The sequence below is a fragment of the Danio rerio genome, chromosome 16 (assembly GCF_049306965.1).
Source record: "Danio rerio strain Tuebingen ecotype United States chromosome 16, GRCz12tu, whole genome shotgun sequence".
Taxonomy (NCBI): Eukaryota; Metazoa; Chordata; class Actinopteri; order Cypriniformes; family Danionidae; genus Danio; species Danio rerio.
Window position 1 is genome coordinate 35,030,483 of NC_133191.1, and position 288,358 is coordinate 35,318,840.

Sequence of the window (288,358 nt, forward strand, 5' to 3'; positions counted from 1 at the left end):
AAGGTCTGGGCTCTGTGATAGCCTATTCATGAGCAAAAATTATGTCTAATGCTCCCTGAACCACTCAAGAATCCTCGCATTTTCTTCTTAAACTCGGAATATGCCCGTGCCATCAGGCAAGAAACAAAATTCATTGATGGACCAGCTTGTTCATTCAGGTATCTTCTAACCAGTGGTTTGAAGTAACACATTACAAATACTCCAATTACTATAATTTAGTTTTTCCCAGGAATTGTAGTTTGCTAAGTAGTTTTAAAAATGTGTACTTTTGCTTTTCCTTGTACATTTTTTATACTGCGTTGTTACTTTTACTCTATTACTTTCCTTCAACCTGCAGTCACTTTTTTCTTGTCTTTGGTGATTGGCTAATGTAGAAAAATCAGTTCTACAATTCCTGTCCAATCAAATCGCACATAAAAAATGCAAATAGCATCATACTGAACAACCTTAAGACATAGGCGCTTTATAAATGCGGCAAACCTTTTGGAGGCATTAAAAATGTCCTAGATGTTAACAATCTTAACACGCCATGACCCAGATATATGTTTATAGACTACATCACTGGTGACAAAATGAAGGATGTCCACTAAAATCAAACAAACAGCCTTAATCACTAAATGGATTGAATTAAGAAGGAACAGAAGGACCAAAAAGGAATGGAAGAAAGGACCGAACTAATTAAGGAAGGTTGGACCAATTGAATGAAGGAAGGAAGGGTTCAAGGAAGGAACGAAATAATGAATGAACAAAAGGACCTTATGAAGGAAGGAACAAAAGAATGAACGAACAAATGAATCTAGGAACGAAGGAAGGAACAAATTAATGAAGAAACAAATATAGGAAGATCATTAAGTGAAGTTTATTTAAAAAACTAATTTTGAGAGGAGCACACGCTTATGATTGATAGAAGCTGGTCCTCGTTAACTAAAGCACAATCCACCAATCAGAGGATTACTAAATCACTATAAATAACCAAAGCATCTTACTTTAGCCATCTTCGTCTTAAAAAAATCCCCCCTTCCACCCCTACTCCTCCCTTTTCCTTATAAGGGCAGCACAGAGGGCCAATGGTTATCATCACTGCCTCACAGCAAGAACGTTAACGGCTCAGACCTTACCTTGCCAGGTCGGTGTTTCTGTGCGGAGTTTGCATGTTCTCCCCGTGTTTGCTTGGGTTTTCCCCGGGCACTCTGGTTTTCTCCCACAGACCAAAACATGTATCAAAAATGAATTATTAAATTAAATCATCATTTTAGGCAAGCAATGAATTCAGTATACAATCTCCATAGCCAATTTATTATCAAGCAGGGGAGTTCTCGAGACCTACCTGAGCTCAGACTCCCCTCGCCCTGAAACAAGAGGGAGCCCCGGGCTTGAGGATCTCACGAGCTCAGGGCTCTCTCCTGGGATAGCATGCCAAACATGCTTAATCAATCCTCGGCAAGGGCGAACTCTTGAAATGTACTACAGAATGTTACGTTAATACATCCCTGCACAAACTGCATGTAAACGCATCAACTTTTCACAGCATAATACTCAATACTTACTACTCTTGAGTACTTTTAAAAGGGCAACGTTTTACTCATATTTTGAGTACCATTTACAACAGATACTTTTACCCTACTTGCAGTACATTTTTGGGTAAATAATGGTAATTTTGAGTGATTTTTCAGTACTCATTCCACCACTGCTTCTAACCTTATTCCTTAGGGATGTAATGGTGAACACTGACCTACTGCAGCGTCCCCAAATCACAGCACTGCCTCGTTTGGCTATATGACTTTCTACCATTGGTCCAATCTTTGTTCCCTATAGCAAACTGAAGCCTTTTTTACGATTAGCCTACTGATGCTTTTCCTTTATTTTCACACGTGTTTACTGACTATGTGGCTCTAGTAACTCCAGCGGTTATGAATTTATTCATTCCTTTTTTTCTTCAGCTTAGTCCTTTTATTCATCAGGGGTCACCACAGTAGAATGAACCGCCAACTTATCCAGCTTATGTTTTACAAAATGGATGCCCAGTACCGAGAAACAGCAGTTATAAGTTACATAGGATATAACAAACATGCTCTCCTTTAAAAATGTTTTAAACTTGTCAAACTCATTCTTCAGGTGCAGCTGATCACAGAGAGTCAGAACAGATCTTTTAATTCCAGTTTCTTTGTAAATCCTGTCTTGTGGACTTTTATATCTGTTACTATGGAGACATGTTAATATGCTTCTGTCAATCAATGAAGTGGGCCGGGAAAACCACACTCCTCATGTTATGGTAAGCCTCAAAAATGCTGAAATTTGTATCATGTTTTAACATCAGGAAATTTTAGACTATTAAGAGACTTGTTGTGTTTATTTGAAAAAGGAAACATTATTCCTACACACAGTTCTGTCCAAACAGCTTCCAAAAGTTTATTGCAGCCGGTATAACACTCACATTTGCCTGGGATAGAGTGTCTCCCATGGCGTCTTCATCTCTGACAGAAACCAGAAGAGCCATGTTCGAACACGTGGTGGATCAGGGAAAACTCAGGAAAAACACCCAAATAGATAGTGATATGATAGTTTTAAAATAAAATAAAGACACAAAAAATGTCCGCGCATGTGCCCCTGCAACAGCCTTCAAAAGTTGATTTTGCATCATAGGTAAGACTACAATTGTTCTAATCTCTTGAGTTTTTGTTACACTGTGCGTATAAAATGCTCTTACTTTTAGTTTTGTAATATTTTTCTCAGATTTTCTAACCCCTCTTTTAGTTTGTATTTTTTTTTATTTTATTCCTGTCTTTCCAGATATGGATGTGTTAACAGAACTGCACCCTACCTCTACCTGTTGTTTTCAGTCGAGTCCATCATTTGGTTAGTGTAAACCATTTGGCATCAGTTGATGTTTTCAGTTGGTTTGCTCTGCTACAAGCTCAGGTAATTTTAGCTGCATGGTATTTGCACTAGCTTTTACACAAGTATGTTCTTGAATATAAAGTGAGGTCTAAAGCCTGAGATGGGTATCAAAAGAAGTAAACAAACGTTTGCAAAAAATAGCATGTGGTGGCATAGCACAAGCATTGAAATGCATATAAGAATTGATTGATTGATTTTTTTTTTTTTTTGTACATTGGCCATGTTTATTCATTCATTCATGTTTCTTTGGCTTAGTCCCTTTATTCATCAGGGGTCGTCACAGTGAAATCAACCGACAACTTATCTAGCATATGTTTTACACAGCAGATGCTCTTCCAGCTGCAACCCAGTACTGGGAAACACCCATAAACTCTCACAAGCACACACATACACTATGGCCTATTTGGTTTATTCAATTCACTTTAGTGCATGTCTTTGGACTGTAGCGGAAACTGGAGTACCCGGAGGCAACCCACACCAACACAGAGAGAACATGGAAACTCCACACAGAAATGGCAACTGGCCCAGCCAGGCTTTGAACCAGTGAAATTCTTGTTGTGAGTCGTCAGTGCTAACCACTGAGCCACCATGTTGCCTGGCCATGTTTACCGTAATGCAAATGGGCAGCTGCTTAAAGACAAGGTAAAACACTTGACAGGTTGGCTCACTCTATGCAACCCAAAATGCGTTTGGTGAAAATGAACTGAGGCAGTTTTGCTTTTTGCCACAGATCTTGGGTATTATGTACTGAGGAGATACATTTTTAAATGTGTCTATTTGTGCAGGTTATTTCTTTGCTCTTGTCTTTTTCCACTTTTATGTTCTCTATTTCTGTCAACTCCTTTGTGAAATGGGTCAGTCACTTTCCCACAGCAGAAAGCTCTTGACTGCCTGCTGAAGGTCAGTAAGATCAGCTTTGGGACAGACAAAAAGAAAAGACTATCGGAACAGGTCATGAAGTAAGTGTTTAAATTGATGGTTCCTCCAACAATGATTCTGTTTACATTCTGTTAGCAACTATGACCGCACTTAGTCTGAACCCATATATTTTTAAGAATGCTGGAGACCATCAACTAAAATTGTGTTTTCCTACATTATAAACTATTGATACCAATGCTTCCAATATTCATAATTAAAAAAAATCTTCTGATGTGTTCAACAGAAAAAAGACAGTTTTGGAGCCAATTGAAGGTCCGTAAATGCTGACAGATTTTCAGTGAACCATCCCATTAAATTGTGTTTTAATGTGTGTTTGGACTTCAAGTCTTTAAGTTTGATTGGCCTAGCAACAGTTCAAAAGGCAAATAATCACACTTTTAGAACGTTTTTAAAGGTGCAATAGGCGATCTGCTAAAATGCTATCTGTTAGCATAATATCTTTGAAACACAATCCCTTCCCTGCTGTCCAAAGCAATGTCTCCTGAAATCTTGAACGCGCACATTAAAGATGACAGAGATCCACTAGGTCATGTCATTCGCTAGATGGAAAACGTTATAGTAATTTATAATACTACAATTCCAAACTAAAAATTGTGTTATATCTAGAATGTTTTCAGTTGTGTAGCAAGCAAAACTTGTCGTTTTATTATAACAATATTACAGGCATGCAAGGATTGCTGGTCTCACTCTCATGCGCTTTGTCCTAAAGCGACTATTGTATGCTTAGTGGTTTCCTGGGTGCAGAATTTACACTTATTACTAAGCCATACTCGCATGCTATTTCAGACCAAATATTCAGAGTAGCATGGTCACATCAATCTTTTGCCAGATGATTTCAGTGGCTGAATAACACTTCTGTGCATATAGCCCATTTGTAACAACAAAATCTACATCAGCTTTGCGTAACTAAAATACTTTTAAAACATAACATTACGTGTCTAAAAGAAATACTTCAGCTATGGTGTCATTCTTCCTCCAGCATGCAAAAGTAACTCCAATATTGATTCAGGATTTTAAAAAGTTTTGATTCAGCATTTGTTTTTACCGCTGACACACTCTCTTTTGTGTACATGATCACAGTGCACGTGTATGCGCAAAGGGCGGATCTGCGTGAACGGCTGCACAGCAGGGATCACCAAACTTGTTTCTGGAGGGCCGGTGTCCTGCAGATTTTAGCTCCAACCCTAACCAAACACACCTGAACAAGCTAATCAAGGTCTTAAGCTGCAGTCACACTGGGCTTTTCCTCCCATAGACTTTCATTCATACGCACACGAATGCGTCATATCGGAAACGCGGGGTCATACGTTAAGTTTCGCAGGTTGCTTCGGTGCAAAGTTCAAGCTTGGTGAACTCTGACCTGCAAAATCACATCACTTGACTGCGTGAGACCAATCGAGGATCAAAACACGACCTCTCTGAACAGAAATTTAAAACATGGAGCAATCGCTTGCTTTTTTTAAATGTCTAATAAGCTTGTTTAATCCCGCCCCTTTTCACAATGCCGCATGACAGAATATTGCATGCTCAAACTCTAGAATGACTGCAGCTTTACTATACTTGAAACACCCAGGCATGTGTGTAGAGCTAAGTTGGAGCTAAACCATGCAGGGCACCTGACTTCCAGGAACGAGATAGGTGACCCCTGTTATACAGTTTACTTATCAGAATTATGGGAATTGTCGGACCGAAAATTTGAATTGGATAAACATTTATTAGTCTTATGCCTTAACAAAATATAAAAATACATTAAAAAATACATTTAGATAATTTACTTTAATCATTACTATTAGAATGTTAGATGAGACTTTTAAGTAGAACAACAACGTTTCTGAGACAATCACCTACTGCACCTTTAAATTATTCTTTTGAACAAAATTGACCCTTTAATTACACTTGTTAACAGTGACACTTGGCTGTCTTTAAAAAAACATTCTCTGAATAGATTAGTTCAAATAACTGATTCATTTGATCCGATTCACTGGTTCAAGTATAAAAAATAAAAGATAAAAACACATCCTGCATGTGTTGTTTTGAGACTGGAGCTGTTGGTTTTACTTAATTTTGGTTAGTTTCTAACTATTTGCATGAAATAGAAATCCTATGCAGCAATATTGTGATTTGAGTCACACTTTCTACTTCATTACTGTTTAATAAACTGTTGTCTTAAAGCAGCATTATAAAATTTGCTCTTCTGAATATTTATGTGAACTACTTATCCTTTTGTTAATGTGTTAAAGCTTAATTATTTATTTAAAGATTTATTTCTGAATAATACAGTGGTTGTAAACATTGAAATGAGTTAAATTAATGTTTTTTTTTATTATTATGCTACTACATTGCAACCAGACATTTATCATTTGCTTCAGATGTATGACTATGCCTAATATGTTTTATAAATCTTATCTGTTACATGTAACAGGGATGCGGGTCATGTTGTGCTGTAATGAACTCGAACCCATGAATAAGTGAACACAGCTCCCTGATACACACCTGCAACAGTAAATCAATGCAAAGTACCTCTGCAGGCAGACTCTCTGAGCCGCTTGTGCTTCAAACAGTAGTCAGACGGCAGACATGATAACGCACGCGCACTTCTGCGAGCCTGGTTGCTATGGTTACAACACAATGGGAGCCGGGACAGAGGTCTATTCGAAAGGAAGGGAAAAAACTGCAGGAGAGAGAGAGAGAGAGAGACTCAGGGAGATGGAGTGTGTTTATGTGTGTGAGAGAGAGACCGCTTGACTGGTCACTCTATTGCAGTCTTACAAGAAAGTCCAGATTTTAGACAAGCTCTTTTAGTCTATTGACATTTCACAATGGAAGTTGCATCAGGAGGAATTAAATCCACTATTTAAAAAAAAACATTCACAGAAAAGTGAAATAAATGTAAAACAAACAAAAAAAAATATTCGTCAAAAATCTTGTAGTATTTGCTTTTAGTATATTGTAATGTTTTTGTTACATTGTCTCAGTTCACTCTTAAATATAAAGGTACTTTATTGGCATCAGAGATTTTATTAAGCACTTTCAACATCCATGAAACCTTTTTATTGCATAAAAAAAGGTTTTACAGTCTAAAATGTTCTTTAGAAAATTTATATGCTCTCAACAAGTTCTTTGGGGAACCAAAAAAAGGTATTTAATTGGCATCACTGCAAAACAAATCATTTGTTAACCTTTAATTGAGTTAAAGCAAGCACAGCCACATCTGAGCCAAGCTAGAAAGACATCTTAAAGTAAACTACCTGACTAAAGTCTAGTCGTCGATCTCAGTTGTAAGAAATAATAACTTGACTTCTAGTTGATCATTTGGGAAAAGTGGCAGAAGGTAGATTTTTCTGATGAATCATCTGCTGAATTGCATCTCAATCATCCCAAATACTGCAGAAGACCTATTGGAACCCACATAGACCCAAGATCCTCACTGAAGTCAGTCAAGTTTGGTAATGGAAAAATCATGGTTTGGGGTTGCATTCATGGGGGTGTGTGAGTAAATGGCAACATCAACAGGCTGAGGTATCAAGACATTTGTGCTGCCCATTACATTACAAACCACAGGCAAATTCTTGAGCAGGATAGTGCTCCCAATACTTCTGCCTTCTTATCAAAGTTCCTGAAAGCAAATAAGGTCAAAGTGTTTCAGGATTGGCCAGTCCAGTCACCAGACATAAACATTTTTGAGCATGTCTGGTGTAATATGGAGGCATTGAAGATGAATCCAAAGAATCCTGATGAGCTCTGGGAGTCCTGCAAGAATGCTTACTTTGCCACTCCAGATGACTGTCCTAATTAAATAATAAAATCCAGGCATGATCATGTTTTGTTTTGGTTAAATAAGCGTAATCTAGAGGCCTTTGCCTTTCATATAAGCCACTTCTGATACTAATAGATCAACTAGAAGTCAAGGTATTATTTGTAGTTCCTAAAACTTGGATAAATTACAAGACTTTTGTTTGTTATGGCAACAAAATGATAGCCATTTAAGTTCTTTCTTTCTCTCGTTTTTACTGTGATGTATTTCCAACTGAAACGTGCGATTGTCCATTAACTGGCCTATTTAGTTGTGAATGGTTAAGAAATGTTAACTGAAATTCTACTTAAGTTTCTTCCATGTTAGCATGTAAAAATCCTTTTTGTAAACCTTTTTAAGTTTTTCAATAGTGTCAGTTTTATGTCAGATGCATGTTTGTTTTCTCTAGGACGTTCGCTTGGTGTTTTCAGGTTGAACCTGCCTGAAATATCCTGGGCAGTTTATATGTTATCTTAAGTGCTTGTGTGTGATTTTTGCCTTAAGAAGTGCAGTTTGAGCGTATGTTGTAAGAATTTAGTAATGTTAGCAGAACTTGATTTCATTGATTGGATGGAGAACAGTGGTGTTACATACCAGAAAGAAGCCAAACCAAAATGGTGGCGGCCTTCATGACATCAGTGGAAAGTCATTTTAGAGAAAGCACACGACTGCACTCATTATATTTTGATAAAAGTTACCAATGCTAAAACAGGATAGCTGTTTCTGTGGCCTATATATGACATCAGCAGAACGGAAACTGGCAGCAGAGGAAGAGCAAAACAGTTTTTTTTTTTTTTTTTTGCCTAAAACTATATTCTTGTGTGGAATTATATCTACTAATTGTTCACAATAAGACCAGCAATTCTCTTGAATTTGAATTGATGTCGTCTTAAATAGATGGAAATATGTAGATTTAAAATAAGCCTGATGAAGCATGAATGCCCAGGTTTTGATTAACAAAATTGTCTGTATCAAATAATAATTTTATAATGTCACCCCTACCTCATTAAGGTACTACAATTAAGCCTATTTAGTGGCCATTACCTAATCAAGCAGTTCTAGGTTAATTTCCTTAATTAAGTGTCGTAAATCGACAATTAAAGAGGCAGCGATTTACATAATGAACAAATAGCCTTATCTCGACATCCTCTTGGTTTTTCCTTCGCTTCTCCTCACCTTCCCTTTTCCCTGAAGAATAAGAAAAATCACGCCCCTTCTCACCCTCGAGTGGTCGTGCGTCCCTCGCTCACCCCTCCGTGAAGATTTGTGCCCGTGCAGACTGCAAAAGAGTGCAAGTCGTCTTGACAGAGGAGCGGGAGAGGGGCAGAAAGAAAAGGGGGTGGGGAAGAATCAAACGTACGCATCAATTTGTACAGTCTTCAGCTGCACCCCGTTTTCTGCGCCGATTTCAGGGGGGAGCGGCAGGGAAAACGCAGCGTTATTTGCGAAGCCGCAACAATGTAAATCTTTCCGCGCATCGAGTTGCCTGTATGTTTGAACGCGTGTAGGTCAATGTACAGTACGAACGGCGGCAGGAGCGAGGGAGAGAGAAAGAAAGGGAGATACGCATCGCTGGATATTATAGGTAAGAAGGGGAGAAAATGGATGCTTATATTTGTCTCGTTCCCTTTTGGCCATGCTCAGATGGTTCCCCTTTCCACGCACTCCCGTCTTTGTGCTGTGCTAACGTGCATAGACTGGGCTGAAATCATATTGCAAATCGGGGTGCGTAACCACGCAGGTCTCGAGTGCTCACATTCCACGGAGCTCGACAAGAATGCCATTCGCCATTCTGATCCCAAATCTTCCTCATATGAGAACTGGGAAACACTGAAAGGTGGGTGCTTGCGAGCCTCTCGCCTCGTCTTGTCAGGAATGAATATGCAGTGCATTGTCTGAGAACTGTAATCCAGAGGTCGTCCAGTTAGTACAGTAGAGCACTGCCTCTGCATGCGTATCAATAACAAGCAGCAGAAGAATGGAAGAAAGGAACGTTGCGGTGCGTGGCCGAGAGATGATGCACGTTTGGGTGTCTTAACTCACCCCACCTCTTGGCATTGTGTATTTGCCTGCTAACAATTTACAATCGAAGCTAATTTTGCTCTAATTATATTTGTGCCAGTGTGCATATGAGGGGGACATAGTGATTTGTTGTGTGTGGCAAGCCATTTTAACATTTATTCATTTTAAATGTAGTCGAGTGGCTTGTCTGTTCTTATATATTACTAGGATTTGCATTGGTAGTAATTAAGTTTTGTAAATAGAGCTTTGCTTGCATTGTGCACTTGGTTATGCTGACACATATCTCAGTAATGACAAAGTAACTATTCCATTGTTATTAGTAACAAAATGTTTTTTGTTAATAGTTTCCTTCAACATCTGTGGTGCTGTGCTGAACTGTTCACTTATTTTGTGTTCTATATGGTGTGCATTGCAGGTGTTGCTAGTACCTAAATTGCACTTTTACTAACTATTCATTCTGTATTTAAATATATTCGTATGTATTCCCTTTTAAAAATTGGCATGGAACTAAAATCGTTTTCGAGGTATACAGCGGTTTAAAAAAGTCAAGGTTTTAAAACTGGCCAAATGTTCTGCTAATTCATACCAAAGGTGTATGTAAGATTTTTTTATTTAGTTTTTTTAGAACAACAGTATCTCCAGCAGAAAAGATATTCAAAGATGCCATTTTAAATTGTAAAAAAATCTGTGTTTTTGAAACTAAGGAAAACAGCAGAAGTCAATGAATCACTTGAATTATTTAGCCTGACATGTTTACTGCTCCAAAATATTACAACTGTTTCTTGAAATAAAAAAGTATGTGTTCAAAAGGGGAAAAAGTGTAAGTTTTTTACTAAGACATTTAAAAAGAACAGATTTTAGAGCTCTAACCACAATACCATAAAACCATGATTTTTTATCCAAGGTTATTTTACCATTATCTTACCCATGCATGTTTATAAATTAATAGACATCAGTACACCAGTGTACAATCTATGTACAATCTATTGGTTACTAGCATGATTTGAAGTTAAACAGTAAGGTCATCTTACTCTAAAATAAAATGTTATAACTAATAAGTAAAAAAACATGACAGTTTCTAGGGATGTACAGTATATTGGTTCAGCATCAGTATCGCAATGTGTGCATCTGCGGTAGTCACATTGCAAAGATCTGAAATGTTGAATTGGGATTAAATTTTACCAGGAAAAGCAGTTCAAAACATAGGCCAGAGTCATTGGTTATGTTTTATTATAATGGAGCAAAAGTTTATCATTTACATGTTAAGGGCTGTGACCATGATTTCAAGGTATATTTTCAAGGTATACCGTGGTTTGGAAAAGTCAAGGTTTTAAAACCACTAAAATTTTCTGCTATACCGTTCCTACGGTATATGTAGATTTTTTTGCGTTTTGTTTCAAGTTTTTTAGGACAACAGTGTCTCCAACAGAAAAGATATCCAAAGATGCCGTTTTACTTTGTAATTTAATCAGTGTTTTTGAAAGCAGAAGTTAAGGATTTATTTGAATTATTTAGCCTGACATGTTTACTGCTCCAAAATATTTAAAGAATTTCTTAAAATAAAATATATTGTGTTCAAAGGGGGATTTTTTTATATACCCAGACATTTAAAAGAAATATATTTTAGAGCAGTAATCACAACACCATCACACCGTGATATTTTTATCCAAGTTTATCGTACCGTCAGAATCTTATACTGGCCCATGTCTACTGTATGAGCATATCAAGAGAGTTTAAGGGCTGTAGGTATTGCACCGTTTGAAACTTTATTAAAACATAATGTATTATTGAATTATTTATACAATGAAGATGCTATGTAGTGCTTTACATTTGACAATAAAGTTTCTGTACCTGAATTGTTTCCTAATATTTAAGTCATCTGGTAAAATTGTATTCTTATCGCAATATATATCGCAGAAAAACAAAACATTGCAATCTCTGATTTTTTTAAATATCACGCAGCCTTAACAGATTCTATTATTTTATTTCTCTGCAATCTGTGATATCTGTTTCTAATAGCTCAATAATGGCTTGAATCTGGGGTAAGATATTCCCTGATAACAACTGTTGTCAAAAGGCAACAGTAAATAACATACTGTAGACTCACTCTCTCGTCTTTCTAGCTGACATCTTGCATCTCTGTTTAATGATTGATAGTTTTGAAAATCTGAACCCAAATCAGTATTGTGCATTGAGTCATTTTGTTATGTAGGAAGTAGCAATGTAATTAGCATAATAAAGTACATTCAGCAGTTTGCTATTATAAAATAAACTTTGTATTCTCTTTATGCCTTGTGTCAGGATCCTAATCACTCTGACTGGGTTTATTCTGCCATAACTACCAGCTGAATGTACATTGTCTTTTACCTGTAAGTGGGTTCTATAAATATTGGTTTAGTAACTAATAGTAATTAGCTGATATCTGATTTACAGTTCCCTACAGAGTTTAATGACACAAAATGTGTGGATTTCCTTACTAACAAGCTCTCAATGGAAATTGAAACTATCAGTAATAGAACAGTAATGTTATGTAATAAATATGTACTAGTAGCTGAACAAATATGTTGTAATGGGTAATAGTGTGAATGGAGATTAACCTGAAAACTTGTTTGTATAATATTTGTTTAATACTAGTAAGATCTGAAAAATAAATGTTTTAACTGCTTGCCATATGGCGTGGGCCTGTGTGTATATACCGTAAGTGTATATATATTGCCGATTGCTTGGATGCATGTGTGTTTGCAGTGGGAGAGTGGAAAGCTTTTGGTATGCATGGAGACCAGCCAAGATTTTAGTAATGGACTCCTGATGAATGAAGGTTCACCTGTAGACAGAGTGCTGGCAGCCTTTATTGTTTGTCATTTGGATATATTACCTTGTGTACACCATAATTGGATCACAAATATGCTGATTTTACATTTATGCGATACGCACAAAGTGAAGTCTTTGTTTGTTCGCCAGTAGCATTAATTCTTGTTTTACAAATTAGTATTTTGTTAATTGTAGTCATGATGGAGTAGCCTAAGCATTCAGTGTGTTGGTTGTCAGCAGATTGCACTTTTGTTTTTATGTAATATTTATCAGCGTTGTGGTTTTTCCTTTTGTGTTCGGTGGTTTGGGTGTAAATGGACATTTTGCAGTTTTGAAGGTGGCGCTAAATACACTTACTCGCTTCACTCAGTCTGTTAGAGTGCTATATATAGTCTCATTCACAATAAATGAAGTGTGTGTAGGACAGAAAGAGAGAGAGAAAGGGTAGAGGCTGGCTTGAACTACTCGAGTGACTTAGTTAACCTCTTGAAATAGAGTTGTGTCTCCTCATACTCGCAAACTTCAAAATCTCTTTGTGCCTCTGAGTATTTATTATCTTTCCATTTCAAGTAAGTGGGAGTTTGTCAGCTGGTCTTTGTCATAAAGTCCCTCATGGTAATGTTTATAATATGGGTCATGTGTTAACCTTTTAAAGGCCACCATGTAGTGTTACTGGGATTTATTACTTGACTTATACATTTATATGGCTTAAAAAAGAAAAATAATATTGTAATCCATGTCAGTGAAGTTACCATATGTGGTTTTTCATCTGATAAAGGGTTAAAAGGGCCAACGTATACCTCAGAATTGTAAAAATGTGATTCATAATGAATGTGAGGAGGTTAATTAGTAAAGTTACTACATGGCAGTGGATTATTACGTTGTTGCTAGGAGATTGTGTTTGAATTAGCCCAGCAGTATAAGACTATAATTGAAACATTATTTTATGGAAAAATAGATCTACACTTAAGTTTTTGACTCTTCTAAAGCATAAAAATACCATAATATGTTTGCAGATATTTAAGAAATATGCAAAGTGAACATTCTTGTTTCTCTGAAAGACAATGCTAAAGTCAGATAATCTGCTCTTAAAATGTGAGTTACGTGCCAGAATGGCTGTCTTTGTTTTAGTTCTTTTACCCCGCCCATTGCCCCTTTAGCCAATTATATTTCAGCATCCCAGGTTGCCTTAATTAAAAACAGCGTATTTCATTCATTCATTCAGAAAGGCTCTTAAAGCATGCGTCTGTATCCGAATTGTGACCTCCGGTGTACTTTAGCAGACTCCGAAATGAGATGCAGATTCAGAGATCCACATGAGTAGGTTATTAAATTCATTCATTTTCAACCGCTTTTCTGGGGCCGGGTCGCAGTCTTAGGAAAGAACCCCAGACTTCCCCTTTCACCAGACACTTCCAACACCTCCTCCTGGGGGATCCCGAGGCATTCCTAGGTCAGACAAGAGACATAGTCCCTCCAGCCTGTCCTAGGTCTTCCTGGAGGTTTCCTCCTTGTGGGACATGCCTGGTACACCTCTCTAGGTAGGCGTCCCAGATGCCCGAACTACCTCAGCTTACTTCTCTAGATGTGGAGGAGCAGCAGCTCTACTCCGAGCTACAAACTGGGTGATTGAGCTCCTCACTCTCTTTATAAGGGTACGCCCTGCCACCCTGCGAAGGAAACCTATTTCAGCCGAGATCTTGTCCTTTCAGTCATGACCCAAAGCTCATGACCATTGGTGAGAGTAAGAACGTAGATTAACCGGTAAATTGAAAGCTTTGCCTTTCGGCTAAAAACTCATGAACCAAACCCCAAGATACTTGAACTCTTCCACCTAGGGTAAGGACTTTCCTCCAACCTGAAGACGGCAAACCACCTTTTTGCGGTGGAGCAGCATGACCTCGGACTTGGACTTATTTATTAAATAGCACATTATATCAATATAACAAATTTAAACATTAGGTGAGCAGGCTACATTGTAACCGCTTGTCATAACACGCTATGTGATGAGATTTGCAGTGATGAGCAATTTGGCTGTTTGCACAAGATGAAATCACAAAATGGTAAGGTTTATAGGCTAATTAATACATATTAAACCTCTTTAACATTATTAAATTTACATGCTGAATCAATATATGTGTTGGTTTTGATTTTTATTTTCAAGATCTGAGGTGAACTATCTGCTGCTGCCTTCAGTAGGATGGTAATAAATGTCACGTAAAATGGCATTCAAACTCACATTATTAGCATTTAACACTGAATAAAGCACAAGAGGTGTACCTGATGTGGTCATTGTCAGATTTCTGTTGTTCTGCTGCAAGAAATAGAAGCCATTTCTTATATATCAATTAAAGGTGTTGGTTAGAACAAAAACTCCTTTTAATATGGAGAATATTCCTTCTATCGCGTTAGGCTCAAAAGTTAGACTCGCTCCTGTCGGTCCTCAATCTGGCAACCTGCGATGACCCAGTTCAACCACTGGGTGTCATTCATTCATTTCCTTGTCGGCTTTGTCCCTTTATTAATCCGTGGTCGCCACAGCGGAATGAACCGCCAACGTATCCAGCACTTTTTTATGCAGCGGATGCCCTTCCAGCCGCAACCCATCTCTGGGAAACATCCATACACACACACACACACACTCATACACTACAGACAACTTAGCCTACCCAATTCACCTGTACCGCATGTCTTTGGACTGTGGGGCAGACTGGAGCACCCGGAGGAAACCCACGCGAACACGGAGAACATGCAAACTCGACTGGGTTTCAAACTTACATACTGCACCTTTATGAAAACTATTTGGTGGTAAAAACCTGATGTTGTTCACAACTAATATCTCATACAATGCTGTCTATGAGGTTAATACTGTATATGTTATTTATATTCGAGTAAGAGATTCTGCATTGAGAAAATAGAGATTGTATCGCATTTAAAGAGTGTTTGAATTAATAGTTAATGCATGAAAAGTGAAGCTGTTTTCCTATCTTTACATTTATTTGCATGACTTTATATATGTTTGAATACTGTTAAGTACATATTTCTGGGGGCTGCACGGTAGTGCACTGGGTAGCACGATCACCTTACAGCAAGAAGGTCGCTGGTCCAAGCCTCAGCTGGGTCAGTTGGCGTTTCTGTGTGGAGTTTATTCTCCTCGTGTTCGCGTGTGTTTCCTCCGGGTGCTCTGGTTTCCCCCACAGTCCAAAGACATATAGGTGAATTGGGTAAGCTAAATTGTCCGTAGGGTATGAGTGCGAATGAGTGTGCCTGGATGTTTCCCAGTGATGAGTTGTGGCTGGAAGGGCATCTGCTGCGTAAAACATTAGCTGGATAAGTTGGTGGTTCATTCCGTTGTGGCAACCCCAGATTAATAAAAGGACTAAGCCTAAAAGAAAGTGGATAAATAAATATACTTCTGGATATTGCATTTTGAGATTTGTGTGTATGTTGATCTTTTAGTGTAAGCAGTGCCTCTGCCAATGTGGGCTGCAGTGGATGATTTCTGCAGAGCTCCATTCAACATTGATGACTAAAGCTCAGCTTCAGAGTACCACGAACCCTCTGAAGTACCATGCAGTCCACATACAAATATTTTTCTTACTGTACAGCAGTATTGGTCCATGCTGCAAAATGCAGATTGCTTTGGTGTCTAACTTGTAAACAATAACTCCAGGATAACAACAGAGCGATTAATCATAGATCATTTTATTATTGATTCTAATATATATAAGGATATTAGATTTCCATTTTATGGAACCAATATCATCACCAATATCATCACCTCCTCATATTACTTCAGATTTGAATTAAATAAACAGTTTATATTTTCAAAAGATTCAATGATAGGTCTCCTTTAGGCCAAGTGACTGATAATCAAAAGAAATTAGTTAATTTAAAATACTAATGCTACAGTCAAGTTTGTATTGATTTTAATAGTGTTTTTCTCTGTTCCCCCAAGGTTTCAAAGATTCTCCGATAGGCAGCCTGTAGGCCAACCATTCAGTTTGTGGTCACACTTCTGCTTGCTGTAATGGCTGACTGGAAGGAATGAGGTAGTCATGAAGACCCGAACCCACAAAGAATCGGTGAGGGTTTTGCGTACTGAGATCTAACAAAGGTAGACATGTAGACTTGTCTATCTCTTTTACTACTTGGTATTAGAACAAAACATGATTTTATTTCCCTTTTTACATCACTGTATCTCTTTTGTGTTATGCTTTAATTTTGTAGTGCTCTCTTTTTTCCCCTTTTTCTGCACCCTCGCTTGGTCATGTTGGGCATTGCCACAGATGCCCGCTCGAAGTGGACGTAGGAGGGGGGGCAGCGAGGAAAGGAGGGGTAGACGTCCGCACCCCAGCCCCTCTCGAGCAGAGCGCAATGAAAGGCAAACAGTAAGATTTCTTTGATTTTTTTTCTCCATCTGTCTTTGTTTTCAATGTCTTTTTCCATATTGGCCAAGTTTTTTCATCTTCTATATACTTTTTACATCTCTAAATGAAAATTTTAAAATAATTTTTACCATATTCCATTGTGCTTTAGCTGTATTTATGTTTTTCTTGCAAATTATGCTCATTTCTTTTTTATGCTAATTTTATAAAAGTACAACAGTTCCACATTGTGATTACCATTACACTTTTTAGCAAAGAACCGCTGGAGAGGAACTCTCTGTTGGACGCTTCAACCGACGATCTCAAGGTCATGATTCATCAGAAAGTGAAGGGGAGGAGCATCTGCCACCACCTAAAAGACAGAAAGTCCAGGTACTGGTGCATGTTTCGTAATAAAATTCCTTAAGATTAAAATTGGTAAAAAAAATATATATATTGATATTTGTTTTTGCCACCAGGATTCCTCCAATCCCTCAGCACCACCTATTTCAACTAACACTCCGACTTCAGCTCCACCTCCAGCATCAAGCAACAGTCAATCAAGAGAAAGTGACAATGAGGATGGTCAATCACAAGGAAGTCGGAGCTCAGTAGTTGGCAGTTTAGCCAATAGTAGCAGTAGCATAAGCAGTGGTCGGGATATTGATCAGGACAATCGATCCTCCTCTCCAAGTCTTTCTGCTTCCCCCTTGGCTAGTTTGGATTCTGAATCTGACTCTCCAGATTCCCCTAAACAGGGTGACAAAAACAAAGATGGAGGGGGATCAAAGTGTGTAGCAGAAGAGCGGAGAGGTTCAGGAAGGAGTGAGGATAGCAGACCAGAGGACCAGAAGGACAGTGAAGGAGGAATCGAGGGAGATTTGTCTCCCTTGAAGTCCTCAGCATCCCACTATACATCTCATCATGGAATGGTGGACAATACTAATGATCCAAGTAGCAACAGGAAGTCATACTTCCCCCTGGATTCCAAAGTTGCAAGCAAGCTAGAGTATACAAGTCCTGGTGGTCCTGAGGTGATACACACCAGCAGTCGCATCCCTTCTAAAACAAGCACTCAGTGTGGGAAACCTGGGGTGGGTGGAGCTGAATATTCCCATGGGAATTCAAATGTGAGCCACGCATCACCACTTCCACCTCCACCTGCCCTGAAACCTCTAGAGGTAGGGCAGAATGCTCCAAGTGGAGACAGTAAAGCAGACAAACCAGAGAAAGGTGATAAGTCTGCTCCACCTTCCTTGCTTCCGCAAACTAGTACCATTCCCCAGCAGCCTCCTCCTCCCAACACTCATCATTACACCCCCACCAGCTGGTCAGGGGGACCTCCCACTAATTGTCCTGGCAACTGGGGATATGTACGTTACCCAGGTAACCACCACACACATCCAAGCCAGCAGCCCCCAGTACAGCAACAGCTACCATCAGTGTACAATACTACTTCATCCACTCGACACTCTTCCCACCCACCTTACCTTTCTCACCCTCATCCACATCCACACAAAGAGTTTCTGCCCAGGTATGGCACTACAGCTGAGCGAGAGAGGGCAGGGAGGGAGTTTGGTAACAGAGACTTCCCTGCTAGTAATAGCAGTAGCAATGCAAACAGTAGCAGTGGTAGCATCTGTGGTAGCACTTCTGGTGGTGGTGGACCCAACTCCAATGTGAGCCGAGATTTTGGGACCTCTATACCTGGACAAAGCAGAGACTATGCCTCAAACCGGGATGGACCTTCAGGACCACAGAGTGGTCGGGAATATGCACCAGGGTTTAGAGATCGTGAACGAGGGACTGGTAGAGAATTTCCTTTGCCAAACCAGCAACTTCAAGCACAGGGCAGAGAGTTTGTACCTGAAAATACTGGAGGGGGAGGATGTCATTCAAGAGACAAGGAAAATAGGTGGGGAGAATTATCAAGCCAGGTTAGGGAGTCGGGGAGTAACAATTATGCTGGTAATCCCAACCAAGCACCTGTTGGTGCCCAGTCATCTGCGCTACCTTCAGCCACCCTGGCGAATCGTGACCCAACCAGTTCACCACAGAACAGTACTAGTCATCCTTCTTTTTCCACTGCAAATTCCATCCCTCCAAACAGAGACTATTCCTCTCCTATGGATGCAAATGTGCAAGGACAGACTCCCCAAGCATCGTCCAATTCTGCAGACCTTCCTCCCCCTCCACACTATTTAAGAGAGTACCCCCCTCCTGGAGCAAAGGATCCCTATCCCCCTCCTGGATCATCCTCTTCATCTGTCCCACTTTCTGGTGTGCAGAGGGAGTTCCCAAGCCCACCTGGATTGGCCCCAAACCTTACTCGAGAGTATCCTGGAGGACCACTTCCTCATCACTCTCACTATCCTGGCCAGACAGGGTTGCCTATGCAGCATAGAGACAGAGAGCGTGAAAAGGACAGCACAGCATCTTCTCTTCATTCAAATCGTAATCATCCCCCATCTCTTTCTCCTTCATCAAGTGGCTCTGGCACTGGACATGGACACCCCACATCTTCTACCTATCCCCCTCCCCTTCCTCCACCCTCAACTAGTTCACATGGTCAGCCTCCACCCATTGCATCCCTTCCAGGCAATCATGCTCGACAAGGCCCATATTCTTCATCTAATCAGACTCCACCAACTCCACTCTCGCCACTGCCCAGTCCCTCAAACAATCCGATAGGAGGTTTCACTTTTCCATTAACCTCTGCTCCTTCTGTACCACTTCCCGCATCAGGTGTGTCCACCTCTTGTCCATCAGGTTGCAGACCTACTCCTTACCATGGCACTTTAAGCAGTCATACTCCATTCAGTAGCTCTTACCATGGCAACGGAAACCATGGAAATAGCAATGCCAGTGGCAATGCTCCCAACAACAGCAATAGCACTAGCACTCCATCACTACTGCACTCCCCTCAAAACAATAAAGTACAACCACATATTGGTAACGCTGGCCATAACAACAGTACTTCAACCTCCAGCACATCTCTTGGAGGAGATGGTCACCCTGATTCATCTTCTGGCCCAGTGCCACCAACTGTCATCAAAGAGGAGCCAGTAGAGGAGAGGGAAGAATTAGAGAGCCCACCTCCAGTTCTCCGAAGTCCTTCCCCAGAGCCAAAACCTGTTGACATTCCAATCCATGCTAGCCAATCAGCTCGGTAAGACCAAGAATTTCACTAAAATTAAATCTAAAAAATCGAATAATAATCATGTGATTCCATTCTACATTTAGATTACCTTTGTTAGCATTCACAAATTCCTCTTTTGCATGTTCTACGTACAAAAAATGTATTACAATCCACACGAATACCCGTTTCACATGCTAATATAAATGTGTAGTTTTAATAATAGATTTCTGCTTTCAGGTTTCACAGGGTTCTTGACAGAGGAAGTGGGAACTCTTGCGCCCGTAGTGATGTTCTGTTTGTTCCACTTGATGGTTCTAAACTTTGGAAGAAAAGAAACGAAGCCATAGAACGTGCACGTAGAGAAGTTGAACAACGAGCAAGAGACCTGCGAGAGAAAGAGCGGGAACGAGAGAGAGAAAAGGAGAGAGAAAGAGACCTGGACAGACATCTGCAGGTAAGAAACTGCTTGTTTGTGCACTGCAAATAAGAATGTAGGTAATAGTAGGTATGTGTAGGTAATATCTAAAAGTTTAGTGAGATTAATGCTTACAAATCAGAGACCCTTTTTAAAAGAAAAATAATTCTCATGACAAAATATTTTGAATATTCTGTCAAAGGAGATTGTGTCTCTTGTATTTCTTTAATGAGTAGATTCTTCACACATTACATTTTTTTCCAATTAATGTTTATCATTTTATCGTTTATCAAGATTTAATGTATGATAAAACTGTAAACTATACAATTCTTCAAACGTAAAAAGTCAGTTTTTTAAGGTAAAGTAAACTTGTTCAGAAAATAAAATGTTTTCTCACCACACCAAAAAGGTGGCATATTTTTTCTGTAATGATGGTTTTTTATACACTACATTTCAGGATCTTTATACCTTTTTCCTCTTATTTTCAGCAGAAGGACAGTGGCACAAGTGCTGGTTTAGGAGCTGCAGGAGCACGCCAGGGTTCTTCGCTCTTCTTTCCTTCCTCCTCCTCCATCCTTCTAGACCCTTCATCTTCTTCATCGTCCTCTGTGAACCCATCCCACCCAGCAGTTCATCCACAGCACCACCCTGCCCACCATGCCGCCCACCCCCACCACATTCACCCTTCTCATCTACATCCCTCTCTTTCTCACTCCATTCCTCATTCTCTTCTCCTCCCTTCCATGGCAGGGGGCTCTCCAGTTGTTGGAGGCCCTCAGGGTGCTCTTGGCATTGGGCTTGGAGGTCCATACTTGGGCCCTGATACCCCAGCCCTCAGAACCCTGAGTGAGTATGCCCGTCCTCATGCCATGTCCCCACTAAGTGCTGCCGCCCGGGCACAGGCACACCATCCACACCTTCACCACCACCCTCACCCACACATGCATGCACACGCTCAAGCCCACCCCCATGTGCATCCTTCATTTTTCCTGTCTCAATTTCAAAACCCAGCACTTGCACACCCCCACCACCTTCCTGCCGATGCTGCCACGGCTGCTGCCATTCTGGGCTTTTTGTATGGGGGTGGGCTAGAGGGAGGCCCTGTCCATCCAGGGCCTGGTCCTGGGCCTGGGGGGTTGGCTGGGGCGGGGCTTGGAGGAATGGGATTCCCTCATGCTGTCGCAGCTCAAAGAGAGCGTGTAAAGCCAGGATTTGAGTTTAAGAGCGAGGAGCGTGTCTACACAGCTGGAGCCTTAGCTGACCCGGCAATAGCTTTGTCACACGCACACTCGCACGCACACTCACACTCCTTGCTGCTAGGGGGCGGAGCCGGAGGCGGACCTCCTGTTAGTGAGGTTGCCCTTTATGGTACAACTCCACCTCCTGCTCCACCCCCTCAAGCTTTAGCCGCAGCAGCTAGGAATCCGAATCCTGTTCCTCCACCTCTTTCAGTCCCACCCACATCCTCGATTCTTCCAGCCACACTCCCTACCCACCAGGCTCCTGCTGGAGCACCAGTGACGCCAGCAGCCTCTGCACCTCCCCCTCAACCTCCTCCCCCTCCACCTCCTCCTCCTCCTCCAACAGCCTCATCTCTTCATCACCCCTCTCCACACTCCACCTTTCCCACCACACACCCTTCTTGCCAGCCCCCACCCCTCCCAGCTCAGGCTCCGCCCTCTGAGCGATATCCCACCCCCGTTCGCACTCCTCCCAGCACCGAACGGGCACGGAGTGTGGAAAGGGAGCGGGAAAGAGAGAGAGTCATCCCTGCTGCAGAGAGGGAGCGAGAGAGGGATAGGGAGAGGGCTGGGACAGGTGGAGGAGCAGCAGGAGGAGGCACGACGGCTGGAGGAGGAGGAGGCACAGGAGGTGGAGATTCTCTCAGCCGGCTACAGATGCTGAACGTGACTCCTCATCATCACCAGCACTCACACATTCACTCTCACCTACATCTGCACCAGCAGGACACAGGTATTCACCATACAGACACACACACACTTTACACTATACCACCTCTCACGGCATACACATTTCAGTAATTTCATTATATGATTCTGTCACTATAAGGGATGGGTCAGGATGGGTCAGGACTAGTCGATTATAACCAACTCATTTTGAACGCGTTTTAACTAATTTCAACAAAGTTATAAATCAAAAATGTGTGTTAAATTGTTGAAAATCAAAGATAAGATTTAAATTTGCATCATAATCATAATTACAAATAAATTATTAAAACAATTTGACCAAACAGAACAAAAACACCACATGATGCTTAACATATTTTGTTAAATGTTAAATATTATATAAGGCTGATACATTAATATATTAAATATATTTAAATATGTAAAAACTAAACATATTTAGTTACATTTTAGCATCAAATGAAATGGTAAAATCAAGCTGGATAATAAAAAACACACTGCAAATACAGTGTTGTGCAATGGCCACAATCCACTTACTGTTAAGGTCAGACTTATTAGATTTTTTTTCTTTTGATTTTTCTTTGATTTTTTTTCTTTATTAAATATTTCCCTAATTATGTTTAACAGATCAAGAGAATTTTAGAATGTTTTATTTTGGCTAGAAAAAAAGCAGTTTTTAATAAAAAAAAAAACATTTTAAAGTCAAAATTATTAGCCCTATTAAGCAACATATGTTTTTCGATTGTCTACAGAAAAAAAAAAACATCATTATACAATAACTTGCCTAATTACCCTAACCAGCCTAGTTAACCTAATTAACCTAGTTAAGCCTTTAAATGTCACTTTAAGCTGTATAGAAATGTCGAAAAATATGTAGTGAAATATTATGTACTGTCATCATGGCAAAGATAAAATAAATCAATTATTAGAAATGAGTTATTAAAACTATTTTGTGTAGAAATGTGTTGAGAAAATAAACAGGGGGGCTAATAATTCAGCGGGTTTAATAATTCTGACTTCAACTGTACGTGTATTTATATTTTTCTTAATTTTTATGATTTAATTAAAAGTAGCTGTTTACAGGATCAATTAAAGAGGCAGTTCTCAAAAAATTCTGTCTATTTTCACACTTTTGGTTCTTCTTTTTTGGAACAAAATGAAGATTTTTTTTTTTAATTATGTCTTTTTAGACCATTTATTGAAAAGCAGTGGGATCCAGTGTTTTGTACTCCGTTAACTTTCACAGTGGGAACAAACCCATCTTTAAAATATATTTTACCTTCAAAGGTATTAATCCATCTAGAATAGTGTAGAGAGTAGAGATAATGTTGTTTTTTATTTGAACACTCCAGGGCTTGACATTAACACCCACCAAATGCAGGTAGATTTCAGCTGTGGCGAGTTAGAAAGCCACTCTAGCCATCTTACTAGATAATTTTTAAATAGTTTTTTTTTTAAAGTAGAGTTCAACAATAAGGATTGCCCAATGAGGGGCTAGTGTGAGATAGGGCTGAGCAATTAATCGAAATCAACATTCAGCACCTATAATCAATCAAATTTTTCTAGGTCAATTTTTCTATTATTTTCCCTACTGCATGTAGAGTTACATGACCTCGCTTGGTTAAGGCTGATTTATACTTCTGCATCAAGCGCAGGCTTCTTGTGGTTGCATATTTGCTCACCTTACAAAAAAATGTAACTACACGTTACAGATTGTTATTTATTTTTACTTTTTATAAGAAAAAAGTGACTGTTTTAGGCAATATGTGTTTTAATATCAGTTGTTTATTCATCATGATGTTCACTCTTCATTCAAAAATCTCTCACTTGTAATATGTGAGCATTTTACTGTACATAACTTGTCAGGGAACTATAAGGGCAAAAATAAATAAATAAATAAAGTAATCATTCATTAATCGTAAGGTTAAAGGTTTAATTAATCAAGATTTTGATTTTAGGTCAAATCGACCAGCCCTTGCGTGAAAGATGGCAATAATAACTGTGTTCATGTGAGCAAAAGAAAGCAGGTGAATACCGAACCAGACGATTTAACCTTTCAAGTGACCATCCTTTCATTATTTCACACTGTATGTTTTTCACCTGCTTCCTTTTGCTTACAGTTGTTTTGGACTAAGAATTCTTTTTAGTTTATTTTTATTCATTTATTTTTTGGTGAAAAATCTGGAAAATAGTCATGTGACACACCTAGGGGTGGATTTAATCAATAAGCGACCTAAGCGGCAGCTCAGGGCCCCAGGAAATCTGGGGGTCCCCAATAAATATCTAGAAGTATATATGATACCTACAAACTACATATAACATTGTTTTCTATCATATTTTGTATGGTGAAAATTAAACAAATACAAATTTTATGTAACTAGTTGTTATTTAGTATACAATCAAATATAATATTATAATTATGTAATGTTATGTAATAATAATGTTACAAATTGATAAATTATATATTATTTTTAGTTGTAAATTTATTTTACAAAAAATCATTTAATGTAGAAATGAAAGTTTAGTAATATAACAAATAAAAAAGCAATATAATTAAAAATTAAATAGAAAGGGTGCATTTCAGGACTTGGGGCCGCATGGCTGGAATTGCTTTGGGCCCCAAAAACACTTAATCTGCCCCTGGACACACTTTAGTGTTGAACCCTGAAAAGTCATGTGAAATAAAAACTAATTGCAATGCAACACTATGAAACCACAACCCATTTGCTCATGTTCATTGAGTAAGATCATACACAACACAACAAAGTGAAATGATTGAGGAGGCATGTAGAAATAAAACAAAATCTAAATCAAGTCATTTTAGCACACCAAAGTCAATTTTTATGCATATAAAATATATTTTCCCAACAACACTATTGTGGCTAGTGAAAATGACATGTGGCTTGTAATGTTGGAAAAATACTAGCCACAATGGCTGGTGATCAAATCAATTAACCAAGCCATGGAACTCTCTCTTTAAGATAGTGTAAGACATTATAACAGCCACTTCTGTAACAAATTCATCCCAGTTACGTTTGGCTCGAATGTCTAATTTCACTCGGAAAAACGTCAGAATTAAAACAGATTTCGAAGGCCAAAAATACCGGCAGCACTGTTTCTGTAAGCATTATTACCTTCAGCGCCACTGGGAAACTGTGCTACTCTTATTAAATTTCCCACTTTTGTTTTGTTGCGTATTTGGGTGGCAGCCGCGGGAGGGGTACACCCCCTGATGGATCCGCTGGCATCAGGGTCTCCCCTGGCCCGTCTGCCGTACCCAGGGGCTGCTCTTGGGCCTCCCATCCTGGCACACTCCCTCACTGACAGCGAGGTGCTTCGACAGCAGCTCTTTGGTAAGAGGTGCAATGAAGAACCATTGCGATATAGGTCACCGTTCTACCTGTTAAATGACTTCTGCACTGGTTTGTGTCTTGTGTACAGGTGGTCCTTTCCGTGAAATGCCCCAGTCCTCGTCTCTGGGTGGCTCCATGTCCGCAGCGCACCAGCTCCAGGCGATGCAGCAGGCTCAGAGTGCCGAGATTCAGTTTCAGAGACTCGCCCTGGAACAGCAGTGGATCCACCACCATCATCATCACTCCCTCACGCAGGACGAGTACTACAGGTGAGAACACACACACATGAACGCACAAGATTAGCATTTGGCAATACCCAATTTACCTAGCATAAATTATGGTAATCCTTTAATCTGGAAGGGATATTGGAATTGATTTTTACAGTGACATACACACAAACACAAAATTAATAACCCTCTGTGAAATTTGTAATCTTTTAGAAATAGTTTTCAAGCAATGTTTAACAGAGGAAAAATAATTTCAAGTATTTTTAATAATATTCATTTCTTTAGGAGAAAAAACGCTGAAAAAAGTCAATATTTTCAGCCCCTTAGTTAACCTAATTAACATAGTTACGTCTTAAATTGCACTTTAAGCTGAATTGTGTCTTGCTGAATGTATCTTGAAAAAATATGCAGTAATATATTATGTATTAATATATTAAACTAATTATTAGTAAGTAGTTTTTAAAACTATTGTTTAAAAATATATTGAAAAAAACTTGAAAAATATTTTTTATGTTTAACAGAGGGTCTACTTATTTTGACTTTAATTGTGTGTAATATACACTCACCGGCCACTTTATTAGGTACACCTTACTAGTACCGGGTTTGACCCAGGTTTGCCTTCTGATCTGCCTTAATCCTTCATGGCAGAGATTCAACAAGGTACTGGAAATATTCCTCAGAGATTTTGGGCTAAATTGACATGATAGCATCATGCAGTTGCTGGAGATTTGTTGGCTGTACATCCATGATGCAAATCTCCCGTTCCACACCATCCCAAAGGTGCTCTATTGTATGACGGTCTGGTGACTGTGGAGGCCATTTGAGTACAGTGATATCATTGTCATGTTTAGGAAAACAGTCTGAGGTGATTTGCGCTTCATGACATGGCGTGTTATAAAGGGATGGACATGGTCATCACCAATACTCAGGCAGGCTGTGGCATTGACACGATGCTCATTTGGTATAGTTAATACAATGCAAGATGATGCTTTTATGTTGCTGATGCCAAATTCTGACCCTTCCATCCGAATGTCGCAGCAGAAATCGAGACTCATCAGACCAGACGTTTTTCTAACCATCTATTGTCCAGTTTTATGAGCCTGTGTGAATTGTAGCCTCAGTTTCCTGTTCGTAGCTGACAGGAGTGGCACCTGGTGTGGTCTTCAGCTGCTGTAGCCCATCTGCCTCAAAGTTTGACGTGTTGTGCTTTCAGAGATGCTCTTCTGCATACCTTGTATTGTCGTAACAAGTGGTTATTTGAGTTACCGTTGCCCTTCCATCAGCTAAAACTAATCTGGCTATTCTCCTCTGAGTTCTGACATCAACAAGGCATTTGCGCCCACAGAACCGCCGCTCACTGGATATTTTCTCTTTTTGAATCATTCTCATTAAACCATAGAGATGGTTGTGCCTGAAAATCTCAGTAGATTTTCTGAAATACTCAAACCAGCACGTCTGGCACCAACAACCATGCCACATTTAAAATCACTTAAATCATCTTTCTTCCTCATTCTGAGCTCGATTTGAACTGCAGCAGACCGTCTTGACCATGTCTACATGCCTAAATGCATTGAGTTGCTGCCGTGTGATTGGCTGATTAGAAATTTGCGTTAACAGTTGGACAGTATGTACCTAATAAAGTAGCCAGTGAGTGTATATGTATGTGTTACTAGAAAAATCTATTTAAATATTATAGTTTTTTTATACATACAACGAAAAGTAGTAAAATACACTGTTTTGTACCTCAAATTTCACTGTACAGAGAAAACAGCTGAAAACTTAAAAATATAGTTAGTTTCATAGAGAGAGAAAAAATAAAAAGACATTTTAAATCCTATTTGAAGTACTATCATGCCTAGTATCAGTGATGTTAATCCCTTTATCTGCAAGGGAAAATCCTATTAAAATGGATTTTTACAGTAACATCAACCTTTTAAGACAGATATAACATGATTTCTGAAATCAAGCGATAGTACAAGCCTGTCTTCAGCAAAAAAGACAAATAGCCAAATTCCAATTAAAAAGGAGTCCACCTATAATCCTAACAACGATTCTCCTTACATTCACCAATTAGAGACCTTTCTGTTTCCATGGAAATGAGAATTGTGCAAGAGAGATCAGTGAACTTCCATTACCATAGAGCACTGCACACGGTGTAACCAAGAAGAGCTTTTCTACAAAATATAACAACATATTTCAATATTTTGGATTACATTTACATTGAACCAAATTATATAAGTGACTGTAAGTTAACATTTTGTATTTTTACTTAATTTCAACATTTATTCATTCATGTTTTTATTCATTTTATGTCGTCATGGGCTGTGTAGCTGAGTAACAAATTCGCCATCATTTTCTCACCCTTGTGTGATTCCAGATCTGTTTGATCACAAAAGAAGACATGATAATGGTTTCTATAGTAAATCAGTTTTTAACATTCTTGCAATTATCTTTTTTTTTTGTTTAAATGAAAAACAAAACTCAAGGTTTGAAGCCACTTGAGGGTGAGAAATAGAGTGATTTTGTTTCATTTTTTGGTGAATAAAATGTTTGTTATTATAAATATCATCAATGTTTTGAACATGGGACTACTAGGGATGCTCCGATTGATCAGCCGGAGATTGGTATCAGCCGATAATCACATTTCATGATTCAATCGGCCGATCTCATGAACCGATCGCAGGTGTTTGTTTATAAGTTTACAAGCAGAGGAAGAGGCACGTGCACCTCTGTATATTATACATCAACAGCGTCACAACATGTGAGGAGTTATATGATGCGCAAGGCCATGAGCAATCACTGTGATCATGCCACAACAGCTAAATAAAATGCTTACAGATGTTGTGAGATCTCTGTTTATACAGTTTAAAGGGTTCATATGGTCCTGGAAAAGTCATGAAATTTCGAAAAGGCGTTTTCCAGGGCTGGAAAAGTTTTGGAAACACAAATAAACCCAAAATGTTTTGGAAAAGTCATAAAAATTTGTTGAACAATTATCTGTGTACTTGAATATATTTGAGATGAACTTGACTTGATACTTGAAACTATATTTGGTGGGTAAACTTAAAAAAAAATTTGGTAAAAAAGCAATAACTTAAAAAATCGAAAGCAATTTTAGTTTCACCTCTCTTACACTCGCTTTCACTGCAATTCAAGATGCATTTTGAGTGTCGTGTCCAGAAAACAATCTCTATCTGCAGAGGTAAGATATTGTGGGTGCTGAAGGCTAATATTACTAACTGTACTAATATTAAGCGAAAACACAAGCCAACATTAAAAAAGTTTTCACGCAGACAGAGAAATACTTTCTAAAAACTATTTTACAGATATAAAAATAAATATAAACTTCATGGATTGTCACATATTTTGATATGCTGTTAAAAAATTTGAACGTGCATTTTTTCTTATTTACCACATGTACGTAGACATTACATGAAACAAAACAAGATCATGAATATTTACCTTCAAGTTTTGGATAAGTCATTGAAAAGTCATGGAATTTTAGTAGTGAAATTGTGTATGAATCCTAAGTATATTGGTGAAACTTGGCCAGTGATGGTCTCTGTTGGAGCCATTGTTTATTTTATTTTATTTTTTACTGCTGAAACCAGGAACCTACATACATACATACAAGACAGTACATAAAACTAAAATGACAGTATCGATCAACAAATGACACTGACAAAAGTACAGAACAGTGTGAAACAATGGAAAAAAATAACAAGAGAGATAAAGAGAAGAGAGAAAGGGAAAAAAACCTTAAAGGGTTTTTTTATTTGCAAATACATGGGTTAATTTGAGGTTACTCATACGAAGAGCTTATTTTGACAGTTTTTAAAGCTTTCTTGTTAGACGATCCTGAAATCTACTTTATGTAATTCTCCATATCTTTAATGAAGACCACAAAGGCAGGTTTACTAATTGTGAGTTTGCATTTGTAAATATAAAACTTACTTAAGAAAATAATTAAATTGATTTAAAAAAAAACATTACTTTCTTTTGTAGGGTCCGAGTTAAAATACCCAAAATAAAAACTTTCATTTGTATAGAAAATTCTGGTAGAATCTTCACCTTAACAAAAATATCTAAATTGTTCCAAAACTCCTGAATGTAATGACGTGACCAAAACAAATGTACCACCTTTTCATCAGCATTCACACAAAAAAGAACAACTCAAGTCATTGTCAACTCTAAACTTTTGTATAAAGTTCTTGACAGGATAAAACCTATGGATCAGTTTAAAAGAAACCTCTTTTACCTTATTTGTGTTGCAGCCATTATATATCCAGTGTTTTGAGCTGCTGTGACGTGAACAGGGCAGTCGCTCCTATCTATTGTATAACCTTATGACTCTTCCCGGAAGCTCTGTGAGTCGGCATAGTGGCCCCGCCATACCTGCAGATAGCCTGCAAATCATAGGGACGAGAGTGAGTGAGCAAGAGAATGGATTGACCGAGACACAATGATGTTCTAAGCATTACATTGGTTAGGTTAACTTCTTATTTTCTGTAAAGCTCCTTCTGACCATGACCATGTCCACACTAAATGGTCATAATAAACGTGTTTGTAAAGGATATTTATTTGGGATTATATGCAGCATCTTTAATTTATTCTCTTATAGGTAAGAAGAAAACTCTACTTATGTATCATACTTAAAGGGAAATGTGTTTTATGCATGATAAAGCTTGAAGCATCAGAATCGGTACTTAGTATCTGGCAATCACCACGACAAGGAACCAGTTTTCAGTATCGGCTGCAAAAATCCTGATCGGAGCATCCCTAGAGACTACTGTTATGTTTTTTTTTATTGTTTGTTAATCTTTGACCTGATATAAAATTTGCCCTCCATTGCAGCCACCTAAAGAAAGAGAGTGATAAAACGCTGTGAGAAACACAGAGGACATGAAGACAAGAAAATGAAGAAGGGATGAAGTGCAAATAATAAAAAAATAAACAATCATTTCAAAAATTCAGCACTGAACGACAGCAAACCTGAACTGAGATGTGGATGTGACATCTGAACACATATCATTCAATCTGAACGAACCTAAACACAGGTGCAGCAAACAACGTGTATATTCCAAAAAGGTGAGATTTATTACTCTGGCACACAACCTAGACTCTGTGGCACTGAGCGGAGATTCCCCAAGGATTCCTCGTTGTGTTATTTCATAAGGAGTTTAAGCTGTGGTTCAGTCTGTGTACACTACATTATGCCAGAGAGAATGTCTAAATATCAAGTTCACTTTTATGTCTTTGCATGTAGCTAGATACAAAAGGCCCAGTGGGCTAAAACTCTTGATCTGTTTTTCCTTTTTTGTTTGTTTCTGGAAAAATGGACCACTCTGAAAGAGTGTTTATGAAAGGGTGCATGAGATAAACAGCTTACCTTCATAATGTTTCTTTATCGTGTTCTTATTAAAATGATTAATGTTGTTTGTTTGTTAATAATTATATGATTATATAAACATTATTTTTTATTATTTTTTTACATTTTCATGGTACCGCTGTTTATTTTTTATGTTCAATTTACCTTGTGGGAGAAAAAAATGCAAGATAAAAGAAAAATCTGGAAATAAAATACCATTTTTTTCTATGAGTCGTGGTGTGAGCGCATTTACTGTTTCCCTTTATGTGTGAATCATTTTTGTACGAACCGTTGATTGGTTTTCAGGTTATTCATTCATTTTCTTTTCGGCTCAGTCCTTTTATTAATCTGAGCTTACCACTGGAATGAAACACCAACTTATCCAGCATATGTTTTACACAGCAGATGCCCTTCCAGCTACAACCATCACTGGGAAACCAGCTTATTCAATCATTCATTCATTTTCTTTTCAGCTTAGTCCCTTTAAAAATCAGGGGTCGCCTCAGCGGAATGAACCGCCAACTTATCCAGCATGTTTTACACAGCATATGCCCTTTCAGCTACAGCTATCACTGGGAAACTAGCTTATTGATATTGAAAATAATATATTCTCATAATGATTTATGTTTTTCATTCATTCATTCATTTTCTTTTCGGCTTAGTTCCTTTATTAATCTGGGGTCACGACAGTGGAATGAACCACCAACTTATCCAGCATATGTTTTACACAGCGGAATGGACGGATGCCCTTCCCGCTACAACCATTACTTTGACACCAGCTTATTCATTCATTTATTTTCTTTTGGCTTATTCCCTTTATTAATCTGGAGTCACCACTGCAGAATGAACCACCAACTTATCCAGCATATGTTTTACACAGCGGATGCTCTTCCAGCTACAACCATCACTGGGAAACCAGCTCATTCATTCATTCATTCATTCATTCATTCATTTTCTTTTCGGCTTAGTCCCTTTATTAATCTGGAGTCGCCACAGCAGAATGAACCACCAACTTATCCTGCATGTTTTACACAGCGTATACCCTTTTAGCTACAACTGTCACTGGAAAACCAGCTTATTCATTCATTCATTTTTGGCTTAGTCCCTTTATTAATCTGGGGTCCCCACAGAGCAATGAACCGCCAACTTATCCAGCATGTTTTATGCAATGTATGCCCTTCCAGCTACAACTATCACTGGGAAAATAATATATTCTCATTATGAATAATGTATTTTCTTCCTCTACAATTGAAACTTTGAACTGAAACATTAGGGGAAATATTCTCATGTCATATTTTTAAAATATTGTTGGATTCAAACACTCATGTATGAGTTCCTGTTTCTGCTTTGTACATTGTAGTGTGCAAATGCAGCCACAAAGACAGTGGTAAATGAACAGGCCCTTTCAAAGCAAACGCAGAGTATCTGAAGAATATTGCATCCCTCAGGACGTTCTTGTCTCTCTCTGTTCTCGTTTTCTCGCAGCAAACGCATATGGAATTGCATAAGTGTGTCTAATAAGAGACACATGCAACAAGCGTGAGATGAACTCGTATCGCTGCAGTGAGCAGCAGTCAGGGGGGAATAGACTCTTTTACAATTACTTTATCCTTTGAAGCTCACTGGATGTGACTTCTTCCCAAAAAAGCATACAATAGTGCACATCTTGAAATTTCATTGCTAAATAAATAAAAAATACCTTTTCTGTATCACATTTTTCTATAGGATTGCTTTTACTAATGGTTTTGTGTGGTGCTTGTAATGTTAGAGGACTTTAATGTTTGATTATGATTATAATGACTGGTTCTCTGGATTTGTTTTGTCTTAAATCTTTTTTTTTTTTCATAAACATCTGATAATATATCTTCAAAATTGAATGATCATTTAGACCATTTATTTACAGAAACTTTTAAAAGGTCAATAATATAAAAAGCTACATGGTGGCTCAGTGGTTAGCACAGTTAGCAAATCCCAGTACTAGGTTGCAGCTGGAAGGACATCTACTGTGTAAAACATGCTGGATGAGTTGTTGGTTCATTCTGCTGTGGCAACCCCTGATAAATAAAGGGACTAAGCCGAAGGAAAATGAATGAATGAATGCACGATACAGTCTAACAAAATGGATTACCTTATTTTATCCTCCCTTAGCCCCAGTTTAAAACGCCATTTATATTATTGACTAGCTAACTGGGTTTGACCTTCTGGCAATGTTTTCTCAAAGTTAGAAGCACATCAAATATTCTCGTTATAGTAAGCAGTTTGAATCAGCAAATCATTTGAACCTTTGCATTATGCAACTATCTGCCTCTAACTGTGTGTGTTCTGATAATAATTTGAATAAATAATCCTAATCTCAACCCTAAAATCTAACTTTACTATCACTACAGCCAACAAGTTCTCAGGTAATTGCATAATCTTAAAATAGGCCATCAATGTGGCACTGGACTGTCTGCACCGATAAACATCTGTTAGTTTATTGTGAATTCGCCTAAATGTTCTTAAATCATTAGCATAAAACCTATATACCATAAAATATTTATAAATTGGCGCTTGACGTTTTAGTAAGACATGTTGTAAGTTGATACTTTTTAACAGTTAGGAGTTTGAATATTCAGTAATCATTTATAAATATCTCTATTTGTAAAATAATATTTGAAAAAATAACATTGTTTTACAGATATTTGGAAATATTCATAAAGGGAAAATTAATGTACTTGACTGGATCAAATGACTGGAGCAGAATGCCAAGAGCCATTTGAGCAGAGCTGAGCTCCAGCGAGGGGGAGCATGAGCTCTCGCTCCTCCTCCTGTAAACTGTTTTAACCAACCCCACCCCTAACCCTACCCCCAGTGACATAACTCGTAGAAGAAGTGCAAAAAAGGTGGAGCTCGAGCTCAAGCTCCCCCTCGCTGGAGCTCAGCTCGCCCAAATGGCTCTGCAGCGAGCATCATTTGTTACAATTTGGACCCTGCTTTTTAAAACAGCATGCTGGTGTGGTTACTGGTTTAAACTGGTTAACCAGCTTAAACTAGCTAATGACCATCAAAGAACGATCCTAAAGTGATAGTTCATGCAAACATTTACTCATCCTCAGGTGGTCTCAAACCATTATAAAGTTTCCTTCTTCTGTTAAACACAAAAAAAGATGAGGAAAGCCGATGTTGTAACGACAGGGAGTGACACCAACAACAGAAGGTAGGATCCAAATGCAGGTTTAATCGTAGTCAGGCAAGCAATGGTCAATACAGGTGTAAACAGGTATATTGAGACAGTCCAGAATCGTAGTCGAATAACAGGCAAGGAGATAAGAAGGCATGTGGCAAACAAGGAAAAAAGGATAAGCTAGGCTAATAATCAAAAACACGGCAAAGGCAGACAAAGAAACCGTGTTATAATGTCACTGATACAACTAACAAGACTCGGCAAACTGAAGGGGTGAATGTGTGGCTTAAATGGTGTGTGTTATCAGTCTTTGACAATCCTCAGGTGGTGCGAGTGCAATCAGTCTAAATGAGGAAGCAGGTGTGTGGGCGAAGAGCATGTATGAAGTTGAAGTCCATTTACAAACACATTTGTAGTTCTGTGAGTGAGAATGTTTTCCAGCGACCTCTGGTGGTTAGAGATCGCCGGTGAATTTGACAGATGTAAACATTGACTTCCATAGTAGGACTGATTGTTTTTCCTAAGTCTAAGCCCCTGCTGAAAAAAAAAAACAACTTAAACCAGCCTAGGGTGCTGGTTTTAGCTGGTCAACCAGGCAGGATTATGAGAGGTTTCTAGCCATTTCCAACCTGGTCTCAGCTGGTCAGGCTGGGAGATGATCAGCTAAAACCAGCTTGACCAGCCTAGCAGGCTGGGAGACCAGCCTAAATCAGCTATGTCAAGCTTAAACCAGGTTTTAGTTGGATTAGGATGGCCATTTTCCAGCCTGACCAGCTTAGACCAGGCTCACAATTACTGGAAAGTGGAAACCAGTCTGGAAATGGCCAAAACCCCTCTAAAACCTGACTGATCATTCATGCATTTTCTTTTGCGTTTTTTTTTTAAATTTATTTATTTATTAGCTTTCTTCGATATATCTTCTTTTGTGTTTAACAGAATAAAATAAAATGGTTGAGTAAATGACGTCAGATTTTTTTATTTTTAGGTCAACCCTTTTAACCTTCATCAAAAGTCCAACATATAGGCTAACTTTAATCCACAATGCATGTTAACAACGCTGATTTTTAACTTCTATACAAATCACAACTCAGTCTTACATTTTTGAAAACATATGAAGCAGGTCGTTTCACTCATATACTGGAATAGTTATAGGTTTAATAAAGTCATATCCCATTCATGAGCCTCAGGATTTGTTCCGCCCTCTCTGTAAAGTGCAAACTGAAAAGTGGGCCAGTTCGCAGTCACCTTGAGTAAGTGTGTCAGAAAGCCCTATTGATGTAACATTAGACGTGTTCACCTTATAAAAGAAACAACCTTTTGGTTTGTAGAATTTACAAAGCCACCCAAACTCACAGGTATTAAATAAGGTTGTGCAAATATTAAAACAAAATTAAATAATAATTTCCGTTAAGACTAAAACGGAAAGTTAATGCAAATGTACACACACAAAAAAGAACCAACCATCTCATGATTTACCACTAGATGGCAGCACAGCACTATTTTGTCCGATCAAAAGCAATTTTCTATAAACTAATAGAGATTTATTGTAAAAACTAATGCTTTTGGAACGCACTTGGATTTTTTTTTTTTTTTTTTTTTTTTTTGCAGAATTTATTTGTGGTAATTCTATAGTTGCTGTGGTAATTCAACAGTTAATATAAACAAATGACCCAATACTGCAGTTTTCTACAACTATATGGTATATTATATAGACTACACCACAATACTTCAGTTTACTGGAGTAAAAACTACAGTAGCTGGACTACAGTGTTTTTTCTACTTTTTAGTGAAATACTACAATAGCTTATATACAGTAGCTATAGTGCACTTTATGTTTTGGTTAAAAAAATATTTAATTATGTGATGTTGTTTATGTGAAGTAAAATTATGATTTACATCAAGTAAAAGTGAGTGTGTATGGGTGTTTCCCAGTACAGGGTTGTGGCTAGAAGGACATCCGCTACACAAATTTTTAATTTATTATTTTTTAAACATATGCTGGAATAGTCAATGGTTTGTTCCACTGTGGTGACCTCTGATGAATAAGGGTCTAGGCCGAAGCAATATGAATGTCATGGTAAAATGGCTTACATTTCCTTAATTTTAACCAAAAAAAAGTACAATTTTGCATGTTTTGTGAAAATTCTTGACATCAGCAGAGACAAATGGTTGTTTTAATTGTAGCTGCCTGTTTAAGAAAAGTGACATTACTACATCTTACATGTGTTTCTGAGAGAAATGAGTAACATGCTTTGATGAACTGAACTGAACTGATTTGAGTAGGATGACTCTTCTAATCTATATAAATACATATGAGTCACTTAGAAGAATATTAATCATTTAATTATTATTAATATATTCATAATTACAGTTTGAAATTCTTAATATTTCATTCATTCATTTTCTTTTTGGCTTAGTTCCTTTATTAATTTGGGGTCGCCACAGCGGAATGAACCGCAAACTTATCCAACATATGTTTTGGGAAACATCCATACACACTCATACCCCACGGACAATTTAGTTTACCCAACTCACCGATACCACATGTCTTTGGACTGTGCAGGAGACCCCACGCCAACGCGGGGAGGACATGCAAACTCCGTACCACACCGAAATGCCAAATGACTCAGCCGAGACTCGAACCAGTGACCTTCTTGCTTTGAGGCGTTCGTGCTACCCACTGCGCCTCCGTGATGCCCATTCTGACTATTTTTTCACAAATTATTTCATAAATATTACTTATAAAGTATTAAGTTTAAAAAATTACTGCTTAATTAATGACTCATGGATGGTGGAAGAACACACATGTTTGTTTAACTTTGTACACTGCAAAAAATGCTTTTCTTGATTACAGTTTTTGCCATTATAGTCCAAGTATAAAAACTACCTTAAATCAAGAAGCATTTTATTGACAACCAAAGATTTTGTCTTGTTTAAAGAAATTTTATTCCAAAAATATGTCAGTTTTCTCTTAAAACAAGCAAAATAATCACATTTTCCCTATTCATTATGAAACTAGAAAGAAGACAAAACAATCTACGTAAGAAAAGCATTTTTGTGTGTGTATTGCAATGGATTACTTGAAGTAAGGCTTTATGATCCACAGTTTTCAAATATTTTGGATCCAGTTGAATAGATCTAAAATGACTTGAGCTGTGCATTGATGATTTGCTCTTCAGTATTTGAGCTTTCAGCAGTGAAATTTAAACCACACTGAACGGAACTAAATTTCAACTTCAACGTTGAAAACTGGATTTTACTAGAACTTCTATGTTAAGCTGCTTTGACACAATCAACATTGTAAAAGCGATATAGAAAAGAAAACATAAATTGAATTGAAAATACGTTTTTTTTTTTTTTGTAAAGTAGTCTATTCTGTGGGTTTTCTGAATTTTGGGGATTTCTCCACTTAAGTTTAGAATCAAGCTCAATCAATGCATAAATAACTCTGTTACATGTTTGCTTTCTGCTACAATGAGGGATGACTCAGACATTTCCTGTAATTATTCCTCAGTAAGTCTCAGAAAAAAAAGGAAAAAAGTCTTTTAAAAAAGTTTGTGTGGAAACATTATATAATCTAAGTATATTCATTTTTCTACATGCACTCTTTTTAACAGTATGCTAAAGTGAAATTATTTTTGACAAGGCACTGAGTATTTTAAGTAAATTAAAACAACCATGCACACATTTCTTTGAAACTTACATAATTAACTGGAAGTAGATCTGCCAGTTTGCTCGCTTGTTTTGACAAACATGCACATGATGACATCAGACCCATTTGAAGTTTTGGACGGCCACCAACTTCTTGTAAATGCCGCTATTGAAAGGAAATGAAGCAGTTTTTTTTTATTTGCCTATCCCACAGATAATAATCAGAGGGCCTGTCTGTGTGTTTTACTGTAGCTGTGGCCAGATGTTGTTTAGCAACCCGCAACAGTCGTGACTCGTGCACCTATTGTCACTACAGGAAAACCAAGAGTCAATGCAGGGAACAAAATGCTAGTGTTTTTAAGATACCATGAAAAGTATAACCACAATAATTAGCAATATCCAAAACATACCACTGACTTTCAGGGATTTTAGTTGTAAAATATGATTTTCCTTAAACTATAGAACAGTGAGGAAACATACTTGGTTATTTATTGTGTAAAAAGACTGCTAAAGAGTAGGCTATAAATATGCAGCAGAAGCGAACAAGCTTTGATTCAAATATAATTTGCAAAACAGGAGTTAAGCTTTAGCACTTCAGAATCTTGTCTGCCTGGTTATTTACCTCTGTGTGTACCAGGGGCACCCCAATATGATTTAGTTGTTGATATTATTAATTTAAATGTACTTACGTAAATTCACAATATTTCAAAAAATGAATTAATAAATAAAATGAAGCAACTAAATTATTATGGATTGATCAGCGCCACTGATGTAACTGATTCACTGAGATTGTACACTTTTTATAAAAAAATTATTCCAAAATGATGAAAAGTGCCCCCACGACCCCCAACTCCAACCCACAACCCCCCCCCCCCCCCCCTCTTCAGTACGCGCGCGACAACAACATCATTATAAGTAAAACAATTGGTTTAAACCTGGGGTGTCCAAACTTCAACCCAGGCTCATTCTGAAAACGTAGTCCCGTGGACGTTTCTGGAGACCACGAAATACGTCCCGGGAGGTACGTATTTTTTGCAGTTTTTGTTTTAGCGAATCCGCTAGAGGCCGATTTGTGCGCTTTTTCGTATCTCAAATGTCTCTCGCGAGTGCCATTCGCGCCCGTGCTGTTCTATCATAAACCCGCCGGAGACCGCTCTCGAATGCCCGTCTGTCTGACTGGCTGAATGATTGACTGGGCGACCGGCCAATCGGCTGATCAATTTTACCGATTGACCAGCCCACCCGCTTACTTCCCTAAACCCGACCAACAATTTACAAACGCTATCCAGAAAAAGGAAAGCCCTCCTCTGATTTTTACCACGTTTTCGGATTTTACCACATTCTCACCATATTATGAACTTGTTAACTTTGTTCTTTGGATTCTGTTTTTGATTTACCTGATTTCTGAAACTGCTCTTTCCTGGACTCGAACCCGGTCATCGTCAGCTCCTCTCTTTGTCTCAAGTTCGCCAACGTACATGACGAGCAACTGGACAAACTGTTAGCAGCCCTCCTCCACACGGAGGTAAGTGGTCAGCCGGTAAGCACGAAAAGGAACGGCGTCATACCGCCCCGTAGCTTTCGCTTAAAAATGAAATGCAGCCATACGTACCTCCGGCTACATAGTCTCCAGAAAAGTCCACGGGACTACGTTTTCAGTTGGAGATAAAATTTGCAGTACACCAGCCCTCCAGGACTAAGTTTAGACACCCCTGGTTTGAACAATGAGTATAGCAGCCTGATCTCACAAGGAAACGTTAGTATTTTACGTTTTGTCAGTTTAGTGGCTAATTCGTACGAGTTGAGTCATACAAAAATGTAAGATTTTAAAAAAGAGGCATGGCACTCAACCCTGCCCCTACACCCAACCGTCATTGGGTGATGGGCAAATGGTGGGGCCAAGTCGAAGCACCACTAACTCTGGTCCCCCGGGCTCTGCTGGTTGGGGAAATTCCAAATTGAACCAAAACACTCTATAACAATTGGCTTAAAATTGGCAAACAAAATTTGGGACATTGCAACCTGTATAACCTGGGTAGATAAAAAAAGAAGAAGCATGAATTAGATAGTACGAATTCATACGAATTAGCCACTAAATTAAAAAGTTACAAATTAAGGGGAGTTTACGGAACACATAATCTAATAAAACTGGTTAAATGGGATAAATAGTGTTGGAATATCTAATCAATTCCATGCGTGTTCAAGAAAAAAGGTCAGGAGAGGTTTTTCTTTAATGTCAAAAATCGTAACAATTTATTGGATACAAATGAATAATTTGATTCACAGAATTCTGTTATTCTCAATGCAATGCAAAAGTTACATTAAGGAGGTGCGCAACAGCTATATTTTCCTGACTCCAACTTATATAGGTAGCTGATATTAACAGGTGAGTTTAGTGAAATTCGTCATTTGTCAATCATTGTGCAGTCCTCCATTGGTCCAGACATAAGTCCTCTTTTTCTAAGAATTCTCTACACAACAATAAAAGCATAAAACTTTCTGTGCTCTGTGTTCAGTTTTAACACCTTTCTTCAGACAGGAAGTTTCTGCAGACCTGAATTTAATTTTGGACCAGCATTTATCTACTTCTGGAAAAATGCTAATTAGCATGCACAGCATCCCACACACAACAGTAGAAGTTCAGTGAACCTTGCATGATCAAAACAAATAATTGTTTGATTAAAAGAAAAAGAGACAATTAAAAGATTCCTATTTTCTAACAATAGTTATTGAGATAAAACATCATTCCTTAATTAAAATCACTTTGAGCAGCAGTTAAGGTCTGTACCATCAGTAAACTGAAGAGTGAAGAAAAGGGCCTTCATACTTTTACAAAGCACAAATTTGGTTATTGTGTATAGCAATGACGTGCGGTGAGGATTGTGGCTGGTGAGGCACAAACTCTTTCAGGGTCAGATTTATGCACAGTGGTGGAAAGAATACTGAAAAATCATATCTTAGTAAAAGTAATATTACTTGCCTAAAAATGCAATGAGATTAAAAGTATCTGTTGTAAATACTACTCAAACTATGAGTAAATTGTAGACATTTTAAAAGTACTCGAGTAGTGGGTATTATGCTATAAAAAGCTGATGCATTTATATTTATGGATATGTGTGTAAACGTAACATTCTGTAGTGCATTTAGTTATTGCCTAGCAGGCACACAGCGTGATAAGACATTAATAATAGGTTAGATTTAGGTTGTGACGTCAGGTGACCAAAATTCAATGTCTGGCCATATAAGGTCAAATTATGGTGATATTTGATTGAATTATAGATAAACTTCACTTAAAATCACAGAGCAAACAGAAATTAATGAATTGGTTATATGATTGTAAAAATACACTACTATTTGTAATTATGTAACATGAGAACTTTAATTTCTTTGCAATACAGTATTACATGACAAAGATTTGTAGTTAAGATTATGTCCAAAACTTCATTCACACATAAGAATGAATCACAATCTTGCTCATTCCCGCTGCACACCTGTTTCAAGTGTGTTGTGTCCTCAAGCTGGAAAGTACAGAAAATGACACTCAGGATCATTTTAAGTGGTAATCCGATTATGAGGTTGTTTGAGATCGTGACTCATACTATCTGATAACCAAAAGAAAGATCCATATCACAACAACAGTAGAAACCACAGCAACTGTCACATGACTTCTTTTTGGATCTGTAACCAGTACAAAGACAAGTGAAAGTATGTGCTTCTGTGTAAGAGTGTTGAATAAAAAATTATCATATTTTTATACCCATTGTTAGAGAGCCTCTCACATTTTGTTGCATATGTTGCTGCAGATACAGGACATTTATCTGGAAAATGTATAAAGAAAAAGAATTCAGAATTTCCAAAAGACCACAAATGCTATTTAATAAAACAAATTAACTTTTACATTAAAACACTCTGTAAAAAGACATAGTTGCCTTTTATTTTTTTAAAGTGAGTAAACTTGTTGCTTTTAAAGAGATTAAGCTGTAAAAAAAAAAATGTAAAAGTGAGACATATTTGCATATTATAAAATTAATATTGAACTTCCAAGTTACAATTCCAAGTTACAATGTGTTTATTTAGATTACATCATTTTAAGTGAAGTCAACTTGTTGCTTTTAAAGAGTTTCACAGTGAAAGTGATTAGTTACTTTACTAAGAAAAGTGTGTAAACACATTGTATTAAAAGCAACAAGTTGACTTTACTTAAAAAAGGAAACCGGTTGTAACTTGAAACAGTTTAGTTCACCTAATTTTTAGAATTATGCACAGTTCACTTTATAATTTTAAGGCAACATGTTTACACACTTTTTAAAGTAAAGTCAGCTATAGACGAATTACCGGTTTGTAAACATTTAGGATGCGTGCGTAGCGAGGTGGCAGAAAAAAAACAGCGCTACCATTTACAGGGAGGGAATGACATCCAAATGCGGTGCAGAGTTTGTTGTTGTTTTAGAAATAAGTTGTATTGATTACATATTATGTGTATTATTTACATAATGCTTTCAGTGTATTATAACAGCTTGTCATCCAGTGATAAGCACAGTTATTCTTCAAAATTAATGTTAAAGTTAGCCACATTTGTCTGACACATCCGATAAGGGCGATAGTGCCCTTCCAGTGGATATTGGATAAGACGAAATGGCCAAGCATCCAGCCCCAAATATACAACTATCTCATTGAAACTCCAAGTGATTTTACAAGAGAGAAGTTAAAGGCCTACAAGTCTTTGGATGGCAACAATTTTGTTCTGTGTGGTCATGCGCATGAAATAATGTTCCATGATTACCAGATTCAAAACTTTGCTAAAAACCGAGGTTCTGACTAGCCAAAGACAAGGAAAGAAGATGGAACTGTACAAGGCCTGGGTAATATTCATCAACAAGCTAAACAACTGCATTCTGACACCTGTACGGCAGGGTATGTGAACTTACATTTTTATATTTCAATTAGTGTTCGCAGTTTAATTAACCATATTTAACTGTTTTTGCTAAAATCATTGCTGCAATCAAAAAGGAGTAATGTGTCTGATTCAGCATAGTGTGAACTTACCTGATTTAAAATAAGAACTGTAGAGTTTATCATTTTTAATTAGGTTTTCACTCCATTCAGCTCCCTTTTAGCCAAAGACGTCTGCAGTTGGCATTAAAAGCAGTGTGGTGTATAGTAAAAGTTAAGTTTTCTATTTTTAGACTTTCGAAACTTGGCATCCTACCGCACAACACATGTTTGCTATTGCAACTGGTCTTTTTTTTTTGCAACCGGGAACCAATGTGACGTAGGTTAATATTTCCTCTATACCATTGTGCTTACTAAAACCTCAGTGAGGTTAAAAATAGAAATGTCACACTCACAGTCACAAGTGATCTCCATTGACACCTAAAGCCAGAAATTAAGTAAATTCAGTTGCATTTAGACCTCAAAATATTAGTGAAAAGGGATCATCAGTTTACATCAGTTACATATTAATTTTCCAGCCTACATATATTATAAACAAGCCGACTGAAGTTTTTTCTGTAACATAAATAATGACCTACCTTTTGTGCCAAACATTCCTCATGATATGTGATGTTATCCTGACATTTTATAGTGAGAATCCTTTGTGGCTCGACGTGCAAAATGACTTCTTGGAAAAAGTTCCCCTTCATATCCACCAGCACAATGTCCTGCTCGCATATATTTATACATCACAAACACAGGTATTCTTTTCACTTTAAAGACAAGTTTAGAAACAATGCAAAGGCCAAATAAAGTGCTTACAGCTGAGCTCCATTCGTGTGTACAGGCAGGTCTGCTTGGCTCTGAGATGATATATGCAACAGATTTATTCTGATACACTGAAACAGAGCACTTTGGATTGGCAAGAATTCCCCTCAGAAACAGGAGGGCACCTTAGAGAGCAATGAGAATGCAAAGTGCAAAACAGAAAGAAACAGAACTCAATATGTATCTTTTTGAAAAATGTTTTGACAAAAGAGTACACACTCACACTCTATACTGTACGTGAACTTACCAAAAAAGACTGCTGCCATCGATATCTGTTGTGAGCTGTTGATCGTGTGATTCACTGAGACGTTTGTTTTGGACTTTTTTTTTGTGAGCAGATGCAACTGCTACTGCATAAGAAACCCTCTGTAACTCATGATTGTGAAATTTCCTGTTCGTCTGTGCATTAACACACGTTCATACACATAATACTCTGCTGACTGATGTAAATATATTTGTGAAATGCTTTGATAAATCAGGGTTATTTCAAACTGTTACCCAACATTCTTTAAAATATCTACTTGATATTTTGTTTAACAGATATATATATATATATAAATCTGTTAAACAAAATATCAAGTAGATATTTATATATATATATATACATATATATACATACATATATATATATATATATATATATATATATATATATATATATATATATATATACACATACATACATATACATACACACACACACACACACACACACACACACACATATATATATATATATATATATATATATATATATATATATATATATATATATATATATACATATATATATATATATATATATATATATAAATATATATATATATATATATATATATATATATATACATATATACAATTTTAACAAGCAAATAATGTGTAATAAAAAGCAGATTCAGATTATGCAGAGCTTGTATCAACAGCTTGTGTTTGCTAAATGAGAGTAAATGTTAAAACAGTCTTAACTGATGGAATATTAAGAATAAATGGCCTTTGTTTGCACAACATTGGCCTGTGTCAAAAATTATAAAAATTATATGCACTGTATTGAGTGATAAGCACACACACACACACGCACGCACACACACGTGCACGCACGCGCACACACACACACACACACACACACACACACACACACACACACACACACACACACACACCCTGCAAGCACTCAAAAGTACCTCCCAGTTGGGTATCAAAAGTAGGAAACGGCGCTGTTCATTGCCTCTCCCCATGTCAAAATCCTGGTACTGGGAGTTGAATCTCTCTTATGTAATGAAGAGTTGCAATTACCTTGAATATTCCTGTCATATATGTTGTTACAACTCCACTATACCAAAAAAAGGTTTGAAATGAGAAAACATGAACAACTTTTTTTTTGCAAAAATTTATTTTGTAATCAATTTTAACAAGCAAATAATGTGTAATAAAAAGCAGATTCAGATTATGCAGAGCTTGTATCAACAGCTTGTGTTTGCTAAATGAGAGTAAATGTTAAAACAGTCTTAACTGATGGAATATTAAGAATAAATGGCCTTTGTTTGCACAACATTGGCCTGTGTCAAAAAATTATATTTTTAATGTTATATTAAATAAACTCAAACAAGTAGTATTCACAAATATTAGTTTGTAAACTTAAATGGTTTAAGACAATCAGATAGTTTGGGTTGAACTTAACTTATTCAGTTTAACAGTGTGTACAACTTTACAGTTATTAGTGGTGTAACGGATCACAAATCTCAAGGTTCGAATCACACAACGGTTTTTGAGTCATGGATCAGACTATTTTTCGTAATAGTAAAAAAGGAGATAAATGTAATTTGCTTTCCATTAATACAAAAATATTATTGCAAAAACCAACATAACTTAAAAGCTGTCATTTTAATACAAATAAAAATCAGGGAAGAACCAGCTGAAATAAAGAAAACATTTAATACAAAAAATGATCTTTGCTACTATAGCTGATAACGCTAAATATAGAAATCTAACATATTTATATCTTTACAACATATTTATTTTCAATAATCATTCAACAATTCACACATAAAACTTCATGTTTCATTATAGGTGAATCATTTTTGAAAACCTATTCAGTGACATAATTTGGATGGTTGTTTGTGGCCTCCCATTGGTGACACAATGTAATTGCTACACACAACATTTGTCAAGTTCCGTTAAACAGGGATTTGAATCTTTATCATAAACATCAGTGTTTATATTTGAACTATAAACTGTTAAAGTACTTCTGTGTTATGTAATTGTTTGTAACTAACTGAAAACTGTGAAAACTGAATCTGTCTCGAATAAACGCAGATTTGAATGCAGCGCTTTGAAAGATTAATAAGCATATGCAAATCATTATTATTTATCATTCATGTTGTGCGGATTTGAATTGAGATCACAATCTTTTAATGTTTAATTGTGCAGCTTTACACTAAATGCATTAATGCAGGTTAAACAAACAGTGACAGAAAACACCTCTAAAAAACCTAAAGCATTTACTGTAGGTCCCACAACAAATTTTTTTTGTCATCATATTTTACAGGGAAGCCGAATTGCTTTCATATACGTAATTTGAATGACGCTGGAGGCAATCTTTCTGTAATTGTTATAAATGTTGGATTAACCAAGAACAAATACATTACTAATCTGCAGGTCATGTGCGGGTTCCAAACTGTGCGTTGTGATATAAATTATAAGTATATTTATATGTACATTTTCTAATTTAGCAGACACTTATCCAAAGCAACTTACAAATGAGGGCAAGAGGCGTGGCACCTAAGCCCACCCCTAAATCCAACCATCATTGGGGGATAAGCAAATCATAATAAATTATATGAATGAGATTGTATGAATTCATAGGAATTAGCCATTAAATCAAATAGTTATGAATTATCGTGAGAATGTGTTGAATAATAAATGAAAGTATAGACTTTATATTATAATATGTAATATGCTATTACATAATATAATTATATAATATAATAAATAAATAAATAGCAAACTGTATTATTCTAATATTCACGTATATACTGTATATGTATATACATGTGTGTGTGTGTATATATATATATATATATATATATATATATATATATATATATATATATATATATATATATATACAGTCCACTCCAAAACACTTCAGACCAATTCTTTTATTTTGGCTGTAAATGGACAACATTTGGGTTTGATATATAACGGTGAACGTGATCAAAGATTCATTTTTGCTTTTATTTTAGGAATTTACAGTTGAAGTCAGAATTATCAGCCCCCCTTTGAACGTTTTTTTTTTTTATATTTCCCAAATTATGTTTAACAGAGCAAGGAAATTTTCACAGTATGTCCGATAATATTTTTTCTTCAAGAGAAAGTTTTATTTGTTTTATTCCAGCTAAAACCAAAGCAGTTTTTAATTTTTTTAAATCCATTTTTAAGGTCAACATTACTATCCCCTTTAAGTTATATTCTTTTTGATAGTCTACAGAACAAACAATTATTATACAATAACTTGCCTGTTTACCCTAATCTGCCAAGTTAACCTAATTAACCTAGTTAAGCTTGTAAATGTCACTTCAAGCTGTATAGAAGTGTCTTGAAAAATAACTAGTAAAAAAATTATGTACTGTCATCATGGCAAAGATAAAATAAACCAGTTATTAGAAATTAGGTACTAAAACTATTATGTTTAGAAATGTGTTGAAAAAAAAAAATCTTCTCTCTGTTAAACAAAAATCTGAGAAAAATGTACAGGGGGGCTAATAATTCTGACTTCAACTGTACATATGGATCTGACACACAACTTAGAAAATAACACCTTTTATTTTAAACCCATTTTCATATGAGCAAAAGTATTAGAAGCGAAAGACTTTTAGCTGCAAATCCTTTCCTTGCAATAACTGTTTCAGCCCGTGACCACTGACATCACCAAACTTATGCATTCTTCTTTAGTGATGTTTTTCCAGGCTTTCACTGCATCCTGTTTCAGTTGTTGCTTGTTTTGAGGGGTTACTCCCTTTATTCTTCTCTTTAGAGTGTGAAATGCATGTGGAGTTTGACTTGGAGAGTCTAAAACTTTCCACTTTTTCCCCTGACGAACTCTTTTGTTGTTTTGGCAGTGAATTACAGAAGGATCTCCCAATCCGCTTGGGTGCACCTTTCCTTAAATTAGAAAAATGTTTCTGTAGACTTCTAAGTTCATCTTGCTGCTGGCAAAATGAGCTACATCATCAATGAAGATTAATCAGCTCATCCCAGAAGAACCCATCCCACACCATAATATTACCTCCACCATGTTTTACAGATATGTTTGGGATCTTGAGCAAATCTTTTCTTTCTTCAAACTTTACCAAATTGATGGAAAAGCTAAAGGCTGTTGCTGTTGTCCCTCGCTGATGTTTTAGGGGTCTTTATATGGGCACGTCTGTTATTTACTATACCGGTGGTTTCTTTCTTCTCTAGGATATTCCAGTGGTTGTTCTGGCTATAGTCAATGTTTGTGTGATGGCTCTAATGGATTTTTCATCTTTTCTCAGATTCACAATGGCTTATTTTTCACCCATAGAAAATTCTTTAGTTTTCATTCTGGTTATACGAAGTATTAATGCAGTATAAACCGGTAAAGCACAAATCATTAACTGAGTTTAGACTTTTAGTGCAATCTATTGTTTGAATCATCAGTGTAATAGGACATTTCTGGGTAACAAACCACACCTGCCCTAAGTCATATGCTTTAATACTTTTGCTCACATGAAAAATGGGTGGGTTTAAATAAAAGGCGTCATCAAAGACCAAGTTCGCACGTTCCACCAGCTCTGCACATTTTCTATGTCTTCTTAACCAAACACACCTGATTCAGATCATCAGCTTATTAGCTGAGACTGAGATACCTTTAATGGGTGTGACAAACAAAGGAGACATCCAAAACATGCAGTGTTGGTGGTCCTACAGGAACGTGGTTGAGAAACACTGATCTAGGAAGTTGTCTATCAGATCTCGATGTAAAGACATGAAAATAAAAGCTAAAATGTTAATCGTTACTCATTTTTGATATCAAATCCAAATGTTTTAAGCCTACAGGCAAAATAAAGGAATTTGCCTCTGTTTCAAACCTTTATAAGGGACTCTATGTATATGGTCTTATATATATACACACACAATATGATATTTATAAAAATATTAAAACATATATAAAATTGGTATTATATAAAAAATGTGTATCATTATTATTACTATTATTAGCTTCCACAGCTTTAATACGTTTAATTTAAATTCATTAAATCAATTTAATTCAAGGATTAATACCCAGGACAGTTTCATTAAGTGCCACTGCTCTCCAACTGCACCTGACAACATAAAAAAAAGCAATCAATGATACTGAGGATATATGAAATATGCTGCAGAGTAATCAAACACTGCTCTCCTAGCTCTTTTAAAGAAACAATTATCCAGGTGAAATATTTTTCACCGCACATACCAAAAGATGCACATTTTCAGAACATTTTTCAGCAAATTCAGTTTTGTATTATCTATAATTAAACACTGTTGCACTTAATCAGACACTACAATGACTGATAAGACTGTGATAAAAAAAGTTGAAGAGCCCTGGAGTACAGAGGATTATGTATATTGTGAGATGTATTGTTACATTCTGACCTGACTAAGATTATCTCTGCATTGACAACACATTAATTATATAAAAATGAAAACATTAACAATTATTTATTTACCTGAAAGGAAGATTTAAAGCTGGACACTTGCGTTTTCTGTAACAGATGATGACTATGATGGGGGTGGTGATGATGACAACAATGAGGATGATGATCAGGCCAATATCATACTTGATACTCTGATCTCTATCAGCTGTTTCATTGGTGATGTTGTAAGAGAATAAAAATAGATATAGATATATATATATATGAAGGGTTTAGAGTGCTCAATATAAATGTAGTTGTTTATTACAAGCAACAACAAAAACATACTTTAATGCCCTCAGGTTCAACAAAAACATAATCCTTTGGGTCAAAACAATGCATATAATGTTAATGATGTAGTGGAATAATCTAATTAGCATCTGCATAATAAAAATTACACAAAGCAAACTGGGTTTTGTGAAGCACTAAGAATGTTTGGAAGAATAAAATTCGCTCAAAAGTATTATTTTACAATTGTCACACAAAACTATGGAATTTAATAAAGTGCTGCTCATAAATCCATCGCAGAGATCTTAAACAGAACTTTCCTCCTGCTTTCAGTTTATCAATAACTAAATGACCCTTGAATGGACAGTTCACCCATAAATGAATACTCTTTTATCATTTACTCACTTACTTTACACTCTCAGAAATAAAGGTACGAGAGCTGTCACTGGGGTGGTACCTTTTCAAAAGGTACATATTTGTATCTAAAAGGTTCATATTAACACCTCAAGGGTACAAATTAGTACCTAAAAAGTACAAAAGTGTACCTCTTAAAATTTGTAGGTTCTACTTTTGAGGTACCAATATAGACCCTTTAAGTACAAATGCTGTTTGAAAAGGTACCACCCCAGTGACAGCTCTTGTAATTTTATTCCTAAGAGTGAACTAAGGATATCAACGGTTAGTAATTTCTACAATTCTTGATCATTTCTTCATTTGTATTCACCAGAAAAAAAGCTGGTTTGGAAACAATTCTAGGTGACAAAATATTTATTTTATGATAAACTACCTTTAATAAATACACTGTAAAATCCAACAGTTAACTTTATCAAATGAAATGAAGTAAACTTAAAATTTACTGAAAGTTAATTCCACTCATTTGAAAAGAGTTTTGAACTCAGCATTGAAGGTAATGAGTTAACTACCTCATTACTAAAAACTTAAATAGATTAACTCAAATGGTTTGTAGCAATTAGTTTCTTCAAATGGTTTGAGTTGCCTTAACTTTTTCGGTTTTACAGTACTCAGTTGGGTTATCGTCATTTATGGGGTTTTACTATGCTCAAATTGCTACGTTTACTTAAATGGATTAAGTTTACAGTACTCATTAGGATTAGGTTTTGAACTCAAATACTTTGTTGTAATCAGATTCCTCAAATAGTTTGAGTTACCTTCACTTTTTGGGTTTTACAGAGTGACAGTTACATTTTCCATCACGGCAAATCATTTATGAGCTACAGTATATTTCAGTATTTTGGTTATATAATTTGAGATGTAAAGTATAATATTGGCTCAAAAACAACAATTTTATTGATTCATTTGATCTTACCTGGAGCAGTGGACGACACAACGAAAGCAGGACACGGATCTGGCATGCAAAAAAAAAAGGCATTGTTAGTTATTTACCTGAAAACTAATCACACCTTTTTGCTTTATTAACCTTATTCAAACATTATGATTGCCATAATAGTCTCAATAACCATAAAACTGTTACACCAACAGTCTTATCAGACTAATAAATAATAATAAATGTAAATCAGCATGAAAGTGGGAATTTCACAGCACCTGCAATCTGCACTTCAACATTACACAGCATTCTCCTGCTGGCACATTTTTTGGTGTAATTATGTAACTCAGAGGAACAATTCCTGAATAGGGAGGACATATTTGTGACTGTTGGGAGTTGGGAAATTTCCCAACTTTCCCCTGAATTAAACATTTGCATAATGCCAGTGTTTACTGCTGCTAAATGTATTAATGGCACCATGGAACAGGTATAATAAAGTGTGACCTGTTCTGATTTTTAATAATTCTGACCTCATGTTAATGTTCAGCAAAAGAGCATTTTGTAATGCAATATTAAAAAAAACAACAATACATGAATGCATATTTTAACAATATGTTTTGTAAACAAAATTTTTATTTATTTTTTGCTAATTAATTTGGTTCTCCACAAACTTGCTGTGATTAAAATGATGAAGTGTGTCAGGTGCTATAAATCTTATAATAAGAGCTCTTGAAACCAACGTACCATTACATTTTGCAGTGTAACCTTTCTGTTGAATAAAAAGAAAGAGGAACAGAGAGAGGCATTACTAATCACAGAACACTAAAAAGTGTTAGGAATACAAAATATGACATTGAGCTTTGGCCTAATGTTTACCCCAGTGTTTAGACAGTCCTCTCTGTATGTGAGATTTCCGATCTCTTCATTCGGGTTTCTTAGAATTAACTTCTCGGGTCCAAGAAATACAACTTTCTTCTCATCTACATCGTCATTTTCATCAACAATATTAATTTCCTACAAAGGATTAATACAGTCTTTTCACAATATGGCCTCAAACAGCAGACAAGCAATATTTATATTTGCCAACTATACATTTTAAAATGTCCTGTTATGAAATGCATGTCATAACAAAAGTCATAAAGTGTATTATGATATCATTTGCTAAATTTGTGATCAGTTCTCACCTTTTCTGACCATATTCTTGTGCAGCCGGATCCACGTGGCCTGCTGAGATGATAAGAAACTGAGTGGTTTGCCAAATGGGTCTCAAAACAACAGGTCAGATTTGAGCCATATGCCTTAGGTGAGAAAATCCAAATGCCCCCTGTTCATGGAGAAATGCAAACGTTGAGATTATTTTTCACTCAATGGTCAAATTTGGCACTGGCAACTAAATTTAGCTACTGGCCATTCAAAACTTATATGATCAAAAATATATATTTTAAATGTATAGGTCTATTACTAATTCTGGATTATTTGCGATTAAACTCTGAATCACTTAATTTTTTAAGCTTCACAACAGCAAGTCGTTCCGTAAAATTATTTTTGTGATTTTTACTGTATTTGTCATTTCATTCAAAAATCCTTTATTTTGTTGTAATTTCTAAATCAAGTTGACTGCAATATGTTTTGACATCTATTAGGGTGTGAATTTATAGCTATTCATCGCGTCTTGATCCGACGCAGGAGCCACACCTTGCAGGTAGGCCTAATTCAATGTGGCGTTTCTTCTTTTCAAGGTAAAAACTAAAAGGCACAAATGGGCATCTACAGGCGTTTATGCGGTATTAGAAAAAAAGAGAAACCTGAAGAGAAACTGCGATTTCTGTATAAATTATGACGTTGTATTTCATTGCGCTTTGTTTTCCAATAGCCATTAAAAGGGTTGAAATTCTCATAGTTAAATGATATTAAATGTTGGGATACGGGTGTTTGTTTCAAATCCCTCATTAATGCAACTGCAACACCGTCAGTATTTGGGGCAACTTTTTATATAAAAATAGCCTTTTAGATTAACTTACTTCACAATAGTTTGTGTTAGTGCGCTTTACAGACTTCCAAGTAAACCAACCTATATTACAGTGTGACTCTAGGCTACTTCCCATTTTTTACCTCATATGTTATGAGGTAAAAATGCCTATGAAAGAATATTTTCATTGCCCCATATTACCTCTAAACTAGATTATTACACAAATTATACTAGCTCTATAAACTTGAACATATGGCCTAAGTCAATAGCAGTAAAACTTAGTGAGGGGGGAAATATGCAATTTAATAGCTTAATTAAAAATGAATAATAAATAAAATAAATAAACAACTAACATTCAGAATAGCTAAATCAAGCTGCTTGAGTGTAATTTTAGAAGCAGCCTAGTCAGAAGTGTAGATTTCAGTATAGCTCACATTAATATTTTTAAGTAAATACTTTAAATAAAAACGAGAACATGTGATTCAATAGGCAAATACATATAGGGCCTGGTGATTTATAAATAATATAATATAAAGTTGAAGTCTTTAGTTGAAGTATTTAGCCCCCTGTTTATTTTTTTCCCCAATTTCTGTTTAACGGAGATATTTCCCATTTTATAAACCTTTACCGTGATTATTACATGCTATTTGAAGTTAGTTTGTTTTGATTAAAATCCTTTTAATATCGAGTAAAGAACTGTCTTAAAACAAACGGCATTAATTATTTTACTTTCATTAACAAAACGTTTGTTTACCTTTAGTAAACGGATAACGTTACCTTATGCGATTTTAAGTTCAATAACACTTTAGCTAGGCTGTTTAATTAAATTAATAAACGACTGGTATTAATTAAACAAAATAGCCAAAATAGTTATATCACGGTACTTACACAGTATTTTCATTACGATGTCCATAATATCCAACGTGTGGAAATGTCATAGAGCGATAACGACTTACAACTTTACTACAACTACAGTAAAGTAGTTGTAGTAAACAACTACAACTTTCTTCCAAACTCTTTTTGGATCATCAGATGAGATACGCAGCAGACCCACAAACTCGCGCGCGCGCACGTTTCAGGATGAACATCACACACAGCAGGGGCGAATAAGACTATGGTTAATGACGGATCTGTCTTCTTCTTTTTCGTTTAACGGCGACTAATCCATTAGTTCATTATTTTAGAAGAAGAATGATGTGTAGACTATTAGGCTGCGTCTCTTGATCCGCTGCTACTACTTCACACTACTACTTCACACAAATAACGCCTCCTTTTGATTTCGATTAAAAGAAGTCACATGATAGACAGGATTTAGAGCCCTCCTTTATTTTAATACCATTGATACCCTGTAGATGTCAGACAACGACAACATATAGTTCTGGTTAAAGTCTTAAAAACCCTATAATGAGGAGATTAAATTTAAACTTTAACTTATACCAAACATATACTTCAAAATGTAGGCTATTTAAGGATCAAGATAATAAACTTCATTTGTTTGGTAAATAAAGCAGGTCGCTTATATAGGCCTAATATATATATATATATATATATATATATATATATATATATATATATATATATATATATATATATATATATATATATATATATATATATATATATACTGAAAGCTTACAAATTGTGTTGTAGATAAATTGTCTAAATAATTAAATATATATATACTGAAAGCTTACAAATTGTGTTGTAGATAAATTGTCTAAATAATTGCATATTATTAATTATGAAATACTGAAATTAATATAAAAACAACATACATTTATATTAGTACATTAACAAATAGACTGAATGATGGGTTTGACCATCTGCAGATTTCTGTGGGTCTAGAGCAACAGTTATATTGATGAAATCTATGGATTTGAGCAGCCTTTTATTTCACTTTAAAAGGCAATGAAATCACTTATACTTCACTATAAAAGTAAAATTACTGAGTCCACACAGGAGTTGGAGAATAATGCTAATTGTAGAAGAAAATATTAAACAGTGTTCAGAAGTTTTTGCATGTAAACTCTTCAAATATGTTTGAAATATGTTTACATTGTGTTACATCACAATAATTGTGGCATTAACAACTTATTAGAAATTCCTAAAGTATTATTTCAACCTTTTTTCCAGACTGCACCTTCTCTTAGCATGATGGAAAGAATTAATAATCACACACACACACACACACACACACACACACACACACACACACACACACACACACACACACGCACACACATTTTAAACATGATAAAACAGTTTTCATGTACAATATGGTTGCATAAAATCTTATATTTTAGTAAGTTGAAAATATATATATATATATATATATATATATATATATATATATATATACGATACAGCAATGACATGAGGATCCTGTAATGCATGTGAAATAAAACAATCCAGTTGTCTAGAAGAAAGATGATGGGATATCAATAGAAAAGGATATCAAGCAAACAACAAAAAATGAACACAATACAGAATACTAAGGGAAATTCTGGCATCTAAAGTGTAACAGACAGGATAAACACAAAAAGAGGGAAAAGAACTGAGAAAGGGACTGTAAAAAAGACAGCGAAAAGAAAGCAGAGAGGAGATAGAGTGAAAAGCAACCAAGAAGCAGGAGCAAAAAGAAGCAACAATGGAAACAGGGAAGTAAAGCACAGCTGGTTAAAGTAATAAATTAAAAGAGATGGAAGAGAGAACAGGTAGAGGAATACAAAAGTTATGTTGTTAAAAGTGAAACATTAGAATCACACACAGCAGAAAACTAACAGAGAAAATCACAGTTACACGACCAGATAAAGCTGAACACCATGGCCTGGCAATATATATATAATAAAAGTCAGGAAGAATTGTATGAGTGAAAGCTTATATGACTAAAATTAAAAAGCAGTATGAGAAATAGGTGTGAACTTAAAAAGGAGAGCTATATAAAAGAAGCAAAACCCAAGATTAGTCTAAATGAGATTATTAAAGACACACTACAAGAAGTCTAGCAGAAGAAAACATTTCAAAGAAAGCAGGCAAAGAAAGAAAAGGAAATACAAAAGAAAAATGATAGATAGATAGATCTATAATCTATAAAATATCTATAATAAACAAATCAAGCAAAGAAAGAAAAAGATAAGGAAAGAAAGAAAGAAAGAAAGAGAGAAAGAAAGAAAGAAAGAAAGAAAGAAAGAAAGAAAGAAAGAAAGAAAGAAAGAAAGAAAGAAAGAAAGAAAGAAAGATTTTCACAACACTTTATTACAAAAACATTAATACATTATTCAAACAATCAACTCACAAAAAAGTGAGAAAAAAGAAATAAATTAATCCAAAATGGGAGCAAAGACCAACTCATTTTCATAAATCTCACACAGAGCACCGGCATAACACCACATCAAGTCAAAAGAAGGAAGATCATCCATAGCTTTAAAAAACCTAAAATCAACTAGAATTCTTGATTTGACAGAATTACCAAAAACTGCCAACAAGTTGTGATTCACATTTCCTTCAATTTTTTGCTTTCTCGTACAATATACTGCCATCTTAGCTTGTCCTAATAAAAAATTGAGAAGCTGACATTTAAAGCGTTTCCTCTGAACATATTTAAACCCACAAATGAAAGTTTTAGTGGAAAAGGTTTCTCCAAAAGATACAAACAAATTCTGTAAAACAGTAAACAAAGGCTCAAGTCTGGAGCATTGCATAAACGTGTGAAAAACAGTTTCTCTCTGCAAGCAGAAAGGGCAGTCATGACCAACATCAGGATTTAAAATTGAAATAAAAGCATTAACTGCAACGGCACCATGCAAAATTCTCCACTGTAAATCTCCATGTCTTTTAGTTAATGGTGACTTATACAGTGATCGCCATTGAGGGTGCTCATCCTCATTTAATTTTAAAACCTCACGCCATGGAGTGTCCACTCTATTGTTCAGACCCATTTTATTAAAAACTTTAACACATGTTTTATATAAAACCTTCCCAGAAGCTGACTCTTGCCCAATTATTGTCACATCTTTACAATGTAAAAACACCCCTTCACAGTTTTCTAAGTTGGGAGATAATGACAAAAATGGGAAAACATCGTTACAATTTGGAACAGTTAACCCTTCATAATAGTCCTCCAACAACCTGATCTCTTCAGTTGTGAGAGAAGCCCTCCATTGTTCAAGAAGTTTGGTAACTGTCCGTTTAGAATGTAGACCCAAATGTCCAGCAACTGCGTCAGCATTTTTAAAGTCTTTTCCAGCTGACTTTAATAAACACCCAAGAGTTGTTATTTTAGCCGATGAGAGGATTTCGTTGAGTGCAGGAAAAGATCCCCTTAAGGATATGTCCATACGTGAACCACAGATTAAAGGTTCTTGTAGCAGCCAGTGTAAAGACGTTGTGTCTAAAGGTCTGTGCACAGTAAACAAAGTCCATATCTTGAAGATATTACGGTAGAAGATTGGAAGTTTGGATAAATCCATCCTTTTAGGATTCAGCCAAAACAAAGTTTTCTCAATGCCCACATTTCCAAAAGACTGCATTAGCAAAAAGGTTATAGATCTCCAGTTTGCGTCCAATGGTCCATTCAAAAGTCTCTGCACAAACTGAAGCCGAAAAGCTGCTGTTCGGCTCTGTAAATGCACAAGTCCATGACCTCCTTCTTCCTTCGGCAAATACAACACAGCTTTCGGAACCCAGTGTAGCTTATCCCAAAAGAAATCTATCAATATTGACTGAACTTTTGACAACAGATTAAAAGGAGGATCCACACACATTAGCCGATGCCACAAAGATGATGCCAACAAATTATTAATTATCAATATGCGGCCTCTGTAAGACATATTTGGAAGTAAAAAATTCCATTTACTAAGACGGCCTTTTATTTTTTCAACAACACCTTCAAAGTTTTTTTGTACAACTGCTTCATTTCCTAAAAACACTCCCAGATACTTAAAACCCTCTCTGGTCCAAAGTAAACCATCGGGGAGGTTTGGTTCTCCATTTAACCATTTTCCGATTAAAATTGCCTCGCTTTTAGACCAATTAACTTTAGTAGAGGAAAACTCCTTGAAATCATTTAGCAATTTTAACAGCAATTCAACATCATCTTGACAACTAATTAAAACAACAACATCATCTGCATATGCTGACAATTTAAACACATTTGGACATGATGGAATACATAACCCGTGCAAATCTGCTCTTAATTTAATTAAAAAAGGCTCAATTGCTAAAACATACAACATTCCGGACAAAGCACAGCCTTGCCTTACACCTCTAAAAACCTTAAAAGGAGCACATAAGTCACCATTAACTTTCAAAATACTCTCAACGTCACAGTACAACACCTTCACCATTGAGATAAAACTTGAACTAAAGCCAAAAGCCTCTAGAGCATCCCATAAATACTTATGCTCGATGCGATCAAAAGCTTTTTCCTGATCAAGCGACAAAAGACCAATATCTAAATTAAGCTTTTTGCCAAGGTCCAGAACATCCCTGATAAAGGATATATTGTCAACAATACGTCTACCAGGTATACAATATGTCTGGTCAGGATGGATCACCTGCTCCAAAACTGCCCCTAATCTGTTTGCCAGGACTTTTGAAAGCAATTTGTAATCATTGCACAACAAACTGACTGGTCTCCAGTTTTTGATGTCGTTCAGATCTCCCTTCTTTGGCAGTAACGTGAGAACTGCTCTACGGCAGCTTGTGGGAAGCCGCCCATAGGCCAGGCTTTCTTTGAGCACCTCTAGTAGGTCCGGACCCACATCCGGCCAAAAGGACTTATAGAAGTCAATCGACAACCCATCAAGTCCAGGTGCTTTCCCACATTCCATGCTTTGCAGAGCCTCCTCCAACTCCTCCAGAGTTAAGGCCTTACTGATCTCAGCATTAGCCTCTTGGGACAGCTGAGGCAAGTTTTCAAGGAAGACATTAGTCGTTTGTTCATGCATTAGATCACTTTTATACAAATGCTCATAAAAACTCACCGCTCTTTTTCGAATATCAGAAGGTTCTGACAACAAAGATCCATCTTCTGATTTTAAAGCATGTATAAGCCTTCTTTGTCCATTTTTTTTCTCTAAATTAAAAAAGAATTTAGAAGGTGCATCCATCAACTCTATACTCTGATAGCGGGATCTGACCAGCGCTCCTTGTGTAACGGTATCCAAAAAATTACCTAAAATATTTTTCTTTTTATTAAAAGAGTCCAAATAAGCCAAATTAGATGTGTTGTCAACAAGCATTTGAAGCTCTACCAGCTCCTTTTCAATTGATTTTATTGAACGGAGAATGTCTCCTGTGACATTAAGAGTATATTGTTGACACAGCTGTTTAACCTGTACCTTGGCAACCTCCCACCACTGCTGCAAACATTGAAAAGAAGTTTTTGTATTTCTAAAATTCTTCCAGAACTCTTTAAAAATCTCCTTAAAATGCTTATCAGACAATAAATTACTGTTAAAATGCCAATATGCACTTTTTGATTTAATAGACCTTTGAGATATAACACATTGTAACAAACTGTGATCAGAGAAACTCACTGGGCAAATTGAACAGCTTCTAAAAAGATTAAACTGGTGCTTAAAACAATAAAATCTATCTAATCTTGCTAGTGAAATCAGATTATCACGAGCATGAGCCCAGGTATACTGTCTTTGACTGCCATTAAAATTCCTCCAGACATCAACAATTTCATGGGTTTTTATTAATTGAATTAGACGCTTCTGTGAAGCCATGTGTGGTTCAACATGATTCCTATCAAGCATGCTCTCAGTACAATTAAAATCACCCCCTAAAAACAAAACTTTATCAGTGTCACAATTACTTAAAACATTACTCAATGTATCAAGGAACACCATCCTTTCTAAAGCATTAACTGGAACATACACGCATATAAAAATAAAAGAATACTTTTCAAACTGGGCATCAACTTTTAAAAGTCTACCTTTTATGACTTCATCCACCTGATAGGAAACAGGAACAAAGCTCTTGGAGAATAGAATAGCAACCCCACTGCTAGTTGAATTCAAATGACTTAAAATGGATAACCCATCAAATTCCTTACCCCAGTCAGAACTGTTTAATGCATCACTATGTGTTTCTTGAATACATAAAACATCAATTCTCTTTTGTTTAATTATTTCATATATCTGATACCTTTTCCTAATATCTCTAGCCCCATTTACATTAAGAGAAGCCACAAAAACCTCCTCCATAGAAAGGAAAGAAAGGCAAAACCAAAAATAGCCCAAGCAGAAAAAACAGAAAAGAAAAAAGGGGAGAACGTATTTATGTGCTGTCATTACTGAGCCTTGGTTGGGCATTAAGTTTGCCAAGCAATTTTTCTAGTCGATACACCTCCTGTTTATTGAATCTTCCCTCACTCTTAAAAAGCTTAGCTTTTTCCATGAATTGCATTACATCTGGGAAATATTCCTCAATTTTTACATTTCTGGCATTTTTTGTCACTTTAAGAAATGACTTTATGTCATCCACAGTGTAAACCCGGCTAGAAAAACCGCTTAATGGCAAACTGCACGACACACTGCATTCTGAAAAGTCGCTCTCACTCTCAGTTTCGGATTGACTCAGATCGCAATTATCCGTCTTTTTAGCCTGTTTACCTGTATTCTGTTGTTTTAAGCGTCTCTTCTGAGGCGTCTTAAAAGCACTGTCATCTAAATCCATGTCCAAATTCAGATCCTGTTCTTTATTGAAAGACGCTTGCTCTCCGGTTGTACCCGGGTCACTGCTATTGCGCAATACATCCACCGCAGCCTGTATAGGCTGTTCATCAACCTGTAACGGCCCTTCTCTTCCCACATCAACCACATCATTTCTTTTCTCATCATTTTTATCAGTCATGATCACCTCAGCTACTGTCTGTGGTACAGTTTTCTGAGGAAGACTTGTGCTAGGCGCGTCACTAACAGCTGCCACAGCGGCCGTGCGATTCTGCATCTCAGAGTCGCGCGCATCAGCAGGTGAACGATTTTGATCTTGCTGTTGGTTTAATCGACCGGGGCATGAGCGAATTAAATGACCCACTTCCCCGCATGAAAAACACTTCATGCTGTTTGTAGTCACAAATATTACGTAATTAAATTCGTCCTGACGAAAGTTTAAAGCCACATCTAATTCATCCAAGTTGTCCTGCAAAATCATATAGGCGTAACGCCGAAAAGACACAACATGCTTTAACAAAGGCGACTTACACCCGATAGGAATCATTTTTATCGGGGAAACAAGTTTGCCATAGCGAGAAAGCATTCCGGTCAGCACCTCGTTCGAAATAAAAGGTGGTACGTTGGACAAAGTTATTCTTTTAGATGGGGTGGACAGCGGAAGCACTGGGGTGAAAATTCCACCAATAACTATTCCACTTTCAACCAATTGATTCGCCAAATCAACCGTCTTTAAGAATACTACAATCGCATTATTCATACGAGATGCTGACAGGATGCTTTCAGTGCCGACAACTTCACCTATAGCCAAACTACACTCCTCCACACTAACAGTGGAGTCCACTTTGATCCCATGACGCCGTGTCAGAAAATCAAAGCTCCGACTCCCCGTCATAGCCATTCTGACACGAAAACCGAGAGCAGATGCTCCGGTATAAGTTTAATTGATTCTCTTTCTCAAACTAATGAAGCCAACAACCTCAAAAAGTAGAGAAAAAGGATAGAAAAAGTAAATCTTTCGTACCTGCACACACGCCAAACGCTCACACACAGCTCCGCCCACTCACTCAGCACATGCGCAACCGAAAGAAAGAAAGAAAGAAAGAAAGAAAGAAAGAAAGAAAGAAAAGAAGAGGGAAAAGGAAAAGAAAAAACAGGTCGCTTCCTAAAAAGAAAATATCTTTATAATAAACAAATCAAGCAAAGAATAAAAGAAACAAAGGAAAGGATGGAAGAAAGAAAATAAATAAAGAAATGGAAATGAGAACAGAGAGAACAGGAAAAGAAAAGATAAAGAAAGAAAGAAAAAACAGGCAGCTCCCTAAAGAGAAAATATCTATAACAAACCAATCAAGCAAAGAAAGAAATAAAAGAAGGAAGAGAATGGAAGAAAGAAAGTATTTGAAAAGATAGGTTAAAGGAGAAAAAAGAAAAAGAGATAAACACAGACAGCTCCCAAAGGATGGAAGAAAGAAAGAAAGAAAGAGAAATGAAAGAAGACTGAGAAGGAAAATAAAAGAAAGAAAAAAAAACAAGCAGCTCCCTAAAGAGAAAATATCTATAACAAACAAATCAAGCAAAGAAAGAGAAATTAAAAGAAGAGGAAAAAAGAAAGAAAAAACAGGTGGCTCCCTAAAGGGAAAATATAGTAAACAAATCAAGCAGAGAAAGAAACAACACAAAGGAAAGAAAGAAAGAAAGAAAGAAAGAAAGAAAGAAAAAGAGAGAAAGAAAGAAAGAAAGAAAGAAAGAAAGAAAGAAAGAAAGAAAGAAAGAAAAAAAGAAAGAAAGAAAAAAAGAAAGAAAGAAAGGCAAAGTGCAGTTGGTTTGAAACTTCTTTTAATAAAAAATAAACCAGATGTTTTGAATGAAGGTGAAATGATTGTGATTCCTTTTATAATGATCTTAATAAGGCATTAATGCACTTGACCTTTAAGAAACTGCAAAAATGGAAACAGTGGGAAGTAAAGCACAACTGATTAAAGTAAGAGTAAGGAAGAGAAGACAGGTAGAGCAATCCAGAAGTTATATTGTTAAACGCAAAAACATTAGAATCACACACAGCAGAAAAGGAACAGAAAGAAGCACAGTGAAAAGACCAGATAAAGCTAAACAGCAAAGCCTGACAAGGAAATGACAGGAGGACATCAGAGCGAGGCAAAGCACAGGAGATTTTCTTTTATACATAAAAATATTTTGAAACAAATGACAGGCTTGCATTAATTAAGAATAAAGAGATGTTTAGCTCGGAGGTAGATTACATTGTGACAAAATATACCACCCATCCCAGTGCCATTGCTGTATCTCACAGTATTGCTTGTGACAGCAGAAAAATCCACACACTCAAACAAACCAAAGGCACTCCAGCAAACACACAGCCCTATACATACCAGAGACAGTTTGGGGGAAGTTTCTCTATAGAGTCTTTCAACTGAATATCAGCACTCGAAACAATGCAACAGATCCAGAGGTTTTACCTCATACAGTTCATACAATGGCACTGTGATGATTTTACTATATGTACTGCAGATAACAACACCATATTCAGCTAGACAGTCTGATAAGTGTTAGGAGGGAGGAGTTGGGCTCTTAAATTAGGAATTAAATAAAAATCCTTAAATATAATTATTCAAAATTTTAGGTTGGATTCTATTCCCCCCCTAAATAAATATTGTCATTATTTACAGTCTCAACTTCAAACAGATCTTCAGCACAGTGTGATTTAATGAGGAAGTCTTGTTTTTTTTCTCAGTCAACTTCCAGAGAATTGTTTTGATCAGTATGGTGTGAAGCGGTTGTAGCCACCACGGTATAAACTGGCCTGTAAACAAACAGAATGAGTCAGACTTGTCATATCAGTAGTGACAGGTGGCTTTCATTATTTGCTCATCAGCATCTACATGCTTGCAATTCTTATTAAATTACCATTGTTCCAACTCCATAAGTGGTTGTGGGTCCCACGGAGTGATGGTAGGGGTCTGTTGCTGTGGCATAGACTCTTCCATATCTTAACACAATAGAAATAAAAAATTTAAACAATAGATAGACATACAGACAGACAGATGAATAGATTCTTACCCATCACTGTATGTGGCGGTTGCAGCTGCTGAGGCCGACTGGGCCACTCGATATGTGGCTGGATATCCTCCCTTAAAACAGTGAAGGTTAAACTCTTGCATTACATGCGTGCGGTGAAACTGAAAAAACTTCGTGCTACCGGGACAGCCCCATCCTCATATTTTAGGTTAGCATTTAATAAAAATGATAACACTGTGGCTGAAGATTAACTGTATATTTAAAGGGTCATGTCTAGGCCGACAGGGAATCTGCGTGCACAGAAATCCACAGATTTGAAGCCCATCATTGAGTCTATTTATTTACTTGTGTAAATGTTTGTAAACTTCTATCAATTGCGTTTTTTTTTATTAATTTCAGTAATATTATTGACTATTATCAAAATGTTCAAATGATTTATTTTGAACATGTTTTTATATGATATATCATATGAAGGACTTGCTTTGTTTACCAAATAAGTGGATCTAACTTGATTTACATTGTAAACATTAAATAAAAGTTGAGAAGTCATGTCACTGGGTCACTGAAAACTCTAAATTTCATTGATCTTTTGACATGTAACAGATGTGTGGACAATGAAATCATAGGGTTCAGAATTGAAAACTTTCCTGTTATTCTTAAAACAAGCTTATATTGAACCCAGTCTACCATAATATGTGCAATTAAAAAATAAAAATCATGTAGTTAATTACACCTGAGGCCTTCTCTTGTTTTGGGAACACACATTAAGATATTTTAAATTAAATCTGAGAGCTCCCTAATCCACCATAGAGAGCACTGGTCTATATCACAAGTGTCAAATCCAGTTCCTGGAGGGCCGCAGCTCTGTTTAGTTCCTTCCCTGTTTCAACACACTTACCTGTAGGTTTCAAACAAGTGTGAAAGACTCAATAAGTTTGATCAGGTGTGTTTAATTCGGGTTAGAAGCTAAACCTCGCAGAGCTGTGGCCCTCCAGGAACTGGATTTGACACCTGTGGTCTATATCAGGCATGCCTAAACTCGGTCCTAGAGGGCCGGTGTCCTGCAAAGTTTAGTTCCAACCTTAATTAGACATACCTGGGCAAGCTATACTAAGCTTTCTAGAAACATCCATGAGTGTTGAGGCAAGTTGGAGCTAAAATCTGCAGTACACCGGCCTTACAGGACCAAGTTTCGACACCCCTGGTCTATATAATTATAATATTAAAAGTACCAAAAATTGTCCTTAAAACTGGCCATATGCCTTTCATTGGTTCAGTTGGAAAATTATCAAGCTATGAAAATTATATTTATGTCCACATAACACAAAATTAAAGACTTCATTCAACACTTTTTACTCCCTCAGTGTCAGTATAGGGCGCACATTCACAAGAATCAGTCATTCCTCTGATGTATACCACAGATGCACATGTGCAAGTGACACTGAGGAGAAGAAACTGTTCAATTAAATTTTACTTTTGTTTTATGTATGCACACAAGTAATCTTGTAGCTTTAAAATATTTGAATTGCATCACTGAAGACACATGGGCTGTATTTATGATGTTTTATAGTATTTTTTTGGACCATTGCTCTGACCATCTATGGAGGATCAGGGCATTAATTTATGTTGCAAAGACAAACGAATGTCTCTGGGATTAAGAACGACATGAGGGTGAGTAATTATTGATAGATTTTCCACTTTTGTGTGAACTAAACGTTTAAATGGAGTTAAACTCCACCTTCTCATAAGAAGATCAAGACCTACGAAACTGCATAACACGGTTTTACACTAAATGAAGAGATCCTTCTAGATCACTTCAATAACAACTTTGTCGTTTGTTCTCTTCATTTTATCATGGATTTGTTTACAAATAATTCAGCACATTTGTAAGATTTACTGTAAGATGATTTTGGGCTATCTTTATTAGAACCTACAATAATCTAGCAGCACTGTTTTTATTATTTGGTATTATTCTATAATTGGCTTTGAAACATGCGTACACAAGTTTAAATTAGTGGGCACACAGATATCCTTTTCATCTTAGGGACATCTTTATATATGTTCACTGCTAGTCATAGCATATTTACTCCAGAGTCTACAATCTCCCACACAAACAGTGTTCTCATGAGGAGGGCAAAAAAAACAAAAAAAACAACAATTATATCTAAATTATGATGTTTTTGATTTGAAAATCCTGATAACATTATAAGTGGACTTCAAAACATGACAAAATCAAAAGTTAGTTCATGGCCATTTTAAAAGGTAGGAGTTAGGCTTATATGATGTAATAATTACATTAAAAAAGAGGACGAAATAAAAAGATAATAATGGTAAAACAAACACATCCATTTAGCAGACTTTTCAAGAATATACTGTAGGTATTTGTAGCATATTAGGATATAATTAGTCACATTCTCTGCTTCTCATTTTTTTAAATGTGACCAGTTCAGACAAACCACTATTATGAATACACAGTCACAAGGTGAATTACAGTAAGTCAAACATTGTGACTTATGAGCAATTTCCATGCAAATGAGAGCTCTGAAAGTGTTTGCCAGTAAATGGGTAAGAGTTGACTGTTGACTTACATAGACCTCAGCACCATACAGTCCTTCCTGATACACCACTCTGCAGAAGACAGATAGATAAGGTATGTTATGCATGTTAAATAATGTCATAAAATAAAATAAAAATCTAATTCACATTTAACTCAAGTTCAAGAGCCTTAATCGAAATCAGAATAAGCTTTATTTGCCCAGTGTGTGCAAACACATAAGGGATTTGCAGTGGTTTTTATGTTCTCTCTGTGTATACAGATAAAGATTTTTTATATGTATATTGCTTAATTTTTTATGTACAAATATTATAGACTGTATGTGTATACATATAAATTTCTTTTTTATTTACATGTACAGTCTATATTTGTACTTAAAAACTGTAATCACCATAACAGTAGTGTTTTTCACAATAAAAGCAGCAATTGGTGTGCTAGCTATTTAAGAGCGATTCGGCATGAGGAAAGAAAAAAATGTATTGCCTCAAAAAAATTGTAATTTGTAATTGCAGGTATATTTTAAAGCTAAATGAAAAAAAAAACTCATCTATCTAAAATATCTTGCAGTGATTAGTTTTCCATTGAGAGAGACTGACCCTGGGTAGGCTGGCACTGCAGCTGGTGTGGCAGCGGCGGCTGCGGAGCGGATTGTGTTGTAAACTGCTCGACCTCGTCCACGGAGACCAGAGCCTCTGTAGGCCAAGGTTGGTGTGGGAACGGGATAGGGGAAGCTGGCAACTAGTAGACCCAGAGAAAAAGACAGTGGGCAAAACGACAAACTGCATGCACTGAAATCAAATGAATCTGTTATTTGAACAACAACAATCAAAGCCAAGATTAAATCTCAAACCTGTATAAAGTTCAGGGGCGTACATGGCACCCATTACTGGATTGATTTTCCACCCGGCAGCTACAAATAAGAAATATTTGTAGTGAGGAACTGAATTTTTTAAAAACATTTATTTTCAAATTAAAAACGTATAAATGAGCCATTCACAGAGAACATTTTAAGGAACTGTTAAAAAAATTAAAATGCAAGAACAATGATGATTTTTAGAACGCTGTGCTGTGGCATACATGAAAAAACAATGTGCAACAGTCAAAACTTATGCACAGGCCTTCTAAGCAAGTGTTAAAATACAATATTGAGGATACTTTTTCATTCATTCATTTATTTTCCTTTGGTTTAGTCTCTTATTTATCAGGAGTCGCCACATCGGAATGAACCGCCAACTATTCCAACATATGTTTTACACAGCGGATGCTCCATCCAGCCACAACCAAGTTCTGGGAAACACTCATACTTACTCTCATTGACACACACACACATGCACACACACACACACACACACACACACACATTTACACAACGGCCAATTTAGTTTAATCAATTAACTTAAAGCGCATGTTAAAGCGCTTTTTTTTCTAATAATATTGATCGTTTATTTTCACATTGTCATATATCTTTATATTTTAATAGATGTTCTGTTCAAAGGAAAAAAACACCCTAAAGAAATGTATAATACAAACAATAGGATCAAATGAGAAAACGATTATAGCAGTGAACATACTATTTCCATGTTTTTTTCAAGACTTTGTCTTCCTCCTGTGCATAAAGCATAAATGCAGAGCTCTAATCTCACAGGAAACAAGTCAGCACCTCCAAGTGACTTTATTAATAAACTAGTTTCAGAACCTTCAGAGCATCATTGTTTTTGCAGCAGTTTAACTGACAGTTTCAGAATGAGACCCTCTATGTTCTAAAATAATGTTTCACAATCAACAACTGAGGCTTGCTTACAGTATGTTTAGTCTTGAATGCAAGAGCATGTTTCAGACAAATAAATAAAGCATCTGAACAGTCAAAACCTAGTGTAAATCCCAGTGACAAAGAAGAACTCTAAACACCTCACAGCTATGGCTTTTTTCATAGCTATTTTTCAGTGGGGTTTTCATCTGCCTAAATGCACTTTGGTGGATAGAAGAAGAACTAAATCCAGCCTTGCTGCTAGTGCATATTTGCATAGCAAATCATTGATAAACAGCCAAGTGAACTGCAAAAATGTGTTCTCTGCAAATGGCCACTAACATTTTGGCTAGAACATTACAAAGGAGCCTCACCATTAACTAATGGCGTCTGGGGCTTTTTTGTTACCACCCTTGCTGTAGCGTTGTTCACCTGAGGAAGCAAAGTTATTTAGTTGTTTATTTGTATTTTCTTGCTAAATTAGCAACTTATCATTGTCATACCTCAATCTTCCTTCCCTCCACGATCGTACCGTTGAGCTTCTCTCTGGCTCGATCTGCTTCCACTGCACTCTCAAACGTCACAAATCCAAAACCCTGAAAGATTGATATCAAACGCAACTCAACTGAAACTCAAATAAAGTGAAAATCTCTATGCAAATTGCAAATTGATTGAATTGAATTGAATTGAATTGGGAGCATTGGTCTTTTGTTGATTTTGGTTGCTTCTGTTGTCTAAGTTTCAGCTGGGTATTTAGTCATTATCCCAGATACAGATATATATTGATTTTTATATTTTGCACTAACATTTTAAAAATGGCCAACTTTAATACTAAAACTTTTGATTTTCTTTCTATCGTTTATAAATACATTTTGAAATTGCTCTGAGTACTCATATGTTCAAACAGACTGGTAGAATAAAGAAAACATTAGTATAACAGAAGATGATTGCTTAAAAACATGCAAATCCCAAAGGCAAACTACAGGTTTATATATACCACAGCAATATTTGCCTGGAAAAATGCTATTAGATTTTTCACAAAAGTTCCATTGTGAATCAGGAACTTGGTGTTGGAGAACACTATTATAATAAAGGGCTAAGAAGAATATTTTACACTATGAGTATCAACAATATTAAAACAGATTTTTGTAACTTTAATTTAACTATGAAACAGTCACCATTACACTGTACTAATGATAGCTATAAATAATAATTAACTATTAATAATAATTATTATTATTTAGATTTTTTACTGTTTTTATCTTCCACCTTTTTTGTTATGTTCTCTCTTTCCTTTTTATTTTCTCTGTATTTTATATTAAGAATATTTGTTTTGAAACACACAGGCGAGTCAGCTGAACAATTTGTTCATACATAATTCTGGATTGTAATTGTCGACTCCCTTGGCACAAAATTTACCTTGAAAATAAAATTGAATTTGTTGCCTTCCTTGATTCACAAAAGATAAGGAATTGTTCTGACTTTCTAATACAAGGCTTTTATTATATATTCTCTTAAATATATATATATATATATATATATATATATATATATATATATATATATATATATATATATATATATATATATATATATATATATATATATTATAAGATTATAATTATAAGTAAGATTATAATTATATTATGATTATAATCTTACTAATATAATTATAATCTTACTTATATCATATTATATAATTATAATAACAATCTAATTATAATATAATCTTTTTTGTAGTACTTCACACGGAAGCATACACGGATATAAAGACATTTTCAGTTCCCCTCATTTGCAGATTGCTTAGGCTAAATTCACTAGACAAATCTGAATGGAAATGGAAATTTACAAACCTTGGATCCTCTCTCATTAAAGATGATCTCTACATCTAGAATCTTGCCAAATTGCTGAAATGCCAAAAAAAAAAAAAGATCATGACTAAACAGTTATACTCATATTTGAAAGGATTAATTACCCAAAAACGAGCATTCGGACATTTACTCTCTCTCATTTTAAACCTATACGACTTTCATTCTTTTGAGAAGATAATACTCAAAACCTAACCTAGGTCCCATGAAATTTAAATAAAACTTTTTAGTTTTGAGTATGTCTATATCTCTCTAGTGTGCTCCAAAACAGTGACAAACCTATATAAATATAACCTGATATAAACATCCAAAGCTTGCAGTTTATCACTTCCGCTTGAATGATTCAACAATTTTTTTAGCACGTCAGCCTATCCTGAAGTTTTTTTTTCAAAACCTGACCAATCAAATGCTCTGTAGTATCTGACATGCCCCGCCCATTTAAGACGCTTCGCATTTGCTTTTCATTAGATGCGCTTGAGCTCAACCACTCTCACTGGCAGAGCAGAGAGAAACCAAACCACTGTGGTGTATGTGTATACATGTATAGTGTACGTGTATATGGTGTAATTTTAAAGGGGAGAAGCTAATCTATGTCCCACCCTCTCTTCATCTTTCAGTTGAGATTACGTCAAACATTGAATAGAAAATGCACATTTCAAAGCACTTCATGGGACCTTTAAAGGCTCCAATGCTGTTTTGGACTGCATTGAGTGAAACATTTCAGGTTTGGAAGGATGTGAGGAGTAAATATTGTTCAATGTTCATATTTTGGGTGATCTTTTATAATGAAAGAAAAGTATTGCATTTGTTTTACCCCAAACATCTGCCTCAAGTCTGGGTCTCGAAACCTAAAAGGGATATTGGAAACATGGAGCCTTTTAGGTTGAGCCTTCCCGCCTCCTTCCTCGTCACTTCCTCCTGCAGCTCCGCTACCGGAGGCCACAGAAACACTGAGAGACTGTGGGTCAGACGTCACGGGTGCCAGAGAATCATCCTATGAGGGAGATAGGGATGAAAGTGTGGAGCACAGAACAAACATTAGTATGCATGTCATGACAAAAAGAAATGCTATTGTAAGATTTCTGGTCAAGCTTACTGCAGTCTAACATTTTATTGGGAGAAAACTGGTTTTATAAAGTGACCACAACAAAACGCAAAAGGAGCATTCCTCATCCAGTGATTCCTCTCAAGCAAAAGTGAGGAAATGTGATCAAGTTCCCATTTTAGTGAGCCGACTAAGTACATGCCTGTTAGAGATGGACATAAAAATCACAATTTGCATTGAAAGTAGACTAGTCATAGTTTAACTTCAGTAAACTCAATCCAATCTGTAACTTGAGTCAGATTGCTAGTATATTTATAATGTAACCTTATGACTATGACCTGAAATTATGTCATATAGAATGCATGGTTACAGAATATTTCCTATTGCACCTATTGTGTCAATGAAATGCCCCCATGCAGATCAATACATAGGAGTGTTTGTGCTTCAAACCCAACACATCCACTATTTCACAATGCATCACGATGCCAGTTCGTATGTCTGCACAGCCTACCTCATCAAAAGGCACAAAACGGTTACCATTAAAATGGATTAAGAAGTCAAAAAAGTGTATTAAATGTTTTAAAAAGAAAAAGCCCATTGCTAGAAGAACAGTAGCCGAGCATAGCGAGACATTTAAAAAAAAACAAAGAAAAAAGAAATTGGTGAAATAAAGTCAAAAGAAATTTTGGTTAAAAAAGGAAATGTGAAGGCACAACGAGTCATGTGATGTGAATCTCAAAGCAATGGAAAAATGTTAAGCAAATGAAAAGAATGGCTATTAATGAGTTCGTTTGTAAGAGCCAGTTTTTTTATTTATATAAATTTGGAAAGTGGAAGTAGAAAGACAAAAATGACGTCTGCTTCAACTTATCCGACTGCTATAACAGCACACTGTATACAGTGAAGTTCATACAGTAAGAACAATAGCTCCAATATGGACAGAAAATAGGGGGTGCATTCGGTTTATTATGTTTCCTTCCAAAGTTTCTACTTAAAGGTGCCCACTGTATTTGTTTGCCTTTTGTTTTTGTTATCAGGCTTTTATATATTTAGGCGGATTTATAGTTATCAATTTACAAATATAAGTTGGACATTGGTTATAAGTAGGCCCACACAGAATCTGCAAGCGCAGAAATCCACAGACTTTCAGCCCATCATTAAGTCTACTTATCCAGTTGTTTGTAAATGTGCGTAAATTTATATTTATTCAGTTTTTAAATTAATTTCAGCAATATTATTGACTAATATAAAAATGCTCATATGATTTACTTACAATACAGTTTGTAAAGTATTTTGTGAAAATGTCTGTCTTTTAGTAGATATATGGTAGCTATGTTATATTATACACTTGCTTTGTTTATCAAATAAATAAATGGATCTATTAGGATTGTAAACATTAAATAAAAGTTTATATATATATATATATATATATATATATATATATATATATATATATATATATATATATATATATATATATATATAATTTTTTTATTTAACAAATTAAGTTTTTAGTTTTGATACACCCAAAATCATCCCACATAAATCCACAGATTTTTTACAATATTCTGCGCAGAAATAGCGAAAAATGTCAGCAGATTCTGTCTGGCCCTAGTTATCAGTAACAGCCAATATTCCCACACCAATGCATCTATCAATTCAATTTATGTTCCTTTCTATAGCACTTTTACAATGTAGATTGTGTCAAAGCAGCTTAACATAAAAGTTCTAGTAAATTGAAACTGTATCAGTCCACTTTTCAGAGTTGAAGATCAGTTTATCATAACGATATTCTGTACAATATTTTTATTATATGTAACGTTTACATTTTTCCTCATAATGTACATTTTTAGGTGCATTTATTGCTAATTAGCAATGATGTTTATTGCTTACTTCCATATCAACATTTCCATTTCAATATCAATGTATCCATAAAAGTGTAATTTCATTTATCTGTTCAGTGTATTTATCAAAAAGCAGAATTCCTTGATAGCTATTTTTCTCATTAAAATAAATTTTCCAGTTTAATCTGTACAAACAATCCTTTCTTTAGCATTCAGACAATGTTATAAAAATCAATGTTATAAAACAATGTTATAAAAACCAATTAGGCACTCAACGAAGGCAAGTATTTAAGGAAGGTTTTGCACATTAAACCAAGTGAACCCTACCCAAAAAAAAGGAAATGAAAGTGTCTCGAAAAATGGGGAAATGAAGCGGCCTACGCAATTCATCCTATGACTTACCAATTTACTGTTATTTTTGGAAACAAAACAGAGCAGTGTATTAATTGAAAAAAAGAAGTTAAAAAAACAGAAACACGCATAAAGATTTACGCACAGACACACACACGCGCACACACCCATCCACACACGCAGACATATCGTGGTTATGGTTCACTCTGAGCCGGCCGGGCTGATTGCTAGCTGTAAAGACTACAACAGCACGTGTCACACAGGAAATACTGCTGAATTATCATCATCATCATCACATTCATCCAGAGACACAGGCCAGGGAGGGATTTGGGGAAAAGTGGCAGATTGAGAGAGGGTGTGATGGGAAGGTATGTGATGAATTCACGTCACGATGCAGAGTGCGTTTCTGACTGGACCTGGAAAACATAGATGGGGGGGAGGGGTCATCATCCCGTCTGACCGCCCCCCTTGACCCCTCCCTCCACGGCGGCGGCGCATTGTCCCAAAATCTGGCGTTCTCTAGTGATATAAGCAGTGTGGACAGAAGATGGTGTGATAGAGAAAGACACAACTCATTTCATGAACCTATTTTAGAGAATACATACTTTCATGGTGAAAATAGCACTATATTCTTGCCAAACTGTGCTTAGTGCGGGAGCATAAACATTTGTTGTCATTTAAAATGGTCATCTGCAATTACTACTCCCAGTGAGACATGATTAGCAATGCCCCACAAACATTACAATGACAATCATACATTTCCATAGTGACATACTTTAAAGAACATCGACCTATGGCTCAGGTTAAAGAGATAATATTTAAGCAACTCACAGACTGGACATATTTACTTTTGAGTTACATCTCAATGCTTGTGCCCTCAAGGGATAGTTCAACCAAAAATAAAAATAAACCATTACTCACTCTCAAGTGGTTTATATGTTTCTTTCCTCCGTTGAACACTTTCAAAGATATTGTGAAGAAAATTAATTACAACCATTGACTTCCATAGGAAAAACAAATACTATGAAAGTCACAGGTCTCCAGCATTCTTCAAAACATCAACAAAAGTATTCAACAGAAGAAAGGAAATCAAAGAGGTTTGGAACAAGTAAATAGGTGAGTAAATTATTGGATAAAGGGATAGTTTTTGGGAACTATCGCCTTAAAAACACTTTAGTACACATGTCTATCTGCGTTGATCATTAAAACCCCAATATTAAAAGTCAAAGTATAATAATAAAAAAAACATATGCTCAACTCAGTTTTACCTTATTTATAGGTACATTAACATAAAACCTAAATAGCTTAAATGATATTAATAAACTATAATATAATAAACATAATAATAATAATAATCTAATATAAATATTTCTTAATATTAAACTAAACTAAAACTGAACTAGAATGCAATTAAATATTTTAGCGTACTATATATAGACATTGATACTACAAGGCTTCCTCTTTGTCTTCAATATTCTGCAGACACAAGCACCACCGTGTGGTCCTTGGAGATTTTGACCCTTTTGACCCCTGTTTTAAAACTCCTGCACTACATTAATTATAAAATAAGAATAAAATACTTTAAATGACATTAAGAGTAAATGTAGTGTTGACTTGATAAGCTCCCTTATAAAATTCAAATTTGCCACTGAAACTAAGCTTTATTATCATAAACATTTAAGACAACTCACTCATTAAAAAGAGAAGCAGAAAGTGGAAATGGAAGAAGGCCTTCTTTCATCATAAGTCTCCTATACTGTCTATTCAGCTGAATGTCCATACATGGACAAGGCAAAGGAAGGATGTGCAAAGGGCATAAGAGATATTTTTAGCTCAAACAGGAGATCCCAGAGGACCAGAGCATGATTATATATCAGCTGCCTATACATATTCCTGGCATACCTTTTCTGATGCAAATACACACTGATTTTGCTACATACAGGAACATTGTTTCTATATAATTTTCATACTTTTAGATTGACCCTGCTTGACTGCAAGTAAATCATATTATTCAGTTTTTTTTACTTCTAAAATCAAATTATTTCTTTATATTTATAGATGTACCTGCCCAGTGTTGACTAAAGATTTTATTCTTATCAAGTCAGTTAATGATCAGGTGATCAGTCTTACCGTGTTACTGGCAGTTATAGACTCCGTCCCGTCGTGCTGAGGGCCCTGGTAGACTCTCAGCTGATGATGATCTGCATATTCTGAATTTGGATGAGCAGCGCTGAAATCGAGGGGTGGCAGTCGGGCAGCAGGTGTGGGCGGGGCTTGTCCAGGTGGAGGATATGAAGGGGGTGGGGCATAAACCTGGGGAAGTGAAGGATCACCATTGCCTGGCCCCGCCTCCTGGGCAGCAGCACCCTATAATAAGAGAGAGAGAAGCATTTACAAACAGAAAAATCTGTTGACTGGTTATGAAAACATTTATTATATAATAATAAGAGAAATATTAGATATGTCAAAATTAGAGAATAATTAGACAAGTCTGTTAAATAACTGTAGATTATTTTGCCAATTAAAACTACTATTTAAATATCAAAGGACATTTTAACATATTGTATTAAAAGGATTCAAAGGCACCTTTTATGCTTTATATACAAACAAAGCCAGAATTATTAGCCCTACAGTTAAATTTGAAGTATTTTATGTTTTTTCAATTGTCTGTTTAATGGAAAGATGATTTTCAACACGTTTACTCACATTCTAATTCTTAATAGTTTTGATAACAGATTTTTAATAACTGATCTCTTTTGTCTTTGCCATGATGACAGTACAGAATATTTTACTAGATATTTTGCAAGACATTAGTATTCAGCTTAATGTGCAATCCAAATGTTTAACCAGTTTAAATAAGTTAACTAGGTATGTTATGGTAATTATGCAAGTCATTGTATAAAAGTGGTTTGTTCTAGACCAAGGGTGGGCAAACTCGACCCTGGAGGGCCGGTGTCCTGCAAAGTTTAGCTCCAACCCTAATCAAACACACCTAAACATGCTAATTAGTGTCTTTAAGATCACTAAAAATCTATAGGCAGGTGTGTTTGATTAGGATTGGAGCTAAACTGTGCAGGACACCGGCCCTCCAGGACCGAGTTTGCCCACCCCTGTTCTAGACAATCAAAAATATATTTCCTAAGGGCTAATAATATTGACCTCAAAATTGTTTGAAATTAAAAAAAAATATTTATTCAAGCTGAAAAAAAAAAAGACTTTAAGAAAAAATATTATAGAAAGTACTGTGAAAATACCCTTAATTCAGTAAATATCACTTGAGAAATACACTTTAAAAAAATAAATGATCAATTAGCCATGACAGCATATGTTTTTAGTTCGTTGGAGCATATTAAACTAAGTTAATCATGTTCTAACTTAATCTTATAGGTTGCACACACTGTTTTAGGTCAGTTTAACATAATAAAAGTTTAATGGACACGTAAGGTTAATTTGTTTCAGCTTAAAATTTAGGGCAACAAGGATTTTTATACAGTGTATTTGAAAAAGAATAATTATCGCACTGAAGGCATAATAATTTTGCCCTCAACTGTAAATAGCTCTATAGATTATTTTGAGGGATGTAAACAAAAAACAATGGTCCCAACATTTTTCCAGTTTTAAATTTTTAATTTTTATAGCTTCCAAGAATCCATAAAGAGCCAAATATTGATGAATAATGTTGTGATCGCTGTTTTAAGATTAAGTTATGATTGAATTACCTCTTGTTACAGTTAAAATAGTTTGATAACAAGCAGAAAATGTTCATAGGCCAATGACATGACCACATTAAAATGGTCTATATGGCATATATACATTTAATTTTAAGCTATTAAATAGATATAACTATTCAAAATATACTAATACAGTAGTCCAAAGAAGCATTTGCAACAAATCCATAAATTAATTTAGCTAAAAATATTCATCCAAACATTTTACCAAATAATTTTCCTAATGAAGGCAACATACAGTTACTGTTTTGCTTGCAGAAACAGATACATCCCACATCATTAACACTAAACACTAACTTAAACCAGCATCTCAGACATCACATAAAGACACTGTGAATGAAATAAGTCGTATAAATGTAGTATAAATGATGTGTCTCACCCCTTCAGTGCATTCCGCAGGCGACCCAATACTCACCAACAGCTGACGCATGCTTTAATGCAGAGTTTTCACCCGCCCACCCCACCATAAGTTCCTCACATCCACCAATCACAGAGCAGCAAACCAGCCTCAAGATTTTTTTTTACACCAGCCGTGTTCATTTGTTCATGTCAATCATCAACCCATTTCACCCACCCACTCTCTAGACACTCAACACACACACATCTGTTTGGATAAAAGTTGATCTATTCATACAAACAACTTAGTGTTTCTCCTCAGTCAAGCCTAACCCTAGCAAACCTCAGTAATCGCACACAATGGAATATAATCACTGTGATTTATTTAAACCAGACAGGCAAGATATCTATAGCTACTGAAGTATGCAGTGTGTCAAACCAGATAAAACAGGCATTGTTACAATAACAGATTATAATAATAGTTTATTTGATGCTATCCAAACAGAGTGTGAAGATATTCATTCATTCATTTTCTTGTCGGCTTAGTCCCTTTATTAATCCGGGGTCGCCACAGTGGAATGAACCGGCAACTTATCCTGCATGCTTTTACGCAGCGGATGCCCTTCCAGCCGCAACCCATCTCTGTAAAACATCCACACACACACACACACACACACACACACACACACACACACACACACACACACACACACACACACACACACACACACACACACACACACACACACACACACACACTACAGAGAATTTAGCCTACCCAATTCACCTGTACCACATGTCTTTGGACTGTGGGGGAAACCGGAGCACCAGGAGGAAACCCATGCAAACGCAGGGAGAACATGCAAACTCCACACAGAAACGCCAACTGAGCCGAGGTTCGAACCAATGACCTACTTGCTGTGAGGCGACAGCACTACCTACTGCACCACTTCATCGCCCAGTGAAAAGATATACTTACTCAAATACAAACTAGGAGTTTTACGCTAAAGAGTTATTTTGTGACACGTGTTTTGTGCACACAAAACCTTAGGTTTCTTGTTTGAAACTGTAAAAATAAAATCAATTATTTAGTCTACCACCCAAAAGTGCAAAATATAAGACTCTATATGCCAAATAATAGACATAAAGTTATAATAACTGATAAAAAGCTCTTTACACACACACACACTTTTTCAGTTTACTCCTTATCATCCGGTTCACAGGGCCGATAAGTCTGGGTAAATTTAGACTTTGCTGATAAACCGACACTGAGAGAAACAGCTCTGATTAAATATCACCACTGCACTCAGATTTCTCCAGCAGAAACAAAAGTATTATGTTACATGGTGTCTGTTTGTCATCATATCATCATAGCTATGATTCAGCATTAGGATATATATACACACACACCACTATATATGCCACACAATTATCTGTTATTCACAAAAACATGACATATCTTGCTGTCAGTCCTTTTTTAAAACACTTGGTGCGACATGACACCCTGGTTAAAGATTTATGAGATGTAAACAGGTGTTGTCAAACCTGTGAAAGTGTAGCACTACAACCCGCTGACTCAAACTCACAAAAAGTGTTGCATTGCTGCATGCCACAGAACAAGTTAAAGATCGCAGTTATAAAATGACAACACAGTTATAATGACATGATCACAGTTTTAAATGAGTTCCCTTTAGACTTTAGACCTTAAAATATTTAAATAACAAGTACAAAAAGCATACATTTATATAGATATTTAAGCAGCAGAATGAATTAAATACAATACCAGGCTATATTCTGGTAAGAGAGAGGAAATACAGGACAATCAAGCACGATTTAATTGTTCAAACAATTTCTACTACATGTTATAAAAAAATATATGATAAAATGTATTGTAAACAAATGCTTTCATGTTACTTTAACTCATTTTTACTTACATACACTGAAAAAAATAGTTAAAAATAATATATATGATGAATTTAAACAAACAAATTAATTTAAGTAATATTCAACTTAATTTGTTTGTTTGAATTCAGCCCAAATAAATTGTTTACAACCCCTTAACCTAAAATTTTGAATATTTAGGTAATCCGAGGAATCATCTTTCAGTCATTTCTTTCAGTGTAGTTTGACTGATGTAAGTTGAGATAGAAAAGTTTATTCGATGATTTAACTACAAAATGTAGGTTGCTAAAATCTTTTTTTTCTTCCTACTTGTTAGTTATCTTGTGAGATCTGAACATAAACTCTTTTGTTTCCCATACTTTTTTTCGTTACTGTGTGAGTATTAAAATAACACCTCTGTCTAGCAGATAAAATGTCTTTCCAAGCGCAGTGACAGCTTTGAGCCCTTCAGCTGTCAGGTTTGGGGTGAAAGATCAGAGGCAGGATGCCAGGTGCCTGATCTGACAGCTGCGGGATCATTCAGACACACACACACACACACACACACACACACACACACACACACACACACACACACACACACACACTGCTGACAAGAACTGCTTATGTTGTCTATAGTCATGTAATACAAAGCTCTTGGAATACTTGATTCTGATTAGCCAGTTGCGGTGTTCTGTTATCAGATGTCTTTACATAATGACTGCTAAACCATCTGCCTGGCAACCAGTTTCTTACATTTTCATCAGCATATTTTTATTGAAATCAGTGTAATTTTGTTTTATTAACATGGTGTTGGGTGGCACAGTGACTCAGTGGTTAGCTCTGTCACATCACAGCAAAAAGGTTGCTGGTTTGAGTCCTGGCTGAACCAGTTAGTAATTCTATGAGGAGTTTGCATGTTCTCCCCCTGTTGGCGTTCGTTTCTTCTGGGTGCTCCGGTTTCCCCTACAGTCCAAAGACATGCACTATAGGTAAATTGGAGGAACTAAATTGGCTGCAGTGTATGAGTGAGTGCATGAAGCTGGAAAGGGCATCCGCTGTGTAAAACATATGCTGGATAAGTTGTCGGTTAAGGTACATAGCTGAAGTAAAATGAATGAATGAACATGGTGTTGTAACATTTATGGGGACAAGCCAATACCAATACTTATTTTTTACAAATTATTGGCCAGTTCAAGTATTTATACTCGTATAAAGTACTATTACTCATATAAAGTACTATTGTTATGTCACTCTGTTTTCAATGAACAGGGATTGGAACCATTTATCATTTAAGGGGCCAACATCAGAGGTACAAAGTGTCTCTGTCTTACACTTTAGATTTTGTACAGGTTTAATTTTGCTTTAAGGCCTATTAAATTAATTTTACCCAGAGAAATATTCTGAAACTATCAACAGACTTGCAGCTCATTGTTTTAGCTTAATTTATAAATTAATCATCGATTATAAATCATCCTTATCAGGCCATTTCTGTCATGCCAATTGATCAAAAATAATAATTCAAGTTTGTTTTCCATTTTAAGTCTTTCTTTTAATAATATTTCAGTTTTGTTTAAATTAACAAACATATTTTAGGTTAACAGATACAAAACAATCAAGTGACACGACATTATTTCACTATGCATGTGGATTATATTTATTTTTTGTTAGCCATTTAATATTGGTTAAATATTTATTGTAAGGTCACACAATCTGGTTTATATCATGGTCTATTTTAGGGATTATTTCATAATTCTGAGTGTGTATTGTGCAACATAATTGTTTTTTCTTCAGTAAACAAAATTACACAAAAATGTATTTAGTAAAGCCAAAGTACTCTCAAAAACCATCAACTTAATACCTTTAGAGACAACAAACAATGATTTTGGCTGTCAGGGTAAAAAAATCCTTTCTAAAAAAGCCATTATGTGGACAAATCAAAATCAAAAGCATTCACTCATATGTTCAATACGACACGTGGATATTATAGCCAACAAAGTAAGCGGAAACAACTAAGAAAATTCCTCTGTGTTAAGTCCTACTCTTTAGATGACATAATCTGCTGCTGTGTATCACTTTTGATAAAGTCAAGAGGCAATCAGACAGTCAACATCTATTTCTAAATGTGTAATCTGTGTGTGTGAGGAAATCTGCAGTGAGAGAAACCGACTAAAAATATAGAGTGTGACAGAGAGAAAGAGCAGGCACACCGTTTATCAGGAAGACTGGAATTTCTCTCTCTCTCTCTCACACACACACACAAACATACCACACACACACACACACACACACACACACACACACACACACACACACACACGCACACACGCACAAACACAAGTATGCACTGAACCTGTTTTCAGTAGGCCACCTAGCAGGGACAAATATAACTAACCGCAGCGTCCTTCACTGACAAACACATTTCATGCCACATTGGTGGATCTTGCTTTACTTGATATACAAACCGTTTGCTGGCCAGTGATTGGTTGATTTGTTTAACATTTTACCAGACATGTGACAGAAAATGCGTATGATAAATGTTTTTAAATTGCTCTTAATAATTTTATTAAATAAATAATATACTAATTAAAATTGTAAAATAAAAATGGTAAAAAATGTTAATAAAATAAAACTAATAATAAAGTAGATACATATAAAGGTAGATTTGTATATTTACCTGAACAATGCCGGGGTAGCAGGAGGCCGTCTGAGGGTAAACTGGGAGTCCGTAGGGCTGAAGGATCACAGTAGGAGAAGACAACATGGTGCATAGCCAGAGAAAAGGACAGAAAAAAGGAACAGCTAAAAGGGACGGGAGACCAAGGGGAAGAGAGAGGGGAAGGAGAGCTCTCGGAATCAAGAAAGAACCAGACTGAGAAAGTTTAAGATCCAAATAGAAAAGGAAAAAAGATCCAGAGGTGTGAAAAAGAAAAGGAGAAGAAGTGTGAGTTGAACTGCACAACACTGGTGTCAACTTTTAGGCAATAAACGAATATGAATAAAAAAACTGCAAATATAAGAAGCTCTATAAAGTTGAGAGTGCCGAGTTAGTCTGTCTCACAAATGGCAGAGGAGTTCAGTGCCGAAAGATCTCCAGGGGACACAGTGTGTGTGTGTGTGTGTGTTGCTGGAGATGTTTGATAGACAGAAACACATGCTCAGAGTTGTGTTACACTCCTTTATAAATAGCCCCCCTTCCTCCTTTAGTTGTGTATCAGCAATAGAAATAAACAGGCAAGTAATGTATTTGTCACCCTTCGTTGCTCATTGAAAAAGACACAAAGAAAGTTTGCTATATCAAAAGAACAAAACATATGCAGGTACTATATGGACTGGACTGTTTTGACTACAAAGTTGAACAATACAACTTTTTTACAATCTTTAATACTTTAAAGGGCATCTATGATAAAAATCATTTTTTGTAAGCTGTTTGGACAAAAGTGTGCGTAAGTGTAGTGTGTCCACAGTCATATTAGGGTGATTTAAAGACAGTAAGTCTCCTTTTTTAAATTTCCTTACCTTAAAATAAGATTCAAATCCCTCCCATTTTAAGGTCCACCACAACGTGACATAGAAGTGCGGTTTCCCCTCCCACCGAATTGATTGACAGTCGCGTATTAACCTGTCTCAATAGTACCGCGTATAAATAATCATGCCAACAAGACAGGATGTGCACAAAGCAACTGGGATTAAAAGATCTGTTCAACCCTCTGTGATCATCAATCATCATCAAATATGATCAAGAATGAGTTTAAAACCTTTTTAAATCAGTGCATGTTTGTAATTACAGCGATTTTACTGTCTTTGTCACCACAGCCTCATTTTAATTATAAAAGAAATCGCTTCAATCCCGGTTAAATCAAGTTTATTTTATACATTGACATAATGGATATCCATACAGCAGTGGATATTAACATGTATTCTGTCACATTTGTGTGCAAAAACAGTGCAAAACTAAACGCACTGTGTGTGCGTTCGTACATGAACTTTGTAACACCAGGCACGTGCACACATGGGCTCAACCTGTGCAGTGCACATGCCCTTTTTAAATAAATTTTATCCTGCAAATGCCCCTTTGAAGGTCTCTGCACGGGCCTGGTAACGACATTGTGTATAACTCATCGTTGCAACTCCACAACAAGCACATCAAATAATAAAAATAATCATGGTAAAGTTCTTACTGTAGTATTTCTCAAAAATGTAACGTGAAATCTGCTTCCTTCTTGTCTGTCACTGTGCTGTTTACCTGACTCAGCCGAGGTGAAGATTGAAGCACACTCTGACAGGCACGTGGGAACGGTGGGTGAGGAGAACCAGTATTTAAGACACAGGCCACAAAAACAGCATTGTGTTCAGAGCAGAAAATCCCAATGTTCTGAAAGGTATAATAAATAATCTGATAAGTTTTGAGCTGAAACTTTACAGACACATTCTGGAGACACAAAAGACTTGAACAAGGGGTAAAATAGGTGCCCTTTAAGATTTCAAAGACTATAAAATGGATAATCTTTTACTTCAAATTAGGATCAAATTGTAAAAAAAGTGAAATTTTTATCAGTATTTTAGTTTTTTTTTTTCTAAAGAAAATGTGTTAATTACACATTACAACAAGGCCAGGTTTCACTGGGGCTAAGCTTAGACCAGGACTAGGCCTTATAGTTAAATTATTTTTTAAGCAGCTTTTATTAAAAAATGACTCAGAAGAACAGAGCAAATTACTGGTGTCCATCATTAATCAATGACACTGACATATTTTAAGATGTCACTGCGAGTTATTTTTTAAGTTAATTTAATCAGTAAAACTGGAGGTCTGTCTTGTTTTCAGTCAAACTGATCAAAATAAAGCAAGTTTATTATTAAAACAAGAACAAATACGCCAGTGGGTCTCTAGACAACTTTATAAACCAACTTTATTTGAACTGAAAAAGAATTTTCATACACTTTATTGACCTATATTTGTTCTTGTTTAAGCCAAACACTCACTTAAGCCTCAAACAATATATAATTAATGAAGTTATTTTAAATTTAATTAAATTACGATCTTTAAAAACGTAATGTTAGAAACACATAAATATCTACTGTAGTGTAAATTAATATTATTGAACAAATTCATTCCTCCTGGCAGACAAACCGCATTACAGAATGGCAAATAAACTTTTACATTAGTAAATCTTAAATAAATCAACAGACTGTAACTAAATCATTCAGCAACGTCAAAACTTCTTGACAACAATCCTAAAGTTGACTTGTAAATATGACTTCGTTCGGCCATTTTATCCTGGTAAATATGACATTTACAGATTCACTTGAATAGTAAACACAGATATTCAATAAAATACTTGTCTCACCTTCGCCCAGTTCTGAATATATATGTGTTTTAAACCCTACGCATATATTCTACATCATCTTATTGTAAGTGACCAACAGAGGGAAGCAAATCCCTCATGAAGCTTTCCCTGAACACACTACCGAATGCACACGCAAAGCTTTGTGGGTTCTGTAGTTTAAATGGTGGGTATAAGTTTCCGGGAAGGCCGGATGCACGCTCTCTTTAGTGTTCGAGCCTGACACGGACAGGTAATGGCGGCTTTAATGTCCCTTTTCAGCTATAAATTTCTACTTTACGCATGCGTAATATGTACGATTAAGTAATATTTAATGTTCCCTTACGTAAGGTAACAGATGTACGTATTAATTTCTTAACTAGTTGAGTACATAATGCCGAGAAAAGAGCTTTATTGCAGTTAACGTGTTTCCACAAGGCGCGTTCAGGCCTAGCAGCAATGTTAGCCTGAGGTGAAACCGCGTGCTACCTCTACATATAAATGACTCGCCGGGATTGCTAATATATATATTTATATGAAGAAATCAAAATTTATAACGTGAGGACGAATGTGCCATTATACTATGTTCTGTTGAGAAGGAAGCGCTTTTCAGTGTTTGATGTCAAAGCTAAACCGGGTTTTCGTTCCACGTTAGCTTTAATGCTTTTTAACTTAAATTAAAATTTACCTCTAATCAAGCACACGTTAATTATATATATATATATATATATATATATATATATATATATATATATATATATATATATATATTATACATATATATATATATTATACATATATAAATTATACGCTAAATTAATTATAAGTCTAAGTGACGTTTCACTTACATTGCAACACCTATTATTTAGCACAATGGCGTTTGTATATCCTTTGCAAATTTGAGTACCTTTTAGCAACTTCAAAGTTTTTCTTTACCTTTTTTTGTTCAGGCGTCAATAAGTCGCCATGCCGGTTGCCAAGACTTGGGTTTGCAGTAAGACGTACGTCACCCCAAGACGTCCTTTTGAGAAGTCACGTCTTGACCAGGAGTTAAGACTCATTGGTGAGCGCAAAGTTGAAAATAAAATGATTATTAATGTTTTTTTCCCCAAAAACGTGTTTCTTACAAAAAAAAACGTGTTTCTTACAATTGTCTTACAATTTTACCTGCCACAGGTGAGTATGGTCTCAGGAATAAGAGAGAAGTCTGGAGGGTGAAGTTCACTCTGGCCAAAATCCGCAAGGCTGCCAGAGAGCTGCTCACTCTGGATGAGAAGGATCCTAAGCGTCTCTTTGAAGGTAACTGAACTGTGACTGTCGTTCAAGACTGGGTGGCCAATGATTAAAATAATGCTTGTCAGATTGTCAGTGTTGCCAAGAATTCCTCGTCAATGAGGCCATATCTGCCAATACATCCTTACTGGTTCTTTATCACACTTGTTTAACATAACAATATTTTGTGATTATTATTTTTAAGGTAATGCTCTGCTCAGGCGTCTGGTGCGTATTGGAGTGCTGGATGAGGGAAAGATGAAGCTCGATTACATTCTGGGCCTGAAAGTGGAGGATTTCTTGGAGAGGAGGTTGCAGACTCAAGTCTTCAAGCTTGGGCTGGCCAAGAGTATCCACCATGCACGTGTGCTCATTCGTCAGAGGCACATCCGGTAAGATTTAGGAAGCACAGGTTTAAAACTCAAATAGAACAGGATTTTGAAATGTTTAATCCTCTGGTGCTGCTTTCTCTAGTCTTAAGTTTTAGTTCGACTTTTTAGATTTATAGAAGCAAATTATTTGTCTTTTGCTAACTACATGTGCAAAGAACAATCTTAAATTATATATATATTTATGGCAGATTGCTCAAGTTAAAGAACTGATATCAAACACATTCAGTCTTATTAGATGTTTTTCTAAAGTTGTTTTTAATAATGATCAAAGTTGGTTGACATTTGAGCTTGAGATCTATGAAATGGATTTAAACTTAGGGTGCAGTACCAAACAGCTACTAAACATTTTACTTTTTTTTTTTTTGCCAAAATATCAAAACAGGTTTTTAGGATTTGTACAATCTTATTCAAAAGAATAAAACAAGTATTAGTTATTGACAAGTGCTCCAGAGGGTTAACTTTCATTTCCTGGTATGTGTATATTGGTTGTCATCAACACGTGTTGAGGCTTTCTTCCTCTTTCATTAGCTGACCACGTTTAAACTCCTCCCAGTGAGGTGGAATGAAATATTCTGCAAGGTCAATTCGGTGATTAAACCGTATACCTTTGCTTGTAAGCCAAAAATCTAGACCTTGCCATGAAGTCTGGGGTGCTCTAGTGCACGAAACAGTCGGAGGTAATGTACGTGGGCACTTTGGCAGATTTTTTTACTAAAATAAAGCTGCACTTCTCTTGGCCAGTGATTAAGCTAAAAACTGTCAGATTTTCAGTGGTGTCAAGAATTCCTCGTCAATGAGGCCTTGAGATCAGCAGCTTTACTTTTGACATCTAAAATCTCTCTGTGGACCTTTTTTTTACAACTTTTTTTATTCTCTCTGTAGGGTGCGTAAGCAGGTTGTGAACATCCCCTCCTTTGTGGTGAGGCTGGACAGCCAGAAACACATCGACTTCTCCCTCCGCTCTCCATATGGTGGTGGCCGTCCTGGCCGCGTCAAGAGAAAGAACGCCAAGAAAGCCCAGGGTGGTGGTGGAGGCGGTGATGATGAAGAGGAAGATTAAACTGTTTCCTCTTAAAGAGGTGGAGGGACTCAGCAGTGCTTGCTCTCTCTTCTCCCTCAAGTTTTCAATAAAAATGGTTCATTCCCAATTTATTTGTCCTGCTGCTTTCAAACTGATCTACTTCAAGTAACTACCAATAATGGCATTTTACAATCGATTTACCTTAAACAAATTATGTAATTTAACAGTTGCACAAATGCTCAAAGGTTTCAAACCAACTCGAGTGTATGTTGACAACCCACTTGAGTAACTCGAGTTCAACCTAATGTGCAATAAAACACAACATGACAGCCAAAACTCAAGAAACTGATACCTAGTATCCCTAGTGGGTTAAACATTTTTTAATTCATTTATTTTTGTAGTCATATTTGACTGTCATCATTTGCTGGTCAAAATGAAATGCATTTAATTACAGACTTAAATACAGAAAAACTGCAAACATCTAGAGGTAAAACCCAAATTTGTTTGGGTACATTGGCTGAAGCAGCCATTAAATCTAAACTCACTTCAAAGAATATATTAAGATAAAATATTTTTTATTTAAATCTTAATTTTTTAGATTGCACTTTCGGCTAGGAACTTAATACATTAGTTGTAATCTATCTTCATTGTGCTGATGATAAGTGGTGATAATCTTGGAGTGTGCAGTAGGCTTTTTTTATGTGCTCCGGCTTAAGAAATGTCATCCATCTTCTACAGATCGTCCTGGGGACTGATTTGTCCTCTTGTCTCAGTGTTGCTTGTCTGATCACTGTGAATGAGGTAAAATATGAAATTATATGTAACTTCAAATTGTATTCAATTTATTAATATTAATACATGATTGTTTTAAAGATGTTTACCTTTCACCATCCTTTTCCAGTGTTTAAACAAGGAAAAACAAAACGATCATATTAGCACAATCATAAAATGAATTTTTTTTTGTATAATTAATATAACCTTAGGTATTTGCTGACCTTAGTTCGCTGTCCTGCTACAGCAGCTGCCTTTTTTGGTACTCCCAAAGTGTCAAATGAGTGGCTTCTCACCCTAATAGCTCTCTGATAACGGAGAAAGACAATAATTGATTTAATACTCATTTTAATATCAAGGCCTATTGTCTGTTGCTCTCAATAAACTTGATTTACCTTGAAGTTCTCAATGAATCCTCCACCGCCCTCTGGGGCACTTCTCCCCCCTTCAGTGAGAGGGATGCTGGACTGCGATGGTTCTCCCAGCATGCACTGGGAGCGGGAGGACAGTTCACATCGCAGTGCTTCCAAGAGAGACGAACGTGTACGTAACTGAGATGGAAGCACGAGTTTATGAAGTGAGACCATGACTAAGCTTACTAATATATAATATATAAATATGTAGTTCTCTCAAAATTGAACGTTTGCTAGGCCTATATATTTACCCACTGGCGTACCAGACAAGGAGTCCTTATTGAGGTCTTAATTTAAGAGTAGTCACGAAAAAACTGCTTCCTTCAGCACTTAATAACAGTTTAAAAGACATTTTGCCGACACAAAATTAATACATTTAAAGCAGTTGGTTCCTGAAAATAATTTAAGGTCTTGATAGGTTTGTGTAAGAAACTAAACAATTTAAAACAATATACACAGGCTTTTAATTTTAGCCAGCCTCAGCACTTCCGGTAAACTATCTTTCCTTTATAAAATCGCCAAGTTTAAGGTCTATTTCTTAAAAAAAGCAGTAAATTCACTGTCTGATAGATATACGATATAAAGCGGGTCTGAGAACGAACGAAGCACTATGGTAAATTCCATTTTCCCCCACCAAGTCTTTAAAATATGAAGGTTTATTTTACACCTGTATTTTTAATGAAGTTTGTGCACTAGCCTGTCCTGACAGCGCTAGTGGTTACACGATCTTTCATCTCGTTTTACGCTTAAACAAATAAATGAACGCCGAAGTCTATTTAACTCAATGTTTTGTAACTACATTACAACATCAATGGTGTTAAAAAGAACCTCATGTAATAGAAAACAGTTAGCCTACATTAAGCTTTCACCAGAAGTTCATCATTGGGTGAAAAACACCAGCTGTAGCCCATTGCCAGTAGGTAATTTAGTTTTTTTTCTGTATTTTTATTTTAGTTTTTACAATTTTCTTTATACAGTACATTGACTTGCATTTTATTAATTAAACATTTGATGGCCTGGGAGTGGGTAAATAAACTGTAAATATTGTGAATTTATGGAACTGTCCTTATACTTTTTTGGATGTTTGGTGCCTGATTACCTCCAGTCGACTGAATTTTTCAGCCTTGTAACAAGAGATTTCAGCATTTATAAGTTTGGTCAAGAGGAACTCTCTCAAAACAGAGCCCTGAAAAATAAAATGCAGAGAGACGCCTGTTGAAAATTTATAGTGTGACTTGATTGTTTTGTTGATATTTCTTTTTATTAATCACATCTCATCATCAATTAAATTATGTAGGTATACCCACATGTTTGATCTGAATCCACATGGTGAATAATTATACAGATATCAAAAAGGTAAAAACTATCTTACAGAAATCTAAAGCACTCTGTCATTTGTTTTTACCTCTGTAAAAATGGGTGGTGTGGGAAGGGGTGGGCCAAATGGGGGCACATCCTCCCTAGCAGTGACAGACACCTGTCAATCAGAAAAAAAAGCTTTGAAGCAGTGGGTGCTGATAACGTATTATTTAACAATTTTCTAATCATTTTTTAACATGTTTTATTTTACTTGAAAGGATCCTCCATCTCCTCCCTCTCCCTCATTTTCTCTCTTTATCCTCCGAACTGCAATGAAACAATGCAAGAAATGGGATCTGATCACATCTGAAATGAATGGAGTGTGACCCTCCTGGTACACCAGAGCAACAATATCATTCCCAATGTGCCTTTTTCTCTGCAGCTGAGGGGAAACAGAGAAATAGGGTTGTCATTCAAGGAAAATGAAAATGATGCTTAACTTTGTTTTCTGTCCTCTATTGTGTGTATTGATGAATATTTAATATTATTTTGCAAGTTATTTGGAGTCACCAGTAGGTAGCGCCAAACCTCTTTTTTTAGTCAACTAGAAATGAAATTGACTTGGCTGATTCCTTCAAAATGAATAACCATTGTTGGGAGATGGGGACAGTGGTTTGAGTAAGTGACTGGCAAGAACTAAAATAACTGTTTAAAATGTCATTAACCTGTTTTAAAAGCAATATCATTCATACAGCAGTCAATCAATTATCCATTGATTATCAATTTATAGCATGTTATTATGCTAACTCATGCCTGTAACATGTTAGAAATATGCTACATGTAAAACATACTTGTCAAATGGTAAAACTTGCTAATAATTCCTAACATGCTGATTTCCTTGCTGAAAGGAAGCTGAGTCTAAGCTAGTTGGCTGGTTGTTGGGTTTTAGCTGACCAGCCTGGTTTTTAGAGAGGTTTTGGCCATTCCAGGCTTGTTTCCAGCCATTTCCATTCTGTTCTTAGCTGACCAGGCTTGAAAATGGCCAGCTAAAACCAGTCTGGTTTAAGTTGAACATAGCTGGTTTTGGCTGGGCTCCCAATCTGGCTAGGCTGGTCATCTCCTAGCCTGACCAGCTAAGACAGGCTGGAAATGGCTGGAAACCTGCCTGGAATGGCCAAAACGCCTTTAAAACCAAGCTGGTCAACCAGCTTAAACCAGCCAACAAGCCTTGGTTGGTTTAGGCTGTTTTTTTTTTCTTTAGGGATGTGCTAGCCACATTTTTAACATGTTTAGTTGTGCTAACAAGGTTAAATGTGTGATTCATGTCAAAACATCAGCCATGTGTTGAATTCATGGTTAAAATGTTAAACATGCTAACAATTAGCCAGTTGATGCCATCACTGTGCTAACCTTTTAGAAACGTGTGTAAAATGATAGCAAAATGTTACAAACATGCTATGATGCTAGCAACATGTTATATTTTGCTAACAATTTGTGAGGAGTCTTTCCTTCTTTTTCTTATTCCACTTTACCATTATAGCATGTAAAGCTGTCTCAAACATTCAGGCAAGGCTTTTCAAAGCCCACAAAAGTCCTCATGTTTAATGTTCACCTGTTGTGTATCTCCCTCAGTGAACGGCAGTTTAGTGGCAACATGGAACATGATCTCTCGTCCATGGAAGGAGGTAAAAACGGCTTCATTCCCCGTTTGACCACGAGACACATCCAGACCTCCTCTGAAACTGGGAGAGGTAAAATGTTGATGTTCATTTGACAGGTGATAATGCATTTTACACTAGTGTTTTGTAATTTGTCTTGATATTGAGTCCAAACCCCCTTACCCAGTAAATCCTTGCAGATTGACCGTCTGTCCAAGTATTGATAAAAACTCTAAAAACTCCTCACTTTCCTCATTGTTACTGAGCATGTCTTCCTCTGTTAACTACATTACATATGAAACGAGGGAAAAATGTTAGAATACATTACAAAATTACAAAAATCTGTTTACGTGTTTTAGTAGTCCTACAAGACATACACTACCTGATGAAATTCTTGTCATAGATCCCAGTTGTATAAGCAACAAATAATCACTTGACTTCTAGTTGATCATTTGGAAAAGTGGCAGAAGGTAAATTTTTCTGATGAATCATCTGTTGAACTGCATCCCAATCATCACAAATACTTTAAAAGACCTGCTGAAACCCTGCATGGACCCAAGATTCTCTCAGAAATCAGTCAAGTTTGGTGAAATAAAAATCATGGTTTAGGGTTACGTTCAGTAAGGGGGCTTGCAAAAATTTGCAGAGTGGATGGCTACATCAACAGCCTGATGTATCAATAGATTTGTGCTGCCCATTACATTACAAACCACAAGAGAGGCAAATTCTTCAGCAGGACCTTCTCATACTTTAGCCTCAACAATAAAGTTCCCAAAAGCAAGCAAGGTCAAGGTGCCCCAGAATTGGCCCGCCCAGTCACCAGATTTAAACATTATTGAGCATGACTAGGGTAAGATGAAGGAGGAGGCATTGAAGATAAATTCAAAGAATCTTGATGAACTCTGGGAGTCCTGCAAGAACGCTTTCATTGCCGCTCCAGATAACTTTATTAACAAGTTATTTGAGTCATTGCAGAAATGTGTGGATGCAGTCCTCCAAGCTCATGGGAGTCATACACAATATTCTTTCTTTTTCTCACTGCATCATGAATTTATATTCTATACTGTACATTATTTCTGTTAAGTGACAAGACTTTTGTCTAAGCAAAGTCAGACCTTACTGTCCTAATTAAATATTAAAAATCAAGGCATGATCAGATTTTATTCTGGTAAAAAAGGCGTAATTTTGAGGCCTTTGCCTTTCATATAAGCTACTTCTGAAACCAAGGGATCAACTAGAAGTCAAGTTATTATTTGCAGTTCCTAAAACTTAGATAGGCAACAAGACTTTTGTCATGTTGTGTATAGTCAACACTGATATCTACATACCTGTCCTTCTTTCTGGTATAAGACACCAAATTTAAAGTTTTGAGACACCCTGTGTTCATCAAACGCCATTATGATCTCTGGGGCCTTCAATGCAGAAAGAGATACATGACATTTTAATAACTTAACTAACTTGCTACGAAATAATTTATTTTTTGAATATGTCAAAGCAGATTAGTTAGTATTATATTACCACTAAATCAAAGATGGATTTAACAAGTAAAGGTTACCTTTAAGTAACTCACAGCCTCAAAACACATCACATTGACATTCGAGCACAGCATCTTCAACAAAACAAATCACAGCAAATTAAACGTCTTTTCAAATTCATTTAAATGTGAGGCAAGTGCAGCCGGCTGTGTTTTACCTTTGCCAACTCCACTGCTGTGGGGAATTGTTGAAAGAGAGAAACTGAGAATGTGCCATGAATTGAGCACTCCTTCATCCTGATTAATTGGGGAAAACGAACATTTATCAGGATGTTCTGGTAGAGCAAGTTATTTAACATCATGTGAAGTGGTCACGAAAAACACACCTCAGAATGACCCTTAAACGATTTTCCTCTTCCTCAAGACAAACAGACAAAACTAGAGGCCCAAGAGCAGGGTCACAGGCGGTGAATGAATGATGATACTGCAGTAAAAGAGTAAAGAAATGCATGCAAGTAATTTATTTTCCACTATTCAGAACTTCAACAGTTATGTGGCATTGATAAACTTTTCTGTAATAGAAAAATCACTGACTCTGTGGCGGAAAAACTCCTGATAGACTTTAGCTTCACTGTCTCTCTCCATGATGTCGTAGCTCTCCAGGCCGAACCCCCCCTGAGAAAGAGTTGGACTGGTCTCCACTTGTTTATCCAGAGGAGGGTCGATCCAATAACCTCCAGATTTAGGAGGCAGGATGAGAGGTAAGCCATCTCCAATCTTTAGCAGTCGTGTCTGGGTGATCAGTAAAGTTAAAATGATAAACTTTCATTCTAATTTGTGGTCACTATGACTTTTTAAAAAAGTTTTTGAAAGATGGTCACTTAGGCTGCAATTAATGCAATTAAAACAGTAATGTTGGTAAGTATTCTAACAATAAACAAAATACTTGTACGAATAGTTTCTATTTTATTGTAATTAGGAATAATGGTTTGTATTTCTGTGATGAGAATGCTGATTATCAGTCCCAGAAAATCTTCTGAAATGCTAATTTCTTTTTTGTTTAATTTAGAAAATTATGGTGCTGCTTAATGTGTTTTCTGAAGCCATACAGTTGAAGCCAGAATTATTAGCCCCCCTTAGAATTTTTTTCTATTTTAAATATTTCCCAAATGATGTTTAATAGAGCCAGAAAATTTTCACAGTATGTCTAAAAATATATATTTTTTAATTTGGAAAAAGTCTTATTTGTTTTATTTTGGCTAGAAAAAAAGCATTTTTTTAATTAAAAAAAAATTAGAGTCATAATTATTAGCCCCTTTAAGCTATATATTTTTTCGATAGTCTATAGAACAAACCATTGTTATACAATAACTTACCTAATTACCCTAACCTGAATAGTTAACCTAATTAACCTAGTTAAGCATTTAAATGTCACTTTAAGCTGTATAGAAGTGTCTTGAAAAATATATAGTAAAATATTATGTACTGTCATCATGGAAAAGATAAAATAAATGAGTTATAAAAAATGAGTTAATAAAACTTTTATGTTTAAAAATATGTTGAAAAAATCTTCTCTCTGTTGAACAGAAATTGGGGGAAAAATTAACAGGGAGGCTAATAATTCTGGCTGCAACTATATATATAGTTTTTAGGATTCTTTGATGAAAACAAAACCAAAATAAACAATTATTTGAACAAGAAAATAAATATTTGTACATATTTCTACACATAACCTTTAAACGAATTATTACCAATTTACATCATTAATTAAAATACTAAAAATAATTATATAAAGTCTTATACTTACCACAAATATTTGCCCAGTTTTTAAATTTTTAAAAGTTAAAGTATAAAACAAGTATTTGATGGTATTTTGCCATCTGTGCATACATTTACCGCATCATAAATAAACCCTTAAATCATGCATTTGTACATTTTCACAAATGTTTATACATGCAGACACATGTAATGTTTTAAAATATATTTTCCACCACAGTGTAATGTGAGCTACATCCCAAATATGAACATGAACATAATGGCATTTTGTAAAAAATAAAAAAAATAAGTTGTTATTAATGTATTATTAATATTATATTAAATATAATAATTTTAATGTGCCTTTCGGTATCAAAAATAAAATTATACTTAAAGTTAAAAAATTACACCTTATGACATATACTAAAATATACTAAAACATGCTAATTCTAATTACGAAAAATTCTAATAAATAATTTTGAAAAGTGATTGTTCGATTTTTTTTTTTCTAACACAATCTCTACCTTTAGAGGTGGTGGGAACTCACAGCGCTGTTCATCTAATCTGCTACCCTGCAGACAAACACAACCATAGACAAATTCATCATGATTCCAACAGAACCAACACAAGCCTGTTGTATTTACAAGCAAAGAACATGGAGAGAGTAAGATGACTGTTACCTGCAGCTTTTCAATGATTGCAAACAACTCTGTGACCTGCAGAGAAATGACAGTCTAGCAGTGAACAGTTACACCAGGTATGATCAAAAGGTTTTCAATACAGAAATTAAAAGTAAAAGTTAATTACTGAGTTAAAAAGTTAACATTTTACAGAAAGTTCTTAAAGGTATTGTTCTGATCCCCCACTCCCCAATTACAAAAATTGTCAACTTGTTGTCAATGGATACCGTTAACATCCATATTACAGAAAAAAAAACACACAATGGAAGTACTACTGATTTTGACCCTAATTTTGCTAATCAGAAAAAAAGCCACTCAAATATCTTTGGAAGAAGTGGAGGATCAATAAATGATAACAGAAATTTCATTGTTTAAGTAAACAATCTCTTTGAAAGTAGAAAATATTTTTAGATGTATTTTTTATCACACGCACAGCCAAATCCTAAACTTTACTAAATGTATATAGTATTTGCTTTATAAATTAAATTAAAGTCACTTAAGTTAATGAGACAGTAAAAGGATTAATTAAGTGATGATTGAGGACTGATGAAGTATGCTGTTAATAAAAAACAGAAACACAGAAAAGAAACACAAAACCACAACTGACTTCAGTCACAGCCTTAGATAAAATCAGCTGAAATATAAAACACTGAATCTCTCAAAATCTCAGCACTGGATCATTAAGAAACTCTACAAACAGCAGTTTTACTTATTGCCAACCTGTTTGCCCTTATTTAAAGAGGGACCAAATACTCTCTGAACTGAGTAAATGTTACTCAGAGGATTTTGCTGTGCGCAAAAAAAAACTTTTTAAAGAAATTTTCATTACAAAGGTCTTCTCCGAAAATGGTTATTCTTTGGCATTGCTGTTAAAACCGTTTCATGAAAAAAAAAGTGTATTTTCAACAACTTCAGAACATTTGAAAGCAGATGGCTTCTTACTTTCTGACTGGACGGCACAGACGTAAGTGGCTTAGCCTCACTAGTGGGAGAATCCAAAACATCCAAAATGTTGTGACCCACAGCCTCATCACAGCTGTAACAGAGAGAGACGAGTGTTCTGGAAAGGTCTGCATGCAATAACTGAGTTTAAACATCTGAGCACAACAAACAACTCAAACTCTCGCTGACCTGCTCTCGGTTCCAGTTATGAACTTGTCAAGCCTGTGCACAGAATGAAGACGGTAATCTTTAATTCATACCGAATGTATTGCATTCATATTACAGTAGCAGTTTGTTTTACTCACTCACCCTCCGTAAGCCCCGAAAGTGAAACTTCTTTTTCTGGAAAACAACTTCTCATTTCTCCCATCCATGATAAGTGTTTATGACAGACCGCCACAGAAATATGCTAACCAGGCATGCAGGCCATCACTCCCGATGGGGAATTAACTGCTTCTCTCAGTCTTTCTCAGTGTGTGTGTATCTCTCTCTCTCTTTTCTCTCTGCCCCCTGCCACTCTCTCATTTAATCTCTCCCTACATCCTTCCTTGTCTCCTGCTGCCTGTTGACTGACAGGAGTAACTCTTGCATGCCCATTTAGCCATTGACATCAGGGGTCGGTGAACTACGGCACATAAACAAACCTACTAAAAGCTATTGGATAGATGCATTAGTGAATATTCACTTGTTGAAATCATTTAAAAATGTTTGTGTAGTGTTTATACGGCCTCGTTGGAAATGCTGCCCTGGGAGGAGGGAAAGATACGTGAATGGGCAATGGACTATTGCTATAGACCTGTTACCCTTTCAGTTAGCAAGATTCATCAATTATTGAGCAAGCTCTCTTAGAGAGAGGAGGCAAGGCAGCAGGGGAGAGAGGGAGGGAGCAGGAAAAAGAGGAAGAGAGAGAGAGGAGGGGGGGGGGTCAAGAGACTTCAGCAAACAGAGAATAGAGAAATGAAAAAGTGATGTTGACTAGGGGCAAATGCTCAAAAAGATGTATTTCATTGTGACGGGAATTTAACTGTGAAGGCGTTTATGTTTAAATATTTTTACTGATTGATGGGATACAATACGCAGGCTTCACTTTTTCAAACCTGTTGGAACTTATTTCTCTTCATCAACCAAAAAAAAATTCTACAAAAAACAAAAAAACAAAACATCAGTCCAAGGCCATCAAAAAAAAGTGCACAATTAAAGAACCCCTATTATGGGTTTTTGAAAATACTCATCTATGCAGTGTATAACAGCTCTAAGTGAATGAAAACATCCAGCTGAGGTTTAAATCTGAAAGTGCGCTGTGTTTAAAACTATTGATTCATAAACTAAACAGTTGACTCAGAGTCAAATAAATTAATCGTGTTGGGTCCGGATCTTTTGCCTGAACGCATCGAACGCGTTGAAGTTCATTTTCACAACAATACTGCAGTATAGCCAACCAAGTGCTGTTATTGTTCCTGTCATTTTTCAGATTTTTTGATACAATAACCTACACTATAATGCGGGATTCGCTATTTTGCTATTAAAGGAAGGAGCAGCAGAGAGCATTATGTATGGGACTTTGTGAGACTTTGACATGGACTTTGTTCTGTTGCAGTTCACATGGAGCAGTTTCTTCTTCCTCCGCATCATAACATGTAAGTGTCATTAAATTATTGCCTCATTTTGTATAGTTTTAGGGTGTGTTGTAACTTGTAATCACTCTGCTTTCTTGTAATCACTATTCTATTATAGATCAGTGCTTGTACTGTATCTCTCAGGTTAAACCTGTATTGGGCTGTTCACATTTTGTGTCCAAAACCGTGTTGAAAACGTGATCGTTCTTCTTTCTTTACTGATTTGAATGCGTTTCTGAACTCAGGATTCTCTGCCGTTTGTCTTTGCTATGGCCACCATTCGCTATTCCTCACACACACGGCGCGGTCAATTTTCAAAATATTCAACTTTTGCCACTGTGTGGATTAATACTGAAGGTGTGTTAGCTGTAAGAGTAAAGTAATATGCTGGTGTTTAACTGCATTGCTTTATTGCATTCATGCATTGGGCTCTACATACTGTGCTACTTAGCTGTGATGGGCATTTCTCTCTGTCTTGTGCTGAACAAAGCTGACCAATCACAACTGACTGTGTCATCAGTTCAATCAGCGCAGATTAGCTTCACGTAAAGTAGAGGTTTGGGAACAAATCAATCGCTGAACGAATAATTTGGGAGTTGTTGGGATAATTAGGTAGAAATAATTGCATATTATAAGCAAATGAAAGTGTATTTTAACCTGTCGTGCAAATCAGCCTGTTGTTGGAGACCCCAAAAAACTAAATATGACTTTTCATGTTGCAAAATAGGGGCTCTTTAAAAAATCTCCATTGATATACCATGAATATTTTTTGTATACCTAGCTAATGAGCCTGAAGCACCTTTTGTTAGTTTTTAGATATAAAAAAATGTAATTATAATTTTGAACAATGTTGTAAACTGGTATATTGTTATTTTATAATAAGTATAATATAAATTATATTATCACTTTGGATGTCAGTGTCTACCAGTACTGGAACAGTCCTCACAATATTCCTTTTTTTTTAATTAAATTTTGAAAAAAATCATAATACATGATAGGAAACAAATATACTTTTATCATAAAAATACATTTTAGAAAGTTGTCCACAGACAAACCAAACCACCAGAAAGTAAACTCAGTGTTCTTTTTTATTTTATAAAAGTACAATGTTTTATTGTTATGAGTAGAAGTAGACCCTTCACAGTTTCTTCTTGCTCTCATCTGCACAACTAAAAACTATTTTATGTGCAGAGTATTCTATGTTATGTGCACTGTGATTAGGAAATACAAGTAAACACACCAACATATTTATTGACAATAAATGTGTTATAGATGATCAGTATCTAGAAAATCACCTGTTGTTATTCTCATTTACCAGGTGATACTGTAGTTTTTACCCTGTGACTTATAGGCAGGGCCAGATGGAATCTGCGAACGTTTTTTGCTCTTTCTGCAGAGAATTTTGGTAAAAATCTGCGGATTTCTGCGGAATTATTTAGGGAGTATGATAACTAAAACCCTAATATGTGAAATAAAAATTGTTATCTTTTTAACTTTTATCAAATGTTTAAAATGCAAATCCAATTAGATTCACTTTATTTGGTAAACAAAGCAAGTCTCTCAATAGATCTACTAAAAGACAGAAAATATTACTGTACAAACTGTATTGTACATAAATTAGATGAACATTTTCATATTAGTCAATAATTTTACTGTAATTAGTTTAAAAACTGAATAAATATAGATTTACTCCAGTAAACAAACAAAATTAATGATGGGATAAAAATCTGCAGAAAAATTCTGTGCGCGCAGATTCCTTGTGAGCCTATAGGCTATAACTTTAATTTGTTGGACTCATTTCAACAACATAACATTTGAATACCTATTCCAAGCATTTTTGTCTGAGGTCCACAAGTGATTATTTCAGAAATTATTAACTATTTTTCCAGTGAGTGCACAAATTGACAGAGGAAGAGTCTTGTAAGTAGTGTGTTATAATTATAAAAAAATAATGAATATTTGTATATATTCAAAACTATATCTGTTCTGCCTGGTTTGTGAATAACTGACCTAGGCAGAAATAAAACAAGAACTATGTCTTTTAAAGTTCCTTATTCTATTAATATTCAATTTATGATATAGCTTTTTAATATGCATAAAATGCTCTAGTGACAGATCTGAAATTTTGAAAGTGAAATAAATAAAATAGCTGTTTCTTCTAATTGCAAGGACATATTTAGCACGTTTGCATGAGTGATTTCATTCATTCAGCTTAGTCTTCAGCTTTAACTTTGGCCTAGTCCCTTTATTCATCAGGGGGTCGCCACAGTGGAATGAACCACCAACTATTCCAGCATATGCTTTACACAGGGGATGCCCTTCCAACTGCAATCCAGTACTGGGAAACATCCATACACTCATTCACATACATACACAAAGGACAATTTAGTTTATTCAATTTACTTATACCACATGTCTTTGGGCTGTAAGGGAAACCGGAGCACTTGAGAAAACCAGGTATTCTTGCTGTGAGGCGACAGTGCTAAGACAGTGCTGAGCCATTGTGTCGCCCATGAGTGATTTCATACACTAATAAAAATTTGGAACTACACATTATGAACTATATTTCCTGAACAGGGATGTAAATGGGCATGAGACTGACATCACATAATGCAGAGTTGAAAATGACAAAATGCAAACTAAAGAACAAAAGATTTACATAATGTAAAGCACTGTTCACCAAGAGTCATGCCAGTGAAATCTAAAAATTGGACATCAATGTGTTTGTAGGAGAAAAACAAAGAGATCTGACTCTATGTATCTTTCTGGAAGATCAGATTGAGAACAGCCAGGAAACAGGCCAGAACCTCTTCTTCACAGAAAACACATAGTTCATTGATCTTCTGCTGTATTGCCTCATTCTTTCTCAGATAATTCCAGTAGAAATCTCTGGGTGCTTGTCCATTCTTGTGGTAGTGTCGGATCACCATGACGGCCCTGTCAGAGGTAAAGCGTCGTGTTTGTTTTGCTGACTGATTTAATATGTACATGTATGCCTGAACCTGATAGTAATACTCATGTGTCTCATTCAGTTGTGCACAACGGCCACCATTTGTGGGTTTAGTGAAGACTTTCCCCACCATATCTCCAGTGGTTCCTTTACACTCAATCACAATTCTTTCAGTTTTTTCTCCTTTTAATTCTGCCAAGAAGTCCAGTCGTCCTGAGAGGAATCCAGACTCTACTTTATTACCTTTGGTGTACTTTACTGTCCTGCTGGCACCAATCTCACACAGTTCATGGTAGAACTTGAGGCATTCACGTTCATCTGCTGGGTTCAGGGAATATTTGCCGAACCTTTGCGGAGAGGATGTTGTCCATAGTGTCGACTCATCACGATAATCTTTCTTCTCAATCTCGCTGACATTCACTGGCTCTCCTGCAGAAATGTTTGCATGTTTTTCTCCATCTTCTAAGTGTCTCCAGCTCCTTGTCTGCGCTGTGGCATACATAGCAGGTACGGAGATGGCAGTTGTCTTGTACTTGTCTCTGAATCTGAATCCACAGTTCGTGTTTGAAACATTCTTTTTCCACTGTGTTCTCAGATCTTCATCAGAACCTTCAGTTTTTTCGAAGAAAATCATCTGTGTGATTTCAAGAACTTTGTTGTTGTCTTTCAGAGATAGTGAGATCTTAACCTCCCGGGAGCCAAGACGTGGAATGCTGTTGAACTGAAGCTTGAGGTTTTCCAGATCTTTCACGATGTCTTGAGCTTTCTGAATGACGTTGGCAGTCTGTGAAAGCCTGATGACTTTAGGGTTCAGAACACCATCGGGCAAGTTAATTCGTAGGCACTTTAGAAGTATTAGGTAGTCACTTATTGATATTTCACTAGGACTAGTGCCAGGCTTGGTGTTCAATCTGGAACCTGGTTTTGTTTTTTCAGACTCAAAAACTTTAGTGCGGTGTCTAGACTCAGCACTCAAACCTTTCTTATCCTGAACAACAGACGCGGTCATATCGATTTCTGACTTTGATTGAACACCAGCCCCACTGGAAATCTGGTTACTAAGATCCAGCTGTGGTCCTTTAGAGAACTTCTTCACAGTAACTGGATCATTTTGTGAGTTTTCTTTTCTCAATTGTCCTTTTGATTCCTTCTTTTTCTGTTCTTCTGGAGTTTTCTTTGCCTTTGAGTGCTTCATTAGACTTTGTCCCTTTGTACCACGTGCTGAAGGTAGATTATAGGGTCCTTTGTCATTCTTACCCATATTTCCAGTCAAGCCACTCTCCGTTATTTTCAGATCCAGCTTATAAAATTCTGTTTCATTCCTTAGTTTTTTCTTGTCCAACCAATTCCCCTTTACACAGCTCCTATCTGTACCAGCCTCCACTTTTGGATCCTTCACCCTAGATCTTGTAGGCTCCATGATTCTTATCCTTTGAATTGTTTACACCTAGAAAATAAACATTGGGGGTTAATGTTAAAAGTTGAATTCATGTCTAGCACAGCTCTAGGCTGGAAGACTCATAAGTTTTAAGACAGAATCTCTGTCCAATTTGCAACCCATTTAATGAAAAAAGTGAGATCAGCTGAGTAGTGTTATCAGGATTATTTTGACGTTTCAATTGAGCCTCCTCAATCCCAAATTGAAAATATCAAACATGCTTAATTTTGAAAAAGAGTTTAATCTTGTGACTTAAATAATTAATTATACTAAACTGTAGTTCAGAGTCCATCAAGACCAGAAATATTTTGTGGTGAATATTACGTGAATTAATACTTTAATTCATTATAATGATACTGTATATACTGTAAATGGCTTTTAACATCCTAATTATAATGTTATGATAAACCAGTTTTTTTTAAATCTACACTGTAAAAGTGACTTTACTTGCATAACTATAAAAATCAAGTAAAGTCAACTTAACATTTACAAGTTACAAAGGATTGACTCACTTTTTTAAAGTCAGCTTGTCTCGTTTAAGCCAACGGGTTTTAAATAACTGATTGCTCTTAACAGTGTGGGAAAGATTTAATCAATATCATAGGATTCAAATTATTTATTAGACTTTTTTTGTGTCATATCATGTGATCTGGATTAAATTTTAAAATGTCAACACTTTACATTTACATTTCCCTGTTACCAGAGCCGGCCCAAGGCATAAGCAAGCTAAGCGGCTGCTTAGGGCCCCATGGCCACCAGGGGGCCCCCAAGAGAGCATGAAATTACTAACTTTCGTTTTTGATTTAGTTTGTTGGAGAGTTTGGTTATAGATTATGGGTGGGACAAATATATCAATATGCTCTGGCGCCAAGAATCGATATTTATTTAAATGTACAAAGATCAGAATTAATTAATCTACTCTGACTGCAGCCATTTACCGCTGTGGCTGCAGTACACCCAGCTGCCACCAGGTGGCTCTTCCCGTAATGATGGATCAACAATACATCAGAGACGCACCAGCCTTTTTAACCACTGACAGATGAGCCATTACAATTGTGAAACTTCATACAGGAATATGGGCTCACACTATTTAATTCCACCAACATATATAAAGATATCAATAGGACAAGAACACATCATTTGAAGGGTTTTTCATTTATTTAACCCTTGCAGACCTTTCCAAAGTCTTGTAGATGGTATTTTTGCTGAAAATATTAGAGAAATTAAAAAACTTAAAAATAATGCTCTTTTTAAATTGATGAGTAAATAACTAATGTTCTACACTGCTGGAGGCATTATAAGTGCTCAGAGGAGTCTGTGCTCACCTTTCTGAGTATTCCAATCAGTTACTGTTCTTGAAGAAAATATATTAATCTAGTGGCAATGCAAAATTTTGCATGATTAAAAATAACCCAGGGCTATGCATTAAATACATCAAATAGGTTGGCCAAGTTGTAATAAATGTCTTTAGTTTACAAAAAACTAGAAAGCAATAAATTGCTATTTTAACTGTTTTCTAACATGCACAGTTGAAGTTAGAATTGGTAGACCCCCTGAATTATTAGGCCCCCTGTTTATTTTTTCCCTAAATTATTAGGCCCCCTGTTTATTTTTTCCCTAATTTCTGTTTAACAGAGAGCAGATTTTTTTCAACACATTTGTAAACATAATCGTTTTAATAACTAATTTCTAATAGCTGATTTATTTTATCTTTGCCATGATGACAGTAAATAATATATTTTTCAAGACACTTCTATACAGCTTAAAGTGACATGTAAAGGCTTCACTAGGTTAATTGTGATGCTACTGCTCTGACTAATTTAGATATGAGCCCTTTCAGTCACAAACCTATCTCTGCATTTTTCAGCTTGTTTGCAGCTGTGTGCTTTTTACACAGTTGCAATACTATAAACATGTGCTTTTAATGAAAGAAATGCATATAACTTTGTTGCATTTTTTACCCTTCATTTACAAAATTTGTAATATATCATGGTTGGTTTTCTTGTGATCAAATTTCTTATCACACAGCCATGTACTATGAACCATTGACAGTTGGTAAATATACTGCAAAAATGATTTCCTTTTTTATTGTTTTTGTCTTGTTTCTAGTCCAAATATGTAATAATTCTTAAAGAATAAACATTTTCTAGACAGATTTTCTGTCAAAATGATGTGGGTTTTTCATTAAAAAGCTAAATAATCTGCCAATTTGAGTATGTAAAAGAATATTGGTTTTAAGTAAGATTATTTTCCTTATCTCACTGGCAGATTAATTTGTTTGCTTTAAAGAAAAAAATCACTTAATTCAGAATTATTTCTGAAAACTGAATTTCTTTTCTACATAGTAATATGCTAGATATGTGAATATGTCTAGAAAATGCTTCTTGATTTAATTAGATTTTGATTTAAAGTGATTTTTTTTAGATATTTGAACTAGAAAATACAAAAAGTATATGTAAGAAAAGCATTTTTGCAGTGGTAACATTTAAATAATATTTTAAAAATTATCTGTAGCTTTATTGCCTCTATTCTTGACTGTTTGGTGGGATCTTGATGGAAAAATAATAAGAATGCTATTGGGTGCTTCTAGCTATTTTTGTTTCTGCCAACATTCATTACATCTGAGATTAATGTTTTGTGTCTAATTGTGTAGTTTTGTGTCAAGTAGTCTTATAAAAGGTGGGATCAATAGGCAGTTGTTTCTGCAGAATATCTAGAATTGTCTTAAAGGTTCAGTGAAATTAAAATAGTATTATTTAGGTATTAGTAGCAGTACAGTATGTTAGACTTCAAGGGTATCTATACGCTAGTGGGGTACAAAACAATGACCATATTCACATTTAGAAGATGTAAAACCGATATAAACATGTAAAACTTGCAGTTTGTCACTTCTGCCAAAATGATTCAACTTTTTTTACATCACCTCATACTTCAGTTTCTCATCAAATCTTCTGTGACCAATCAAATGCTCTCTAGTGTCTGACATGCCTCGCTCCCTTCAAGACAATTCTCACTGGCTGTTCATTTGTTGTGCTTGAGCTCAACCACTCTCACTGGCAGAACTGTGAGGAAACAAAAGGCTATTCGCTGTTTTTTAAAGGGGAGGAGCTACTCTATACCCCTCTCTTCATGTTTCAGTTAAGATTATATTATGTCAAACATCGAAAATAAATTGCACATTTCAAAGCATTTCTTGGGCCCTAAAAGCATATTTTATAATGTAAGCAACACAGCTACAGCAAATAAAATTGATAATGCGTGTTTTAAATTTAAAGTGTGCAAATAATCAAGGATTAACCATAATTTATCATATTGTCTGCACCAAGGGGGCCCCAAATAAAATTCTGCTTAGGGCCCCCTAAAGGCTTGGGCTGGCCCTGCCTGTTACATTATGTATCACTTTACCTTTAATTGGTAAAACTATATCCATTTGTGTATTTTTGTAACATTACATCAGAACCATTTCTGTATTGTACGTGTATACTTTCACAATTTATAATTTTGTCCTGACAGCTTACATCAAATATACATAACATACACTGTAAAAAGCCATATACTTCATAAAATGGAGTAAATCCATTGCCTTAAAGGTGATTTTGCTTTAAAAAGTTAAGTAATTCTGTTGTTATTAGGGGTGTCAAAATTAATTGTTTCTTCGGTGCACCGCGATGCAGACGCGGACAATTCGGTATCGATTCAGTAATAATCATAACCGGTTATTATGTAGTGACGTCATTTATCTCCTATGCGCTCTGTCGCGAGGGAGGTGAGCGCCGTTATTTACAACACTCAGCCAACTCAGGGCCGGCCCGTGGCATAGGCACCATAGGCAAATGCTTAGGGCGCTGTATATCCAGTGGGGCGCCGGAAATGAGCGCGCTTCAGTTGGTTTTGTTTTCGATTTTCCTGACACACTTTCAGTTATAGATGGCAAAAACTCAAAAAACGCTTACCCTAAAAGATCTAAAGTGTGTTTCCTACAGAAAGACAAAGCTGGTTATGTTTCACAGCTGTCTTTCTTTTTTTTCGCTCGACATTACGAGCACTGCTCCGTTCAAGCCCTCGCAGTCTGCGTTTACTTTTAGCTGTCAGAGCTCGCGCTGAGAGGAGCTCTCTGTAAGGGACCGTCGGAAAAGTGCTTATTTTTTTCGTTTTTTTTCCGTTTTTCTGCTCCGCTCAGCGCGAGCTCTCCCTGTTGCAAGGGCTTAAGTGTGTTTGTTTGTGTGTGTGCGTGTGTGTTTGTATGTTTGATGCTGTCTATGTTTGTGAATGTGTTTGAATGAGAGACAGTGTGTTGCTGTGTGTCTGTGTGTTTATACAGACAGCATGTTATAGCCTCCCCCCTAAAATATAACACTATATATGGAAAGCACCGTCAATGCACCGTGATGCACCGAGATATCGAATTGAACCGAATCGATGGCATGATAATCATAACCGAACCGTGAGACCAGTATAGGTTCACACCTCTAGTTGTTATGTTCACTTAATTTTATTAATTTTCCACATAGTTCATCTTACTTATTTTAGGGCAATTGGTTTACTCAGTTCTTTAAAGTAAAGTCAACAAATCACTTATGTTTTTTTCTATATAATGTAGTGGAGGAAATAAATACTCACTGAGGTTTCCGTCTGATCTGAGCAGTCAAATGTTGAGACTTCATGAAGGCTTGACTATACCTGTACTTATGTTTTCAAATGAAGTGTCGTCCTGAAGAGCAGGTCAGTCCAGAATGTAAATGAGCCCTTGCTATGTAAAAGGTTTTATGAGTCACATAGTCAGTGCCAGTGTGAGTCATACAGCAGTGACTTGCATGAATGTCTTTGAAAGAGGAACATTACTTGGCTTTTGGATGTTGAAGTTGTAAAACCAAACTAATTAGCACCATGTAAAATATTTTAAACTGGGATTATTGTTGCAATACATTTCTTGGCCAAATCAAGTCAGTAAGTTGAAAGAAATATAAACTTGATGGATGCACATGTAACAGTCATGATTTAAAAAAAAAAAAAGAGAAAAACTGTAGTAGTAATGTGTTTGGAAATGGAAAAGTGAAACAGAACGTATTTTTGTTTGATTAACATTAGTGCATTGGAAACTAACAAGAAAAAAATATTAAAATACAATTAATAAATGCTGTAAAAAGTTTATGTGGTCATATGCCAATAATTTAAGTGATTATCCATTGTTAACAAATAAGATGTCACAGTGGCACAGTGGGTGGCACGATCGCCTCACAGCAAGAAGGTCGCTGGTTTGAGCCCCGGCTGGGTCAGTTGGCATTTCTGTGTGGAGTTTGCATGTTCTCCCCATGTTCATGTGAGTTTCCTCCGGGTGCTCCTTTCCCCACAAGTCATGCTCTATAGGTGAATAGGGTAAGCTAAATTGTCTGTAGTGTTTCCCAGGGATGGGTTGCAGCTGAAGGGGAATCCGCTATACGTAAAGCATTTGCTGGATAAGTTGGTGGTTTATTCTGCTGTGGTGACTCTTGGTTAATAAATGGACTAAGCCAAAAAGAAAATAAATGCATAGATAAATAACATTAATACACTTTAAAATGTTAATGTGGTCATATCCCAATAACTACAGTCCCAATCCAATGTTAACAAATAGGACCTTTTCAAGCTTTGTCATAGTTAGATACATTTTACCTTTTTTTTACCAAATCAAAATGTTTGATTAAAAATTCAAAACCTTTGGTGTACTTTACTCTCCTGTTGGCACCAATCTTGCACAGTTTATGGTAGAACTTTTGGCAATCATGTGTATCTGCTGGGTTCTGGAAATATTTGCAGAATAATTGGAGGTTGTCCAAAGAGTTCACCTGCATGATAGTGTCTGTATTAAATCTCAATTCAATTCATATTTATTTCTATAGCACTTACAATGTAGATTGTATCAAAGCAGCTTTACATAGAAAGTTCTAGTAATAGACACTTTTATTATGTAATTTTAAGTCACCGATGCAGACTTTTATTTGGCACGTCATTTTTTGGCGCCGGAAAAAGTATAGTAAACAGTATAGGAGGGCGGGGCGGGGTTTCCATCGCTTTTTTGAGCCTCATCACAATCACCGTTGTTTGAAGAATTCCAACAATACTTGCAAAGACCAGTTGTAAAGAGCGGAACTGCATTACATCGAAAACTACAGCACCGAGGTGTCATTTTCAGAGCATTGCTTCCGTTAGGAGAGTAGGAAGCCGACCGCAGAGAGGTAAAATTATGTCTGTTTGGCACTTTGGGAGTCGTCAGTTCGCCAACATTTTTTGCTGCAGCGTATAAGATACTGTGGACGGACATGGTGGTTTTCCCCCCCAAATGTACCTCTTGTGCTAATGGACATGCTAAATTATGCCTCGTGCATGCTGCTGTTTTGTCTCAAATGCTTCGTAACTTAATGATACGTGAATTTTACAGAGAACTAATGTAGCAACACCTCGATCATTCATCACCCGCAGATGACAGATAACCACAACCGCTGTTTATTCATTACTGATGATATCTACATTTAAACTACGTGATTTCTGTGCGTTATTTTTGAAATATAACGTTACTTTATATACAGATTTGAACAGACTAGAGCGCTCCTGCAAGTTTACAAGTCTGTCTGACAGAAAGTGTTCAAACTGTTTGATTGTATTTGTTATAACTAGCCGTTTTAATTCACATTTAATGAATGAGAACAGCGTTTAATCTCTTCTAAATCGTTTGTTTATGCATATTTTTCTCTGGTATTCAGTTACAAAGTTTGATTGACTGGTCGTCCATCCAGTGAGCATGGAGGCAGGAGAAGACCAGACCAACTCCAGCTCAACCAATAGCAGCGCAGCTTCAGGGGGAAACTCCCGCCCTCCTCAGATAGCTCAAATGTCTCTCTATGAAAGGCAAGCTGTTCAGGTGGGTCAGAAAGCCTGCAGTCTGAACTAATAGCCAGATTGAAGTGTAATTTAAATCACTTGTTAACATTCGTGTGTTAAATTGAGGGAAACATAGTTGTTTGTGCTTCTCAATGTTATAGGCACTGCAGGCCTTACAGAGGCAGCCCAATGCAGCTCAGTATTTCCAGCAGCTGATGCTGCAGCAGCAGATCAACAGCGCAACCTGTCAACTCCACAACCTGGCTGCTGTGCAACAGGTGAGACTCTTTAGACCAGGGGTGCCCAAACTTTTATTATGAAGGGCCAAAAACAAACTTTATTGAGGCTAGTGGGCCGAATTTGTTTAATAATATTTAAAAAATATATATAAAACATTGCTTTATATTAACTAAAAGGGTATATATTTTTTACATTTTATAATGAACTTATTACAGTAAAAACTAAAACAATCTCATTTATAATAGAGTTGCACTGTTTTTTGCCTTGATTTGCTCTGACTTGTTGAGTGACAGTATTTACATTTTAAAAACACAGATTAATTTACATTTAATTGAAACATTTCATTTCAGTTTGCTTTTTTGTTGCTCGGTAACAAAACAAACACAAAAAAAAGGTTACATCAAATTAGAAATGATAATCTCTATTAAAGGCATTCTCCCCAATCCTCTTATTCTCAAATGGGATGTTGAGCCAACTCAAGGGTTACTATGGGCCAACTTTGGCCCACGGACCCTACTTTGGGCATCTCTGCTTTAGACCGATCAAAAAAAAAGATTGTATTTGATGAAACTCTTCGATATTGAAAAGACCTGACATCACAATATTTATTTTTTTTGCAATTTTAATAGCTCTGTTTGGCAAGATTTCAATAATTTAGATTAAGTCTTTTTCTATGCAGCGCATCTTCATGAAATATAATAAATTATAAGCATATACAAATAACATATCAAAAGCAAGTTAAATAAACAGTGCTTTATGGTTTTATGGGGAGTGTAACAGTATTCAAGTACAGAAATGTAACAATTAAACATTAAATAACATGTTCAATATTCTATAAATAATACAAATAAATTATTAATAAATGTAATTGAAACAATAAAATTTTCAAAATTATCTTGTTACAGTAAATTGGGCTGTTCGATTTAGGAATAATATGTAATTATGTTTTTTTTTTTTACAGATGTTGTGATTTCAATTTAATTTTGTAGTCAAGCCTCAGTTCAGTATTCTGTATCGTAGCTTCTTACGGCTAAAATGCAGTGAGTGTTAGTTTAAAAAGTTATATTTTATATTTTATAAAAATAAAAATATTAATTTATATTAAAATATATTTAACTTAAGTTAAACATTTATTCAAATTTGTTTTTAATAATCCGAAATGAAACACTAATTTTTCACTACAGCAAACAGTAAGCACAAATCAAATGACCCTACCTTTCTGTTAACATGTTAAACTGAAATTAGGGAGATAGTGTAGCTTATTATAAAAACAAAAATTATAATTATGAAAGTACAGAACCAACATGGCTGAAACAACTCTGAAATTGTAATTTGCTATTGCTTGCTACTAGATTGAGTGTCACTAGCAATACATTCAATTGACTTTTTAGCAAGACATTCCTCATATAGCCACCTGTGGTGCTTTTTTAGTTGCTGGTTGTTTTATTTCCTCGTGCTGTGGCAACAGCTCATACAAATTACCTGGTTTTGTTCGGTGTCTGTGAATTTAAAACCAAAATATTCTCAAATTACAGATGTTCTGTTTTTCTTTGGTATTAATTAGTCTATTAATGCTTCAAAAGTGGCAAACGTCATTATCCCAGTTTCAAGCACTTTCCTGCTTGTTTGGGCTGGGGGGCTGTGGGCATTCTACATAGTTCGGTTGCCAATTCTGTTTGGGCAGAAAAAAGTGTGCTCACTCAATTGGCTAGTAAGACTGTCACACACAGACAGCAGTCATGCATTTGCTCTGGGTGGGGGAAATTAAATAGTACATATATATTTCATATCGCCGCCTCTTGCAATTAGCTAAGCACAACGTTTCAAATGGTGATTGCGGTTCGATTTCCTTTAATCGCATAGCCCTAACAGTAAATGAAATCAGGCAGTGGGACAGTAAAAGTATTTTTCACCTTTTTCTGCTGACTGTAAGGATATTTGTGATTTTACCATAGATTTCTATGTTAAATAAGGACTGTGCTTCCAACCTTTCTATTCATCAAAGTAAAGACAATCACCGACCCCCGCAAAAGTTAAGCACCATAACCTTTTTTAACATGGATATTAAGACACTTATTGAAAACAAAATTATTTATTTTTGATTTATGGGATGATTTATTCCTCAGTAAAAACAATAAATAGTTTTTACTGCCCTTTTTTGATCAACTGTTTTTTATTTGATCAAATAAATTCAGCCTCGGTGAGCATAAGAGACGTTATACAATAATTCTTGCACCAGTGTTGTAGATAGAAATGTACGCAATCAAAATTTAGCCTAAATATGAATAATTAATTTTGGATCCTATATAAGAGCATCATTTAGCATCAAATGCAAAACTTTCTAAATGTAATAATCATAAATTGATACTAGGTGAAAATACATTTTCAGCATGGTGTGTATGAGTTCTTAAGATTTCATGAATAATCAGTGTTGTTGTATTTGTAAATGATTGTTATATATATATATATATATGTATATATATATGTATATATAGATATATATATATATATATATGTATATATATATATATATATATATATATATATATATATATATATATATATATATAATTATTATTATTATTAATATTAATACTATTATTATTATTGAAACACTGAATAATTTTTAAGCTGTTATATTTGATATGTTATTATTATAAATAATCCTAACAATACACCAAAGCCTAAAGATACTGCGTGTAGTGTTATTTCAGAATTGTTTTGTTAAGTATCATCTTAAATTACTACCTTTATTATATTTTCAGGCAACTCTTGCAGCCAGTCGTCAGTCCAGCTCTCCCAATAACAGCGCCTCTCAGCCTACAAGCTCAGCGCAATGCACAGTGAGGCTCTGATTTTACACTTTTGAAATCTAATAAACATGTGACATGGCAGTCATAAAAGCAGTCCTATGTTTCTTATTCTTTGTTTATCAAAAGCAGCTTGTTGAAAATCATTTGGTAAGGTTTAAATCAGTTCAAGCTGATCTGTGGCATGCTTTTGTTTTGAGGTCAACTTAAGCACCACCTCAGCTGGAGGAACCATGACAAACCCCCGTCCGATAGGGCCTGCCACCTCCGCAGCATCAACAGCCCTTAGCCAGTCAGTTTTGTTGGGTGGAAATTCAGGCGGACAGGGTCAGATGTACCTGAGAGTAAGTGTCTTACCATAGTGCACTTAAAACCAGGCCTTGACCTAATATGCAGTATATTTTGTGGTAATGTGAATGTATTGTTTATCCAAGCTCAATTCTTTTCCTAAGGGTCTAATTTTACTGGGCTTTCCACCTTCAGGTAAACCGCTCTCTTAGGGCACCTCTCACCCCTCAGCTCATCTTTATGCCTGGTGGTACAGCGACAGCAACTGTAGCAACGGTTGCCCAAACGCAGCCACAGCAGCAGCCACAACAACAGCAGCAACAGGAAGCAACTCCCACATCTTCAAGTAGCCAATCAGACAATGATCAGGTGTGACATTTGACTTTCTGACTTATTTTCTTTCTTAACTCTTACAGGCCCTATTCTGCAGCTAAATTGGGTTGTCAGTTCATATTTTTAAGCTTGATTCTTTTTTGGTAGATGCATCATTTTTGAGAGACATTTTACATGAACTGAATGAGTTTTCGAAAGATTCAGGTTATAATGACTGGTTATAATGAAAAATTCTATGCAATAGATCGGGATGATTCATTTAAAGATGTCAAGTTCAAATCAAACAAGGGACATTTAAAATTGCATTTAATTATTTTGTATTTATAAATGCTGATTTGAACAGAAACAAGTCATCCATTCATTTCGTTTAAATTAATTTAAATATGTGACCCTGGAAGGAGGCACAGTGGCTTAGTGGTTAGCACTGTCACCTCGTAGCAAAAAGGTCACTGGTTTGAGTCCCGGCTAGGTCAGTTGGCATTTTTGTGTGGAGATTGCTTGGGTTTCCTCCGTGTGCTCCGTTTTCCCCCACAGTCCAAAGACATGCAACTTAAGTGAATTGGGTAAACTAAATCGGCCATAGCGTTTGTGTGGATGTGAGAGTGTATGGATGTTTCCCACTACTGGGTTGTGGCTGGAAGGGCATCTGCTGCGTAAAACATATGCTGGAATAGTTGACGGTTCATTCCGCTGTGGTGACCCCTAATAAATAAGGGACTAAGCCGAATGAAAATAAACTAATGTGGCCCTGGACAAGAAATCATTTTATGTCTTATGGCAATAGCTAAAAATAGATTGTATGAATGATAATTTTTTGTTATGACAAAAATCGTTCAAATATTAAGTAAAGGTCATGTTTCTTGAAGACATTTTGTAAATTACCCTCCGAAAATGTATTAAAACTTCGCTTTTTTGTTGTTTACATTTACATTTAGTCATTTAGCAGACGCTTTTATCCAAAGCGACTTACAAATGAGAACAAGGAAGCAATTTTCACAACTAAGAGCAACAATGAATAAGTGCTATAGGCAAGTTTCAGGTCTGTAAAGTCTAAGAAGGGAAGTATTAGTAGTATTAGTATTTTTTTTTATTATTATTTTTTTTGGTACAGTTAGTGTGATATTCAGAGAGGCAATATGTAAATACATGTAAATACATTGCTAAACACTTCATTTAGAAAATCTTAAACATAATTTTAGTAATATTTAGATTTTTTTAAATCATCAAATTTTAGTTATTTGCATCTCAGACAAATACTGTTCTTTACATTTATAATACCATACATCAGACCATACTGTACATGTTATAACCATACATAAGTGGAAAGATTACTTTTTCAGCTTTCAGGTGATGTATTAAAATCAAAAATGCTTAAAAAAGACACTTATGCTTTTGTGGTCATGGGCCACATATACTGCAGCAATTAGGGATTCACAATATATCGGCGGCCATATCGTTATCGGCCGATAAATGCTATTTTTAATATTATAGTTATCGATCCAATGTCAAAATTAGGCCTTTAAGCTGATAATTTAAGTAATTGTACAAAACTGCCTGCGTCGCACTTGCGTGGGCAGAACTTGTTCAGACTTGTCCAGTGCACTATAATGGAGCTTTCCTCACATTGTTGACAATGTTTATGAAAAGTGGGGGTTGGGGGGAGACGGCAGGAAAGAATCACGGTGGCAGGCCAGATAGACCGTCATGCGCTATGGCCAGTCCGCTCCTGCCCACATGTGTTCAAAAGAACAAGGTTATTGGTTATCGATATCGGCCAAAAAATCCTTATCGGTGCATTCCTAGCAGCAATTAACAATTTTTGTAAACCTAAAATATATTTAATTTTTAGTTGTTTTTGTTTTTTAGAATCATAAAAAAAATTAAGATTTTTAATTCAATCAACATCATGCAGCTGTAATATGCAGTGTACATGCAAACGAAAGGGACACCTAGTTGTTTATGTGTTTAAATGCGTATTATAGGTGTGTCACTCTTTTGTAAGTGCAGTGCGTGATATCACAGACAAAGGTATGAAACCTGACTCATCTGTGTTGCCAGATATTTCCAAATGCAAAAATGCAAAAGAACAGGCTGGTAATACATTTAAATCCTAAATATCCTAAAAATCCTAAATATTATGATCCACGCCTGTTATAAAACATGTTAATCAAAAACCTGTTTTAAGAACCAAGCCTGAACAACAAGAAGGTAAATTTTATAATTGTATTTAAATTTTATAATACTTGGAAAACGCTGTATATATTTGGCAACACTGCTAGACTGTACAAATATAAACAAAACACACCTTTTTGTTGCTGTTAAGAGTTGCTATGTTACTTGTGTTCGTCATCGCAGTGTCACTTTCCATACACAATGATCATTTAGGGGATATCCCAGCACATGTAATAAATCCTCTTTTCAAAGCAAATTCATCATGCACCACAATATTTTGGGTCTGTCGTTTTCCATAATAAAATATCAGTAATCTGAAATACAGCTGAATGTCATCCTTAATTACATTTCCATATAATCGTGCAGCAGATGCTTTTAGCCAAAGTGTATCTTATGTTATACATTTAAGAATTCCTTTATTTATTGTTGAAAATTTATTTGTCCAATCCAATTAGTCTGTTGTGTTTAGATAATTTTTTTATGGGAGATATTTGCTTTCCACAGTCACACTTTTCATTGTATATCCTGTGGCATAATTTTCGTTGGTTTCTCTTTTTCAGGTGCAGAACTTGGCAATGCGTTGTGTGTCCACTCCTAGGGCGGCTACTGTGAAGACAGAGTTTGCAGACAGGAAGGAAACGACTGGTGAGTATAAAAATGAAGATATTATAGGCCTCTTTTTTTCTGCTTACCAAGTAGTTTCAATATCCACTTGGTTATCTTAAAATAAAAATAAAAACTAACTAAAAAATACTAAAATACAGTGCTCAGTATAATTGAGAACACCCTATTTTGAAAATGAATATTTTCATCCATTTGTCAGTGAATATATGCTATGTATTTTGGTGCATTTAAACAAAACCAATTTATTAAACAGATATATTTATTCAAATAATATTTTATTTACCAAACATAATTAGTAATTGAAAGATAATACAATTACATTCAAGCAAAATATTGCAAAAAATTTACAACCTACAAAATTGTAACAAAATATTTCCATTTTGGCTCCTATTGATCTTTTTCCCCTTTTTTACAATTTGTATTTCAGATTTTTGTAATTTTCCTGTTCAGAAGTCTGGGATAAGTAAAAAAAGTTTTGGAAGAAATTAAAGGGTTAGAGAAATGATAATGACTTTGAACTGAGCTAAACCTTTAAAAATACTAGCAAGACAAGGACTAGATCTTGTCGTTTCAGTAAAACTTTAAAAGTGTAGGCCAAATATTATCTGGCACTTAAATGAGTACAATTATAGAGTGTTTGCTACAATATTTCACAGAAAAGAAATGTAAAAATGTACAAAAGCATGCTCATCACTTTAACTGGGTGCTCAGCCAAACAGCAAAAAGTGTAAAATATGTATTCAAAAAGGCGGCAACACTAAAGCTCCAAAATGCCAATTTATTAAATAATAAAAGGCTGATACAAGGCGTGTAACATTTTTAGCACAATGCTCCTCATCAAACAGTGGTCATCACAGTATGTTGCTCCTTTTTGTACACTTCTGGATCACATGATCTCATACATTATCTCACAACAAGAAAAACAGAAAAAAGTACACATTTATAAGTTATACAACTTACATATTCAAAACAAAAATACAGAAACAAACTCTGATATTACATCACAAAATAAAGAAAACATAACAGCATATAATGGAAGAAAATACAACAAAGTAATACAACAAAATATACAAGATGTGTATAGATGGATGGATGGATGGATGGATGGATTGATCTAAAATATAGAAAAAACCTTTACCCAAAACACCTAATAAAACATTAATGATAATAACAAATATCTTGTATGTTTTGTTGTATCTCCTTATTTTGTGATGTAATATTATGCTTTGTTTCTGTATGTTTGTTTTGAATATGTAAGTCGTATAACTTATAAATGTGTATTTTTTTTTCAGTTTTTCTTGTTGTGAGATAATGTATGAGATTATGTGATCCTGGAGTGTACAAAAAGGAGCAACATACCGTGATGAACAATGATGAAGAGCTGTTTGCTCAATGTTACACACCTTCTATCAGCCTTTTTATTTTAATAAATTGCCATTTTTAGAGCTTTGGTTTTGTCGCTTTTTTGAATAAATATTTTACAGAAAATAAATGTAAATTTGAAAGTTGTAACAATGATTGTACACATTCATTACTTTCAGTGTTTCCTTTTTGACTTTAATGTCAAATTTCTACATATTGGTTATTTTCCAGTGCACTGACTATTTGATCATTTATATTCCTGTCTCTCTGACCTAAAGGTACATTCCCACTTAACCAGCAGACTCAGACTCCACAACAGTTTGGTCAATCAACCCAGCAGGTCCAACCACAAACTCAACCCCTTGCCAACGCCAAACTCCAGAGCTTCTCCAACACCGCCAATCCCAGCGTGCCTGCCCTCAACGTAAAGCCCAATAACCAATCCGCTGTTGCCCCACAGCAAGCAGGAGCTTCCTCCAACCCCCCGTCCTCCTCGCCCACTCCCTCACTCCCTCTCTCCCAGCTTCTCCTTTCTCAATCTGGCTTGCACCAAACTCGAGGTGTACCAGCTTCTACAGCCACCGTTACCCACATCCTGGTACCCACTTCTAACGTCCCCACATCTACTCAAGGTTATCCACTGGGAACGGTGGCGACCAAATCCAACATGACTGCCCAGACATTGGTGGTGCAGCCACTCCAGCAAACGGGGGCAAATCTGAGCACGGAGAAGCTAGCTCATGGTACAGGGCATGTGCCAATTCAGCCTAAAACGGCTCAGGGCCATCGGGTGCCAGTACAGATGTCCCCTCGCCACCCACCTCCCATTCTCCCAGCACCACCCAACAACGGCCAGGCCACCGCAGGTCTTCACCCTCCCCACGTCCCAGTTCAGCTGGTCGGAGCAAGGCAGAGCACTCTGGGAAACTCACAAGCGTTAGCATTGGCCCAGGCTCGAACTTGTTGCTCCCAGCAGGACGGAACAGCTGCCGTGGGAGTCAATAACCCGGGCAATGTTGTTACCATGGTTACTGCTATGGATACAAGTGGAGCTGGCATGTGCCTTAAAACAGCCCAAAGTGCCCTCCCTATCTCTCAGATGCAGACCAATCAGAGTGCAGTATTGACTCAGGGTAATCCCGCTTCAGTCACACACTCCATGGATGGACAGAATAACTCTGGAGACTCTTTGTTTGTTCAGTCTGCACAAGCGCAGGTTAGTGGATAATGGGTGAACTCTGATTCTTCATTTGCCATGTTTATTGTGAGACTCATGCACTTATTTTTATCTTGTAGATAAAGCCTGCTATTGGTCCAATAAAAAGGAAGTCAGAGTCAGATTTGACCCATGAGATTTCGAATGAGCCAATCAGTGGAAGTCCCTCAATGCAAGACTCCGCCCCTCCTCTCTCGCCTGCTCCTTCACTGGATACAGGTCAGCCTTGTGTAGTGAAAGTTTGACTGTTTTGGTTGTGCTGGAGCCCCTCAGATCAGGGCTGGGCGATATGGCACAATTGCAGTCTCGATAATTATTTGTCCATATTAAACGATAATGATATATATTTCAATGCAAGTTGTTAATACTTCCAGATTTAAGAGTACCCCAACAATGACTGAAGCCACAAAATGTAGAGGGTCCATTTAAATGGCATGATATTTTCTGTGGCGGTAAATTTGGTACATCTTTAACATCAACACACTTTTAGATTGCCATTGTTGCACATTTCTGCTGTGTGATTGGCTCTTAGATCAATTTAGGGTGCTTTCACACCTGTGAATCGATTGAGTTGTTTCGAAACAGAGATTACAAATGTTACATTGTTGCTTTTTGCTCTTGGAGCGGTTCGCTTTCACATTGCAAAGTTTCTAATCGGACCAAAAGAGCTAAAACAAGTCACGTGCGAGTAAACTCTCCTTACATTGGTCAGAGTATCAGGGTTTATTTTGCAGTGTCCCGCTAAGCTGTCAGGAGAGGTGGTGGTTTGGTGGTGATTGACAGGGTGCGCGCGCGCGACGTGTCTGAGGAGAGACGCAGTGGGGAGGGTTGGGAAAGGTGCGCGACGATGCCTATTTGAGGACCTGGAGGGAGACGCGAGATTACCGGGAGATCATCACTCGTTTGCGGAAATCCGGAGACTCGCGAAACTTCCCACCCCACTCATAATTCTCTCTTCATATATAGCCGTATATGCCTATTACATATCCATAAAACACAGTGATACAACCGCGCTCGGATCGGATCGCTTTCTCACTACAATCGAACCGCTCCAGGGTTCGTTTCAATCGAGCCGAGACCACCTCATTCAAGCGATCTCGGAGCAATTACTTTGGCGCGGAACAGAGTACGATTGCCCTATTCACATATGCCAAACGAACTGCGCTAACTGGGCAAACGAGATACGTTCCGAAACAAAAGTGTAGGTGTTAAAGCACCCTTAGAGTAAAAAAAGTCCAGAGTGACATAAATTTTATCGGGATTCGATATATAATATCGTTTATCGGCCCAGCTTTACCTCAGACTTCTCAAAATTAAACACTGCTGTTTAAAGTTAGTTTTAATTTCATGAAATGATTGCTGTTATTCAGCAAGGACAAGTTAAATACATCAAAAGTAGCAGTAAAAACATTTACAATATTATAAACATTCCTGTTTTGAATTAAACAATGTTTTCAGTGAAGTTCTATTCATCAAATAATCCTGAAAATGCGTTTCATGCTTTTCACATAACGATAATTATAGGGCTTTTGAGCAGCAAATTAGTATATTAAGTTATTTTCTAAATTATCACTTGACGCTGAAGGCAAATGAATAATGAAAAATGGGTAGCAATTTAAAATAATGGTCCATTAATGTTTTTGCTAACATGAGCAAACAATTATTAATGCTTTTTTTACGGTTTATATTCAACTTTCTTAACTTTAGTCCATGTTAACTCACTGTCTATTAAATAATGTTAACTGACTGCTGAAAACCTAGCTTTGTCATTACATGAATAAATTGTAGTTTAAAATGCAGTTACAATTCAATTTATTAACTTTAAAAATATACATTATGTTCCACTTGTAAATTGTTTATAAAGATGAACTTTGTTCTTTGATGCTGCATGTATTCAATACAATAATATCTTTTGTGTTAAATGTTGTAATGTATTTAATCTTAGTTTTTACTGCAGCATCATAGAGCATAAACAATTTACAAAAAATATATATAGTATATTTTAAAAGTGTATTTTTGTTTGCAATATGTAATTTTTGTTTTAAATATTTTATTACTAGAAATTTTAGCAGACCTTCACTTGCAAATACACTTTTAAAAAAAAATATATACATAAAACTTACATTTTAACTATTAGACAATAAGAAAAGAAAAGAAACAAACAAAAAACAATCAACAGTCAAATTAAACTAAAAAAATAAACATGCATTCCCCCAACAACCCACCCACCAGTGCTATCGAATGGTAAAAGTAGGTTCTAAAGGCATAGTAAACATATTATTCATAAGTTTGTAGAAAGGAGATAAAAGAAGACCAAATTATTTCAAATAACAAAACTGTGTCTATTAGGGTATACCGGATTTTTTCCAGATGTAATGTACCTGTTAACTCTGTCAGCCATTATTTAAGAGTTGGAACTTCTTTTTTCTTCCAAAACAAAAGGATACGTTTTTTTTTTTGCAGAGATCAGCCCATATAAACAAACTGTTGTTGAACTTGTGTAAGTCTCAGAAATTCTTCGGAAACTTCAAATATAATTAACATAGGATTTGGTTTAATCAGAATGTCTAATGTATTTGAAAAAAAAACTTTTGTTCCAGTAACTCTGTAATCTGGGACATATAACAAGAATGAGACAGGTTGGAAACTGACATTTGTCACACAATGGCGACACTTCTGGAAATGTTTGATTCAATTTACACTTGGAATAGTGAAGCCTATGAAGCACTTTAAACTGAAAGAGACAATGTCTTGAATAATGGAACATCTGTGAACCAGTTCAAGACTTTGTTCCCAAATTTCACTTTTACATAATGTAATTTGTATTAAATATAATATTTACTGTTTTTAATTGTTTATTTGTATTATTATGTAATATAGTTAATGTTTTTGCTTTGTCTTCACCTTGCTTATTTTCTTTATTTCTTATTTAGTCCCAGAGATAGCATTCTCCTCTCCTCCTACATTGTCCCTCTCTCTGCCTGTTCCTCTCCCTCGTGGAGCAGGACAGGGCGATCGAGCACCTGTTCCACAGGCTGTGGTCAAACCTCAGGTTCTCACTCACCTCATCGAGGGCTTTGTCATCCAGGAGGGAGCTGAACCTTTCCCTGTGAGTCTTTCTAGTTTAGTCCGTCTAGTGCAGTGTTTCTCAACCACAATCTTGAAGGACCACCAACACTGCATGTTTTGTATGTCTCCTTTGTCTGGCACACCTATTACAGGTCTCTCAGTCTCTGCTGATGAGCTGATGATCTAAATCAGGTGTGTTTGGTTAAGAAGTCATTGAAAGTGTGCAGAGCTGGTGATCTACTAGGCACGTGGTTGAGAAACACTGATCTAGTGTTTCATAGAAGGGCAGAATGTGTTTTCAAAAATAAAGTTTAGCCAGCATTAAACGTTCATTAAGTAGTGAACTGATTGTTTTGTGATTGACAGGTGACCGGGCCACTGAAAGAACTTTCTGGTGCTGTTCCACCAATCCTACATCCAGAGGACATCCGCTCTGATAGTGAGTGTTTGTATCACGAAGATGAATGGAAGAATGTTTCCTATAGTCTAAGTGGTTCTTTGCTCTCTCCATATTCGCATATGTGTCTGTCATTTACAGAGTTAAAGTGTGAATACTGTCTTAATTTTGCACCAGCCAGCCAGTTCAGAAGATCCAAGCGCTTTTGCACCATTAGCTGCTCAAAGAGGTGAGCCCAAAATCAGCGTTGATAAATTTGTCAAATGTTTCTGAAATATGTATCGTATTTTCTGGTAGATAATCTCACATGATGGTATCTTGTACAGAATTACATTACTGAAAACTGGAAAAACACATTTATTAAACACATAATTAACATTGGTTTGTATCAGGAGTCGCCTTCCTGCAGATTTCAGTTGCCTCTGGTGTATGCTGTGGTTGTGGATCAAAACGATATGACTAATAAAGAATGAACCTGAATGATTATGGGGTGTCTTATTTTTTACATCTGAATCTTTTTTTTTTTAGGTACAATGTGAGCTTTAGAAACCACTTACGGGCCAGTAGAGGTCTTGAGGGTGCAGAACGGCCAGCAGGGGGCCCCGTGGTCCAGGATGTTATTGCCAGACGCCGGGCTCCTCGCAGAAGCAGCTCTGAGATCGCTTGTGCTAAAATAACAGGAAGGCATCTTCCTGTAAAGGTAAGATGATGGACATTGATAATCAAAATTATTATTTTGTGTTATTTACCAGTCTGTGGTCGGCTAGATTTTTAAAAGAATTAAAATTAAAAACTAAATGATGTTCTTTTTTCATGAAAAAATCCACTATGGTCCCCTATAATGAAAACCATCTTTTCTAAGCAGTTTGGGCAGAACTGTGTGTAGGTATAGTGTGTCCACTGTCATACCGGACTGATATAAAGACAATAAGTCTATTTTTTTTTTTTTTTTTTTTTTTTTTTTTTTTAACGTTAAAATAGGATTCAAATCCCTCCCATTTTGAGGTCCACCTCAGTGTGAAGTAGGAGTTTGGTTTCTGCACCCACCAAATTAATTGATAACTGCCTATTTACGTGTCTCCATAGTAACACTTATAATCATATCCACAAGACTGGACTTGCGCAAAGCAACTGAGATTAAACAATCTCTTCACCTCTCTGTGATCAGCAGCACCTCAAGAATGAGTTTTGCAAATTTTGAAATGTTTTTAAAACAGTGCATGTTTGTAATAAAGACATAATTATTCACCACAGCCAGATGTACGTACAATTATAGAAGAAGACGCTTCAATCCTTGTTTGTGGACCTGACATCAGGTTTATTTTGTACATCAACATAATGGATATCCATACTGCAGTGGATATATCTGTGTGATCACATTTGGCCTGCAAAAACTGAGCACATGCACGCACATGAACTTTATAACAACATTGTGTGTGACTCGTCAAAGGCTTGAATTAACTTCACAACAAATACATAAAATTACTGGTGGGAAAGTTCTTACTGTAGTAAGGGAGATCTGCTTCATTCTTGTCTGTTACTGTGCTGCTTATGAGTGAGATGCAGCAGAAGAAGGCTACACACATTATGGCAATAGTGAGCGATCTCTGTGGCTTTGGCACGCACATGGGAATGGTAGGCGGGGAGAACCAGCTTATTTCCACTTAAAGGAACATGCAACAAAAACAGCTACAATGTCGAAACAGATCAAATTTCCAATATACAGAAAGGTATATTAAATAATCTGATGGGTGTCTTTGAGCTGAAACTGAAACAGACACATTCTGGAGACACAAAAGACTTCTCTTGAAAAAGGATTAAAATAGGTGCCCCTAAAATGCATGCATCATGGTTTCTGTGACAATATTAGGCACCTCAACTGTTTTCAACATTTTAACACCTGATTGCATTTTAGGATTATTTTTGAAGAATCCTGTGGCATAGGTATATTTGCTTCTTAAAAGTCAGCTTTCTTATCATATCAATAAATCATATCTATATTTTATACATTATATATATATATATATATATATATATATATATATATATATATATATATATATATATATATATATATATATATATATATATATATATATATATATATATATGTGTGTGTGTGTGTGTGTGTGTGTGTGTGTGTGTGTGTGTGTGTTTTATTAATACTTATTAGTCAGAGATACAGTATCTGTTATAAAGAACCAGTCAGTAAGCATCATATGTTCCCTTTTACTAATAGAAATCAAAATGAGAGGACATTTTCTTCCTCTCTTAATCAAACATTTTACAATTATAAATTCTAGCTTCCGAATCAATAGTTAGGACAGAAACACAAATAATAATAATAATTACAAGATAAATAAAATAACATAATAAAGAAAACGAACACACATTGGGCTGTTGCCAACAAATGTTAGAGATGAATATGTAAATGCAAATTTACAAAGGGTTCAGCAGTAAAAAGAAAAAAAAACATATATTTTTTGGTCACACTTTACAATAAGGTTCATTTGTTAATGTTAATTAATGCATTTACTAACATGAACAAACAATGAACATTACATTTACTACTGTATTTGTTCATGTTAGTTAACGTTAGTTAATGAAAATACAGTTGTTCATTGTTAGTTCGTTTATAACAATGAACACTCTCTTATTTGCTGAATGTGAGTTGTGAGACACCAATCTTCTGCTTAGTTGCAAAAAAGAAAAATCTCAATCACAAAAATCTGCAGAGCAGAAATGAGAATATACCTAATTAAAAAACATTTAAATGTAAATGTAATTGTATATATTGTTTCCTCTTTCACAGTGTCGTTCAGAATCCAGTCGTTCTGATGATATCTCCAGCTGTGAGGGCGAGGAAGAGGAAGACTTCTTGTCGCTTTCCCCCAGCTCCACCTTTTCATGCCCGAGACCGACCCACTGTGGCCCTCAGCTGGATGACACAGCACCCGGTGGACTCCCAGTGGACGAAAACCACTTCCTATCTGGCAACCCTGCTGACTGGAGTGTGCAGGAAGTGTGTCAGTTCATTTCATCTCTTCAAGGTCAGTATTATGCTAGCGAATGCTATATATTTTTCCTTATGTAGTGGTCCCTCGTTATTCGCGGGAGTTACGTTCTAAAAAATAGCCTGCAATCAACAAAGTAGTCCGCTTTATTTTTTACAATTATTATAGATGTTTTAAGGCTGTAAAACCCCTCAAAACACTATCTAAACACTTTTCTCAGACAGGCATTAACATTTTCACACTTTTCTCTCTTGTTTAAACACTCTCAAAGTTCATTGCGTTAAAAAAAATCTGCCGTGTGAACCGTGTTATAGCAAGGATCCACTGTGTTGACAATATTATTTCATATTATTCTGCATTTGTGGAATCGCCCATCAGGTTGTGAGGACCTTGCATCCCAGTTCCTGTCCCAGGAGATCGATGGGCAGGCCCTGATGCTGCTCAAGGAAGAGCATCTCATGTCCACCATGAACATCAAACTCGGACCTGCCCTCAAAATCTGCGCTTCTATCAACAGCCTAAGGGATTAAACGGAGAGCAGAGCTTCATATTTCCATCACCAGCCTGAGAAACTGAAACCTTTGGTTATGAATCCAAAGATTGACCTAGAGATGAATCAAAATCCACAAGGAAGAATGACATCCGATGCCTTATTAAAAGCAGATTGTTCAGTATTTTTGTTTTGATGTGAAAGCCTGGAGTAATCGTTTTTTTTTTACCATTTGCTAGATCGAAGCTGACAGGTTTTCACGTAAATCTGTCCTGTTTGCTATGAGAAAATAACAAAACAAAAAAAAACAGCATAAAGATGATTATGTGTACTCCTTAAATGACAGAATCAACAGAATACGTCTCGATCTTGAATTTTGAATGTGTTACATGTATAATATCCGGGAGGTGCTTGAATGAGCATATGCGTCTTGCGTCAATTGACTAAATTTGTAGTCTTTATCTCTGTATGTTTGTGTCCTGTTGTCTTATACAATAATAATCAAAGTATGACTCGATAATGACATTATAGACAGTAATCAATGTTATTCCTGTAGTGCTTTTGACTATCAAAGTCAACGAAAAAATGTGAATAAGTTGCCTTTTTAATAATAACGATGTTGCCTGAAACGGTTCTTTCTCCAGGGCTTCCCCTAGCTTCATTTCACCACCTTTGTTGAACAGAAAATGGTTATTTTTTGTTTGTCAGCACTTGACTAACGGGTTATTGGTTGTCTTCAGTGTGCCATTTAGGACTTTAACACAATTAGATTCCCGTACACTAAAATAACCAGTCTGAGTAGTGCGTCTGCACCCACATAAATCACAATTTCAGCCGTTAGTGATCTACTACAGCTTGCTCTTTGTTTCACAGCTTTTATTGGTTCAGAGACTGTGAGAGATGGCAAATGTGTAGTTTCCTTACTATACAGTATTACTGAATGGAAGTAGTTTATTTTCTCTTAATCACAGACCGAAGGAGTGATTGGATAACTCATCCAAGAACAACAAATTGCTTTTTTTTTTTTCCTACAGTAGATGATTGTAGCACACATTTAATTTGCATTAAAGAAGTAGTGTTGTTCTTTTTGGGTACACTTTACCAGCTTCATAGAAGAGTATTAGTAGCTTTACCTGAGAGCCTTACAGCAGCGGAGAGCAGGTATGATGAGGTGTGTGAATGTGAATGAGAGAAGGTGCCAATGAGAAAGCCGTGCTTGTGCTCTAAACATGGTTCCTTTGTGTGCATAAGTATGAATAAAGGTGCTGTGATATTCATGTCAAGTCTGTCAAGTCTTTACTGCTTAGCCTGTTAAGAGTTTGTCAGTGAATAATGCATAATTAATAATACGTGAATAATGATTATATATATTTTTTTTAATCTGTAATTTAAGTGCTGATTTTTAGCAATCCTGTATCAGTCCTGTTTATCGGTGAACACAGTAGTACAGATGAGAAACCAATTCCTCCCAATGACATTTTGTGAAATGTACACTGTAAAAGTCCAAATATTTTTGTTACTATACCTTATTTGAATAAGTAATTGACTTTATTTTAAGTCAGTTTAATAAAATTAAAGACTAAAGTAAGTTGAGAGACGACTAGACGCATTTCATTTGATTCAACTACTAAACAATTTAAAGAGCACCATTTCATTTATTTTACCCGTTTTATAATATGTAAAATAAGCCTTTGGTGTCTCCAGAATGTATGTAAAGTTTCAGCTGAAAATACCCATCAGATTATTTATAATAGCCTCCAGAGTCTGTCCACTTGGTGTCTGAGTATAGTGTAGCTGTTTTTGTAGCCTGTGGCTTTAAATCCAAATGAGCTGTTTTCTCCCTGCCCACCGCTTCCACGTGCGTGCCTGCTTCTCATCGTGCCTTACGTCAGATAAACAACACAGTGACATAGACAGAAACGGACGAGCTCATTAGTCCAAAAAACCAAGTAAGTTTATTTCTTGTATTTGTGGTGAAGTTCATTCAAGTCTTTCTGAACACAAATGCCGTTTGGAATATACACACGCACGCACACACACACACATTCGTGTTTACCGACACCATGCGGCCATGGTAATTATAGCGGTCTTTAATACAATTCTGTTTTAAACTTGTTTGCCAAATTGCTCTGTGGTGATGTGTATACATGTTATTAATGTGAATTGAATTATAGTAACAATGGGTCCGTCAATAATTTGGTAGGCACTCTGCAGTGGGCCCAAGCGGCAACTTCCCACTCTCCCTCGGGAAACCAATGCAGAAGTAACTAAAACTCTAGATGTTTTCTGACTGCAATGGTAAATTGGCCAATTTTACAGCTGATAAAAACATGTTTAAAGCCTGGTAAAAATGGTTTTGGTTCATAAAACTAGTATTACTCTTCATGACAACTGTGAGGGGGTGAATTTTTTATAAACTCATCCATTTCTTTTTTTATTAAGTCTGCATAATTAAGTGCGTGGCCACGAGTGACAGCTAGATCTGGCTGCTCGCTGTCTTGTCACCTCAGCTGATTCGGCTAAATAGCCGCTCAACTTGGCATATACATTGTGGTTTTGTGTACGTACACAGTCAATTGCCTTTTGGAATTATTTCCCACAATTATCAGGATATATGGCATGCTGTGTGCACTTAATTGTGCTCATTTCCCAGCTGAGTGAAATTATACACTCATATACAATCTCTATAAATGTATTTGCTTCATTTAAGATCATTTATCATTTATATTTTTCTTTAGAGCTGTAACGCACTCCAGAATCTGACAGACTGATTTGCTGTAGGCTATAAAACAGTCATCTGAAATGTTGTAATATAGTGTTATGACTGGATTTCATAAATAGCCTAGCGTTTACTAATACGGACTATATTTGAAGTATTTAGAAAAAATTCACATTTTCCTCCTGTAGAAAAATATCATAGGAACAATGCTTAGTGACTCAATGTATTACAACTGTGTTTTTAAAAGACTACCAAGTACATGTGGTCAGAACACAAATGAGTCCCAGGTAATGAAGAATTAAGCGTTTCTCCCAAAGAAAAGCCAGTTTAAGCAAAATACTAGCAGGCGTCTGTAGCTCCGCTGACGCTTTGCCTCTTTGCCCTTATTTGGTCACCACCAGTGGATGCAATGCTGCGCAAACAAAATGGCAACAGTTGGCCATGCCAGCTTGTTGCTTCATTTGCGCTCTTCAGAAACCTATGGGTGACATCACTGATACAACGTCCATATCTTTTACAGTCTGAAATCAAAATCACTCCTCAAAAAAAAAAAAAAAACTCCTATTTTAACGTCATGAAATTAAAATAAAAGACTTGTGTTTCTATCACTCCAATATAATTATGGAGACACTGTACATACACACAGTTCTGTCCAACAAGATTTTCATCATAGGTGCCCTTTAAGTAAGGGTTTTAAACTGACAACTATGCAGATGTTAAAACAATCCATCAATAAACACACCTTTCTGCTCTGCTGAGCCAAAAAGAAATGTAATGTAAATCACAAAATATTTCAATCCTATGCATCCAATATAATCATTCGAGTGTGCATGCAGACTGTGCCTATATGAGAAGGTGTTGATTTTTTACAGTAGGGGTTGATGTAGACATGTGCATCAGTCTATTCCTGAAGATGGTATCAGATTATTGCACATCGCTATTCACATGTCACAACAATATTTCAGGATCTTTGCCAAGGGCCAAGGGCTGTCACATGCCAGGACCCTATGCACTCAGTCACCCTTTTCCACCCACCTACGTCGCCTCTTCCCATAGGTCGACTTGGATTTAATCAAATTGATCATTCACTCAACTGAAACATATTGATCTAACCAGAAAGGAAGCATCATGTTTCTTGGATACGAAGCGATTTCATTGGTGGATCAAAATACATCAAATGACTGCTAATATCCAATTCAATTCATCTTTATTTCTATAGCGCTTTTACAATGTAGATTGTGTCTAAGCAGCTTAACATAGAAGTTCTAGTAAATGAAAACTGTCGGTCCAGTTTTCAGAGCTGAAGTTCAGTTCAGTGTGGTTTAATTTGTCCTGCTGAAAGTCCAAATGCGCAGCTTCACAAGTCCCAAACCAAGCAAGCCAGTGGCGACAGTGGCGATGAACAAAACTTCACCAATTGATGAAAGTGAAGGGAAAAAAACATTGAGAGAAACTAGGCGGAGTTGAGCATGACCCTTTCTCCTCTGGCCAAACTTCTTGTGCAGAGCTACAGTCTAGGCGCCTGTGGCTGGAAAGCACTGGACGTTCATTGTGGACAGTCTGCATATGTGAGTATGTCACAGGTGGGTGATCAGGCTGGCCCACGGGATCAATGTGAAGACTTATCTGTCACTGGTCTTTCAGGAATCAGTCTTATGCTCCGCTCTTCCATAACTGCCACAGCATTAGCTCAGAATATGACTTGTCCAGGATTATGCGATTATATTGTGTCCAGGTGGGGTTAGTTACGATGTAAATAGTTACTGTGATTAAATCACTTTCCCACTGAAAAAGTAAAGGGATATTTCTCATTTTTTATACTTGTAACATACTCTTTCAACAGTTCTGTATAAATGAATTCAAAGTGATATATAATAATTTACAGTATGATTATATTTTACAAGTAAAGAACATTTTGCAAGCAAGACAATTGCATATATACAGTAGTCAACATTCAAAGTGAATCATGTGTTTTTCAAAATTGTCCTAGGACAGGAATGGGTGTTGTTCAGTAGTTTTAGGACAACTTAGATAAAAGGTAAAGATCCACTTCAAATGTTGACTACTGTACACTAAAGAGCGTAAAAAAATTGAGAAATGAGTTCATAACAATGTAATGTAAAAATACAGAGAAGCAGTTTGTGTTAATGTTACCTCAAATAAAAATTACTTTATTTGTCCAAGAACTGTACATGCTTAACACACAATGAAATGTTTTAGAAATGTTTGTATGTTTGAAAAAAAAGGTTTTATACATATATTGTGTAGAATTTAAGTGAAGTTTGTTTATAAACTAATTTTGAAAGGATCACGTGCTCATGATTGATCACAGCTGGTCCCACATCAGCTAACACATGATGCGCCAATTAGATAATTCATAACTCGCTATAGATCACCAGAGTTTCTTACCTTAGTCATCTTTGTCTTGAAGAATCCCCTTTTTCACCCTCACTCCTCCCCCCTTTTCCAGGGCAGCACACAGTATGAATGTCACTGGGTCGAGTCCTTACCGGGCCAGTCTGCGTTTCTTTGCAGAGTCTGCATGTTTTACCTGTGCTTGTGTTGGTTTACCTGGGTTCCTCGGTTTCCTTCCACAGTCCAAAAACATGCAACATAAGTAAATTGACTAATCCAAAGTGACAACATAGGCAGATTGTTAAGGCCTGTGCACACCAAGACATTTTTTTGCTCATGTTTTCCGTCTACGTTTAATGCCTTGTGACTAAATAAAGGGCGTCAATGTGATCGTGCACACCAACGCGCAAAACGCCAGGTGCAAAAGCGTCATTTTTTAAAACAACACCTCATGCTCGTTTTTTTGTTTTGAAGTGCCGCGTCAAAACCTTCTCCACCAATCAGATTGTCCCTTTTGTTCATGTGCACAGAGCTGCTGAAGTTACAGTAAACAGCACTTGGAGGCACTCAAATGCAAAACTGTCAATGCAAGCACACAATGAAGAAGATGCCCAGAGGCAATATGAACGTGGAGCTTCTTATTGCACTGGTGAACAATAATCATTTCTTCATCGCTAGAGCTGGAGCTGCTACTTGGGGCACTAAAACTGAGGGGCACAAACTCTTTCTGAAGAGGCAATGCCCCCCTTCGCTTACCCTGATGTTGTCTATTGGAAGGAATGTGTCAATAGAGCCGCCATTTTAGTACAGGGTAGCGCTCCTTTGAAATGAACGCTCCTTTTAATTGACCGCCATCTAGCGGTCACATAATCTAATGACTAAATATTATGACAACTTGTTCAACTTCTTTTATAAATATATATAACTTGATATTACTTTTTCCTCACCACCACACTGGTCTTTTTTCAAAATGTTGTTGTTGGAAACTGTATTTTATATACTTAAATTTGACTTTTGCATGCTAAAAGTACTTGAGTAAGAGATGTTTTACTTGATTTGGGTCATTAAAAAAACTCCCTATGATGTGTGTGGCCTATACCTGCTGTAGTCAACCTAAATCCTACTGTAGGTTGACATAAAACCAAAACAACACCCATTCTTGTCTTAGGACATTTTATTAAGCAAATTTTAAAATAACAAAGTTCATGACATGTTAAATATATAGTATAATTTGCTGGTTTTAAACATACAGAATAATAATATAGTTATGAAACAACCATAACATAACCCTTATGTCTTAGGACATCTTTGATTAACTTTTTATTACCTACACCAAATGTTGACTAATCAAGGTACATTTATAACAACCATTTATTTGTTAGACTACTGTATTGTCAAACCATGTTGCATACAAATGCATTCAACAGACTTACATGACAGTGCATTGCTGTAGAGGACAAATAAAACACGAGACAGGTGTTTAGAAAGAGTATAGTTTATTTAGTTTGACATGCAAACAAGACAAACTTTCAGAAAACAACCCGGAAACATTATAACGCGCGTTCGTGAATATAACCCGCGGTTGTCTTCAACCGTTGACTTCAATAGTCCTTCTTTGCTCAACAGCTTAGCTGAAACACAAAGCAAAACATTACAACAGTCAGAAAAAGAGCAAAGAGCATAGAATCACCAAGAGGTGACACTCTACAATTTGGGAAACAATAACGCGCTTTTTGAATAAATAAATAAAAACAAAGCAGCTGCTTTCCATCGCGACAGCAATGAGATCCAATGGACGGCCGATCGCTTTTACTTCAAAATGGCGGAATCCGGGGCTATTGCTCTTGGTCATTCTAAGCTCTTTGCATAAAGTTAAATCATAACAGTTACCATGGTGTCTATTTCAAACTATAGTAAACTAAAGTTTGAAACTAAAGTTTAAAATAGACGCTGAGTGGGCCTCGCTACTCCCACCCACCATAACCCTCGCAGCGAGGTCCCACTACCGGCCCCCCGTGTTTCCCTGAGGATCCTCGGGGGTTGTTTTTTCCCCTGCCTAGGGCTCAAAGGCCGCCTCGTCCCAGGGAGTGCACGAGAAGACCGGGTGCCAGGCCGTGCCAGTATTCAATAGATGTTGCTCGGCGGCACATTGCATCGAGCAACAAACATGTAATATTCCTTTGCGATGTTACGTTTATGTACGCAAACCACAAGGAACTACAGCACAGACGGGCCCGAGTGAAGCTTCACGAAGCGGACTTCGTGAGATTGGCGTGGCTCCACTCCTACCGTCGGTATAGAACTCACCTTGGTCAAGTACAAACAGCTACACCGAGCAAACTGACAACGCTGATAGAGAGCACACGAGCTTTATAGGAGCGCAGATGCAAATTTTTACAAGGCACGTCACTGCTGTCTCGTTGTCATGGCGAGCACTTAAGAGGGCTCATCTGATTGGAGCACATAGACTCAGGAATCTGAGTCACGGCCAGTTGCCGTCTGCCGTACACAAAAATATATTAAATATATTCAATATATTTTTTTTTACATTTTTGGTGCTGTGTAATATTCTGGGATGCAGTAGAATATGGATACAGATGAATATAATTAAGTATATGCCGAGCTAGTGTTGTTCCCATATACTTATAAACTTCCGGTGACCGGTTATTGTGAGTTTTTTCCATTGTATACGGTTCCTTTTACAGCATTCATGTTGTAATGTAATTAAAATACATTCAGTTAAATAAACTTTGGCATTCATTTAGTTGTTCAAGCGTAAAACGAGACAAATGGCCTTTTACTCGCACTCGCCCGTCAGAATTGTCAGGATAGCGAGAACTGTAAAGTGTTTTGGGTTGACTTTTCCAATTTCATTAAAAAATTCTTATTTTCAAACTTCTGTATTTCCCCAAAAAATGTATTCTTTGGTTACTCTCTGAGTGTAGATCCTTCTCATTGTAAATTTATTATTGATTTATTGCTTTTTTAAACAAAATTTTACATCCATAAATGTAAATTTTCAAGGAAACACCCTTACTTTTTTATTTTCAGAAAGGATTTTGAAATTTATGTGAACTCTTTAAAAGACTCTAACAATTACACTGCATTTAAAACGCTTTCTTGGTGTAAATCATTTAAACTTGTTTAATTTGCTGGAAATCTATTTATGTAACCCTCTTTGTCTCTTTGTTCATATTATGTCTTTGTAATGTTCTTTCTAGCATTAAAAAAAGAGAAAAAGTAGATGAGAAGATTCCCCCTATGTGTAAAGCGCTTTGAGTGCCAAGAAAAGTGCTATAGAAATGTAAGGAATTATTTTTGTTATTATAAAGCACTGTTCATCATGATATAGCCATTCTCATAATTCAATTGCTATTTCATATATTTTTAAATATTTAAATGTGTGTTCTGAAGGTTGGAACGGCAGGGGTGTTAATAATTATTGACAGAAAGAATTTTCAGTTTGAGTGAACAATCCTTTATAAAAACTGGGGGGGCACAAACTCTTTCTGAGGGGGAAATTCCTCAAATATTTTGATATTCAAAGGCTTTTATTCTCATAAACCGTGCGGATGTGAATGCTTCTGACTGTTCTGATTGGCTAAAGTAGACGTCTCACGTCAGCACGTTCTAGACGTGCACGCGCTCCATCCGCCAATCTTCCCTCTGCATTCACACAGCGCAGCATTCCGGCAAATTACCGGTAATCTTACAACTTCTCTTTCCGGAAAATAGCCAGAACGAATTTATATTTTGAGCTCAGGGCTCTTTCTCGCCAAACACACTTTATAATCATCAGCTAAGTGTGAACTCTTGAAAAGTTTTTATTTAAACAAAAGTAAACAGTCCTGTTTGACTCCAATTTAGGTAATTAAAAGTTTTCTGACAAAGTCATTTAAAATGTAATTTAAATACAATTTTAATGATGTAATTAGTAATCATGAACCATTTTGAAGGAACTTACCCAACAGCAATTATGTCTTAAATGTAAGAAAACTAGAATTGAATTATTTAACTATGATTGGACCCTGTTATTTATTTGTTTTTGTGATTTTGCTTAAAATATCCAAGGTTTAAACAGAATTATTTTATTTAATTTTGTTCATATAACCAGAAATATCAGCCATGTGTTTATTAAATAATGCTGAAATGGTCAAAAATGGATCTCAATTTTACTTCAAAAATCTTTTATTTTCCAAAGTTTTAAGTTAAATTTTACATTACAATAAAAATTTTATCATATAAATAAAATCACTGGATTTGGCAACATTGCAATTTCAATGCATTTTAAAGAAAGAATATCTGTAAACACTTTAAAATTTGCATTTCATATGTTATTTTTTTAAATATAAGTGTGGCTGGTCAGGACTCTTTAGAGGGCACTGGAAATCCACAGCTTAAAGCCACAAGGACAAAAGAGAGTTTTCATAAACAGCGTCCATCCAGTTTTTCAGCAGCGCCGGTTCCAGAATTATTTTCCCATTCATTTTCCATAAAGTCGTACGAGCCATTAACCAAACATTTGCTTTAAACAAATTCATACAAGGACTGTGTACTTATCAGGAGGTGCTTAATATGTGTTTTGGTGCAACCCTCTGATTCTGTGAACAGCATCTTGCAATGTAATTTTTCAACACAATGTCAGCTATTAAACACATTGTGTATTAATGTGAACAGAACATTTCAACAAGAGCATATATTCATATATCATGTAGCAGCCTCACAACAACTTTTACTTCACGACTGCTATCCTTTTTAAAAAACAGTGTAGCTGTTGGATTCTCCATATCCAGCCTCCTTCAGATACTGTTGAATATTGATTGGCTCGGGCACACGGAGAACACTGCTGTCACTGGCACTCTTCTCTCCTGATTGGAGTTTACGCCTGACTTCAGCCAATGAGGGCCGGTCTTGCTCTTTCCAATGACAGCAGGATTTGATAATTGAGTAACTAGAAAAAAAAAAGCAGTGGCAACAAGTAAATAAAAATACTACAAATACTTTTTTATATAATAATTTCTGAAAAAAAGGTTGTAACAATGAATTTACAGTGAGTTTGAGCAGTTGTTTGGTTTTCTTATTGGTTTCACCCTCTGATGATGCTGTAGAAGATCTTTAACAGGGATTTCGGCAAAAGGAACTTCACCTGAAATAGGTTTAAAAAATAGAATATACAAAAATGTGAAACAAAGTTAAATTTGTTAATCATTGTGAAAAAATTCTAAAAAAAATACTAAACTCACCAAGTGTCACCATTTCATACAGCAGCAGCCCAAAGGACCAACTACAAAGAAGAGCGAGAAATACAGATATTTGTGATGAAAATGTAATTCAAGAGTCCACCTTTAGCTGATGATTGATTAAAAGCATGTTTGGCATGCTGTCCTGGAAAGAGTCCTGAGCTCATAGGACCCTGGAGCCCAGGGCTCCCTCCCATTTGCAGGTGGAGAGGAGAGTTTGTTTAAGCTCAGGTAGGTCTCGAGAACTTCCCCCCTTTTTGGAGCTAATGACAAATAGGAATTGCTATTTAGATATATACTACTAGTTAAGAGCTCAACTTTAGTGCCAATTTAAAATGGCCAGTTCACCTATAGCGCATGTCTTCAGGCTGTAGAAGGAAACCAGAGAATATGGGGGAAACCTACACAAGCATGGGGAGAACATGTAAATGTCAACTGGTCTGTTGAGAACTTGAACTGTGTGCTGTGAGGCAACAATGCTAACCACTGGGGCGTCGTGCCGTTCTACAAGGGAAAGGTGGAGGAGTAAGGGTGGAAAGGTGATTCTTCAAGGCGAAGATAACTGAAGTAAGAAACTTTGGTTATTTATAATGAGCTAGGAATAATCTGATTAGTGAATCATGTGTTGGCTTATGTGGGACCAGCCATGATCAATCATAACCACGTGTAAACTTCACAAAGTTTTCCTCATAATAGATATTGTGTGCTTAACTTACATATCACTTTTTGGAGTAGAAGGTCTCTTGGCCAGTAGCTCAGGAGCTTGCCACTTTTTTCTTCCAGGATCTTCACTGTAATTACCACTTCCTGATGTCCTCGTGTACAAGTCGTCCAAACCCCAGAGTTTTGCAGTACAAATCCTGCTGACCAACACATTTCGAGCCTTTAAGTTGCAGTGGTGAAGATCTTTGCCATGGAGAAAGTCCTACAGGGAAAGGAGAATGAAAGGTGAGAATATATGAAGCCCTGAAACTGAACAATGATAGCAAATGGCAAACGACACCATGTAGAACTACACTTTTTTAACCCTTGTGTGCTGTTGGGGGTGTTTTCAACCACTCTGGAGTGATTTTGAGTCTAAATTTGGCCACAACTTTCACTGTTTCAGCAAATGGAATGATTTTTGGTGACAAATTTTATTTTGACTCATATTTTGGGAAAATGTTTTTCAAAAAAATTTTTTAAAACAAATGTAAGAGTACTTTCTAAGCAAATGGACTACTCTTTGTTATGTTCGAGGCTGATTTTGCTTCATTGACTTAATTGACTTAGAATTAAATTATTTTGATCGCGAAGAGATGCAACCCATATAATCATGCATTCATGAGTGTTGCTGGTTTTCCCTGTTTGGAAGAGTTAAAAGTTTTCATTTTTACTATTGATCGTCATTTGCAGTGCTTAGTTTATGCCTTCTATTTGGTGTATAGTGTGTATGTGAGAGAGACCTTTGTGCACTTATCTACATATTTCTGAACTCCATATAAAAGCCAAAAACTTTTTTTTTTATCTAAAGAGTTAATGCTGCCAACTCATGATCAACAGTATATAAATTACACATTTCTCAAAAGAAACAAGATCCCACAATCAAGAATGCATGATTATATGGTGTCAATGGGGCAAAACAGCCCCAAACATAACAAAAGGGTTGTAAATTTGAACAAGGGTTAAAGGGCTTCTGTGTTTATACTACCAGTTAAAAAGCATAGATTTGGCTTAAAGAAAGTGGTGGTAAACCAGTGGTCAGCTTACCAGTGCTGAGGCCACATGGGAGGCCATGTTGAAGATTTTTTTCTCTGTCATCTGACACATGCCATCTGGTCCAACATTATCCTGTTTGAAAAGAATGGTTAATAAAATATTACTTGTACATTTTACAAGAAGATACTTATGTTTTTCTTTTCAAGATATCATGGTTGATCAAGTGATTTACTTGCTTTTTCTTACAAACAGTTGAACATTTTTAAAAACTATTGAGCATTATACACAATTATTTTCTCAAGTGCTCAGTCTACTATGATTATGAATGTTTGAATATGAATTGACTATACTTCAAAACACATATTTTACACGGCCATCAAGCATAAACAACAGCTAAAGCCAAAGTTAACATTGGAAATAAACAAGAACAGTACTCGCCGTATCAAATGGCAAATGAATTAGCAAGAGAGTACCAAGTTTATTTAGACATGCAAAGTTTGAGCTCAACAATTTAAGACATATTTGAGAAAGCATTTTAAAAGATCACACTTCATTTTGATGGTCGGTTTGTTGAATTTAAGTTACATTTACATGCCAACTAATTCTTATTAGATTATGAGTAGACTCTTAGGTTAGGGTTAGTATAAGTTGACATGTTCTTGCAAGTTTCTTATAGTCAGTTAAATGTCTGTTGAAGGATCAATATCAACATATTAAGCATACAGTAAACTAATTCTCAAATGAACCACCAAAATAAAGTGTTGCCTTTTTTAAAAGATAAGTTTACAACACATGACATAAAGAAGATTGTGAGCACAAATTAAGAATTTGTTGCCATTAATCAATAATGTGTTAGTTTAAATTTTTAGATCTGTTTATTGCTATTTTGGATGTTCTAATTCAAATTAAGCATGTTGTTCTCATTGACCAAATCAACTGTTTAAGGGCATATTCACATGTCAAAAAAAGACAACTCTGACATTAGTTACACACCATCAGTGCTTTGGAAAACAGAAAATGAGTTTCGTAGTGCAAAACTGTTGTTGTTGTAATGTAAAGTAATAAAATCTAAGTAAAAATGAACATAAACCAAATACAAAATGTGAAATCAGTCAGAGGTTGGTGTAGGCATGCTCAAACATTCTATGGCTACATGACATGACAACCAAAACAGCAATAGCTACTGGCTTGGCTAGCATAATGCAGCATTTTGTTTGTAATTTTATGTATCCTTGTGAACAAGGGTGGTATTGACCACATAAGTCTACTCCATCTGTAAGTAAAACTAGAAAAAAGCAGTATATAAAAAAGTAAATAAATATACAATACAAGACTGTCCAAAAAAAATGCTTATAAAGCTGCATTTGCTTTTCAGAACCAAAAAGGTGTGTACACTGTTGTCATATAATCATATAATTTTCTTCAGCTTAAAAAAAACGCTGCAATGAAACGTATAGTCAAATCTTTTACCTGTCTACATCTCCACAGGAATCCAAGCAGATCTCTGTTCTCCATCTCCTCAATAACAGTAATGAGAGGAGCCCGCAAGGATATCACTCCCAGCAGCTCTGGTAAGAAGGGATGAGGCCCTAACTGGGACAGGAAGGCCGCAAATCCCAAGAATGACTGACTTTCCTGATTACTGGCTGAATCTGAGGATGAGATTTAAAAGAGGGTCAGTGTACCTGGAATTCAAGATCTCAATCAGACATTAAGTGCAAGTTAAAAAACCTCCTGGGCACCTTTAAGCACACGAAGCACCACATTTCTGTTTTCCATACGAGCCCTATAGAGGGAGATGGGGCTGTCTGACTTCAGTGAGTATGAAGCTGGGAGAGGAGCGACTCCGTTAAAGTTCTCCGGCAGTCGCTGGCGTGGAAGTTCTCGTGGCTTTGCAAAGGCTGAAGCTGTGGCGCCAAACATGCCATCAGTAAAGGCAACATTGTTGTCATGATCGAGCCTGGCTGGCATTGTAGGGTTGAATGTCATGTAAGTAGTTGTGTCCAGTGCTATGGGCTCCCCTTCCAGAGCATTCAGACCCAGAGGAGCTGCAAAGACAGAGCAAGAAAGAGGGCGAGAGACTGATTAGGTGGCACATGATGAATTATAAATATGAAAAGAGCAAAACAGGTTGCTTAATATTGAATATAATATCCATCCAATGTCATCTATGTTTACATGATGCATCAAATATTACATCTTTGACAAATGAAATATATTAGTTTGCATTAGCACTAAAGCAAATACCACTATTATTTTAAGAAATGTTTATTTTTTATGATCAACTTTTCATTTTATTATAAAATGTGCAAAATATGTGTAACAGTAACATGCATTTTTGTTTACGTATGAATAAATACAATGTTCATTCATTCATTCATTTTCCTTCGGCTTAGTGCCTTTTTTATCAGAGGTCTCCACAGCACTCCTGAAGCTTGTTAAAATAGATGGGATCAGATTATTGCATGGAGCTCATGCTGCTATACACTTAATGCCACAAGAGTAATATTTTAGAATCTTAGAGAGCAGCCAGCCAAGGGCCCCTTACATGCCAGGTCCCTTGGCACTCAGTCATCCTTTTCCACCCACTTATGATGCCCCTGTCTGTAAGGGATTGGGTTACACTTACTTACAGTCCTATAACTTCTGAAGGACACCAATAAATAAATGAGCAAAATAACATTTCATTATTATACTTCTGAGTTTGCATGTTCCCCCCGTGTTGGCGTGGGATTCCTTCGGGTGCTCCGGTTTTCCCCCACTGCACAACACATGCAGTATAGATGAATTGGGTAAGCTAAATTGTCTGTAGTGTATGTGTGTGAATGAATGTGTGTGGATGTTTTCCAGTGATGGGTTGCAGCTGGAAAGGCATCTGCTGTGTAAAACATTTGCTGGATAAGTTGGCGGTTCATTCTGCTGTGGCAACCCCTGATTAATAAAGGGACTATGCCGAAAAGAAAATGAATGAATTTTATACTCCTTTTATATACTGACCATCAATGCCCTGCAAGTTTCTCCTAGTCCTGGATACTCGACTGGAAGCAGGTTGCAGGCGTTCCACCTTCTCTGGACAGAACCTCAGCAGCATAATGAATAGCAGCGTGATCAAGAACATCATGAAGAAGATCACCGGTACGATTATCACCTCTTGTTCATACACACGAATTTCTGGGGTCAAGGAGTAAAAGGGACATTTCAAATGACAACTTTGATAATGTAGTTGAGGGATGGTCATGATTCCTTTATTTAATCTCACAGACATGATCTACTTACCACACAGCGCATCTCCAGGCTCACATTCAGAAGATGCAGCGCTGGAAGAGGCCGCCATCCTGCACGGATACCAAAAGGGAATTTAAAAGGTTGGAGGTGTTTTTTAATGATCTACTTATTATTTGTTGACCAAAGTATAAGTGGATTTCCAGATGCAGAGATCACTGAAGCTAAAATAAACCTCTCACAATGTCAGTATGAAATATTATGAGTTGGATTCAGGGTCAGTGAAACATGATCTTTGTTATCAACATGAAAAGAATTTGGCAGCTGAGACTTCACAGATCTTTCACTATCAGTGTCCTTTCCAGAGAGTTTTTTTTTTTTTTCTGTAAGGATCACGGTCAGAGTAAGGAGAAAAAATTACTGATTTTGGCAACACTTTATTTTAATGGTCCATTTGAGTATTAGTATACTGTCTGCTTAATATCTGTCGATACTGCTCCTTCAACAGACATTTAACTGACTATAAGAAACTTTGCAAGCACACGTCAACTTACACCCTAACCCCAACCTAACAGTTTACTTATACTCTATTGAGAATTAGTTGGCATGTAGATGCAATGTAACTTAAATTCAACAAACAAACCATTCAAATAAAGTTTGACCCAGTTTTCCCCCCTGTAATGATCACAGACAGTATAAGGGGAAGAATTAAAAGAGTTTGTTTTCTGTAAGGACCACTGACAGAATAAGGGATAAATACTAGGAAATATATGCATGTACATATTTACTGTACATGTAAGTAAAAAAGGTTGATCTGCAGCTGACAATAGTGTCTTATATTCTCAAATACACACTGTGCGTGCAATATGAGAAGACCTCCTTTGTGAGCAAACAGCTGAACACACCCAATCTTTCTAAATGTCAGACAGTAGATTTGCCAGGTTGTGTTTGTGTGTTATCACGGCTCTGTGAGATGCTGCTTGTTTTTTTTACAGTTCCATAAGTGTGGCTAAATGTGTCTTCAGAATGTAAATTGAGGGCAGACTTTAAGCTCTGCCTTTGACACAAACACGGAACTGCTTTTTTATTGAATTTTGATGCTTAACCTGTTAGTCTGCATTTTTTTCTATTCTCAAAGACTACACTATGACACGTCACATGCACAAAGATGCACAGGGAAACACAAATAAACTAATCTTTACTTAGGAAGTGTATTTAATAACTGGGTATTTGTATAAATGGATAAATGCTGCTGGTCATTAAAAAAAGATCTCTGGAAAAATAGTAATAATGAAAAATGGTAGTTGAGCACCAAATAAACATTAGAATAATTTCTGAAGGATCATGTGATCATATAAAGACATGAATTTTTTTAAATTTATAAAACTGCAAACATTTATTTTTTAAAATTGCAATATCAATCTCAAAGTATTACTGTATACATATCCAAATAAGTGCAGTCTTGTTATACTGAGATGAAAAACATGAAGAAAACCATAGCCCATTAAATTTTAAAACAGTATTGTAATACAATATTGACTTAATATTGTGTTTTAACACCCTTAACTCGTCTGTGTGCTGTATAATAAAAACTAATCCACAAAAAAAGATCAAATCATCTATCAGCTAATTCCACATATGCAGAATGCCAAGTCACATGTTCGTAACCCATCAGCACTGTGGGGATTTAATCTGCAGCTCTCTATTGGCTTACCTGATGATCCCTGCAGTTGTAGACGTTCTTAGCTGTTCAGTTTTTCCTTGTCTCTATTCAGAAAGTTTTCCATGATGGCAATAATATCCCATTAATGAACACAGCACAAACATATCCCGCTGTTAGTCACCTTCCTTGCTGCTATAAAATTTCCTTATGGTGAACGGTACACCAAGTCTGCTTGTATTTGTCGAGGTCACACCTTTGTTGGTTACTTGGCCCCGCCCTCCTCACCTTTGCTTCAATCTCATCTGAACTCTCTGTTGTTGTTACTACACTCCTTTACTGTAGGGTTGCAAAGTATGATATATGCCTATTGTTTCACAATCTATCCTTTTTGCAGTGAATCTAGAGATTTAATGCTTAATCTCTGTGTTTATCTCTGGTTTGGTATATTAAACTAATCAGAACTCTCGTGTTAAGCATCTTCTTCCTGAATCTAGCCAAACTGAAACCTGAAGATCCAGCTCCTCAAGTTTCTCTAGAAGGTTCAGACTTCCTGGCACGAATGCTGACTCAATCAGTGTGCATAAAACACAGTTAAAGAGGCCAAGCGAGTTTTACCTTTCATTTAGATTTGTGACTAAAATGCTTTGATGAATCTTGGATTTGTGGACTGAGGTAATTTTTACATGGGTTGTGCATCAGCAGCAGTGTACATCATGACAAGAAATATACATTAGTTAACATTTAAAGTGGATCAAAAATGTTTATACAAATATTTAAGATTAAAAAGATAAGAATGGGTACTGTTCAATAGTTTTAGGACAAGTTTAATGAAAGCTTGTTCTCCACTTCAAATGCTGACTGATGTATACTAAACATTCTTACACTCTCAGAAATAAAGGTACGCTAGCTGTCACTGGAGAGGCACTTTTTGCAAAATGTACAAATTTATACCTAAAAGGTCTATATTAATACCTCAAAGGTACATATTAGTACCTAAATAGTACAAAAGTGTTCCTCTTAAAATTTTTAGGTACTAATAAATACTTTTGAGGTAACAATATGGACCCTTTACGTAAAAATATTTACCTTTTGAAAAGGTACAACCCCAGTGACAGCTTGCGTACCTTTATTTCTGAGAGTGTAGGAATGTCACCTAAAAAAGTAATGTATTTACCGCATTTGTTCTCACCAATCAAAACATATATCTTAAGAAAATAGTTTGTATTTTGTGATCTTAGTGTTTTAATCAGGCAACTTGACTTATCCCGGAAAAGCATTATATAATAGTAATAATATATAGCAAATGAAAGGTTCCTGTGAAACTCGATTTAAAATCATGTTCATAAGCTTAGTGTAGCAAATCACGTAATATGGTGCCTATAAAAATCATCATACCTCTTTGAAATAATGACTTTATTTGTCATACAGCCTGAACTCAAATCACATTTCAAATAACTTTTACAGCCTTTGACATGCTTTTGTAGCCTAATACTGACCAGTGCCTTCTTCAACTTTATCCTAAAGAACTTACAGGGTATGATAGTTTTCTATAGTTACTGTATAGTGTAAAGAAATACATACAGTAGGGAGCGTGTGAAAGTGTCACATTGTGGTCTTGATTGGACAAGGCCCTGCCCACTTCTCCCCTGAAAGACAAAAGAAAGAATGATTGGAAAATAAACCTAAAATTAAGTTTTTAAATCCCACAGTTAGTTAGGAATTCAAGATTAATTCATGACACAGTGCAATAAATCATTAGGAAAACCAGCTTTGGTACAGTATATATAATAAAGTAGATGAGCATTCATCATCCAGTTGGATCATTAAACCAGTTAAACTAGTTAAACAAGATGGTTAGTTGGCAAGTTGTAAATAAACACGTAATTACACATGCATGACAAAAGCTACATGTTTCTTAATTGACAAGCAGTAAATGGACGTAATGATCAGATTGTCCTGGCTAATACGACATCACTAAAAATGTTTCTTTTAGACTGAAAAAAATGCTACTTTCCACATAAAGATAATTAGTACCATAATGAGTTTAGGAATCATGTAAGCAATCAAATGCTTTCCATGAGATCTGTAATTTATTGTTAATCAAACTGAAGATGTTAAAATGAGTGATTCATTCACTGTATTTTATTTAACTGTAGTAACTTCAAATAAATTCTGAAGCTCTAAAGTAGTCCAATCAACAGTTAAGCCTTAGATTGTAGTTACCGATGCGATGAGCTATGAGCTCAAATCTGTCACAACCAAAGAAAACCTCAACCTTCCCATTGACATGGCACACAATGAATGGAAGACCAAAGGCCTGATAAAAAGAGGAAAATTATTTACTGCAATTTAAAAAAATCAACACAAAGATGCTTTGGCATAAAAAAGTCACTAACATTTTTCTCCAGTGCTTCCTGTGTGACACTCTTCAGCTTGTCTTTAATTGGCTGAGATTTGGCATTGGTCAGCAATTCTTCCACCTCATTGGCTGAGAGACCTGCCTGTAATCCTGCCTGCACAAAGCAGAAACACAAATAATGTCTTACAATAGTTTGCTTTAGGCATTAATTAAGATTGACAATATTTTATCTTTCATATTAAAAAGAGACTTTAGGAGAATATTGGATTATTATGCCACGGAGTATTTGAGTGAGGGTGGCACGGTGGCTCAGTGGTTAGCACTGTTGCCTCACAGCAAGAAGTTCGCTGGTTCGAGTCCTGTCTGGGCCAGTTGGCATTTCTGTGTGGACTTTGCATGTTCTCCATGTGTTCATGTGGGTTTCCTAAGAATGCATTGGTTTCCCCCAGTCCACAGATATGCGATATAGGTGAATTGGACTATATTAACTAAATTACCTATATTGACCATAGTGTGTGTGCATGTGAATGTGAGAGTGTATGGGTGTCTTTTAGTACAGGGTTGCAGCTGGAAGGGTATCCGCTGTGTAAAACATATGTAGGAATAGTTGGTGGTTCACTGTGGCAATCACCGATAAATGATTGTATGAATGAGTATTTTATTTGAGCTTTACTGGTACTTAAGTATCTGTAGATGTTTATGAGGCCGTTGTACCATTTGCAATATTAGTGTTGAATTTTACAAACATGCGATTACTCACAAGTCAGCTGTTCCTGGATCTTTACTTGCATATCTTTCAAATCACTCCAAGATACTTTAGTCCTCATAGTTTACTGTTCCAATAACATGGTAAATGATCTCAGCTTCCCCAGAGATATTATAAAGAGATCTAATTAACAGTAGTGTATTAATCATTTCAAGTTTCTCCTCTCGTACGTGACACAGATTCATCAACTAGCTTTTAAAGTATTCTCATTCATGCAAGTAGCCTTGTTCGCTATAAGGGAAATAATAGTAAAATGCACACTGTCTAGTGTCTGGTTAGGTCTTGTTTCAGTGATGGCTATATTTTATCCTTTAAGAATGAAATGAATTGTATTTGAATAAAGAGTACATATATTTATACAAACATTTTAAAAAGTAAAAGTTGTTAATAATCTTTGTCGAATAGCTAAAAGGGTTTTTAAGTATAATAGCTAATTACACTGAACTAACTGACACTGGTAATAATTGAAAGATCATTATGTAAATAAATACTATTTGGTCATTTGTATTAGTTTGTTTGTTTTAGTTTCTCCATCCTGGGTATAGTATACCTCAATGAGTGAGGGAGGCTGGGTATTGTCTAGATTGTTTTGCCATGCTCGTTTCCAGAGCTCTCTAGAAACCTTCTCCAATAGCACATTTTCTTCTTGGTTTTTCTCTGCTATAGCAGTCACAAAGCGCATTTCAAGCAAGGTTTCTTAGATGAAAAAAGAAGGAGAGAGAGAAAAAATTTAAAAAAAAAATATAAGGAAATAAAATATGTATTATAGCTGAGGCCATGACCATCATCATTAAAAAAAACCTGCAAATTTAAATACCTTTGTTAAAAACTGGAGGGGGATTCAGAGGGACCCCATAGTACTCAGAAATCAGTTTCAGATCTGCGAGCAAGTACCGCTGCTTATTATCAACTGATCCAGGTTCAATGTTACCTAAAAAAAAAAAAAACTTGATTGAAAGTTTTCATCTCTTCATTAATAAATGCAAAATACAGGTGATGTGCAGCTGAATTATGATGTAGCTGTTACAATATAATTGCTGCCAGAGGAATCTGATGTACAATTACACGTAAAATTGTGGCATATTAATTATTAAAGCTGGCGGTTCATTCCGCTGTGGCGACCCAAGATTAATAAAGGGACTAAGCCGAAAAAAAAATGAATGAATGAATGGTTAAAGCATTCTAATTAGGAGATTGCATCCATTTTCTATTACCATCAACTCTTAAGGCTCATTTTTAAATAAATACACTATAACTTGATTGTTGTGTTAAGAACTAGTTTATTTGGATATAAGGAAGGATATTTATGTTAAAGCAAAAATGGTTTTATCCATTTCCTGAACCTTTAAAAACTCCACCTAAAAAGGCTGGTTTATATTTAAGGTCAATGTTCCAAACATTTTTGTAGCGACACAGCACCTAAACACAGAAAATAAATTATATTGGTACACTTAAAGCAAAAAATTAAAAAATAAATTAAAAAGATAAAATGACGGACCTCAAATGCCAGCCAAGAATAAGGAGAGACAACATCGTAGAAAAATTCAACCACTTTTCTGGAACTGGACATCTGTAATATAACCATAATGAGCATAAACACATAATTATGGGCTACAATTTATGAATAGTTAATCATTTACATTTTTCATAATTCACACACTTCATAATTAATAAAAAAAATATTAGTGCTCATATAAAACCTGCAAATCATCTACTATTAGAATAAAATACGTATTTCAGCTGTTGATGTGAAATGAAAAATCATCACCGAGTCATTAATTGCAAATAAACTTTATTTTGTATAAGATTTTTAACAATACACTCAAGAAAATGTGAGTATTAATAAGATTAGTGACAGCTTATTCAAGGGAGCTTATCAACATCTTATTTAAACCATATAAAATATATGAATTCATGCATATACAATTCTACTCTAAGCTTAATTTTCATTCATTGTTCTCTAAAAACAACCTTTTTCAAAGCTGATCTGAAGAGAATGAACTCAGTACTCAATAAAATACTTTATTAAACGTACCACAACAACACAATTTCTACCATTTTGTGCATATATGAAAAAATATTTTACGAAACTTAACATTGTATGATGCTAAAACATCTATTACCTTATTCAAAAACAACTTTTATTTGTGACCGCTATTGTGACCACACTAATAATTTCAAAGACACTTTAAGACAAAACAGAAAACTCATGAATATTCATTTATACTTCATCCAGCATCACCGAATATCTAACACACACAAAATTTCACAAAACCTGTTACCAAAATATGTTTTGAAAGCCAACATTCATTAACACATAGATATATGATATGAGTAAAACATATGAATATATATTTTTAAATGTCTTTGGCATGGTTAAAAATGCCGGTCATAATGTGAGGACGGGCCGTATGTGGCGTATGAGCTGTAGGTTAGGGACTCCTACTCTATACTCACTTAACATTCACATTTTAACATAGACTAGTTAAAAGAACCATTTAGCCATCAGAGAGGATTACAATTCACAATCTGACCAGAGAGTATAACAATTCACCATCAAAAACCTGATAATTCAGCACCTTACCTCAATTCAATGCACCTCAATTTTCTCTAGAAGCTTCAAATATCCAGCCATGGCTCTTGACTCACTTAATGTGCATGAAACACACTCTGTGTTTTTGATTTGGGACAAAAACATTAATTTTTTAAGACTTAAAAGCAAGTGAAATTTAGAGGTTGTTCAAAATGGAGTTTGGAGGTGCAACATCACACTGTGGGCTAGGTAGGGTGAGGCCCAAACCACTTCTCCCCTGAAAGACAAAAAAAAATGAGTGGACAATTAGAGCCTTTGACCAAAGATGTCAATATCCTACAGTTTATGGTTTTATTTATGGTTTAAAACTGGGTATGGAAAATATTAAAAAGTAATAATTGAACAAATAAATGAAAACCAACAAACAAAAAAACTGAATTAATAGCAACCTAAGTGTATTTTATCATATGCAATGTAGATTTAGTGTGCATTAAAAGCACTATGCTTTTGGCTCAATCTCTAATGGCACACTTCATTTATCCAATGGTCCAGTTGATTCAGATAAATTGCATCCACAGATGATGTATTTTATACATTTCTAGCTCAAATCTGTAAGATTTCCAAGACTCTTCTGTTTCCTTGTTTCTGCAGTTGGTGAGATTTCCTGCTTGTCTCTGGCTGGCATGACAAATTATTACATTTTAGTGTATTTCGAAATCAATTAGATAGGTGGCAAGCCATTGTTTTTGATTATTTTAATATATATAATAAGTACGCTTGACCAGAATTCTTCTGTGAAGAAAGCATCATTATTCATTAGTGATGTTGTCATCTATTACAGTATTTTAACCCATAGACATTGGGACAGCATCAGACACCAATATTAGTTACAAACAAAGGATATAGTGCTGCTTGAATCTTCCACTACAGAATCTGGAGTACACAAGGTGTACTTGATGCTATACAAAATTATATTGAAGAATGCTGGTCTTTTGTTTGGTTCAGATGCAATTGAATGTTACAGATATGGATTGCATCTGAGGTAAGACTAAATATACACGCAATCTTTCAATGTGCACTCATGAACATTTACAAAGGCTGTCGAGTGCACATGTCCATTAGGTCCACAAGTCTGCTTGTGTGCATTAGTTTGTTTCTGATTGAACCACATCACTTTCATTACAACCATTGATTTGGATTTTGTCTAGAGATTGTGGGATTATCGATCTTAAATAATCCACTGACAAATAACCCAATAATAACTCAATAACTCAAACTAACACATAGGATTTTTCCTGGTGCATGTAATCCCGATGCTTTGAGCAGACTTCTACCAGATATTCAAAGTGACAAAACATCACAGATGTGCTCAGTAAATTAAGGCCTTAATATACCTCAAATGAAGTTCTTAAGTCTTCGCTTGAGAGCAATAAGAAGTTTGAAAAGGCTGAGGGCTGTATTTTAATGATCTAGGCGCAAAGTACAAAGTGCACGGTACAAAAGCATTAAGGGCATGTCTGAATCAACTTTTGCTATTTTAAGGACGGAAAAAAATGTGCTCTGCACCGCAGCGCATGGTCTAACAGGGTTGAGCTTATTCTCTAAATGAGTTATAGGTGTGTTTTGAGCATAAACCAATCAAAGTCTCATCTCACATTCCCTTTAGGAGTCAGTTGCGTCGGTCCATGGGGCACTTGCTATATACAGTACATAACAGACTTTGTAAGTGGAAAAACTCAACACTTCAATAGTGAGAAAATAGTTAAACAGCATCTGCAGCGAGAGGATACTTTCACTTTCTTTCATGGATAAGGAAACTGTGTTATACACACTACGCCAAAGATATCTATTAGCCTACATAATTATTTTGTTTATTAAGCGCAAAGATTTGTTTCAAAACTATTTCTAAATTCAGTTCTAATTTCCAGCAAACAAATAAGTGAACAATAATAATGAAGTGTGGTCAAAAAACAGAGTTACATTCCAAAACCTGACAGGTGGACAAATCTAAGCTTGTTTTTATTAAAACAAATATAAATATGCATATAATAAATAATAGTGCAACTAATAATAACATTATGCAAAAGCAAATTGTCGCAAATAAACTGAAAAAAGCCCCTGAGGTGAAGAAGGCAGGGAGGCAGTGGTTTTTGTATTTATGTAGAAAATTATTTTTTTTGTAATGTTTTAATCCTTTAATTCTTTTTCATTTGTAAAGATATTTGTGTTTTGCTGTACATCCTGTGTGTTTTAAGCAATGTTTAAGCAAGGTTTACAGCTAATGCATTCTGCGCTGGACTTTAGATCTGCTTTCAGCTGGTCTATTGCACAGTCTATTTTAGATCCTCAAAATAGCAACGTGTCAACAATGTGCCTTAACACACCTTTTTTCTAGACCGGAACACCCATAAGTCCACAAAGTGTTGCAAATGGATTTGCTATTTAAACAACATGGCTAAAAACAGGAAAATCAAGGTTGCATTGATCTGAAAATAGCAACACGTCATGGAAACACGTCTTGCGGCTTATTTTGCTTGGTATATCATAGGGCCCTGAGTGACAGTATACTGTTTTCAAGCACTCCACAGTGCTTGCATGCACCCATAAACACAGCATTGATGACAGCTTTGAGAGAAGAACCTAAACAACTGCATTTAGGATTAGGTTTAGCCAATTTTAAAACCTTGGAGAGTCTTGCGCATAAATAATTTTCTAGATTCCTACTAAAAAGTATAAATTTCTAGTCTTACCTAGAAAATACGCCATAAGCTCAAATCTGTCTGAACCGAAGAAGACCCCAGCCTTTCCGTCAACCTGAACCACAATGAATGGTAAACCAAAGCACTACAAACAGAGGGGAAAATTGTGTTAGCGTGTTTTATTTTTTAACACAAATACATTATGCTAAGGGTGTAGAGATGCAAGCAAACACCACTGACTTTATATTTCAGAGCTTCATTTGTGATACTTGTCAGCCTGTCTTTGATTTGCTGAGATTTAGCAAGGATCAGAATATCATCTACTTCATTGGCTGAGAAACCAGCCTTTATTCCCACCTGTAAAAATTAAAAGGATTTTAAAGAACAAAAGAGTTTGTTTTATTGTCTTTGTTATAGGTTTAGCATATGTCAGTGCTGAAATATATTTTAGAATATACTAATTACTGTAATCTTGATTTAATTTTGTAATCTTGAGTATAGCATACCTCTGTGAGTGAGGCAGGCTGGACTATGTCCTGATGAGTGCTCCACATTCGTTTCCAGAGCTCCCTAGACACCTTCTCCACCAGATCATCACCATCTTTTTCCTTCTCTGCTACAGCGGTCACAAAACGCATCGGAATCACAGAGTCTAACATTGCAAAGAGAAAGACAGACAAGAAAAATGGAGGCAGTGCTCCATCATTTTTCTCCCAGGACACCCAGGAAATATTGAGGTGAATGATGATAGTAACTGCAGATTTGGTTTAAGAAAAAAGTTAAATTTTGTACCTACATGACTAAATAAGGTAAAACCCTTCCTCGACAATTAAAAACATGCTTTAGAAATATTTGGTGAGAGACCTTTCTTGATAAGTTTTGATGGTCGATACATTGGAACCCCAAAGTACTGAGACAGCAGCGTCAGATCTGAAGTCATGTACAAGAGCTTACTAGGGTTTAACACAGGGGGCTGGTTTCCTATGAAAAGAACAAACTTAATAAGCTTTTCCCAAATAGTGAAAATGTATGTTATAATTAATATATGTATTTTATACATTTGTAAAATAAAGAGAATAATCCTAAATTAGTTACATTTACTGTCTGGGATTTTTATATTTTTGTACTGTACAGATTGGAATGAGGTAATTTCCTTGTTACCTGAGCCATACATGACACCTGCTAAATATGCCGGTTTCAATTTGAGTTCGACGTTCCAAATATTTTTGTACCGACAAAGTACCTTAACAAAAACAAAACAAAAACACAAATATAAACTATAAAAAGATAAAAATTATATTAAAAATATAAAAATAGCAATGATTAAATTTATACTATTCTGTAGTTCAAATGGTAGAGTATTACAATGTTAAAATAAACTGATCAAAAGTGCACCTTTAATGCAATGTATGGTTAAAGGCAGAAAATACTATGCACCTCAAATGCCAGCCAGGAGTAAGGAGAGGAAATATCATAGAACAACTTGATCACCTTTCCAGAACTGATCATCTGTAATAAATAAGCACATTTTAACATTTGATGAGAAGCTGAATTTCACAATGACATCACCAAAACTATTTATACAATTATAATTTATAGTATGGAAGAAAGAGTCAATAAAGATAGACAATGTGTAACATCATATTCATCAAAAGACGGTTTATGTGCAAGTAACCGCACCGGTCCGAGCAGGGAGCGAGCCGGCATGGGAGACAAGCTCCGAGGATGCTAAAGATTGCAGAACAACGTCTGTCGCTGGATCCGAGGACTGAGATTTACGCGATCACCAGCTGGCTTCCGTTACATAAGGGCAAATATAGATGACTAAAACCTCATTTACTCATTTTACTCATACTTTTTATCATTTATAATGTCCAAAGCATTGATATTAATATTAAATGCTACTTTTCTGCCTTTATTAGCCTTTTTCTCGCCTGTTTACTGGGTTAAAAATCTTACATTATTCTATCTCCACCTGCTGGTGAAAGCTAGAGCAGCTGGCGATCTTCAATCTGCAATCTATTGCTTTTCCTGCAGTTCCCGGATGTAATGTTCAATTTTATCAGTCAAATTTGATCCACTGAATTTATGGAAGTGAATATTTGAACTGAAATAAAATGAACTGAAAATTACCTTTTGAATATTATACATCGTATTTTTAAAGGGTATTGAATATTTTGTAAGTAAAATCTGAAAATTGAATATGAATTATTAAATTTTCAAGTATGAAAACGTGTTTAAAATATTTTTCGTTTAAATATTTACAGCTTAAATAAACAGATATGTTAAATTTCAGGACCTAAAAATACAAACCCTGGAATTCAAGTCATTAAAATGCAAGAACTTGTTAATACGGTGTATTATTTTTTTCAGTTTGTGATATTCAACAAGCTTTTTAATTTAAGACTTTTGGCATTGATTTTGTTCCATAGATACTTAGACAAGTTAGTTTGGGTCGTAGCCTATCCACTTGTTAAGTGTAACGTCACGCAAAGCGGCTTCCGGGTCCAAGCGCTATATTAAACTGTACCAAAATAAGTTATCAAAAAAATTGATTCGGGGATATTTAATTTCATATGGAAAAACAAACCTCACTATTTAAATACAAATATTTTATGTAATTCATATAATCAAGAAGGCTGCAAGATTTTGATAATTCCAATACAATTTTTAAACTGAATTGGATTAAACATTATATTAAACATAAAAATGTAATTTAGTATATATTCCCAAACCTCATTTTTTGAAAAAGTCGGTGGTATAGAGTTTCTTTTAAAGTGTGACTTTGATATTAATTAACTCCCCATTCAGTTATCTTTTCATAGGCAGGCTATTATATATATATATATATTTCCTAGAAGTTTGATTCATTATCCTGCAACTTTTAAACAAGTACTTTTGGAATAACCAATTTGAGAATATCAATTGGAACTTGATCTGACTTTATAACAACAAATATTGTGCCACTAATAAATTCAGTGAAATATATTTTAAAGTTATACATAAAATATATACAACCAACCATTTTCTCAAGAGATATAATCTGAATCTTGTGTTTTTTGCAAATTAGATGTTGAGACTGTGATGCATTTCTTTTTTTGATTGTATGTATGTTAAATATTTTTTGGTTTGATGTTGAATGTCTATTTTAATATAATGAGTGGTCATAGAATTAATATAAAGAAAAGAGACATCATTTTATGCACATAAAAAAAAGATAACAATAAGAATCGCCTGTTTATGTTAAATCTTTTGATACTATTAGACAAATTTCATATACACAAGTGTAAATGGATGAAGAGGATTCTAACATCTTCCATTTCAAGGCTGATTATAAAATCGTAAAGCGACCAGAACAGTGAATATAAAAACTTCTCTATGGTAATTGTCTTGTTCTTTAAATTATTTATTTATTTATTTATTTATTATTTTATTTATTTATTTATTTTTTTGTTATTTTTCTAGATGTTATGCAAAATGTGAATATTCTATTGTAATATTTGTTATAAATTTGATTGGAAATGTTCAGTAAATACAATACTTTTTTTGCTAAATCAAACTTATGCTAATGGGAAGTCATATGTCCTCATTTAGTATCATAGAATTGATCCTGTACTAAACATAAATGGAGTAGATGGTTTTTAGTAAAAAAAAAAAAATGTACAAACAAAGTTATTAGATTATAATTTTTTTAAAACAGCTTTAAAGCCTAGAGGTACATTTGTTTGGAATCTTTGTTTTGAAGATATTGTTTGGAAAAAAGCTTGGTTGCTTCCTTTTCGTTTCTGCATAGGTAATAAACATAGGGAACTACATTTAAAAATATTTCATAACATTTATGTTAGCAATGATACATTGTTTACATTTATGCAGACTGATGGAAACTGCTCGTTCTGTTTGGATCATCCAGAGTCTCTGGTTCATCTTTTTTATGAATGTCAACATTCAAAGTTTTGGGAAGACATATCATTGTATGTCCAAAATAAAATCAGGTTTTCGATGTAATTTGACCCCAAAAGATGTAATTTATTTTTTCTTCTTTTGTGCAATTTATAATGAATCTTTGGATTTTATATGGTACATTTCATATTGATAAATGTAGATTGAATAATTCTAAACCTTGATTAAAGGTTTCTATTATAGATTTTAATTTATATATAGACTCGCTCCAGTATATTAATAGTAAAAGTGTCAAGATACAATTAAAGCTGCAAAAGAGTTATATTGAATAGTAAACTTGCTGTCAATCGGGTATAGGGTGAATAATCCCTTATTATAATAGTTATATTTTCATTGTAAGGGTTTCTATTTTGAGGTTGTCTTTTTATTTATTTTATGCCATTTATTTTTTTAGCTTATTTATGTTATTAGTTACGTTTGTATTATTTGGTTGTCATGTTTAAATTGTATAATTGCTGTTGTTAAAAAAAAGCACTTTATCAAACGTAACGTTTGCAAAGTGGTGTAATACTTTCGAAAATCACGATCGCAATATAGAGTTGAAGTCAGAATTATTAGCAACCCCCCTCCCCTCCCCTTCTTCTTTTTTTTTTTTTTTCTTTTTTAAATATTTCCCAAATGATGTTTCACAGAGCAAGGAAATTTACTCAGTATGTCTGATAATATATTTTTTCATCAAGAGAAAGTCTTATTTCATTTATTTCAGCTAGAATAAAAGCTGTTTTTAAAAAAAATAAAAAAACAAACATTTTAGAGTCAAAATGATTAGCCCCTTTAAGCTATATTTTATTTCAATAGTCTACAGAGCAAACCATCGTTATACAATAACTTGCCAAATAACCCTAATCTGCCTTGTTAACCTAATTAACCTAGTTAAACCTTTAAATGTCACTTTAAGCTGTATAGAAGTTTCTTGAAAAATATCTTGACAAATATTATTTAGTGTCATCATGGCAAAGATAAACTTAATTAGTTATTAGACATGATCAGTTATTAAAACTTGGACCCGGAAACAGTATTTCACACGTCACGACTTAAATCCGGCAATTACTGAGGATAATGATTACATGTTCGACATATAGCAAAGTTTATCTATAGTCTTTGCCTATGGCATGCTAGCATTGCATTTAAAACTGGTTAAAATGGTTCAGAAATTTGACTAAACAATTGATTTTTTAACTGAACAGATCCAAGCGCATCTGTTCTTGAGTCATCAATTTACTGATTCGAAAGATCCACTGAATTTATTAAGTGATTTACATGGAATCAAAATCAGGAGATCCTCTGAGCTTGAGTGCCTGTGATTATTGGCATGAAATGTACATTTTCTAATGCTGCAATTTTAGAATTTATTGTTGTAAATCATAACCATATTTTCTGTCATGATGAGCTGTTGTTTTTGAACAAAATCTACTGTAAGGTCGAGCTGCAAGCCCAATTGTATAGAGTGTGCAGAAATGTTGACTTTACTCTTCCCTAATATACATAAACACAAAACTAGAATGGTTACTTGTCATTCTTTTCATTTGCCTTGTGCTACTTTTTTTTAATATTGTATGTTTTTATTTGTCAGCACATTTTCTTAAATATACACTATGTGGTATAATTAGTTATTTTCACTTGTTTTTACTCTTGAACTGTCATTATTGTTAGTAGTTACCAGTGTATGACAAGTTTTGATAATAAAGTTCTATCCTTTATTTATTTATTTATTTTGTAATTGAAAAATCAAGTACTTTTGTACAAGTGAAATTTGAAAGAGCGTCTACATAATTATACTGGATAAATATTTAGTAAGGGTAACCTACTTCGTCCTTTACTGGCAGACATCCAAAACGCTGCTGTGTGCAGCTGACAACTTGAGAGGAGCTTATAGAATTCCCAACACAAATACCTGCTGCCAAGAAATGAGATTCCGATGCATGCTGTATTGAGAATTAATAGTCAACATTATGATATGAAAAACCTGATACAGTTATTAGAACAATTAGTAATATTTTTCCAAGGTATGATTTAATGTTTTGAAAGTGGCATGACCCCACCACATGTCTGACACTGTAAATGCATGTTTCTTATTCTATTTCTTACTTTTTTATCATTTTCATCAAGAGGAAATCATAAGAGCATTATACTAATAGTACATTTTAAATTCAGTAAACCACAAAAGTAAAATTTAGAATCTTGCAAATTTAAAGAAATATCCTGTATAAACTCTGCAAACATTTTCTAAAAGCTGTTGCTGTACACCCCTCACAAATCTAAGCTATAAATTCATATTTTTAATAGGAAGCCATACAATATTATATTTGTGCATATACATTAGTTTAGTCAGTACTGAAGCCAAATCTGCAGCTTATCTAACAAAATAACTTATACACATATACTAGGATGTTACTTTGACATGCACTTGACCTGAAATAGAAGTTACTTGAAGCTGTCTTTTAACCTTCTGTTCAGGAGAGGAAAGAAAAACATTACTGATGCTGCAATTCCCTACAAGATGCATTTAGTAATAATTATGTTTGCATTGTGTTATTTAAATGTCTTGTTATTGGATGTCTTTAACTTACCCTGCTGCTCTGTTGTGCTTTTCTGATTTGGATGTGATGTCTGTATTATGGCGCACTGCCACCGCCGACTACACTGTAAAGCCCCAATGTATGCTTGATTTATATAGAGTCCAGCTATATTTATCTTCAACGTGACACTGAATGACTTCAGAAAAAGCAACTTCCAAACACTTGAATACATTTTTTTCTAGGCCTACTGGCCTAGCTTGCTGCCTAGCTATCCAGTCTGCTAACATAAAAGGCATAAAGAACCACAGTTTGCATTTTTAAGATCCGTCCCTTCTGTCCATTATTCTGTTTTTGTAAAACTGTGAAACACAAAATAAATCTATTTTTAATCTCACATGAGTCAGTAAGATATTTTTCCGTGCATCAGGCAGGAGTGGGCGTAGCCAGCAGGGGAGAAGGTCAGTTAGCTCACAAAATGAGACACAAACCGTGAGGAGAGGCATGAGTTTATAGTTTACAAAGTTAAAATGCAAAGAAATGAACAGTGATTTAATGCCCTGCTACATTTGTTATTCATAATTTCATAAACAGAAAACCACAATTTATATCATTATAAAGATGTGTGTTCATGTAAACACTATAAATGAGGACTTCTCCCTCAATCCCCGTATCCAGCAGACTCAGTGCAGCAGGTCTCCTGACCTGTTCATTTTAACCATTAACCCTGCTGGTAATCTGGAGGATTTAGGCAAACACAGCAGCATGGCGATGTGTCTGAATGTGAACGAACTCCTGATAAAAGACAACATCCGCCATTCTCTAATTCTCGTGCTGCTCTCCCTACAAAAAAGCTAGCAGCACACACACAGCTTTGCTGTATGATCGGCCCTGACAAGATCGCGGGGGAAAACATGCAACAAACCCCGTGGATCATGGAAACAAACGCATATGAGCCTTCATGAACGGCTAAATACTGTGCCGTGGTTTCCGTGTCTCTCAGCTCGGGCTTGACACTGGCAGGTCTCATGAATAATTAAGCAGCCGGCTCTTCTCATAGGATAAGAAAACTCTGCTATGAATAATAATGAGAAACCGACGCGTCATCATTGCACTTGCAGTTCTGCGCTACGTCGCTGATTTTGATCCAGCCCCAAAAATCATTTTAAACCCCGAAGCTGAAATTAGCTGACAAAAGCTCAAAAATATCCAGTTTCCCCCCACAATTAAAGCCTTCAGGTGCTAACAATAGCCCCTTTCACACAGTGATACCGGTAAATATCTGGAAAATTTCCGGAACGACTTTACCGGTATATTCAAAAAAGCACTGTTCACACAGGCGAGGACGTTACGGAAATTTTCCAGAAAAGAGCATTCACACATCCATTCCAAAATACCGGTAAATTCTGACATCATTCACCACAAATGAGCTTTAAACGGCTGCGCTTGTATTTGTAAACATTTGACTAAATTACAAACTCTGTGGATGATCAATATTGTAAACAACTTTCGCAGGATCACTTTCGCATGTCGAGATGTTCATGTGCGTGTGCAAGCGCTCACAGGCTGTTTCACAGGCACACGCAAAGCTTGAAGGTAAACAAACAATGGCTTATTATAAGCATCTCATCGATGATTATTTACACAGTTGGCATTAAGAAGAACATATAAACGTGATCTGACTAACTTCTAGCAGCTAAATGTGTCTGGAAAAATATTCAAAGGCTTTTATTCTCACAAACCGCGCGGACGTAAATGCGCCTGACTGTTGTGATTGGCTAAAGTAGACGTCTCACGTCAGCACGTTCTAGACGTGCACGCGCTTATTACGGCAATCTTCCTTCTGCATTCACACAGCGCAGCATTCCGGCAAATTGCCGGTAATGTTACAACTTCTCTTTCCGGAAAATAGCCAGAACGAATTTACCGGTATTTTCAAAAAGGACCTGTTAACACATACAACCGGCAATTTTCCGGAAAGGTCTGTATGTGTGAAAGGGGCTATTGTCTTAACTGATGCTCAACACACACCAGGGGCGGACTGGGACTAAAAATCTGCCCTGGCCACACCAGCCCACATTACGACACCAACACAGCCCCATCCACGGACACGCACATTCACTACTTATATTGTTGTACAGATGGTGACATAATGTAAGAAGTACCATATTTTACGCAGCTGATGTCCTCCAAGCTGCAACCCATCATTGGGAAACCCCTATACACACAAATTCACATACGTGAAGTTTATTCATAAACAAATTTCGAGAGGATCACGTGCTTATGATTGTTCACAGCTGTTCCAACTTTAGCTAATGACTGATTATCCTATCAGACGATCCTTAACTCACTATAAATAACCAGACTTTTTTCATCTAAATATCTTCGTCTTGAAGAAACCTCCCCACCCAACCCTACTTTCCCTCCTTTCAAACGGGCGTCACGGTGGCCAGCGATTAGCGCTGTTGCCTCACAGCAGGAATGCCCCTGGTTTAATTCCTTTCCAAACCAGATGGCATTTCTGTGGGCACTTCTGTTTGCTCGTTCTCCCCGTGGTCACGTGGGTTTTCCCCGGGTCCTCCGGTTTCCTCCCACAGTTCAAAAACAAGCACTCTAAACAATTAATCAAAATACATTAGCTAAACTCTGAGTACACCTTTCAGCATACATATCCGACACTTAGCTACAACAAGCAAGAAGGGGAGTCATCGAGATCTACCTAAGCTCAAACTCCCCTCTCGCCTTGCAACGGGAGGGAGCCTAGGGCTCGAGGATCTTATAAGCTCAGGGCTCTCTCCCGGGACAGCACGCCAAACTAGATTTACTATCAATCATCAGCTAAGTGTGAACTCTTGAAATGCACTATGGCCAATTAGGCCTACCCAATTCGACTATAGCACATGTGTTTGGACTTGTGAGGGAAACCGGGAGGAAACCCATGCGAACATGCAAACTCCACACAGAAACACCAGCTAACCAGCCGAGGTACAAACCATCGACCTTCTTGCTGTCAACAGTGTCCTTTCCAGTCTATTTCAGTTAATGTTATGCATTTGGCAGCGTCTGATTTTAGAGCAATTTTTTTGCGTTTTCTTGGCTTTTCGGCACCGCCTTTTCTTTTTTTTTTTAACGGTCCATCTCTGACAATTAGCTTGTGTTGCACTTACTGTTTGTTTGACATTCTTGCCAGATTTTGATTACGTCCATGTAACCTCTGATTGGGTCTGCCCATCTCGAAACCAGTCAACCATTACCGATTGGGCCAACGCTTAACATTTATTATTATTATTATTATTACTATCATCATCATCATCATCATCATCATAATATTCACATCTTGCAAGAGAAAAACATGTAAAAACAATACATATTAAAAAAACGTTATTTAAAAAATAGCATACCGGCCTACATTTTAAAAAAATGGTCCGGCCCTTCTGGCATTTGCCAGAATTGCTAGATGGCCAGTCTGCCCCTGACACACACACATCTGTTAATATAAAAAAAAAGTTCTCCAGGGTGTCCTGAACCTTTAATCATTGGATGGCGCTGGAAGACAATACAGATTACTGACAATGAACAAAGAACTTTAAAGCATTACACGGACCCATACCCGATTGCCATTTCTTATACTGTTTTCCTATATCTGTTTTCAAATCTCAAATGTACTTATGGTCTAAAACCATGACAATGATGAACATATTAGATAGCAGTTACTTAAATTGTAATGATATTAAAAAAAATCTTTTTATTGTATTTTTGATCAAGTAAATGCACCAGTTCTCTCCCGCAACACAAAATAAAAAGAGCTATACTGGACAGCAAGGGTTTTTTTATACTCTAAAATTACTTAGGAATTTAAGAATTAAAATATGCTATAGGACACTAATCTAATAAGAAAAAAATGGTGGGAAAACAAAAGCACTGCAAAAACCGGTGGAGAAAAAAAATCACTGTAAGGAGTATTTATTCTAATACACTACAAAGACATTTTGGATAGAAAGAAGAAAATTAAAGTGCACTGACTTTATACTTAATGGCTTCACTTCTTTGATTGTCTTTGATTGCCTGAGATGTGGCGAGGGTCAGCAATTCATCCACCTCACTGGCTGTAAGACCTGCCTTTAATCCTGCCTGTGAAAAACAAAAAGAAAAGACATCATGTAATGTAATGTAATGTAAAGTTACACTTACGGCCACTTTATTAGGTTCACTTATACGTTTTATCAACGGTTCAGGCTGGTGGTGTAAGGGGGATATTTGTGGGGGATATTTTCTTGGCACACTTTGGGCCCATTGGTACCTAATGAGCATCGTGTCAACACCATCCCTTCGCCAAATGTCCATCTCTTTATGACCACAGTGTATCATCTTCTGTTGGCTATTTCCAGCATGATAACGCATCACGGCATAAAGCATGAATCATATTGGACTGTTTTCTTGAACATGACAATGAGTTCACTGTAATCAAATGGCCTCCACAGTCACCAGATTTCAATCCAATAGAGCACCTTTGGAATGTGGTAGAACGAGAGATTCGCATCATGTATGTGCATGCAACTGTGTGATGCTATCTCAATATGGACCAAGGAATATATCCAGCACCTTGTTGAATCTATGCCACGAAGGATTAAGGCAGTTCTAAACTCAAAGGTGGGTCTAACCCATTACTTGTAAGGTGTAATTAGGAGGGGTCAATCCCCTCCAAACCCCCCTGTAATTCGCACCCTGAGTATACACTTTTTAGTGTTTACACTTTATGATGGGGTTCTTCACACAAGGAATATCATTTTTGGACTGTGGAATATTACGAAACGTCGTTCGAATGAAATTAACCATGAAAAGGGAAGCTTTTTACTGAAATTGTGTGATAAATTGCTTGGGTACAGTTGAAGTCAGAACTCTTAGCCCCCTGAATTATTAGCGCCCCTGTTTATTTATTTTTTCCCCCAATTTCTGTTTAACGGATTGATTGTTGATTGTTTCAACACATTTCTAAACATAATTGTTTTAAAAACTCATTTCTAATAACCGATTTATTATATCTTTGCCATGATGACAGTAAATATTATTTGACTATATGTTTTTCAAGACACTTCTATAAAGCTTAAAGTAACATTTAAAGGCTTATCTAGGTTAATCAGGGTAACTAGGCAGGTTAGGGTAATAAGGCAAGTTATTGTATATCAATGGTTTGTTCTGTAGACTATTGAAAAAATAGCTAATAAAAAAAGGGGCTAATAATATTGTCCCAAAAATGTTTTTTTTAAAACTGCTTTTATTCTAGCCGAAACAAAACAAATAAGACTTTCTCCTGATGAAAAAATGTTATCAGACATACTATGAAAATTTCCCTGCTCTGTTAAACATAATTTGGGAAATTTTTTTTTTTAAAAATTAAAAATTAAAAGGGGGGCTAATAATTCTGACTTCAACTGTATGTATTATTTAGATTGCGTTAATCAATCATCAACCGGTTTGTAGATGACATGATCATAAAATAAATTAAAGCCTCTTAATTCCTCTGAATCTGAGACTGTATCTCTGCAATTCTTAAACATACTGACACCCAACTTAAAGTGTATCATTGTCACCTTTAGACTGACCACATCACATAAACTTGGTTACAGTGTCACCTATTGGCCAAGAGTTATATATCATTCATCATTATTAATAATGAAACTTACAAAATTGGTAATAACTTTTGGTAGTAAATGCTTATTTTGACAAAATTTGTCTCAATTTTTCATTGCGTCATGCTGACAAAGACAACAATTTTGCCATAATCTGCCAAAATTTGTTTGCCATATTGATTTTGTCTAGATTACACTTTTAATGGTTATTTGTCTCCACCCTGCTAAACTGTGCTTAATCTTAACTTCGTCTCTTCATCTAAACACACTACTTGGCCATCAAAAGATACAAGATATTATTTTGTTACCTATTCTACTCTGTGACCAACAGTAAGAGTTAACATTTTAGACTTGAATGTGTGTGAATTTGAATATGTTTATTTGGTTGTAGGTTGCTTAAATACAAAGTTTGAAAGAGTAGTGTCACACTCTTGGCTTGGTAGGGTGAGGCCCAAATCATTTCTCCCCTGAAAGACAAAGGAAAGAATGAGTGGACAATTAGAGCCTTTGACCAAAGATTTCTATATCCTACTGTTAGGTAGACATTTATTGTTTAAAACATTATCAGGAAAACTGCCCAGTTAGCAAAGAATTCTGGTCCAGATTTGGCATCAAGCTGGCACAGCAGGCATTCGTCCGCACTGGCATACAACATGTGGGCCTAACATAACCCAGGTTTGGCCGAGGTGGCACCATTTTAGAGGTGGCACTCAAGACTTGGGCCAGTCAAATGTAGTATTTTGCCCAAATGTTAAAAATGTATATGTGGACCACTTAAGTTTGGCCTATCTTGACCCACTTTTAAAATACATTTAAATAATTTTTAATTAAAGAAAAAATTCTATCAATCAGGTCGCTTTAAGAAAAAGCACAGCCATAAAGCAAAATGCTTGATAAGTTTAGAAAAAACATTGCAGTCGTGACACACCAACACATCAGGTCCAGTTCAGGCCCAGTTATGGGTTATTAACTTGGCTGAGACTTGGCCCAGATATGGTCCATGTTTGCCTCTTGTATGGAAGCCAGACTTGGTCCAATCATGTACCGTAATTCACTGCAGCATGTGGGCCAAGCAAATGCTTATGGTGTGGGCCAGAGAAATATTGCTATGGGGGTGGGTAAGTAAAAGATGAAAAACTAATACAAAAAAAACAAATAAATAAAACAAACAAAAAACAAAATAATTAGCAAGCTAAGTGTACAGCGTCTCATCAAGTGCAGTGTGGATTTAGCCCAATCCCAAATAGCACACTTCATTTACGCAAGGGTCCAGTTGATTCAGTACTGTAATTTGTTTTCAAGGACCATGATAGGAGGCCATGATGGACAGAGGCTATTGGGCAGATTTGGCCAGGATGCAGGGGCTAAACCCCTACTTTTTTTCGAAGGACATCCTTGGATTTTTAATGACCACAGAGAGTCAGGACCTCGGTTTAATGTCTCATCCAAAAGACGGCAGTCAGTCAGACACATCACACTTTAGTATTCAGCCTAAAGTGCCATTTAAAGAGTTATATGTATGTTAAAGAAGTGTATGTTAATGTATGTTAAAGAAAAATGAGGAAAGCCATTGGACAACAGTGGTTTGTTCTGTACAAAATAATTCTTAAGGGGTTAATTATATTGACATGCTTATCAGGCCTATATAAACTGCTTTTACTCCAGCCAGACTAACATAAATAGCCTGAGACTTTCTCCAGAATAAAAACGTGAACATTTTCTTGGTCTATTAATCATAAATTTTGACTTCACATGAGTGTGTGTGTGTGTGTGTGTGTGTGTGTGTGTGTGTGTGTGTGTGTGTGTGTGTGCGCGTGTGTGTGTGTGTGTGTGTGAGTGTTTGTGTTTACTCCATACCTCTTTCACTTCTTGGAAGAAAATACAAAAAGATGAGGCAAAATGGCAAAACAGTCTGATTACCTTTGTTTGGATGCATGCAAATATGAATGTTGCTATTTTTTGTTGGAATAATTTTCATGGAATAACGCCACATGAAAATTACAATTTACTAAAAAAATCACACAAACATTAAAAAAAGTGAAAATGACAACAAACAGGAATTTAAATTAAGAGAGAAATAAAAAAGAGCACATGCACATCCTAATTATTTATTTGTAACATTTTGTTATATTAGATATGTGTTTACAAAGGTGTGTTTTGTCTTTGTTTGCATGTAAATCTAAATTAATAAACATATGTTATGGTCTTTGTCTTTTTTTTTAGTTATCTACAAAAATACAAAAAAGGTATACAACAAAGCCAGGTAAAAACCATAGTAAAAAATAGTAGATAGAGAATAAAGTGTAATTTGTCAGTATCATCCGATAAGCATTTAGCTGAATCGTCAGGCAGTCATTTCCCATCATGCTTTTGGTAAAGTGCGATGTGAAGTGTGATGCCATGTTCTAACATCTGTGTATGTATGATGGAGCGTTTGTTTTGATTTGTTGCTTATTTGTAATTTGTGGCTTTGTGCCAACAGGTGTCTGTTCACAGGGGTTTTATAATTAGTGGCGGCCGAGTCTAACGATTTTACTAAACTTACATTAGCTGTCCCCACTTGGCACCAGAGGGCCAAGACTGTAGCCCATGTGTTGGTTACAGAATGGTTTTATAAGTTTGGTGTTCCAGTGTGGACATTCAGATCAAGGACGTAATTTTGAGTCCCTACTGATGCAGCAGTTTTGTTTACTTTGCGGCATTAAGTCTCCAACCCAAACTCATTCTAAAAACGTAGTCCCGCGGACATTTATGGAGACCGCAATTTATGTAGCCGGAGGTACATTTTTTTCAGCGATTGCTACGGGGCGATGTGACGCTGTTCCTCTTCGTGCTCGCCCGCTGGCCGCTTACCTCCGTGTGAAGGGCTTTCCCACAACAACCAGTTTGTCCAGTTAGCTCATCTTGTACGCCGGCCGAGTGGAGGCGTGGAGAGGAGCTGACCACGATGATCGGGTTCAAGTCCGGGGAAGAGCGATTCCAGAAATCAGGTAAGACAAAAAAAAGAATCCAAAAAATAAAGTGAATGAGTTCATAACAGGGTGAGAATGTGGTGAAATCCGAAAACGTGGTCAAAATCAGATGAGGGCTTTTCTTTTTCTGGACGGCTTTTGTAAATCGTTACTTGGGTTTAAGGAAGCAAGCCAGCACGCGGGTCAATTGGTAAAACCGGTTGGGTTCAAGGAAGGAAGAGGAGGGTGGGTCGGCTAATTGGCCGGTCGCCCAGTCAATCATTAAGCCAGTCGGACAGACGGTCATTCGACAGTGGCCTCCGGTGGGTTAACACGAGAACAGCACGTGTGCCAATGGCGCTCGAGAGAGACGTTCAAGATGCGACAAAGCGCACACAGCGGATTTGCGAAAACAAAAACTGCACAAATACGTACCTCCCGGGACGTATTTCGTGGTCTCCAGAAGCATCTGCGGGACTACGTTTTCAGAATGAGCCTGGGTTGGAAGTCTCGGACAACACCATTTCATCCAGCTGGTAATGGTCAGTGTGTGCACTTCAATAGGACCCTGCATAACCTCTTATGTACTCTCCCGCCTTCTAAGAAAAGAGATTGGGTATCTTGTCTTCCAGGCTACTGGTGAGTCACCACACTTCTTTATGTTCGGTCAGGAACCATGACTTGCAGTGGATTTTTTGTTGGGCCGAGTCTCAGAGCCAGTGGCAACAGCATGAGTGGGTTGTAGAACATCAGGCAAGGCTGTGGACTGCTTTCAAGGGTGCACAAGATCATTTGAGACTAACTGCAGATTGGTGGAAGGAGTGTTTTGATTTGCAAGTGTGAAATTTGCCTCTCAAAATTGGACAGCTTGTTTACCTTTTTGAATGTAGATTAAAGGTCAGAAGATTCAAGATATGTGAAGTTTGGTGATTTAAAGGGTCATAGAAGTGCCCAAGGAAGGAGGCTCTAAATATACTATTGCACCAGTACATGATGAGGGTAAGATTAAATGGGTTTATTGTTCACTAATTGAGGCTCAGGTTCGATACTGTGTTAAGTATTTTGTAGTTTTACTGCAACACAACTGAAGTAATACAATACATCTAATTCCATTACATCTACTGCAACACAACTGAAGTACTACAATACAACCAACTGCTGTACATCTACTGCAATACAACTGAAGAGCTGTTTTGAACTGCCGAAACAAACTTAAAATGAACATTATTTTGTCCGGATTATATTCTAAATGATGTGATTTCGCTTCATTCTTTGTTTTAAGTATATGAGGGCCTTTAAAAGAAATTGTTAAGATTTAGAGTGTCATTTGGTATTGGGGTTTGGTTTTTAGGAAATACTCCATAAGCTCAAGTTTGTAAGAACCGAAGAAGACCTCAGCCTTCCCGTTACACACAATAAATGGAAAACCGAAGCACTACAAAAATTGTGTTAGTATGTTTTATTAACACAAATAAATTTTGGAGGGAAAGACAAAGGGTGCAGAGATGCAAGCAAACAACATAGACTTTATACTACATGGGCTTCATTTGTGATACTTGTCAGCTTATCTTTGATTTGCTGAGATTCAGCAAGGGTCAATGCTGAGAAACCAGCCTTTATTCTTACCTGTGAAATTCAAAAGGATTTTTAAGAACAAAAGAGTATATTTTATTGTCTATTATAAGTTTAGCATATGTCAGTGCTAAAGCATATTTTGGAATATCCACGTATGTAATTGTACTTTAATGTTGATTTAATTTGTAATCATGAGTGTAGCATACCTCTGTGAGTGATGTAGGCTGGACTATGTCCTAATGAGTCCTCCACATTCATTTCCAGAGCTCTCTAGACACCTTCTCCACAAGATCACCACCATCTCTATTCTTCTCTGCTACTGCTGTCACAAAATGCATCAGAATCACAGGGTCTAAGGTGGCAAAGAGAAAATGGAGAATACATCACTCACTCTCTTTCGGCTTATTCCCTACTTTATCAGGGATCGCCACAGCGGAATGAACAGCCAATTACTTTTGTAATTGTTTTACATAGATGCCCTTTCAGCCGCAAGCCAGTATTGAGAGTACAACCCTCAGTTCTGGGAAACACCCAAACAGTCTTCTCATTCTTGTTACTTTGTCTTTGTAGAGGAAACCAGAGCACCCGGAGGAAAACCATGGCCTCCTGGTTGAGCCAGAACTTAAATCAGCAACTTTGTTTCTGTTAGTCAACCATGCTAAAAACTGAGCAACAGTGCGGCTCCAAAATACATTACATTACATTAAAAGAATATAAAAATCATTATCCTCTTCCTAAAATTACAGGAATTTTCCAGGAGAAATAACAAAACGGGAGGGAGGTGGAAGATGGGTGTGAAATACGAAGACTCCAGGGAAAAACAAGATTGTTGGCAGGTATGGTCAGGACATTCTGTCCCAGGCTAAACCACGGCCGTGTTCTTTTAGCAGGCTCTACATCCAGTCATTTGTAACTGATCCAGGATGCAGCAGCAAGAGTGGTTTTAATGAGCCGAAAAGAACACACTGTTCACCCCCCGCATAATCTGAATTGCTACTGGATCCATTTGCTGCTGAGTCTTCTGTAACTGAGGGGATGCTGGAGTATCCATGTGCAGTATTTATTAAACAGAGAATGGTTAGACAGGCAAAGGTCGATCACAGGAGCAAATGCCTACATACAGGTGATACAAAAATATGTGGTCAAAACAGGTAAATGGTCTGGACAAAACAACGGAAACAATAAAACACAGCAAAGGGTCAAAAACACGGCAAGACAAGAAAAGGCTTTATGGTGTTACAATAACAAGATCGCAATCGTGGATCGCTGGTGATCGTGACTTATAGGGAAAACCAAAAACAGGTCAAATGTGCACCTTCAACTCAATGTAAATAAAGATTAAGGGTAAAATTTAAAGTTAATATCTTCCACATCGATTATCGATTATGTTGTCTGCTACATTGGCAACTTTAAGAACTAAAAGAGCTCTGAAATGAGACACAGCTGTTCACAGCGAGTGAGCAGCATTAGTTTTAAGTTCAAATATATAATCATTTAAACAAATAATACGGCTTGCACAAAAGCAAGAGAGAAGTCTGACAGGAAATTGCAGATCGCCTCAATGGGCTATGTAGCAATATATTATAAAATATGGGCAATTATTTAGGCCTATTAACATGAAATTAAGTAATTGTCATAATACTTGGAAATTGTGCTTGACCGCGCTTGAATATGCGCTTGCTGCCAATTGTTGTTTGCAAAAAATAATTTTAATGCATTGCAGGCTCCCTGTAACATACAAAATGTGCTAAATGCAAGCCCATTAGGTTTAAAATAAACAAAGAGCCGTGCACGCACAAGCGGCGGGATTTTTAATCTGCTCCTGAATATGCTGCAAATACCTGCTTTCTCTTTGACACTTGAAGTGAGGCTACTGCTTGGCCCGGATCCATCTCCCAATCATTCCACTCAGGGTTTACAGCTTTAAAGTCATTATTTAAGTAATGTAGTCTTTATATCAGTCAGTGCTTTCTTCTCCCCATGTTGGCGTGGGTTTCCTCTGGGTGCTCCGTTTTTTTTACTTTTATTTATTTTTTTTTTTATGAAACCAATTTTCTTTAGGAGGTTTAGACATACAGGCATGACTCTTGACTCACTTAATGTGCATGAAAAACACTGTTAATGATTTAGGACAAAAAGAAATCGTCAACTTAATGGCATAAACATTTAAATATGTTTATTTAGAGGTTGTTTCAAATATACAGTATGGAGGTGCAGCGTCACACTGAGGGTTTGGTAGGGTGAGGCCCCAACCATTTCTCCCCTGAAAGACAAAAGAAAAAATGGGTGGAAAATTTGAGCCTTTGACCAAAGATTTCTATATCCTACAGTTAATGGTTTTACTTTTTATATATTTAAAAGGTTTTAAACATCATCAGAAAAACTGGGTTTGGAAAAAAAAGGGTTTTGGCCCAATCCCACATGGCACATTTAAGCAAATTTTCGCAATGAAATCATTTGGTTCCAGCCAAGAACGCTTGACCAAATTTCTTATGTGAAGAAAGCTTAATTCTTTAGTAGCGATGTTGTCATCTATTACAGTATTTTAACCCATAGTCTTTGGGCCAACACCAGACACCAGTAATTAGTTACAAACAAAGGATATGGCTCTGTTAAACCTACCAGTAGAGAATCTGGAATACACAAGATGTAGTTGATGCCATACAAAAGCATTTTAAAGAAGGCTGGTCTTTTGTTTGGTGCATGTCTATCAGATTCCAATGGGCTATACAACTGAATGTTACAGATATGGATTGCATAAGGTAAGATAAGGTAAGGTAAGACTAAAAATACAGTTGATTTCATCTAAGATGCAATCACAATAAAAATGCATAAGACTAAATATACATGCAATTGTTCAATGTGCAAGTCTGTGGACTCTAGAAAAGTTCTGCTTGTGTGCATAAGTTTTTTTTTTTTTTTTAACTGCATCGCTTTCATCACTAGCATTGATTTGGGGTTTGCCTAGAGATTCAGGGATTATCAATCTTAAATAATTCGCTGATAAATAAAGTAAATTCTAACTCAAACTAATACAGGATTTTTACTGGGGCATCTGATGCCAGTGCTCTGAGCAGACTTTTACCAGATATTCAAAGTGATATTACATCACAGAAGTGCTCAATAAATTAAGGCCTTGATGTATATCTCAAATGGAGTTCTTACTCTTTGTTTGAGAGCAATAAGAAGTTTGAAATGGCTGAGTGACAGTATTCTGTTTTCAAACACTCCACACTGCTTGCATGCACACCCATAATCACAGCAGTGATGGCAGCTGTGAGAGAAGACTATAAATAAATGCATTTAATGCTTTTATTGGTGCATTTTAGAACAATGGAGAGTCTGTGGATATTAGATAATTTTAAGTCTTACCAAGGAAATACGCCATAAGCTCAAATTTATCTGACCCGAAGAAGACCTCAGCCTTCCCATCAACCTGAACCACAATGAATGGTAAACCAAAGCACTACAGAGGGAAAAATTGTGTTAGTATGTTTTATTAACACTAATTTTGCTAACCCCAGACATGCAAGCAACCCCCACTGACCTTATACTCCAGGGCTTCATTTGTGATACTTGTCAGCTTGTCTTTAATTTGCTGAGATTTAGCAAGGATCAGAATGTCTTCCACCTCAGTGGCTGAGAAACCAGCCTTGATTCCCACCTGTGAAAATCAGAAGGATTTTACAAAACAAAATAGTTTATATTATTGACTTTGTTATAGGTTTAGTATATGTCAGTACTAAAATAGATTTTGGAATATCCACACACCTAATCTTGATTAAATTTGTAATCATCATGAGCATAGCATACCTCTGTGAGTGAGGCAGGCTGGACTATGTCCTGATGAGTGCTCCACATTCTTTTCCAGAGCTCCCTAGACACCTTCTCCACCAGATCGCCACCATCTTTATCCTTCTCTGCTACAGCGGTCACAAAATGCATCGGAATCAGAGAGTCTAATTCGGCAAAGAGAAAAAAGGAGAATATAAGAAATGTGTGCATCGATGGATTTGCTCTTCAGTGTTTGTACTCTCAGCAGCGAGTAAACCACACTGAACTGAACTGAATTTAAACTCTGAAAACTGAACTGACACGGTTTCAATTCCCTATAATCTACTCTGGCACAATCTACATTGTAAAAGTGCTATAGAAATAAAGATCAGTTGGAAACTGATTCCAGCAACCCAGTGCGCCATCATTTTCCTCCCAGCAGAACCAGGAAATATTGAGGTGAATGGTGATAGTAACTGCAGATATGATTTAAGCAAAAAACAAACAGATGGGTTACGTTTTTTGTAATTACATGTCTAAATAGGATAAACCCTTTCTCAACAATAAAAAAATGCATTACAAATATTCTCTGAGAGACCTGTTTTGCTTAGATTTTCAGGTTGATGCATTGGAACCCCAAAGTACTGAGACAGCAGCGTCAGATCTGAAGTCATGTACAAGAGCGTTCTAGGGTTTAATCCAGGGTGCTGGTTCCCTATGAAAAGAACAAACTTAATAAGCTTTTCCCAAATAGTGAAAATGTATGTTATAATTAATATATGTATTTTGTACATTTGTGAAATAAGGAGAATAATCCTAAATTAGTTACATTTACTGTCTGGGATTTTTATATTTTGTAGTGTACAGATTGGAATGAGGTCATTTCCTTGTTACCTGAGCCATACATGACGCCTGCTAAATGTGCCGGTTTCAATTTGAGTTCCATGTTCCAAACATTTTTATAACGACACAGCACCTTAACAAAAAACAATTACAAACATACAAAATGGCAAATATCTAATTTAAAGGTTTCTGTAGATCAAACGGTAGAGTATGAAAATGCTGTGGGTTAGATTACAAAGAAAAGCACTGATCAAAAGTGCACCTTCAATGCAATGTAAGGTTACCTCAAATGCCAGCCAGGAGTAAGGAGAGGAAATATCATAGAACAACTTGATCACCTTTCCAGAACTGATCATCTGTAATAAATAAGCACATTTTAACATTTGATGAGAAGCTGAATTTCACAATGACATCACCAAAACTGTTGAACCATATATTTTTTTCCTGGAAATATGCGTTTTTTAATTTGTGCATACAAAAACACACAAAAAACGCCCAAACATTTTGATATGAGACATAAAATATTCAGGCATGTGAGGACAAAAAAGAAAATACAATAATTTTTTTGTTTGTTTTTATTTTATCCGTTTAAATGTTTTGCAGTAGTCAGTCAAGTAATATTTAATAGGTTTTTACTTAGGCTATGGCGCTATTTCTCTGACAAATGTGAAAGCAGTATTGCAAGTCAAGAGCGCATTCATGTAATACAAGCGAGCGAATCTGTTTGCTCACGCACTAATTTTCTCTGTTTGTGAACAGAGCTCTCAAATATAGGCTACCCTGCAATCCTTTTTTGACAGACATCCAAAACAATGTGCTTGACTAAATGCTCTTGTAACTTGTCTTTTCATGTCTTCATGTGTTGGTATTTATCAGCTGACAACTTGTGAAGAGCTTATTGAGCTTCTCCGCACACAAACACCTGCTGCCAAGATATAATGCATTGTTGAGCATTAATAGTCATTATTATAAGAGAAGGCAACGCCGTGGCACAGTAGGTAGTGCTATCGCCACACAGCAAAAAGGTTGCTGGGTCGATCCTCGGCTCAATTGGCGTTTCTGTGTGGAGTTTGCATGTTCTCCCCGCGTTCGCGTGGGTTTCTCCGGTTGCCCCGGTTTCCCCCACAGTCCAAAGACATGCGGTACAGGTGAATTGGGTAGGCTAAATTCTCTGTAATGTGTGTGGATGTTTTACAGAGATGGGTTGCGGCTGGAAGGGCATCCGCTGCGTAAAAATGTGCTGGATAAGTTGGCGGTTCATTCCACTGTGGCGACCCCGGATTAATAAAGGGACTAAGCCGACAAGAAAACGAATAAATGAATGATAAGAAAAACCTGATAAAATTATTAGAACAATTATTAATATTTTGCCAAGGTATGATTTAATGTTTTGAAGGTGGCATGACCCCACCACCTGTCTGACACTGTAAATGCACGTTTCTCGTTTTATTTCTTTTTTTATCATATTCATCAAGAGGAAATCATGAGAGCATTATACTAATAGCACATTTTAAATTCAGCAAAACAGAGAAACACAAAGTGGAAGCTTGCAAATTTAAAGAAATATCAAGTATATATATATATATATATATATATATATATATATATATATATATATATATATATATATATATATATACTTGATATTTCTATATATATATATATATATATATATATATATATATATATATATATATATATATATATATATATATATATATATCAATTCTGCAAACATTTTCTAAAAGCTGCAGCAGTTAAAAGTAAAACGTAAAAAGTTTTTTTTTTTTTTGTAAACAGTGTCGAATATTTTGCATTTAATAATAATTATGTTTGCATTGTGGTATTTAAATGTCTTGTTATTGGATGTCTTTAACTTACCCTGCTGCTCTGTTGTGCTTTTCTGATTTGGGTGTTATGCCTGTTTTATGGCGCAATGTCACCGCCGACTACTGTAAAGCCACAATGCTAAGTTTTAAATAGTCCAGCCAGGGCCGTGCAGAGACCCTTCGAAGGGTATGTGCTTAAAGTGCAAACTGAGGGAGGGGGTGGGCTGATGACCGATCGCGAATTGAAGATTAAAGACGACCGGGGTGTTGGAGGTTGGGGGGGGTGTTTGGTGATGAAGAAGTGAAGGGACACTCTGCACAGATTGAGCCCTACCTGTAGACGTGTCTGAATCCAGCTATATTTATATTCAATGACACTGGAGACTAGAGATATGACTCCTGAAAACTTACTTAAAAAATACTTTTGTAGGCTTACTGGCCTTGCTCGCTGCTATCCAGTCAGCAACACATAAAAGGCATAAAGAACCACAGTTTGCTGTTTGAAGATCTGTCCCTTCTGTCCATTATTCTATTTTTGTAAAAATGTGAAACACAAATACATCTCTTTTAATCTCACATAAGTCTTGTGCAGTGGTTTATCGTCACAAAGTAAAGTTATTTAGATTAATTTAGCCAACATCAATGAGCCATAACATCTAAATGCCTCGACTCTGCCAAACTGACTAAAATGAAACTGAAGCTTCTGGTTTTATTCCGCTACCAACTTTAACCATCAGGTGGCGCTAGAAGAAGACAATAAAGATCACTGACATTATTGACATTTCCTTCGCTTCAGCTGTTTTTTAAATATACTCAAATGTACTTATGGTTTACTAAAATTAAATAGCAGTTATTTTAAATTGTAATAATATTTGAAAATATTATTTATTTTAATGTATTTTTGATCAAGTAAGCACCGTTAGTGTGCAAAAGAGACTTACTGATAAATCCTTCTGTCCTTAAACATTCATTGTTACAGATATTTTTTCTCTGTGTACATGATTTATTTTGAGCTGTTTTTTAACAGAACAGATTTTTATTTAGAAAGGCTTAAAATATACAGTGGATGAATGAAAACTGATCACATTTTGGCCATGGGTTTGACTGGATTAGGCCCCATCCACTTCTCTCCTGCAAAACAAAATAAAAAGAGAATGACTGGACAGAACATTTTTCTTTTACACTCTAAAATTACTAAGGAATTTAAGAATTAAAATGTGTTATAGGACAATAATCTAATAAGAAAAAAACTCATAGTTACCAATGATGTGAGCCATGACCTCAAATCTGTCAGAACCAAAGAAGATCTCAGGCTTCCCGTCCACATGACACACAATGGTGGGAAAACCAAAGCACTGCAAAAACAGGTGGAGAAAAAAATTCACTGTAAGGAGTATTTATTCTATTATACTACAAATACATTTTGGATAGAAAGAAGAAAATTAAAGTGCACTGACTTTATACTTTATGGCTTCACTTGTGACACTCTTCAGCTTGTCTTTGATTGGCTGAGAAGTGGCGAGAGTCAGCAATTCATCCACCTCACTGGCTGTAAGACCTGCCTTTAATCCTGCCTGTGAAAAACAGAAAGAAAAGACATCATGTAATGTAATGTAATGTTATGTAAAGTTTCACTTACCGGCCACTTTATTAGGTACACTAATACGTTTTAACAACAGTTCAGGCAGGTGGTGTAAGAGTGTGGGGGATATTTTTCTTGGCACACTTTGGGCCCATTGGTACCTAATAAGCCTTGTGTCAACACCATCCCTTCGCCAAATGTCCATCTCTTTATGACCACAGTGTACCATCTTCTGATGGCTATTTCCAGCATGATAACACATCAGGTCATAAAGCATGAATCATATTAGTCTGTTTTCTTGAACATAACAATAAGTTCACTGTACTCAAATGGCCTCTACAGTCACCACATTTCAATCCAACAGAGCACCTTTGGGATGTGGTAGAATGGGAGATTCGCATCATGAATGTGTATGCAACTGTGTGATGTTATCATCTCAATATGGACCAAAATCTCTGATGAATATATCTAGTACCTTGTTGTCTGTGCCACAAAGGATTAAGGCAGTTCTGAAGGCAAAAGTGGGTCTAACCCATTACTAGTAAGGTGTACCTAATAAAATGGCCAGTGTGTTTATATAGCACACATGGCCATACACATAAAACACTTGGATTGTTGGTGGGGAGAGTGAATAAATGTCCATCTCAATAACACGGCTGATATGATTCTCTTGAGCAAGACATAAATTAATAAAATATATTCTCATAGAAAATAATTTTGAAAATAGTAAAAATGCCTGCCTTTAATCCTGCCTGTAAACAACTGAAAGAAAAAAAAATCAGTGTCAATTTCAGAAACTGAAATGCTCACATTTTAGATTTTCATAATTATTTTCCTCTAAAGAAAGACAAACATTTAAATGTTATGAATGTGTATTTACTGAGTAATACTCTATTAAGAAGAGATGTTGAGCCAAATTAGAGAGGGGTAAAATTTATTTCGAAAGAAGTAAGCATCATTATGTTATTTTTAGGAAGAAATTGCAAGGTCTATTAGCAAAATTTATTGACTTTAATGATCCTTGTTGAATTTCTCACCAATATAAATGAGGTTTTCCATGTCAGTTTTAAGAAGTTTTAACTCAAGATCAACATGTAAATCTATTCGAACTAGCTGTTCTTTAAATGCAGGTTATGCATCTGAGGCCTCTTTATTAAAAACAAAACAGTATACCTCAGCAAATGAGGCAGGCAGAGTAATATCTTGATCGTTGCTCCAGATACGATTCCAGAGCTCTCTAGAAACCCTCTCCAACTTCACATCTCCCTCTTTCTCCTTCTCTGCTACCGCTGTCACAAAGCGCATTGCTTTCAGTGAACCTATATGAGAAGATAAAGGAAAAGAAAGGATAGGAGCAATTTAGTAAGAAATCAAGATTATGCCTTATTTAGATTTTTCTTTAAAAGCAGAGTTCACACAAAAATGAAAAATCTGTAATCACTCACTCGTTCCAAAACTATCATCACTTTCTTTCTGCTTCTGATAAAAAAAATGTTGAGGAAAGATGGAAACCTTTAACTATTGACCTCCATAGTATTTGTTTTTCTTCTTTAAAAGTCAACAGGTTTCAGCTTTCTTCCAAATATCTTTTTTTTTGTATTTAACAGAAGAACAAAAACAAGATTTTAACCACTTCAAGAGGAGTTAATGTGAGCAAATATTCCTTTCTGTGTGAACTATGCCTTTAAATAATAAAGTACTCTAAAAATAGTCAAACATTAATTTTCTATACATAAAACGTATGACTTGTACTGTAAATACCTTTCTCAAACATTGTCTCAAAAACGTTGGAAGGTTGACGCACAGGAACCCCAAAGTACTCGGACACATGCTTCAGATCACTGGTCATGTACAAAAACTTGTTGGGGATCATTCCAGGAGGCCGATTGCCTACAAACAAAAGACACAAAATTATCTTTGGTTATCATCTATAAAAACTGCATACAATTTTTAGGCCTTTATCTTTTAGCTTTTTTTTTATTATTCTTCGCAGAGGAGTTCTTAGTACATTATACATCATATAGAGCAAGATCATTTTGTGTAGAATGCACAATTTTCGATGATCTAGATTTTTTTAACTGTCTCATGTAGGCCATTATTGACTAGTAAAATAGATTTATTTGTAAAATATACATGCAAAATGCAGCTCTAAGATGTACTTTGTCCAGTAATTCAGGGTTTATTCATACCAGGGGGCTGCAAAGAAGTGTTAGGGGGTCTGTGGAACTGTTTGGAACAAATAGCCTGACAAAAATATACCAAAACAATTAAGTAAAATATTTAATTAATGAAGTAGTAAAATAAATAACAGACACACATTAGTATAAAAGATACAACTAAAAATTAGAACAAAACATGTTTAATTATCTGACACATTTTTAGAATACATAAAAAAATATAATAAAAAAATTGGTGTAAAATATATAGTTGGTTAAAATTTATGATAAAAATATTTAAATGTTATACTGAATAAATTGGGAAAATTATAATAAAAAAAATATTCAGTAATTTAAAGTCTTCTTATATCTCAGTATAAATTGAGTATACACTATCAGAGGCGGTCAACTTTTTTGGTAATTTATAGTTTGTGTGTAAAACAGGCTTCAGTCTTTTATTGTATTTATATATTCAAGTGTTCAGTGTTTTGAGGGATATTTAGTGTCTGACCTACAGTATCCTCTGATTAGTTATTTTAGAGGTTTGTAGGTCAAACTATACAAACTATGCATCTAATTTTACTGTATTTTAGACTAAATGTTGATACCAACACCAATTGACCAGAAAGTGTCTTGTGAACACTTACGATGTCAATCGGTGCTCTAGATCTGCTAATTTTAGACTGTTGAACGATTTTTTTTTCTGGCATAGACCGATTGGCGCGATTATGGATTCTCAGTGGTATTAACGATTATAGGGGTGGTCAGAAGTATGTTTATATAATCTGTCATTTTAATCATTAAAATTATTATTTAAAACATAAAACAATTTCTCACTATTAAAGGCCTTCAGTAGGTGTCAAGCGTTTATTACACTTTTTAGTGTTTACACTTTATGATGGGGTCCCACACATAAGGAATAATATTTTTTGGCTGTGGAATATTACAAAATGTCTTTTGATAAGAATTATCTATATAATAATATTATAATAATGTTATAATTTTTTAACAGAAATTGTGTGATAAAGTGCTTGAATATAAATGTATTATATATGCATATATTACTTAGATTGTGTTACTCAATCATCAATCAGTTTGTAAATGATCTGATCATAAAACTGATTAAAGCATTCTCTTAACTGAATCTTGAACTGTTGTTTTTAATGGCTCGGTGTGTTTGACAGGCTTGTTTCTTTTCTTATGACAGTATGAAAAATGTGTTTTTTTCAGTTACTGTATATGTGCTTGTGGAAATGTCATTCCTCCTCGAATACCTGAGTCGTGCATGACAGCCCCTAAAAATGCTGGTTTCAGTTTGAGGTCGATGTTCCACACATTTCTGTAGCGACACAGCACCTTCATAAACGCAATTAAACAGACGTCAAACATCTTAAACTTAAATATGAATCGTAATATACTATTTCACTAAATGCGACACACGTAATACCTCAAATGCCAGCCATGAATAGGGAGAAACAACATCATAGAAGAGCTCGACCACTTTTCTGGAGCCAGACATCTGCAATGAATAAGCACACTCGCAAAACTGAACATATAATTAAAAGTAAAAAATATTAAAAAGTCATTTAAATGCAAGCGCGCACGTACCTTACCCTTGGATGAGAAGTGTGTCAAAGTTCAGAACTGAACACGGGGTCCACCCCTTATGTAAAATGCCCTTTCCTACGTCAGTTTTGCAACAGTCCTTTAAAATCTAGTTTAGACTAAAAACGAACTGCTAATTAATGCACTTTTTTTGCAATTACACTTTAACGTATTCTGTACGCCAAACATAGATACGACCCAATACGTTTGATTATTTAGTAACTTGGGTAATAGGAATTGAGCTTGCGAGTGCAGTGCAATTTACAAAAGCTTTCTGATAAAAATGAGTTTATGAACAACGACTTGAAAAAATATTTCATGAACGCAACAGCAGAGCTGTGCATACAGTGTGCATCTGTGTCAGAGCTCCGCCCACAGCAGCTACAGTGAAAGTTCCCGTCTGTTACAGGGGTTGCCAGATATGCTCAAGAAATTCAAACTAGGATGCCTATTTATGGAGTCAATCTAGTCAATCCATTTATATATACTTGCAAAAAAAAAAAAACGTTTTTCAAACAAAAAATAAAATATTGAGCAATAAATAAATAAATGCAATTCCCCAGAAAAAATGCAAAGCGTAAATTATTTTTTGAGAAATTTTTATTTATGTATGTCCCTAGAGACACTCCATGCTAATTTACTGGCCCACGAGAGAAAAATTAGGACCTGTTTAAAATGATTTACGACCTACAACACAATATTTCACTGAATTTAAAATAATAACTCTACATCCAAAAATAACAAACGCTAAAATCTCCAAAAACTTCTCAAATAGCATTTGATGTTTTAGTTTTAAGATAAGCCTCTGGGGCTTTTTTAATAAATGGAAAAAAATGCTTAGCTGTCCTTTTGATGGTGTAATTAAATGAAATTAAATAAATAAAAAAAAAAAAAATAAAATAAAATATGGAAATACACGAAATTTAGACGTTTGTGTACAGTGGCTACATGCTGTAGTGATTTTTATGCAAACCTGGCAACTCATAAAGCGATTCATGAACATATGCGGTAGTAGGAAGTGGTGAATGAGGAAAGAACACGCCAGTGCGCGGGCGGTTAAAGGGGACTGCTGGACAATATTTTATCCGCCACAATAAACCGTCTTTTAAAGCACAACTCCATACTTCATCGCTGTAAGTATTGCTGTTGTCATTTGGAAAATATGGATGGTATTTTGCCCATTATTATGTTACCAGTTTCAATCTGTTTATCTGCAAGTATTGGATGCATGTGATACCTTTCAGATAAATCCCTATGTCAGTTGTATATAAGCTGGTATTATTTTTGTTGTGCTGTTAATATAGTGTTATAATAATACTAGTATATTAATGATCAGTGCCTGTCTGGATGTGACTGCATGAGTTACAGAGCTGTCATGACAAGTTCAGTAAATCAACCTCAGTCAATCAAGTTTTGAACACAATCAAAGATTAAATGCCCACTAAATACATAAGCATTATCTTTTGCGTATCTTATATTACTGGCAATGATAAGATAACTGGTTAAATGCTGACAGTTTTCCAAACTGTTTTAACCTAAATATGATTTACTGTTTATGAAATATGATTTCATAAATAGTGAGTCAAATCTCATGTTTCCTTGATGTAAACAGAAGGATGTCACCGGATGAATTAGTCTATCTAGGAATCCTTGCTGCAACAATACCTGTGGGATTCCTCTTCCGCTACCTAAGTAAGTCTGGCCATGTCCATCTTTACATTGTTGTGTCAGTAATGACATGAATATTAGTAAAGTAAGAAGTTTCTGTTGACATAGTTTTACAGTATCTTTAGAGGGTGTGCTGACTGAGAACATATCGTTTTGTGTGTAAAAAACTATAAAATAATAAATGATACAGCTTGAAATCACATCTAAAACACACAATAAGGTCAACTGTAAGTACAGGCTTTCTGACCAAACTGAACTTATTCATTCACAGAACAAATACTGTACACTAAAAAAACTAACTTTTAAAATTGAATGTTTGGTGGCACGGTGGCTCAGTGGTTAGCACCAGGTCACTGGTTCGAGTACCTGCTTGGTCAGTTGGCATTTCTGAGTTTGCATGTTCCCTTCTTGTTCGTGAGAGTTTCCTACGGGTGCTCTGATTTCCCCCACAGTCCAAAGACATGTGCTATAGGTGAATCAAATAAACTAAATTGTCCTTAGTGTATGAGTGCATGTGTGAAAGAGAGCGTGTGTATTGGTGTTTTCCAGTACTGGGTTGCGGCTTTAAGGGCATTCGGTGTGTAAAACATATGCTGGAATAGTTGGTGGTTCATTCCGCTGTGGCGAACCCTAATGAATAATGGACTAAGGAAAATGAATGAAATGAGAGTTTTTCTACACAATAATCGTCTTTCCAAATATACAGACTCTACAGATCTCAGTTGTTATGGTGCAGGGCAGGCCCTGATTGGCTAATCGGGAGGACCGGGAGAATTCCCGATGGGCCGGTCTGTTTTTAGGCCGCGAGGGCTGGTTTCCCTAGCTCCAGAATCTGTTGCTCTCAGCAGTCACATTTTTTAAATGTATTTATTTATTTACTTGACCACAGCCTTTTTATTCATTATTTTACCGCAGCTTTGCTCTTTTTATCTATTTTCTCGCAGCTTCGTGAGCAAGATGCAGCCTGCAGGTTAATCAGCCAGATGAGTAACAATCCTGTGTATAGGTTGTGGTCCAGTGGTTAGCACGTTAGGTTACGACGTCGCTGACCCGTGTTCGATACTCGTCAAAGTAATTTTTTTTTTTCATATTTATTATTAAGCCATATAACACTGTTAGGGTTGTTGAACATTTGAAGTTCTAAAGCAGCTGTTTTCTCAAAAAAAGACGTGATAGTGTCATTAGAAACTGATTTGCAAATGACCTTATTTTAATATAGTCAGTCGTGAACTGAGGTGGGCCGGTCTGAGGCTTGAAACTCCAGGGCTGAGAAGGAGTCCCACTCTGGCCCTGATGCAGGGGTTTCTATACTTTTTAGTCCACAACCCCAAAATAACAATGGCAGGGATTCAGGGCCCCTACCATCTTCTGAGGTGGGTATAAATATACAAAGGTTAAATATTTATGCCAACAATAGGCCTACATAAACATAAGCATAATGACAACACAAAAAATGCCATATAACCAGATATCTTTTTATAGTAATTAATTTTTTGGGTAATTTCAACATGATAAGTACTAATAAGATGGAAGGCCACAATGTTTGGGGCATAACGAGTGCATTATTGACTTAATTTTGAAGACTGACTCTCTGAGATCATCCTCCATGTTCAGTTGTGATCTGTAAATATTTATAATATAAGTTTAAAAAAGTGTCGGAAAGCTAATCATAGTGCTGAAAAAAAGATTTGCTGCAACTAACACTTGATATGTTGTTATTAATCTAAATAATGTAATCACCCCAGGGGTCGCAATCCAATGAAAGAAAATCGAAAGGCTGATGACTGTTTTTTTTGACATGTTGTTGTTTTTTTACTATTTTTAAAAATCTTTTGTACTGTAGGATATGGGTAAAATATGGTACAACTAATAGTTTAATACATTTATTCAATTTTTGGAACTCAACACTCACTGTTGTGCGAGCCCCACTTTGGGTCAAAAATGTAATGGTCAATTGCAAATAAATAAATTCCCGCTTATTAAAAATGACTTTAATGACAGTTACAGTTTATAAGTAATATTTTGTTCCGGCAATAAATGTTAATAAATACAATGTTCCCATAAATGCAGCATAGGGGCGATGCAGTGGCACAGGAGGTAGTGCTGTAGGTAGTGCTGTCGCCTCACAGCAAGAAGGTCGCTGGGTCGAACCTCTGCTCAGTTGGCTTTCCTGTGTGGAGTTTGCATTGTAGGAATCCATCTATTAGCCCAATGACGAAACTAACAGCATGGTCGAAGGTTTAATGCATGTAAGCCTTTTCTAGTGCTTCTGAAAAGAATTTTATTATTTATTCGAATTTATTTATATTAGTTTTTAGCTCCGAATTCAATCTGACTCCAATTTCAATGATCCTAAAATTTAGATTGTATTTGTAATTGTAAGAACGGATCACATTCATCATTTATGATTTAATTTAGAGTTTTGATATTTTCTGAGGTCCGATATTCTAATTGTACGTTCATTAGGGACCAACATCGCTCAGAGTTCCACGCCCCGGGTTTGCGCATCTTCTCATGGACAATATGTCGACACTCTGAGAAGGGTGACTTCTTCGCATTACCCCCTGCTGTAAAGTAGCTGTTTCTCCAGCCTGTGTTTGCATTGTCAACAGTGATTTGAATAGAACAGTGAAACAGCTGGTTTCTTCATCACTTCTCTTGTCTAATGAAATTCCATAACAGTTCTCAGGGTCTGATATTTTGGATCCTTACAGCATGTTCTCCCTGCTTTCACGTGGGTTTCCTCTGCGTGCTCCGGTTTACCCCACAGTCCAAAGACATGCGATACAGGTGAATTGGTTAGGCTAAATTGTCCATAGTGTGTGTGTGTGTGTGTGTATGTTTCCCAGAGATTGGTTGCAGCTGGAAGGGAATCCTTTGTGTAAAAATGTGCTGGATAAGTTGGCGGTTCATTCCGCTGTGGCGAATCCTCGGATTAATAAAGAGACTAAGTCGACAAGAAAATGAATGAATGAATGAAATGCAGCATAGTGGCGCAGTGGTTTGCACTGTCAACTCACTGCAAGAAGGTCGTGGTTTGAGTCCCGGCTGGGTCAGTTGACGTTTCTGTGTGGAGTTTGCATGTTCCCCCCATGCTCGCATGAGTTTTCTACCCTGGTTTCCCCCACAGTCTAAAGACATGTGGTATAGGTGAATTGAGTAAATGAAATTGGCCATAATGTATGAGAGAGTGTATGGGTGTTTCCTAGTACTGGGTTGCAGCTGAATGGGGATCCGCTGCATAAAACATGCTGGAATAGTTGGCGGTTCATTCCACTGTGGCGACCCCTGATAAATAAGGTACTCAGGCGAAGGAAAATGAATGAATAAATGAATACCACACAAAAGATGTCAACTGATTTTTAGTAATAGAAGAATAACGACATGGATTCATAAGAATAAGAGTCTCACTTTAGGGTTTAAGTAAAAAAGAAAAAAGACCTTTCCAAATGTTGTTTAGCACTCAGTTTCCATCCTACGTTTTTATTTTACAACAGTCTATATTTGAATATACCTCACAGTATGTAAAAAAGCCACATTTTACATTTCATCTTTTTGTGTGCATTATTTACCAGGTCCTCCAGTCAAGCAGGGGGCAGCGTTGCTTTTAGGTTTGATCATTTCTATCGCAACCTGTGGGATCCACACCCTTCACTCACTATGCACAGTGTTAGGAACATGGATAATTATCAAAATCAACTGGAGGTTAGTGTGATATAGATTTCTAGACATTTATTCACAGCTATTCCACTGTAACCAGTCCTTGTTTTATTTAGAAGTGCTCCTGCTCTGTCTTTGGCCTGGACGTTTCTATATCTTCTCTTTTTCCGTTTGGTCACCTGGTTTGGCCTTCCTCAGCCCACACCCTTTGCCAATGCCATTCAGCTTCTTTTGACATTAAAGGTAAAACAAAACAAATTCTACACATGTTCCATATTTTCATTTCCTGATGTTATTGTTGGATAAGTCATTTTTTTGAATGCTCAGATGGTCAGTTTAGCCAATGAGGTTCAAAGTTATCACTTGGAGAGGAAAAAGGAAGTGAGCACCTTCACCAAGTCTCCAGTAGTGGCAGGGCTTTCCCATGAGCCTTCACTCTATGATATTATATCATACAGCTACTGCTATGTGGGCATAATGACAGGTATTTTGCATCTTGTTTTGAATGTCTTTGTCTATTCAAATGTTATGTACTGTTTGTTTTGCATGTGTGTTAACTTGTCTCTCTTGTTTTTCTCTGCTACTAGTTCAGTAATGTGTGAGTCTAATTCCTTTTCATAACTGATTGTGTTTATTATTGCTCCTCTTTTGTCATGGTTTGTCCTCTCATCCGTGTGCTTCACGTCAATCACTCTGTGTCAAATTGATGTGCCTCTTTTGCACTCCATTGCATTGATTCCACACCCTTCCCGTTATATCCTAATATCATGTGCCATTTTTGCCCATCTGTTTCATGTCTTCATTGATAACTCTTACCATGCTCTCGTCATGTTCCTTCATTTTCCATTTTCTCTCCCATCCACTCATCGATTTCCCCCAGGTCCCTTTTTCCGGTATCAGACATATGCAGACTGGTTGCAGCAGTCAAGTCCACTGTCTCTGCCGGGGAAAGAGCCGTGTCTGCAGAGGCTGAAGATGGTTCCTGTTTATGGACTTCTATTTATTGCCGTCAACTCTGTCTTTCCTTTGTCGTATGTGCGTACTGAAGATTTCCTGGAACACAACTACTTTTACAGGTTTGTTTTTCCTGAATAAAAGACCAATCCCAAATCTAAAGGCCTTGTCACACTGAGCGTGTCACATTAATGTGAGACAAAAACACTGATAGAAAATAAATTACTGTAAATTACTGTGCGCAAGGTGGCGCTGACCAAAACTTGCATTTTTTGACAGTTTGACTACTACGATGCTTATTTTGCATTTGCATCTTGTTTTTTCAGGTTGTTTTTGTCAGCTGCACAATATAAATAACAGTAAAAAATTTTTTTAAAAGTTTGGTTTTACACCAGAGATACAAACTATCTATCATGATTATAACACTTTAAATCTGGGGTCTCAAACTCAAATTGCCGGGGGACCATATCAGTGACTGACAGTTCATAGGAGGGCCGCTTTAACATTCAAACACAACTAAAAAGTGGAAACTTGATGTAATTGATGCACTAAGACATTCTTCCACAGAGTATATGCAGGCAAAGCTCCTTCTTTTTGTTTCTAATTGTACATATTGAAGGGGTAGTTCAAATTGCTATAGAAATACTACAATTTAATAATAGGCATAATAATTATTATTATTATTCTGTCCCAGTCAATTGTTGCTTAATCAAAAGTTTAACAGATAGCGCAAGAACAGCAGAAAGCAGATTGGGTAACTTTAGTGACTTTACTGGCAATTGTTCTTCTCAATATCGTTCTTTTTTGTAAAAGTACCGCAAAAAGGGGCAAAGCATATATACAGTTGAAATTATTAGCCCCCTGTTTATTTTTTTCCTCAATTTCTGTTTAACGGAGTGAAGATTGTTTCAACACATTTGTGGACATAATAGTTTTAATAACACATTTCTAATAACTGATTTATTTTATCTTTGCCATGATGAGAGTAAATAATATTTGACTAGATTTTCTTTAAAACACTTCTATACAGCTTAAAGTGACATTTAAAGGCTTCACTAGGTTAATTAGGTTAACTAGGCAGATAAGGGTAATAAGGCAAGTCATTGTATAATGATGATTTTTTCTGTAGACTATCAAAAAAATATATAGCTTAAATGGGCTAATAATTTTGTCCTTAAAATGGTGTTTAAAAATTAAAAACTGCTTTTATTTAAGCCGAAATAAAACAAATAAGACTTTCTCCAGAAGAAAAAAATATTATTAGACAACTCTTGGAAAACATCATTTGGAAAATATTAAAATATTATAAAAAGAAAAAAGAAAAACAATTTAAAGGGGGGCTATTAATTCTGATTTCATCCGTACATGCTATTCATAAGCAGAGACAGATTTAGCAATTTGGGGGCCCTAAGCAACTCTAGCCGCGGGGCCCAGGTCCTGAAATGCACCCTTTCAACTATTATTTTAAAAAATGATTTAGCAGATTTATATATCACTCAATCTTCTTTTTATGATTATTCTTAATGTGATTTCTATATTTAAATGATTAATTTTCTTAAAGTGAATTTACAACTAAAAATATATATATTTTTTTTCAATGAATTAGACTGCCGGACTGCTTCATGATTGGGGGTGGTGGATATTTTCTTTTATAATATTATTACATACAGTAACATTATTATAATATTATTATATTTTAGTGTGTATTAAAAAATATTTATGTAAAAATGTATTTGGTTGATTCTCACTATACAAAATATGATAGAAATTATTTTATATATTTTATATATGTTTATAGGTAAAATTTATACCTTAAAATTATAAATTATAAATTAAAAATTATATAGGGGTGGCTCCCCGATTTCCTGGTGCCCTAAGCAGCCGCTTACTTCAGCCGCTTACCCCGTTTACCTCACTTGTTGATTAAATCCGCCACTGTTCATAAGATAAATGCAGGATTACTTTAGAATAAAAGTCGGCTCAGATATTTTTATCCATGTTGTATTCATATTTAACTCCTCAACAGAATTTGTTGTATAGTGGAATAAGACTTCTGGAAAAAAAAAGGTCTGGACCGTCATATTTTGTGTGCACCAAGGATCAGATGACTTGTTCGAATGAACTGAACATTTACTAAACAATTGTATTTTATTTAATCTAACCAAACATGACAGATGTGAACACATTTTTAAAGTAAGGTTCAAAGGAGATGTTAAAAAAAATCTCAGTTCATAAAATTTTATTTACCAAATCATATCATTGTTTTGGTGTTATATTTCAGGTTTTTCTACATGGTGGCAATCTTCTTTGTATTCCGGATGCGTTTCTACTCTGCGTGGTGTGGAGCAGAAGCAGGCTGCATCAGTGCAGGACTAGGCTGTTACCCACAGGGGGCGTTGTCCAAACCAGGAGGAGGACCAACAGTGAAATATAGGTAGGTTGGTTTATTTTATGACCTTTTTATACTTTGACTGTAACTTGTAAATATGATGACTTTAATGTCCTGCCCAAAAAGATCCAGTCATGAGGCATACCAGGAAATAACATTGTTTGTTCTTTCAAATTATATTTGATAGAACTTTAATTGCACAAGAATAATTTACACAATACAGTTACTGATATGAAACAGGATCCCATAAAACACAGCAATAGACCACAGTTATGCAATATTAACCGCATATGTGAAGACAAACACTATTTGAGAATGGATGAAGGAGATGCAAAATCACTTAAAGGAATAATGTGCTGTCCCTAGTTTTGTATATTTGCACTTCATGACTGAAGTTATTTTTATACATTTTAAAATAATTTATATATGTTATGGGAAAACTCTCATTCTTCAAAAACCAGTACTTCAGTTTTTAGTGTCACACAATCCTTCAGGAATCAATCTAATATTGTTGGTGCTCAAGAAACATTTATAATCACAGTTGAAAACGGTTGTGCTGCTTATATATGAAGTTTGTTCATTTATTTTAGATATCATCAAAGTTTATAATAAAATTTTGTAAAACCGAAATTTTTTTTAATGAAAATCATGAAAATAAATATTTATTTACAAACATAGAAATACATAAAAACTACATTTAACAGTGTTACTAAATATGAACTTTTCCGGGAGCATCAGACAATGTCAACAATAACCCAACAACGTGTAATTTGTAAACAGTTGATGCAATGAGCTTGCACAAAAATATAAATATTACTTATTTTAAAAACTGTTATGGTACCAATATATTAGATTCAGTACTCACTTACTCAAAAAAAAATGTATTTAGTAAGACTGTATCTACAAAACTATTTAGAAGAAATAATAGCTCACTTGTGGTTTCATCATATGATTGCTAAAGTTAACGATATGTTGTTTATTTTTCAGCCCTGATCCTGAAACAGCAGTCGAGTATGACTTTAAAACGATCCAGAACATTGACTGCTATAACACTGATTTCTGCGTAAAGGTCCGGCATGGTATGCGCTACTGGAATATGACAGTACAATGGTGGCTTCACCACTACATCTACCCAAACGCCCCATTCAGAGCTTATGCCCTCAGGTGTGAACATGTACATCTGTCCATTACATTGTGATTTAGAGGGTCAGTTCATCAAAAAATGAAAATTCTGTTATTAATTATTCCCGCTTATGTCAAGCCAATTCCTTGAGACCTTTATTCATCTTCAAAACAAAAATTAAGATCATTTAGATCGGTGGATCTCAAACTTTTTTCCATCAAGTACCACCTCAGAAAACAATTTTCTCTCCAAGTACTACCAAAATGAGTAGTATTGAAATACAGTAGCGTAGTAGGCCCAGTAAAGCAGCTACAACTCTGCACAGTTAAAAAATGTGGCAGATTACCTCAGAAATATAGGCTATATGTCATATATGGCATATTATATATATCATTTTTAATAAATTTTGAAATGTGTGTAGCATGTACATGATATGATTCATTCCTCCGTGTACCACTAGAAGGAAGCCTGCGTACCACTAGTGGTACACGTACCACAGTTTGAGAACCACTGATTTAGATGTAATCCAAGAGCTCTCACATTCTCCATTGACGGCAATGGCCCAGAGACAATCAAAGTCCAGAAAAGGAGCCAAAACATTGTAAAACTATTCCATGTGACTTCAGTGTTTCAACTGTAATATACAAACACACACCCTCCAAAAAAGGGAACGATACTCTTCTTGGTCAGGGTGTGCATTAACTACAGTTCATGTTTGGTTGATATTGGAACAAGTTGACCCAATTCAGCATGTTGAATCTGCGTTGCTATAGGCTAAGAACAGCGCTCTGGTTATTTAGCAAGAATAGAGCGTGAGTGTGATGTAGTGAAGTTACATAGCAAGGAAACAATTCAAGTCACAAAACACAATACAAAGAGGCCGATTGTATTTTTGCTACAGTTTTCAAATATTTGCTAATTATATGGATTATTAGACAGTTACTGAGATAATGGTACTAAACGCTGCGTTGTTTATGCTTTGCACATGCGCATCAGAGGTTCTGGTTGCCCATTGTAAATGTGAAAACAGATACTGCCATCTGGGAGGGTGGACAGGCGCGTATTCCCACACAGGCACAGAATGCCCACTTTCATTTTAGTCTGCTGCCATCTGTTTGGTGTGTTCATGAGCAGCTTTTTCGACCAGACGGGACACAGCTGGGTTTCGTCTGCGCTAATTATTTTGGCATCGGCTTGGTGTGTACAGGCCTTTAAAGTCAGCATCACAACATGCAAGCGCCTTATTGCCTGTAGTAAATATGTGCCCTGATATGACATGGAAGACATAGGTCAGGGATGGGCAACTTTGGTCCTGGAGGGACGATGACTTGCAGAGCTTTGCTCCACCACTAATCAAACACACCTGAACAAGTTAATCAGTTTCCTCAAGATCACTAGAAAGCAATAGGCAGGTGTGTTTGATTAGGGTTGGAGCTCAACTCTGCAGGACAGTGGCCCTTCAGTACCAAAGTTGCCCATCCCTGACATAGGTAAATAGTTGTTTTGCCATTTTGTTTTGGCACATTAAAGTGATCTTGGAGCTTCGTATGATTACAGTTGAACCACTGAACTCATATGGAATATTTTGACAGTTTTCTTTTCTGTACTTAGGAACTTAGCTGTGTATGGAAAATGAGAGAGCTCTTGAATTTTATCTAAAATATCTTAATTTGTGTTGTGAAGATGAACAAAGCTCTCAGGGTTTGAAACAAACGTAGGGTGAGTAATTAATAACAGAATTAACATTTTTGAGTGAACTAACCCTTTAAAAGTACCATTATTGATCAACTTTCTCTTATGTTATGTCAGGGCTGGGTGGACGATGTTAATCAGCGCTTACTGGCATGGCCTTCATGCTGGTTACTACCTCTCGTTTCTCACCATCCCACTGTGCATCGCAGCCGAAACGGCAATGGAAGCATCAGTCAGAGCCCGTCTGGGACCAGCAGGCCAGAATATTTTCGACTGGATCCACTGGTTCCTCAAGATGAGGGCTTATGATTACATGTGCATGGGCTTTGTGCTCCTGAAGGCCAGCGACACTATCAGCTATTGGAGCTCCATTTACTTCGTAATTCACATCATCGCCATTGTTTGTATTGCAGTAGGACAGTTTATGAAAGGAGGGAGAAAGAGAGAGAAGAGAGAACGAGGTGAAGGAGAGAAAGAGGATGCGGTCAGAGAGAAGACTGAGTGAAGCAAACATGTGATGTGATAATGCTGATTACTGGAGAGGTGGTATGTTTACACACAAACAACAAAAACATTTTCCAACATGCACTGTAATAGCCATGAACTGCCATTTAAATGTATTGTGTTAACAAAAAAAAACAGCAACAGTTATGTGTATAGGACCCAGGGACGTCAGTCTTTGTTTTATTAACGGTTTCTGTCATTTTCAGAATTCTGATGGTAGCGTTTATTTTGTTATTACACACTGTTTTGTCAGCAGTTCAACATTATATATTCATCTATAACTAGTCAGTATTGTTTAAATTATATTATTATTGCTCTAAGATGCTTTAAACAATTGGAAAAGGGTTTGTATTGTATTTCAGTAGTAATTTTGTTTGTGTTGATCAGTGACCCTGGGACTCCATTTCATCTCCCACACACAGTACTTATAACCGAATCCATCCGTTTACAAAAAACCTGATGAATGTTAGATTCATATCACTACCTAGAGCACAAATTAGTAGAGATTTCCTCTTTGTGTAATTGTGTTATTGAGGCAAAACAGTTTTTATTAGAAAAAGGGGGTTTATTTAAGTTGGTCTGCCTTGTTTTTTATCAATTCTAAATGGTGGATTGAGGATCTATTGATGGTTATGTGTCATATATCAATATTGTTACTATTATTATACAAAGAATGTGAATAGAGCTCATTTTTATATAAAGTAAGTAAATGTCTTTGCATTTTTTTCTTCATTAATTTTTTTTTCATACCACATGGTGTACTGGAACTAACATTTTGAAGCCAAAACTTAGCAAAATAAAGTCTAAATAAGGATAAAAGATCAGATGTGAACAGAATCGAATTATTATATAAAAAATCTATTTCAAAACATTCAGGATTTTTGATTCACACTGGACGGCAGTGCTTCTGTTTTATTCCTGCTACTGTATACTGTACCTGTAATGTGGCACTCCTTTCTTTACCTTTTGTTTGAAAAGTATTTTCATTAATACAACCATAAGATTCCTTCCTGCTAAATATCCTTCCGATGGACTTGCTTTGTTTGGAAACGATGTGACAGCATCAGATTTTTACATGATGTTACAGTTTTAATTATTAACTTTCATTATTAAACATTTTTTATCCGTTTTTCCCCACAATAAATAATTAATAATAGCACTAAGAGCTGTCATTTTGTCCTGATTTACTCAAAAAAAATCTACCATTAAAATTTGGCTGAATATACTGTGTATGTATAGTTTCATTCATACATATATATATATATATATATATATATATATATATATATATATATATATATATATATATATATATATATATATATATATATATATATATGATAGTCTAAAGAACAAATCGTCGTTGTACAATAACTTGCCTAATTATCCTAGTTAAGCCTTTAAATGTCACTTTAAGCTGTATAGAAGTGTCTTGAAAAATATCTAGTCAAATATTATTTACTGTCATCATGGCAAAGATAAAATAAATCAGTTATTAGAAATGCGTTATTAAAACTTTTATGTTTACAAATGTGTTGAAAAAAACTTCTCTCAGTTGTACATAAATTGAGGAAAAAATAACCAGGGTGGCTAATAATATATAAAACTTATCTAAAAATATAACTATATATAAATATATAATATTTCATATTTTTAAAAAAAGTAATAATTTTTATCATTTTATTATCAAAAATATTCTTTATTATTGTAAGCTGTACTGCTTAATATTTTTGGGGGAACTGGATACATTTTGGGATGCTGTCAACCTGGCACTACTGCATCCCAGCCAAGGTGGTCAACCTGACCAAGTGCTCATACGAGGGAATAACCTGCAGAGTGATCTACCAAGGACGGCTCACCAACAGCTTCCAAGTGAAGATGGAAGTGCAACAGGGCTGCTTGTTATCCCCATTGCTCTTCCTCATTGCTATCAACTGGATCATGAAGACATCCACCAGTAAACGCAGAACCGGAATCCAGTGGACCCTGTGAAGCCAACTAGAAGACTTTGCAGACGATCTCGTACTTCTCTCCCAAAGCCAGCAGCAGATGCAAGACAAAACATTTTGTTGGCAGCCACATCATTAGGTTGGACTCAACATCTATGCAGAGAAGACCAAGATTCTTAAGATCAACTCCAGCTGCAACAATCCAGTAACCCTGAATGGAAGTTCCCTAGAGGAGGTACAGTCTTTTACCCAGCTGGGCAGCATTATCGACCTACAGGGTGGAACAGATACAGATATAAAGGCAAGAAACAGCTAAGCAAGAACTGCTTTCATTCAGCTCAAGAACATCTGTGCTTCGAGAGAACTTACTTTGACCACTGAGACCCGTCGGTTCAACTCCATTGTGAAGTCAGCATTGTTGTATGGGGTCGAAACATGGAGGATAACCAAAACTACCACTAGAAGAATCCAGACATTCATCAACACCTGTCTCAGAAAGATTTTACACATTCACAGGCCGGACAAGATCAGTAACACCGACCTATGTGGAAGGACCTGTCAACGTCCAATAGAAGCAGAAATCTGGAAGAGAAGATGGGGTCGGATAGGGCACACATTACGCAAACCACCAACTAGCATCACCAGACAGGCTCTCAGATGGAACTGCCAAGGGAAGCGGAAGAGGCCGTCCAAGAAACAGAGGCAGACATCACAAGGATGGGTTACACCTGGAGACAAGTAGATGGCCCAGGACAGATACTTCTGATGATCGACCTTTGGCGGCCTATATCCTGGAAGGGGTGGAGGGAGAAAGTAAGTAATAGATTTAGTCCCACCTCAAACACGCTAATGACATGCTAGAAACAATAACAACATGAAACATGATAGTGTAAACATGATGTTAGCAACATGTTGGCATCGTGCTGATGTGTTCTAGTTGTGTTAACGTGCTAATTTTGCTAGTACCATCATGCTGTCAACATGTTAACTGTGTTGGCAGCCACCCAGAACACCCCAGAAACTACCCAGTGCCGAGTTTTGCCATGGCACCACTATCATTTTAGTTTAGTTACTATCATTTTAGTTCAAAGTTTTAGACTGTTTAGTTAAAGAACATACTTGAATGTAATCTACTTTGATCCATGGAACAAAAAGGATTTAATGAGAACTAAACCACAGGAACAACTAACAAACAATACATTTGAACACATTTTAATATTTTCTTTAATTATTAGTCATTATTTAAACAATATTAACTAATTTATTAAATCTGCAATCAGTTAAATCGCATTTACCTTATAAATATTCTAACTACATGAGTTTGTGTGTGTGTGTGTGTGTAATCAGTACCACACATGGTAACACAATCTGTCAATAAGTTGCCTTTGTGTTCGGGGTCTGACAAGACACAGTTAATGTTTCTAGCTTGTAAGGCTGGTGTTCAGCTGGCAATAAGAACAAGGAAGTGTTTCCAAAGTTTATTTCCATGAGACTCAAAGTCCACATGACAGAGTCCTGACACGCCTGTGCTCTTCTCCGTCAATGGGAATTTGCCTCTGTAACTATGCACTACTGAGTACTGCTATTTTGGTATTGTGTTGTTTGTCGTCTTCATTTTATGTGGTGTCCATCTGATTTCTGATGGAGCTAAGAGAATTCAACGATGTAGTCCATCCACCTCCAGGTAAGAGTGAATGTCTATTTAAGAGCTAATGTTGTTCATATGAGCATAAGAGGACATAAATTACATTACAGGTTAGAGTTGCAAATGCTTGTCTATGGCTACACTGTTTTATAATATTATTTATAATTCTGATTATTACTTTATTTATTCATACACTTATAGCCATATAACTGGAAAATCTTGACATTTTGGGGACTATTTGACAATTTCTAATATGTTATGAAATTATGTAATGTTCAATCCTGTCAGAGCTAATCAAATGTTGCTTATTCCTATTTAAAATGAGCTAAATTAACAGAATTTTTTTGTTTTTTGGGGACAACTTAGTTATTTTATGTTCAATCAACTTAAAATTGAAAAAAAAAATCTTAAGCTAATGTAATTGATTTTTGTTGGGACAACATAAAGGAATTGTGTGGAATCCTGCTTTTTTACAGTTTATACTATGTATCAGTATCAGAAAAAAATGCAAAAAATTGTAATAGCAATTAAAATAGATATTATTTACACATTATATACACTACCTGACAAAAGTCTTGTCGTTGGTCCCAGTTCTAAGAACAACAAATAATAACTTGACTTCTAGTTGACCATCTATAAATGTGGCAGAAGGTAAATTTTACTGATGAATCATCTGTTGAACTGCATTTCAATCACCACAAATACTGCAGCAGACCTATTGGAACCTGCATGAACCCAAGATTCTCACAGAAATCAGTCAAGTTTGGTGAAGGAAAAATCATGGTTTGGGGTTACATTTAGTATTGGGGCGTGCAAGAGATCTGCATAGTGGATGGCAACATCAACAGTCTGAGGTGTCAAGATATTTGTGCTGCCCATTACATTACAAACCACAGGACAGGGCAAATTCTTCAGCAGGATAGCACTCCTCATACTTCAGCCTCCATATCAAAGTTCCTGAAAGCAAATAAGGTCAAGCTACTCCAGGATTGGCCAGCCCAGTCACCAGACATGAACATTATTGAGCATGTCTGGGGTGAGATGGAGGAGGCAAAATCTTGATGAACCCTGGGAGTCCTGCAAGAACGCTTCCTTGCCATCCCAGATGACTTCATTAATAAGTTATTTGAGTCATTGCAGAGATGTGTGGATGCAGTTGTCATGGGAGTCACGCACAATATCAATTCTTTTCCCACTGCACCATGACTTTATTCTATACTGCACATTATTTCTGTTAAGTGACAAGACTTTTGTTTAAGCAAAGTCAGACTGTACTAATTAAATAGTTCAAATCAAGGCATGATCACATTTTACTCTGGTAAAATAAGTAATCTAGAGGCCTTTGCCTTTTATATAAGCCACTTCTGATATCAAATGAACTAAAAGTCAAGCTATTATTTGTTGTTCCAAAAACCTGGATAGGCAACAAAACTTAAGTCAGGTAGTGTAAGTGAACTAATTTACACAAAATAACAATTAACCCAGAAAGTGCTACATTTAATAGAATCTACACTATTAGTTTTAAAGATTATTAAAGTAACTAACTTTATTTTTTTTTATTAATAGAGGCAAGTGACAAAAAATGTCCTACAAAAAAGGTCCTTGCTCTTTTTTCTACTACAGACACTACAGAAAATTATAATCAAGGTCATATGTTTCACTTGTGCTTATAGATGCAATCCAATCAGGCATTTTGATTATTCATCACAACTGCAAATACTTATTCATTGTGTGGGTTCGCTGTCTAAACTTTACAAAACTTTTCTGAGCAATTCTACACTTTATATATATATAAATTTTTTCTTTTAAACAAAATGCATGATGCAAGTAATGTTAAGAGATTAATGCCTTGTTTACAGCATCTGATTCAAACAAAAGTTTCATAAATACATGAACTGCTCTAGAGAATATTGTAATGAAACTACATTAGCCTACTTTCATCTATCTTATCTTTGCGTGTGACAGCATGTATTTACTCAATCAAATAACAGCTTTTAAATTTGGCATTGCCATGTTCTTTTGTGATTAAAAAATTTCACACTAAATAGAGCAAAGCTAACAGTGCTTAGATGCCCCATGTTTAATGTGAACTCTATTCTATTTTAAATGGACAGAGATATATAGGTCAGGGCTATGTATAGATATGTAGTGCATAGAACATTTCAGGAGCTCTCCCATTTTGTACTGTACTTGACTGTGTCTGTACAGTAAACATCATTTTAATATAGGGAAGAGCGGGTAAGGTTGCAACAGCTTTTGCATTTCCTTCAGTTTCTCAGAGACTGTTTGTTCTATATCTCCATTTTTTTGTATAACATTTTTATATATTCAAAATTTAAACCCACATGTACCAGATACCCACTCACATTGCATTAACGTTTGTACATATGATAGGCCATATGTAGAATTTAAACTTGAAAAAAGTCAAACGCTGCAACTCATCTCAAGTAATTAAAACCTATTTAAGAAAAATCTAAAACATCATATAGGACTTTATTTCATTTGTAAACAGTCTAAATGTAAATTGGGCAAATTGTTAAATACATTAAATTGGCCATGTAAGACAGGCTAGTAAAAGAAACGCAACAACCACATTTTGGTCAATTATTAGAAATATATTGTGTGTGTGTGTGTGTGCGTGCGTGCGTGCGTGCGTGCGTGCGTGCGTGCGCGCGTGCATGCATGTGTGTATGCGCGTGTGTGTGTGTGCGTGTCTGTGTGTGTGTGTGTGTGTGTGTGTGTGTGTGAGACAGCCTTCATCCTTCACTGTATTTGCTGCTGACTTTAGAACAGATATCTGCTGTTGGTTTCCACTCTCGTAGAATACTGTAAAAAATAAATAAATAAAATAAATAAAGACACTACACTACCTGGCAAATGTCTTGTCGCCTATGCAAGTTTTAGGACTAAAATAATAACTTAACTTCTAGTTGATCATTTGGTATCAGAAGTGGCTTAAATGAAAGGCAAAGGCCTCTAGATTACACTTATTTTATCAAAATAGAATATAAGCCTTGATTATTAATTATTTAATTAGGACAGAAAGGTCTGACTTTGTTGAGACAAAGGTCTTGTCATTTAACAGAAATAATATTCAGTGTAGATTAGGGGTGTCAAACTCAATTCCTGGAGGGCCGAAGCCCTGCACAGTTTAGTTCCAACCCTGCTCCAACACACTTACCTGTAGGTTTCAAACAAGCCTGAAGGACTCAATTAGTTTGATCAGGTGTGTTTAATTAGGGTTGGAACTAAACTGTGCAGAGCTGCGGCCCTTTTGGAACTGAGTTTGACACCTGTGGTGTAGAATATAAAGTCAAGATGCAGTGGGAAAAGAATTAATATTGTGAGTGACTCCCATGAGCTTGGAGGACTGCTTCCATACATCTGTGCAATGACTCAAATAACTTATTAATAAAGTCATCTGGAATGACAATGAAAGCGTTCTTGCAGGACTCCCAGAGTTCATCAAGATTCTTTGGATTCATCTTTAACGCCTCCTCCTTCATCTTACCCCATACTCTTTCAATAATGTTCATGTCTGGTGACTGGGCTGGCCAATCCTGGAGCCTTCTTTGCTTTCAGGAACTTTGATATAGAGGCTGAAGTATGTGAAGGAGCGCTATCCTGCTGAAGAATTTGCCCTCTCCTGCGGTTTGCAATGTAATGGGCTGAACATATGTCTTGATACCTCAGGCTGTTGATGTTGCCATCCACTATGCAGATCTCTCGCACACCCCCATACTAAATGTAACCACAAATCATGATTTTTCCTTTACCAAACTTGACTGATTTCCGTGAGAATCTTGGGTCCATGTGGGTTACAGTAGGTCTTCTGCAGTAAAATCTACCTTCTGCCACTTTTCTAAATGGTCAACTAGAAGTCAAGTTATTATTTGTTGCTCTTACAAGCAAAAAAAAAAAAAAAAGTGTTGCTACTTGTTTAAACTACTTGAGCTGAAATAACACAATTTTTTTTGTTTTGTTTTTCGAGGACAACTTAATTGTTTTATGTTCAATCTAATTTGTATAAACAGTTTGGTTAACTTAATTGACTTGTGTTGGGACAACATGAAGGACTTGTGACCCAACATTTTTACAGTGAATAAGTCATGTTGCAACTATCCACGCTCTCCTCTGTCATACTTTGTAAAAGTGATTGCTTTTAAAAACATGTGTTTTCACCATCAGACTACCCTAGTCCCGATGTCTCCCAGCATTCCCTGAGGTTACGGACAGTTGCGGCTCCGGCTCCTGCTCAGCAGAGCAGCGGGGTTCAGTTTGACTGGGCTTCTCCTCCTCCTGAAGATGCTGAAGACTCCAGTGAAACACGTAACCTTCGCGAGCTGCCGCTGCACATGAGTCTGAAGAGAGCAGTAAGGTAGACATCCATTATCTTCTTACAGCAACCAACTTTTACATTATCAAAACTGGAATGGAAAGGGAACAGTTAGTCTATTTCTCTGTCCAACGAATTTCTGACAGAAATAATCACAGAAATTCAGTTAAGAAAGTTTTCATATACAGTTGAAGTCAGAAATATTAGACTTCCTGTGTTGTTAGCCCACCCTGTATATATTATTTACATTCTGTTTAATGGAAAGGAGATTTTTGTCAACACATTTATAAACATGATCGTTTTAATAACTCATTTCTAATAACTGATTTATTTTGTCTTTGCCATGATAACAATCAATAATATTTACTAGATATTCTTCAGGATGCTACTATTCAGCTTAAAGTGACATTTAAAGGCTTAACTAGGTTAATTAGGGAAGTTGTTGTATAAAGATGGTTTGTTCTGTAGACAATTGGAAAAATATATAGCTTAAGGGGCTAATAATATTGACCCTAAAATAGTTTAAGAAAAATAAAAAACTGCTTTTATTCTATCCGAAATAAAACAAATAAGACTTTCTTCAGAAGAAAAAATATTAAGGAAATACTGTGAAAAGTTCCTTGCTCTGTTAAACATGATTTAGGAAATATTTGAAAAGGGGGAAATCACAGGAGGGCTAATCATTTTAACCTCAACTGTAGTTATACAGTTACTATATAAACTATCATGGGTTGTTTCTGTTTCTGTCTTTCAGGCAGGTGCAGCAGATGAGAGTTCCAGTTGTGTCCAGCTCTTGGAATATTAAACATTCACAGACATTTCGGCGTTTCTGTGAGGTGGCCAAAAATATTCTCAGCTATTTTGTTTTGTGGAAGAGGGGGATCCAAAGAATAGGAGGTGAAATTTTGTTCATTCATTCATTCATTCATATATTCATTCATTTATTCAATAATTTTCCTAGGCCTAGTCTCTATTTCAGAGGTCGCCACAGCAGAATGAACAGCCAACTATTCCAGCATATGTTTTATGCAGTGGATGCCCTTCCAGCTGTAACCCAGTTCTGGGAAACCTTTTTTGTATTTTTATATACACAACTGAAGACACAATTATTAGCACTTCTGTGACATTTGTATTCCTTTTCAAATATTTGCAGCGATGTTTAACAGAGCAAGGAAATTATTCATATTAATTCCTACTATATTATATTATAAACCTATATATTTTGTTATGGAGTAAGTCTTCTTTATTTTAGTTTGGCTGGAATTTATTAAAATAAATTTTAATTAAGTTTTCAAAGACTTTGAGCTGAATACCGTCGTCTTATAACAATAAAACACTGTAATGTACTGGTATTCTGGCATTGACAAATTAAATTAGCTATTAAACATTAATTAACTATTATTCATACTTTCATTTATTTTCTTTTCGGCTTAGTCCCTTTATTAATCTGGGGTTGCCACAGCGGAATGAACCACAAACTTATCCTACATGTTTTACGTAACGGATGCCCTTACAGCTGCAACCATCACTGGAAAACATCCACACACACTCATACACACATTTATAAACACAATAGTTTTAATAACTCATTTCTAATAACTGATTTATTTTAACCTTGCCATGATGAATAATATTTGACTAGATATTTTTCAAGACACTTCTATAAAGCTTAAAGTGACATTTAAAGGCATCACTAGGTTAATTAGGTTAACTAGGTAGGTTAGGGTAATTAGTTTATTGTATAATGATGGTTTGTTCTGTTGACTATGGATAAAAATTATAGCTTAAAGGGGCTAATAATTTTCACCATAAAAAAGGTGTTTAGAAAATAAAAAAACTGCTTTTATTCTTGCCAAAATAAAACAAATAAGACTTTCTCCAGAAGAAAAAATATTATCAGACATACTGTGAAAATGTTCTTGCTCTGTTAAACATCATGTGGGAAATATTAAAAAAAAAAGAATCAAACGTAAGCTAATAATTCTGACTTTGACCTATATGTTTTGTAAAATACAGCAATTTAAATATAGAACATTTAAATTAAAGACAATCAATAAATTGTGAATAATTTACTGCCTTTGTCTGAATGTAAACAATAAAAATGAACTGTAACCCGAGTTTGAGTTTTTCAAAACATGATAAAATCTATTACATATCATTTTTATGACCCAGCACTGTATAAACTATGCACAAAGATATAAAAGTGTTTAATTAAAAACATATGCTGTTCTCATTTAGTACACTGCTCGTCTAGTAAAAGAAGCTCTGGAACATGATAAAATTAAGTTAATAGCAACAATCAAACTAAATGTATTCTCATTTCCCCTTCCCACTTGTTTTGCTCATAGGTCACTTTGGTGGAGGAGTCCAGTCCTACTTTCTATTCCTGAGATTTCTGGTGATTCTCAACTTTCTGTCCTCTTTGTTAATCGCAGCGTTTGTGCTCATTCCCAGCATTGTGTTTCGCTCCTTGAACTTCAACTCCACCTCCAACATCACTATAGTCAACACAACAGGTAGGAACACAGTCTCCCACACACAAACGCAAAGACTGTCACACGTCAGTGCCTCTAATGGGAAGATTCTTGCCGTTTACCGGATACCACAATCCTCTTTGTTTGGCCTGAGATCATTTTGAGTATTCATGAAACCAGCATAACCAGTCTGGCAACATCCATCTATTTATACTTTACAAAGTCTTTCAAATAAATAAAAAAAACAACAGCACTTATGGCATGTTTTGTTCTGAAGCATCGGTTGATCTGGTTAATAATTCATTTCAGTAACTAATCATTAAAAGATAAATCACTTTACAAAGAATTTGACTATTGTGGTTAACAGATTAAATTAGATCATTTCTTCCTTGTTCTAGTAAGTTTTCATTATGTTGAGCAAAATTGATTCTTGCAGTTTGTGATAGTTTGCTGTGCAATTTTACTAATCTTGCTTTCTTTTTTCTTAATTATATTAGTTTAAGGGGTTAAACACAATAAGGAATAACACTCTTTGTTGAAATGCTACTTTCATTTAAACATTTAACACAGTATTCATTTGAAAAAACACTCTTTGGATTTCTGTCTTCATTAAATTGGTGTGAATTCACTGTATAGGAACTTTTAAATCACATTTGGATTATTCTGATTGCCACAGGTTTAGAGACCTGCATGCAGTATGATCCAAAACCTGATGCTCTTATGGTGTTCTTCAACTACTTTCTGGACCTGGTTTCAGGCACGGTATGGACAGATTTATAGATATTTTTCAGTACACAATAAAGATTCAGAAATACTGAAATTTATAAAAATACAATCATATTGAGAACTATCACGATTTAAAATATTTTTTATATATACAACATATCAATAACTGTTTTAAATAAAGTATAATTTATTCCTTGGGTGGCAAATCAGATTTTTGGTAATAATATTTATATATCCATTTTATCCATTCCTCTGTGAATATAGCTATTATATTTTGGTACATTTGAACTAAAAAGATTTAATAAACAAATATATTTATTAACTTAATATGTTAGTCACCAAACATCTGTAGAAATAAAAAAGATAATACACTTAAGTTAAAGCAAAATATTGGGAAAAAAACTACAAACTTTCTACAAATTTTATTTAAAAAATTTGTTTTTCTTAAATTTTGCTCCTTTTTTTTTTTTTATTATTTTCCCTAACATTAATTTGGGTGTACTAATTGTCGACTGTTATCATAAGTTATTTTGTTAGATTAGTTCCAGATGTGGCATCAGTACTGACTAATCTAATGTATTTGCAGAAATATAATATTGTATAGTTTCCTATTAAAATGTGAATTTAAACGCAATTTGAATCTAACAACTGAGCTACCGTGTCGCCTTAATATACAGTTAAAGTCAGAATTATTAGCTCCTTGATTATTATTTTTTTTATATTTCCCAAATGCTCTAACAGAGCAAGGAATTTTTCACAGTATGTCTGTGTCTGAAAATATTTTTTCTTCTGGGGAAAGTCTTATTTGTTTTATTTCGGCTAGAATAAAAGCAGTTTTGAATTTTAAGGTCAAAATTATTAGCCCCTTAAAGCAACATATATTTTTGATGGTCTACAGAACAAACCATCGTTATACAATAACTTTCCTAATTACCCTAATCTGCCTAGTTAACCTAATTAAATTAATTAACCTTTAAATGTCACTTTAAGCTGTATAGAAATGTGTTGAAGAATATCTAGTCAAATATTATTTATGTCATCATGGCAAAGATAAAATAAATCAGTTAATATAAATGAGTTATTAAAACTATTATGTTTAGAAATCTGCTCTCTGTTAAACAGAAATTGGGGAAAAAATAAACAGGGGGCTAATAAATCTGACTTCAACTATATATAATGTATACTATTAAAAAGTCCATTATACTCACCATCATGAAATGTATGTAAATTCAAAATGAATGTTTTATGTTGAAATTTTTTTAAATGAAGTGTCATTTATTCCTGGGATGGCAAATCAGAATTATGGGTGAGAATTTTGAAATTGCCTGATGAAACAGTTGTTATAATACTGTATATTTCTAACTATGTCAGTCTGTACAACTTAACTTAACTTAACTTAACTTAACTAAACTTTAAATGCAAAAATATAACTGATCCCAGTCTTTAAATGGTAATGTAAGTGAACTGTATTAAATATGTAGCATTGTTAGCATTTTAGATGCCAGCTTTTACAATTGCTCAACAGCTCTTACAATTTTACAATTATACAACCTTTTCATTTAAACTTAAATGTAAATCAAATTAAAATAAAATGCACAATGTTTTTTTTTACAAAATGTATGCTACAGAAACTACTGTTCCAAGTTTATTTATTCTGACATGTGAGCTGTTTCTTTGTCGGTGAATTATTGCATAATGATCATTACTCATCAATGTCATCTCCTCCATCAGGGTTTTATGGAATATTCATACCTTTTTTATGGCTATTATAATAATACAATGATTGAAAGCGATGGCTTCTCTTACAACATCCCTCTGGCCTACCTGTTGACTGCAGCTTTCTACTTCCTCTTCTGCTTCTTTTGTATAATTATTAGGTGAGTCAGCTTTTGTCAGAGTTGTTAGAACATTGCTGTAGAATTAAGCTGACGTCTCCGTCTGTCCAACAGAATGGGTGGTACGGCTCGTGTTGTTGTAGAGACGGGTGCAGGAGCAGCCGGGGGTTACTGTATGCTGGTGTTTACAGGATGGGATCACGGTCTTCAAGGAGACCGCGCTGTAAAGCTTAAACAAAACAACGTTCGCTACAGGTTACAGGTCTGTACATGGGAAACCAAAACTAGAAATGAAATGCCCTGAGGTATTTTTTGATGGAATATGGATTGGATCTGCTTAACATTCAACTATCTAATATTTTACCAAATGGATAAAACAAAACATTACAAAATGACAATCTTCAAAGGTGATTTTTGCTATATGATAAGTCTGCTGAGAGGGCCGGTTCTTTTTTTTCAAAATGTGGACGTTTTTGCAGTTACTCACCTCATTTTCTATTTAACTACGATGTTTAAATATATGATTTTTGTGACTTTTTCAGCAATTTTTTGCTGGATTAGCATAACCACACTTTTTGATGTACCAAAAACATTTCCTAAAGATTTAGATTAAAGAAATATGAAAAAGTAAATAATTATTTAATTCAATTTATCTTTAAATGCAAATTTATCACATTATATATTATTAGAAAAAAGCTATCTATTAAAGTTAATCTATTAAAACTGAAGCTTCTTGTCATTTATTAGGCAGGTGAAAAACTGGGGTGTGTATCCCAAACAACGACATAACTCGCGGCTAAACTATCATATTATGATGCATCGATGGGAAAATCGATGGGAAAATAATAATAATAATAATAATAATTATTATTATTATTATTATTATTATTATTATTATTATTATTACTATTGTAATGATTTTTCTAGCCTCTCTTGTAAAACAGTACATTTGAAAATTCATAGATAACAACAATATTCTGATTAGTATTAAAATTACCTTTAATATGCTTTAAAATTACCTTTTACTTCACGCCTTTTTATTGGTCATTTTTTCTTTCAAGAACGAGATGTTCATGATTTAGAGTTAAAGTTACTTGCAATATGCTTTTTCTATTTAACAACAATACAGTAGGTAGTGAAAGATGACTTAAAGCATAGGTCTCAAACTCGATCCCTGGAGGGCCACAGTTCTGCAGATTTTAGCTCCAACCACCTCCAACTCACACCTGCTTAATAGTCTCTAGTAGTCTTGAACACCTTGATTAGTTGAATTAGCTGAGTTCGATTAGGGCTGGAGCAAAACTGTGCAGAGTTGCAGCCCTCCAGGAATCCAGTTTGAGACCAGTGACTTAAAGCCTTCTTCAATGAGTTACTTTCACTATTTATGATGGCATAGCAGTCAAAAAAGGTCTTTCCCGCCTGATTATGAGCCTGAATATTTATTTTAACAAAATTAACTTTTATTTGACATATAAAAGAAGAGATTCATTGAACTCAACAAATAAAGCCGTGTGGTTGCTGTGTGTAAATTATACATTTTTCTGATTTACTTCAAGTTTTTATATTGTCCAAGATGTAGCCAAGAATAGATAGATTTAGCCAAAACTAACCAATGGTTTTTGTGCTAGTACTTAATCCTGGTGCACACCAAGCATTTGATGAATTTGGTCTGAAAAAAATGTTGGATTTTTTAGCAGACATGCAACTGATTTCCTCCATGTAATCAATAAACCATCTGTACCTATGTTTTTATATTATTGCCGATATGCTGATCGCTTTTATTTAGACTAATATCAGCAGCCGATTTATATCAGTGCATTCTTAGAAAATACAGTGACTCATTGCACAGGTTCTTTTTGTAAAATATTTTGTCTGTCATTATTTTGATTATTTCTCTATCTGTCTCTGTTTTTCTGTTCCTCAGGTGGATTTAGAAGAGGAGAGGCTTAAAAAGAAGGCTGCCTCGCTGACTTTGGGCCAAACAGTCTCTCTCTATGCTCTTCGAATTTTCCTTAATCTAATAGTCTTAACACTCATCGTTGCAACCTTCTTTGGCATTGCTAAGGCAACACAGTTCAGCCAGGTCAGTTTTATATGAAAAAATACTAAGGGCTCCATATAAGCAATCAAGGTGCAAAGTCTAAAGGTCATGGCCCATTTGCTATTTACATGGCGGACTTCGTAAGTTAGAAAAACTGAACACTTCACTAGTGAGAAAATAGTTAAACAACCATCTGTGTAAGAATAAAGAATGTGCCTCATTTATTTGGCCTCTTTACTTTCTCTTTAGTTTAGTTTTGTATTTACTTTACTCCTTTAGTTTCATGGAGTAAGGAAACGGTGTTGTACTCTCTCCATTGAAGTAATTAGCCTACATATTTAATTCTGTTTGTTAAGCACTAAGATTTGTTTCAAAACTATCTTTAAATTCAGTTCTAATTTCCAGCAAATGGATAAATGAACAATAATCCGCTTGTTAAGTGTGACGTCAGGCGGAGCGGCTTCTGGGTCCAAGCGCTCTATTCAACTGAATGGGGAGATTCATGAAATGGTAATAATAAACGTTTACAAAGCGATTTAATACTTTCGAAAGTCACGATCGCAGTATATATGTCCATGCCTAATATCCGATGGAAAAAAGTGATTCATTGTTTTTTAAATTGTTAAAATTTTGGTATTTGTTATGCAGCAAGCCCAGAGATTGTTGTGTACACTATGACTTTATGTAAAATTAACTATAATGTGTGATAGAAATAAAACGCAATCATAAACGAATGATTTCTTCACTCAAATGAATGGCTCCTTGGACCCGAAAACTGAGTTACAGTATATCCAAACACACGTCCTATTCTTATGCCCCATATAGGGATGCATACGTCTCCAAAACCTGAAAGATGGACAAATAAACTTGTTTTAAAACTTGTCTTTAATAAAACAAATATAAATATGCATAAAATAAATAATAATGCTAATGATAATCACATTAAACAAAACTTGATCAACTGAGATGAAGAAGGCATGGAGGCAGTGGTTTTTATATTAATGTAGAAATTAATCATTTTAAAAACATTTTAATCTTTTTTTTTCATATGTAAAGATATTTGTGTACTGCTCTACATCCTGTGTGTATCAAGCAATATGTAAGCATTTGGACCTGCATAGGTGCATAACTAATGGGCTCTGCGCTGGATTTTAGACTCGCTTTCCAAACAACTTGGCACAAAGCATGAAAATTACTGTTGCGCTGGTCAAAAAATAGCAACCAATCATGTCTTGCACCTTAATGTGCCGGGTGTATGATAGGGCCACAAGAAATAGAAAGTCTGACAGCTTATAAAATCCCATAATTGCCAGTAATTGATGCTAATTCCTGATTCACAGTAGGGTAAAAAGGCAAAAAGTATATATTAGTATTATTTATTTATTTATTTTTTCTGAATTTCTGAAAATTATATAAACTAAATATCTTGTTATTTTGTTTTTCAGAGAATCTTAAGCAGTGTTCATATTAAAGGCTATGAAAACAAATATAGCGACAGTAACCATCTAGACTGTGCTAGACATTATCTGCACAAATGGTTAAAATTAAATGACTTACTAATATTGTAAAAACAAAAATTCATGCTTTAAAAAATTGACATGAAATTAACCAAACTGTTTTAACAATCACTTTACAATACGTTAGTTTTACAGTTGTTGCTATCAAAAAGTGACAACACTTTACTATACGACACACGAAGTTAATATTAGTTAATGCATTTACTAACATGAACAAACAATGAAGGACACATTTATTACTATATTATTTCATGTAAGTGCCAATCTGTCAGCAGAACATGTATTTAAAGTATGTTTACTTTATCTTATGAGCTATTTTAAAGCCCCAGTGTAAAGCATGACTCACAACAAATTATATTATGCACTTTGCCTCCAGCAGCTCAAATGCACATTTATCAAACTTTTGTCAGTTCACTAATACTCTAATGACTGCTAGTTGGCATGTAGTAATAAGCAGAAATAATTAATTGTTGCTAATCTCTCTTTTTGACTCCTAAGTCTATGAAAACAACAGGATTTACGGGGCTACTGCTGCAGTACTTACCCTCCATGGTCATAACAGCAAGCAATTTTGTGGTGCCTTTACTCTGTGACAAGATTGCATTACTGGAAAAGTATTCCCCCAGTACCACGGTCATCCTAGCCTTGCTCAGGTTTGATCAACACTTGCATCCGCACTGAATGAAGATATCAAAGAGAACAAACAACAGAAATATAATAAGCACTTCTTGTTTAACCTTGGTTAGAGCCCTCGATGAGAGCTCTTTGCAGACCTTCATTAAATAGCTTACAAAAAGATGATTTTAAATGAAACCCTGTCATATTCTCTTAACACTCACGCATTGTTCATCCATCCACAGCTCTCTTTGATTTGGTCTTTGTTGTAATTCTCTTTTCTGCTCTTGCAATGCTGCTTATTCTCTCTGTTGTTCGTTGTAGGGCAGTGTTCTTGCGTTTGGTCAGTTTGGGTGTTTTGCTGTACACACTATGGGAGCAGATAACCTGTAAAGGAGAGATTGGCAGTGATGACTGTAAACTCTGCGGTTATTATTATAACCAATACAAGGTAAACGAAAAGTGCACTTATTCATTAATTGTTCAGATCAGATACGCTACCACTAGTTAGCAAAAAAGGCATTGTATAAAAATGGTTTGTTCTTCAGACAATCAAAAAAAATTATACTTAAAAGTGTTAATAATACTGACTTTAAAATGGTGTTAAAAATATTAAAAACTAATTTTGTTATTGCCAAAATAAAACAAATAAGAAGAAAAAATATTATAGGAAATACTGTGAAAATGTCCTTGCTCTGTTAAACGACATTTGGGACATATTTGAAAAAAAAAATTCATAGCAGGGCTAATAATTTTGACTTCATATATTATATTGTAATAAATATTTATATATTATAGTAAATGTCAATGAAGTTACCATATAGTCCATATAAAGGATTACATTGTTTGAATTTTAATGCTGACTAATGTATATTTGTTTAAACAAAGATGTAATAAAAACTTAAATTGTGCAATTTTTCTATATAGATATGTTGTTATTGTTTTAATATATTTAATATATGTACTTAACCCTATATATTGTTATGTCTTTTGGCCCTTAGTGTCTAGTGATCTTATGCTGATGTTAGGGCTCAATACACATATTTTATTTTTAGTGATGAAAACATAATATTCTATGCAAAGCAAAATTCAAAAGAACAGCATTTTTTTTTATCAATTTAAAGCATTTTTGCTGAGTAGGTTGGGTTAGGTTACTTTATTTATACCCAAAGGTAGATTTGGTCAAACATGTGCTGGATAAGTTGGTGGTTCATTCCACTGTGGTGACCCCTAATTAATAAAGGAACTAAGCCGAAAAGAAAATAAATGAATGAGTTCTACAGCTTGATACTAGAACCCTGCAACCAGAAGAAAGGAGCAGAACCTCTGAGTGTAGGGGATGAGCAGTGTCACTTATCATTGAACTTATAATTCTCTTTTTCCTGATGTACACAGCCTTCAGATTGGCTAGTGACACCCTAGTCAGCTTACTGGACCACTTAACTATTTGATTTAGTTTGTTTTTACTCTTAACAGAAAGGTTCCCAAACCATGACACCAAACTAAAAGACAAAACAGATTCAAGGAAAGCATAGTAAAATAAAATCATCATGTGTTTATCAATATGGAAATGATTTAACTTTCTCAAAAAGAATAGTCGGGAGAGAGAAACTGGAGAGTTTAGAGTCAATAATTGTGCTAAAGTATTTGTATGATTGCACACTTGCGACAGTCTGATTTTTAATAGAACCGTTCACCTGTGTGTGAGCAGCCTTCCTAAAATCAATTATCATATTTTTTATCTTTAATACATTTAACTGAAGATATAACTCCTCACACCATCTGACAAAATCGGTTAGTACTGGATAATGACCTGTCTCATTATCATAAAGTTGGCTGACAATGACAGTGTCATCTGCATACTTGATATGGTTCTATTTTTCCAACTACTCTGGCACATATTTGTGTAAAGGATGTTGAGGAGCAGTTCAGAAGCAAGTTTTATCAGAGAAGCATCCATTCACCTTTAACACTGCGTTCGATTAGTTAAAAAGTTAAGAATCCAGCCCACCAGGTTATCATTAAGGTCAAAGAGTCTACTAATTAAAATGTGAGATTGAGTTGTGTTAAAAGCAGAGTAGAGAAATTCAATTCTTAAACTGAGAAATGAAGAACTTCACACTTTTGAATAGTTTAAGTTTTAGGATTGATATCTTAGTGGTTATTGCCCAGAGTCTCACATTTTTGCAATTTTAGAAATGATTTTAGGTTCAATCCTTCTTTCAATCCTTCTGTTTAGTGCTGGGAGACGCGAGTTGGCCAGGAAATGTATAAATTAACTCTATTTGACTTCCTGATTACCGTTGCTACACTGATTCTGGTAGAGTTTCCACGCAGGTATGTTTCTTTCTTTTGTGTGTGTTGGTTCATACAAGTATTTAGTTAAATATCTAAGTCTGTTACTTTTATATGTTCAGGATCGTGGTGGATCATTGCTCATGCAAACTGAGCCAGCTGGTGGGACGGCAAGAGTTTCTGGTTGCCCCAAATGTTCTTGCTCTCGTTTACAGTCAAACGGTGGTTTGGACTGGAGCTCTTTTCTGTCCATTGCTGCCATTCATCAACACCCTCAAATTCGTCATCTTTTATTACTGCAAAAAGGTACCATGAGCACATCCTTTAAGATGCACATATAAGTTTTCAGTCATCTGCAGTCATTTTTGTTGCTTGTGTCAGATTACTCTCTTCCAAAACTGTCAACCGGCAACAAGAAACTTCAGATCCACCACCTCCAACTTCTTCTTTCTGTTGGTTCTGCTCTTTGGATGGATGTTGGCCAGTGTGGTTCTGCTTTACAGTGTTGCTAAGTGAGTGATTCTCCTCCATAAATGTTGGGAAATATTTCCATCTTCTATGACATCACTGTAAAACCTCAACTTTTGGTTCTTCCTACTGTATGTCAAGATTTATGATGAGTCTGTTTTAGGATCCATCCATCATATGGCTGCGGCCCTTTCCGTCTTGACCCAACTATGTGGGATGCTGTACCACAAGCTGTTAACATGCTAAGCACCACTAGTAGAGCTTTCCTGTTTTACATCGGCTCCCAGAAATGCTCTATTCCACTCTTCATCTTCTCTTGGTTTGTATAAACAGCCCTGCTACATACACTGCTGGTCAAAAGTTTGGGGTCAGTAGGATATGCTCGCCAAGGCTGCATATATTTCATCAAAAATATAGTACAAATTGTACAATTGTGAAATTTCATTGCACTATAAAATAACTGTTCAAAAGTAGATTATAATTGAGTTTATTAATGTATTCCAGTGATTTTAATCATGAATTTTCAGCTTCATTAATCCAGTATTCAGAGTCACATGATCCTTCAAAAATATGTATTATTATTATTATTATTATTATTATTATTATTAATGGTAATAGTAATTAAAGAAATAATGTAATCATTTAATTTGAAACTACAAACAATTATAAAGCAATTATATGAAATTGTAATATATATTTAACAATTTTTTACATTTAATACATTCACCTCTGTGAATGTTGTTGGTTATTGTTCTTGGTGAATATTATTGAATAAGTAATTAAAAAAAACATTTAAAAATAACTTATTGCTCCTAAACTTTTGACCAGTGCTGTGTGGTTTCATGTAAAACTTTATACACACTATCAGTTTTCTACTGCTTTAAATCTTGAACATTTTAGGACTTTTCACCCTGCACTTAACCCCAGGATGTACTGCCATTGTAAACATCACATTTACCTCTAAGTAAAGGAACATTTCACACTTACAATTTAGAAGCGCTGCTTTTACATGAAACCCTGCAGTGGAGCTGCAGAGTTAGTGGCTCTTTTACACTCGTAACTTCACATTGCAGTGCCAGAGCACAGATCGACTAGCCATTGTTTTACTTCATCCAATCTCTATGCTCTGAAATTGCAAACAAACTACATTGCACTAATTTTATATATAAATAAATGGTAACACTTCACAATAATAGTACATGAATAATGATGTGTTCATAGGTAAATTAACATTATTATGAATTAATGATGAGTTAATGTACTGTATGCGCTAATCATGAACTAACTTTAAATACAACATGAGTCGGAATTTGAATAACAGCTACCTTAATTACTTGTTATTGCATGTTGTTAATAATGTAAAAATTACATTTAAGTTTAAAGTAAATGTTACCAACATGATTTGTGAGCTGTTAATGTATAAGCATGTCATGACTTTACTTGAAGGGGCACATCACCATTAACTCATACTTAACTATGAGTTTGAACTGTTGATGTTGATGCTGACAGAACACTTTTCTGTTGTTGTTCAGTGTAAACACATTAGACGGATCTACATAAGGAGTTCATGAGTAGTTGAGAATGGGTTATTGATGATGTGCCCCTCCAAATAAAATCATGATATAATTATACATTAACATGTGAGTTCAGGATGGTTAAATTAAGCATAAACAAATGTGGTAATTAATACATAAGTTTACAAACAACCATATAGTAACAAGTAAATAAGATGGCCACTATTCACACACAAACTCATGTGACTCATGTTGTAGTTACAGTTAGTTCATGATTAGCACATGCATTAACTCTTCATTAGTTCATAATAAAGTAAAGCTTAGTTTAAATATGAGCTCATCGTTATTCATGTACTGTTATTGTAAAGCATTACCAAATAAACTTAAATTAACATTAACAAAGGACAGAGATGCCAAATACTCCCAGGCATAATATATAAAGTGTACAACAGCCCTTATTTATTGATTTAATTATTTGTTTCAGGTTTATTTGACAGGGACGATGCACAATATTAATACAAAAAAAATTTACAATATGGCAGATTTACCAAAAGGCTATTTTTTTATCTGCAGTCTCTGGACTGGTGTTAGAATAATCACCCTAAAAAGATCAAATTAATTAATATACAACTATTTATATAACTATTTACACTGAACTGAACTAAACTGAACTTCACTTCTGAAAACTCTACTGACAGTTTCAATCTACTAGAACTTCTAGGTTAAGCTGCTTTGACACAATCTACATTGTAAAAGCGCTATAGAAATAAGATAACCGAATGAACCGAATTGAATTAATATATACAAACATCAAAAACTTTTTAAAACTTACTACAATTTTTTTATTTATACTGATTATTAATTGAGGACTGCTCATGAGATAATTGATCCTGTGATAAAAACATTTATGTATACCCCTCTAATGTATGTGGAATGCCGGACAAGGACTGATTTTGCATGTATGTGATTTTTAATATACAGCATCCTTCTGTGCTATGTGAGCGCATTAACGTCAGTCCATGGGAAAAGTGTAGCGCTGCTGAAATCTCAGTGTGCACTGGTAAGTACTTGGATATATGTCATCCAAATGTGCAGATATTTAAGTAAAATTTGTGTAACTACCTAATTTATTGATAATATGCTAAATGTCCTTTGAATACATTTCAGCACAAAAAAACAGAACATAGACAAAATAAAATTATGTAATATTTACAGTAAGAAGTTTGAACGCTTACCTGAACAAAGACTTTCTTGCTTCCAATTTGATTTGTCTTTATCCGTGTGTAACAGGAACAGCGTGATAAGCAATTCCTGATCAGACAAATTGAGGAGCTGAATGCCACAATGCAGAAAGCAGAACATGAACCCAAGCTGCTAAATACAGAGAACGAGCCTTTTCAACACACAGCAGCTACACAGTGGAATCAACACAACAATTACGCTTTTGACCCCGATGAAGATCCAAGGCCGTATTAAGGCTTTAGTGCTGTGTATCGCACCAAGTGTAGTGTCTAAGTCAGATTTTTGCTTTTAATAAACGAGTGAGCGTATTTGATCAAAAGAGACAGAAAGGGGATTACAAATAGTGTTGAATAAATGCTAATCAAAGAAAATAAAAATAAGACCAAGGATTGGAGTAATGATGCTCAATACATTGGCATCACAGGAGTAAATTGATTCTAAAATAGACAATTTACTGTTTTACTGTGTATTTGATCAACTTAATGCGGTCTTGGTGAGCATAAGAATTTGTGCGTCATTCTCTTTGACTTCAACCCTCTCTGTGGTAGTGTATATATGTTTATATTTATCCAATATTATGCCTGTTTATTTGCACGTTTACTCATTTCATAATTTGCTTGTATTACTTTGAACATTTTGTCAAAGTGAACAAGTTTCAGTGATGTATATTAATGCACTTTATTTACAGCAGCAGGCCATATACGCTGTGCCTCCTTAAAAATAAAATCATGATTATTTATAAACTCAAGCCTTTTCAATGAGTTGGATGTGTTTCATTTATTTTCAAACCAGAAAGACTAAAAAATATATTTATTTTAGGCCCGTAGCCAGGCGACTCAAAAGACCCACCCCTCACTGACAAAGTCCAGAATTTGGCCTTTACATGTGCTCGTTTGTCCCAGTTTTGTCTGCTGTGCCATCATAAATTGTGAAAATACTTATAGAAGGCTTTAATAAAAATTAAACTTTTAATTTTTCATGTGGCCAAATTATGACTGTGGAAAGTTGACTGACATGGTCAGTTTTATTGACCTATAGGCTACACTTTTAGTTTAAAGTTTTACCAGATTCCTAATTTTTTTATATTTTATCCTAAATGATAGATGATAATTCAATTGTTTTCAAAAATAAGTCTTATATTCATATTTGTTTATAATTATAATTTGTTTAAAATGCTAATCTTATGACAAATCTAAAATTGTAATGATTTACAGTTTAAATGTAAATTTGTAAATTAATACCTCGTGATAAAAGAGTATGGTAAGCACTTTGACAAAATATTTTTAGTACATCAAAAAGTGTGGTTATGATCACTATCCAGCAGGCTGATCCAGCAAAAAGTAATGCTTAAAATGAGTAAATGCAGTATTTTAATCTCATGAAGTGAATAACTGCAAAAAGTCCACTTTTTCAGAAAAATAACCACCCCTTTCAATGGACTGGCTACGGGCCTGTCTTTTAATCATTTTCTTAGACAGAATTTAAATATTATTATAGTTTCCTAAGTGTTATGAAGGTGTGATAACTACAAAGATACTTATCATCTCAGAAGGAAGTGTTGCACAAATCTGTCAGAGTACTGTTTCCATTTTAACTCCTTCAACCCCGAATTATGTTGCAAGTTTCTAAAAAATGTAAGAGTATGTTTTCGCAGTTCTTGAGTCTCCTATGAATGATGAAATAATTTGTAAAAATTAGAGTGACATGGTGGTGCAGTGGGCAGCACAATCGCCTCACAGCAAGGTCACTGGTTCGACCCCTGGCTGGCTCAGCTGGCATTTTTGTGTGGAGTTTGCATGTTCTCCCAGTGTTCACGTGGGTTTCACCTGGGTGCTACTGCTATATCAATAAATCTGAACAAAAACATTGCAAATGTGGCTCACATCTGTGTCTGGAGTGAAGTGGTGCCATGCTGCTTTTCAGTGTAGTATTTTTTTTTATCAAATTACAGTATGCCACTATTTGATTCTATATGGGGCGACTGTGTGTAGGATTTAAATGAGATGAAATGCTTAGGAACAACAACAAAAAACGGCCTAAAATGTGATGACAACGGGTCCAAAGCAAAAAGCTCGTTGAATGTTTTTAGGAGCGCCCTCATGCGGTACATGACTTGGTAGTTCACTGCGTCGAAAATATTTTACGTGTGACGTAGTTCACTCACGTCAACTTACTTCCGGTGTTTTCAAGCTCTCTTTCCGTACAATCGTGTTGATATATCTTTTTAGAAACCTGTTTATTATGTTACGTTTTGTTTGTGAATTTGCTGTATGGATGTAGCGGACCTAACGTACACACGAATCAATTGACGACTTTAAATTTCGTTGCGTAATTGGTCGACGGGGCCGTTTCGAGTCATAAACTAAGCTGTTTGCTTGTTTGTTAGACATTACATGTTGTCGGACAAAACTGCTCCGGGCCTAGAATTATATTCGTTCTGACTCACTGCTCTCTTACATATTAAATAATGAACATTTTGCCCAAAAAGAGCTGGCATGTGCGCAATAAGGACAACATTGCGCGCGTGCGCCGCGACGAGGCTCGTGCAGCGGAGGAAGAGCGCGAGATTCAGCAGCGAGTGGAGCGCGCAGAGCAAGAGGTAACCATAGCAACCCTGCATCCTTTCACTGCTTCTAGGTTAATTTACAACATCCACATCCTCTCCTGCACTCACTGACCTTTACATGACATAGCGAATCTGATTCAACATCAGTTTTCTCAATAAACAATGTGTACATGAACGTGAATGTTATGTGCTTTGACTATTTTGCAAATAGCATGAATATAATTTCATTCGTGCACATCCTATCATTTATTATGAGCTAAATGTGGATTTCTGATGTATCCAGGCTCGAACCGAATATTTAAGGAAGAAATCTAGAGGAGCCCTTCAGCAGACGGGGGAAGATGGAGAGACGGTGGAGTCCAGCAGAGGAGCCAGAGAGATAGAACATCTCAATCTGTTTCCTCTGGAGGACTCGTCTGAAAAGAAAGGAAATGCAGAATACCTCAAAGAGAAGAAGGAAGAGAAGGTGTGAGAAAAGGCTAACACACTCTTTAACTGTTGTCTTACCCGTTGTCTTAAAGGTATTCAGTAGTCAACATTTGAAGTGGTTCAAGATTGTCTTGAGACGAGTGTTATTTTCATTGACGAAAACTTTTCGTCATAATTTTCGTGACAAAGTAGTTTCTACAGACAAATCTAAATAAAAATTAAGGGATGATGACGACAACTATAATCAAAATATACTGACATTTTCGTTGACTAATAGAAATGAGACAAGAATGTGATTGAGGGATTTTTTTTGGAAAATATCAATCAATCAAAATAAATCTTGTTGTGTGATTCATGAAATTTATGAAAAAGTAACTGATCCACTGGTAGACGTGGACGATTATAATGTGGATTGATTGCAGACACATAATTTTACATATTACTATTGATATAAATAAACAATGCATGTGTAATTTTTGGTTTTCAATAAAAAAAAGCTTCAAATATTTTATATTTTATAATAATTGATTTATATACAACTATATTTATAAAACTTACACTTAAATTAATCCAAATATATTTTAGTCAACTAATTCTAGAGTAATTTTAGTCGACTAAAATCTTATGAAATGTGGTCGACTAAAACTAAAATGATTCAGAAGAATAAAATATGACTAAAACTAAAATGGAATTTTAGTCTAAAGACTAAGACTAAAACTTTAGTAAAATTTGCTGTCAAAATTTACTCTGCCTGAGACAAGAATAGGTTTTGTTCAATAGTTTTTGGACAACTTAGATGAAAGGTGATGATCCACTTTAAATGTTGACTGTAGTAAATACAACAATTTAAATGGTTACATCCTCCACATGTTCCAAAACTTGTTTGAGTTTCTTTCTTCTGTTGAACCCGAAGGATTTTGTGGAAAAGCAGCCATTGATTTTTATAGTGCTTTTTTCTACTGTGGATGTCATACCTGCTTTTTATCAATATTCCTTATAATATCTTGTTTTGTTATCAACAGATGAAAGAAATTCATAAAGGTTTAGAACCCCTTAAATGTGAGAAATTGGTGAGGAAATGTGCATTTTGAGCTAACTTGTCATTTAAAGGGCTCACAAAACCTAAATTCTCTAGATTGTTTTGTTGTTGGTCTGATAAATCATTGTACTATAAAATATCAGAACATAAAACTTTATTGTTAGCCCAAAACAGCTTATATTGAGGCCAATATGTTAAAAGGGTTGTGGAATGTGCCTTTTTATTATGTATTAGTGTGTCTGATCAAGACCTGCTTCAACATCACAGTCTGATCGGCTCACACATATAGAAGACAAATAATGAGAGATGCATATGCAGGTCTATGTGGAAACCAAATCTTAAAGATGGCTTCAAACAAAACAAGATGCTGTGTAGCATCAACTGAGTTCTTATTAGGAAGAATTAAATGAACTTCATATGTAAAGTTACGAACCAGGTTAGTGAGAACTTGGTCCTTTATTCACTTCCTCGTACCACAAATTTGTTTACAATGAAGGCACGCAATTCAGCGATGAATTTTGTTCAATGTTTTTTCACGTTATACAGAGCAAACACAAAAAAAATGACAAAAACAAAACACTTTAGGAACAATATATAATCAAATGTCCATAGTGAAAATAAAAGATGAATATATGACACAAGTTCCTCTTTTCTCATATTGTTTTGTTGTGTGCATCCATTTCCATCATAGGAGTTAAAAAAAAGGTTGCCAGACCTTATAAAATGTCTCAACAGACCCTCTGATAGTATGCCTTATATTCTCCAACTTAAGATGAGTCATGACTGTCCTTATCCAGTGGTTATGTGTTGGTGGAATATGGTCTGATCATTTAAACAATATCAGTCTTCTTGCCAGAAGAGAAGTAAATGCTAACATGTTAGTCTTGTGTTAAGAGTAGTGTTCTCCGGGACCACCCCGAACAATGCAAGAAATGCATCGAATTGCAGCCTGTCTGAGGCATATGGATGAGAAAATGCCTTGCATTGTTTTGTGCCAGATTGGTGTGCTGGATTTTAAGAAACATTGAATAAAAGATGATGACGTGCCATTTATGTTGTTGCACGAAACAAGCAGGTATTACATAGTCGTTATCGCATTGTTTGTTAATACAGATAATTGGACATTTACTGAGTATTTATGCATTTTTAACCTATATCATAGTAGTGCATACTCATGAACAGAGTGTCTGCGGGATCTTAAAAAGTTGATAAATCAATTATGAGAAAATAAATGCCCTTAAAAGGTATTAAAAAAATCTTAATTGTATTTTTGCGAGGTCTTAAATTTTGTTTAAGCATTGTCCAAAGTGTTTATAAGTGTCCAATAACTCCAAAAAAATCATGATTTTAATTATTTTCCTCCTAATATTAAAAACGGCGTACTCTATCTACGTGATTGGTTCGGGCCCGGGTGTCTGGCCAAGCTCCTCTGTCTGGGTGATGTCTCGTAATTTGCGACAAATGTGGAAAGATGACGTGACACTCTCCACATGTAGCGAAACCATTGAGTGAAACAGACGGCAAAATGGGAAAATGTAAGTTGCACGGGTGTGCTCCATTGATTTATTTACCTACAATTGTTTATTAAGTTAAAGGTTTGATACTGATTAGAACTTAAAGTAAAACTTAAAAGGTTTTTAAAAAGTCCTAAAACTGTATTGAAATTACTTTTAGGTTTCCTGCATATAGGTGGATGTAGACTGTCAAGCATTGATGAAGAAGTTTACATTGCCGTGCAAACTGCTGTCTTGTCAAAATATTTAGACAATTATTAGTCAAAAAAGTAAGCCAGTTACACCAGTGAGCATTTACTTATGAGTCTACAATCCACCATATAAATAGTGTGCTCTGATGAGGGGGTCAAAACAAGAGACAGAATATAGCCTATTACTTCTAAATGATGTATTTTTTATGTTGATAACATTATAAGTGAGTCTCAGAGAACTGGCTAAAATTACATTTCACAACTCTTTATTACATTTTGTCTTGAGATTTGGCAGTATTCCCTGGCATGCAGTCAATTTGAAATTGTAATTTCAAAGATTTTTGTGTTTTGTGATGTTTCATTCTAGGAGAAGCAGGAGCGTGCCATTGGCCTTTTGGTGTCTCTAGGTCCTGCACCTGGAACAGAAGTCACTCCCTGGTACCTGAAAGATGGAAAGGCAAAAGCGGAAGAGAGAGGAAAAAATGAGAAAAGCAAAACCATGCACAGAAGCTTAACTGAAGAGGAGAGAGAAAAGAGAGAAAGGAAGCTGAAAGACATTTTGGATCCTCTGAAGGAAATGAAGAAAGCACTGGCAGTGAAGGATGGGAAGGAGAAAAAGCATAAGAAAAAGGAGAAGAGAGACAGAGGAGAGAAGAGGAGTGGAGAGAGGTGCGAAATAATTTGTCTATTCCTGTCAACACAAATAAAGCATCCTGCCTGGCTACACAACAATTTAGTCATACTTCACATGTCATTACATTCACTGAGGCGTTTCGGCAAAGTGAAAATATCACTGAGTTTTTAAACCTGCAAGAAATTAATGTTGGGCTGTAAGATTTAAAAAATATATATATATATTTTTTTTTACTATTAAACATGCAACAAAAAACTGTAAAGTGAAATAGCATTAGTTTGTTTCAAATAGTGTATGAAACAGATTGAATCATTTTTAAAACATTGAATTATTTCAATGAGATTGAATTTATTAAAAACATTTTTTCAAGACTTCACACTTAGATAATGCTTGAGGATGTTAGCAGGTTTGGCATGCTGTAGAGAACCCTGAGCTCGGAGATAGATGAGCCCAAGGCTCCTGCCTGGTCAGTGAGCATGTAAGAGGGTACAAGATCAGGTGCTTCTCAAATGCTCCCTCAATTTGTACAGCTTGTTCCTTGATTAACAAAGACAGCCATATAGGAATAGACCACCAATCACGCTAGTGCATACTCAGGTAGAGAAGCTCAGTACTAAAGTGCTTGTGACTGTACTATTCTTTCATTCCCTTATGTCTCATGTCTTTGGACTGTGGGATCAAACCCACGAGAACACGGAGAGAAAATGTAAACTCTGCACAGAAATGCTAATTGACCCAGCTAGGACTTGAATCAGTGACCTTCTTGCTGTGAGGCAACAGTGCTAACTACTAAGCCGCCGTGTCGCCCGATCCTGGATTAAACTAGAGAAGAGGAGGAGGGAGAAGGGCTGGATGAGGGGGATCTTCCAAAATGAAGATTAGGGAGTAAAGTCAAGCTGTGGTCATACTGCACTTTTCTCCCCATAGACTTCCATTCATACACACGTGAATGTGTCAGACCAGTAACCCAAACTTGTTTCGCAGTTCACTGCATTGGAAACGCAGTGAACTGCGAAACCTGTCGCAGGTGCTTGTGTTTCCAGTCTGATGCATTTGTGTGCATATATGAATGGAAGTCAATGGGGAGAAAAGACAAGTGTGACCACAGCTTCAGGCAGGATATTTATGTTGATTTTGGAATGATCTGATTGGCTAGCTAATGATTACTGATGGGGGACCAGCTGTGATCAATCATTTCACATGCTCCTCTCGAAATTAGAGTTATACTGTCAATATTGAAAGTATAGTGCTGCTTATTATTAACGAATATTTGATTAAACAAGAAATCATAATTGTTTAAAATGAACCCTGGAAAATTCTAGCTAATATGTTCAATCATGGGCGACGCAGTGGCGCAGTATGTAGTGCTGTCGCCTCACAGTAAGAAGGTCCCTGGTTTTAGCCTCGGCTGGGTCTGTTGGCGTTTCTGTGTGAAGTTTGCATGTTCTCCTTACATTCGCATAGGTTTCCTCTGGGTGCTCCGGTTTCCCCCACCAGTCCAAAGACATGTGGTACAGGTTAATTGAGTAAGCTAAATTGTCCATAGTGTATGAGTGTGTATGGATGTTTCCCAGAGATGGGTTGCAGCTGGAAGGGCATGCTCTGTGTAAAACATGTGCTGGATAAGCTGGTGGTTCATTCTGCTGTGGTGAACCCTGGATTAATAAAGGGACTAAACCGAAAAGAAAATAAATGAATGAATGTTCACTCATGCATGAGTAGATGCTAAGTCCTTTTTGCCACCTCTTCATCCTAAAATTATTTATTTTCCTCTCATGACAGTTCAATTGAAAGGTTACGGGCAGAGCGGCTGCAGAGAGAAGCAGAAGAGAGGAAACGGACACAGGCTTTACTGGAACAGAGGAGCGGAGGCGGAAAAGAAAAAGAGCCTGAGCGAGAGATGGGGGATAGAGACAGACCATACAACAGCGCCTACTTTCCTGAATTGACAAGGAAAAGGCAAAGGAGAGACAGAGATCAGTATGGCTTTTATTAGCTTACAACACTAATGATTCACTAAGTCTAGAATTTGCAGAACTGTTTCGTGTTCGGACAAGAAATTAAGCCACGTGCAATGTGTGAAGACCGTTTAAAATAAATGATTGCTACCTAAAAGCAATCGATCTGCCCTCTGCAACACTTTTATGGGCATCAGATGAGTTGGTTTAAAAAAATGTACAAACAGGAAATTTTCTTTCTTGCTGTTTTTCTGTGCTGGCGGCACCAGAGCGATTAAATTGTTGTAAAAATGACATCTTTTGATTTGTAGGAACTGCATCAGAGTTGTTTTCCGCTACAGTTCTGAGGCATCAGCATTAAAATGTGGGCCAGCCATTATTATGAGACTAAGAACATCTTCCCTTTAGTGCTGATGCTGGAGCCTGAAATATTTCTCTCCTGTTGTGTAAATGCATTCTACTGTCAGACCCTACAGTGATTATCTTTTTTATGATAAATACTTTTAAATAGTATATATCACAAATCTGTAGCAATATTTGTGAAAATGTAAATTAAAAAAAAACATGAAAATAATGCACAAAAAATGTATAACATTAATCATAAACACACTGTTTCACAGATATTCTTAAGAAAACAAAGGATGATAGCAATTCAAAAAATAATTTTGTGCATCATACACTCACTGGCTGTTTTATTAGTTACATCTGCCACTCACACTGCACGAAAATAAGAAAATATCCAATGGTTGAAAATTTCTTATAGATGCCAGAGAATAACAAGACTGTTTGAGTTGATAAAAGGGCAATAAAAGCTCAGATAAACACTTAATTCAAGCACTTTGCAGAAGAGAATCTCTGAACACATTTAACCTATAAGTGGAAGAACACATTATTGACACTCCTATCAGAACAGAAAACTGAAGGTGCAATTTGTTCAAAATTGGTCAGTTAAAAATTGAAAAAAGGTTGCCTGATCTGATGAGTCTCACATTCTCCCAACATTTCTTGGCACATGGTTAGGATTTGGCATGAACTACATAAAAGCATCAATTCATCCTGGTTCATCTAAACGGCTCAGGCTGCTTGTGGTAGTGTAATCCTGTGGAGGATATTGTCCTGGCACACTTTAGGAACCCTTAGTACCAACTGAGCATTAAAAAGCAGAGCCTTCCTAGGTATTATTGCTGACCATATTCATGACTGCAGTCTCCATCTTGTGATAGCTATTTACAGCAGGATTACACATTATTTTACAAAGTTTTTACACACACAAATGTTATAAATGAATGCTGGGATTTTAAAGTTGATTGTAATTCATTTTGGTGACCATGGACCACAAAACCAGTCACAAGTGCAAATTTTCAGAAATTCAGATTTATGCATCATCTGAAAGCTAAGTTAATAAGCTATCTGTCGATGTATGGTTTTGTTATAATAGGACAATATTTGGCCAAGATAATTAGAATTATTCTAGAAATAATTAAATAATAATAATAATAATAATTAAGTCTAATAATTCATTTATTAAAAAATCTGGAGTTATTGTCTATTAAAAATGTCTATTAAATTGGCCCAAATTAAAATGACCAATTACAACTTAGTTTTTTATATATTTTCAGCAGGAAATTCTCAGTGTCTTAATGGAAGCAGATTTTTATTCAATATTTTAATGATTTTTTTCTGCATAAGAAAATGGTTTATTTTGAATCATACATTGTGTTTTGGCTTTCCCCACATTTAAGACTAGTTTGTGGTCAAGTGACACATTTAAAGGAATCTTTGTGGTGAAAATATTTGGCCTTTCTCAGACACAGACAGAGATTTGCATGTCATTAGCTTGAAGGCTATAGGGAATTTCAATGGCACGCTCCGTGCACCTGTCCTCCCAAACGGATCATGTCACCGCTCTGTGGAGGTGGTCCGATTTAGGGGGATTTTGATGCAATGATACCCAAAGCCACGACACGGGGGCGTTGACGTCCTCCAGTCTCATAAACAAACGCTTTTGTCGGCAGACCGGCAGCGGGTACCTGAGCGAAGGGCATCGTGTGATTGCGAGGCAACGTCTCTCTACCTACGAAAATCACCGCGAGGCGCGCACGCAGCTCCACTGAGAACATAATAGCGCAAACTCGGTGGCGTCTGACGTAGAAGAGCTTCTTGGAAGAAAACATAGCTGGACCACTCACATGATGCTGACACGGTATATAGGATAGGATGGCATATATGACCAATAGAATGGCTTCACTGGTATTTTCGGCCGGTTTTCGACCCACTGGACGCGATGAGCTTGGAATAGCAAGAGCGCGCTGGTGAGGATGCGGACCGCAGGATTAGGCTGACACAAAAGAGCGTTCACACCGTGTTTAATTGCGGATTAAAGGAGGGCATCAGCCTTGCACAACAAGGAGACATTTCTTTATTTGCGGGAAGCCAAAAGCGCGACGGGGAACGTTGACAGCATCGCTCGAATGGTGGTGCCGTGGACCGCGCGACTATGTCACAACAGTGTTGGGTGATTGTTCTGGTGGGGCTGATGTCGTACTTCAACCCGGAGAGAGCGCTTGGAGCCCCGCAGAAGGAAGGTGAGCGTGTCGTTCGGATGGCATGATGTTATTTACGCGCTCGAGGGGGGAGGAGGCGATGAGACGCTGTATGAATAAGGGGAATTTGACAGTCTGCTCTGAGAAAATGGGGGTGACGACTCTGTGTGTGTGTGTGTATGTGTCATTAATTGTCATTTCATGATTCAGTCGTGTGTATGTACATCATATAAAAAATTTAAATCATATTGGCATCATTTATGCGTCCATACACTGAAGCCAGGCATATCCCGCACTGATGATGATAATAAAGGTGTCTGGCTGTTATTCTGGTGCGCATGTATGATTTTTTCATTGTGGGCCTGCGTTACCGCTCTCTCCTAATTTTACATATGGGCCTGAGGTGAATCGTATTTGCATAACACGATTATTCCCTCAAACATCATCTATTCTTTTATTTTAAGTAAAAGTGGTTTTATTTGCCGCAATTTATTATTATGTGTATTGTTTTATTCCGCGTATTATTGCTGTGCCAACAGTAAGGTGCCAGCAGGCCCGCGTGTTTATTTCTGTGTTCTCGTATGCAGTATGTGGAACCATATGGTCAAAGAAGGGAACTGCGCACAGGTCCGTGTCTGCCAGTGTCTGGCCGCTGTTCCTCGAACAATAAAAGGTTATCAGATGAATAATAACACCCTTCATGTATGCACACATCTACCTGCTCATTAGCCTATATATTTTCATGCTTCATGTGGGCGAACACCGTGAGGTGATTCTCGAACACAACGTGTTTGTTGTTTATTGCAAGCTTTGCATTTGTGCTGATTATTATTTATTATATTTTACTCGATTTTTTTTTATCATGATGCACTAGCAAATGCAGTGACCTTTTGCAATACATATTAGGTGCAAGTATTCTGAAATATCATTTTTAGAAATAGAAGGCTGTACAATAGCCTATCTTTCATAAATAGAGCAGACTTGATGTGCAAGGCATGTCTGCTAATTGAAGTAATTAGCTGAACAAAAAAAAAACTTTATAATATTTGATTGTGAATAATGATAGTAATATGTATATATTAAGTATATAACATAATAATAATTATTATTATGATATAGTAATATAATAATGAATAAAATAATAAAATATAATATTAATAATGAAGAAAACTATGATTAATTATTTCACACCACAGGTCAAAAGGCTGGAAATATTGGTATTATTAATGCTTTCTTTTAAGAAAGTAATATTTTTTTCACCTAAAATACCTTTAAACACACAAACCTGAATATATTTAAGTTTTATGATTTTTTGATGAAATTAGTTTAAAATATCAACACTTCCTTTTTTAATTGCTATAATTTCTGCAAACCTTTTAAAGAAAAATATGTGTTTTCAAGCAAACATTTAAATATGAATACAAATGAAGCAACACAGCAGTTTCCCAGATTGATTATATAAATGGACATTTTTAGCAAGAAATAATAATATTAAAATAATTTCTGAATTAATTAAAATTTAAAACATACCTAGCAAGATTACAATTAAATTTTTTTTTTACCTGACAACTGACAATGGCATCTGTATGTGTCTAACATGAGCACCATCTTAAATGACCTCCACAGTTTTCACACAACAGATTTTAATGACTGCTTAGTACCCCATGACTCTTTTAAAACTGCCTACCCAAGCCTCAGACGAGACTGTCAGTAATGATGTGTCCAAAAAAGTCTTTGTGGTGCCTGTGCTATTTTAGGAAAAACCATGGCCTGCTGCTTCCAAAAGTTACACTTACAAATTATTAAGGAAAGATTGTCTTTCTCCTCGCATTCACAGAACTGCTTTAATGTCATTATTCCCCCATTCTTTTCTTTGATATTCTCAATTTAAACGTATTTATTAAATGTGCGTTGCATTTATTCTTTCACCTAAACTAGTGAGATGTAGATTCTCAGCAATAGCATGTGTGCTAAGCTTGATGAAGTGACAAGGATCATACATGTGATTTTATTTTAGCAGCTATTCAATCTTAGCATCTGGATAATCACAATACCTAAGGTATTTAACCTCCTTGCCCTCCTCCCCACCTTCTCTTCTCCACAGATGGCTCTCCTAAAACAAACGGCCAAATTGAGGTACAAAATCAAGTATGGCACCTTTCTTTCTGACCCAGCAACCCTCCAAAAACAAGAATCTTTTTCAATGATCCAGTCCCCTCCCTAAAAAAAAGGCCCTTCACCCCAAACAAAACTCCAAATACCTTTCCTACTTCAATAGTGACGAGTACAAGGAATGACTTGTATGGTGACTCTCTGGTCTCTCTCCTTTGCTTCCCTTAAACTCTCAAACCCTCCCTAAACCCATTCTGAAGGTGATCTATTCTCAGTTCCTCTGCTTTTCTCTGTACTTTCACCCTTTGTGCAATGAAAACTCTTCATTGGACTCCTGTGCTATGTTCTGAATGTAACGCTGCCCTTTTCGATTTTTCCCTGATAGGAATATATACCGTACACGATCTTTCCTTCTATCTATCTATCTATCTATCTATCTATCTATCTATCTATCTATCTATCTATCTATCTATCTATCCATCTATCCATCTATCCATCTATCCATCTATCTATCTATCTGTCTATCTGTCTATCTGTCTATCCATCTGTCTATCAGGATAGAAATGTAACACTTTATATCTGTTGGGCTAAAAATGTAAAACTCTTCCTGGTTTTTTCCTTCAGTTTCTCTGTCCCGGGACGACTCTCTCTCTCCTCCCCCTTATGTGATTATTCTCATCTCCTGCTCTGGACTGGTCTCTTTTGTTCTGTTGCTTCTCACCTGCCTTTGCTGCAAAAGAGGAAGCGTGGGATTCAATGTAAGTCTTTTTACTGTGTGTGAAATTTGCATAATGTGTTGCTGTTACTTATATATATATATATATATGTTTTATTTTCTTTGGGTCTTTGTTAAATGTTATAAATGGACAATGTTTATCAGGAATTTGATAATGCTGAAGGTGAGGAGTGCTCCGGGGCATCTAGTCCTGTTCCTGAGGACAGTTTGTCCTCTTGTCCATCACTTCCAGAGGTCTACACTCTCCCTCTCCGGGACAAGAACTGCCACTCCATACCAAATGGCACAGGTAACCCACTGATTACATGCAATATTACATGCCATTAGCTTTACATTTTGCCACTGTCCTTCAAATAAATAAATAATTTTAATCATTAAATATAATATAGTTTTGTGTGATCACTGCTACTTTTGTATATTTGATTGAGTACAGTATTTTGTCATTTCATTTTTACACTGAATGATGATTATTTGACAATCTTTAATATATTTTCTATTATTTTCAACAGACAGCTCCCAATGTTTCCGAAGGCACACTCTGAACTACCTGCAGGAGATTGGAAATGGCTGGTTTGGAAAGGTTGACATCTTTAAATAAAACTTAAGAGTTCATGCTAGATTGATACGTGTCTAAGAAAACTGAAAAGGATATGCTATTTCAGATAAACATAAACCTGGAAGGAAGCAATTACTATGTTTCCTTTAAACCTAAAATATGAAATTTCAGGCCATGGTCTCATTTTCATCCTCTCTTTTTTACTTTATGACCATCTATAATTACACTGACCTGGATTTGTAGTGTGTTTGGCATGTGTGGATCATGCTGGTCTGTACGTTTAGTGATGCCAGCTTTATTTATTTTTTTAGCTTACTTTCTCTTTCTCCACACTCATTTGAAAGTGCTGTGCAAATTTGTTGTAGTAAACTGTTTTCTGGTATAACTTCTTGATCTGTCTTTGTTAGGTAATCCTAGCTGAGGTGCTATGTGACTGCAGCTCCTATCAGGCAGTGGTGAAGGAGCTGAGGGTCAGTGCTAGTCCTCTGGAACAGCGGAAGTTCCTGGCAGAGTCCGAGCCATACAGGTCAGACAAACTGGGTTACTCTGGCTGCTTTTATGCCCTGTTTCTACTCGTTACTAACATGCATTTTAGGTGGTCAAGCTGTGACACATTACCACTTCCACCTGGTATTAACATGGTTTCATAGAGACCATTACCTTTTATTTTATCATTTTTGGAGGAGTGATTAGTGTGTTGCACAGGTATTCATAAATTAACAAACCCAATGTTATGTGCCTAAATTTGAGGTATGTTGAAGCAAATATGGTCTTTTGTTGTTGTTTGAGTGCAATTGATGACATGAACATTCACACTATGACAAACACTAGAGTTACATTTACCTCTGGAAGTGGTCAAAAAGGGACAAACTTAAAATGTTTTAGATTAAGTTATGCCCACATGCAGCATTGTATTTTTTTAAGTTTTAAGAAAACAAATCTTACATTGAGGTATAAACAGCGGTTGTTGTCTTGCTGATTGTTGTTTTTCCTACTTAGCCCATTTTTTTCTTTAAAGGCCTACTATTATGCCTCGTTTTACTAGTCTTTGATGTTCCCAGAATGTGTTTGTGAAGTTTCAGTTCACAATACCCATCAGATCATTTATTATACCCTGTTAAATATGTACATTTTCGGGTCATAGGAAATTCTATCTGTTTTTCGCATGTGCCTTTAAATGCAAATGTGCTGGTTCTCCCAGTACAGTTGCGGCCGGAAGTTGAAAACTATTATTTACATTATTTATTAAAATTCCCATTAATTGTACTTTTTTTTAATGTCTACCCCTACCCCAACCCTAAACCCAACCGTCACGTGAAAACAGTAGTTGTACTGAGTAATAATTATGTAAGTTTTTAAAATACCCAATAAATTGCATTTTCTAACGTCTACCCCCACCTCAACTCAAACCCCAGTACTTTTAAAATATTAATTATTGTCTGCTTTAATAGCCTAGTGGTTAGTGCGTCGGCTTATAGCACCCAGCTGCGACCCGAGTTCGAGTCGCAACTCGAGGTCCTTTGCTGATCCTTTCCCTCTCTCTGCTCAACATACTTTCCTGTCTGTTAATCTCCACTGTCCTGTCAATAAAGGTGAAAAATAATTCTGAAAAAAATAAATATATATTAATTATTGTTATACAGCATCACAAAAATGATTGATGTGCGTATCCGCAGATTTATCCTATCTAGACTTTACCCTGTTCAGGCATGCTGCTTCAAAAGGATACCCAATATCAATGCAACACAATGATAGACAGCATATCAGTGATGAAGCAGACACCCAGTTACAAATAACAAAGTTTAACATGTTGCTCCGATTTTGCACATCAACACATCTCATGGCAGAAATATTCCCGTATTCTGTATGGAGATTCATTATAGCTTCCAAAAGTGGATTTTGCATGATAGGTGCCCTTTAATGTTGTTGATAGAAATATTTGGTAATTTCTATCGAGGCTATTACCTAGCACTCAAATTACTCATGTATGCTATAAATTGTTTTATTTTTGTCCTCTATCATTTACATTTAAAATAATATCATAGTATTCATTTCTACACTAGACATGTGTGTCCTGGAAGGCTAAAAAAAATATTTGCTTCAAATGTTCAAAAACAGAGAGCAGGAAGTAACATTTATTGATTTGCTTTTCTCAACTGACAGAAGTCTTCAGCATCCAAACATCCTCCAGTGTTTGGGTCAGTGCAGTGAGAGTGTTCCTTTCCTCCTGGTGATGGAGTTTTGTCAGCTGGTGAGAACCCAATATCTAGACCAGTTTTAAAGAAATGCAACTACTGCTTTGGCTAATAAGCTAATCTCTTATTTGTAGTGCTGGATAATGTAGTAAATTGGATTTGCTCATGAAACACTGATTCAGTTTAATTAAACCATTTATGCAAGAATGGATGTGCAATGTATTGGAGTAGATGGCTAATGGATTTACAGACAAATTACATAGACATTAATCCTGCATGTTTCATAAAGAGGCCCATTGTTTTTTTTACCAGTGCATTGTCCTATCACAGATTGTCTTAAACCTTTAATAATATACTTGATTAGACAAATAATCCTGTTCTCTGTACCATGTAATATTCTGGATTTCCATTTTTATTGTGTTTATATGTACAGGGGGACCTGAAGAGGTATTTAAGAGCTCAGAGAAAGTCCGATGGGATGACCCCTGACCTGCTAAACAGAGACCTCTTGACCTTACAGCGAATGGCATATGAAATCACATCAGGACTCTTGCATCTCCATGAGAACAATTACATTCACAGGTTAGAAAATTATTAACAATAATGTTCCATTAGTTCAGACATTTACTGCCATGAGCAAGCAGCGAACACATACATTTATTGCAGTATTTATTCTTCATTTTAAATAAAAAATAAAGCTGTTCATTGTTAGTTCTTGTTAACTGACAGCACATTAACTAATGTTATCACACAGCTCCCTCAAATACTTGAGTCTAATTGGTCTGGCAAGTAAAAAATAAGTAGGTTAGTGTAGTCTGCATTCAACCATTTGTAGACAATTCTTATTTCTATGAGATTTATATTCAATGAAAGAGCTGTTGAACTATTACAGCTCAGATCCATGTTTTGTGTCTGATATTTTTGTTTCAGGTAGCTCATTAATACGTGAGATGTTTTTACAGAAAGAAAAGCCCTTTATTTTATATAACAGCTCTCCACTTCACATTGGGCTGCTTATAAGCATGTCGACTTGATGAACATTACTTAACAAGCATTTGGATTGTAATAAACTTTGGATCTTAATAATCCATTAGTAAATGTTGAACTATGATTGAGAAATGTTCTAAAAGTACTGTTCGTATTTGGTTCATGTTTGCAAATACATTAATTAATAGACACTTATTATAAAATGTGACCAGAAAACATATATTAAAATTGAGAATTGTGAAAATATCAAATACATTTTTTACAATTGTCTATTTGTCATTTGTTCTTCAGTGATTTGGCACTGAGGAACTGCCTCCTCACCTCAGATCTCACGGTTCGGATTGGAGACTATGGCCTCTCACACAATCAATACAAGGTATTTAAACGATTACTGAACTCCAGTTCAAAAAGACTTTTTTGACCAGGCCTTCAATCAGTCAGTGGTATAGCTGGCTTTTTTTTGTCATTTGTCAGTTAATTGTAGTGTTTAATTTGCATTTTCATTTTCATATTTTACACAAACAGGAGGATTATTATCTAACCCCAGACAAATTGTGGATACCTCTCCGCTGGATTGCTCCTGAACTCTTGGAGGAGTTTCGTGGAAATCTGATTGTCACCGATCAAACCAAAACTAGCAATGTGTGGTATGGAAAATTCTGGACTAATGTATTTCTGAGAGAAATTTTAAAGGAGGATTCCAATAATAGGACAAATGAAAACTATCATTTAATTAGTTTGTTTTAATAAAAAAAACAACACATTCTTAAGGTACTTGAATTGGTCATGCTTCTGCTACTCTTGGCTGTTTCTAACGTTTAAACACTTTTTCCCCCAAAATGACAACCTATAGGTCTTTGGGTGTTGTGATATGGGAGCTGTTTGAATTTGGGGCTCAGCCGCACAGACACCTGAGCGATGAAGAAGTTCTCACCTTTGTCATCAGAGAACGACAGATCACTCTCGCTCAACCTCGCCTCAAACTCGCTCATGCAGACTATTGGTCAGTAATTTTAAACGCTTTAGCTTGATGAAATGTATCTATACGTAGACTATATAGAATTCATCAACAGAACATACATTTTTTTTATCTTGACTGTACTTTTTTAAAGATATTTTTATTGAATGTCTATAAAACATTATGTTTCATACTAATAAACATATTTCGTCAGGTACGAGGTAATGCAGTCATGCTGGCTACCAACATCCCAGCGTCCTACAGTCAGTGAAGTCTTCCTCCTCCTTTCCTCTCTCCTTGCCGCAGAACAAGGAAGTCGAAAGAGCACAAGAAGAGATGAGGATGAGGAAGATTATGATGAAGACAGCGGACAAAGAAGGAGAGGAGAGAGTGATGAGTCGTTTGAAAGACGGTGGGATGCACTCCGGCCTCCAGCTTTCCAGTCAGCTGCACACAAACTTCTTAGGGAAAGAGTGTATGGGAGAGAGGATGGCTGCCTCAGAGGAAATGGAAACTCCTTCCCCCTTTTGGACCCCGTGGACAATATTACTCCTACATCTGAGCTTGATGACATCCTTACAGTAACAGAAACAAGCAAAGGTTTAAACTTTGAATACTTCTGGGAAAAGGCACATGGCAGGAGAGGCTACAAACCACTTCCTCCACCTCAGCCAATACCAACACCCAGTTCTGGCCACAGGCAAACACTGGACACACCCACAGTTGTCCCTGTGATCAGCGCTCGCAGCCCTTCACTGGCCAGCGAGTATTACATTCGCCTAGAAGAGCATACTCCCCAGGATAAGTCCCCTAGTTTAGGAAAAGGGCGCTCTTTAAGAACAAATGCAAAGTGTCCTGGAGATCTGGAGCTGGTTGAGCTTCAGACAGGGATTGCTGCAAAAGACAGGTCAGCTTTCTGTCATCAAGATGGCTTTAGAAGAGGTTCCTCTCAGACTGTCAGATCCAGCGAGGTAAAGGTTTTGGTTCCAAACACTGGCTTGGTTGAGTTTAGTAAAGAGAGTTGTAACCGAGTGACTGATTATGCTGTTATAGACATTGGAGAACCAAACCAAAAGTCGCTTGGTTCTCAAGCACCTCTCCTCCCACCTAAACCTCGTTCAATGTCCATGTCCTCTGGCAGCCATCTGCACTCACGCCCCCTGCCTGCTCCTCCACTAGGATATGCAAGAACATATGGGTTAGACATTTATCCTGGATCTTCATACCCGTCTGGCAAAGTTGAGACCTCTGATTCTTTACTAATGAGTTCACTGTCCAAAGCCAACTTTGACCATTTGGGCTTAAATCGAACTCACCAGACACTGCCTCCATCTCCTTCTCTTTCCCCTTCTATTCCTCCATCCTCGGGCAGTCACTCCATGTTCCTCCCGCCTCAAACATGTCCTCCACCTCTCCCTCCCCACTACAGACTCCAAAAGGGTCAAAATTACTCATCAGAAATTTATTCCAGATACAATACAATGCACTTACAGAGAGACCCACTAAGCTGTGAATTTAATGATGCTAGAAATGCTGACAGAGGCATGACACGATCTCAGTCTTTGTATAATTCTAGAGATGCTCCAACTTCACACATTACAGATGATGAATTCTCCTCCAGAATGACCCGATCCCAATCCACAATTCCAAAAATTGAGAGAACATCATCCTCTAGTCCAGAATTCTCAAAGGATGATGATAATAATGATTATGAGGATGATGATGATCCTTTCATGTCACCACACAGACCGATGAGTAGCACAACCATTCAGCACACCAGCCTGGCTGATGACCCAGCTACGACTGAGCTTTTCTCAAGGGGGATGAAGCGAACACAATCCCGCCTTGCCACCATTCTCCCAGCAATATGGAGGGAAGATGCAGTGATGCAGCGAGAGCGAGTTGCAGCCGCTAGGAAATCTCCCATACATTTGTTTCTGACTGAGATCTCCAATGACCCTGTGGATATGAAAGATGGCGAAAACTCATGGACACGAGAAAGTGAGGGAAGGAAAGACAAAGGAATGCGTCGTTCCCAGTCTCTCATCTCAGAACTTGACTCGACCTCACAGGCTTGGGCCTCAGACAAAGATTTCCTATCTGGTTATGAAGGCAATACCAAAAAGAGAGATTTGTTCCTTACAGAGATTGAGACATCTGTGTCTGATTGTGAGGATGCATATGACGGTGAAGGTGGGACTCCAGTCTCCAGATTTGGAACTACACCCCATCTATTTGCATTTCCCTCAGATTTGCCAGCATATTCAGAAGCTGAGGATGCTTTCTTATCAGGGATGAAAAAGTCTCATTCCCTGCTTTCTGAAATATCCGATGAGAGCATTGAACCTGAAGCGAAGAAAGGGGAAATGACAAGAGAGGAATTCTTAAAGGAGATTCAATCTGCTGAAACATTTCTAACTGAAATCATTACAAGACAACGTAAAAAAGAGGAGAGTGTGTCACCTACTCCATTGTCTCCTGAGTATGAGTCAATATGCATAGACCCAGAGTCATCTCAAACAATACAGTTTGAATCGGAAAGAACACGAGCAGGAAATCCACCAGGTGACACAAAAGAAGCAATTTATGCTCAAGTCACCAAGCGGGCAAAAAGAAGTGAAATAAAAGTTGCTATTCGCCCAGAAATCCCAGTACTTCAGATTGCATCTGAGTTACAAAATCTTGAATCAGTTCAGAAATTAACTAAAGTCAGCCAATTTACATGTGAAATAGAGCCAGAGAAAAATTCCCATAATGATTTCCCTCCCGCAGAAGTAATGCCTAAAAATGGACCTCATTTGGAACAGATAACTTCTGTTATAAAAGAGAAACAAGACTCTCTGCAGTGTCAGAACAAGCATGATAGTATACGAGAAGGTGCAATAGAAACCATTGAGGCAATCAAGGTTAATGGTTCACAAAGTTGGGATGAAAATCAGATCTCTTGTGATATGCATATTAGAAGTGTTGAAAATGATTTGAAGGACATGTTTGTTCAGTCAAAAGAGCGATTGCAGAAAAACGATCACAGTGCATTACCTGGCATCAAGGTGATGACATCAAATGCAACATTGAGGAACAGTGAGGAACCATCAGAAATCCCAAAACAGACACCAAATGAATCAACTTCTCTTAATATTTCACCAAAAACAAATTTACCAGGTGGCACAAGCTCTACAATGACAAGAGAATACAGTTCAGACATAAGTCAACACTCCCCCACTGCCAACAGACTGTCTGACTCCTTTGAGCAAACCACCTTAACTGACAAGGAAATCTATTCGAGGACCACATGGGATAACAAAGACACAAAAGGTGCAAATGAGAACATTCTTCCAAGTGACTCTTTATTTTCTTTGAATGATTCAAGCACAGATGTGTTCCACTCGCCTATGGTGCATGAACCCAACTCTGATCAGTCACTTTCTACCATGACACCCTCAGATTCTGTCTTGTCACCTTTGACATCTAGTTCATTAGACTGTCTCACGCCTGGAGATTCCTGGTTGGGTGGAGGAAGCAGTGGATGGAGGGCCCTGGGAACTGAAACACCACATCGTGATTCAGCCTACTTCTCTGATAGTGACTTGGACGGTGGAGAAGGTTTAAGCAGAAGAGGCACTGATGTGCTTGGCAGTTCTCGTCCAGGTAGCGCTCGCACAGGAGAGCGAGGATTATTAATGGGAATTGAGGAAAAGATTGAGGATGAAGGACTGCTGGAACATTTTGAGAAGGAAGTGGAGATGAAACAGGACATACAGGAATTGTGGATTTCGAATAATTCAGCTGATGTAAAGAAGGGTCTCATACATCTGACTTCCACTGACATCCCAGGAGATTCTCAGAGTGATTGCAATGCTGAGATTATTGCCAAGTTATTTTTCAATGGTGAGGATGAGCCAAATAAAGGAGCTCCATTTAACAACTCTCTTAACTTCCAAAATTCCACTCTGATTAAAAAAAGTGAGCTGGAAAAAATGCTGCATGAATCAGGTGCTATGGATCTAAGACTCCTTGCCCATGTAGTCTCAGAGCCTCAAAACCACATTTCTGAACAAGAGTGCGAAGAAGAGCTCATTGAACACTGTTCTTATGTGCAAAAAGCAAAGTATGAAGAAACACGTTGTACTACACCTGAATTTTCAATCGATGAGCAGTCATCAGACACAAGTAAATCTAGGTTATCGCGATTTTACAGCTTACAGTCTGATTATTCTAAATGCATTAGCAGCCCTGAGATGAACACCAAGCTCAGCAATAATGACACTGAATGTGGCATGTCCCAAGTCATTTGGTCTGAGACAAATGCTGAACAACCTACAGGAGTGAAAAGGACTGAGCTTGATATTCAAGATACAGATGCAAATGAACTAGGCTTGAGGAACCTCTCATATTCAGAAGAGGGTGAGGATGAGCAGGCAAAGGAGAGGTCGGAAAGTCAGCTAGCTGTAGGGGAACTCTGCTTCACTATCAAGGAATCGTCACAAAGTACTGCAGATGCAAATGCCAGTAGTTTGGAGCAATCAAAAGAAGAACATTCTAATGAATTTGGCAGAGGTGCATCTATGGGTCTTGAACTGAAGGAAAAAGAGTTGTGGAGTGCCCTTGATGAAGACTATGGGATGGAGGAAACTGTGAGAAGTGAATTCAACTGTCAGGCATTTCAGCAGGGAGAGCTTCACCTTTGGCCTGTGGAAAATGACCAATGGGCTGCTGCCGAAACTCGGACACCAGAAGCAGGACTCAGTTCAGAGCTTTTCCCGAGTTTTGGTAAAAAGACCTGGGTAGCTGATGAACACTTGGTGGTGAGCCATGAATTCTGGGAATCTGAGGCAAATGATGAGCTTGCAGATAGCGAGTCTCACCCTTCTGCTCAGAGAGTATGTGAAGATACATTTAATGATGAGAAGGTAGGACAAGCTGTTTATCCATCACCTGAGAGGCTGATCTTTTCTGATGGGACAAAAGGAGCTTTTTCATCTCTGCAAACACCTTTAGAAAAGCCGAACGTTCAGCAAGAGGAAAACATGGAAAATCCAGACTTGGAAAGTGGAGCACAAGAGCACGATACTTGCAATACAAAGATGGAAGTTGAGAATCTGGAGATCCCAGAGCAGGAGCCACCTGTTCAGCACAGACCTGTTGAAATGTTGATTGATACCCATAATTCCGAGACATGTTTACAAAATTATTTGGGAGGGGAAATGTTTAGGGAGGATGATAAAAAAGAGTTTGACAGTCACGAAAACATGGTAGGTGTAGGAGGTTGTGTGACTCAATCCCCCTCATTTTCTATTACAAATCCAACTGATGAATCTTTGAAAAACCACAAAGAATCACTTTCTGGTCACAACAAAAATGTGCTGACAGACCAAACCAAAGCCAAATGTGCACCCATGACTGAAGCTAGCAAAATGTTGGGTGCTGCCCATGAAGACCATCAAACCTGCACAATTAATATGTCAAACTCAATCACCGACTTGGCTGACAGTTCTCACTTCATTTCAGTGCACACTGACTGTCACAGTGCAGAAACCAGTAGACACGATCTTGACAACAATCACTGTCCTACCACAATCAGTGATGCATTTTTGGAAAAAGAGAGATCAGATTCTCCATCCTGCCCTAGTCTTACCATTAGCACTGATCCAGAGCCATGCAACATCCACAGTAGCAATGTTCAGTGTTCAGCCCCTGCCCTGATTCCAATGGAGCTTTCTGAATGCACTGCTTCCACACTTGCAGAAGTGGAAAAGTGTCCAGGTTCAAGTAGTTTCCCAAATACCGTACACCACATAGAAATCAAGACCAGTTCAAGCCTGTTCTGTTCTGCCGATGAAATGCCTGATAAAGGACACGTGGACCCATCAGGCTGTCTTGATGATGTTGAACTTGCTATAAGTACCACCACACACAGCAAAGGTATCACTGCAAACCTGGGACAGAAACTGCACACATCTCTCATGAAAGAAAACCACATTCAATCAGAATCAAATTCTTTACATGAGGATGACAGAAATAGCCTGTCCCAGAAAGCGGCCCATCCACCTCTATCCCAGTGTTCACTGAACTCCATCCCCGAGTTGTTGATCTCTGAGTGGAAGGACTTGGATGAGGAGCCTCTGGAAGATTTTGAAAAACTGGAGCAGCTATGCTGCATTTCTGGGGATGAAGAGACCCTTGGAGATCTGTTTTTGGGAAACTTAGATCTGCTTGAATCTTTGAAGAGAAATCCAGAGCAAAGAACAAGCAGTGCCAGTGGCATAATAAACCAGGATGACTCAGCAAATTCAGAAGAGAAGACGAGAGTAGAGCTAAAAGAGGAAGTTGACGGCATATCAGAAAGTACCACAGCTGTCTTACAACACCTAGAGCAATATGGAAACATTTCTTCAAATTTCCCAGGAGAAGCTCAACAGTCTATGGAGAAGGGAACAGGGCAGCCTCTTTCACCATGCCATTCTTCAGATGGTTCAAAAGGGCAGAGGTCACTTTCAAAAATGCCGACAAAAAATGGACTGATGATGCAGGTGTGTAAAAAGTTCTAGTAAACTGCCACTGTAATGACACACTCTTTTTCTAAAACCTTTGCATTTTCATCCAATATTTGTTTAGGTTTGTGAGGAAAGACTTCAATACTCTCTCAGTGAAAATGTTAAAACCAATGTCCTGTGGGGATCTACAATTAGTGACAGTGTGATTATACATCCTTGGGGAGCATCTACCACTTCGTCCTCTGAAGAAAATGCTGCAAGCAAAGATTTTCTGGACAATGAAAGGTGTGGTTATGCTTCAGAAACATGACAAAAATCAGAATAAATAACGATATTTAAATGCTGTTTTATATTCTAGTCATATATTCGGTATTTATGCAATCACTGTGAAACGGAGAATATTGAATCTCCTTTTAACATCAGTCTTATTATGGCATTTAATGTAACCACATTTTACTTTCAAAGTATCATTAGTAGATTGCATTTCTTGTTAAATGAAGTAAAGAACATATTTCTTCCTATTGTGAATGATTTGTCTTAGCAACAAAGAGGACACCCCACCTTCTTCTCCTTCTGTTTTATTGAGTGAACTTGCTGAAGCACAGACAGAAGAACTGACTGTGCTTGAACAGCCTGAGGTTACTCCCTCTCTACCAGCAGCAAATCAAGCTATGAAAGGTATTATACTTTACAATAATTTCAAACAGTTCAATTTGGATTTGTGTTATTCCCTACTGAGCAGTATAGTTTATTGCAAAACAGTATAGTATGATTAGAGTTGGTAACTTCTGATATGTCTTGTGTTTCCACTGCCAACAAGTACCCTTACTTAACAGTCATGGTGTATGCTAACAAATAGCAATCAATGTTATTTACACATGAAGTCTGTCAACCATTCTCTAAACCATTCATAAACTCTGAAACACTCTTAAGGGCCGGTGTCTCTGCAGAGTTTAGCTCCAATTTGCCTTAACAAACCAGCCTCAAAGTTTCAAGTATACCTAGTAAGACCTTGATAAGTTTGTCTGGTGTGTTTAAGTAGGGTTGAAGCTTAACTCTGCAGGACACTGGCCCTCTAGGAACAAGTTTGATGATCCTTGCTTTATGTAATGGACTACTGTATTAGATGCCCAATGAAGGGGTACCAAAAGAGTGGTACTGTTTGTTAGTTTTGTACCATTTACAGCTCATGACTGACAACAGAAATAGGAATAACTGTGTAATATACTGTACTGAACCGTTTACTCTGTGGTAATGAGCTATTAGTGTCAGTTGTACTTTTTTAGTGGCTGTTAACATTTTGGTTGTTAGATATCCGACATGCCATCTTGGATGTTTATCTTTTATCTCTCCCACTCCACCTTTATTTCAGCTAAGTTGGCCCGTCTCTCCTTATCCCTCCCTCCACTTGCTCTTTCTCTTCCTCTCTCACCAAATACCAAAGGAGGATTCTGGGAAGGGAGCGAGTACAGAGGGGGCAGGAGGAGGGCTGCATCGACAGGTAGCGATCCAGATGAAGATGAAGAAGAGGAACAGGAGGAGGAGTCTCCCAGGCGCGTCATCGTTGTCACGGAAACAGATGTTGACAAGAGAGTTGGTTTGCGTAGCTTGTTGAAATCGCCAAAGGAGCCCGTGGACAAAGAGAACCGTGACCGTGGGAGGAATGTGTCATTTTTCGATGACGTCACAGTCTATCTTTTCGATCAGGTATGTCAAGGGTGTTTATACAAGCATCTTCAATTACGAGGTTTCACACTGGGCTGTTAAACATCATATGTTTTATTATATTTCAATGGCTTGGCACTCTTCATATCAGGAAACTCCAACCAATGAGCTGAGCTCTGGATCTACTAGTACATCTCCTCATGGAAAGCACCCTAGCACTGATGGTTTAGGTAGGTGTATTCAGCAGAGTGTATTATAGATTGGCCCTGATCTGCATAACCCAAATGCAAAACTTGTGATTATCCGAAATGAGTAAAAGCTTTTTAAGCCAATTTTAAGGCTGAAAACAAACTACAAAAAATAGACAGCCATTAATTAATTAGATAAAAAGATTTTAAAAATGAACACTCTAACATTCTGACATTGTGTCCTAACAACACGCAATGCAACTAGATTCCAGCAACAAGCAATTTGGTTATCCACACAATACGAGACATGACTGAGACATTTAAATACCAGAGCCATTCTGAAATGCTGCACTCCCAATGGATTCAATTTAATTCATGTTTATTTCTATAGCGCAATATAGTGAAACTGTCAGTCCAGTTTTTAGAGTTGAAGTTCGGTTTACTTCAGTTCAGTTTAGCTTTAATTTCACTGCTGAAAGTCCAAACACTGAAGAGCAAATCCATCGATGCACAGCTGTACAAGTCCCAAACCAAGCAAGCTAGTGGCGACAGTGGTGAGGAGCAAAACTTCACCAATTGACGAAAGTGAAGGGGAAAAATAAATGAGAGAAATAAAATTGTAAAATTGATATATACAATTTGTACATTTTTTAAATAAACATCACTAATGGTAAATGCAGAGTGACATGTTGTTGGTTCATAGTTCTAATATTCATTTCCAACCTATATGTTTGCTAGTTTTTTCTTTTCAAAATCTGAGGTAAACAACTGCTGCTTTCAGGATGACAACACATGTCATGCTGGTATTCAATGGTATTCAAACTCACACTGGTAACATCGAACATTGCATAAAACAATCAATACCTGAGGTGATCACTGTCATAGTAAATTGTGCTGTTGTTCAGCTTGATGTAGCAGACATCAACACTGTTATGTTGATTTGTCCTATCTTGTCAGATTGTCCTACCTCCCATTCAAATAGTATGTAGCACATTTTAATGACGCAATATGCTAGCAGATTTTGCTACCAGTGTACATTTTAATGTGGAGTAGTGTGATATGAAGCTGTAAAATCACCCTACCCTACCTAATTCCTTACCCCAACCTCAGAACCATTCAAATGCAATGTTGGTAGCATAATCTGATAGGATTAGGATTAAAATGTCAGGACACCATTTCTAAAACAAAGAATTTGCTCTACTGTAATCATGAAAAAAAAGCTTTTTATCACATCATGGGTAGTTAGGACACGGTGTGAGAGGAAAATATACACACATTATACAAGCATAGAGCTGTTTAATGCATATCTGTTCACACACTGAATGGAATGCATTTTGAAAGGCCATGCATCACACCTTATAAAAAGCCAAAATAATTTAGATGCCCTCTAGTGGCTTTCTGCAGTACATGTACAAAATCCTACCTTCTCTATAGCTATAAAAGAAAATCAGTTTACACCTATTATTTTTCTTCAAAAGATGTCATTTAGGCACTTTCAGCAGTTCTTATTATGCTGATTTATGTATTTTTAAGTGCACTGTATAATATATAGCCAAATTTAAGTCTTAATTTTCAGTTAGTAGTATTACAAGAGGTATCATTTTTCTTTCCTCCTGATTTTTGTTTACAGGAACAGGCAGCCACAAAGCATCAAAAAGTAAAGAACATGTAGTGAAGGCAAGATCTCCAACCGGAGTCACATCCAGCTCATCATCGAGGTTTACAGTGAGCCCTGCCGATGACCCACATTTAGTGTGACATACTCCTGTTCCCCAAACACCCTGGACAAAATGAACCCCCCCTGGAGTGAATGAGTGGCCCCCGCTGTCATCGGTAACTATGACGACTCCTGGAGGTTATTTTTGTAAACTGCAACAAAGAGGAGGACTCCCGTTTCAAAAGGCTGGAGGCAGTCCAGGTTTTACTCACTGCAGCCAGTGGAGTGGCAAATATACACATAGAAAGTACCTTCAAACAGCCAAAAACCTTGGGGTTATGTAAAATCTGACATGTACTTTCGGCTATGCAATGGGAGTCTTATTATGTACCAGCTTAACTGTTCTATTTTCATGGCTTCTTGAAGTACGTTTGTATTTTAATCCCCTTAAATGAAGGGGCGCACTTTCTCTGACCAGTACCTGTCTATTTGTGAGCTTAGAAATATTGACATTGTAAATTTGTTCCCATTGCAGTCAGACATTCTTGTAGTTTGTGGTCGAGGACGGCATCGTCTCTCCAAATCACAGCAGTGCAGTTCTCATTTAGCATTTGTACAAACTAAAAATCTAATTGCAACAGAATACGAACTCATTTTAAAACCCATTTATTTTAAATGTATTCTTAGAATGCATGAACAAACTGCAACTGTTATGTTTTATACTGTATTTTTTATTGCAAATGTTATTTATTTGTTACTTGTTTATTCCACATTTGTTTGTTTTGTTTTTATCTAAATGTAAGTTTGTCTGTAAGCTTAATTCACCTCATATGTTGAAGTAAACTGTATATTTGCTTTCTTTTATTTTACATTTATGCCATTTTCTGTTTTAATCGGATTAATAACCGCCTCAACGAACATATATCTTTGCATAGATACAAACACTTTGAAATGTTTTCTCTAATTTAGCTCTTTGTAGATGTCGATCTGTATCTAGTTGTCCTATGATGTGTCTCTCCGCAGGTGTTATTTTCTAATAATGTATTTGACATTAGCTTTTCCTTTATTCTTTTTAAAGCAGTAATTATTGCTTGGCATGAAAAAAGAGATAAATCAGCACACATTATGAATAATTGACTTATTTATTATTTATTTATTTAATTTCTTTTAGTTTTTATTATTATTCATGCAAATGTCTGAGGGAAGACTCTAGGTCATTACGTCATGTTCAGCATTTGTTTCATTTAGAGGTTTCATATTATTCTGTAAGAAGCTGAGGGACTGAAAATAACATGAAAACTGTGAAACATTTATTGAACTGTTTGATGACAATAAATTGTTCTGTCTTATAATATCATTGTTGTCACCTTGCATTGTAATATATAAAATAGTGCATGTATGTTTAGCTCATGTTTCACAATTTTACTAAAATAACGTGTTCTAGTTGTATTATAACGTTTTTATAATATTATTTAAAATCAAAATATCTATTAAATCTTTTTTTTGAAGCACAATTTAATTCACAATTTATATGCTATGTTCATAACATCTTTATTATTCTGTTATTTATTTTTTACAGACACACACACACACACAAATATTAATATAATAACCAAATAAAAGAATTTAGGTTGATGTCAGGCTTTTCAGCAATGTAATGTAATGTGTATTTGGGAAACTTTTCAACTACGGGCACTTTTAGTCTTGTGAAGTTGAGTAAAAATTAACAAATCCTGGCCTCAAGTTTAAACAATTTGTCTAGTTTTAAGATGTGTAAGAGCACAAACTTAGATAAGAAGAGAGATTGTTTATATTTAACATTTTTTCCATCATAAAATGAGCAAACGTCATTTCCATCACATCTCAATATACAGCTTTTATTTCAAAATGAAATCAATTATGGCAGTAAAAAGTTGTCTGAGATCCTTTTTATATCCAGTTTAACCAATCTTTCCATAATGTGTACAATAATTATACATTTGTCAATTAAATAAATGAGTCTCTTAGGACCAAATGCTGAATTGTACACCTGTCACACTCTAAAATTTAATTTGATTAAAAGCTTATTACAAAATAAATGAATTTGTATTAAATAGAGCATGAGCTCATAAATTGTGAATTCATTTTTAAAGTGTGATAAGAACTTAAATTTTTTTTTTAAATATGTGTGGTGATGGAAATGACAGCTGTGGTGGAAATGACCAAATCAGTGTTAATGTAGAGAAACGTTAGACTAATATTAGAAAAATAATTGAACTCTTAAACTCACACTTTTTAAACTCAGTTTACAAAATTACTAAGTATAACCGCACAGTTTTGCATGTGTAGGGCTGTGATTGATCTAAAAACTGATTTGTCTAGCAGATGAACAGTAACAGTGCACTGTGAATGTCAATATTATTCAAATATTATACAAATTCGTTTTAAAATAAAAGTATTACACATCTACAGTTGGACAATGAGACTGAAAGGCCTGGTTTTAGAGCACAATAATTCATTAGAGCGATGGAGACTATTGGAGCGATATGGCGGAGAGGGTAATGCTGTCACCTCGGCTGGGTCAGTTGGCATTTCTGTGTGGAGTTTACATGTTCTCCCCATGTAGGCGTGGGTTTCCTCTGGGTGCTCCGGTAACGGTTTCCCCCAAATACATGCGGCACAGTTGAATTGGGTAGCCTAACTTGGCTGTAGTGTATGTGTGTGAATGAAAGTGTGTGGGTGTTCCCTGATGTTGGGTTGCGGCTGCGTAAAACATATGCTGGATAAGTTGGTGGTGTGGTGCCACTGTGGTGCCCTCAGATGAATAAAGGGACTATGTCAAAGGAAAAATGAATGAATGAAAGAATGAAGTTTACAAACTTCATTTATTAATTCATTTGCCTTCGACACCATAGTGGAATGAACCTATATACCTTAAACAAATCCATGCATCCAAATTATTGTTAATCATTCAAAATTTAACTTCTTTCATGTCCAAAATGTGTACAAGGAGCAAAAAAAAAACAAATAGGTCATGGACTTTTTTATTTCGAATCTTCCTGAACACATTTCCCAGAAGCCTTTGCTGTGAAACATGTGACGTATTTACTGTGCGACTGCAGATCGTTGTTTGGCGTTTGTAAGTCGTTGCATGTTGGCTTCTGTTCTTTCCATAAAGTGAGAAGAAAACAGGCGGGTTGAGTTGTAAGTTTGGTCTGATTTTACCTTGAACACTTTCTTAAAGATTGCGATTATCAAACAGCAGTGTTTATTGTCTAGTTGTGATTTATTTTCTCACTGTCTTCGTAGATGTCTTTGGCAGACGAGCTGCTTGCGGATTTGGAGGAGGCAGGAGAAGAGGACGGGCTGTATCCCGGCGGAGAAGAGGGAGAGAGTGATGGAGAGCCCGGAGAAAGACAAGTTGATGGAGGACTGGAGGACATCCCGGAGGAGATGGAGGTGGATTACAGCAGCACGGAGAGCGTCACGTCCATAGCTAAACTACGACACAGCAAACCGGTCAGTTTCTGACATCAATAACTCACACACAGCTTCATTTCAGATCTATTTTTAGAACCTAACTTATTGCAGACTTGTTGATATGTTGCAGTTCGCTGAAATCATGGATAAAATCAGTCACTATGTTGGAAATCAACGCAAGAATTCAGAAGGTAACGTTGAGGTTGTTTTTATTCACACATTCAGACTTTGGTGTTCAATAAAATACTAAAGCAGATTTTAAAAGCCTAATACAGACTATTTATAATGACGTAATAATTTAAACACAAAGTAACTACTTGTGACAAGGTCCCTGCATTGTTTGTCACGCTACTTTGGATATTATTTCTGAAATCCAATTCAGGCTAAATATTCAGACTTCAAAACAACATTAGTTCTACTGTTTGACTGCACAATGTTGTATTTTCATAGTCATGGGCTCCTGATATGATTTCTCTATTTAGAATTTGTAAAATACTTCCCTGAAATTGCATTAAGAGGGTGAGAGTCAGAATGTGCAAATATAAAACTAACTTTACATCAATGAAGATAAGTAGTAACTTTTTTTTTTTTTTTTTGTAAAGCGTGCTGGTGAACATTTATTTTAACTTAAAAAATTAAGTCAAAGAATCAGGATCCATATCATTGTGACATAGATGAAAATGATCTAAAATATTGGTCCAGAATTGAGATAATCTAGGTCATCCACAGAACATACAACTCAGATCTGCTGGCTTCAAACCACATCTGGAGCAAGATGAATCTGACCCTGAATACATTTTTGCCAGCTTACTCCTTGATAGGTGAAGACTATGAAGCCCCTTAAACTGTAGAAGACCATGTCTAATACATATAGAGAATACTAATTTTAATTAACGTTGTTTAAAAGGGATGGTGAAATTAGGTATTAAAATCTGCTCACCCTCAATGGTTCAATGAGGTTTTTGTTTTGTTTTATTTTGTTGAATACAAAAAATGTAAATATTTTGATGATAAATTTGAAAACTTTAACCATTAACATCTTTATTAAAAGCAAACACTATGGAAGTCAAGGGTTACAGGTTTTATGTTCAACCAAAGAAATGAATTTAAACAGTTTTAGGCACAAGTGAAACTTTTTTTAACATGGTATTTCCTCTTTTTTCAGTGTCTGGACCGGTTGAAGCAGACCCAGAGTACAGGCTCATTGTTGCCGCCAACAATCTGACGGTGGAAATAGACAACGAGCTTAGTGAGTTCACTGTTTGTTTTATACCTGTGTATTAAATTCACATTATATGAATTGTAACACTAAAGCTATAAAGGCAAATTTCAGATATATTTGCTTAATTATTCATTTTTCCAAATGAGCTTTTACCATGATTCTGACTGTTTTTGCATTTTAATATTCTGAATTTGAAATTCTGTGAAATTCTGCATACATTATTTTTTTACATTGTATTATTATTATTATTATTATAGTTTTTTTCATAAAATGTTATAATGCTTTTGAAGTGGCTCTTGGAGCATAGCAGATGAAGTTAATGTCCTCGTATAGTGAAATGGCAGACAGTGCTTGAGTTTGTCTGTAGTAAAGAAGGCACACCACTGATTTACACACAAAATGCAGACTTTATTACAGTTTTTTACAATTGCTATGACACTTTTATCAATACATTTAACAAGTTTCCTAAACTCTTAACACAGTTAGCACAACATCCGTCTTCGTGGGCTATACAATTAACACATTTATTGTTGTTTTGACACAAAATGCATCCAGTTAACACAAATTTAAAATGCTTTAACTTCTTTTACACACAAGCACAACCAAGAAAACAATGTAATTTTACAGTCAAATTTACAAATGCTTTAACACAGTATGTCAGAACAGATAACACCATGTTCTAAACAGAAATTATATAGGATAAAGTCAAAGTGAACAGCTGTTCTAATTGTGAATTGAAACACAAGTTTATTCCCTTTATTTTATTCAATTGCCAATGAGAAACAGCATATTGCGGTTATATAAATAAATAAATATATATATATATATATATATATATATATATATATATATATATTTATTTATTTTTTAAATATATATATATATAACCGCAATATGAGTCTCTCTCATATATATATATATATGGAGTTCATTAGTACATACAGTACATATACAGTACAGCATTTGCATACACTGTGTCTAATTACTTTCAGAGAGTCATGAAGTTAGAGGCCAATCAAGTACCACATGAAATTTTCAATGTTGACAAGGCTGGGGATGTCGCCGTAGGAAAAACATAATAGGCCAAAGGGCCACAGTTACCGTGCCGGGCCACAGAAGATATCAAGTATAATGTGGATGAGAACTTGTGGCAAAAGACCGGGAAGTATAGAAGATTACTTTGTTATTTTATTATAGTTGTGGTGCTTTTCCTGTTTGCAGTGATGTCCTTCTGCAAAAAAAGTCTGTACTGCAGAAATTCTGTGTCTGTATTTTTTTTACATAAACTGTAAATTTTATAAAGCAATTTTTTTCTTCCTTTCGTATAGAATTTTTGCCGTAAACGAAAGAAAATGCATGCATTTACTTAACCCAACGAAACAAAACTGTAACGAGACTTCAAATATAAGGGCAGAGCTGACACATAAACTAATGGAGTTTCTGTAATGTCAGCTGATGATAGTGTTTTTATTGTCAGTGTGTTCTGATTGACTGAATGTTTATGTTGGAAGAGAACATGTGTTAGTGTTTTGAACAATAATTTCATTTTGAAACATGATTGCAGTGTTTTGTTAGACATGGTGTAGTGTGTTCGTTTATTACTGTATTTTGAAAAGTAGTTTAGAGGTTTAGTTTATAATGTGTGATTTTGAGCATAAAATTAACTGTTTTGCCAATTGTGTATTTTAGGTGTGTTGCTGTGTTAAGAGTTTAGCAAACTTGTTAAATGTATTGAAAAAAGTGTCATAGCCATTGTAAAAAACTGTAAACCGCAAAAATACAGTTTAAATATATTCACAAGCACTAGTCTGTATTCAATTGGATTATGTGAACAGTTAATGGATGACTAGATTTTGTTAGCTTTTTCTGCATCATGAAGCCTCTTTAACGCTTTCAAACATTGGAATTGTAAAACTTCTTACGCATTTTAAGATCACTTTTTCTTTATTTCTTCCTCAGATATCATTCACAAGTTTGTTCGTGACAAGTACTCCAAAAGGTTTCCTGAGCTGGAGTCTCTGGTGCCAAATGCACTGGACTACATCAGAACTGTTAAGGTATGTAGAAACCTGCCCGTCTGTGATTTAGCTTTTATGAGCAGACTATTTCTGTCAAAACTGTGTTTTGTGAATTACACTTTCTAATCAGCTGGGGTTTTTTGTTAATGAAGTTTAAACATTAATACTTGTGTGTTCGATAATTTGATGTGTTTGTGTGTCTTTAGGAGCTGGGCAACAATCTGGAAAAGTGCAAAAACAATGAGACCCTTCAGCAGATTCTCACCAATGCCACCATTATGGTGGTCAGCGTCACAGCCTCTACCACACAAGGGTGAGTGAGCGAGCAGATACAGCCAGAATGGTTATAGCATAGGTCTCTAACTCAGTTGCTGGAGTGCCGCAGCTCTGCACAGTTTATACAGTACTATGCAGAGCTGAGGCCCTCCAGGAATTGAGTTTGAAACCACTCGGTTATACAATTGACAAAAATCTTTATTTATTGTGTTTGTTATTGCTTTATTTTTTGTAAAGAAAATTTTAAAACATTAAAAATATGTAAAATAGTGATAAAAATGTGTTGCGTATGAAAACATGAATAAAATGGTACAAACCCTAAATCATTATTCTGATGATTGCAGAACGATGCTTGGAGATGATGAGCTCCAGCGATTGGAGGAGGCCTGTGACATGGCCCTTGAGCTCAACCAATCAAAACACAGGATCTATGAATATGTGGAATCCAGAATGTCATTCATTGCTCCGAATCTTTCAATTATTGTCGGAGCTTCAACTGCTGCCAAGATCATGGGTGAGCAAAAGATGTTGCTGGATTAAAAGAGTTCACGTAGAAGTCACCTTGTTATGTTGACAAAAAATATATGTTTAAATTGTTTTAGCATTTTGAATGTTTCAGCTATTTACTGACGGAAATTATACTTGCTTGGAATCATATATAGCGCTTTTTGTTTACTGTAAATTGATCACTTCTGTTTATATTTTTGAACATATTCAATTCTTTCCTTTTATTTCAGGTGTTGCCGGTGGTCTGACTAACCTGTCCAAGATGCCCGCATGTAATCTGATGTTGCTGGGAGCGCAGAGGAGAACACTGTCTGGATTCAGCAGCACATCTCTGCTGCCCCACACAGGCTACATCTACCACTGTGATGTAGTGCAGACTCTGCCTCCAGTGAGCATCAACCTTTGGTTTCATTAAAAGTAGTTCACTGACAATTAGTTCCACCTGATATGACATTGTTGAGCAAAATAAGACATAAGGTTACATTTGCATGACGATAATGCAGCTTTTGATTTTGAAGTTTCATGTATATGCAGCAAAAATGTCTGATGATTATAATAATAATAATGATGTTGTTGTCGTGTAAATGAACAGCTAAAATTAATTTAAAAATTGATATTAGTTACTTACTATTAGGTACATTTCATAAAATCATTGAGAAATAATAGAAATTGGCCATCAGTAGCCATGAAAAGACAAAGATTTAGTGCTTTAACAATTAATTGCATACAAAATAAAAGTTTGTAAAATATGTGCAAATACATATTATGTAGAGTTTGAAGTCAAAATTAATAATCATCCTGTGAAATTTGCACATTTTATTTATAATATTTCTCAAATGATGTTAAGCAGAACAAGAACATTTTTACAGTATTTCCTATAATCTTTTCTTCTGGAGAAAATCTTATTTATAATTTGTATATAAATATTTTATAAACAAATAAACTTTTTCTATTGCATATAAATAAGAACATTTGTAAATCTTAGTAACAATGTGGAGTTAATCTGTGTTTGCAGGATCTAAGGAGGAAAGCAGCTCGTCTGGTTTCTGCTAAATGCACTCTGGCTTCTCGCGTGGACAGTTTTCATGAGAGCGCAGATGGCAAGGTGACAGTAGATCATGATCTGCATCTCTGTGCTGTTCATTCACTTTAGAGTATATCAACTAGTTAGACTGTAAGCATTTGTATGTGGGTTGCTCTGCAGGTTGGCTATGATTTGAAGGAAGAGATTGAGAGGAAGTTTGATAAATGGCAGGAGCCTCCACCAGTCAAGCAGGTCAAGCCTCTTCCAGCTCCTCTGGATGGACAGAGGAAGAAGAGAGGAGGAAGAAGGTGAGGGTGGGAATGTTGTGGTCTTGTGAATGGCATATAAAATTAAGGTCTTGGTGCATCTGTGCTGGATGTGAGTTTTTGACTATTCTATAGCTATATATAGATATAATCTAATATTCTATAGATATAATAATACCATAATATGTTTACAGATATTTAAAAAAAAAACTTGCTAAGTGGACATTCGTGTGTATCTGAAAAGCAATGCTAAAGTCAGTTATTCTGCTTTGAAAATGTGAGTTACGTGCCAGAACGCTGTCTTTGTTTTGGTCATTTAACCCAGTTAAGCCAATTATATTTCAGCTGTCTAGGTTGCCTTCATGGAAAATAGCTTATTTGATTCTTTTAGTCATGAAGGCTCTCAAAGCACGCAGTAGCAGCCCCAAAATGAGACGCAGATTCAGAGTTCCACATGAGGTGGTTATTAATTAGCAAATCATATAAATATTACGAGCGTAAACATTAGGTGAGCAGATTACATTGTAACCCCGTGCCCTACCTATTAAACCTCTTTTACATTATTATATGCTAAATAATTAATATTTGTTGGCTTTAGTCACAGTTCTAAAGTTAATTTTCAAATGGTTAACTTAAAGATGATCTGCTGCTGCTTTTAGTAGTATGACAATACATGGCATGTAAAATGGCATTCAAACTCACATTGTTAGCATCTAACACTGAATAAAGCACATGAGCTATACCTGAGGTGATCCATTTCTCACAGGTGAACAACAAGATTAACTGTTTCTAAAATAGAAATTTACAGTTTTGTTAGGACAAAAACTCCTTTTTTGTATAACAAATATTTCTTCTATCACGTGCCATTGCTTTTAGTTGACAAGCTGTTCAAATCAGCCTTTAGGCTTGATAGTCAGGCACACTCGCATAAATCTGGCAACCTGCGCTTGCATGGACTTGTCAGAGGAGGAGCCCAGTGAAAATGTGTTTTGATCCTGTATTGCAATACCTAGTTCAACCAATGGGTGTCAAACTTGCATACTGCACTTTTAAATGACTAAGTTTTAGAGAAAAAATAATGATGATGACAAGTGCATTAATGAGAAAAAGTAACAAAAATATATACTCTTGGAATAAGCAGAAAAAATAGGTTTTCAAACATGAGAGATCAACTTTGTTATGTTGAGATCACAAGAAAATTAAGTTGTGATCATAAGAAAACAAGTAAACTATATTGACGCATGGCCTTTAAGGACTTCAGTCGATATTGTACGCATCAATACTAAACATGATTTTTGACCATTGTTTTTCCTAATAAATCATGTTTTTTTTATTTATTGTTGTACTCCTCAATATACAACAAAAACAAGATATCTACAATTACAAAATATTGAGTTATCTGTCTTTAAAAAGAAACCTTTCATATATTAAAGAATTATTTTGATTGACTTGCATTTTTCCTGGTTCTCTCAGGTATCGTAAGATGAAAGAAAGACTGGGACTGACTGAGATCAGGAAACACGCCAACAGAATGACTTTTGCAGAGGTCAGATGAACTGCATCAGCAGCTCTCCATTAGTGTGCTTGCTTTTGAAATTCTATAGATTGATTCAGCTACTGCGGGTTATTAACGTTCTCTTTCTCTGTGTAGATTGAGGACGATGCCTATCAGGAGGATCTGGGCTTCAGTCTCGGTCAGCTGGGAAAATCTGGCAGTGGCAGAGTCAGACAAGCTCAGGTCAACGACTCCACCAAAGCCAGAATATCCAAATCTTTACAGGTACATCTGCAGCAAATACTAAGGGAAAATGAAGCTTTGAAAGCAAATTTTCTTTGCTTGGGGCATTTTCACAGATGGCTAATTTGCTTATATTTTCGCTTATATTTTCGAATCTGGTGCGTTTTTTTTAGAGATGTACCAAAATGAAAATTCTGGGCTAAAAATGAAAGCAGACATACGAAATGCTCTGGAAAACCGGAAATGCTTTGTAATAATTATTTATTATTTTATTAAATTATATAAAGTCATCTTTCAAGACTTTTTAAGTTTGACATAATTGAATTTATACGGATTTAAAAACAAAAACAAAACACAAGCCAGTAAAATAACCACATGTCCTTAATTTGAGCTGTATTGTGTTATTGAAAAGTTCCCGATAAGTGATCAATTTATTAAAGAGATATTATAAATAAAAATTATATTAAATGACTAATTAATACTGATTTTATTTATAAGCCTCTTGTGCTCGTCAGGCTGCTTTTATAAAAAAAATTAATTGAAAAAAAATGTGAAATAAATTTACCATTTATAATAAAGTCAACTATAATAATGTATTGAAAGCTATTTTGTTCTCATACATTTTAAAATAAAATATATGTCTATGATGGCAAAGCTGAAAATTCAACAGACATTACCCAACTACATTCAACATTACCCAACTACATTCAGTGTCACATGATCTTTCAGAAATCATTCAATATAATTTGCTGATTTAGAGCTAAAAAAAAACATGTATTAATAATATCAATGTTGAAAGCCATGAGACTCATTAATTGTTTGCTGAAGTCTATTTAACCGAATGTATTGTAATTCCATTACAACATTGATGCTGTAAAAGGAACATTATGAAATTGATAAGTCACATTAAGCTTTCACCAGAAGTTCATCATTGGCTGAAAAACACTAGCTCTGCATAGAGCCCATTCAATCATTATTTTAATGATTTCTTTTTTAAACAAGCCTCTCAAGGACATTAATCTGGGATAAATCCTCCTGAATCACTTGTCACCTCTGAGTCAATTTGCTGCCTTGCTCTTTTTTAACAGAATTGAATGTGTCAGCTTGATTGTTGTCATTATTTTTATCCATTATTTCTACACACGTGGTCTTACATCAGTTGTGTTGTTGCAGAGGACACTGCAGAAGCAGAGCATGACGTACGGAGGCAAGTCTACAGTGAGAGACCGATCGTCTGGAACCAGCTCCAGCGTGGCCTTCACTCCTCTACAGGTACACTGTCTCGCAGTCCAGCTGCTTTTGACTCTTTTCGTGCACGTTCTGGTTCATTGTGGCGTGCTGAATCTCAGACTGCCAGCGTTGGTTTGGTTGATTTGTTAGTAAAGCATCTGTTCTCTGTCAGGGGCTGGAGATTGTGAACCCACAGGCTGCAGAGAAGAAGGTGGCTGAAGCCAATCAGAAATATTTCTCCAACATGGCTGAGTTCCTCAAGGTCAAGCGTGAGAAGGAGGACAAGGTGTGAGGCGTCGGCGGCGGCGCATCAGACATGCAGTGACAGCCATGGATAAATTAGCAGATGAAGTGTGAATCTGTCACACACCCACTCAGATGGACTTGTGTGGGGACGGTGACATCATGAGGATTGCTGTCATGCACATTTTGTACATTTGGTTTTCTTTTTGTATTTCATCAAACAAAGGTGTTTAGTGCTGTCTATATAGAACAGAACATTGTAAATGCAAGTTTTCATTTTAAGGAATTTTTTATTTTTATTTTGACAATTACAAACAACACTGAGTGAATAAAGTTGCTCATCTAGTTGGACCAGAGTTTTTTCTTTTTTTCTTTTTAGTGCTTGTTAACTTTTTTATTTGTCCTGTAAGAAACTAATATTACATTCAAAATAATCTAAAGTGGTTGTCTCAAACTTAATTCCTGGAGGGCCGCAGCTCTGCTCAGTTATGCTCCGACCCTGATTAAACACCGCTTCTCCATCTAATGAAGGTGTTCATAACCCTTTTGAACACCTGGATTATTAGGATCAGGTTTGTCTGCAACACATCACATCTGAAGCAGTCCTGAAATGAGAAACAAATGTTGTGCGGTGCATGATTTAATAAATAATGGCAATGATTTTAAAAATAAGAGCAAATTTAAATGCCATGGTGACTTTAATACCAATTAAACAGTAATTAATAGTAATCAAAATACTGCAGCCTTATGAAGACAAATCACACACAGCGCAGTTGTAGACTGCATTGGGCGATCTGAGCTACTTTCCTTAGAGAAGACCCCCATCATTTCTTTGTGCAAATTCTATTGTTTTACACGCACACACATTTTAGAAAAAATATGCAATATTAGTTTTGATAAAAACATGCAATGGTTTTCCATATTAGTTTTTCTCATTCGCTTTGGTACATTTATCAGAACACTAGTGCATTGGGTCCGTGTACGTTGCGTTCATTCGATTTTTGATCTTAAACGAAATTTAAAAAACGAGGAAACGGCCGTTTTTCGTTTTTTTATTTGGCTAAAAAAAATTTAAATAAATGATTTTGGCTCGATTTTCTTTTTTTGGTTTAGGGTAGGAAAACGGATAAATGACTTTAAAATTCATTATCCACATGTAGGCGGTTCTAAAACGCCCATTTCCTCTGATTGGTCAATCAAATCTGGGCTCCTAACGTCGCCTTCAAAATAACAGTCCTGTAGTCTTCGTCCTCTGCGGATCAGCACACAGGCATTTAATATATTATATTCAATATATAATATATTAGCAGTATTATTAGACATTTATCATTACAATTTATCATTACTGTTATAGTTCGCCGCCAAATTTGCTGCTATGCACCTGATACTGAGCAAAAGATTTGCGAGCAGCACTTGGTTTGCACGATTGTTTCCAAGCTAGGCCTATAGTAATAATAATAATAATAATAATAATAATAATAATAATAATAATAATAATAATAATAAGCCTTCCTTTCGAGACTTTCGCTGGATTAATGTCGAGTACAAAATATCTGTTTTAACAGTTTTCAGTATTTTGTGATTTTTACTTTTTTATTATTTATTATTTATGTATTTATTTGCATTGTCTGGGCTGGTGTTGTATATTATGCTACAAAAACTTTGTAATAAACTGTGTTTACATTAATTTATCTATAGCCTATATTATTTCTTAAACATTATATTACTTCAAAAGTCCACAGAGCAGATATTAGGTCCCATAAATGAACGATGCAAGAGTCGGATCCAACAGCCAAAGAGAACTATTATCTTTATTTTTTTCGTTTAAAATAACTGTTTAATATACATAATACACCAAATTTACGTATCATTTGAACCACATACTAGAACATAGGCCTATGCCTGATACATTCATTGCATATGCATAAATTATATAAAAACAGCAGTATAATTATTTGACATTAAATTAACGTCACTGCCAAACTTCTTGCTGCTATGCTCCTGATGCTGTGCAAAATAAAGCCATTTCTGAGCAGCATATTATTGTTTCCGAGCTAGGCGCAGCTTTATAAATACGTGATTATTTTCACGTATTATTGTGATGTAATTAAAACAAGACCTATTTAATAATAGGAGAGAAAGCGAGAGATGGATAGATGGATATGCGTACATGTAAGGATGAAAGCTTAAATTTAGCCGAATATTAATTAAATACTTTAATTGGCCATATGGCTGTTGCCGAACACTGCCTTTTGTGTTTTATTTGGATATTACAAAATTAAATAGTCAAAATGTATTTTTTTACCATTCTCTCTTTTTACCATCATCATCATCTCTCTCTGGCTTTTTTCAATAACAAAGAAATATATTTCAAAACAACACTTTAAAATGTATTACTTACGCTACATTATTAATAGATTTACTGTAGAGCTCAGCAGTTTACTCCGTGAATTCGCAAGAGTTACATTATATGGGAGTATTTTTTAAGCGCTAAAGTCTACATTTTTATTTAATCAGGTGGATCAGGTGATAGGATCAGTTATTATTGCTTATGCAAACGTCATCTACGTTCTGAAAAATAATAAGGTGTTTTAAAAATGTGTATCTTGACAAACTGGCACAAATTATAAAAATCTTTCATCGTGGCCAGACACGCGCAATCTCTCACAATGAGTTTACTGCACAAGTTGGAGGATGTTGTTCATAAAAAAAAGCAAAGACGGCTCCTTCAAGAATATAAGATTTTTAATTGTTTTGTAAGTGCACTCAGGCATATGTTTTTGCATATCACTATAATTCTTTACAAAAGATTGATTAATTATTCTGTTTTCGAACTGTTATTCTTTACCTGTTATGTTATTATGTGGGCGTGGTTAGAGGTCCGCTCGCGAGTTCAATGAATGTATTTGACACAGTAACGGAAGAGGAACAGAGGAAAAGGCAAGTGCACATCGCGATGCTTAGTCGACAGTTTAAAGAATTATAACCAACAAGATTTCAACCACACCATTCCAAGAGCAAGCAGTTTGACTGAATCTTATCAGATGAGAAGAAGATGTGGTGTGATTTGCTTCGGAGTTTGACATAACTTTATAACCACACACATACACAATCACCTGCAACTGCATAAAAATTTACAGCAACATTTAACTTCATCTGATAACTTGTTTTAACACAATAACTCCTCATTTTACATTATACGTTCATGGCATATGAAAATTCGATCCCGGCAAATGTTGCATAATGGCATAACTTCCACGGATCGTCTGCTGAAGTGATCGCTTATAAGGTTATTCTCTAAAACTATGGGACTTGTTTCATCACTATATTACAACTTCTCAGTATTAAAATTATTGTCATTCTTATGTGATAATTGTTTACCATTTACGTGGGCCTATGCTATTTTGTTTGATTTGTATTGTGATGATTATGTTTACACATTAATCATAAAGAAATTAATACATTGTTTAAACATAATAACTTGTGTCTGACCTCTTTACTCTTCTTCTATTCTTTGGACATCAATATATCCTTTAAGGTGGTATAGAACCGTACAGTTATCAGTGCATTCATACAGGCTTCAGTACAAATTCTGTATATTTTTTTCAAACTGAGTTAACCGGGGAATACCTTCATTGCTGCAAAGAGTTTGTAAGGCTGTCCTGGCTCATTCAAATCAGGGAATTAAATCGAAACTGACAGCCGCAATGGATGATTTTGATATTAATAGCCAATACAGTTTAATTTAGGCTACTCTGAAACAGTGAATATTTCACTTTAATTTTATTTATATTATTATTTTATTTAACAAAAAAATTGTGTTTTGGCACTGAAGCCAGGCCTATATAGGGGACCTCAAATATTGTTGTTTGTAGTTAACTGGCCAACAAAAAATACATTAAAATAAGATATCTTACTTATACAAATTATACCAAACAAAATTTGTTCCAAAAAGCTCATCTTTCCAACAAAAAAAGCCTATATGAAGTGTATTTTTTGTTAGGGCCGGTCTGCTATACAGTGCTGTGGATGAATTGTTTTGCTAATAAGGATTTAATTATAGGCCTATGCTCCCTGTAATTTCTGTATTACAAACATTTACATTTTAAAGTTATTATTTTACGAATTATGTCATCTGCCTTTTCCTCGGTGCAGATCACAATCGTAAAACTGTCGTGCTCGGAAATCTTGCTCAGCATCAGGTGCATAGCAGCAAAAATGGCTGCAAACTATAACTTTTTTTAATGATAAATTGTAATGATAAATGTCTAATAATATATATCAAATAATAATAATTAAATGCCTGGGTGCTGATCCACAGAGGACTACAAGACTATTATTTTGAGGGCGAGGTCAGGAGCTCAGATTTGGTAAATAAAAAATTAATAATTATAATTATATGTTTTTGTATAATTTATGCATAAGCAATGGATGAATCAGGCATAGGCCTATGTAGTATGTGGTTCAAATGATATGTAAATTTAGTGTATTATGTTAAACAGTTATTTAAACAAAAAAAAATTAAGATCATCGTTCTCTTTGACAGTTGGATTCTACTTGCATCATTCTCATCACCTGCAGCTGCTGCCAAAGTGAAACACGGCGCCTAGCTGCGCCTCCCTCATATCTGTAGTAAGATGTCCAGCTTATAGGCTAAAGATAAATTGATAAAATAACAGAAAATGCACTGACAGTTTATTACAAAGTTTTTGTAGCATATACAACACCAGCCCAGACAATATAAATTAATACATAAATAAAAAAATTAAAAAATCACAAAATACTGAAAACTGTTAATTTACAGATATGTACTCGACATTAATCCAGCAAAAGTCTCGAAAGGAATTGGCTTGCTGCGTGAGAGAAAATGTGTGTGTGTTCCAATGAACTCTTATTCTGGCCCTGCTAACAACTATAAAAATAAAAACTAAACAATAAAAACTATATAATAATAATTAATTATTATTATTATTATTATTATTATTATTATTATTATTATTATTATTACTATTATATAGGCCTAGCTTGGAAACAATCGTGCAAACCAAGTGCTGCTCTCAAATCTTTTGCTCAGTATCAGGTGCATAGCAGCAAATTTGGCGGCGAACTATAACAGTAATGATAAATTGTAATGATAAATGTCTAATAATACTGCTAATATATTATATATTAAATATAATATATTAAATGCCTGTGTGCTGATCCGCAGAGGACGAAGACTACAGGACTGTTATTTTGAAGGCGACGTCAGGAGCCCAGATTTGATTGACCAATCAGAGGAAATGGGCGTTTTAGAACCGCCTACATGTGGATAATGAATTTTAAAGTCATTTATCCGTTTTCCTACCCTAAACCAAAAAAAGAAAATCGAGCCAAAACCATTTATTTAATTTTTTTGTAGCCAAATAAAAAAACGAAAAACGGCCGTTTCCTCGTTTTTTAAATTTCGTTTAAGATCAAAAATCGAATGAACGCAACGTACACGGACCGCATTGGCACAACAGTTAATGCATTTCTCAAAACAATTAGTACAAACTGCAAAACCTAGTTGCTAACCTGCAAAAGCGCATCACATGCTCAAAATGGATAGTTCATTCCTCAAAAGCAAGTATTGATGTCAATGAAAGTGTCAGTGTCATCAAAATGAAAATTCCTGACACCATTGTTTATGAACAAGACCGTCAAATGGCTTTGTCATGTTTTCATGACAGTTTACATTTTTTCAATGCAGAATATGGAAGGTAAATCCTGCCAATTTTAAATAAATCAAATAAACATTGGAAATGAAAATCAGATTAACAATTTCATTTTAAAACACTGTTCGCAAAATATCTGCCAAAATTGAAAATGAAATTAAATTATTTCATTTTTATTTTCATTTTCACTTTGACAACACATCGTCCCAAACAAATTGATAATTAAAATGAAGTTGCCGATTTAACATTTCATTTTCACTGCATTTCCGCATCAACACTGCCAATATTAAAATGAAAAGCCAAACTGAAAAATAAAATGCAAACACAATTTTCACAAAGCCTGTTATTAATGGACACAGGAGAACCAAACGTCAAACTTCCGTCCCGCAGCAGGAGTCGCGGGCTTCCTCGGTGGGCAGAGAAACTGCAGTGTAAATGCGGAAGGCCTTGTGATGAAGTCGAATTGTATATACTGTATTAGGTTTTGTGACGTTAACAACTTGTTAGTCCTAAAATCGTTGAAAAACAGCTAAATTAGCTTGGTAAGCTTGTCCCCTGTTCCTCTTGCTCTACCAATGCAGCAGCTGCTTCACGTAAAAGCTGACTACCAGTTTTTCCATTTTACTTCTGTTATACTGTATTTACTCTAGTAACTCACGCTGCCCCATGCATCAAAACCATGCTTCTGCCCTCGGGCTCTGTGTGTGAAAGCACTCGACGTCGCTTGAATACGCCCCTCCCACTGATTAGCATAGGCTTTGCATGCAGCTTGAAGTTGAAAATGAAATCTAAAATGAAAACTGAAAAGAAAAAGTGTCAATAAAAGGAAAGTTTAAATTTATTTTCATTTGAATTGTGTCACTATTATAGCGTGAACATTAATAACAGGCTTTGTAAAAAAGTCAGTTTAGCTTTTCATTTTAATATTGGCAGTCTTGATGCGGAAATGCAGTGAAAATGAAATGTTAAATCGGCAACTTCATTTTAATTATCAATTTGTTTGGGACGATGTGTTGTCAAAGTGAAAATAAAAATGAAATAATTTCATTTCATTTTCAATTTTGGCAGATATTTTGCGAACAGTGTTTTAAAATGAAATTGTTAATCTGATTTTCATTTCCAATGTTTATTTGATTTATTTAAAATTGGCAGGATTTACCTTCCATACACATACACCCGAAAAAAGCAACTAAAAATTATTGTCTATTACTTTGTTCTGATTTTTTAAATATGCTTTAAATGGGCCAATCACGTTTCAGCTTGGTGTTGCTGGAATTTAGAATGTCAATTGACGTTCCATCACGTTCTAAAGTTGACGTGTTGCTGAATTTGCGTCATTACTCAAGATCTGGTAGTCTCCAAATACACGAAGACTATCTCTCTGATAGATCGGTTTTTCAAAGTTCTCGTTTTTTAGACTATTTACTCTTTTAAAATGTTTACATTACTCGGAGTAATTGCTTTAGTCCTGCGAGAAAGGACCGTCAACAAAACCCACTCAGATGGGGAAGAACTCGTGGAGAAAAACACTCCATCCACGATGACCAGTGATGGTAAATCATATGTTATAAGAACACCAAAGTCTGTATATAGGGCCCTAATGTTACACTCGTTGTCGTTTAAGTGTTTTATTATTCATTTTAATATTATCTTTAATTAGCCTAGTTTTATCAATCAGTTTTATAAAGTGTGTAACATACAGTCGATTGTGTATCTACAGTTGATTTAGTACATTTCTTCAGTTATTCTCCATATTTCCAAACCAGCACGTCTCTTGGATAAACTTATTTAAAGATCACGTTTTCCTGTAGGCCTATACAATTTTTTGTATCTTTGGGCAGTTTTCATCACAACTCGTGCAGGAGATTTTGGTTTTATTTGTCTCATAAACTAAACGAATGAGCAGTATCTAATTTAATCTGTAACAATCTGTATAGAGGCAGTACGAAACAAGCGGCTTTGAGAATTTCAATTCTGATTTAATAAATATACCAAAGTGACTGAGAACATCTGTAATGCATTACAGTATAATAGATATTGTGCTACAGAATTAAAATAAACAAATAAACTCATCATCATACAGTTTTTACATAGCATAAACGCTCACTTTGTCATGCAACTGCAATTCATTGCTTTAAGGTAGGAGGTAAGGTCAAAACACAAAAAGCATAACAAGCACATACATGCATGTTAAAACCACAAAACTAAACCCCACATAGTCACTTCATAATTTATATTATCCATTGATTAGGCTAAATAATATTTCATTTGAAATTTGAATTAAAAAAAAAATCCTTAGTTATTGCATATTTTTTCTCTTTTTAGGTCGAGAAATTGATGGCAGGACCGAACACCTGTCATCAGAGGAACCAAACACCAGTGGTTGTCCAGTCCATGTTGATGACCACAGTGAGGTCCTCCTTTCTCCCAGCTCTGCGCCGACCCTTCAAACTCCAGACCATGCTGCAGCTCAAAATATTGACGACGTCCCTACAGTCTGTAGTGAGGATGATGTCCTTCAAGCTGCAGTGCCTTTGCTAGCTGACTTGTGTGCACGTGTTCTTCAGGACACTGAGCCACAGTCATGCCAGCAGCAGGATATGGAGAAAACTATAACTGGTCAGTTTGTTAACTCACTCACCATTAAGCAATTCAATGATTAGACGGCAGTTTAATAAATTTCAGTTTGGTTTGTGAGAAAATTGGCAAAACTTAAAATGGCTTCCTTGTTTTGTCAGTTGTGAACATTAACAGTTAAAAACATTTTAAATAAATGCCTGCCTGGTTAAAATAATAAGAAAAATGGCAACAGTTTACAATAATGTTCCATTAATTAATGATATTTATTTTTTTGCTAACATGAATTAAGAATAAAAAAAATGTGTACTGCATTTGTTGTAAACAATAGAAAATTCTTACATTTCTTACCCCTTAATCAAAATAAGAGCAAGATAAACAATTAGAAAATACAGTTAGCTAAAAATGATTGTACAAAATTAAGGAACACTGAATATTTATTTATTTCATTCATTTACATAAATGTGTTTGTCAATGTTTCAGTATTCAGAACACTACTGAGCATTTACATGGAGCAGTGTCACTTTTTCAGTGTTAATATTTCGTTTATCAAATGTGAATAAAAAAATCCTTAGTTATTACATACTTTTTGCTTTTTTTTAGGTCGAGAAATTGATGGCAGAACTGAATACCTGTCATCGGAGGAACCAACCACCAGTGGCTGTCCAGTCCATGTTGATGGCCACAGTGAGGTCCTCCTTTCTCCCAGCACCGCACCGACCCTTCAAACTCCAGACCATCCTGCAGCTCAAAATATTGACGACGTCCCTACAGTCTGTGCCATGTCCGACTGTAGTGAGGATGATGTCTTTCAAGCTGCAGTGCCTTTGCTAGCTGACTTGTGTGCACGTGTTCTTCAGGACACTGAGCCACAGTCATGCCAGCAGCAGGATATGGAGAAAACTGTAACTGGTCAGTTTAATACTTACCATTAAGTAATTCAATGAACATGCACAGACTAGATGACAGTTTAATAGAAGTGTAATAATAAGTGGTTCAGTTAAATTTCAGTATGGTTTGTGAGAAAAATGGCAACATTTAGAATTGCTTCTTTATTTTGTCAGTTGTGAACATTAACAGTTTAAAACATTTTAAATAAATGCCTGCCTGGTTAAAACAATACAAGAATTAGTAACAGTTTACAATAATGTTTCATTGATTAATGATATTTATTTTTTTGCTAACATGAATTAAGAATAAAAAATGTGTACTGCATTTGTTGTGAACAATAGAAAATACTTACATTTCTTACCCATATTCTAAAAAAGAGCAAGATAAACAATTAGAAAATACAATTAAGTAAAAAATGATTGTACAAAATGAAGAAACACTCTGAAAATGTATTAATTTTATTCATTCACATAAATGTTTGTCAATGTTTCAGTATTCGGAAGACTACTGTGCATTTGCATCGAGCAGTGTCACTTTTTCAATGTTAATATTTCATTTATCAAATGTGAATGAAACAATCTTTAGTTATTACATACTTTTTCTTTTTTCAGGTCAAGATATTGATGGCAGGACTGAAGGCCTGTCATTGGAGGAACCAAACACTAGTGGCTGTCCAGTACATGTTGAGGACCACAGTGAAGTCCTCCATTCTCCCAGCACTGCACCAACCCTTCAAATCTCAGACCATGCTGCAGCTCAAAGTATTGACAATGTCCCTACAGCCTGTGCTATGTCCGACTGTAGTGAGGATGATGTCCTTCAAGCTGCAGTGCCTTCGCTAGCTGACTTGTGTGAACGTGTTTTTGAGAAGAAGAAAAACTTTTTCGGTCAGTTTGCTACTTTGACACTCATTCATTAATTTAATGAACATTCACAGTTTATCTCAGTTTATAGGGTGTAACTATATATAGTTCTGTTCAATTCCATTACAGTGTGGAAGAAAAAAACGTAAAGTTAAAATGCTTGTAATTTTTTATTACTAATATCAGTTATAATATATATTATCATAAAAGTTAGAGCTCTAATAATCTAAAAATAATCAAGTAAATAAAAAGTGAGAAAAAGTGAATTCTACATTAATTAATATAAACATATATTTGAACATATATATGGATTTTTCAGTCATTAAAACAAATCAGACAACTACTATTATTAAAACCTTTGCTGCATGGACAACTAATAAATCTGCCAAATTTTATTTGACAGAAAAAACAACAGTTATATTTAAGTTTTATTAAAATACTTTTTTTCACCTGTATTCAGAAAACGCAAGCACCTAAAATTATTGTTTAAAATTCTGGGAACATTGAATATTTATGAAGGTGTTGTACTCACTCTTGTTCATTCATGCACAGAGATGTGTGGGAGCGCTGCTGAGAATTAACATCCAGCTGTGTCACTTTTTCCCTGATTTGATCAGTCTTTTTGTCCATATTTTGTACACATTGACTGAACTTAAAGTCCTGCACCAAAATGGTTAGGTGCGAATAGTTACACCCCTACAGTTTAGTAGTTTAGGCTTCAGACTGACTTAAATATACATATTGTTTAAATGTTTTTGATAACTAACATTCAGCTATAGTAGTAAGTGTAGTCACATTTTTTTTTCAACAAATCTGATTTCTCTTTTAACAGTCATCAATTCACGCAAATATGAAATTGGTGAGGAGCTCGGTGAAGGTGGTTTTGGAACTGTCTATGCAGCGACTCGTTTGGATGATGGACTTCAGGTATGAATCTGAATTGCAATAATAATCTAGCCATTCATTTTGTCCTATTAGTCTTATCTCATCATTTCCTTTGTTCCTAATTCTAAAACATCCATTCTTTTGTTTTGTTGATCAGGTGGCAGTGAAACACTGTCCCATGTTCTGCACGAAGTTCATCAGCATTGTAAGAAGAGTGTGCTTTTTGTTTCTTCTCAGTCTCACAATTTTACATTTCAAACACGTCATGCTAACATTAAAGGATTAGTTCACCCATAAATTAAATTATGTTATTAATTACTTACCCTGTTGTCATTCCAAACTTTCTTTCTTCTAGGATGGTTTTGCTCAACCACTTCCAATAGAAATTGCTCTTCAAATCCTTGTCAATCAAGGCCCAAGGGTTCCTGAAATTCTTGAGCTTCTAGACTGGCAGGTGGAACAGGGCTTCTACCTCATGGTCCTGGAACGGCCCATACCCTGTCAGCCCCTGAGCGCTTTTATAAAAAGCTATGTTGGCCCCATTAAAGAAGATGCCATTCGGTTTATCATGAAACAGGCGGTATTCGCAGCTCAAACATGCTGCCAAAGAAAAGTGTTACACCGAGATATTAAGCTGGAGAACCTCCTGATCAACCCGGACACCCTTGAGGTCAAATTGATTGACTTCGGGTGCGGAGAAATCCTCCGAGATGAGGCTTACACAGCCTATTGTGGTATGTATGAAAGCTGTGGTGATGAGTTGAGGGCTTTTCATACTTGACTCTGAGTGGGCCAAGCTCTCAATCAAATGAATTCTTGCATAGTAATAATGGATATTCAATTAAAAATGGCATGTTGATTTAAACAAAATCTCTTTCCTCCAGGCACCGAAGAGTTTTGCCCTCCTGAGTTTCAGATGACTGGCAAATACCACGGAGAACCAGCGACAGTGTGGTCTCTCGGGCTAGTCTTGTTTGTAATGCTTTTCTGGAAATTTCCAACATTACGTGAACTGAACAGGATCATGACAAAAGACATAGAAGGCCTGTCAGAAGGTGAGATCTTCATTTCAGCAAAGAACAGTTGTAATGTTTTAGTCTCAAGGCAGGTGCATGAAATATTGCTGTTGTACGAACTTGTATGCGATTTTCCCATCAGGAGAAGTGGAAATCATTGATGCTCATATGGTCATTGCTGCATTGCATATTTTTAATAACTCATCTCTAACTGAAAAATAACTAATTTATATAAAAAATAACTGATTTATTTTATCTTAGCCATGATGACAGTAAATAACATTTGACTAGATATTTTTAAGACACTTCTATACAGCTTAGAGTGACATTTAAAGGCTTAACTAGGTGAATTAGTGTAACTAGGCAGGTTAGGGTAATTAGACAAGTTATTGTATAATGATAGTTTGTTCTGTAGATTATTGGGAAAAATATCTTTAAGGGGCTAATAGTTTTGTCCTTAAAATGGTGTTTAAAAATTTAAGACTGCTTTTATTCCAGCCGAAATAAAACAAATAAAACTTTCTCCAGAAGAAAAAATATTATCAGACATACTGTGAAAATTTCCTTCCTCTGTTAAACATTACTTGGGAAATATTTTAAAAATAAATAAATTCAAAGGGGGGCTAATAATTATGACTTTGACTGTATATTTCACTTTATAATTCACAAATCAGGTATACTGGTTTCCCGATAGATTTTTATCAAAAGCTAATGCATGAGAGAAAGGTAGAATGAGAAAGAGATTAACTCTGAAAGCAGTGTCTACCTATGTCCATGTTTTTGACACTATATATAATCTTCTGACCTTCATAATCTACAATCTTCGCACCATGTATGTCTGCCTTTAGACAGAACAACAAATTAACTTGTGGCTTAAAAAAGATGATCGTCTTGATCAGGGAAGGGCAACTTTCATCCTGGATGGCCAGACTTTTGCTCCATTACTAATCAAACAAACCTGAATCATCTAATCAATGCTTTTAAGATCACTGGAAAGCTATAGAAACGTGTGTTCGACGAGTGTTGGAGCTAAACTCTGCAGGATAGCGGCCCTCTAAGAGCAAAGTTGCACATCCCAGATCTAGATCGTTTGAGTGTCAACAAATTTCAATGTAATAATCATATGTCTCTCTTTTCTTTCTGTACAGAATGCTGCGATTTTATGCGCTGCTGTCTCAAGACAGACCCCAGAGAGCGGATTGAACTGGAGCGCCTCAACCTCCATGCCTGGCTTAAGGTAATACATGTTAATGACTTATTTTTGATTTGATTTGATTAGCTAGTAGGTAATAGGCATTAGATTTACAGGTTTATGGAAAGCTGTACAGTTAGTACTAATTAACTGCACAGAGAATAAGCTGCTGTATGATAAAAGCTTCTGAAATGACATAGATATTTACATTAGATGTCGCCTATGCTATCGATGTCTATTGGAAGGAATGCATCAATAGAGCCGCTATTTTAGTACAGGGTAGCGCTCCTTTGAAATTAATATGGGACCAAGTTGCAGTGGAGGTATATAGACATATACACATATATCTATGATCGAGAGTTTTCCCATTGGTTAGTAGGCCTTTGCAAATTTTTTCAAATTCCGCAAATTTTACATCACTTTTGTACATCAATGGGTAAGTGACCGCACAGGCATTCCTGACAAAGAACATGTTTGTGTGCATGGAAATGTATTATCCTCCCTCCCTGTTAAATTTGATCTAATCCGTGTCCTGAAACACACCCCCTCGCCTGCTTTCACTTCTTATTCTAATGGAGGGAGCTATTCTTTTGTGAATGAATGACTCGTTCACTTAGCCGACAATAATACAAGTTTTTAGCACTGCAGCGTCTTGTGGTCATATTTATTTTGCATTGTTTGCTTATTTTATTCAACAAAACTAGCATAAGCCTACAATTTAGTGTGAGTTGGTGCTACTTTGCTTTATGGTCAGTGCAGTAAGAGACTGTATTATCATCAATAATGCTACTGGTTTGGCACAAAAGTTCGTAAAATACAAAAACGTAAAAAATTTAATCTTACCTATAAATGTTCTGCCTTTGTGCTTTGTTTTCCTTGTTTGCTCGTTACTACACCCGTACACAGCGCTAAAGCCCAGCATCTTCAAATTGGCTTTAATCTTGACTAGTGCGGTTGACTTTTGTCCTTGGGAGCACTGTACAAATGTGGCGGCGGTATTAATGCACGCTCAGGGTCTGTATGCGATATCTCGTGTATATATCTTTGCTGAAATTATTTGACCTGTTCTTTAATGTCCAGTTTCTTTACTTTAGGCAATATGTTGCCTATATTTGTTTTTTTATGCAGTTTGTGTGATGACAATAACACGATTTCTGTTTCTGTTTCAGACCAAAGAAGAGAAGATCAGCGAAACAAGCTACTACATTTCATTTAAATAGTCCTGTTATGTGTGAATCAGACAGTAGCCTTCGATTAAATAAACTCTCAACTGATTGACATTTTATATTAGCATCTTTGATTTATCCAGGAGGATCTCTCCTGGACTAAAAACTCCACTGCACTGGCCAAAAAATCCCAGCAGCGCCTCTACTTCCTCCGCAAACTCAAAAGAGCAAGAGCACCAGCCCCAATCATGTACACCTTCTACAGAGGCACTATTGAGAGCATCCTGACCCGCTGCATCACTGTGTGGAACCTGCAATGCATCCTGCAGGAAAACACTTCAACGCATAGTGAGAACAGCAAAGAAGATCATTGGTGTCTCTCTCCCCTCCCTTCAGGACATTTACAGCACACGTCTTACCCGTAAAGCCCTCTGCATAACAGCAGATGCCACCCACCCAATGCACAGCTTCTTCAGTCTGCTGCCATCAGGAAGGAGACTGCGCAGTCTCCAGGCCAGGACCAACAGACTGAAAGACAGCTTCATACATCAGGCTGTCAGGAAGCTGAACTCTCTCCCAGCTCTGCTCCCCGCTCCCTCCCCACGCACCTCCTCCCCTCGCAACTCTGGACTCTGACACACATACACACACACTCACACACACACACACACACACACACACACACACACACACACACACACACACACACACACACACACACACACACACACACACACACACACACACACACACACACACACACACACACACACACACACACACTCATACTCATCTCACTTTATGCAGACACACCATACTACCTCCCAATATGACACTGTCACTTTATCACAATTATCATGTTTACAAGTTCTTTCTGCACTATACTGTTCTTTATCTGCACAACTCTGGTTTACTTTGCACTCATTTGCAATATGCCCTTAATGTCACTGTATTGTTTACAATTTTATTATATTTTTAGACCACATTTATGTGCAATGTATATACTGTACATTTTCTTTTTTTTAAACTCTACTCTTTTTTTTTATATATTTTATATTAATGTTAAGCACCTTGGGTCTGAGAGTAACGCAATTTCGATTGTCTATGTCTTGTACATGTGGCTGAATTGACAATAAAGCTGACTTTGACATCTTTTAAAAGTCATCAATTCATCCACTTATGAACTTGGTGTTCTGCTGGGTAGAGGAGGCTTTGGGCTTGTTCAAGCAGCAAGCCGACTGGAAGATGGCCTTCAGGTATACATTTTCATGAAATAATATTTAGATTACTGCTTTATCAGATAAAAATAATGAATATATATGTGATTATCATTTTTGTGCTTAATTAAACTGCTTCTTTGCATTTATAATCTTGGAGCTCGATATGTCTGTTCAGTGTTAACAACTGAAATATCAGCCTGATCTCATGAGAAAACTGAACTATTTTTCCAGTTAGTGGTAATAGGTACAAATTCCTAATTCGAATTAATTTGTACGTAACAGTAAGGTTTTTAAAAGAATGCATGGTCAACCTGGATAAGCAAATTACACCAATGAGATTGTACAAATTCATACGAATTAACCACTAAATTAAAAAGTTGCTGTAAGATAATGTTGAAAAAATTTAAACTCTGAACGCAATGATTGTGTATAATTCCATAACACATCCTTCTTTGTTTTGCTCAACAAGTGGCAATAAATTTGCCCACACCGAGAACGTCAAGTTCATCAACATTGTAAGTAGGCTGTGCTTTTCTACTCTCATTGACTGTTTTACTTCAGATACTTCAGATACTGAGTATATCTAAATCCCTAGACAAATAGTTATTGTCAACATTTTTGTACATGATATCCATCCAATCATCATAACAAATATATTTCTTCCATGACGGCTACTCGGAATCACTTCCAATGGAGGTTGCTCTTTCTGTTTTTGCAAACCAAGAACCCTCAATCTCTGAAATAATTAAGCTTTGGACAGGCGCGTGAATGAGGACGAGTACATCATGGTCCTTGAGCGGCCCATGCCCTCTGAAGAGCTGGCCACCTATCTCCTGCGCCAAGAGTCGATCATTGACGGAATGTGGCACGGGTTATCATGTGGCAGGCAACAGTGGCAGCGCAAACGTGCTGCGACGCAAAGTGTTTCACCGCGATATTAAGATGGAGAACCTCCTGATCAACCCGGACACCCTCGAAATCAAATTGATCAACTTTGGATGCGGGGAAATCCTCACCGATGCACCTTACAGATGTCTTGCTGGTATGTATGATCCCTTAAAACTGTGAAGCGTGTCTCAAACTGTAGTGAGGACTTTGAGTGGGTCAAGCTCTTACGTAGCATCATAGAAGGAAATCCACTAATCAATTAATACTAAATATTTAGGCACTATTTACTCGTCTTCGAGTGATTTTAATCTTTTATGAGTTTTTTCTGCTTTTGAACACAATAGAAGATATTTTGTGGAAAGCTGGAAACCTGTAGCCAGTTAGTAGGAAAAACAAATACAGTACTGGAAGTCAGTGGTTACATGTTTTCTACTTTCTTTAAAATATCTTCTATTGTGCTCACAGAAGAAACTCTGGAGGTTTGGAACTAGTCAAGAGTGAGTAACTGATGACAGTTTTAGTTTTTGGGTGAGCTATTCCCAAAAACTGACAAACATCTGATTTATCTGTTGTAAATCGAACAATTATTTGATTAAAAAATGACTAATGGTTAAAATCTCTCTCATTCAGGCACAGATCACTATGTCCCGTCTGAGTTTCAGATGACTGGCGAGTACCACGGTGAACGTTCGAGGTTACAGAAGTAACCCTTCGTTCCCCGAGGAGGGGAACAGAAGTGCTATTAAGTGGATTTGATCTTTGTGAAAATCCACGAAATGGGAGGATTCGGTTCAGAAGCCGCTTCTCTGAAAGAGTATTGAACGGGCCAATAAATGCAATGAATTGGCAGCGTAAGCTTGCACAGGTGTGCTTCATTGCCAATTATCCCAGCATATAAGCACACCTGGAGCGGGCAAACGCCATCCTTTTAAGCTGAAGAGACTTTCAAACAGCTAAGGGACAGTCATTATGGCGACGGAGTATAGCACTTCCTTTCCCCTCCTCGGGGAACGAAGGGTTACTTCTGTAACCTCGAACGTTCCCCTTCGGTTGGGGAACTTCAGTGCTATTAAGTGGATTTGATCTTTGTGAAAATCCACGAAATGGGAAAACTATGGAAAGCGCCATAATGACTGCACCTTACCAACGCCCCCGATGAGGGGATAGTCAAGCAAGCGTGACGCACCCACATCATGGGAGGCACGGTCCTCCAACGTGTCCCTGGCCCTAATTTATCCTACTTCAACAGAAGTCTTACGGATTTAGATATATTTTTTGGGAAGTCGTGAGCATCTAGATAATTCTAGGAAATACGACAGTACGTTGGGAAGCGTGCAATCCCGATAGGGAGGACGCTGCGGAGGCCATCCGTTACCCAAGGGGGATAGATGGCAGAATTTACATATGGACTAGCCCTAAAAAGGGGGAGTACGCATAGCAAAAGAGTGGTTAGCGGAGAGGAAAGACACGTGTCCGCCCAGGGGGGGGACTTAACCGTGGCGAAATAAGCATATGGGATCGCCTAGTGAGGATCACGCATAGCAGGCACCTATACCCAAAACGCGGGCTGACCAGTGGGAAGACCAACAACGTAGTGGGCCAGCAGGTGACTCCTCCGCTGAGTCAGTGCTGGGGGCCACGGAGGAATCTGCAGGGCTCACCTGACGGGGAACTTTATTGACAGATAAAAAGGCGCACGTACCTCCTTGTTAGGGAGAATGGCGCAGCAAGCGTGTTTCAACACCCCACCGAATTGTTTCCTCAATCACCAAGGGTTACCTAATACCCCTGAGGAAACCGGCTCCACTCGCAGATTGTAAAACCTTGCAAATGTGTTGGGTGTCACCCAGCCCGCAGCTCTACAGATGTCTGTTAGAGAGGCGCCGCGTGCGTGCGCTCGAGAGGATGCGAAGCTCCGAGTGGAGTGCGCACGCACTCTCGGGGGACCCGGCTCACCTCGGCTCTGATAAGCGAGAGAATGGCATTCACAATCCAGTGGGAAAACTTATTTCGGTACGGCACTTCCCTGCTGCCGACCGCCATAACAGACGAAGAACTGCTCAGATGATCTAAACTCTGAGTGCGGTCCGGATGATACGCAAAACGCGAACTGGACAATAAAGAAAGGGCTGGGTCTGCCTCCTCCGAGGGCAGCGCTTGCAGGCTCACTACCTAGTATTAAAACGGAGTGGTAGGAACCTTGGGCACATATTGAGGGCGGGGTCTCGGGGCGTGAGAGAAAGCCAGCCCAATTACAGGCACGAGTCACTGACCGAAAAATGCCTCCGGGTCCCCGACCCTCTAATCGATATCAACGCGACCAGCAGAGCTGTCTTCAGGGACAGAAAGATACTGAGTCAAGGATCGAAGGGATCTGACGTGGCTTGTGTAGCGAGGGCGAGATCCTAAGAGGGCATGAGAGGGGGCGCTTAGCGCCCCTGAGGAACCGGATGATGAGGTTATGCGTTCCCACGGTGCTGCCAGCCACCGCGTCATGAGAGCGGAGATGGCAACCACGTAACCTTGAATGTGGAGGGTAACAGCCTGCTCTCCAGCTTCTCTCGGTGTAAAGAAAGCACAACGCTGATCTGGCAAATTACGGGGGTCTTCTCTGCGAGAGACGCACCATTCAGTGAATAGACTCCACTTAAGGGCATAGGCGCGCTCGGCTCTAGCCCGAGTGACGGTATTAGCCACCGCAATCGGAGGTTACCTAAGTCTTCCTCGCGTCTAAGGACCTCCAAAGATCGGCGAGGGTGCCAGATGGTGCCCTGTCCCTGAGAGAGTAGGTGCTCTCTCGAAGGGAACTGCCAGGGGAGGGCTATCGCGAGGGAGAGCTCTGACATCCAGGTCCGGTTGAGCTAGAGGGGCGCAACCAGCAACCTGTTCCTCGTCCTCCCTGACCTTGCACAGTAACTGCGCGAGCAGGCTCACTGGGGGAAACGCGTATTTGCGCATGCCCCGAGGCCAGCTGTAAGCCAGTGCATCCGTGCCGAGAGCACTCGGTCAGGGAAAGAACAATGAGCAATGAGCGATCTCGGGGGAAGCAACAGATTGATCTGGGCTTCCCCGAATCGCGCCCATATCAGCTGAACAGACTCAGGGTGGAGTCTCCATTCTCCAGGACGTAAGGCTGCCGTGAGAGCGCATCGGCTGCACGGTTGAGCTTGCCTAAATATAAATGGCGTGCAGCGATTTCAGCCGCGGATGACTCCAGAGGAGCAGAGCGCATACCCCCCATACGGCTGATATACGCTGCCGCCGCCGTACTGTTCGTCCTGACCAGCACGTGTTGCCTCTCCAGCACCGGAAAAAAAAGGTGGAGAGCGAGGAACACTGCCAACAGCTCCAGGCGATATGCCAATGCAACTGGGTACCTTTCCACAGGTCCGCAGCCGCATGCCCGCTACGCACAGCCCCCCAGCCCGTGTTGGAAGCATCTGTTGAAACGACAACAAGACTGGACGCCTGTCCTAGAGACACCCAGACCTGTAGGAACAAGGGGTCGCTCCAAGGGCGGAGGGAGCGGCGACACAGCGCAGTAACAGAGACTCGGTGTGCGTGCGCGTGCCATGCGCGTCTGGGGACTCGATCGTGAAGCCAGTGCTGAAGTGGTCTCATATAGAGTAATCCGAGCGGCACGAAGCGGCTGCGGATGCCATATGCACCAGGAGCATATGAAATAGTTTCAGTGGGACCACTATTTTACTGTCGAGCTCTCTCAGACAGTACAGCATCAGCTGAGCGCGCTCTCCGGAGAGGCGCGCTGCCATGGTGACCGAGTCCAGCTCCAGCCCGAGAGAAGAGATCCTCTGCACGGGGGCGAGTTTGCTCTTTTCTCGGTTGACCTGAAACCCCAACAGGTGGAAGTGCCGGAGCACTTTGTCTTTGTGCTTAATCAATTGCTCCGAGAGAGGGCAAAAATAAGCCAGGCGTCAAGAAAATTGAGTATGCAGATGCCCGCAAGCCGAAGGGGCGCTAAGGCACCCTCCGCAGGCTTGGTGAGGACCCGCGGAGACAGAGAGAGCCCGAAGGGGAGGGCTTTGTTTTGCCAAGCTCGACCTTCAAACGCAAACCTCAGAAACTGACGGTGGCGAGGAAGAGTGGAGACATGGAAATATGCGTCCATCAGGTCTAATGCTGCAGACCAACCCAGAGGACGAACGCACCGGAGGATGCGCTTCTGCATGAGCATTCTGAACCACAGCTTGTGCAGGACGTGGTCCAAAACGCGCAGATCTAGGATTGGCCATGACCCACCGCTCTTTTTGGGCACGATGAAGTGTGGGCTGTAAAACCCGCTCTCCATCTCGGCTGGAGGGAGTGGCTCGATTGCATCCTTCGCCAGGAGGACAGCAATCTCCTCTCGCAAGACAGGGGCGGACAGGGGGCTGACCCTGGCGAATACACACCCGTGACTTGGGGGGCCGTTTCGCGAACTGAATCGCATAGCCGAGTCTGATTGTGCGTATGAGCCACCGCGAAGAGCTGGCCCGCGCTAACCAGGCAGGCAGAGCTCTCGCTAATGGACTCATCGCTACAATCGCTGACGTACCAGCAGTGGGGCAGCGCGGAGTGGGTGTGCTGATCCGGGAAGCCCGCGGGTCCCACGGAAAAGCTGGAGGTGGGATATTTGCTCTCACTCCGCACCCGAGCTCCGGAGGGGAGGCTTGAGGGGTGGGAGAAAGGAGACCGTCCTCCCAGCGCTCGTGAGCCACTGGCGAAACGCACCGAATCTGCAAGCTAGAAAGCATAGCGTCCCAGACTGGCAGATTTTGGGCTGTCACATCCGGGGAAGTGGAAAAGTGCTCTTTCCTGATGTTTTCATGGCAGTAAAAAGTGCCGTTGGAAATGGGGCCCCGCCCTCCAGTGGGGAAAGAGCAAGTTCCCTTTTCTCCAGAGGGCCTGTCCCAGGGACGCTTCGCGGTCCGTTGCCGGACTTAGCTGCATTCTGGGCAGGGGGGCTGCCTGCTTCCGAGGTGCCCGACGCGCTCGCTTCGCCAGAGGCGTGTGCAGGGGCGGAGCAGCTCTCGTAGGCGGGCGCCTTCGGCGAGGAGCAGGTATGAATCAACTCCAAACTAAAAGTTTCATCTGGCTTACATGAACACCAAACAGTTTTACACATTCAAATTCTTTTCCTTCCATTCAGTGTTTGAAATGCATCTAGTTCTGAATATCACAAAGGTAATATGATGCATTCCTGGGGAAACCATGAAGCAGAGTGGCTAATTACAAGACAGCATTGTCTGGACAGACAGTCCATATCACAGCACAAAAACAAGCTGAAGGAAGGCTTGTGTGGCCACGCTCCAGCTCTGTTAGCGTGTAGCTTCACAGACCGCGGCCCCAGCTTTTGCCTGCCTCAAGTCCAGCTGCTCACTCTCCTCAGAGCCAAGAGACAAATTAAACCGCCGCAGCTGAAGCCTTCGTTTGGACGGACCTCCAAGTTGGCATCTGGATGGACTTAGACATGATTATCCTCATTCACCTAAATATGCAACTCCCTCCTAAATAAACCACAACCAACAAACACATTCGTACTCTGACTGGGGCAAAAACACACTCTGTACTCCAATTTAGCTGTTTTTCAATGATTTTAGGACTAACAAGTTGTTAACGTCACAAGACCTAATACAGTATATACAATACGACTTCATCACAAGGCCTTCCGCACTTACACTGCAGTTTCTCTGCCCACCGAGGAAGCCCGCGACTCCTGCTGCGGGACGGAAGTTTGACGTTTGGTTCTCCTGTGTCCCCTGTTCCTCTTGCTCTACCAATGCAGCAGCTGCTTCACGTAAAAGCTGACTAACAGTTTTTCCATTTTACTTCTGTTATACTGTATTTACTCTAGTAACTCACGCTGCCCCATGCATCAAAACCATGCTTCTGCCCTCGGGCTCTGTGTGTGAAAGCACTCGACATCACTTGAATACGCCCCTCCCACTGATTAGCATAGGCTTTGCATGCAGCTTGAAGTTGAAAATGAAATCTAAAATGAAAACTGGAAAGAAAAAGTGTCAATAAAAGGAAAGCTTAAAATTACATTTTCATTTGAATTGTATCACTATTATAGCATGAACATTAATAACAGGCTTTGTGAAAATTGTGTTTGCATTTTATTTTTCAGTTTGGCTTTTCATTTTAATATTGGCAGTCTTGATGCGGAAATGCAGTGAAAATTAAATGTTAAATCTGCAACTTCATTTTAATTATCAATTTGTTTGGGACGATGTGTTGTCAAAGTGAAAATGAAAATAAAAATGAAATAATTTAATTTCATTTTCAATTTTGGCAGATATTTTGCGAACAGTGTTTTAAAATGAAATTGTTAATCTGATTTTCATTTCCAATGTTTATTTGATTTATTTAAAATTGGCAGGATTTACCTTCCATACAAGGCAGCACTATATACTGTTTGCAAAGCCATTTGAAAACTACAGTAAAGTTAGACATCACTGCATTTAGTGAGGTATCTGAGTACAAGACACTGAATATGTATGTTTCACAGTTTTACTGCATTTCAATACAATTACAATAAATACACCCTTATTTACAACAAACATAAACCTCCTTTAGATAGAGCTGTGCACAACTGTAAACAAAATTGCAGTACATATTGGACCTGAACCTACAACAACATACACCTACCTACATCATTCAGTTTTGGGAGATCTATCTCTTTGAAACATTCCGATGTCAATCCAAAGACCCCCCTCATTCATTCTCCCCTCACCTACTTCAGCAATCCATGACTCCATAAGTCTCAGCAAAAGAAACGCAGAGCATCACTGCAGTGGACAGAGTGGACAAAGAACTTGATCATCCTAATGCACAGTAGACTGAAAACACAAACAAAGAGACACATTTAAGATTGTTCTGCCAATGAAAACCTCAGTTCTTAAAATGCATACACATTTTCAGTAAATGTAAGTAACTTTACATTTAAATGAAGTTAAGGGTGACACAGGAAGATCAGCTCTGAGATGGCAGAGTTGAAAAATAGCTGGAAAAAAACAGGTATCACTTTAGTTTAAGTAACCATTTACAGCATTTGCTACTGGCCAGAGATGTATAAAGTAGACCCATACTTAAGTAAAAGTACAAATACTCCATCAAAAAGTGACTTGAGTAGAAGTAGAAGTGCTCTTTAAGCACCATACTTAAGTGGAAGTACTAAAGTATTCATCATTTTTTGTACTTAAGTATTGCAAGTAGTTTATTCCATAATTTCCTAAAGTACTGAAAGTAAAAGTACAAGTATTGTGTAATGTAGTTATTAAAGAAAGCAGTTAAAATACACTAATTGTTTTGTTTATTTTAAATATCTTTTTGGAGCACTTGATTGGCAACAGAACGAAAAGAAACAGGAATTATGATACTGTTTCTCTGTAAATAGTTTCTATGGTAAAAGAACTCACATCGTCAGGCCCTTTTACCAGAAAATCCCTTCTCTGATGAGATAATTCAGCATGTTAACTCACATACATCCTCTCTCTCTCTCACACACACACACACACACACACACACACACACACACACACACACGTACACTGCCCTGCACACACCTATACACTCACATTCATACACTCTCACAAACACACAGTTCTCTCTCTTTCTCTCTCGCTCTCACACACACACACACACACATTTTTGTGAATTGTGGGGACATTACATAGGTTACACTTGTTTTTATACTCTACAAACTACTTTCGATTGCTCTAACCCCAAATCCAATCTCTAAACCCAACCCTTGCAGGAAATTATGTGTAGTTTTACTTTCTAAAAATAAAAACAGTATTTAGTGTGATTGAGTTTTATACATAATGTCCACATAATTCACCATGTCATAACATCTGTGTAATACCGATGTTGTTATACATATACATGGGCACACACACACACACACACACAAATACACTCTTACACACACAGACACAATCACACTGTTTCTCACACACACATTATATTCACTCTCACTCACACACACACACACACACACACACACACACACACACACACACACACACACACACACACACACACACACACACACACAAACACATTTACACTATGGGAGTTTGTTAATACCACAATAAATAGGAGTTCTGTCTAAAACTAAAACTAATTGACTTGATTTTGATTTTATTGTCAAACATTATTTATTTTGATTATGTTTTTTATTAAATTGGTATATTTTGTGTAGCATATTTATTAATTCTGGTACTTTTACCATAAACCAACATCTCAACCATTTAGTAGAGGCTGATATTTTAGAAATTGTGGGATGTGTTGGAAAAAAAATACATTGTGTTAACTAGCGACATTAGGAGTTAAGAAATGCAATCAAAAAATTTATTGCTTTTGTCTTGGTGTGACAGTTAAAGGTTTTTTTTTGTAATACAAGTTTGTTCTTTAATACAGCAGTCAGATATATAAAGCTGTGCTCTTAAAGAAAACTGCTCAAAGAAAACACTTTCTGAATGTATCAAACAAAACTCATGCACAGAAGACAGCATGAGCATTTACAGCAAATAAACTAATGTCAATATAATCCCGGCTGCTTTTAAGCGCTGACAGGCGAGGTCTTAGGCCCAGTTTACACTAGTGTGTTTTAGTTTAAAAACGCATACGTTTTGCTACGGTTATGCCATCCGTCCACACTACGCCGGAGTTTTTGAGTGGCACTTCCGTCCACGGTCGGATAATGTTGGAATTCGGCAAGCGACACCTTATAGTCAAACCGTGCTTTTACCACAATTTAAAAATTATTTTCAACCTGCCAAAGTGGCTAGTGGTGGTGTCTGTCCACCCTCATTTGGCATGCTAAGCCCTGGTCTTAGTATATAAAGCACAGTTCAATATACTGAATCGATTGTTCACCCCTCACGAGATAAAGTTGAAATGATAGCATTATAACAAATAGTTCATCTGTTATATTACACAGTTACATTACATACAGAAACTCCAGGCACTGCATGTTGGTTTACAGTTGAGGGAGAAAACAAGAACAGACACTGCATCACAAAAGTATTTTATTGAAATTGTACAACTCTGTTATTTGTTTCCTCTCAACCTACGAAGCGACGTCACAATCGCATGCTGTCCTGTCCACGTCAAAAAGGCAAGGATGACGGCGTTCAATTATCAGAGAGAAAAGAAACAAATGCGATCAGCTGCCCTGTGCATCAAAAATACTTTCCCATCTCATCACATCAATATATTCATGTGTTGGTCGAGCCCGTCGTTCTCCCCAAACAATAGAGGAAACTGAAATGAATGGAAACTCGCTTGGGATCGTGTCACAATGTAGGTGGGGTGTTTCGAAAAAGCTGGAGTAACAGAACAATGATATATATCTATATATATCTATATATTTATATATTTTGCTGTGGGTATTATTGAGGGAAACTGTCCAGCAGAGTAATGTGAGAATAATTTCAAGATGTGACTAACTGAGGAAACTTTGGAGAAGGTTTTCGTTGTTTTTCTGTTTACTTTACATGCACACACAAAAAATATTGAGCCATGGACAACCTAGAGGACACTGAAAAAAAGAAAAATAAGGTATTTCTTCGTCTTTTTTTTAAAACTTGTACATATTTTAATCTTTGTCTTTTTATTATTAGATATTTTTTTTGAAGTGAGATCACTCATGCCATGTTTAACAGACAAATAATCACACGCCACTTTTGAAGGCTAAACACTTCAACCCATCTTGCTTGGGAACACATGTAAGAGAAGATGCTACAGAACATTAACCTATCAACGCCAACTGTATTTCGCGCTTTAGCAAACCCACATTTAGGTAATGATAAAGGAAGGGAGGTCGAGAGGAATTCAATTGCATAGCAATTTAATGGTCGACACGTTTATCTCGCAAGGCAAAGTCACAGTGCCTAAACACTCCCAGAGGGGCTCAATGAACTAAGAACAACCAAATCGATGCTTAGGATATCGCGCTTAGTGCCGGTTCATATCATAGTCAGTATATGTCATCTAAGAGGATAAGACTCGCTAATGCAGCACTCCACCAAACACAAACTACGAGCAAATATGTTTTGTCTGTGGCATTCTAAACCAAATCATTTCCTTTGTGTTTCTGTTGCTCGGCTAGGCGGGGGTGTCTCGGTTAGAACAGAAATGAAGGGGATAAAGACTCAACAATAAAGGAGGTTCAAATGTTTGCGTGTAAACAGGCACTCGACCCCCCACTCTTTCTCTCTCTTTTAAAGAAAAAGGCCAACTTCACATCCAACTTTAACCACGACATGGAGTTCATCTCGGAATGTCAACAGCAGCGGTTTCAGTGTCGTAGCGTTCGCTCTCTCTTTCCGTCAGTCACTGCAGGTCTCGGTCCTCCAGGTATCTGTACTCGAAAGTAAATCCTTCCTTTTTTCTCTGGCCCCACTTTTCATAGTCAAAGTAAATGTACGTGCCCTACAAACAGAAGGAAAATGTTAAAAGGGGAATATTTCTACAAAGTAAAAGCGTATACACATACTATATGCATACACTAGGAATTAGGACTGCACAATTTTGGAAAAATCTAACATTGCGATTTTTTTATTTATTCTGCTTTAATATATATTGCGACATGAATACAATTTCACTAGAAGAGTAGGATTACTATTTAAAAAAGAATTGATCATTTTAGATCTACAAGCGTAGATAAATTAAGTACAAAAAAAGATAACAATGAAATAAAGTGTTTGATTGTTTTTCGATGAGTAGAACTGAATTCAGGTGTACAGTAATTAAGTAATCAAATGTAAAAGAATACTGTGTAGTCTTTGTTTTATAAACAATTCAATCGCTATTAATTTGTCAAAGTTACAAACCCTACAATTTCTTAGGCCTGGTTGCTCTTAAAACCCTGACCTGGCCTCAAAAAACACTTGCGAAATGATATTTATAATCCAGATTAAACATTGTGTATGCTCACGATGTGACTATTGCGAATGAGCACATGGCGATAATAATGCTGAAACGATAAACTGTGCAGCCCTACAAGGAAATTAATACTTTTATTCAGTAAGGAGGATTTAATTGATTAAAACATGAGGCAGCTTTTGAAATAACTACGAAATTTCTATTAATCGAAAAACCATGAAAAAAAAGAAAAAAAAAAAAAAAAAAAAAAAAAGAGTACCCACAAATGTTATACATCTGTTTTCGGCATCAATAATAATCTTTAAAAATTAGCATATAGGAATCATTTATGAAGGATCATGTAAAAATGTATCTTTGCATAACAGAAACAATACTTTAAAAACCACATGGTTTCAGATCAAATATTATTTCACAGTATTACTATTTAACGATCTTAATGGTTTATACTTCTGCGTCGACTGGTCCGCGTGACCCGTGGCAGCTGCCTTGCGCATAGTCGTGCATTTAGGTGTGGTTTGTGTTGCTCTGGAATAGCACTTCCGAAACGCTAGCTGGCAGTGAAGTTTTTATGTTCCTCTGTCTCGTGTTTCTTCATGGGTGTTTTGTTTTTTCTGAATGTTACTTTAATGTACAAGTAGCTAAAACTCACTCATTTTAAGGTGGGAACTGGCAGGCGTGCATCAACTTTAATCATAAGATAAATACAAAACAACAGTTTCCATCTAGAGCTCCTTCACAACTCCACACTTGTAAACACTTGCTCCAACGAGTTGTGCAGCTCTTGATCCCGCCCACACTGGTCACGGCTACCAAGCAGATTAATCAATGAGCTTGTGCTACGTGTCGTTGTCATGTGTAGTAAAATTTTTTGAGAGGTGCATGTCATTGACAGCATCAGCCATGACGAAGGCTATGCGACGGTGAGAATGCTGCGTGCACTTGAAGGCTGATTTACGTGACCCACGACACCTGCTTTGTGCGTAGCTGTGCATATTTACTATAAAAATGACTGATAGAAGTATCATTATAGCACTACTGATTTGTAAAGTATTTAATTATTGCTTTATTTGTTTACAGGTTATCGTTTGTCAGCCATGACAGGGTGCTCCACATGGAGCATTTGAAGTGTGAAGTCATCCCAAATCTGTTTTTTACCTGTTCAAACTCATCAGTGATGGTCTTGGGTTCCTCGTGCCGCTGAAACCACATCATGTATTTGGTGTGGAACCTCCACGATTGCTTCTTCAGTGCTTTTGCTGACAGATACTGTGCCTTTGTGCCCTGACAGAAAGAATACAACACAGAGGAAGGAGTTGGAAGACTGAAACATTCAATAGGCATGGTCAGTAAACATAACACGCAAACACACACACCTCCAGGTAGTAGAATATGAAGAAGAGCGTTTCTGTGGACAATCTCTGGTAGAACTCAATAGAGTCTGAATGATGTGGGGGCATCTGGTGGTGGAATGGCGGAGTAGGACAAGGGTTTCTCATCAGGTACTGCCTGCACATTGATAAACAAAAGGGAAAGATTTATGCCATATTAAGGCTTTAATCTATGGCTGGAGGAGTAACTTTTAAACATGTATACAAGAATACAACGGTCCACAACACAGGCAATAACATTCTCAAACAGCGGAGATCAAACCAAAGACGGAAAATGTCAAGCTCAGAGTTTGAGCAGTTTTCAGCATAATTCACTAAAGCAAAGTATAAATAGCTTAAATGAGGCATTTGAAAAAGAACACAGATGAAAACTAGAGCACACTTTCAGATTCCTCACAGTCACGGGTGTTAATCCAGCAGCTGATAGTCATTTCCTTAATTATCAGACAAACACTCTTGAACTGAAAGCCTCATGTTATAGGTTTTACAATAAGGTAAGATGCTTTAGAGTGACTGAAACTCTCCGGCAGCAGGTTGACCAGATGAAGGCGAGTCATAGCAAGGGAAGATGGGATTTCAAATCTTTCTAGAATATTGCATTTGTCTATAAAAAATTCTTAGACTATTGCATCTTTACAAATAATGTAAGTCTATAACTCATTAAAGTCTCCCTCAAAATGCTGGTTGGCCGTGACAAATGACCAAGCAGAAAGAATCATGCAGAGAACATTAATGGGCAATTGATTCAACAGCTGGAATTGCTCCGCAGTTTAGTTCTGAACACGGTAAGAATCTAGACATACAGCGTATTTAATCTCAGTTATAAATATAGTTTTGCCAAAAGTTTTATTGAGATATATTGTTGTTGATTGAACGAGTGTTGGATCGATTGAGTTGCTTTACATAAAGAAAAATTTAGATCAATTAAAAATGATTTAAGGCCTATAAGACAATATTTCAGGGAATTTAACTATTTTAAGGCCTAAAAATTCTGTTTTTGAAATGTAAGACTTGAACCCAGCTAGACTAACCTGAGGAGCATGTTGTGTGGACAGAGTACTGGTCCAAAGAACCCTTCATTTATACAAACAAGTGTAATTTATGCATGTATAATAGGAAACATTGCGTCTTCAAACTGAGGAAACCCCAAAGTGTGTAAAGAAGTTGGAGAAGCATCATGGTTTGTGGAACAATTTCTGCAGCAGGCATTGGGGCTACATTCACATTTTAGAATGAAAATGCTCCTCGACTAGGCTGCCATTTTTACTGCATTTCAGAACAAACGGTTTTTGTCCACACCATACAGCCTAAAAAACTTGATACTTGGCCATTCACACTAACTAGGTCTGTTCACATTTTGCTGAACTGCCTACTTGCAGTCTACCGGTTGTTTTATGGTGATATTGGAAGAGTTAAATGAACCAGGAACGATATGAGACCAGTAAGAAAGCAAAGTTTTTAATAGTCTGAATGTCAGTGTGTCTATACAGAAACAGAACACTGGCATTTCAAAACTAAAATGGAGTCTTTTGCATTTTCAAAGCACTTAGTTTTTTTCTGGGTCAAAGAATACAGAGTAGTGTGAATGGCAGGCCTGTATATATAACAAAAATGTATGCATTTAAAAACAAAAACACACTTGCTATTAGGGCTGCTTGATTACGGGAAAAATCATCATCATAATTATTTTTGTCATAATTGTAATCACGATTATTCAAAACAATATACAGTGGAAGTCAAAATTATTAGCAGTCCTGTGATTTTTTTTTTTCTTTTTCAAATATTTCCCAAACGATGATTAACAGAGCAAGGACATTTTCACAGTTTTTCCAATAATTTTTTTTCTTCTGGAGAAAGTCTTATTTGTTTAATTTTGGCAAAAATAAAAGCAGTTTTTAATATTTTTAAACCTATTTTAAGATCAATATTATTATTTCCTTTAGGCAATATATGTTTTGATTGTCTGCAGAAGAAACTACTGTTATACAATGACTTGCCCAATTACCCTAATTAAGCCTTTAAATCGCACTTCAAGCTGAACGCTTGTATCTTGAAAAATATGTAGTACTATATTATGTAGTCAAGGCAAAGATGAATGAAATCCAGTCATTAGAATGTCTTATTAAATCTAATATGTTTATAAATGTGTTTAAATAAATATTTCCCTTAAACAGAAACTGAAGGAAAAATATAAAAGGGCCGCTAATAATTCTGACTTCAGCTATATATATTTAGTTATTTTCCTCCCTGTGAATAAGGGAAATAAATACAATAGAATAAAATTCTGAAACAAACTCTGCTTTAAGTATCTTCACAGTTATAGAAAAACTTTAATTACAGCTACAAAAGTCCTTCAGTCAAGAGCAGTGAGTGATTTTGTCCTTTTGTTTGATTTAATAATTAAAACTGTCAGCAGCAGGAATATTGCGCGCTGTCACTTCAAGAGCAGTACAAGTCAAACAGTACAAATTTATGCTTTCACTTTCACTTGTCTTTTGATTCTCAACTTGTTTGTTTATTATATCACCAAATCAGGGTTTATATGAATAATCGCTGCGTTTTGACACAAATTTGCATGTATTTGACCATTAAAGCGCTCACATTAAAATGACTTTAGATGTATGTGCTCCAGGCATGTGCACAGATAGAACTAAACTCATGCAGCGCACATGCCCTTTTTTCTCTTGTATAAAAAGAACACAAATTAACGAAAAATGAACGAAAGTGCCCCCTGGTCCTCAGTTCGAGATCTGGGGGCGTGCACACACACTCGCACACAACAGCATGCAATCTCTTTCATGCTTTTAAAAACATTAATGATTCAAATGTATGATACACATCCCATGCTGCAAAAGTCACATTACAGTACATGCTTTTAGTCATTTTTACAAGAAACTGACCTAGAATGGGGGCGGTAGATAATCGTTTATCGATAAATCGTTTATCGATAAAGCGATAATCGTTTTATCACGGTTATTGTTTTTTCATAACCGTAAGAAACCAAAACAGAATTTCGATTAATTGTACAGCCCTACTTGTAATACATGGCAGCTCAGGAGCTTTATCATACAGCTTCCCCGGGGTTATCAACGCATCAAAAGTACATTTTCATGTTGGACAAAGAACCCTAGGTTTTTGTTAAAGGGTCTTGGTTATATGGTAAAACACTTTTACTAACCATTGAAGATTACATAATGAAGATTAAATTATTTCTGTAAACAAACAGTGCTTATAAACTTTTACATAACTTCTCTCCATTATACTTTTTGAGCTTTTTAAATCATGGTGAATTCTGACTGGCTGTCATTTGTATAATTTTATCACTCTCAAGAAAACGACTAGTCCATAGTATGCATACCTGATTCTCTCTGAATCGGACGGGTGAGGCATGTGTGTCCAGGCTGCCTCCTGCATCGCCTGTTGATAAAGCTGCTCTTTTGTGAGGGGTGTGGGGCCCAGTGGACAGGCCCCTAAAGACGGCGGCAGGCTGACCTCTGACACAGCAGGTTGAGGGGCTGTTGTGGGTCCCGGAGGTGCTGAAGAGCCCGAGAAGAGCTCTAAGGAATCTAGAAGATGGTATTTTGATTTATATTACATAACTTAAATCTGGCACACTAAACCATCAGACTGAGTCATTTTTATCATTAGCTTCATGTAATGATGGATGAGGTGTGAGGTGTGAGGTGGCTCAATCAAGCATGATGAAATGAGCTGCATCTTCTCATTGTTAAACCAGCCTTTCTCTGCATTAAACTGTCTGGTGTGGAACATACCTCGATCTGTGAGGTGTAGTGATGGGATTTCTCCATCCAGTGCCAATCCCAGTGCAGCTCGCTCTGCCATAGCTTTCAGAGAGCTTGGAGGTTCCGGAGCCTGCGAGAAACCATATGGAACGATAGAGGAAAAAGCATTTTAAAACTATGGGATACTAATTTCAGCAAATCTGACGGGTGTGACTTTAGTGAAACTGAAAGTGAGTCAGTTCTGCACCACTGGTAACGTGAATGATTGAAAAACACACCTTGATGGCCTCAGTGTTGGGTGTGTAGGAGTGTGGGCCATTTAGGAGACTCCCACCACCAGGTGTGCTGTCAGTGAAAGCAGGTGATGGGGAGGAGGGGGGCAGAGTGATAGAGCTCAATAAACTGGGGCCATTATCCAGACTATAATACGCAGGAAGATGGAGAGAGAAGGAGAGAGAAAGATGGCAACCATCAATCAACCTTAATATGGTTTTATTTAGTGGAATATGTGGATGTTTACTCACGTCTGATTGGTTGATGAGCTTGAGGATGAGGAATGGCTGTTTTGTGATTGGCTAGCACTACTGAGTGAGGAATCTGGCGTGTTGTCTGCAACCACAGCACTGTAACCTGTACAAACAAAATCAGATAATCTTCACGCACCTGCAGTGTTTCCAACAGCATAGAAATGTTTTTAAGCTATGAAATGAAAGCCTCAGTTAGGTGCAGAGTTATCGTTATGCAAAAATCAAGAAAATCATTGGATTTGTTTGATTCGTAGGTTATGTATGCAATTTTTAAAAAAATTATAAAAACTGTTTTAACTGCAATTCCTATTGGAAAAACGGTGGTTTTGTTGGTTGTACACTAAATCATCACAACTATAGCCTATTTGTTGTTTATGAGCGCTGCCGGAGCGTGCTCTGATGAAGAAAAATTCCAGATTCTCCGACTTGTGGCCGGCTTGTTTCCAAAGCAGCACACATTTTAAAACGATTCGTTTTGCGGCTTCTTCTTTTAATTGTGCAAATAAACTGAAGTTTTAATGACACGGATATAGGACAGAGGCATCAACTTGTCTGTATATAGGCTTATGCTTCTTTCATTTTGCTTCTTTGGCAAAATATGTCTGTAGGCACATGTGGTTGCACATGTTGCTGTCCCGCGAGTTAACAAATATGTGTTGCACATTTATGCAGCCAATGAAAAAAAAAAAAAAATAATAATATATATATATATATATATATATATATATATATATATATATATATATATATATATATATATACACACACACACACACACATATATATAAGAAATATCACACGAGTAGCAGTGCGATATGGCTGTATATCGGCACTGGTGGAAGGCGTGCGTGCGGCCTCGTGCCTTACGAGTGTGATATTGCGTTTATACAACAGTTTGACGGCATAATTGTGTATATAAAAACAAAATCAAACATGGAGAGTCTCAAAAACCCTTTTGTATGAGGAACTACTTTCTTCCGCGTTGGATTCAAATCATAAGCTGAAAGTTAAACAGCTGAGCAAGCATCTTTTAAACTTTAGATCTGTAGTGTCTGCTTTTTGCTGGCTGTATGTGGGTGGAGTAATACACAAAAGGTAAAGAGGCAGACTCGTAGCAGTGCGATATAGCTGTATATCGGCACTGGTGGGGGCACTAAGGCACCCAGCCAGCGGCCTCATGCCAATGCACTCCTCCCACCAGTGCCGATATACAGCCATATATATATATATATATATATATATATATATATATATATAATTATTATTTTTTTATCATTTAACTGATACCATAAATCGGTTAAAAACGCACCCATTCAGTTAACAGTGAATTGGTTTTTATGAGCTTTCCTAGTATAATCATTTATTTTTATTTTTTATTATTTCTTTTTTTTTTTTTTTTTAAAGACACCTTTTTAAAATAGTTTTTTTTTTCTTTTTTAAAAAGTAATTTTTGGTTTTATCAATAATAATAATAACCAATTATTTATTTTTGATAGCATTTCAAAATATAATTACTTTTTATTATTTTTGTATTTTTCCTAATGAATAAATGCATATAAATTTTATTTTCTCACTAGTTCTATTTTTTGTTTTTATTATTAATTAATTTCTGCTTTTATTATTTATAATCATCAATAACAATTTTCATTTAATATTATTTTATAATTTTGTTTTTACCATTATTACTACCCCACGTAAATATAACATTTTTTAAATTTCAACGGAGAAAA

At 36.3% G+C, this 288,358-nt stretch overlaps 18 protein-coding genes and 1 long non-coding RNA gene across 71 annotated transcripts in view; 10 read left to right on the forward strand and 9 right to left on the reverse strand.

Moving 5' to 3' along the window:
* Positions 1 to 8,904: 8,904 nt before the first annotated feature.
* Positions 8,905 to 31,488, forward strand: atn1 (atrophin 1). Of its 4 annotated transcripts, none has more exons than XM_021473001.3 (10): positions 8,905 to 9,215; positions 16,422 to 16,548; positions 16,753 to 16,854; positions 17,104 to 17,223; positions 17,310 to 19,999; positions 20,207 to 20,423; positions 20,873 to 22,358; positions 25,519 to 25,662; positions 25,751 to 25,931; positions 30,744 to 31,488. In XM_021473001.3, the coding sequence occupies exons 2-10, from the start codon at positions 16,522 to 16,524 to the stop codon at positions 30,775 to 30,777; spliced, it is 5,001 nt and encodes a 1,666-aa protein (XP_021328676.2). In that variant the 5' UTR covers positions 8,905 to 9,215; positions 16,422 to 16,521; the 3' UTR covers positions 30,778 to 31,488. The 4 variants fall into 4 exon arrangements, with proteins under 4 accessions (XP_021328676.2, XP_021328677.2, XP_021328679.2 ...); XM_021473002.3 differs by having other exon boundaries at positions 20,876 to 22,358; XM_021473004.3 differs by lacking the exon at positions 25,519 to 25,662.
* Positions 25,017 to 54,284, reverse strand: LOC110437989 (uncharacterized). Of its 2 annotated transcripts, none has more exons than XR_012392207.1 (7): positions 53,895 to 54,284; positions 52,222 to 52,361; positions 51,914 to 52,051; positions 51,782 to 51,806; positions 51,080 to 51,118; positions 30,148 to 30,295; positions 25,017 to 25,925 (listed from the first exon to the last, which is right to left on the reverse strand). XR_012392207.1 is itself a non-coding variant. In XM_073926181.1 (7 exons), exons 1-7 carry the CDS (start codon positions 53,917 to 53,919, stop codon positions 49,122 to 49,124), a joined length of 555 nt encoding a protein of 184 aa, XP_073782282.1. In that variant the 5' UTR covers positions 53,920 to 54,284; the 3' UTR covers positions 47,135 to 49,121. The 2 variants fall into 2 exon arrangements, 1 of the variants encoding a protein (XP_073782282.1); XM_073926181.1 differs by lacking the exons at positions 25,017 to 25,925; positions 30,148 to 30,295 and adding exons at positions 47,135 to 49,176; positions 49,561 to 49,693.
* An 8,415-nt stretch (positions 54,285 to 62,699) lies between these two features.
* Positions 62,700 to 82,159, reverse strand: rbfox1l (RNA binding fox-1 homolog 1, like). Of its 7 annotated transcripts, none has more exons than XM_073924861.1 (13): positions 81,756 to 82,159; positions 75,264 to 75,500; positions 73,301 to 73,549; positions 70,708 to 70,887; positions 69,879 to 69,932; positions 68,529 to 68,621; positions 68,400 to 68,457; positions 67,129 to 67,188; positions 66,875 to 67,016; positions 66,313 to 66,352; positions 63,767 to 63,837; positions 63,614 to 63,695; positions 62,700 to 63,509 (listed from the first exon to the last, which is right to left on the reverse strand). In XM_073924861.1, exons 4-13 carry the CDS (start codon positions 70,714 to 70,716, stop codon positions 63,465 to 63,467), a joined length of 654 nt encoding a protein of 217 aa, XP_073780962.1. In that variant the 5' UTR covers positions 70,717 to 70,887; positions 73,301 to 73,549; positions 75,264 to 75,500; positions 81,756 to 82,159; the 3' UTR covers positions 62,700 to 63,464.
* Positions 82,160 to 84,624: 2,465 nt separating this feature from the next.
* rps9 (ribosomal protein S9) lies at positions 84,625 to 87,216 on the forward strand. 2 transcript variants are annotated; one of them, NM_200852.3, is made up of 5 exons: positions 84,625 to 84,655; positions 85,353 to 85,465; positions 85,579 to 85,701; positions 85,880 to 86,066; positions 86,949 to 87,216. In NM_200852.3, exons 2-5 carry the CDS (start codon positions 85,369 to 85,371, stop codon positions 87,124 to 87,126), a joined length of 585 nt encoding a protein of 194 aa, NP_957146.1. In that variant the 5' UTR covers positions 84,625 to 84,655; positions 85,353 to 85,368; the 3' UTR covers positions 87,127 to 87,216. The 2 variants fall into 2 exon arrangements, 1 of the variants encoding a protein (NP_957146.1); XR_012391324.1 differs by having other exon boundaries at positions 84,626 to 84,655; positions 85,880 to 86,743; positions 86,949 to 87,214.
* rap1gapl (RAP1 GTPase activating protein-like) lies at positions 87,022 to 96,527 on the reverse strand. 4 transcript variants are annotated; one of them, XR_012392204.1, is made up of 18 exons: positions 96,389 to 96,527; positions 96,269 to 96,301; positions 96,080 to 96,173; positions 95,138 to 95,173; positions 94,982 to 95,029; positions 93,297 to 93,494; positions 93,089 to 93,186; positions 92,921 to 92,999; positions 92,784 to 92,837; positions 92,557 to 92,640; positions 91,412 to 91,512; positions 91,183 to 91,312; positions 89,842 to 90,012; positions 89,677 to 89,748; positions 89,371 to 89,457; positions 88,254 to 88,409; positions 87,969 to 88,166; positions 87,022 to 87,877 (listed from the first exon to the last, which is right to left on the reverse strand). XR_012392204.1 is itself a non-coding variant. In XM_073926179.1 (18 exons), exons 1-18 carry the CDS (start codon positions 96,451 to 96,453, stop codon positions 87,820 to 87,822), a joined length of 1,665 nt encoding a protein of 554 aa, XP_073782280.1. In that variant the 5' UTR covers positions 96,454 to 96,527; the 3' UTR covers positions 87,147 to 87,819. The 4 variants fall into 4 exon arrangements, 1 of the variants encoding a protein (XP_073782280.1); XR_012392206.1 differs by having other exon boundaries at positions 87,147 to 87,877; positions 88,254 to 88,381; XM_073926179.1 differs by having other exon boundaries at positions 87,147 to 87,877; positions 88,066 to 88,166.
* On the forward strand, positions 88,341 to 126,233 carry phc1 (polyhomeotic homolog 1). Of its 17 annotated transcripts, none has more exons than XM_073924804.1 (18): positions 88,341 to 88,435; positions 91,203 to 91,347; positions 93,358 to 93,463; positions 97,677 to 97,716; positions 108,824 to 108,981; positions 109,103 to 109,219; positions 111,947 to 112,024; positions 112,192 to 112,335; positions 112,475 to 112,648; positions 115,345 to 115,429; positions 117,049 to 117,986; positions 118,067 to 118,205; positions 120,920 to 121,095; positions 121,422 to 121,494; positions 121,594 to 121,681; positions 121,981 to 122,152; positions 124,265 to 124,502; positions 124,845 to 126,233. In XM_073924804.1, exons 5-18 carry the CDS (start codon positions 108,862 to 108,864, stop codon positions 124,994 to 124,996), a joined length of 2,694 nt encoding a protein of 897 aa, XP_073780905.1. In that variant the 5' UTR covers positions 88,341 to 88,435; positions 91,203 to 91,347; positions 93,358 to 93,463; positions 97,677 to 97,716; positions 108,824 to 108,861; the 3' UTR covers positions 124,997 to 126,233.
* Positions 98,768 to 106,747, reverse strand: LOC108179621 (uncharacterized). Of its 2 annotated transcripts, none has more exons than XM_017351525.4 (2): positions 106,704 to 106,747; positions 98,768 to 102,092 (listed from the first exon to the last, which is right to left on the reverse strand). In XM_017351525.4, the coding sequence occupies exon 2, from the start codon at positions 102,063 to 102,065 to the stop codon at positions 100,449 to 100,451; it is 1,617 nt and encodes a 538-aa protein (XP_017207014.3). In that variant the 5' UTR covers positions 102,066 to 102,092; positions 106,704 to 106,747; the 3' UTR covers positions 98,768 to 100,448. The 2 variants fall into 2 exon arrangements, with proteins under 2 accessions (XP_017207014.3, XP_073782281.1); XM_073926180.1 differs by lacking the exon at positions 106,704 to 106,747 and adding an exon at positions 106,037 to 106,162.
* A 591-nt stretch (positions 126,234 to 126,824) lies between the features above and the next one.
* Positions 126,825 to 151,293, forward strand: LOC141378227 (uncharacterized). Its single transcript, XR_012392208.1, has 5 exons — positions 126,825 to 126,905; positions 136,054 to 136,218; positions 138,457 to 140,103; positions 140,230 to 140,333; positions 150,775 to 151,293. It is a non-coding gene; the product is annotated as an uncharacterized lncRNA (long non-coding RNA).
* styk1b (serine/threonine/tyrosine kinase 1b) lies at positions 134,201 to 142,079 on the reverse strand. Its single transcript, NM_001305565.1, is given in 10 exon segments — positions 134,201 to 134,981; positions 135,080 to 135,176; positions 135,274 to 135,314; positions 135,987 to 136,195; positions 137,020 to 137,100; positions 138,439 to 138,620; positions 138,711 to 139,016; positions 139,966 to 140,139; positions 140,245 to 140,303; positions 141,905 to 142,079. Coding segments are annotated over 9 exon segments (1,344 nt in total). The 5' UTR covers position 140,303; positions 141,905 to 142,079; the 3' UTR covers positions 134,201 to 134,785.
* On the reverse strand, positions 143,254 to 146,596 carry LOC141378226 (glutathione S-transferase kappa 1-like). 3 transcript variants are annotated; one of them, XM_073926184.1, is made up of 7 exons: positions 146,477 to 146,596; positions 146,332 to 146,397; positions 145,796 to 145,925; positions 145,529 to 145,674; positions 144,250 to 144,366; positions 144,077 to 144,170; positions 143,254 to 143,499 (listed from the first exon to the last, which is right to left on the reverse strand). In XM_073926184.1, the coding sequence occupies exons 1-7, from the start codon at positions 146,570 to 146,572 to the stop codon at positions 143,456 to 143,458; spliced, it is 693 nt and encodes a 230-aa protein (XP_073782285.1). In that variant the 5' UTR covers positions 146,573 to 146,596; the 3' UTR covers positions 143,254 to 143,455. The 3 variants fall into 3 exon arrangements, with proteins under 3 accessions (XP_073782285.1, XP_073782284.1, XP_073782283.1); XM_073926183.1 differs by having other exon boundaries at positions 145,796 to 145,903; positions 146,310 to 146,397; XM_073926182.1 differs by lacking the exon at positions 146,332 to 146,397 and having other exon boundaries at positions 145,796 to 145,909; positions 146,477 to 146,540.
* On the reverse strand, positions 146,748 to 179,010 carry gstk1 (glutathione S-transferase kappa 1). Of its 12 annotated transcripts, none has more exons than XM_068213942.2 (13): positions 178,640 to 179,010; positions 178,474 to 178,545; positions 178,301 to 178,382; positions 176,632 to 176,760; positions 176,044 to 176,189; positions 160,710 to 160,817; positions 151,648 to 151,719; positions 151,372 to 151,453; positions 151,075 to 151,191; positions 150,717 to 150,862; positions 150,451 to 150,567; positions 150,262 to 150,355; positions 146,748 to 147,788 (listed from the first exon to the last, which is right to left on the reverse strand). In XM_068213942.2, exons 2-13 carry the CDS (start codon positions 178,543 to 178,545, stop codon positions 147,757 to 147,759), a joined length of 1,197 nt encoding a protein of 398 aa, XP_068070043.2. In that variant the 5' UTR covers positions 178,640 to 179,010; the 3' UTR covers positions 146,748 to 147,756.
* Positions 168,884 to 173,419, reverse strand: gstk4 (glutathione S-transferase kappa 4). The gene is given in 8 exon segments (NM_001040300.1): positions 168,884 to 170,205; positions 170,207 to 170,308; positions 170,390 to 170,506; positions 170,656 to 170,801; positions 171,215 to 171,331; positions 171,511 to 171,592; positions 171,744 to 171,815; positions 173,341 to 173,419. Coding segments are annotated over 7 exon segments (648 nt in total). The 5' UTR covers positions 173,341 to 173,419; the 3' UTR covers positions 168,884 to 170,193.
* A 631-nt stretch (positions 179,011 to 179,641) lies between the features above and the next one.
* On the forward strand, positions 179,642 to 191,784 carry mboat7 (membrane bound O-acyltransferase domain containing 7). 2 transcript variants are annotated; one of them, XM_021466647.3, is made up of 9 exons: positions 179,642 to 179,764; positions 180,210 to 180,323; positions 183,875 to 184,004; positions 184,076 to 184,202; positions 184,287 to 184,443; positions 184,840 to 185,035; positions 187,195 to 187,347; positions 188,290 to 188,466; positions 190,235 to 191,784. In XM_021466647.3, the coding sequence occupies exons 2-9, from the start codon at positions 180,248 to 180,250 to the stop codon at positions 190,620 to 190,622; spliced, it is 1,404 nt and encodes a 467-aa protein (XP_021322322.2). In that variant the 5' UTR covers positions 179,642 to 179,764; positions 180,210 to 180,247; the 3' UTR covers positions 190,623 to 191,784.
* Positions 191,785 to 193,893: 2,109 nt separating this feature from the next.
* tmc4 (transmembrane channel-like 4) lies at positions 193,894 to 214,022 on the forward strand. The gene is made up of 16 exons (XM_002664937.7): positions 193,894 to 194,254; positions 198,404 to 198,593; positions 199,306 to 199,448; positions 200,900 to 201,067; positions 201,702 to 201,787; positions 203,483 to 203,628; positions 203,701 to 203,848; positions 205,511 to 205,669; positions 207,643 to 207,797; positions 208,084 to 208,210; positions 209,999 to 210,096; positions 210,177 to 210,360; positions 210,436 to 210,566; positions 210,686 to 210,841; positions 213,018 to 213,096; positions 213,327 to 214,022. The coding sequence occupies exons 1-16, from the start codon at positions 194,212 to 194,214 to the stop codon at positions 213,510 to 213,512; spliced, it is 2,199 nt and encodes a 732-aa protein (XP_002664983.2). The 5' UTR covers positions 193,894 to 194,211; the 3' UTR covers positions 213,513 to 214,022.
* Positions 214,023 to 215,447: 1,425 nt separating this feature from the next.
* Positions 215,448 to 222,194, forward strand: leng1 (leukocyte receptor cluster (LRC) member 1). The gene is given in 4 exon segments (NM_001004591.1): positions 215,448 to 215,877; positions 216,128 to 216,310; positions 219,385 to 219,686; positions 221,434 to 222,194. Coding segments are annotated over 4 exon segments (831 nt in total). The 5' UTR covers positions 215,448 to 215,745; the 3' UTR covers positions 221,648 to 222,194.
* Positions 222,195 to 223,622: 1,428 nt separating this feature from the next.
* Positions 223,623 to 243,054, forward strand: lmtk3 (lemur tyrosine kinase 3). Of its 3 annotated transcripts, XM_073926144.1 has the most exons (17): positions 223,623 to 224,194; positions 226,257 to 226,288; positions 226,889 to 227,022; positions 227,145 to 227,289; positions 227,510 to 227,580; positions 227,964 to 228,082; positions 229,720 to 229,807; positions 230,185 to 230,333; positions 231,030 to 231,114; positions 231,264 to 231,385; positions 231,592 to 231,741; positions 231,911 to 238,226; positions 238,312 to 238,475; positions 238,732 to 238,868; positions 239,563 to 239,897; positions 240,007 to 240,085; positions 241,674 to 243,054. In XM_073926144.1, the coding sequence occupies exons 7-17, from the start codon at positions 229,790 to 229,792 to the stop codon at positions 241,799 to 241,801; spliced, it is 7,683 nt and encodes a 2,560-aa protein (XP_073782245.1). In that variant the 5' UTR covers positions 223,623 to 224,194; positions 226,257 to 226,288; positions 226,889 to 227,022; positions 227,145 to 227,289; positions 227,510 to 227,580; positions 227,964 to 228,082; positions 229,720 to 229,789; the 3' UTR covers positions 241,802 to 243,054. The 3 variants fall into 3 exon arrangements, with proteins under 3 accessions (XP_073782245.1, XP_005158431.2, XP_001921503.4); XM_005158374.6 differs by lacking the exon at positions 226,257 to 226,288; XM_001921468.8 differs by lacking the exons at positions 226,257 to 226,288; positions 240,007 to 240,085.
* Positions 243,055 to 244,778: 1,724 nt separating this feature from the next.
* Positions 244,779 to 254,034, forward strand: prpf31 (PRP31 pre-mRNA processing factor 31 homolog (yeast)). Of its 3 annotated transcripts, none has more exon segments than NM_200504.2 (15): positions 244,779 to 244,883; positions 244,989 to 245,198; positions 245,290 to 245,350; positions 246,325 to 246,408; positions 248,341 to 248,438; positions 248,606 to 248,712; positions 249,020 to 249,189; positions 249,413 to 249,570; positions 250,198 to 250,287; positions 250,387 to 250,514; positions 251,946 to 252,018; positions 252,124 to 252,252; positions 253,384 to 253,482; positions 253,613 to 253,786; positions 253,819 to 254,034. In NM_200504.2, coding segments are annotated over 13 exon segments (1,527 nt in total). In that variant the 5' UTR covers positions 244,779 to 244,883; the 3' UTR covers positions 253,733 to 253,786; positions 253,819 to 254,034.
* A 6,632-nt stretch (positions 254,035 to 260,666) lies between these two features.
* On the forward strand, positions 260,667 to 269,336 carry LOC137487923 (uncharacterized). The gene is made up of 10 exons (XM_068214164.2): positions 260,667 to 260,932; positions 261,705 to 261,998; positions 262,560 to 262,868; positions 263,459 to 263,734; positions 264,543 to 264,637; positions 264,753 to 264,800; positions 264,951 to 265,329; positions 265,480 to 265,650; positions 266,760 to 266,848; positions 267,973 to 269,336. The coding sequence occupies exons 1-10, from the start codon at positions 260,815 to 260,817 to the stop codon at positions 268,021 to 268,023; spliced, it is 1,830 nt and encodes a 609-aa protein (XP_068070265.2). The 5' UTR covers positions 260,667 to 260,814; the 3' UTR covers positions 268,024 to 269,336.
* Positions 269,337 to 279,094: 9,758 nt separating this feature from the next.
* Positions 279,095 to 288,358, reverse strand: part of cnot3a (CCR4-NOT transcription complex, subunit 3a) — a 17,015-nt gene continuing 7,751 nt past the window's right edge. For all 4 annotated transcript variants that reach the window (XM_073924902.1, XM_021466678.3, XM_005158349.6 and 1 more), the window contains 7 exon segments: positions 286,626 to 286,731; positions 286,380 to 286,521; positions 286,132 to 286,231; positions 285,717 to 285,924; positions 282,344 to 282,476; positions 282,126 to 282,251; positions 279,095 to 280,517 (listed from right to left, as the gene is read on the reverse strand). In XM_073924902.1, the coding sequence (XP_073781003.1) occupies positions 280,419 to 280,517; positions 282,126 to 282,251; positions 282,344 to 282,476; positions 285,717 to 285,924; positions 286,132 to 286,231; positions 286,380 to 286,521; positions 286,626 to 286,731 (914 nt within the window). In that variant the 3' untranslated portion in view covers positions 279,095 to 280,418.

Bases quoted from the DNA above. Each gene is read 5' to 3' on its own strand.
- gstk1 (XM_068213942.2), bottom strand. From the start codon at position 178,545: ATGTCTGGCTCCAGAAAAGTGGTCGAGCTCTTCTATGATGTTGTTTCT. The intron at 160,818-176,043 runs GTATACTGTTTT...TGTTTTTCACAG, and splicing joins TGCCTGCCTCATTTGCTGAG to GCAGGATTAAAGGCAGGTCT. The intron at 150,568-150,716 runs GTATGCTATACT...TAATTTTTACAG, and splicing joins AGCCTGCCTCACTCACAGAG to GTGGGAATAAAGGCTGGTTT.
- atn1 (XM_021473001.3), top strand. From the start codon at position 16,522: ATGAAGACCCGAACCCACAAAGAATCG. The intron at 16,855-17,103 runs GTAAGATTTCTT...TACACTTTTTAG, and splicing joins AGCGCAATGAAAGGCAAACA to CAAAGAACCGCTGGAGAGGA. The intron at 20,424-20,872 runs GTAAGAAACTGC...TCTTATTTTCAG, and splicing joins ACCTGGACAGACATCTGCAG to CAGAAGGACAGTGGCACAAG.
- mboat7 (XM_021466647.3), top strand. From the start codon at position 180,248: ATGTCACCGGATGAATTAGTCTATCTAGGAATCCTTGCTGCAACAATA. The intron at 184,203-184,286 runs GTAAAACAAAAC...TTGAATGCTCAG, and splicing joins AGCTTCTTTTGACATTAAAG to ATGGTCAGTTTAGCCAATGA. The intron at 188,467-190,234 runs GTGTGAACATGT...ATGTTATGTCAG, and splicing joins TTCAGAGCTTATGCCCTCAG to GGCTGGGTGGACGATGTTAA.
- LOC108179621 (XM_017351525.4), bottom strand. From the start codon at position 102,065: ATGGAGCCTACAAGATCTAGGGTGAAGGATCCAAAAGTGGAGGCTGGT.
- rap1gapl (XM_073926179.1), bottom strand. From the start codon at position 96,453: ATGGATGGGAGAAATGAGAAGTTGTTTTCCAGAAAAAGAAGTTTCACT. The intron at 91,513-92,556 runs GTATGTAGATAT...TATGTAATGTAG, and splicing joins TATACCAGAAAGAAGGACAG to TTAACAGAGGAAGACATGCT. The intron at 89,458-89,676 runs GTAAAAACAAAT...TTTATTTTTCAG, and splicing joins CACCACCCATTTTTACAGAG to GGCTCTGTTTTGAGAGAGTT.
- LOC137487923 (XM_068214164.2), top strand. From the start codon at position 260,815: ATGTTTACATTACTCGGAGTAATTGCTTTAGTCCTGCGAGAAAGGACC. The intron at 265,651-266,759 runs GTGAGATCTTCA...CTTTCTGTACAG, and splicing joins CATAGAAGGCCTGTCAGAAG to AATGCTGCGATTTTATGCGC. The intron at 266,849-267,972 runs GTAATACATGTT...TTTCTGTTTCAG, and splicing joins ACCTCCATGCCTGGCTTAAG to ACCAAAGAAGAGAAGATCAG.
- rps9 (NM_200852.3), top strand. From the start codon at position 85,369: ATGCCGGTTGCCAAGACTTGGGTTTGCAGTAAGACGTACGTCACCCCA. The intron at 85,466-85,578 runs GTGAGCGCAAAG...TACCTGCCACAG, and splicing joins CCAGGAGTTAAGACTCATTG to GTGAGTATGGTCTCAGGAAT. The intron at 86,067-86,948 runs GTAAGATTTAGG...TTCTCTCTGTAG, and splicing joins ATTCGTCAGAGGCACATCCG to GGTGCGTAAGCAGGTTGTGA.
- rbfox1l (XM_005158173.5), bottom strand. From the start codon at position 77,291: ATGCGTCAGCTGTTGGTGAGTATTGGGTCGCCTGCGGAATGCACTGAA. The intron at 67,189-68,399 runs GTGAGGCTCCTT...TCTTATTTGTAG, and splicing joins CCAGACGCCATTAGTTAATG to CTGCCGGGTGGAAAATCAAT. The intron at 63,696-63,766 runs GTAAGAATCTAT...TATTGTGTTAAG, and splicing joins ACCGCCACATACAGTGATGG to ATATGGAAGAGTCTATGCCA.
- phc1 (XM_073924804.1), top strand. From the start codon at position 108,862: ATGGAGGCAGGAGAAGACCAGACCAACTCCAGCTCAACCAATAGCAGC. The intron at 121,682-121,980 runs GTGAGCCCAAAA...TTTTTTTTTTAG, and splicing joins ACCATTAGCTGCTCAAAGAG to GTACAATGTGAGCTTTAGAA. The intron at 122,153-124,264 runs GTAAGATGATGG...CCTCTTTCACAG, and splicing joins GAAGGCATCTTCCTGTAAAG to TGTCGTTCAGAATCCAGTCG.
- prpf31 (XM_073924720.1), top strand. From the start codon at position 244,989: ATGTCTTTGGCAGACGAGCTGCTTGCGGATTTGGAGGAGGCAGGAGAA. The intron at 248,439-248,605 runs GTATGTAGAAAC...GTGTGTCTTTAG, and splicing joins ACTACATCAGAACTGTTAAG to GAGCTGGGCAACAATCTGGA. The intron at 248,713-249,019 runs GTGAGTGAGCGA...TGATGATTGCAG, and splicing joins ACAGCCTCTACCACACAAGG to AACGATGCTTGGAGATGATG.
- LOC141378226 (XM_073926184.1), bottom strand. From the start codon at position 146,572: ATGCTCATTATGGTTATATTACAGATGTCCAGTTCCAGAAAAGTGGTT. The intron at 144,367-145,528 runs GTATACTATACC...TGCTTTGTGCAG, and splicing joins AGCCTCCCTCACTCATTGAG to GCAGGATTACAGGCAGGTCT. The intron at 144,171-144,249 runs GTTAGTGACTTT...TCTTTTTATCAG, and splicing joins AGGAAGCACTGGAGAAAAAT to GCCTTTGGTCTTCCATTCAT.
- lmtk3 (XM_005158374.6), top strand. From the start codon at position 224,107: ATGTCACAACAGTGTTGGGTGATTGTTCTGGTGGGGCTGATGTCGTAC. The intron at 231,115-231,263 runs GTATTTAAACGA...TTACACAAACAG, and splicing joins TCTCACACAATCAATACAAG to GAGGATTATTATCTAACCCC. The intron at 240,086-241,673 runs GTAGGTGTATTC...TTTTGTTTACAG, and splicing joins CCCTAGCACTGATGGTTTAG to GAACAGGCAGCCACAAAGCA.
- tmc4 (XM_002664937.7), top strand. From the start codon at position 194,212: ATGGAGCTAAGAGAATTCAACGATGTAGTCCATCCACCTCCAG. The intron at 203,849-205,510 runs GTCTGTACATGG...TCTGTTCCTCAG, and splicing joins ACGTTCGCTACAGGTTACAG to GTGGATTTAGAAGAGGAGAG. The intron at 210,842-213,017 runs GTTTGTATAAAC...TTTAATATACAG, and splicing joins CCACTCTTCATCTTCTCTTG to CATCCTTCTGTGCTATGTGA.
- LOC110437989 (XM_073926181.1), bottom strand. From the start codon at position 53,919: ATGGACATCGTAATGAAAATACTGT. The intron at 49,694-51,079 runs GTAAGATCAAAT...CCAATGAAACAG, and splicing joins TGTGTCGTCCACTGCTCCAG to CTGATAGAGATCAGAGTATC. The intron at 49,177-49,560 runs GTAAATAAATAA...TTATGTTGTCAG, and splicing joins GCTTTAAATCTTCCTTTCAG to GTGCAGTTGGAGAGCAGTGG.